The sequence below is a fragment of the Pantherophis guttatus genome, chromosome 17 (assembly GCF_059756535.1).
Source record: "Pantherophis guttatus breed Tessera chromosome 17, ASM5975653v1, whole genome shotgun sequence".
NCBI lineage: Eukaryota > Metazoa > Chordata > Lepidosauria > Squamata > Colubridae > Pantherophis > Pantherophis guttatus.
The window spans coordinates 6,326,523-6,594,919 of record NC_142079.1 but is presented as its reverse complement, the minus strand read 5'-3'; the positions used below and the strand labels follow the sequence as shown (position 1 = coordinate 6,594,919).

General features: G+C 45.3%; 6 protein-coding genes and 1 pseudogene across 11 annotated transcripts; 4 read left to right on the top strand and 3 right to left on the bottom strand.

Annotated features, from left to right (window-relative positions):
- The first annotated feature begins 7,075 nt into the window (after positions 1-7,075).
- On the top strand, positions 7,076-36,742 carry FBXO21 (F-box protein 21). Of its 3 annotated transcripts, XM_087880195.1 has the most exons (13): positions 7,099-7,387; positions 10,124-10,342; positions 13,366-13,501; positions 14,570-14,664; positions 15,884-16,005; positions 17,620-17,766; positions 18,854-18,990; positions 20,596-20,732; positions 22,337-22,513; positions 24,248-24,380; positions 26,544-26,734; positions 28,788-28,945; positions 32,901-36,316. In XM_087880195.1, the coding sequence occupies exons 2-13, from the start codon at positions 10,248-10,250 to the stop codon at positions 33,074-33,076; spliced, it is 1,704 nt and encodes a 567-aa protein (XP_087736321.1). In that variant the 5' UTR covers positions 7,099-7,387; positions 10,124-10,247; the 3' UTR covers positions 33,077-36,316. The 3 variants fall into 3 exon arrangements, with proteins under 3 accessions (XP_034261865.2, XP_087736321.1, XP_034261867.2); XM_034405974.3 differs by lacking the exon at positions 10,124-10,342 and having other exon boundaries at positions 7,076-7,387; positions 32,901-36,742; XM_034405976.3 differs by lacking the exon at positions 10,124-10,342 and having other exon boundaries at positions 7,099-7,361.
- A 15,992-nt stretch (positions 36,743-52,734) lies between these two features.
- On the top strand, positions 52,735-88,610 carry TESC (tescalcin). The gene is made up of 8 exons (XM_034405956.3): positions 52,735-53,015; positions 65,369-65,438; positions 74,599-74,679; positions 76,917-77,056; positions 80,767-80,828; positions 80,941-81,048; positions 86,917-86,964; positions 88,324-88,610. Exons 1-8 carry the CDS (start codon positions 52,835-52,837, stop codon positions 88,399-88,401), a joined length of 768 nt encoding a protein of 255 aa, XP_034261847.2. The 5' UTR covers positions 52,735-52,834; the 3' UTR covers positions 88,402-88,610.
- LOC148111663 (uncharacterized) lies at positions 71,754-72,478 on the bottom strand (annotated as a pseudogene).
- A 5,363-nt stretch (positions 88,611-93,973) lies between the features above and the next one.
- FBXW8 (F-box and WD repeat domain containing 8) lies at positions 93,974-162,559 on the bottom strand. Of its 2 annotated transcripts, XM_060683768.2 has the most exons (12): positions 162,162-162,559; positions 155,974-156,078; positions 145,721-145,885; positions 143,343-143,431; positions 140,118-140,192; positions 129,126-129,283; positions 121,985-122,181; positions 120,146-120,355; positions 106,375-106,502; positions 98,494-98,667; positions 96,562-96,678; positions 93,974-95,730 (listed from the first exon to the last, which is right to left on the bottom strand). In XM_060683768.2, the coding sequence occupies exons 1-12, from the start codon at positions 162,504-162,506 to the stop codon at positions 95,586-95,588; spliced, it is 1,908 nt and encodes a 635-aa protein (XP_060539751.2). In that variant the 5' UTR covers positions 162,507-162,559; the 3' UTR covers positions 93,974-95,585. The 2 variants fall into 2 exon arrangements, with proteins under 2 accessions (XP_060539751.2, XP_060539752.2); XM_060683769.2 differs by lacking the exon at positions 140,118-140,192.
- A 6,553-nt stretch (positions 162,560-169,112) lies between these two features.
- Positions 169,113-183,670, top strand: HRK (harakiri, BCL2 interacting protein). The gene is made up of 2 exons (XM_087880194.1): positions 169,113-169,469; positions 183,538-183,670. Exon 1 carries the CDS (start codon positions 169,113-169,115, stop codon positions 169,407-169,409), a length of 297 nt encoding a protein of 98 aa, XP_087736320.1. The 3' UTR covers positions 169,410-169,469; positions 183,538-183,670.
- Positions 180,413-226,445, bottom strand: RNFT2 (ring finger protein, transmembrane 2). 3 transcript variants are annotated; one of them, XM_060683767.2, is made up of 11 exons: positions 226,356-226,445; positions 225,022-225,199; positions 220,173-220,648; positions 219,214-219,290; positions 218,228-218,328; positions 212,462-212,615; positions 202,437-202,586; positions 198,000-198,065; positions 196,616-196,717; positions 192,997-193,179; positions 180,413-180,498 (listed from the first exon to the last, which is right to left on the bottom strand). In XM_060683767.2, the coding sequence occupies exons 2-10, from the start codon at positions 225,102-225,104 to the stop codon at positions 193,045-193,047; spliced, it is 1,344 nt and encodes a 447-aa protein (XP_060539750.2). In that variant the 5' UTR covers positions 225,105-225,199; positions 226,356-226,445; the 3' UTR covers positions 180,413-180,498; positions 192,997-193,044. The 3 variants fall into 3 exon arrangements, with proteins under 3 accessions (XP_060539750.2, XP_087736319.1, XP_034261852.2); XM_087880193.1 differs by lacking the exon at positions 180,413-180,498 and adding an exon at positions 185,297-185,416; XM_034405961.3 differs by lacking the exon at positions 180,413-180,498 and having other exon boundaries at positions 191,735-193,179.
- On the top strand, positions 226,268-237,297 carry SPRING1 (SREBF pathway regulator in golgi 1). The gene is made up of 5 exons (XM_034405963.3): positions 226,268-227,212; positions 230,849-231,005; positions 231,671-231,822; positions 233,673-233,786; positions 234,615-237,297. The coding sequence occupies exons 1-5, from the start codon at positions 227,102-227,104 to the stop codon at positions 234,696-234,698; spliced, it is 618 nt and encodes a 205-aa protein (XP_034261854.1). The 5' UTR covers positions 226,268-227,101; the 3' UTR covers positions 234,699-237,297.
- The last annotated feature ends 31,100 nt before the right edge of the window (positions 237,298-268,397 follow it).

Genomic DNA, 268,397 nt, shown 5'->3' with positions numbered 1-268,397 from the left:
TTCCTCTATGGATTATCAGTCTTTTCTGTGGTTGAAAAAAAAATAAAATAAAAATGAGCAGAAAAAAAAAAAATGAGGGAAGCGTGCTAGAAGAAAAGAGCATTAAATACCAACAACGTCAATGCGGATCAGCTAATCCACCAGGGAACTTAGCATTTGCACAACTCACTAAGCCGACCCCATTGCCGGACCTGAAATATCAAACTACGCTCTAACCGAGATCAGTCACAGTTCACTAATTTTAACTTTGGTCCTCTGAATCATCTAGACCTGGATTTAAAGAGTCCTCTGAAGTTATGGACACCTTGGAACAAAAGAGTTGGGAGGCTAGAGTGGCTAGAAAAATGAGTCTGTTCTAGCAGCGACTCTTGTTGCTAAGAGCGGCACAGTGGTTAGAGTGCAGTACTGCAGGCTACTTCTGCTGTCTGCCGGCTGCCAGCAGTTTGGCAGATCGAATCTCACCAGGCTCAAGGTTGACTCAGCCTTCCATCCTTCCGAGGTCAGTAAAACGAGGACCCAGATTGTTGGGGGAAAGATGCTCTGTAAACCGCTTAGAGAGGGCTGTAAAATCACTGTGAAGCGTTATAGAAATCTAAGTGCTGTTGCTATTCCTTCCTTCCTTCCTTCCTTCCTTCCTTTCCTGTGCAGTAGTTAGAAAGCAGTGTTGCAGGTAACTCTGCCAACTGCCAGGAGTTCGATCCTGACCGGCTCAAGGTTGACTCAGACTTCCGTCCTTCCGAGATGGGTAAAATGAGGAAACCCAGATTGTTGGGGGCAATATGCTGACTCTGTAAACTGCTTAGAGAGGGCTGTAAAGCACTATGAAGCGGTATATAAGTCTTAAGTGCTATTGCTATTGCTATTGCTATTGTCCTCCTATTTCTATTTTTCCCCACTTCCCCTATACACCCTTGTCTGAGGGGAGGGAAATAGCTTCTCCTATCCCATTTATCGCTGGTTCTGATCCGAGTTGGGCCACCAGCTGTTTCTAGTTTTAGTTTTGCAGTTAAGAGCTTTTTTTGGAAAAAAAACACACACAAAAAAACCCCAAAGGACATCTGTTGAAAATGAAATGGGACATGTTTTAGGGTCTCCTGCCTGAACAGGGGGGTTGGACTAGATGACCTCCAAGGTCCCTTCCAACTCTGTTATTCTGTGATTCTGGGACAACTCATTCCGGCCAACTCGCTACTGCACAACTCACCACAGGACAATTCAACAAATATAAAAGTTAATTGAATGTTGATGGAACTGTGGCCAACAACAATAATGAAAGAAAGAAAGAAAGAAAGAAAGAAAGAAAGAAAGAAAGAAAGAAAGAAAGAAAGAAAGAAATACAAGGGTTACAGTATAATTTTGACGAAAACGGGGTCGCCCTTTAAATAAAAGCCAACTGAATGAAACGATGGACACACGTCAAATTGTGCCGCGGGAAGCTGTGCTGGGGCGAGGTGGCCGCAGTGAGTCGTGGTCAATTGGCCGTAGGGGGTTTGTCCTGAAAAAGTGACTAAGCTACTGGCCACCCTTTGCTGATAACAGGAAACGGCTTCGGTTTGCTGCAGGGTGGATTTGATTGAAATCGAGCTGATTTAAATCACGATTTAAATCACGATTTAAATCACTAGTAAAAAGGCTCGATTTAAATCAACTCGATTTAAATCATAATTTTTAAAGAGCAACTGTCATCTCTGCTACTCCTTTGACCCACTGTTGACTCACCGATAGTCCCAGTGTTGCAGAATATACAGCCTCATGCTACATAACTAAGTTCCATTTCATGCTGAATAAACTAAATGATTTATGTATCTTAAATAGAAAACTATCTTACGATAGATTTTTACCCCAGAAGTTTTTTATTAAAATAAATTCGATAAAAATCAAAAAAATCCGACTTAAATCAAAAAAATCCGATTTAAATAAAAAAAAATCCGATTTAAATTAAAAAAAAGTCTGATTTTTTTTATTTTTTTTAAAAAAAATCATTGATTTTTATCCACCCTGGTTCGCTGTATCATTTACGTCAGGGGATCCCAACTCCCAGGCTGGACCACGGCATGCAAGAAACCGAGCCACGCAAACAAGCAAAGCCCCATTCGTGGGATGCAGGCAACACACGAATCCAGGTCCCTCCGGTCCCCTTTCTCTCCATGCAATCGGTCCCTGGTGCCCCAAAGTTTGGGGGCTGCTGATCCAGGAATATATTTTATCCATGGCTGTGGCTGGACTAAGCTTAGTCCGTTGTGCAAATCTTTGTCCCTCGAATACGCCTGAAACAAGAAGATCCAAACGTCGGGGAAAAAACGTCATAAGGGACCTCATCCGGATTTTTTTTTTTGCCTGTTGCCTCCTTTTTCTCCTCACTGGAACTAAGGAACTAAATGATGTTTACAGCCTTTGATTTCCCCTCCGTGCGGCTCTGGATTTCCCTTTCCTCTCTTTCCAACAACAGCAGGAGCAGCAAAAGGGAAGAATCGTTTCACAGCCAAGGTTTTTTCTCTCTCTCTCAACCCCCCAACTTCCCTGTTCCAGCGTGTTAAAAGGCCCATTGTGTTCACGAAGCATCTTTCTCCGGCGAACAAACCCTTGCTTCGTTTTGGGGCACCTTGGAGGGCTGCGCCTACCTACCGCCACGTGGTTCTTTTCCAACAGGATTGTCCGGTTTGCACAAGCAATCTAATCCAGGTTGATCCAATGCTAAAACAATTGTGTGGACTGGGCAAACTGGATTGTTCTGTTAGTTGCAAGACGTCAGCGTGCCATAAAGGGGGTTGCGGGACGAAGGAAGGCCTAATTTTGGGCTGGGAACAGCCAACCTTGTAACACAGGCCGTGCTGAAAATATTTAGAGGTGTCCTTCTCCTGGCCAATGTATATCCCTAGCTCTCCTGTTCCTTTTTTTGCCTTGTCTCCCTGATGTGCCTTTACTTTATTGGTGGCTGCCACCCGTTGAAGATGTTCAAATCCCGGTCGCATTTCCAAAGGCAGATGGGCAGAGCGCGATCGATAGCAGGTTAAGAGAGTTCGAAGGGACCCTCGGAGGTCTTCCAGTCCAACCCCCTGCTCAAGCAGCCTCTTGGAAAACAAGCAGCACACCCTACCCTACCCCTATACACCAAGGAACCCTTTCTTGGGAAGGAGGGAGGGAAGGAAGGAGCTGTGTTCGATCATAACAATGCTTCAAGCGGCTGGGCCCCCCCTTCCTCGACCTCCTCCTCTTCCTCCTCCTCCTCCTCCTCCTCCTAGCTCTGGATGCTGCAAAATCTCCATTTGTATAACGTGCTCAGCACCTCTCTCTCTCTCTCTCTCTCATGGACTGATTCCTGCTCATGTTTGCAAGATATCCACACTGTTCTACAAAGCATGCACCTTTATGTATAGTTTCGATCTGATTTTATGGAACTCCAAAAAAAAAAAAAAAAGGAAAAAAAAACATACTTATGCCTGTTCGCATTGCAATCAATTAAAAAATAATAATAATAATAATAAATTCCATGCCTCGTGCTTGTCCGGCCTGGTGTTTTTCAAGCTTGCTTTTAGAATTCACGCGTTAAGAGGGGCGTTTTAGCACTGCTGGGGTTTGGAGGAGACTTGCCCACCCTCCGTCAGTCTACGGATCCCCTTAATACCGTTGACGTGCATTTGGCTTAGCCTGGAGTGGGGGGTGGGTGGGGGCGGCAAGGAATCTAACCCCTGTGCGGTGGTGGGTTTCGAATTTTTTTACTACCGGTTTTGTGGGTGTGGCTTGGTGGGCGTGGCATGGCTTGGTGGGCGTGGTTTGGTGGGCGTGACAGGGGAAGGATACGATAAATTCTCCATTCCCTCCCCACTCCAGGGGAAGGATACTGCAAAATCTCCATTCCCCCTCCACTCCAGGGGTAGGATACTGTAAAATCTCCATTACCTCCCCACTCCAGGGGAAGGATACTGCAAAATCTCCATTCCCTCCCCACTCCAGGGGAAGGTTACCACAAAATCCCCATTCCCACTCCACTCCAGGGGGAGGATACTGCAAAATCTCCATTCCCACTCTACTCCAGGGGAAGGTTACTGCAAAATCTCCATTCCCTCCCCACTCCAGGGGAAGGTTACCACAAAATCCCCATTCCCACTCCACTCCAGGGGGAGGATACTGCAAAATCTCCATTCCCACTCTACTCCAGGGGAAGGTTACTGCAAAATCTCCATTCCCTCCCCACTCCAGGGGAAGGTTACTGCAAAATCTCCATTCCCACTCTACTCCAGGGGAAGGTTACCACAAAATCCCCACTCCCACTCCACTCCAGGGGGAGGATACTGCAAAATCTCCATTCCTTCCCCACTCCAGGGGAAGGTTATTGAGCCTTGGTGGTACAGTGGCCTAAGGCACCCTGTTATTAAGCTGGTTATTAAGACCAGCTGCCTGCAATTACTGCAGGGTTCGAATCTCGCCAAGGCTCAAGGTTGACTCAGCCTTCCATCCTTTCTAAGGTAGGTGAAATGAGGACCCAGTTTGTGGGGGCAATAAGCTGATTTTGTATAAATATACAAAAGTATGAAGGCCATTGCTTAGCACATTGTAAGCCGCCCTGAGTCTCCGGAGAAGGGCGGCATATAAATCAAATTAAAAAAAAAAAAAATCTCCATTCCCTCCCCACTCCAGGGGAAGGTTACCACAAAATCCCCATTCCCACTCCACTCCAGGGGAAGGATACTGCAAAATCTCCATTCCTTCCCCACTCCAGGGGAAGGTTACTGCAAAATCTCCATTCCCTCCCCACTCCAGGGGAAGGTTACCACAAAATCTCCATTCCTACTCCACTCCAGGAGACGTATACTGTAAAATCTCCATTCCCCTCTCCTTTCGCTGCTCTTTATTCCCTATGGGAGGGGCCATCCACCGTCCACCTGTGCCTTTACTCCTGAGTCGGCCCTTGTTCCTTAGCTGTTCCCTTTTCCTGGCAACTCTGCACATGCGCACATCGGGAACAGGCTCCAGCTGTTCCTCTGCCCCACTGATATCCAACTCCAAAGGCAGCTGATAACTGTTGGACGGCCCTGGCCCCCTCTCTGCCTCCGACGCAGAGCCCTCATCAGAGCCTTTCCCAGACTCCAGGACTGACCCTTGTTCCTCCCCAACCTCCTCACTGTCTGAGTCTGCCACCAGCTCCGCTGGCCGCTGGCGGCCCACAACAGGCCCTGCCAAGATCTCAGAAGGTTGCCGAGGGGGCCTGGATGAGATTTCAGCATGAAGAATGGATCCCCCAAAAAAGTCAAGATGCTGAAGGGATCAGGTGATTGCACATCAACAAGAAAGCTTTTCCGATTCTATGGTTTTGTCCAGGAAGCCAGTGGGTCAAGAAACATACCCACAAATGTGAATAAAACTTTCCTGTGATATATTGCAGGACTATCGAAAAATCCTACTTCACATTCATGTTCTAAGCTAGCATTTCTCAAATGTGATCATTTCAAGAGGGTTGGACTTCAACTCCCGGGATTCCCCACCCAGGCTTATGGCTTACATCCACGCCAAACCAGGGCTCGCTTAACCATGAATTAACCAGGATTGCATCATGCACAGCAAACATCTAACTACAAAGACGTCCCCCCATCCCTTTTGAGATTAGTGCAAACCGCCGAGAGTCCCTCGGAATTGGGCAGCATATAAATTATCAATATAAATCAGCGGCTCTCAACAGCCGTGTGGGAAATGACTGGGTTGAACCCGAGGGTGGGATCAAATGCCTCATCAGAATTACAGAGTTGGAAGGGACCTTGGAGGTCATCTAGTCCAACCCCCTCCTGCACAAGCAGGAGACCCTACACCATTTCTGACAGATGGCAGTCCAGTCTCTTCTTGAAAGCCTCCAGGGATGAAGCTCCCACAACTTCCGAAGGCAACTTCTGTTCCATGGGTCGATTGCTCTCACTGTCAGAAAATTTCTCCTTATTTCCAGGTTGAATCTCTCCTTGGTCAGTTTCCATCCATTATTCCTTCAGGTGCTTTGGAAAATAGGTTGACCCCCTTCCTCCTCTCTGTGGCAGCCCCTCAAATATTGGAAGACTGCTATCCTGTCTCCCCTGGTCCTTCTCTTCACTAGACTAGCCATGCCCAGTTCTTCTTCTTCTTCCTCCTCCTCCTCCTCCTCCTCCTCCTCCTCCTCCTCCTCCTCTTCTTCTTCTTCTTCTTTTCTTCTTCTTCCCCTTCTTCTTCTTCTTCTTCTTTTCTTCTTCCTCTTCTTCTTCCTCTTCTTCTTCTTCTTCCTCTTCTTCTTCCTCCTCCTCTTCTTCTTCTTCTTCTTCCTCCTCTTCTTCTTCTTTTCTTCTTCTTCTTCTTTTTTCTTCTTCCTCTTCTTCTTCTTCTTCCTCCTCTTCTTCTTCTTTTCTTCTTCTTCTTCTTCTTTTTTCTTCTTCCTCCTCCTCCTCTTCTTCTTCTTCTTCTTCTTCTTCTTCTTCTTCTTCTTCTTCTTCTTCTTCTTCTTCTTCTTCTTCTCCTCCTCCTCCTCCTCCTCCTCCTTTCTTCTTTCCCTATGAGTCATTGACATGTATTTTGTGTTTGGGGAGGGGGGGTGGGGGGGTGGGCTGCCCTAAAGGAGGCTCGTCCAACCTCAACCGTACACAACCTGTTGTGCATTGACCGTGAAGTTGTTGCATCAGAGGTGGGGTTCAGCGGCGAAGACACCGAGCTTTCGTCGGATCAGAAAAGTCGGCGGTTCCGAATCCCTAGCACAGGTCTCTTTTGCGCGAGCAAAAGGGGGTGCCGGACTAGACGACCTCCAAACAGGGCCGGATTTTCCTATAGGCTAACTAGGCTTCAGCCTAGGGCCTCAAGATCAAGAGGGGCCTACATTCAAATTGTTAGCAAAATTAAAATTACACTTTCACTATAGGTGAAAGGGCCTCATAAGTGGAATAGCCTAGGGCCTCTTTTCATCTAAATCCGGCCCTGCCTCCAAAGGTCCCTTCCAACTCAACTCTTAAAACTCTTGATAAAAAAAAAAAAAAAAGGTTGAGTTGAATTGAATTGAGTTGAGAGCCTCCCCCGAGGGAGGGGGGAGGAGGAGGAGGAGGAGAAGAGCCCCTCCCGCCGCGCATGCGCAGTCCTCCCCTCGGCCTCTCCAGAGACGCTCCCCGTCAGCGGCGCGCAAGATGGCGGCGGCCGAGCGGGAGGCCTGTGAGGCGGCGGCCCAAGAGGCCTGTGAGGAGCAACGGGCGGGCCCCGGATCCGCCCAAGCCCCTTCCCCGGCTCCTCTCGGCTTGACGGAGCTTCCCGGGGAGCTTCTGGAGCTCATCCTGTGCTGCGGCTCGCTGGGCGCCTCCGACCTGGGCCGCCTGTCCTGCACCTGCCGCCACCTCAGGGAGGCCTGCCAGCCCCGCGGGAAGGTCTGGAGGGAGCAGCTGCGGCGCAGGTGGGTGGGCGGGCAAGGGCGCCCCTGGGCGTGGGCAGAGTGCGGGGTGGGGGGGGGAGAGAGAGAGAGAGAGAGAGCAGGCCGGGGGGGGGAGGAAGGGGGAGCTTACGGGTTGCCCCAGGGTGTCTGGGCATGTGCAGAGTGCAGGGGTAGAGGAGGGGGTTACTCCCAACCAGGAGGGGCTTCCAGGTTTGGCACTACAGGTGCATCAGGGTGTCTGGGCATGTGCAGAGTGCAGTGATACAAGAGGAGTGTCTAGGTTTGGCACTACAGGTGCATCAGGGTGTCTGGGCATGTGCAGAGTGCAGGGGTAGAGGAGGGGATTACTCCCAACCAGGAGGGGCTTCCAGGTTTGGCACAACGGGTGCATCAGGGTGTCTGGGCATGTGCAGAGTGCAGGGATACAAGAGGAGTGTCCAGGTTTGGCACTACAAGTGCAACATAGTGTCTGGGCATGTGCAGAGTGCAGGGATACAAGAGGAGTGTCTAGGTTTGGCACTACAGGTGCATCAGGGTGTCTGGGCATGTGCAGAGTGCAGGGATACAAGAGGAGTGTCCAGGTTTGGCACCACGGGTGCACTAGGGTGTCTGGGCATGTGCAGAGTGCAGGGATACAAGAGGAGTGTCCAGGTTTGGCACTACAAGTGCAACATAGTGTCTGGGCATGTGCAGAGTGCAGGGATACAAGAGGAGTGTCCAGGTTTGGCACCACGGGTGCACTAGGGTGTCTGGGCATGTGCAGAGTGCAGGGATACAAGAGGAGTGTCTAGGTTTGGCACTACAAGTGCAACATAGTGTCTGGGCATGTGCAGAGTGCAGGGATACAAGAGGAGTGTCCAGGTTTGGCACCACGGGTGCACTAGGGTGTCTGGGCATGTGCAGAGTGCAGGGATACAAGAGGAGTGTCCAGGTTTGGCACCACGGGTGCACTAGGGTGTCTGGGCATGTGCAGGGATACAAGAGGAGTGTCCAGGTTTGGCACAATGGGTGCATTAGGGTGTCTGGGCATGTGCAGAGTGCAGGGATACAAGAGCGTCCAGGTTTGGCACTACAGGTGCAACATGGTGTCTGGGCATGTGCAGAGTGCAGGGGTAGAGGAGGGGGGCTTCCAGGTTTTCCACCACGGGTTCATTAGGGTGTCTGGGCATGTGCAGAGTGCAGGGATACAGGAGGAGCGTCCAGGTTTTGCAGCACAGGTGCACCAGGGTGTCTGGGCATGTGCAGAGTGCAGGGATACAAGAGGTGTGTCCAGGTTTGGCACCACAGGTGCAACAGAGTGCCTGGGCATGTGCAGAGTACAGGGATAGAGGAGGAGGTTACTCCCAAACAGGAGGCATGTCCAGGTTTTGCACATGGGTGGTGTCTGGGCATGTGCAGAGTGCAAGGGTAGAGGAGGGGTTTACTCCCAACCAGGAGGGGCTTCCAGGTTTTGCCCCACGGGTACAGCAGTGTGCCTGGGATAGAGGAGGGGTTACTCCCAAACAGGAGGTGTGTCCAGATTTTGCACATGGGTGGTGTCTGGGCATGTGCAGAGGTAGAGGACGGGGTTACTCCCAACCAAGAGGAGCCCCAGGGTGTCTGGGCATGTGTAAAGGGCGATTGGGGCAAGTAGGAGAAGGAGATGTCCCAAGTCCAAAGAAGCTGCCTTGTTTTGCAGCTCGTGATGCACCAGGAATGGAGAGGTTGGTAAGCGGTGCTTCTGGGCATGGCCAGGAACAGAGCAACGAGGCTTCTGAGCATGGGCAGAGGGCTTGGGGGGGGGGAAGGAGGACGGATGGAATCCCAGCTAGGAAAAGCTGGGTTTGCAGCATGCGATGCATCGGGGTGTCAGGTCGGAAACGGGGTGTTTCTGGTCATGTGCAGAGAGCCTGGTGCAAAGAGGAGGGTGATGCCCCAAGCCAAAAGGATTTCCCTGTTTTGCAGCACACGGCTAGGATGCCAAGGGATGCCTCTGGGCATGGGCAGAGGGCAAGGAGGGGGGACCTGAACGAATAGTCATAACTTGAGGATCTGTCTGGACGAATCAAAATTCTGTTCCTAAACTAAATGACATGACAAGCGTGGCCTTGGGAATTTGAAACCCTCCCCCGAATACAGGCAGTCCTCGACTTACAACGTTTCATTTAGTGACCGATCAAAGTTACAACGGCCCTGAAAAAAAGGGACTTACGACCATTTTTCACCCTTAACAACCTTTGCAGCGTCTAAATGATCATGTCATCCAAATTCACAACGCTTGGCAACTGTTGCGTACTTACGACAGTTGAAGTGTCCTGGTGTTGCGTGATCCCCATTTGCGACCTGGCAAGCAAAGTCAATGGGGAAGCCAGATTCACTTAACAACCGGATGACTAAACTTATCCGCCGCGGTGATTCACTTAAAAAAACTGTGGCAAGAAAGATCGTAAAATGAGGCAACTTAACGAATGTAACAGAAATGTTGAGCTCGGTTGTGGTCGTAAGTCGAGGATCACCTGTAGATGCCAACCACCTGCCCCGAAGCCACTTTTAAAATATCTTTTTTCATGCTTCATTTTTTTTTTAGTGCTTCAGAGATTAGAATGACTCAATCCTGTTGGCCTTTTTCAAGGCTTTTAAAAACTTGGCTGTGTAACTCAGGCCTGGAGCTCCGAATGTGTTATTTGGCTGTACCGTTAGATGATGAATCATCATGGCTGCTGTTTGTGGATGTTTTTACTGTTTTAATGTCTCTTTTTGATTGTTTTATAATTTTAGAAGTGTAAACTGCCCAGAGTCACTTGTTGAGTTGGGCGGCTACAGAAATTGAATGAATGAATGAATAACAGAACAGAATGATGAGAGTTGGAAGGGACCCTTGGAGGTCTTCTAGTCCAACCCCATGCCCAGGCAGGAAACCCTACACCTCTTCAGACAAATGGTTAACCAACATTTTCTTAAAAACCTCCAGTGTTGGAGCATTCACAACTTCTGGAGGCAAGTTGTTCCACTGATTAATTGTTCTAACTCTCGGGAAATTTCTCCTTAGTTCTAGGTTGCTTCTCTCCTGGATTAGTTTCCACCCATTGCTTCTTTGCTTTCAATTTTCTTTTTCTTTTTAAACAAACACTTCATCACTAATCAATCAGTGTAACATCTAGGTATAAAAAATTTTGTGTCATATTCAACATTTATCATCACTTTCTTAGTACATATTTATCTTCTTACATTTAAATTTAATGTATTACAACATATTTTCCCCATGTTTCTTATTTTTACATTGTCTATTTTCTATATTCAGTCTCTATCCATTGATAAAATTGCCCCCGTATGTTGTAATACTCTGATTCTTCCTTCTCTCTAATTGCTAATGTTAATCTACTCACTTGTGCCCATTCTAATATTTTCTTAATTAGCTCTCCCTTTGTAGGAATTTTTTCCGCTTTCCAATTTTGTGCAAATACCATTCTTGCTGCCGTTATTACATATATAATCAAATATGTATTTTCTTTACTGAATTTCTCCGGTAAGATACCCAACAGGAACAGCTCCCCATCCTTTGCTCCTTATGAAACATACATACATATATACATACATACATACATACAACCCTACTAGATTATCATTTACCTAGCTATTCTCTCTGACTTCAAAAGCTCTTTCTGCTGAGTCGCCAGTGACACGTATCCTAGTTAAAAATTCAGAGAGAGAATGTTTTTTATCCATCCTTTTTAATAGGCATCTGGTTGTCCACGCTTATAAACTTTTTTTTTATTATTAGTTTACTATCTGGAGTTGACAAAAGGCAGTGTTTGTGAGGAATGCTTCCAATAACTGACTTTGCCATTCCCAAAGCTGCTATTGTTTCTTTTCCTTTTTTTTTTCCCCCCTGTATCTGCTTGCTTTCATCTCTGCCTTAATGCAGTTCCTTTTCAGTGAAAGATGAATTTGGTGGCACGAAGGCCAGCGAGCGCCAAATGACTCTTTGCCTGGAATACGGTCGCTTCTCACACACGGCTGCATTATTACTGCAACTGTTTATTTTAAGGCAGCGGGGTAGAGAATAATTCCTCCAACCGAAATTTGCAAGGAGAGGATTTAAAAGCCCTCCCGATGTAATTACTTCAAATGGAGCCCGGCCCAAAGGAACAGGTCAATAACTCTTCGCCTGCCAGAAAGTCTCCGCGCTCAAAGAAACGGCTGCTTTTGGAAGGCAGGCCTCCGTTCTCGCCAGCCCACACGGTTGGATCCGAATCTTTGGATGGTCCAATTTGGCTGCTGGCAGGCTAAAGCCTCATCTCTGAATCGCGGATGCCGCTTGGAAGCAAACGCAGAGTTTTTTAGCTTGCTGAACTCGCCGATGGTTCGGCCTCTTCTGCAGGTGCAGACGGGGATATCTGCTTCCTTTGAACTGTTCGTTCGGAGTTTTACAAGCCAACTGGCAGTTGGGAAAAGGGGGGGGGGAATTTTTATTTATTTTTTTTTAAAAAAGCTTGTCTTCCTTTGCCAAGACATGAACAAAAGCCAGGCAGCCGGCAAACTTCCCCTTCTCCCTGGAAGAGAAAATTTACATATATCTCTTTCCAGCTCTCTTGTCATTATTGACTCTGCAAGTGTTAATGCAAATGCTTGCGAGTTGTACTTCGCTCTCCAGCAGGGAAAGAAAGAGAGATATCGGTAAAAGTCCTGAACTAAAAAGCAAAAAAAAAAACTCCAATGACAGTACATTGTGTGGCATCATTGCAAGCTTCTGTAGATATGGTGATGTGGTTTATTTGAGTTGTCTGTGGAGATTCTCAGCCCTCCTGGTCATGGTTGTTTGTTTTGTTTTATTATTAAATTATTATTAAATTAAATATTATTAAGTTGTCCCAAAAGTGCTTTTTTTTTCCTTGAAGACGTTTCACTTCTCATCCCAGAAGCTTCTTCAGCTCTGACTGGGTTTATCTGAGGCGCATCCTTTTATTTATTAAAAAGGTTTATGTGGCCATCCAGATTGAATCATGGCTCTTTAGCCCATGGACCGAGTCATAAAATAAATTAAGCAGAATTTGGTGCATTGGATTGCCTTAATCCAGTGGCTTCTTTTAGAACATTCACGTAGTATTCAGTCACACCAGTGGTGAAATCCAATTTTTTTTTTACTACCGGTTCTGTGGACATGACTTGGTGGGCGTGGCAGGGGAAGGATACTGCAAAATCTCCATTCCCACCCCACTCTGGGACCAGCCAGGGGTGATATTTGCCGCTTCTCTGAAATATTCAAAATTTCCGCTACCGGTTCGTCAGAACCTGCTGGATTTCAACCCTGAGTCACACGTGTATATGGCCTCTCTTTCCCTTTGACCTAGCCATTATAGGGGTTTCTAAAAAGGATTGTTCATCTGCTGCACTTTTGAATGAACAGTTGATGGGAAAGGGAGAAGGAATCGGTGGCTGCCCACGAATAACATCATTAAGCTGTTTATTTTATGTAATTAGAAGGTTCTGTCATTGAGGAGGACATGGTGGGTCTGTTAACTGGTCGGGAAACCCAAAATAACAGCTCTGCGGAGCTGAGTGGAAGACGATTGTTTCCATACTAAGCCATTTGTTCAGGCTCAGCAGCCAACTTTGGAAAAAATTCCCCATCTTTTCCCCCCCTTCCTGCTCACCCAAATTCAGCGGGCACTCTCTACTGCAGTGTTTCTCAATCTTGGTGACTTTAAGATGGGTGGACTTCAACTCCCGGAATTCTAGGAGTTGAATTCCACGCATCTTAAAGCTGCCCTGGCTAAAGAAACACTGCTCTACTGTTACTTTTGGTAGATGGGCAACTAAGTAAACTTTTTTTTAAAAAAAAAAATCTCTACAGCAAATCTAAAATAAATGGGTAAACTTTCCCGCCTCCCCCTAATCTGCTAATAAAGGATAACCTTGGTTTGGTCTGCCCAACGGTTAGCCTTTTGTTCAGATTTTTAATTACCGTGTGTCGACTGGAGATGAGAATTTTTTGTTCGGTTTGTCTTTCTCTGACGCAGGTGGCCTTCCTTAATGAAATACTACAATCAGGCAGACAGTGTGAATTGGCTGGAGCAATACAAAGAACGGCATAAAGCAGGACTGAAAGCCCAAACGGTCGTCGCCTCGTTTTCCAAAAGGTTCTTTTCAGAGCATGTAAGAATTTTCTGCTTGATCTTGCAAATAAAATCAAATGTATTGTTGTTACCTCTTTGTACAGCAAACCGGCCAGGGAATTCTGGGGTTTAAAGTCCACCTGTCTTAAAGCACGTTGGCTGGGGGATCCTGGGAGTTGAGGTCCACCCATCTTAAAACAAACTGGCCAAGGGATTCTGGGAGTTGAAGTCCACCCTCTTAAAGCATGCTAGCTGGGTGAACCTGGGAGTTGAAGTCCACCCATCATAAAGCACGCTGGCTGGGGAATTTTGGGAGTTGAAGTCCACCCATCTTAAAGCACGCTGGCCAGGGGATTCTGGGAGTTGGTCCACCCATCTTAAAGTTGCCAAGATTGAAAAACTCTGGTCTAAGCACCTTCCTCCTGTCTTTCGAAGGTCGTTCCCACAGATCTTACACCTGGGGATAAAATGGAGATTGCTACCTGGAGCTCCTGGATATCAAATCTTAAGAATAATCACATGTCGAGAATGCAAGCAGTCCTCAACTTATGACCATTTGTTCAACAACTGAGGGCCTCCTCCATCCCCAAAGGAACCGCATGGTCCACATAATGACCACAACGGGGAGAGCCAGGATTGTGTGGACACCTTGCTTAATGACCACAACAACTTATGACCATAATTCTGGGTTCAATTGTGGTTATAAGTCGAGGACTACCTGTAATTTTAAAAATATAGGCATGTGCCCCATGAATCAAAGAATCAGTTTGGGGCTCCCAAACATGGAAACTCTGCCCCACCACCACAATAATTTAAGCAGCTTTGCTTCAAACTCTTAACAGGTTTCATTGGGGCTTGGAGAAGTCAAATCTGCTAAAGTGGTTTCATTCATTCATTCATTCAGAAAATTTATATTGCTGCCTACTCAAACATGGCGACTCAAGGTGGCTTACAAGGACATCTTGTTCAACAGGTGGTCTTTTTTCCTTTTAATAACAACGAACCTATCAAACAGCAACAGATGAAAGTGTGTCTGATTATTCTTGAGGTTCTTCTATAGAAAGCTTCTTTAGCAGTGGAATAATTGCCCTGTTTTTTTTCCATTTAGGTGCCCTGTGATGGCTTCACTGATATCGAGACTCTTGATTGCCCCAGCCATTTCTTTGAAGATGAGCTGATGTCCATTCTTAATACAGGAGGCAGGTGAGGCTGAGTCTAAAAACCCTAGGAAAGAACATTTGGCTGTTTCTTCAGGGTGCGTAACATACACATCGACTTTACGTTTTATTTTTAAAAAATTACACTTGTATGTCCTGCCTGTTCTCCAAGGTGCTCAAAACCAGCCTACCTATCTTGCTAGCAAACCTTTTGAGGTAGATTCAGCTGAAAAAGCATGATACACCTTACAAGAATTAAGAATTCCTCTGTATACCACACGAGAACTCTCATTCTCGTAACCTTTAACTGCGCGAAATGATGCCTCACAGGGCAACGGTTTTTGAACCGAGGTACCTCAAATGGGTTGACTTACAGGAGGCATCCAAAATCCTGGCCTCTCATTTGGCAAATTTTATAAAACATTGTATGACACACGTCATACAAAACGTCATAAAAGTTTTCATGTGCTGATGTTTGATTGGGCTGCCCAGTTCAACGGGCTCCTTTCAAGGCAGATGCATCACTGAATATCTGCTTGAATATTTTAAGAATTGTTCTGGTACGTTAGAAGCTCTTCCATTGTTGAAGGCATTGAGGGATCTGGCAAGAATATCTCTCTGAAAGGATGATCCAAGGGGCCGCAAGTTGGATGGGATCTAACCACTTTTAAGTTAAATAGCCAAACGAAAACTTTTCATGTGTATTTTGTGAAAATATTTCAGATATACCGCTCCCAAGTCTGCAGGGTGGGATTGTTTTTAAATGGAACTGCAATTCTGTGGTGGAGCAATGGTTAGAATGCAGCATTGCAGGCTAACTCTGCCCACTGACAGCAGTTCGATCCTGACTAGTTCAAGGTTGACTCAGCCTCCCATCCTTCCGAGGTCGGTAAAACGAGGATCCAGATTGTTGGGGGCAAGAGGCTTGTAATCTGCTTAGAGGGGGCTATAAAGCACTATGAAATGATATATATCTTATTGCTATTGCTATTTTCTGTAAGCTTCCTATCATAAGTTGATATCATGATCCAACAATGAAATTATCTTTATAAACAAACAAAAAATGCTAATATTTTAATAAAAACCTGCTTTTCTCTCTGGGCTCTTGGTTGACTTTCCTGTTTTATGTCTAAAATCACTTTTAAACATTTGTCTAGGATTCCTCTTTACAATCTTAGTGTTTTCCACTCTTGGTGTTTTACATTTTTATTATCAAACCTCTGCTGCTCATCTTGCTCATCATGGTGGCTTCCTTTACTCTGCAGGAAAGGGCTGACCTGGAAGTACTATGCAAAGAAAATTCTTTACTTCCTGCGGCAACAGAATATTTTAAAGAAACTGAAGACTTATCTTGAGTACTCAGCAGATGAGCAATCCTTTTTAGAAGGTTAGTAATGTCCCAGAAAAGTTGACATGGACACAGTGTAACATTTGTAAGACTGTAAGACACATTTATAGGAAATAACAGGGACCCTGTGTCTCAGTGGCTAAGATGCTGAGCTTGTCGATCGAAAGTTCGGCAGTTCAGCGGTTCGAATCCCTAGTGCCGCGTAACGGGGTGAGCTTCTGTGACTTGTCCCAGCTTCTGCCAACCTAGCAGTTCGAAAGCAGGTAAAAAATGCAAGTAGAAAAATAGGGACCCCCTTTGGTGGGAAGGGAACAGCGTTCCATGCGCCTTTGGCGTTGAGTCATGCTGGCCACATGACCACGGAGACGTCTTCGGACAGCGCTGGCTCTTTGGCTTTGAAACAGAGATGAGCACCGCCCCCTAGAGTCGGGAATGACTAGCACGTATGTGCGAGGGGAACCTTCACCTTTACCTTTAAGATACACTTGTAGGAAACAACATTTAAAGAATTGTAACAAAATAAGACAGAAGGATTGTTTAAAGGAATAGGAGATTAGCATAGATGATTCGGAAACTGAAGAGGAAAGAAATTTCAAAGAACAGTGAAAAACACAAGACTTTCAGTGAAAAATGACCCTGTTAAAAGTTAAAAATTTTAAATATTAAAATATATCCATTGGAACTCTGAATATTTTCACACTGAGGTTGGTCAGCCAACCTCAAGATATAGGGATATAGATATCCAAGATATAGGGATGCTAGCTGGAGAATTTTTGAAGTTGAAGTCTACACAACATAAACTGGTTGAAGTTGAAAAACATTGCTCTAGTTTGATTTCATGCAGCTACATTAGTGAGCCCTTCACCTAAATGTCTGCTCTGTGATTCTATTATTCTGTGTAAAAATGATGTTTCCACTTAGGATTGTAGTCTATCCTACCTGTCCTATGTAGATAGATAGATTGTAGTCTTTCTTATCTACAGTGAGACAGATAGAGCCATGGTGGCCCAGTAGTTAGAATGCAGTATTGCAGGCTAACTACCCATAGCCAGGGGTTCAATTCTGACTGGCTCAAGGTTGACTCAGCCTTCCTGTCAGATCTAGAAGCCATATTTTTCGTTGGATCTTCAGGCCTGCCACATTTACTACTGTGGGAAACTGGGAGGGGGGATTGTATGGAGCCAGACTGATACATAGTCATAATAACATTCCTTTCTCAAGGAGTCAAGGCCATCTTGCCCTGCCCCTGGAAGGCTGGAACTGGGAGGCATCTCCAGTTGGGACGGTGCTTTGATTGGACCATGTGATGGACATGTGGCAGGGACATGAACTTTCCTTTGGGTGGGGAAAACCTGAAAATTTTCAGATTCGGGTTTTCCCAGATGTGCCAATATGACATCTCTAATAAAATGTAACTTTGAGGAAACTCAAGCCTCGGAGTTTTCTTTCGTTTGGGGTGTTACTTGGAATCCTGACACTTCCATCCTTCTGAGGTCAGTAAAATGAGGACCCAGATTGTTGGGGGGCAACAGGCTGACACTGTAAACCGCTTAGAGAGGGCAGTAAAGCACTGTGAAGCGGTGTATAAGTCTACTTGCTATTGCTATCTGCCCTCCCAAACCCATGTCCTGGATCTCTCCTGTCTTTTCCTAGGGGCCGTGCTGGTTGACCAATACTGTAACCCTTTGTCGGACATCTCCCTCAAGAGTATCCAAGCTCAGATTGATGACATTGCTGCTAAAGTGTGTAAATTTCTCAAATCCAAAAACTCCAGGCATCCCACTGTGGACCGAAAAGCAGGTATGGCATTAAGCACAGTTCTCTTGGGCCAGTTTTTTCTGCTATGAAACGTGATAGGCGGTCTTGACAACAAATTTTGGACCTGACACATTGGTAAGTTTAATCCATAAATGAGTAACTTGGATTATCGACATCAATTTGGCATGGGTGACTAGTTAACTTCCAGAGTTCCCCAGCCAGTATGGTTGATGCTGAGCATTCTGGGATTTGAAGCCCATGCATCTAAAAGTTGCTGAAGTTGGAAAAATACAGATGTGACTGGGCAGCAGCTTCCAGCAGCATGAAATCCAGCAGAGTAGAGCATGCTGGGAGTTTTCATTCAGCCACACCTGAAGAGCATAGGTTGACTCTGCCTTCTATCCTTCTGAGGTCGGTGAAATGAGGACTCAGATTGTTGGGGGGCAATAACTGACTCTGTAAACCGCTTAGAGAGGGCTGTAAAGCATTATGGAGTGGTATATAACTTAAGTGCTATTGCTCAGTGGGAAGGGAAGGGAAGAGGAGGAAGGAAGGAAGGAAGGACAGACCATGGTGGCACAGTGGTTAGAATGTAGTATTGCAGACTAACTCTGCTGGCTGCCAGCAGTTCGATCGTGAGCGGCTCAAATGAGGTAAAATGAGGACCCAGATTGTTGGGGGCAAGAGGCTGACTCTGTAAACTGCTTACAGAGGGCTGTAAAGTACTTTGAAGCGATATATAAGTCTAAGTGCTATTGCTAAGTGCTATAATGTGTCTATCCTCTTGATAGTTTTGTGGAAAAACAGGAAGAAGAAAGGTTACCTACTCCAAAGGGAGAGGTAAACTATCCAAATAAGAATTGCCTTCGCTAGTTTAAATAAATAAACCAAACGGGACGATGTGGTGGAAACTCTCGTAGCTTTATTTTATTTCTTTATTACATTTTTATGCTGCCCGTCTCGGTTACAAGGTCCCTTTGGGGGCCCATCATCCTCTTTATCAGCCCGACCGGCTTTGCTGAGAAAACTTGGTGGAGGGGGCGACAATGCTAAGGGAAGAAAGACGAGGTACAAATGAATAAGAACATTTCCTTTCTCTTATTTTCGTTGCCTTTCGTTTTTTTTTAAGGAGAGGTCTTGATCGTCTCTCAGGTGGAGCTCCAGAGGCAGGTTCTGGATGCCATGAACTGCATCCTCTACGAGCAGTTGAAGTACCGAGGGAACGAAGTGGATTATTACAATTGTCAGAATTCATACATCCATCAGGTAAGGCGTTCGCTTTGACCAGGCAAGGACATATTTTTAGCCTGTATTTCAGTTTTCAATTCAATTCAGTGTATTGCAGTCATACTGTCAGACCTGGAAGCCATATTTTTACCTTTGTGCCTTCAGGCCTGCCACGAATCCTACTGTGGGAAAATGGGAGGGGGGGTTGTATGGAGTGAAGATGATAGGTAGTCAAAATAACATTCTTTCCAAAAAGTCAATGCCACTCTTCCCTGCAGCTGTGCTGAGAAGAATGAGGAGGTATCTTCTGTTCCGGAGGGTACCTGATTGGTTCATGTGATGGACATGTGGGTGATGGGCGAGGTCTTGAACTTTCGTTTGGGTGTGGAAAACCCGGAAGCTCTCGGATTCGGGTTTTCCCAGGTGTGCCAATATGACATCTCTAATAAAAGTTAGCTTTGAGGAACTTCAAGCCTCGGAGTTTGATTTCGTTGGGGGTGTTTCTTGGAACCCTGACACATAGACCAGAGACCGGAACAAATAAAAACACTCCATAAATATACAATTAAAAATTCTAGTATAAAATAATAAATAACTACTAAAATGTAAGATAAAATCCAGACTGTCAATTATACATGGTCTAACTATACTAAAATTACAATCCATAAAATGTGTGGCCCGTTGTAGGTTCAATGCTAAAAGGGAAATGACTAAGCAGTGCAAAGGGTTTGCCCCAATTGTTCTATAACATCACTATGGTGGAGAAGATAACGTGTTTGCGATGAATCCCCAGTGCTTCTGTGCAGAATCTAGCCATCTGCACTGTAGTTATGTTCTGTTCATCCTTAAGCAGCCAGTGGCCAGGATACCTAGCAATTATTGGCAGAATATGAGAGATATTTCAATTTGGAATATTGTTCAGTTTGATGGGCACATAATCCTTGATTTATGACTGGCGGCTTAATAATTCAAAGTACCACATGGGGTACTTACACAATCCCAGTTCAAAGTTCTGATGGTCACATACCATTCCCCCCTTGGTCACATGACCACATTTGTGGGTGCTCAGCAACCAGCCTACATTTATGGCTCCGTTACGGTCATAACTCAAGGATTATGTACACAGAGAGCATGCACCAAGACAAATTCTTTGTGTGTCCAATCACACTTGGCTAATAAAGAATTCTATTTTATTCTGCTCTGCTCTGCTCTGCTCTGCTCTGCTCTGCTCTGCTCTGCTCCTTATTTCTATTCTATTCTACTCTACTCTACTTTTTATTTCTTTTCTATTCTATTCTACTCTAGTCCTTATTTCTATTCTATTCTATTCTACTCTACTCTACTCTACTCTACTCTACTCTACTCTTACCATATCTTCAAATCTATTGGCATAAAATGTATGCATTAAGCTCTCCCAAGCATACTCCAGATCCAGATCCAAGGAGCAGCCAAAACTTCTCCTTCTTCTCCCAAAGGTGCTTTTTCAAGAGGCAACTGAAGAAGCTTCTTGGATGAGAAGCGAAACGTCTGCAAGGAAGAAACCAAGAAAGTCCAGTTGCCTCTTGAAAAAGCACCTTTGGGGCAACCGTGACCTGGATGACCGAGAATCTCCACAGACTTCTCATTCTTCTCCCTTTTCTTCAGGTTTTGATTCGCAGGACCGGAATTCCAATCAGCTTGTCGGTGCTGTATTTGACGATTGCCAAGCAGTTGGGCGTCCAGCTCGAGGCGGTCAATTTCCCCAGTCACTTTCTGCTCAGATGGTGCCAGGGAAAAGAAGGGTAAGCATTATTTCCCCCACCCCCCACCCACTTCTGTTCCACTTCTGTGCAATTCCTCCCCGGGCGAGCGAGAAGGAAGACTTTTAAGTCAACACTACATTTAAACATCCCAGGTTGCAATTCTCTTGTTAAGCTGTGCCAGACGATGAAGTCATAGGGGGAAAAAAAATGAGGGGTATAAATGTATTTCTTTCCATGAAAGAAAAATGGCGGTGCTCCGTTAGAAAGACCCTATTACTTACTAATAGAGAAATCCGTCATCGCGAGCATCGTTCCTACCATCTCATTAACTCCGGGAGGAGAGGTTGGCGTGGGAACGGAAAGCTATCAATCCAGCCCTCCAAGAGCTCTCACTCGATGTTACAAGGCTGATGAGGACACAGCTGTCTGGAAGGAAAAGAAAGCAGCTTTTTACTCGTAGGCCGCTCGTGACGCTTTCAGAATCCCTATCAGTTCTCTTTATCATTTTAAGCGGCGCCATTTCACACCGTCCAGCCTCATGGCAGGAGATGCAACCCTTTGACTTCTTTTGCAAAGCCTCCATTGAAAGCTTCAAAACGGCACTCGAGTTCAGCCGCCTGAAGGGCTAAAAAAAATGAAGAGATGGGCTTTCTGTTAGCCCTGCAGAATAGTGTGGGAGTACTAGCTCTATATTAGACAGGTGGCTCAGTGGCTAAGATGCTGAGCTTGTCAATCGAAAGGTTGGCAGTTCAGCGGTTCGAATCCCTCGTGCCGCGTAACAGGGTGAGCTCCCGTGACTTGTCCCAGCTTCTGCCAACCTAGCAGTTCAAAAGCAGGTAAAAACTGCAAGTAGAAAAATAGGGACCCCCTTTGGTGGGAAAGGAACAGCTTTCCGTGAGCCTTTGGCATTGAATCATGCTGGCCACATGACATAAATGAGGCAGTTGTTAAGTGAATTTTTGCCTCTTTTTACGACCTTTCTCGACACTGGTTAAATCAATCACTGCAGTTTTAAAGTTAGTGAAGTGAATTTGGCTTCCCCATTGATTTTGCTTGTCGGAGTGGTGCGGGTGGCCTAGAGGTGGAGCTCTCACCTCACCATCAGGAGGCTGTGAGTTCGATCCTAGGTAGAGGCAGGTATTTCTCTCTCGGGACATGATGAGAATATATCTGCTGAACAAAACTCCGCATTGGCGACAGGAAGGGCATCCGGCCAGTAAACATTCAGCTCCAGTCAGTTGGCCAAGACTCCACCCCACATAACCCACAAGGGGTTATGGGGTCCTTAAAAGAGGATGATTGATTTTGCTTGTCAGAAGGTTGCAAAAGGACATGACCCAGGGCACTGCAACCATCATAAATATATGCCAGTTGCCAAGCGTCCAGATTTTGATTGTTTGACCATCGGATACTACAACGGTGGTAAGTGTGAAAAACGGTCATAAGTCACTTTTTTCAGAGCTGGTGTTAACTTCGGTCACTAAATGAACTGTTGTATGTCGAGGGCTAGTTGTATTTCTCTCCTTCCTCCTTTCCTTCTCCCCTCTGGAAAACTAGGGAGGGTCCTGTCAGGCACCAAAGATGATGAGCAGAAGCATGATCAGAAACGAATTCCCCCTTTGGTTTCGTTTTTCTTTTGTCAGGAGCACAAATATCTTTGACTACACATACATCGATGCTTTTGGGAAGGGGCGGCAGCTGACGGTCAAAGAATGTGAATATTTGATTGGGCACCATGTGACGGAGGAATTTTATGGCGTGGCAACAGCCAAAGAGGTTCTGCAGCGAATGGTGGGCAACCTGCTAAATATTGGAAAGAGGTAAGAATCTAGGAAAGATTGCATTCGCATTAGCAGTTCCGTTGCATTAGAGGAGGTCCAAGTCCCCACTTGACCATGTAGGTCCAAGTCCTCACTTGACTGTGGAGGTCCAAGTTCTCATTGACCATGGAGGTCCAGATCCTCATTAACTATGGAGGTCCAAGTCCCCATTGACCATGGAGGTCCAAGTCCTCATTGATGATGGAGCTCCAGATCCTCATTAACCATGGAGGTCCAAGTCCTCATTTGACGGTGGAGGTCCAAGTTCTCATTGATGATGGAGCTCCAGATCCTCATTAACTATGGAGGTCCAAATCCTCATTGACCATGGAGGTCCAAGTTCTCATTTGACTATGGAGGTCCAGATCCTCATTAACTATGGAGGTCCAACTCCCCATTGACCACGGAGGTCCAGATCCTCATTGACCATGGAGCTCCAGATCCTCCTTAACCATGCAGGTCCAAGTCCTCACTTGACTATGGAGGTCCAAGTCCTCACTTGACTATAGAGGTCCAAGTTCTCATTGATCATGGAGCTCCAGATCCTCATTAACTATGGAGGTCCAAGTCCTCATTGTCCATGGTGATCCAAGTCCCCATTAACCATCAGGTCCAAGTTCTCACTTGACTATGGAGGTCCAGATCCTCATTAACTATGGAGGTCCAAATCCTGATTGACCATGGAGGTCCAAGTTCTCATTTGACTATGGAGGTCCAGATCCTCATTAACTATGGAGGTCCAACTCCCCATTGACCATGGAGGTCCAGATCCTCATTGACCATGGAGCTCCAGATCCTCCTTAACCATGCAGGTCCAAGTCCTTACTTGACTATGGAGGTCCAAGTCCTCACTTGACTATGGAGGTCCAAGTCCTCACTTGACTATGGAGGTCCAAGTTCTCATTGACTATGGAGGTCCAGATCCTCATTGACCATGGAGGTCCAAGTCCCCATTAACCATGCAGGTCCAAGTTCTCACTTGACTATGGAGGTCCAGATCCTCATTAACTATGGAGGTCCAAGTCCTCACTTGACTATGGAAGTCCAACTCCCCACATGACCATGGAGAAATTGTGGTGCTCCACTACTGGAGGCCCTTAAGAAGAGACTGGATAGCCATTTGTCAGGAACACTATAGCGTGGAGACCCTATACTCTTCCAGACAATTGTCCATCCAGTCTCTTCTTGAAAGCTTCCAATGAGCAGAGGGTTGGACTAGAAGACCACCAAGGCCCCTTCCAGCTGTGTTATTCTCTTACTGTTACAGAACACAGAAGGGTAGTTAAAAAAGGCAGCAACATTTGAGCGAACCGTTGAAAGAAATGTCAAAACAATAGCAGAACCTCTTTGACAGTGAAAGAAAGGACTAGTTGTGTCATAGCTCTTGACCAGCGGCAACGTATAAGCAACAACATTAATTATGCATTTGATGCAAGGTCTGGGTTGGTGACTGGTCAGCTAATGGTGTAGTTAATTGACAGTGGGACATCACAGTAGATGATGGTAAATGTTATCTATGAAAACATAGATTTATCTGTTTTTAATCGTACTTTATATATAAATGCTTTTATTTTGGCTGTTCACCGCCCTGAGTCTGAAAGGAGAAGGGCGGTATAGAAATTCGAATGAATGAATGAATGAATGAATGAATGAATGAATGAATGAATGAATGAATGAATGAATGAATGAATAAATCATGACTTTGATTTGAATGTGTTGCTGTCTGTTTGCTAGGGAAAGCACTGACCAGTCATACCAGCTCCTGAGAGACTCTTTGGACTTGTATTTGGCCATGTATCCGGACAACGTCCAGCATCTAATGCTCCAAGCGAGACTCTATTTTCACCTGGGAATCTGGCCAGAAAAGGTACTTTGGTGAGGCATCCGATGCATGAAATAATCAAAAGAGATGGATGGATGTTGCTTGGAGTGGTGGCGGTGGCCTAGAGGTGGAGCTCTCACCTCACAATCAGAAAGCTGTGAGTTCAATCCTAGGTAGAGGCTGATATTTCTCTCTCTCTGCGCACACAGAATATATCCACTGAACAAAACTCCGCATTGGTGACAGGAAGGGCATCAGGCCATTAAAACACTCTTGCTAGCTCCATTCAGTTGCCCAGACTCCACCCCGCAAGGGATTATGGGGCTGTTAGAAGATGATAATGATGGATGGATGTTGCTTTTCCTAAAGAGCTTAGTTGTCTCTCCTTCTCCTTTCTCTTCCCTTTTGAAAAATTGGAGCTTGTTGAACTTTGTATTTTGTTTGTACTTGTAATACAAACTCAGTTTGTATTTTTGATAGCCCCAGTACTTGCTTCTCTTAATTGGCCAAACTCCTACAAACCTTAAAACCATTGTTGGCAAGCACTGTCCTATAAAATTCTCGAATATATATATATATATATAACGGAAACTTTGAGGAAACTCGAGCCTCAGAGTTTTCTTTTGTTGGGGGTGTTCCTTGGAACCCCGACAGTCTGTTTGCTTTGATTTTACTGCTGTTATTTTAGCCGTTTGTTTCTTTGCGTAACGTATCTTTTTTTTTTTAATCATTTGTTGCCTTTTCTGTATAATCCAGCTATGTTTTTCTTGCAGGATGTGGTTTTTTTTGTTTTAAATTAACAGTTGCCAGGTTGTATCTTATGTCGCTGAAAAAACAAAGAACAAATTCAGCTCTGGGTTATTTAACTTATCATTTGGGGCTGGGCAATAATTAGTATTTTGTGTGTTTTACTCTTTTGAACCGTCATCAGAGGACAGTATATCCAGAAGGGCAGTTTTAAAAAAAAAACAACTACATAAATTCAGATAAACTTCGCTCACCTTTGGACTAAAATAGCCATTTTTAGAATTAGAACCTGTCTCTAAATCAGAAAACACAGTTTCTATCTCCTATTCTAACTATCCTTTTGTAAATATTTTACTAAATAAAATGAGAAAGGGGGAAAAAATCCAGGAATATTGGTTTAAGCTTCAATCCATTGTATTATGATTAACCTTTTTTTTTAAATTAACTTATAAAAAGAGTGTCAAAAAGGAAATATACAGAATTTCAGGTACACAGCTACGGGTAGTTCTTCATTTACGACGGATTGCTTAGTGACTGTTCAAACTTAAATGGACACCCCCTCCCCAAAAGAGGTACCAACAACCTGGATTTGAAACTCTGGAGGTAGCTGTCCCAGGTCACATGACTGCATTGTGACCAATTGCCAACCAATCTGCATTTATGGCTCTTTGCAGTGTTCTCCAGTCACGTGACTGCAATTTATTGGGTGTTTTTTTTCCCCCTCCTGCAAATCAGAATTTACTTCTGGTTTATGGGGAAAAAAACCATTTGCTTACCGACTGCAGATTCGCTTAATGACCATGATTGATTTGCTTAATGACCGCCACAAAAAAATTATAAAATTGAGACAAGCAACCTGGAATTAAGGAGAAACTTCCTAACAGTAAGGACAATTAACCAGTGGAACAGCTGGCCTTCAGAAGTTGTGGGTGCTTCATCACTGGAGGTTTTTAAGAAGAGACTGGACAGCCAACAATCTGAAATGGTATAGGTTCTCCTGCTTGAACGGGGTTGGACTAGAAGACCTCCAAGGTCCCTTCCAACTTCTCTTCTCGTCTCGTCTCTTCTATTCTATTCTATTCTATTCTATTCTATTCTATTCTATTCTATTCTATTCTTCATTCCAATATTCTATGTTCTGTTCTATTCTATTCTATTCTATTCTATTCTATTCTTCATTCCAATATTCTATGTTCTGTTCTGTTCTGTTCTGTTCTATTCTATTCTATTCTATTCTATTCTATTCTATTCTATTCTATTTTGTTCACCTTTTTAACAACTGGCCTGACTTACAGTTGTAATTCTGGGCTCAGTCACAGTCATAAATCGAGGATTAGGTCGCTCTATGTCAACTTCTGAAAAGGCTGAAATAAATATCCTAGATTTGGAATGATTAAATGTCGAGTTGTAGGATGATGGATTAATTGATTGATTGGGAGCTTTTTTTCACTCTCTTAAAAGGTTCTGGACATCTTGCAGCACATCCAGGCCTTGGACCCCTCCCAGCAAGGAGCAGTGGGGTATTTAGTCCAGCACACCCTCGAGCACATCGAGCGTCGGAAAGACGAGGCCGGTCCCGATGTGAAGCTTCATTCCGACGAGAAACACAAAGACATCACCTTTTCCATCGGCCTGGTTATGAAGCACAAAAGGTGAGCCAGTCCCGCCTGCCCATACGGTTCCCCCAGGATTCTGTAGCTGCAGAAGTAGGAATCAACGTCTGTAGGACCCCCCAGAAAAACCAAACGGTGCAAGATAGGTGTGCTTTGTCAGCCTCGTAAGGTAGACCAGTTCAGGAAAACACATGACCACGTGGGACTCTTATTTTATTTTTTTTGGTTAGAGTAATAAGTAGAAGGAATGAAACAAGAATAATGAATTTCTAAATAGATCTCATCTTTTTGTCGTCTTTTTGTCAATCTATCTGCCTGCCTGCCTGTCTCTCTCTCTCTCTCTCCCTCTCTCATTCTTTCTCTCTCCCTCTTTCATTCTCTCTCTCTCTCCTTCTATCATTCTTTCTCTCTCCCTCTCTCATTCTTTCTCTCTCTCTCCCTCTCTCATTCTCCTCTCCCTCTTTCATTCTCTCTCTGTCTCTTTCATTTCTCTCATTCTTTCTCCCTTTCATTCTCTTTCCCTGTCTCATTCTTTCTCTCTCCCTCTTTCATTCTCTTTCCCTGTCTCATTCTTTCTCTCTCCCTCTTTCATTCTCTTTCTCTCCCTCTCTCATTCTTTCTCCCTCCCTCTTTCGTTCTCCTTCTCCTTCTCTCTCTCTCTCTCTCTCCCTCTCTCATTCTCTTTCTCTTTCCCTCTTTCTTTCTCTCTCCCTCTTTCATTCTTTCTTTCCTTCATTCTTTCTCCCTCTTTCATTCTCTCTCATTCTTTCTCTCTCTCCCTCTCATTCTTTCTCTCTCCCTCTTTCATTCTCTTTCTCTCTCTCTCTCTTTCATCTCCCAACCAACATTCCTTAGAAGACAAACTTTTGAGATAATTGCTTGTCCCTGTTTCTTAATCTCCCAGGACCTCCTCCACCACCCTAGTTTATTTTTATCTTTCTCCCCCACCCCCCCAGCAACTGGGCAGGCTTCCATACGGCTCTGGCCTGCAGCCTTTTCCATCTCTTTTGTTTGCTTAGAATGCTTCTGAAATCTAGCTTGATGCTAAAGTCTTCTGAAAATAAAGGCGCAGCCCAATGCTGATCACCTACTTTCCATTTTGATCATTTTTTTAAAAAAAAAATGTATAGTGAGGTGAACCAGAGAACTTGGTGGGAGCTAAGGGACAATATTGGTGAATGTTGTCTTTGAAATCCCACACTTTTTAAGAGGAGACGATCAAAGGGAAAAATTCTGGCTCCGAACATGCTTTCCTCTCCCTGCTGAACTAACGGGCTTTGCTTCCCGACTTTTGCCCTCTCTTGTAGGCCAACCAAAACAAACAAACCCTTAATAGAATAGAATAGAATTTTTTATTGGCCAAGTGTGATTGGACACACAAGGAATTTGTCTTTGGCGCATACGCTCTCAGTGTACATAAAAAGAAAAGATACATTCGTCAAGAATCACAAGGCACAACACTTAATGATAGTCATAGGGAACAAATAAGCAATCAAATCATATTAGGAAACAATCAATATAAATCGTAAGGATACAAGCAACAAGGTTACAGTCATACAGAGCTTGTCTTCTTGCAGACGGTTCATGAACCAAACTGGGTAATATCATCAGTTATCTAGTACTAGCACTGAGGATGTTAATCAGGGGTGCTATTCAGCAGGTTCTGACAGGTTCTGGAGAACCGGTAGCAGAAATTTTGAGTAGTTCGGAGAACCAGCAAATACCACCTCTGGCTGGCCCCAGAGTGGGGAGGGAATGGGGATTTTGCAGTATCCTTCCCTTGCCACACTCAACAAGCCACTCCCACAGAACCGGTAGTAAAAAAATTTGAATTCCACCACTGAGGTTAACTTAGTTTGGGTCATAAAACATCTGCAAGAAAACAAGCTAAGAGAGCATCAAGGGACCCCCACAATCTTCCTCCCCCTCCTCTTCCTCCTCCAACATGCCAAAGAGTTTTCACCCAAGCAGACATTGCTTACGATGATATTCCGCAGTATCCATCCTTGTTCTCATTACAGAATCTCTCAGCCTGCCTTCAACCATTGATGGCTCTTTCTGCTTGTATAACCCTCTTTCTGCTTCAATGTAGATACGGCTACAACTGTGTGATCTACGGTTGGGACCCAGCGTGCATGATGGGACACGAATGGATCCGAAACATGAATGTCCACAGCCTTCCCCATGGTCCTCACCAGCCTTTCTACAACGTTTTAGTGGAAGATGGGTCGTGCCGATACGCTGCCCAAGGTAGGCCGGCCGTATTTCCAACAAGCTTAGTTATGGTTGCTTATCCACCATTTGAAAGGGGGGGAAATGAATATTAGGGTATTGCTGGGAACACTTTGCTCAAGAGGTTTTGGTCGCCACGATATAAAAAAGATGTGGAGACTCTAGAAAGAGTGCAGAGTAGAGCAACAAGGATGATTAGGGGACTGGAGGCTAAAACATGAAGAACGGTTGCAGGAACTGGGTATGTCTAGTTTGATGAAAAGAAGGACTAGGGGAGACATGATAGCAGTCTTCCAATATCTCAGGGGCTGCCCCAAAGAAGAGGCAGTCAAGCTATTCTCCAAATCACCTGAAGGCAGGACAAGAAGCAACAGATGGAAACTCATCAAGGAGAGAAGCAATTTAGAACTAAGGAGAAATTTCCTGACAGTGAGAACAATTAATCAGTGGAACAACTTGCCTGCAGAAGTTGTGAATGCTTCAACACTCGAAGTTTTTAAGAAGAGGTTGGATAAACATTTGTCTGAAGTGTTGTAGGGTATCCTGCCTAAGCAGGGGGTTGGACTAGAAGACCTCCAAGGTCCCTTCCAACTCTTGTTATTCTATTCTATTCTATTCTATTCTATTCTATTCTATTCTATTCTATTCTATTCTATTCTATTCTATTCTATTCTATTCTGAGGTGACTTCCTCGCAGTTGCCACATTTGCCTGCTCCGCAACGGGCTGGCAAACGTGAGGCTTCTTTAAGGATGTGTTTTGCTCTTGAAGTAAAACTGCCATCATGCAAGAAGTAGACCCTTCAATTTTAAAACGTGTAATCTCAGGAATTGACCTCCGACCCAGAAGCGAAGAGTTGCACTGTCATTCCACATCCAAGACCATTCTTGGGGTCTCCAGGTACATATCATTTCAGTGAAGAAGAATATTCATACTCAAGGTTTGAAATGAGGGGTCCTTGATGCTCTCTGGGCTTGGTTGTTTGTGCACTGATAACGTTACTTAGTTTGGGCAATGAAACGTCTGCAAGAAAACAAGCCCAGACAGCACCAAGGACCCCACAATCATTGTTCCTCCTCTTCCTCCTTTTCTTCCTCCTTTTCTCCTCCTCCTCTCTGCAAACCCCACTCCCTCCTAGCACGGATGATGTTACCTAGTTTGGGTCATGAACCATCTGCAAGAAAACAACCCAGCTTAGAAAACAACCAAGGACCCCTCATATCATTTCAACAGCAGGATTTTTGGTGGTTCCAAATCCACCGATCTGCAGGACCACTTGATGGGATCCAGCAGGGGTTCGTTTTACAGCTAAGGATAGATCCATGTTCCATTCAGTCTCTGCTGCTTCTTGATAGTGCTGGGGAAGCTCCCAGTAACTCCCAATAAACCGGTGTCCACAGTGCTGGTTTAAATGGAAGTTCAGCCCAAGAGAGCTTCCTGCAGAACAGGTTTTGGTAGCAGTTATGGGTGGGTTTTCACATGTGGGGGACTGCTCCTTCTCTCACAGTGGTCATTGCGTCTTCCACGATAAGAATAGCATCAGAAGGAAAACCAATCTGCAGATTTCCTGTTATTTTTTAGTTATTTTGATCTTTTGTCGTTATTTAGCTATTTTTAGGCTTAGAATAAAACAGTTCTCCCAGCAGAGGGCACTGCGTACAATTGTAGATTTTAATTACAAATAGGTTTTCCTCCTATCTGCCTTTCTTCCCTTCGTCGTCGTCCTCCTCCTCCTCCTCCTGCCCCCATAATCTAAACTTGGTCTACAACTCAACTTCGGTTATAGGGCTATAAAAAAATCTCCACCTCCAGGGAAATTACATCGAGGAATCTCATCAAAACACACAAGAACATAAAAGGCCGCCTCATCAAAATTAAACAGGACAACCACAGCACAGAAACGGGACATGAGAGAAGTACGTGTGGCAGCCACTGAAACATGTAACGATGCAATCTTTTAAGGACACGTGCATGCAGCCATATTCTTTTCCCCCTCCCCTGAGAATTGCCTTGTCCTAAAATTGCTCTTTCTCAGAAGAAAAAAAAAACACCCAGCAACCTTTCTGTAAGATGGGCATAACAAATGCAAATATATATATATAATTTTTCAAGAAAAATGAAATTTCAGCAGCCTTGGATTTTATTGAAATATCTGAAGTTGATGGAGAGCAGCAAGCAGAAACTTTTATTTCCCAGAAAATCATGGGCATCAAGTCCCACCCAGTGTCAGCTTTAGAAGCCATATTAGCAACGGAAGCTTCCACGCTGCACCTTCTCGTGTGTGGGAAAGTAAGGGTGGGATTTAGTAGAGGGAATGTAGTTGGACAAAATAGCATTCTTCCTTTCGGTCAAGGTCATGACTGTCCTTGCATCTGGAGAAGGAGTGGTTGGAGTGATGTCTCGAGATGGGACGGATGGTGATTGGACAGTGTGATGAACCAATGGGTGCAGGGGATGGATTTGGGGTTTTTGATTTACTGAGGGGAAAACCCGAAACTCTCAGATTCGGATTTTCCCAGATGTGCCAGTATATCTAATAAATGGAACTTTGAGAAAATGCTGGCCTCGGAGGTTTTAATTGAAGTTGGGGTTTCCTGGAATGCTGACACCCAGCTTGGCAAGGTCAAAAAAAAAAAAAAAAGGAGGAATTGCATAGATTTCAGGGAGCTGAATTTAATGGCAATGGCACTTAGATTTATATACTGTTTTACGGTGCTTTACAGCCCTCTCTAAGCGGTTTACAGAGTCAGCCTCTTGCAAACCCCAACAATCTGGGTCCTCATTTTACCGGCCTCGGAAGGATGGAAGGCTGAGTCATCCTGGAGCCTGATGAGATTTGAACTGCCAAATTGCAGGCATTGGGCAGGCAGCAGAAGTAGCCTGCAGTACTGCCCTCTTAAGCACTGCGCCACCGCGGCTAACATACAGGTAGTCCTCAACTTGCGACCAAAATTGAGCCCCAGATTTTTGTTGCTAAGGGAGACATTTGTTCAGTGCGTTTTGCTCCGTTTTATTAACTTTCTTGCCACAATTGTTTAAGTGAATCACTGCAGTTAGTAACATGGTCGTTAAACGAATCTGGCTTCCCCATTGACTTAATCCCATTGAGTTAAGCCGCCCTAAGATTCCTCTCCCTCCCGCTTGGTTGCTTCTCTCTTAAGCCCCTATCCATGACTCTCCCGCCCTTTGTGCAGTCTCTCACTTGTCAGGGTTCCAAGGAACACCCCCAACAAAAGCAAACTCTGAGGCTCGAGGTTCCTCAAAGTTCCATTTTATTAGAGATTGTGAAGTTTCCAAAAGATGCCCTAATTAATTCATGAGCCATGAGCCAAACTTCAAAAGAAATACAGTCATTTATTAGGAGCACCATTTCGGCAATATTCGGATGCAGTTAGAACTAATCCCATGTAGATTTACGTTCCCCTATGACCCTGTCTCTCCCCTCCGCCCTGGCCATGTCATAAATCACATTATCCAATTAACCACTTTGGCTGGCTGTGAAATCCAACACCCTTCTATTGAATGCGGTAAGAAAGCATCTATGGAATGTAGCTTCAGTTAGGGAAATCAATCAGCTCTATCAGTTCTCCCTCCCTCCTGCTCATGGTAACTTGAAAGCTTTGCAAGTTGACAGAGATGTCATATTGGCACAACTGGGAAAACCCGAATCTGAAAGCTTCCAGGTTATCCCCACCCAAAGGAAAGTCCAAGTCCCTTCCCCTGCACCCACATGTCCACCACATGGTCCAATCAAAGCACGTCTCAACTGGAGATGCCTCCCGGTTCCAGCCTTCCAGGTGCAGAGCAATATGGCCTTGACTCCTTGAGAAAGGAATGTTATTATGACTATATATCACCCAAGCTCCACACAATCCCCCCTCCCAGTTTCCCACAGCAGTAAATCTGGCAGGCCTGAAGGCCCAATGTAAAAAAATGGCTTTTAGGCATGACATCACTTTCCTTTCCTTTTGCAGAGAATCTGGAACTCAACCCAGAACCTCACGAGATCCCTCACCCGGACATCGGTCGCTACTTCGAGGAGTTTGCCGACACGTACTACGTGGCCAACCCAGAGTTGGAGATCCGATACCCTGAGGATATGGAGCTCACGCGTTCAGCTGGCCAGAAAACGGAAGAGAGCAAAGAATGAGATTTTTTTTTTTCCCCTTCCATCCCCTTCCTCTTTGCAAGGACAGAAGAAACTTTGCACAGCGGCGGTGGGAATTTCATCACGAGGAAGCTGCTGGTCTGAGGAACTGCATTTTGCTAGCTAGTAGTGAAACATCGTGTTATGTAACCCCCTTGATTGCGTTGTGCTGACACTTGTAAAAAAAAACAAAAAAACCAGTGTGGGTCATGCAAAGTTTAGAAACCCACCTCTGAAAGTTCCTTCCCCCAAAATGAAGAACTTCTGAGACTTAAAAAAAGTTCTCCTTCTGGGAATTTTTGAACGACCTGCAGATGGAAGCCGTGGATAATTTCTAGGTAGGGCTTTTCTGGAACTAACACAACATCTGTCTTGGTTCAACTGTGACCAGCAGTGAGGTGCCAAAACCTTAGGAATGACATTTGATGCTTCCTTACTCAAAGATCTAGAAACATTTTTCAGGAACTCTCTCCATTGCTTCAGGCCAACAACTCAAATTTTTAAAAAAACCTGCACTGGGTGATCGTTGTCATTATTTTTTTTCCTGCAGGTTTCTTGGATTCACATTCCATCACACAGACCTCATGCCACCTCGGTGATGAAGCTGGAGATGAGCATCATTCTCCTTTCGTTCCGCTCGTTTGCTTGTTGCTCACTCCATTAAAAAAAAAAAAGGATAAAACAACGAATTTCTCAAACGTAACGCTGGGAGGAAAAGAAAGCACCGAAGGACGTAGCGTTAATTGTCTAAAATTTCCTTTTCTCAGGGAAAAAAAAAAAATAGGAGCCGGTTTGATTTGCAAGCCCGTCTGGCAAGAAAGAACTGATCATGCTTTCATCGGTTGTTGTAAATAATATATTTCCAGGCTGTGGAATATGTAATTTCTGAATTGGTGGTGTCTGGGCGTAATGCCGCTGACACTGGCTGGATTGCGCGTTTTAGGGGCAGAGGAGGTAAGCTTTTAATTATCACATTGTAAAGGATAAAATGATACGCTTCTTGGATCCCAAGTCCTGAATGTTGCTGTTTTGTAGCGGTGAAATTGTTATTTTCAGGATCACCTCCTTCATTTGCATGCTGTGTTTTCATACACTTCGGCAAGCGCATTTCCCTGTGAAGTTTAGTGTTAACCTACAGGGAGTAACAGCTTAGAGGTTCGAGTTAGGTTGTCGCTCTAGGAACACGCGTGCACCCTTCGACGTGCCTACAGGTAGTCCTCGACTTACAACCGTAACGGAACCTGCCCATCATGGTCATAAGTCATAATAAGACATATTCCGGAGAGAGAGAGAGAAGTTACCTGAGGATGGGCTCCCAACACGAGGCCCAAAACTTGGAAGGATTTTTCTTTTTTTGCTTTAATTTATATGCCGCCCTTCTCCGGAGACTCAGGGCGGCTTACAATGTGCTCAGCAATAGCCTTCATCCTTTTTGTATATATTTATACAAAGTCAGCTTATTGCCCCCACAAACTGGGTCCTCAATTTACCTACCTTAGAAAGGATGGAAGGCTGAGTCAACCTTGAGCCTTGGTGGGATTCGAACCATCAGTAATTGCAGGCAGCTGGTCTTAATAACAGTGCTTTAATCCACTGTACTACAGGCTAAACCTTTGGTCCCGGTGACCGTCTCGGATTGGATCCTACTGTCAGGGTTCCAAGTAATACACCCATAGCAAACAAAACTCTGAGGCAGGTAGATTCCTCAAAAGAATAGTTTTATTGGGTATATCATATTGGCACGGTTCTGGTGAAAAACGACTCTGAAGGTTCCTGTGGTTTTCACCTAATTAAAAGTCTTTCCCCAGTCAGTCAGTCACTCACATGGTCCAATCACGGTGCTGCCCAGTTGCCTGGTAACGTCACTCCTCCTCTCTCTGACCAGGTGTGAGAATGTTCTTGGTTCCCAAGAGAAAATATTTTGTTTTGGCTACAAAACCCCAGCTATCTCTATTCCTCCCCTCCCTCTCCCCTCAGCTCCAGTGTGGCAACACTAAACGGCCTCGGTCAGGTCAGCTTCAGGGTTGACACCTGGCAATAAGTCATAAAGCAGGTCATCGCGCGACCAACCCAATTTTTACGGCCTCTTGTGTGCTGTGATCATCACCATGGTGGTTAAATGAGCCCATTCTGCACGGTGGGGCATTTTTGCCGAAAACCAGAAGTAAATGCTTGTTTTCAGCAAACACGTCAATTGCAATCATGTGGACAAATCCCCCCCATCCTCCAGGACACTGTGTAAATGATTGCCCACCACCCAAAATGAAGGTGCAGGGAAGGGACTGTCCATCGGAACTTCAGAACCCAGGATGTAAAATACTTTTTGGGAGGTCCAACGTAAGCGAACGATCGTAAGTGGAGGACTACCTGTAGATCTTTGGATCGCGGTGGTGGAGCCGAATCCACTGGTGGATTGCATAAGACTGACATAATTATCTCTCGCAACGCAGCCGCCGACGGGGTTTTACCTCCCTTGAGACGTGAGCCCGTGCTGACTCCCAGGCGTTGTCTGAATCGTCCTGCGAGAGCCGACGAAGCTCACCGCCGAAGTCGCAGAAACCTGGGGGGGGCGGGCTGCGAAGACCACCCTTCCTTAAAAGCCTATTGCAAAAGCCAAATGGGAAGAACTAACCTATGCAGTTCACGCAGCCCAGCCCTCTCCGTTGATTTTCGAGGGGCTTTAGCAATACACAAGTCCATATTTTAGCAATACGCGGTCTCCCTTGTCGATGGGGAGACGGTGCGGCTGAGAAACGAACCACAAAGCTGCCTCAGCCTGCACCCTTCAGCCTGCAGCTGGCTGTGGGTCCCTGTTATCCCTAGTCAGATAACCTCAATCAGAAGTATTTTCATTTCCCCCCTCTCGGTTGTTGTAGATCTGATGCATGCCTGTCTCTCTCCTAAACTTCTATTATAATTTTTTTCCTAAAGCGCTTGGAATTTCTCCTTCATCTGAATGGTGCTATATAAATCCATCTCTCTCTCCCTCTTCCTGTTTCGTTCTCTTTCTCCCCCCCCTCTCTCTCATCTATTTATTATCTATCTATCAAGCATTTTGAAGGTATCGAAAAAAGCAGACTTTGTACAGCCCATCAATCCCGTATGCAGTTTTGAACGTAAAATGCACTTATTTATTTTTTAGGAGAGTTACAAATGTAAGAGATTTGTTTCTCTCCCTCCCTCCTTCCTTCCCAGCACTTCATGGTATTTCTGGAATAAAATGACACCCTTTTCAGCTTGTAACTGTGGCATATTCTTTCTAATATAAAGCCATTTCTTTCCTTGGGCGTTTTCTATATCTTGAGTTAGGCAGAAGTCAGTGGGAAGCCCTCCTCATAAAAACACTCGATAGCTGTGATTACCAATTTATGAAATTTGAATCCACGGTAATTGTTAAGGAACATTTGAACTGACTGTCACTGACTCTCAAAAAATACTTTTTGAAATGATGTATAATGATATTTTTCTAAAGGAGATAGAAAACGGGTTTTGGCTCCAAGCCAATTTGGAATTAATTTCCTTTCTGTCCGCCTTCAACCAAATCCCAACTGTTCTGGAAAAGCTCTCAGCTTTTCTCTTAAAAAGACAACACATTTTGTACATTTTTTTCTTGGATCACTTCATATTCCCAATCTGCACTCTGCTCCTGAAAATAAACAAGTCTCAAAACATTTGACCCCTGGATTCCATAACAGTAGCTAAATCTTCTTTATCCATAAAAATAACCTGAACGTGTAATATAATATTACACATTCAAGAGGGAAAAAAGCATAAAAATTAAACTTAAGATTGTTACCTGACCTTTAATATTTACTTATTTGGAAAAATTATATTGCTGCCTACTCAGTCACAGCAACTGAAGGCACCTTACAGGAAATAAATATAAAAGAAAAATGGCAACAAAGGTTATCTATCTTTTGTAGGGACACAGCGGCTCAGTGGCTAAGTTGCTGAGCTGTCGATCGAAAGTTCGGGAGTTCAGCGGTTCGAATCCCTAATGCCGTGTAACGGGGTGAGCTTCCGTGACTTGTCCCAGCTTCTGCCAACCTAGCAGTTCGAAAGCACATAAAAAAATGCAAGTAGAAAAATAGGGACCCCCTTTGGTGGGAAGGGAACAGTGTTCCGGGCGCCTTTGGTGTTTAGTCATGGAGGCCACATGACCACAGAGACATCTTTGGACAGTGCTGGCTCTTCGGCTTTGAAACTGAGATGAGCACCGCCCCCTAGAGTCGGGAGCAAGTAACACATATGTGCGAGGGGAACCTTTACCTACCTTTTAAAAATGGGCTTCATCCTGTTCTGGGTTCCCCAGGCCCGCTGGCAGAATGACATCTTCAGGGTCTTCAGAAAGAATGTTAGAGTGGGGACCATTCTTAATTTCCGGAGAGATGATGTTCCAGAAGGAGGGAGCCACCACGGAGAAGGCCCTTCTTCTGAGTCCCGCCAGATGTATCTCCTTTGGGGATGGGACCCCGCAACATTCCTTGCCTCCCCGCTCTAGTGGGTTGGGATGTGACACTTATATTTGGAATCATATTGCATTGAGTTTAGGGGGACTTGCTCCCGAGCATACGAGAAGGTGCATGACCGAAGAGTAGCCTGTTATATGAATGGGCTGGCTGTTTCAGCAGTGACCAACCTGATGTCTCCAGGTTTGCACTTCAGATATGAAAGCCCCAGATTTTCCCTCTTGTTCTTCCTCAGATAGACTACCTTTTGAAGTGATCGTCTTATAATCGTGATGTCCATGGAAATTCTCAATCATCCAAGTCATGGTTGTCCCAAAGATGCTTTTTCAAAAAGGCAACTGGACTTCTCTTGGTGGTGGTGGTTTTTCCTTGAAAACATTTCGCTTCTCATCCGAGAAGCTTCTTCAGTTCTGATTTCAGCACCTTTGGGATTGTAATCATGACCATCTGTCCGCCATAAACATAACAGCGTCTAACTTTGTGTGCTGGGTTTATTGATTAAATCCAGCTGCTGTATTTATTCTGGATCTCAGTTTCTGACTGGTCCCTGCCAGACACTTCAGGGAAGCCCAGGTAAGGGCCTGGTCCCTTGTACCCAGCTCACCATTTGATTTCCGACAGAGGTTTTGGGCTCAATTGTGGTCCTAAGTCAAGGACCACCTGTAGTTGCAGCTGAACTTGCCCTGATCTCAACGGAAACTGTAAGGCAAAAGTTTGCAAACCAAGGAACGTGTATGTTTGGGACCCAGAATCATCTTACTCTTGCACCCCAGCTGTTGAAATCATTAGCCCGCGTTGCAGAAGGTGAGTCGTTCAGGAGAAAAGTGGGGTTCCTGGAGTGGGTGGTGGAAATTCATAATCAGCTTTGGAAATTACTGGTGCAGAAATGTTTTGAGGGTTTATTTTTCTCTCAAGCTGAGCCGTGAATCAAAGCAGCTCATTTCGACGTCATTAAAATTGCTTTGAAATTAACACTGACATTTTCTCGACACCCTTGATTGAGCCTTCGACAGCCGAAGCTTCAAGTTCTGGTTTATGACAAGCTTGGAACGTGAGTCAGCAGCGAAATGCGGCGGCCAAAACAAGAACTTAAGTTTCCAAAACGTGGGAAGCACGGTAACTGTTCCTGTACATTTTCCCCGTTTTAACAGAACCAGTTCAAGTGTGATGGCCGATTTCTGAGTGCCGCATTTTCAGAAACATTGAGAACAACTGGAAAGTGCACTCGGAAAGTCATAAAACTCGGAAATGCAGAAAGTTTGAAGAAATGCCATACGCTAAATAAATTCAGAAAAATTGTCTAGAGAAAAGGAGGACCAGGGAGGACATGATAGCGATATTCCAGTATTTGAAAGGTTGCCACAGAGAAGACGGGGTCAATTTATTGTCCAAAGCACAAGAAGGCAAGACAAGAAAGAACGGATGGAAACCAACCAAAGAGAGAAGCAACCTGGAATTAAGTCACCAGACGTTGTAGGTTCTCCATCACTGGAGGTTTTAAAGAAGAGATTGGACAACCAATTGTCTGAAATGATAGAATCTCCTGCTTGAACAGGGGGCTGGACTAGAAAACCTCCAAGGTCCCTTCCAACTCTGATATTCTATGTTCTACAACAGAGGTCTTCAAACTTGCCAGCTTTAAGACTTGTGGTCTTCAACTCCCAGGAGTTGAAGTGCACAAGTCTTAAAGCTGCCAAGTTTGAAGACCTCTGTTCTACAACCTCCAATGCCTTGCACACCTGTAGCATGGCTGTTTCAAATGTTTGCAGCCAAGCTGGTTAATGGAGAGGTTGAGAACGTAAGATCTTTTTGTGGGTGACATGATAGCAGTCTTCTAGTATTTGAGGGGCTGCCACAAAGAGGAGGAGGGGGTCAATTTATTTTCCAAAGCAGCAGAAGGCAGGACAAGAAGCAACAGATGGAAACTAATCCAGGAGAGAAGCAAGCTAGAACTAAGGAGAAACTTCTTAACAGTGAGGACAATTAACCAGTGGAACAGCTGGCCTTCAGAAGTTGTGGGTGCTTCATCACTGGAGGTTTTTAAGAAGAGATTAGACAGTCACTTGTATGAAATGGTATAGGTTGATTTCCTGCTTGACCAGGGGGCTGGACTAGATTTTCCAACTCTATTCGGGTTGGGTTGGGTTGGGTTGGTTGGTTGGTTGGTTGATGGAAGGAGTTGGGTACATCTACTATATGAGAAGAACAGAACGAAGGTTGGGAAATATCTTGGCACTTTTCAGATATCTGAAGGAGGTCAAGACCTGTTTTGGGTTTTTTTTTCTCGTTACTGTTTGTCCCGGATTGTAGGAAACATGGATTTCAGTTACAGAATTTGTGGTTGAACATTAACTACCCTGTTTCCCCCAAAATAAGACATCCCCTGATAATGAGCCCAATCAGGCTTTTGAGCACATGGCAATAAGGCTAAGCGCTTATTTCAGGGTTCGAAAAAAATATAAGACAGGGTCTTATTTTTGGGGAAACAAGATAGATTAGATGATAGATAGATAGATAGATAGATAGATAGATAGATAGATAGATAGATAGATAGATAGATACCCTATTTTCCCCAAAATAAGACATCCCCTGATAATAAGCCCAATCAGGCTTTTGAGCGCATGACAATAAAGCCAAGTGCTTATTTCAGGGTTCAAAAAAACATAAGACAGGGTCTTATTTTCGGGAAAACACGGTAGATAGATAGATAGATAGATAGATAGATAGATAGATAGATACCCTGTTTCCCCCAAAATAAGACATCCCCTGATAATGAGCCCAATCGGGCTTTTGAGCGCATGGCGATAAGGCCAAGCGCTTATTTCAGGGTTCGAAAAAAATATAAGACGGTCTTATTTTTGGGGAAACAAGATAGATTAGATGATAGATAGATGATAGATAGATGATAGATAGATAGATAGATAGATAGATAGATAGATAGATAGATAGATAGATAGATACCCTATTTCCCCCAAAATAAGACATCCCCGGATAATAAACCCAATCGGGCTTTTGAGCGCATGGCGATAAGGCCAAGCGCTTATTTCAGGGTTCGAAAAAAAATATAAGACAGGGTCTTATTTTCGTGGAAACACGGTAGAACCTAGCTGGGTGGGTCAAGCAGAGGTTGGACAGCCATCCATGGAAACTCTCTTCATCTGAACACTTGCCCTGAGCAGCAGGCTGTAGGAAAGGGCTTCTACCTCCCTCCTGTTCTGCAGTCTTTCCCATGGTGCAAATTGACCCTTAGGGTCAGTCAAGGCTGATGGGTATTCATAACCGGGTCCTTGCTGTCCCGTCCATCAAGCTTTGAAAGGCCGGCGAGCCAGGCTGTCTCCTGCACACAGAATGCTCACCTCCGTCTGGCTTGCTTTGTCTCCGCAGAAAGTAATAGTTCGGTCTAATTGTTACTGTCTCGATCAGGATGTGCCAGGCCTGGGTTCTTGGCAGATCATTAAGAGGCTTTTAAGGAGAGCGTGGATCCGAGCCAAATGCAGTGGCGTGCAGGGACAATCAGGAAGATGGCCTCTTGTGATTTAATAGACCCGGGCCTGTGCGTGAGCTCCAGCTGATAAAATGCTCCGAGGCCCATTTAGATAAGGAAAGGACCTAGGAGGACAGCCTCGATTCCACAAATAAATAAACCGTATTTTTCAGAGTGTAAGACGTACCTTTCCCCCCCTAAAAGGGGGTGAAAATTTAGGCGCATCTTATACACCGAATGTAGCCCCACCCACCCACTGACCCCCACCCTTTGGCCTCTGCCTCCCAGCAGTTTACCTCCTTGCAGCAAGCAGCAAGAAGAAACAGCCCATTTCAGCTTCAGCACAGCCTAATTAGCACAAGTTTATTGGATCGGCCTCCCGACTCTCAGCTGTTTTGCTCTCAGCTGTTTTGCGCGGGCCTCTGTTGCTTGCTGCAAGGAGGTAAATTGCTGGGAGCAGATTTTTTTTTTTTCCCGTTGTGCTAATCAGGCTATGCTGAAAACGAAAATGAAAGTAAAGTTAAGTTTCCAGCCTCCGGAGCCCAGGGGAGACTGTTTTTGCCTTCCCGGAGGCTCAAGGAAAGCCTCCAGAGCCTGGGGAGGGTGAAAATGCCTCCCCCCTCCGCCGTGGTGCAGGAAGCCAAGCAGGCCACACCCAACATGGCCACGCCCACCCAGCAACTGGGTAGAGAACCGGTTGCTAAAATTTTTGGATCCCACCCCTCCCTAAACTCTGCTGAAGATGTTACCTAGTCTGGTAACGAGACATTCAGAAACCAAGCCGCAAGCGGCGGCAAAAATGCCTAATACGTTTTTCTCCGTCTATTTTCCCCCACAACAACCCTGTGAGGTAGGATGGGCTGAGAGAGAATAAGTGGCATAAAGTAATTCAGCCAGCTTTCATGCCTAAAGCAGGATTAGAACTCAGTCTCCTGATGATTGGCCTTTAGTCGCCCAGTCAGCTTTCATACCTAAGGCGGGACTAGAACTCTGAGTCTTCTGGTGATTGGCCTGGAGTCACCCAGTCAGCTTTCATAGCTAAGGCGGGACTAGAACTCACAGTCTCCTGGTGATTGGCCTGAAGACACCCAGTCAGCTTTTACACCTAAGGCGGGACTAGAACTCACAGTCTCCCGGTGATTGGCCTGAAGACACCCAGTCAGCTTTTACACCTAAGGCGGGACTAGAACTCAGTCTCCCGGTGATTGGCCTGAAGACACCCAGTCAGCTTTCTTACCTAAGGCAGGACTAGAACTCACAGTCTCCTGGTGATTGGCCTGAAGACACCCAGTCAGCTTTTACACCTAAGGCGGGACTAGAACTCACAGTCTCCTGGTGATTGGCCTGAAGACACCCAGTCAGCTTTTACACCTAAGGCGGGACTAGAACTCACAGTCTCCCGGTGATTGGCCTGAAGTCACCCAGTCAGCTTTCTTACCTAAGGCGGGACTAGAACTCACAGTCTCCCGGTGATTGGCCTGAAGACACCCAGTCAGCTTTTACATCTAAGGCGGGACTAGAACTCACAGTCTCCCGGTGATTGGCCTGAAGTCATCCAGCCAGATGAATGCCTGAAGTGGGACTAGAACTCACAGACTCCTAGTTTCTAACTTGGTGCCTTAACCACTAGTCCAAACCGTCTATCTTTTTTTCTATTGAGAAGCTGCTTTGGAGTTACTATTCTAGCTTATTTTCTCACTTTTCTCACCATTTGAAGCTTTGCTCCAGCAGCCAAGAAATAAAACAGGAGCAGTTAGAAGACGGGGGAAAAATAAACAAATAGAACATTATTATTATTATTATTATTATTATTATTATTATTATTATTATTTATTAATTATTATTATTATTATTATTTTAAAAGCTCCACTTACTCAGACTTAACAGCACTCTGATTTAAAAAAAAGAAGAGTTTAGGAAAAGCCATTTAAATGCAGGTCAGGAAAACCTCTCCGTTCCTTTAAAAGCATGGAAGGCTTAGCTTCAGCAGCTAAGGGGTTAATTGCTGGTCTCATCCAGCAACACCTGTGAATTTTGGGCTTTTCTTGCAGCCATTTTATTTTATTTTTTTAAATACCAGATGTGCACTTGGGCCTTATGGTGCAGGCTTGGAGGTGAGTTCTCTCAATTTTTACTTATGTGGGGACTATTTCTCAGTGGCCCTTTATGGAAACTGGTTGGGACGAAATTAGCAATTTTTTGGTGTTGCTTGGAGCAAGTTAAAGGAGCAAATTTATGTTGACTTGGCTTGGAAAAATTTTTCTTTCTTTTTTTTTTTTTGCAATGTAAAGGTGCAATGTGTGTGGAAGTCTTTGGTCCTTGTGTTATGTTTCTTTGGGTGCAGTTAGAGAAATTTTAGCCTTTGCATTTGTTTTATTTTCCTTTCCAAAACAATTTATTTAATCTGTCCGGTTTTCTCAGCCAGGAAACTCAAGATGGGCAACCTGATTCCTTTGTTTTAGGTTATTTATCCTGCCTTTGTTACTTTATAAGTAATTCAAGGTGGCGAACATACAATCCTTCCTTTTCCTATTTTCCTCACAACAACCCTGTGAGGTAGGTTGAGAGAGCAAATACATTAACTTTCATGCCAAACGCGAAGGTGAGTCTAGAATTCACTGCTTCCTTTATTTCTAGGCCGGCACCTTAATTATTATACCAAACTGCCTCTACCAATCTTTATTTATATCTCGCTTTTATTATTTTTATAACTAACTCTAGATGGCAACATACTTCATATTCCTTCCCCCTCCTATTTTTCCCCCCAAACAACAACCCTGTGAGGTAAACTGGGTTGACAGAGGGATTGGTCCAAATTCACCCAGCCATGTTTAAGGTAGGGCTAGAATTCCCAATTTTGGGACTGACCCAAAATCTCCCAGTTGGCTTTGATACCTAAGGCAGAACTAGAACTCACTGTCTCCTGGGGATTGGCCCAAAGTCACCCAGATGGCTTTCACGCCTATGGTGGAACTAGAACTCACGGTCTCCTGGGGATTGGCCCAAAGTCACCCAGATGGCTTTCACGCCTATGGTGGAACTAGAACTCACGGTCTCCTGGGGATTGGCCCAAAGTCACCCAGCTGGCTTTCACGCCTATGGTGAAACTAGAACTCACGGTCTCCTGGGGATTGGCTCAAAGTCACCCAGATGGCTTTCACGCCTATGGTGGAACTAGAACTCACTGTCTCCTAGTGATTGGTACAAAGCCACCCAGCTGGCTTTGATACTTAAAGCAGAACTAGAATTCACTATCTCCTAAGGATTGGCTCAAAGCTACCCAGATGGCTTTCATACCTAAAGCAGAACTAGAACTCTCCATCTCCTGGTTTCTAGCCTGTTGCCTTCACCGCTAGACCAAGCTAGCATCATAATGCTTCCTTACAACAATCTGACAAGGTGGCTCTTGCAGTTAAGCCCAAGCTCAGCCGAGGCGTTCAGGGACGTAGTAAGTTTGCAACCAGCCAGCAAGGTCCCAGTCTTATCTTAACCTCCCAAGCATTGCGCTATCTCTCCGCCGCGGCTGCAATATATTTTTAGGTTGATTTTAAACTTTATTCCCAGAAGTCTTTTTTATTTTTTATTTTTTCCTTTCCCCTCGCAAGGGTTGGTTGAGGCTTTGCGCTGGCCGTTACCATGAATAGGCTTGCACAAGGGAATATATTTATATTTTTTCCTACGTGCAGAATTTTCTCCTGGTGTTTGTGGAGTGCTTAGTGATAAGGGAGCGCTGGAGGAAGTGTGCATGTCACAAGCCTGCGGGGGATAGATTAAAAGAGAAGGAGACCAGGCCTTTTGCAAGAGGCATTCTCGCCATCTTCCAGGTTCGCAGGAAACCACGATTCCCAAATGTTTCCCTTTTCGAAACCGTCTTTCCAGGGGTGCCCCCCAACCTCGGCAACTTTAAGACCTGAGAACTTCCAACTTCCAGAATTATCCTGCCACGAACCGTAGCTCGGTTCCTCGGAGGTTTTCGTTGGAGAAGAGGCTACCAGATTCCTCCAGATGTTTGGCTGCAGGGGATTAACAGGGCTCTCCCTTCCTCCAAATTTTAACAGATTTGCCCTTAACCAGATTAACAGAGTTGGAAGGGACCTTGTAGGTCATCTAGTCCAACCCTCATCCAAGCAGGTGACTTTACACCATTTCTGACAGATGGGCAGTCCAGTCTCTTCTTCAAAGCTTCCAGTGATAAAGCTCCCACAACTTCTGAAGGCAACTTCTGTTCCATTGAATGTAGAATAACCGAGTTGGAAGGGGCCCTAGAGGTCATCAAGTCCAACCCCCAGCCCAAGCAGGAGACCCTATACCCATGATAGCAAGCCTATGGCACGCGTGCCACAGGTGGCACGCGGAGCCATATCTGTGGGCCCGCGAGCGTTGCCCTAGCTCAGCTCTAGCGCGCATGTATGCGCCAGCCAGCTGATTTTCAGGCCTTCTGGGCCCACTGGAAGTTGGCAAATGGGCTGTTTCTGGCCTCCGGGGGGGTAAGGAAGGGCGAAAATGTAAAGATAAATAGAACCCACCCCTGTATAAAACGTGTTAAAAAGATGCTACAGGCCCTTCCTGATTTCCCCCTGCTTAAAGATGGCTACAGGGACGTGGTGGCTCAGTGGCTAAAACACTGAGCTTGTCGATCGAAAGGTCGGCAGTTCAGCGGTTCGAATCCCTAGCGCCGCGTAACGGGGGGAGCTCCCGTGACTTGTCCCAGCTTCTGCCAACCTAGCAGTTTGAAAGCACATAAAAAATGCAAGTAGAAAAATAGGGACCCCCTTTGGTGGGAAGGGAACAACGTTCCGTGCGACTTTGGTGTTGAGTCATGCCGGCCACATGACCACAGAGACGTCTTCGGACAGCGCTGGCTCTTCAGCTTTGAAATGGAGATGAGCAGCACCCTCTAGAGTCAGGAACGACTAACACATATGTGCGAGGGGAACCTTTTACCTTTACCTTAAAGATGGCTCTGTCCAGTTTCCAGTCTGTTTGGAGTCTTTATTACTCCGTTAGCAATCTCTGCTCTCCTCTTGCACCTCCTTGATGGGGAAGCTACCAAAACTGGAAACAATTTCCTTTTTTTTTTTTTTTTTGCTGCTGGATCCTTTTGTCTTGCGGTCCTTTTTTGTCAAGGAGCAGAGCAGAGCAGAGCAGAGCAGAGATTCTCCTCCGGGCTTTTTTACTGAACCTGCCTTGGAGTTGATTCCTCGGTGTGCTGCAGTTGCTGCATTACTGCTGCGGTCTAGTTGCTTTACCAGAAACTGCTTGGCACCTTGTCCAGCCAGCCACAGCCCAACGGCGCATTACGTCTGCTGGCACCACCATCTTCTGGAAGGAGATCTATCTTTCAAGCTCTCTCCTGCAAGCTTGCATCAGCAAGGATGTCATTGTTGTTATTATTGAGAATATCAAGCAAAGGTTTCATGAACTGCACGCAGATGGCACAGAAATGGCTCGAGGATTCAGGATGGGGAGCGGTTGGGCAGTCTAGAAGAATGGAATGGAATGGAATGGAATGGAATAGAATAGAATAGAATAGAATAGAATAGAATAGAATAGAATAGAATAGAATAGAATAGAATAGAATAGAATAGAATAGAATAGAATAGAATAGAATAGAATAGGGGAAGGGAATGGAATGGAATGGAATGGAATGGAATGGAATGGAATGGAATGGAATGGAATGGAATAGAATAGAATAGAATAGAAAGTGGAGAGTGGAGTGGAGTGGAGTGGAGTGGAGTGGAGTGGAGTGGAGTGGAGTGGAGTAGAGTAGAGTAGAGTAGAGTAGAGTAGAGTAGAGTAGAGTAGAGTAGAGTAGAGTAGAATATGGAAAGAAGGAAGGAGAATAGAATAGAATGGAATGGAATGGAATGGAATGGAATGAAGAAATAATAATAGAACAGAACAGGTGTCTGTGGAGATTTCAGCCATCCAGGTCATGGTTGTCCCAAAGGTGCTTTTTCAAGAGGCAACTGGACTTTCTGATTTTTCTTTGAAGACCTTTCGCTTCTCATCCAAGAAGCTTCTTCAGCTCTGACTTCTCTCCACCATCCAGTCAGAGCTGAAGAAACTTAATATATCATATAATATAATAACAGTGTCCACTCCACTCCATATTCTATTCTACTCTACTCTACTCTACTCATGTTGCCTCTGTTGTTCTATATAAAGAACGGTTGCAGGAATTGGGGATGTCTAGTCTAGTGAAGAGGACTAGGGATGACATGGCAGCTGTCTTCTGGTACTTGAGCGGCTGCCACCGAGAAGTGGCATCCTCCAAAATACCTGAGGAATAAGGAGTAATGGGTGGAAGCTCATCAAAGAGAGCTCCAACCTAGAATTAAGGAAAAATGTCCTATCGGTGAGAACAATTGGCGGAACAACTTGCCTCCAGAAGTTGTGGGTGCTCCATCACTGGAGGTTTTCAAGAAGAGATTGGACAACCACTTGTCTGGAATGGTATAGGCTCTCCTGTTCGAGCAGGGAGTTGGACTAGAAGACCTCCAAGGTCTTATTCTAGGTTTTATGTTCTAACGTCCCAAGCTTTGCAAGATCCTCAGTTTGCTAGGGCTCTCTGTTTTCCTTTGAGTTGAGTTTGGACTCCTGGTGGATCCAGGAACTGAGGACTGATGGCCTTCTTAAAGAGTTTGTTGTCGTCTTATAGAAAAGAAGGCTGTTCTCCTCCTCTCCTCCTGCCAAAGCTGTGTTTGTGTAATTCACACCACCTACTACAATATGTACCAGTGTTCCCTCCAGACACCAGGTGCGAAGCCAAAGGATGAGTCAGAGGGAATCATCTCCTTCCCTTCTTTGAGGTTCTCCTAAAATGGTCCGCGTTCTTTCTAAGAACATCAGTTGCAGGAAAGACTCATCGACATGAATCTGCCTGCAGCCTCCAAAATGAACCCCTTGGTCTCCCCAAATGATTAATCGCCCCTTGACTTTAAACTTTTCCTCTCTTAATTTCCCTCCTTAAACGGAAGCCGTTTCTGAATTGTTCTGTCTCTCGGAGGTCAAAGAATAGTCTGAATAAATCAACCGTGTCCTTGATTTTTGTCTGGCTTCTGTATCTCTGGGAGATGTTTAAAGGCTTGCTAGGGTGAGCTGCCAACATATCTCAGTAAGGATTTTGTTTCAAAAAACAAAACAAAAATTGGAAAAAACCAAAGAGAAGGGAGGAAAAAAATAGCCTGATTTTTCTCCCTAACAGAAGGATAGAATAACAGAGTTGGGAGGGACCTTGGAGATCTTCTAGTCCAACCCCATGCTCAAGCAGGAGACCCAATACCCGGGATGGCGAACCTATGGCACGCGTGTCACAAGTGGCACGTGGAGCCATATCAGTGGGCACGAGAGCGTTGCCCTAGCTCAGCTCCGGCACATGCAATCGGGCCGTTTCTGGCCTCCAGAGGGCCTCCGGGGGGATGGGGAAGGCCTGTTTTCGCCCTTCCCAGGCTCCTAGAAAGCCTCTGGAGCCCGGGGAGGGTGAGAAATGGGACTTCCTGTCCCACCAGAAATTGACAAATTCTGGCCCCCAGAGGTGTTCTTGGAGCCTGGGGAGGGCAAAAAAAACAGGCCTACCGGGCCAAAATCGGGGGAAGCGTGGGGTGTGTGTGTGTGTAGCACGCGCACGTGTGGGGGAGGGGGGGGCGGGACGCATTGAATTATGGGTATGGGCACACACGCGCACGACCCCCCCCATGCTCCCCACGCTTTTGGCACGCGACGGCAAAAAGGTTGGCCATCACTGCCCTATACCATTACAGACAAATGGCTGTCCAGTATAGAATTCTTTGATGGCCAAGTGTGATTGGACACACAAGGAATATATCTTTGGTGCATAAACTCTCAGTGTATATAAAAAAATACATTCATCAAGAATCATAAGATACAGCACTTAGTGATAGTCATAGGATACTAAATAAGCAATCAAAATCATACTGGGAAATTAAATAAAACAATATAAATAGTAAAGATGCAAGCAACAAGGTCATAAGTAGAAGGACATAAGAGACATCACCCTGCCAGCAAAAGTGCGTATAGTCAAGGCGATGGTTTTCCCAGTTGCAATGGATGGCTGTGAAAGTGGGGCCATAAGGAAGGCTGAGTGTCAAAGAATGGAGGCCTTTGAACTCTGGTGCTGGAGAAGACTCCTGCGAGTCCCTTGGACTGCAAGGCCATCCAACCGGTCAGTCCTAGAGGAGATCAACTCTGACTGCTCTTTAAAAGGCCAGATCCTGAAGATGGAACTCAAATCCTTTGGCCACCTAAGGAGAAGGAAGGACTCCCTGGAGAAGAGCCTAATGCTGGGAACGATGGAGGGCAAAAGAAGAAGAAGGGGACGATAGAAAAGGAGGTGGCTGGATGGAGTCATTGAAGCAGTCGGCGTGAGCTTCAATGGACTCCGGAGGATGGTAGAGGACAGGAAGGCCTGGAGGAACGTTGTCCATAGGGTCACGATGGATCGGACACGACTTTGCAACTTACAACAACAACAACAAGGAGATAGATAGGTAATAGGAAGGACGAGAAGAATCTTAAAAGTCTCTAGTGATGAAGCACCTATAATTTTTGGAGGCCAGCAATTTCATTATTTGTTCTCGCTGTCAGAAAAATTTCTCCTTACTTCTAGATTGGATCTCTCTTTAATGATCTCGGACCACAAATGGAGAGGTTAGTGGCCATGGGCTTCCGATCCTCTCTTTATTGGATTGCCCTCTTGCCCAGCAGGTGGAAGCATTTGGGAGCCTGTTTTTCTCTTTTGGACTTTCCAAGACATCTTGGAGATCCCCAGTTGGGGCCTTGGCACCACCATCAAACATCCTTTGTTGTTGACCTTTGTTTCATAACGGTTGGCCTCCTTAACTGAAAGGCATGAAAACTGGGCCTCACTTCCTCGGGAAGGGCTTTCATCCATCTTTGAAGAAACTGGAGCCACCCCATAGTTTTCTTCAACAAAATTTTTTCCCTTCCCTCTGTCTGTCTCATCGCTTTGGAGAGCACATTAAGACCTGGGACGAGGTTCACCGCACCGGCTGGCTTAAACCTCGTGCCAAACAAATGCCATTTTCTCCAAACATTCCGCCTTTTGTCTCTCTCCGTAATGGCACCCCGTGGCAAGGCCATTTACGAAATTGAATTAAAAAAGCAGTTCTTGGGGAACACAATTGCTTATCTCTGCAAGTAAAAAAAAATAAAAAATGAAGTGTTTTCCATTTTTTTCCCTGCCTATTTGTCCATAAAGCCTCAATATTGTTTGCCGTCTAAGGGACGCGGTGGCTCAGTGGCTAAGACGCTGAGCTTGTCGATCGAAAGGTCGGCAGTTCGGCGGTTCGAATCCCTAGCGCCGCGTCACGGGGTGAGCTCCCGTGACTTGGTCCCAGCTTCTGCCAACCTAGCAGTTCGAAAGCACGTAAAAAATGCAAGTAAGAAAAATAGGGACCCCCTTTGGTGGGAAGGGAACAGCGTTTCAAGAAGAGACTGGACTGCCATCCGTCAGAAATGGTGTAGGGTCTCCTGCTTGGCCGGGGGCGGGGGTGGACTAGATGACCTCCAAGGTCCCTCCCAACGCTGTCAATCTGTAATCTGTAACAACTAGCTGTTGCTTCCCAGGAATCAGTTTTCAGCACCAGATTATCCTTCCTTATGGAAGCTCCAAGCTGCTATGATGACTTATAACTCCCGGATTAAATGCTTCTACTGTCCTTACTCTAACTCCTCTTTAAATCCAATTTGTGCCAACACAATGCCCCATACAAGAGTTTTTCCTTTTTGGAGTTCAGTCTATTGACGGTTGGCTTCCTTGGGTTACCCAAGTTGTAATATGCTCCGTCCTGTAAGGTCCTTGGTTCTCTCTGAGCTTGGTTGTTTTCTTACAGATGTTTCATTGCCCAACTAGGTTAACATCGGTATACTCAGGGGTGAAATCCAGCAGGTTCTGACAGGTTCTGGAGAACCGGCAGCGGAAATTTTGAGTAGTTCAGAGAACCGGCAAATGCCACCTCTGGCTGGCCCCAGAGTGGGGTGGGAATGGAGATTTTGCAGTATCCTTCCCCCAGGAGTGGGGAGGGAATGGGGATTTTGCAGAATCCTTCCCCTGCCACGCCCACCAAGCCACACCACACCCACCAAGCCACGCCCACAGAACCGGTAGTTAAAAAAAAAATTTGAATTTCACCACTGGGTATACATCCTATTTGTGAAACCCTGGTCTGGAGTTGTGTTCTCCTGGCTTTTACTAGGAGACCACATCCCAATGTTCTCCTGATGTTATCCCATGGAAAAGATGTGCTCCCTGACCCACCCAAACCATCCATCCATGGCTTCCTTCTGACATTATGGCCAATCTGGCTTTTGGGCAGTTGGCAAGGAGGAAACCCTTGCCAAAGTGTCATCAAAGTAACCTCTGCTCTTGAGAGACACTTACGTCGCCAAGATGATGAGTTGCCAGCGATGCCCACAATTTGTCACAATTGTGGCTTATCTCCTTTTTGCAAACTGGGGATGGCCCTCACTGAAATCTTGTGGAGTGAGGTTCCATGGGCTTGCAGTTTCTCAGGAGTAGTGTTTCTGTAACCGTTGGCTGGGGAATTCTGGAAGTTGAAGTCCACCTACCTCAAAGGTTGAGAAACGCTATATTAGAGCAGGAGTCTCCAACCTTGGCCAATTTAAGACCCGTGGACTTCAACTCCCAGAATTCCCCATGGCTGCCTGAGGAATTCTGGGACTTGACGTCCACAAACTCTTAAAAGAGCCTTGGTGGTACAGTGGTCTAAGGCACCCTGTTATTAAGCTGGTTATTAAGACCAGCTGTCTGCAATTAGTAAGTTCGAATCTCGCCAAGGCTCAAGGTTGACTCAGCCTTCCATCCTTTCTAAGGTAGGTGAAATGAGGACCCAGTTGTGGGGGCAATAAGCTGACTTTGTATAAATATATACAAAAAGGATGAAGGCTATTGCTTAGCACATTGTAAGCCGCCCTGAGTCTCCGGAGAAGGGCGGTATATAAATCAAAATTTAAAAAAGAAATTAAAACAAAAAAAGTTGCCAAAGTTGGACACTCCTGCCCATACAGGGAAGTCCTCCAAACAACTCCTAACCTGTCCAATTTGTCGATCTCACCCCGAGATCACACAACACATTTTGACACCACAAAAAGGCCCATCTCCTTGTTCGCATTCAGATTCTCCTTTCCATGCTCCAATGGCGACCCAAGAGATTTCTTCTCCCTGGGTGGCTGAGCCAACCCTGGGCAGCCTCGAACTCCCATGTATGAATTAATCATGATTTGTTCATCAGCAAGAGAGGTTGGAGAAGAACATCGAGTCCTCGGTGAGCTAATGGATCAGAGCTTCCCCCTTCTGGAAAGGGGGTTCGAGGCTTGCAGCCAGACCTTTCCTCTCCCTTCACTGCTGACTTTAAAATCTCTTTCACCCCCCCAAAAATAATTAAATGCACCTGTTAGTTCCTCTTATCAAATTTGCAAGAGATGCAAAATGTTTTCTGGTTGCTACGCTGCCTCTCTCCCCCCTCCAGGGAGAAGTGGGACCAGTGGAAAAAAAAAAAAGGAGATTCCCCCAGGATAGGAAGGCTGCTTAAGAGTTTTAGACTTTTAATTAGATTGTGATGTGATGTGTCTCAGTCACGGGCAGGCAGGCGTTGGGACCCTGGGGGAGCCTCTTTCTTTCCTTCCTCCTCTTCCTCCTCCTCCTCCTCCTCTTCTCTTTCTGGATATTCCCCTTCGCCTTCATGCTGCCTCCGGACTCCAAACTCCGCAGCCAAGTGGGCGCTGCGCTCCAGCACTCCGGGGTCCATGCGCCCCTGCCCCAGCTCCCTCGCTCGCCCTGCCGCCTCTGCCCTGCCCTGCCCTGATCCAGCCGGGACCCCAGAGTCAGGCTGCTGCTGCTGCCACCCCCTCCCCAGCCCTAGCCCAGCCATGGGCTCTTCCCACTCGATCTCCGAGGAGACCCGGCAACTCGCCCACAAGACCGGCTGTGAGTAAGAGGAGGGGTCTCCCCTTCGTGGGTTGTTGTTTTTTTTGGACTTTTCACGTCCTCGCGGGTGGCAACTCCAGCCCCCTCCCCAGGAGGAGGAAGAGGAGGAAGAGGAGGAGGAGGGCGAGGCTGATGCCTTTTTGTGCCCACTCACCCACCCACCCCTTGGTGGGCTGGCACAGCTCAAGCATCCTCAAGGGCACCCAGGACGGGGTTGAGTTGAGTTGGGTTGGGTTGGGTTGGGTGGGGTTGGGTGGGGGGTGGTCGCGGAACGGGCCAGGCGTCTTGAGCAACTTTGCGCTCGCTTTCTCGCAACCGAGCAAGGCTTCCGACCACGTTCTGTCTGTTTGGGGAAGTTTGTTACGTGGGGGGAAAAACCTTCGTGCTGTTAAGCAATTCCCTGCCCACGAGCCTTGGAGTCGCGGCCTTTCTATCCTGCTGCTTTGCCGGGCGGGTGGGGGTGGGGGTGGGGGGGCACTTTGCAAACTCACTCTTTAGAGGGGGAGAGGAGGATGCTAGAGAGTCCTGGAGAAGCATGGCCCGGGCGAGAGAGAGAGAGAACGAAAGAGAGAGAGAGAACGAAAGAGAGAGAGAGGAAAGAAAGAAGAGAGAGAGAGAGAGAAAGAGAAAGAGAAAGAAAGAAAGAAAAGAGAGAGAAAAGGAAGGAAAGGGAAAGAAAGAAAAATAGAGAGAAAGAAAGAGCGAAAAGAAAGAAAGACAAAGAAAAAGAGAGAGAAGAAAGAAAGAGAGAGAGGAAAGAAAGAGAGAAAAAAGAAAGAGAAAGAGAAAGAAAGAAAGAGGAAAGAAAGAGAAAGAAGGAAAAAGAAAGAGAGAAAAGAAAGAGAAAGAGAAAGAAAAATAGAGACAAAGAAAGAGAGAGAGAAAAGAAAGAGAAAGAAAGAAAAAAGAGAGAAAAGAAACAAAGAAAGAGAAAGAAAGAAAGAAAAAGAGAAAGAAAGAAAAGGAAGGAAGGAAGGAAGGTAGGTAGGTAGGTAGGTAGGTAGGTAGGTTGGTTGGTTTTCGGGGAAACCCTGGAGTTTGCAGAAAGCCATATACAGCCAGAATAAAAATAAAAGTCCTTGGGAAAGAGATGACAAATCAAGAAGGAAGGGAAATACTAAAACGGCACAGCAGCCAGCCCGTAAACTCAGGGACTGGCATGGGAGAGCCAGGGAGACTGGAAAACTTTAGGGAGGAGGGTACAAAGGGGTTGGCTGGCTGGCACCATGCATAGGAATAGTCTACCTTGCACCATTTTTGCAGCAAGCACTCAAATCGTTTTACGGAATGGAAACAACAAGCCAGGGAGATTAAGTCTGTCCTGCCCTCCTGGATTTAAAATATAAGAAGCTGAAGAGAAGGAGCAGTTGCGTTGTAAGAGGCACCTAGATTCTCAACAGCCCAGGTTGAAAAGGGGTCAGAAATGTATTTAATTTGGCTGCCTCTTTCACCAGTAAAATTGGGCAGCATCGTCTTGCAGATAGACTCGCCAAAAAGGGGAAAAAATTGATGTCCATTCTAATGGATCGAATGCTTTTTTTCTTTTAAAAAGCAGCTCTCGTTTCTTATTAAATTTTCCACCCTTAAGTGGCTGATAGGTTAATGAAATGGCAGCGGCTGTACCCTAGATTAAACTGGCAAGCGGGATGCTTTAGTTTCTGCATTTTTATTTTTATTTATTTATTTGTTTGTCAGATTTATGTAGCCGCTCCTCTCACAATCAAGCACACACACACATACCCAAACAAGGCTAAAAAAAAAGAATGAGTGAAGTTTCTCCAGAGTTGGCTTTTAGTCTCAAAGCGCTTTTGAAACCTTTCTGGCTTTTTATTTTGGGAGAATTTTTGGAGCAGGTTTATTATCCCAGGAAGCAGTCAAGGCAGGCTGAGGGGTTTTTTTTTTTTGCTAAAGTTGTTTGTTTTTTAAGCCATCTCTTTGGTTCATCGGACAGCCTGGCTGTCCAACAGTTTATCCAAGCTGTTAAAAAAAAAAAACCCGGGAAAAGTTTTCTTTGGGAATTAAGTAACATTGAAAGTTGGGGAATCTTGCCTTGGTGGTGCAGCAGACTACAGTGCTGTTAAATAGCACCAGCTGCCTGCAATTACTGCAAGTTCGAATCTCACCAGGCTCAAGGTTGACTCAGCCTTCCATCCTTCCGAGGTAGGTAAAATGAGGACCCGGATTGTGGGGGCAATAAGCTGACTTTGTATAAAAAAAGAACACTGCTTGGGGGGGGGGGTTGGGAAGCCCTACTAAGCAGGTATATACAAAAGTATGAAGGCTATTGCTTAATGCATTGTAAGCTGCCCTGAGTCTCCGGAGAAGGGCGGCATATAAATCGAACCAATAAATAAATAAATAAATCTACCAAGCGATAGACAAGCAAAAGGATATTCACACAGGTTCTTTGCCCCTGATGTGGTGGGTGTTTCTCTTTGGATCTTGCAAGCTGCCCGAGTCACTTGTTGGCAGCTATATAAATAGATCAACAAATAATAGATAAAATCAATATAAATATATCTATATAGATCTTTTATCTGTATAAGTTGATCTATATAAATAGATCAACAAATAAATCATAAGATAGAATAAAATAGAATAACAAGAGTTGGAAGGGACCATTAAAGGTTATCTAGTCCAACCCCCTGCCTAGGCAGGAAACCCTACACCACTTCAGACAAATGGTTATCCAATCTCTTCTTAAAAACGTCCAGTGTTGGAGCATTCACAGCTTCTGGAGGCAAGTTGTTCCATTGATTAATTGTTCTCACCGTCAGGAAATTTCTCCATAGTTCTAAGTTGCTTCTCTCCTTGATGAGTTTCCACCCGTTGCTTCTTGTCCTGCCCTCAGGTGCTTTGGAGAAGAGCTTGACTGCCTCTTCTTTGTGGAAGCCCCTGAGATATTGGAAGACTGCTATCCTGTCTCCAGCTGGTTTCATAGCTACGGTGGGACTTGAACTCATGACCTCCCACTTTCTCGCCTGGCACTTTAAACCACTTTAAGCCCAAATAGAGGAGCTGAGCAGAGAAGCTGAGTGAGATGAGATGGAGATGTTCCCGCAGGCAGACCAAGCCACTCTTCCCACCTCACAACTCTAGCAAGACAAGCCATCTTCTAAAGATGGTTACTGCCCTCCAAGCTCTCTTCCGGCTTCTGTTTTCCTGGGCAGAGACGGGATTTTGGATTAGATTAAAACAAAACCAGTTTCTGGGGAGGAAGCAATTCTACGCAACACTCCAGGCCGCCATAACATCATCTGTCCAAATGTCCAATCCAAACGGACTGAAATTGCTCTCCTCGGGTGCCCTTTGGCTGAGCTCACGGTGGCTGATGGGCCCTGGAGTCCAGCAGTAGCTGGAGAGTCACGGCCTCCCTTAAACTGGAATAGGAGAGGGAGATAAGGATGGAATAATTTATGCCCACCCGTTAAAACAAAACCGTTTGGCATCTAAGAGCAGCCAAAAACTTTTTATCGCCTGCAATTGGGCACGGCGGCTGAGGCTGCCTTGTTGAAATGCGGGCTAATTAAAAGAGGGGAATTGGCGAAAGGAACTGAACAAAATTCCATTATGAAATGAGAAGAGAGGAAAAAACGATGCAGGACGTTCGGGTTCCGTTTGTCTACCTTTAACCAATGGGTAGAAAGACAGCATATAAATCTAGTAAATAACCACACACCAAAAAAAACCACAACAACAACCTCATTTTGTGTTTATGGAGCACTTTCTGATTGCTGTCCTCAAAGAGGTTTGCAATATGTTTACGCCATCTAGAATTACTAGGCATCTCTCCCTCTTCCCCCTGCCTCCCTCTCTCTCTCTCCCTCTGTGTGTGTGTCTGTGTGTTATGGAAAACAACAGTAAAAAGAACCATAACTATAGGAGAAAGGCAACTATGAAAAAATAACAATCTTTTTTGGGGGTGGTATTTTACAAACATTCCAAAAAGCAGGTTCCAAATCAACAGTGAAGAGATACACACAAACAAACATATGATATATGGGGGAGAGGTGTATCATCATTTTAACCATTGTCTATCCAGAGAGAGAGAGAGAGAGAGAGAGAGAGAGAGAGGGAGGGAGGTGTGTATGTGTATGTGTATGTGTATGTATATGTATATGTATATGTATATGTATATATGTATGTATGTATTTTTCTTCAACCGGGTATTTTCCTACGTAAACCAAGTTTTTCAAATTGCAGCCATAGCTCAGTGAAATCACATCCACTATCCTAGGCTTCTTCAGACAGCAAGCCAGCATTTTGCTGCCTATTGCTGCCTATTGCTGCCTATTGGCAAAATGCTGGCTTGCTGTCTGAAGAAGCCTAGGATAGTGGATGTGATTTCACTGAGCTATGGCTGCAATTTGAAAAACTTGGTTTACGTAAGAAAATACCCGGTTGAAGAAAAATACATACTCTTTAAACCTACGATAAGAGAAGAAAGCATATATATGTATACACACAGAAAGAGAGAGAGAAAGAGAAAGATAACCAAGAACGTTTATAAGTAGAAGGAAATGAAAAATAGAAATAGATAGATAGATGATAGATAGATGATAGATAGATAGATAGATAGATAGATAGATAGATAGATAGATGATAGATAGATAGTAAATAGATAGATAAATAGATATATAGTAAAAAAATAGAGAGAGAGAGAGATAGTAAATAGAGAGATAGATAATAGAGAGATAAATAGAGAGATAATAGAGAGATAAATAGATAGATAGATAGATAGATAGATAGATAGATAGATAGATAGATACCGTGTTTCCCCGAAAATAAGACCCTGTCTTATATTGTTTTGAACCCCAAAATAAGCACTTGGCCTTATTTTCGGGGAGGTCTTATTATTTTGGGGCGCGTGGAGCAAGATGGGGCTTCTCTTGCCATCTTACCTGATTTTCAGCTCTGCATTTAAATATTTTCGGGGAGGGCTTATTTTCGAGGGAAGGGAGGCTTATTTTAGCACATGCGCTCAAAAGTCCAATTGGGCTTATTATCAGGGGATGTCTTATTTTCGGGGAAACAGGATAGATAGATAGATAGATAGATAGATAGATAGATAGATAGATAGATAGATAGATAGATGATAGATGGATGGATGGATGGATGGATGGATGGATGGATGGATAGATAGAGACTTCCCTAAGAACAAATAGTTAATCAGATAATGTCTTTCTTACTCTAAATTAAACATAACATGAAATGTGAGTTTAGTTTTATGATTATTCACATGCGTTTATGTTGCTCAGGGATTTCTGCAAGATATGTTCTAGAATAATAAAAATAATCAAATTAAACTTTTCATGACTTGGGTATTCTTGAGCATATCTTACAGATACCCCTGAGCAACATAAAAAAGCATAAAACCAAGGCTTTTTTTAAAAAAAAAAGCCATTTTTTTACAGTTATCTTTAGTATCAGCAGTTAAAACTGAAGAGCAAATAAGAGCCTCCAAGTGCAAATATAAATGAAAGCTGCTTGAAATAAAATTGGTCTTCAAATGAATAAGGGCCATTCATCCATGTCAAAGAGAAAAATTTAAGAAAAAAAATCCCTCCCCCACTAAACTGGACAAGTTTATGCAGATAATTTACTCTGCAATTACTCTACAGCTGAGCTGCCATTTGAGGAATAACAGGAACTCCATAAAGATTCTCGGCGGTTTTGTGTAAGTGAAAAAGACATTATGTCAATATTTATGATGAACAGGCGTCATTCAAAAGGTCTATGTGGTTTTAGATAATTTGTATTTTCAAACAGTTATCATCAGCCAGGACCAAATTTAGTACAACGTATCTTTATTCCAGACCAGAGGTATTTGTATTTCCTAAACCCTTATAAATCATTAGTATTATTAATGCATTTACCAGTCACATTACCAATAATTTGCTGCTCGTTTATTAATCTGCCTTTTTTTCTCTCAACACCTGTTTGCCTATGCTAATTATTTTACAAAACAGCCTGACCTGGATAAAACAGAATGAAAACCGTATGTTATTTTTAAAATATCATTTGAAACACGACCCTTTCACAGAAGCAGATTATAAATCCATAACTTCGTTGTAAATGAAGAATAAATCTATCCTAAAACCACAAAAGACAGAAGGCCATTAGATATCGTGGCTCTCAACATTCTCCAAATATTCAGACTTAAAGTTCCTTGGAACTACTAAACTTTTAGAGTTGATTTTGTACCAACCATCCTCCTGAATCATGACCTGTCTTTACAGGTAAACGATGAGAATGTGGGGTGATTTTTAAAAAACAAAAACAAAAACCCATAACTCTTAAAAGGAAAAGCTATAGTGAAAAAGTATCATTAGAGTAAATATTCACCTATTAATCGTACAGATGGTAATGCAGCAGACTAAAACAAAAATGAAAGATTCACAAACTCAGGCTCAGATTTCGTGTTAGAACAGAATAGAATAACAGTGTTGGAAGGGACCTTGGAGGTCTTCTAGTCCAACCCCCTGCTTAACCAGGAAACCCTACACCACATCAGTTTTCCAACATCTTCTTAAAAACTTCCAGTGTTGGAGCATCCACAACTTCTGGAGGCAAGTTGTTCCACTGATTAATTGTTCTCACTGTCAGGAAATTCCTCCTTAGTTCTAGGTTGCTTCTCTCCTTGATTAGCTTCCACCCATTGCTTCTTGTCCTGCCTTCAGGTGCTTTGGAGAAGAGCTTGACTCCCTCTTCTTTGGGGCAGCCCCTGAGATATTGGAAGACTGCTATTATGTCTCCCCTAGTCCTTCTTTTCATCAGACTAGACATACCCAATTCCTACAACCCATTCTTCGTTATGTTTTAGCCTCCAGTCCCCTAATCATCTTCGTTGCTCTTCTCTGCACTCTTTCTGGAGTCTCAACATCTTTTTTACATCGTGGCGACCAAAACTCAATGCAATATTCCAAGTGGTATAATTCCAAGGCATTATAAAGTGGTATTAACACTTGACGTGATCTCAATTCTATCTCTCTGTTGATGCAGCCTAGAACTGGGTTGGCTTTTTTGGCAGCTGCTGCACACGGCTGGCTCCTATTTAAATGATTGTCCACTAGGACTCCAAGATCCCACACACAGTTACTTCTATTGACCAAGGTCCCACATATACGGTGCCTGTGCATTTTGTTTTTCTTCCCTAAATGTAGAACCTTCCTTTTTTCACTGTTGAATTTCATTTTGTTAGATAGCGCCCAATGTTGAAGTCTATCAAGATCCTTCTGTATCTTAAGCCTATGTTCTACAGCTTTGGATAGAAAAATCTTCATTTCATAAGTGAATGATCCTATTTTGCAGAAAAAGTGCCCCATTTCTAATTGCGGCTGGCGGGTTATTCTCAAATTCCAAGTTAGCTGCTAATGGAAGAATTTTCTTTCAAAGGTGGGGCTCCCTGCATCCTAATTGCAACCTCCCCCCCACACCCAACCATCCTCGAAAGGAGGAAGGAAGCCCATTTCCTTCTCTTAATTACCAGAAGAAACTTCAGCTCCCTTATAAAAACAAAATCTTCATATTTTCCTCCCATTTTTGTTCCCGTTCAGTTGGGAGGAAAGGGAGTTGGTAGGGATGATTCTAGCACAGTGCTTCCCGAAGTAGATCCTTCGTTAGCCAAAACAACTTATAGAACGTAAAATAATAGGATTGGAAGGAACCTCAGAGGTCTTCTAGTCCAACCCCAAGCAGGAGAACTTATACCATTCTGGACTAATGATTGTCCAGTCTCTGCTTAAAAGCCTCCAGTGATGGAACACAGTTTATCACTGCACAGCAGTGGCCAAAATTGTGGAAACCTTTTGGGAAAATATTTTCGGGGAGGGCTTATTTTCGGGGGGAGGATTATTTTAGCGCATGCGCTCAAAAGCCCGGTTGGGCTTATTATCAGGGGATGTCTTATTTTTGGGGAAACAGGGTATTATTATTATTATTATTATTATTACTTACTTTATTCATTAAACATGAAACTCAGTCAACTGAACATTCAAAAATGTATCGCAAATACTATTGACTGGAGCTAATGATTGATACGGGTTGCTGCCAGCGTCCTAGGTATCAACCAAGTATCTTCTTAAAAAGTACGATGTTCCAAGTAGCACATTTTTTTTGCAATTCCGCTGGTGTTATTACAGGAAGCTGCAATTTGTTGATGTATCTTATAAAATTCTTGGACATGGTACCAAGTGCCTCGATGACAATGGGTATCACTGTTACATGTTTCATCCATAGCTGTGTAGTTTCGATGGCCAGGTCGCGATATTTCATGATTTTTTTCCAGTTCTTTTTCTTTGACTCTGGCATCTCCTGGTACCCCGATGTCAATAAACTGTACGCTTCAACCCTCGACAACTGTGATATCTGGTGCGTTGTGTTCCAAATGACGATCTGTCTGTATTCGAAAGTCCCACAAGAACTTCACTGTCTCATTTTCGATAACTTTTCCACTTCGTGCTCCCATGACTTTTCAGAGACAGGAAAGTTGTATTTTTTACATAATGACCAGTGGACTAATTTAGCAACTCGGTCGTGTCTAGCTTTGTAATCAGTTTGCGCGATTTTGCTGCGCTCACATATTAAGTGTGAAAACAGTTTCAACTTTGTCGTTGCAAAGTCGGCAGTTTGGATTGTCAGTGGGTTTTTGTATCTTCGCTTTCATGGCATTAGTTTGTAGCGCTTGTTCTATTATTATTATCTCTTTTTATTCATTAAACGTGAAACTCAGTCAACTGAACATTTAAAAATGTATCACTATTATTATTGTTATTGTTATTAGGGTGCACCGCTCCCATAGCAGCCAAATAGCAGGACCGAATTCCCGAACGAAGATATATTTTATATTCCTATTGCTTTGAGATATGACAATACAAAAGGAGAGACATTCAGAACCTCTTGGTGCAAACTGGATGCCTTTGGTGCACCCCCGAAATAAAAAAAATTAGCCCCCGTGTGTCAGGCTTCGAGGTCGTCTCAAATAAATTGCATTTCAAACAAAGTCTTTGAAGGAAAACTCCTATTTATTAAGCACGACATTCTGCACCCGGCTCCATCGAAGCTAACACTGACTTCCAGCCCCAAAACCCTCCCTTTCCATTCCCCACTCTCCTGCACTCATTGGCCATCTTCCAAGTCACTCTACCCCTAATCTACTGCTCCAGCTCAAAGGAATTTCCCCCCTCCCATCCCATCTCCTAGGGGATGTTATCTCCAGGGAAAATAAGTAGGTGAAAAGTCAAACGTCCCTTTCCAGACGCCTTCGCTTCTCCTTCTTATGTCAGCACTAGAGTAAATGCAGCTTGAAGTGCTGACATCGTGCTAATTTAAGCAAGCATTCAAATGAAATAGCAGTTTGGCCTGGCGCTAATGCAGAAATCTCCAAACTTGGCAACTTTAAGACTTGTAGACTTCAACTTCCAGAGTTCCCCTGATTGGCTGGGTAATTCTGGGAGTCGAAGTCTGCAAGACTTAAAAGCAGTGGTGACATCCAAATTTTTTTACTACTGGTTCTGTGGGCATGGCTTGGGCATGGCTTGGTGGGCGTCACAGGGGAAGGATACTGCAAAATCTCCATTCCCACCCCACTCTTGGGGGAAGGATATTGCAAAATCCCCATTCCCTCCCCACTCCTGGGGGAAGGATATTGCAAAATCTCCATTCCCTCCCCACTCTGGAGCCAGCCGGAGGTGATATTTGCCGGTTCGCCAAACTACTCAAAATTTCCGCTACCCGTTCTCCAGAACCTGTCAGAACCTGCTGGATTTCACCCCTGCTTAAAAGTTGCCAAGTTTGGAGAGCCCAGCACTAAAAGGACCAATCCAAGTTAGCCAGGCCATTGCTGATCTGAGAACAGTGGCCGATTCCCCTTTGCAGTAAATAATTTCAATTCGATCCTGTCAATTGTCTTGTCACTTCCTTCTTCAGAAGAAGAGCAGATGGTAAGAATACCAAGAAGGCTGGGGGTGGGTGGGGGGAAATACAGTTGGCTTTGTTCTCCCTGGTGGGAGCAAAGCAGTCCTCCCTCGCCTTCCTGGTTGATTTTGATTTTTCACATATTGTCAGATGCAAAAGAACCCCCCCAAAAAAACAGACATTGAGCTTCAGTTAAGTTGATTTTATCCTCATGCCTATACACAATCTAATCAGCTAAGGGTCGGCGCTAAATTGCCGCTCGATAAGAGTCAACGGAATTCAAGAGAGGTTGGATTTAAATCATATGTGGGAACGTTAGGATTCTAGGTTGATTGCTCACTTGACTCTGTTGTCCCCAATTCGGGTCTGAGCCTGGTGCTGAAGCCAATGATGGACGTCAGACACGAGGTGCAGATTTTCTGATTGCTTTTTATTGGCGTACTCCAAGGAAAAGGGCTCCTGGCCAAAATGCCAAGAACCAAGAACCAAGGGTTAAGAAAGCTTTATACGTTTTCACTAAAAGAAAAGGCGGGACAAGGCATGAAATATCATTTAATAAACATTTTAGTAATAATTCTACAATTTGTTCTATTGGTCTCTAGCTGTCCCTATTCCTAAACCTTGGCTAATGAATGCCCCAGGAGTTATCTAATACACATTTTTATTGGCTGCAGGCCATCTATATTCCTAATTTTTAGCTGAGGCCTGCAAGTTGTCTAACTCTTGTTACTTTTATCAGCTTTCTAACTACCCAGAATTGTTACAAGATTTACACATGCATATTTCCTGTAGATAAGCATTCTTTGTTCTTGCTAGACGCACTCCCCAATCACAGGCTTCCTGATTTACTTTCAAGTGTTGTGCCACGACCTGGCTTTATTTTAGCAGACAGCCCATCAACTCCTTCCCGAACTCCCCCTGTGCTTCTCCTATTCATATCCCCTTTCGCCTGAAATCCACCTGTAGTTCTCCAAAACAATGCACACAGTTTGGGCTTGCAGCTGTCTACATTGATCTGGGAGATGGTTGGCCCACAAGCCTTAGGATAAAGGAACATCTGAACAGTCTCCTCTTCATTTCCTAGGCCAGTGTTACCAGCACCAGCTCATGAGGTTCCTCTGGGTTCCTTGTAAAGAAGTTAGCATAAGTCAGTGTTTTTCAAACTTGGGAAACTTGCAGGGGTCAGCAACCTGCAGCTCTGGAGCCGCATGTGGCTCTTTCACCTCTCTGCTGCAGCTCCCTGTCATTCAAAATATGCATCACAACCAGTGGTGAAATTCAAAAATTTTCCCTACCGGTTCTGTGGCCGTGGCTTGGTGGGTCATGTGACTGGGTGGGCGTGGTCAACTTAAAAAAAAACTTTTAAAAGCATTTTTTTACTACTGGATCGGGCAAATAGGTAGTAAAAAATGTGTCTAAGAAGTTCTTTTAAAAAAGGTTCCGACGATCAGCTGTGACAATCAGCTGTGCCGCACGGTCGTCGTAACCTTTTTTTTTTATTTTTTAAAAGCTTTTTTTTTTTTTACTACTCCGGTTTGGGCAAACTGATAGCATTTTTTACTACCGGTTCGGGCAAACTGGCCCAAACCCCTGGTCACAACCGCCAATGTGCGACACAATTTATTGAGCTTTTCAACCCCCCGGAAGGCCAGCCATGGATAAACCCAAGAAAAGAAAAGTTTCAGAAGAAAACAGAACGTTTAATTCAACTGCATATGCTACTTTTGTGGCCGCTCAAGAAATAGTCAGGCACAGGAAGGGTTTTGTGGCTCCCGGTGTTTTCTTTTCTGTGGGAAATGAGTCCAAATGTCTCTTTGAGTGTTTAAGGTTGCAGACCCCTGGCTTAGTGAATAGAGGAGATATTATATATAGGAATGTGTATTTCAGTCTTAAAAGTGTCTACTGCAATAATATGGCAACTGTGCCAAGAACATTTAAAAGGCCAGTATTTATAAAAGCAAATTCTTGGAAAAGCCAAAAATAGAGAAATCGCTTTAATGACATCGAAGAACATAACTAGGTATTAGCAAACAAATTTCACTGGCTGGACGTTTTCCCTTCAGCTGCAGTTTGCCGAGTAGAAATTTTAAAAAGTTTGTGATGTGTTTTTCCCAAACTGCTTTTAACCCACCCACCCCCACCTTTTTTTTTTTTTTAATTTGATTTATATGCCGCCCTTCTCCGGAGACTCAGGGCGGCTTACAAGGCGTTAAGCAATAGCCTTCATACTTTTGTATATTTTATACAAAGTCAGCTTATTGCCCCCACAAACTGGGTCCTCAATTTACCTACCTTAGAAAGGATGGAAGGCTGAGTCAACCTTGAGCCTGGTGAGATTCGAACCTGCAGAAATTGCAGGCAGCTGTGTTAATAACAGGGTGCATTAAACCACTGTACTACCAAGGCTCCTCCTCACCTTGTTTGTCTTGTCTCTGTAGTCACTACGGATCAAATTGAGAACCTACACCGGCGATTTAAGCAGCTGAGCGGAGACCAGCTAACCATCCGGTAAGTCCCTCTGCCTTCTTTTAAACCCTGGTTAGTATCAGCCTTCCCTAACACTACACAGGATACAGAACAACAGAATTGGAAGGGACTTTGGAGGTCTTCTTGTCCAGGGGTCAGCAACCTGTGGCTCTGGAGCCGCATGTGGCTCTTTCATCCCTCGGCTGCGGCTCCCTGTTGCTGGCCGGCTCCCCAATTGATAGGGCTTTCGGTAGGACAGGTAGAGGAAAAAGGATGCTGCACTAGGAGGAGATTCTACGGTGGAGGAACCGACTTCCAGTTGGCAGAGGAAAAAGGACGCCGCGCTAGGAGGAGACTATGATGGGGGAACTGGACTTCCGGTTGCCTCCAGAATTGAATGGGGGCTTCCGGTTAGGATCTTTGTGGCTCTTTGAGTGTTTAAGGTTGCCCACCCCTGCTCTAGTCCAGCCTCCTGCTCAAGCAGGAGATCCTATACCCGTGATGGCGAACCTATGGCACGGGTGCCACAGGTGGCACGCCGAGCCATATTGGTGGGCACGCAAGTGTTGCCCTAGCTCAGCTCCAGTGCGCACCAGCCAACTGATTTTCAGGCCTTCCGGTCCCACCGGAAGTCGGGAAACTGGCTGTTTCCGGCCTCCAGAAGGCCTCCAGGGAGATGGGGAAGGCTGTTTTTGCCCTCCCCAGGCTCCTAGAAAGCCTCTGGAGCCTGGGGAGGGGGAAGAACGGGCCTACTGGGTCCACCGTGCCATCGCGTGCCAAAAGCAGGGGGAAGTGTGTGTGGGGGGGTCACGTGCGCATGTGCGGGAGAGCAGGGCGCTTTGAATTATGGATGAGGGCACCCGCACCCGCGATCCCCCACTTTTGGCACGCGACGGCAAAAAGGTTAGCCATCACTGTCCTATACCATTTCAGACAGGTGGCTGTCCAGTTTCTTCTTAAAAACCCCCAGTGATGGAGCGCCCACAACTTCTAGTGGCAAGAAGTTCCACTGGTTAATTGTCCTCCCTGTTAGGAAGTTTCTCCTTAATTCCAGGTTGCCTCTCTCCTTGATTAATTTCCATCCATTGTTTCTTGTCTTGCCCTGTCCAGTGCTTTGGAAAATCAGTTGAGCCTCTCTTTGTTGTGGCAGCCCCTCAAATTTTGGGAAACTGCTAAACCTCCTCATTTCTAGTTCTCTTCAAATATCTTAGGGTCTCCTGCTTGTGCAGGGGGTTGGACTAGATGACCTACAAGGTCCCTTCCAACTCAACTGTAAAGCGCCTTGGTGGCGCAGCAGACTAAAGTGCTGTTAAGTAGCACCAGCTGCCTGCAATTACTGCAAGTTCGAATCTCACCAGGCTCAAGGTTGACTCAGCCTTCCATCCTTCCGAGGTAGGTAAAATGAGGACCCGGATTGTGGGGGCAATAAGCTGACTTTGTATAAAAAAGAACACCGTTTATGGGGGGCCTGAAAGCCCTACTAAGCAGGTATATACAAAAGTATGAAGGCTATTGCTTAACGCATTGTAAGCCGCCCTGAGTCTCTGGAGAAAGGCGGCATATAAATTGAACTAATGAATAAATAAATAAACTCTGCTAATCTGTAACAGGCTGCAACTTGGGGGCTCAAACATTTAAAAGTTCCAGATTTGGGTCTCCCAGCATCCTCAGACAGGCTTGGGGAAAAATCAGGAGATTTCTAATAACCCTTTTCAGACTGCACATTTTTTTTTTTTTCAAATACCTGAATTTTGTCCAATGCAACAAAACAGCTAAACTGATGTCAGATTTCAACTGGGGCATTCTGGTTTGAAACTTATTATTATTTATTTATTATTTATTTATCATATTTCTATGCTGCCCACTCTCCGAGGACTCTGGGCGGTTTACAACAATCGACAGTATACTCAATAGCATATTGCCCCCCAACAATCTGGGTCCTCATTTTACCCACCTCGGAAGGATGGAAGGCTGAGTCAACCCTGAGCCGGTGAGATTTGATCCGCTGATCTGCTGAACTAGCAGTCAGCTGAAGTAGCTGCAGTACTGCACTCTAACCACTGCGCCACCTCGGCTCACTTGGGTGGGCTAATTCTAGTTTGGGGGGCGGGGGGGGGGCGGGGAGCTTTTATAAGAGAGTTTCAGCTGTTGTGAATGCAGAGATGGCTTACAGCCATTCATTTAGGGACCGTTCGAAGTTACCATCCCACTGGAAAAAAAAAGTGACTTAGGATCAATGGTGAAATCTAAATTTTTTTTCCTTTCCGGTTCTGTGGGCGTGGCTTGATGCACGTGGCTTGGGGGAAATCATGTGACTGGGTGGGCGTGGCTATGTAGTCATGTGACTGGGGGAGTCAAAAGACAGAAACTCACTTTAACAATGTCCTGCTGGAGCAGGGGGTTGGACTAGATGACCTCTAGGTTCCTTCCAGCCCTGGATTGATTACTGTGCTCTTTCAAGGTATCCTCTGAAGCTGCGTCTAGTGCCAGGTTTGGGGTCCTTTCTTCCTCTCCTTTTTCCCTCCCTTTCTTTCTTTTTCTTTCTTTTGTTCTCTTTCTTTCTTCCCTCCCTCCCTTCCTCCTTTTCTTTCTTCCTTCCTTCCTTCCTTCCTTCCTTCCTTCCTTCCTTCCTTCCTTCCTTCCTTCCTTCCTTCTCTCTCTCTCTCTCTCTCTTTCTCCTTCCTCCTTCTCCTCCTCCTCCTCTCCTCCTCCTTTTCCTCTTCTTCGTCTGCAAAAACAGTCTTCCTCCAATAGGTAGTAAAAAATGCTTTAAAAAGTAAAAAAAAAAAAAGTCCTGAGGATTGCACGGCACAGCTAATTGTCCCAGCTGATTGTTGGAATCTTTTAAAAAAAAAATTTAAAGCATTTTTTTACTATCTATTGCTCAAATGGGTAGTAAAAAAATGCTTTAAAAAAGTAAAAAAAAAAAGTTCAGACGATCAGCTGTGCCACCCCAACTTTGGAACTTTTTTTTTTTTTTTACTTTTTAAAGCATTTTTACTACCAGTTCGGCGAACCAGTCACATTTGTTACTACCAGTTCGGGCGAATCGGTCTGAACCAGTAGCATTTTATCCCTGCTTATGATCCTTTTTCACACTTACGACCGTTGCCACATCCCCATGGTGACAAGATCCAAATTTGGACACTTGGCAACCGACTCACATTTACGTCGGTTGCAGTGGTGATCCCTTTTTGTGACCTTCTCACACACAGACAAAGTCAATGGGGAACCCAGATTTCGCTTAACAACCGTGTTACAACTGCTGTGAGTCACTTAGCAACTGCGGCTAAGGAAGGTCACAAAACGGGTCAAAACTCACTTAACCGTTGTCTCGCTTAGCCACAGAAATTTTGGGGCTCAATTGTTGTCGTAAGCAAGCCAAGGACTACCTGTATTATTATTATTATTATTATTGTCCGATTTATCATTCCGATATCTAAGGCAGCCTGCTTGCCAACAGTCCTTGGGTGGATTCCAAAGGATTATAAAAAATTAATAGCGGCACAGTACAAACCGTGAGTGCCGAAGGACCATGCTGAGACTGTGGGGGAGGAGAGGCAGACAAAGACAATTATTGGAGCCTCTAAGCAACACATTCACACATTGTCCTGCGTGGGGCCCGTGGGGAGAGTTAACTCCCGAAGAGTCTCTTAAAAGAGCTTCTGGTTAGGTCCACGCAGAACAGCCTTGCGTAGGTGCTATCTTTCACCCTGCCTGTTTGCATGTAGGTATAGACACATCAAAGGGACACAGTGGCTCAGTGGCTAAGATGCTGAGCTTGTCGATCAAAAGGTCGGCAGTTCAAAACCACGTAAAAAAATGCAAGTAGAAAAATAGGGACCACCTTTGGTGGGAAGGGAACAGCGTTCCGGGCGCCTTCGGCATTGAGTCATGCCGGCCACGTGACCACGGAGACGTCTTTGGACAGCGCTGGCTCTTCGGCTTTGAAACGGAGATGAGCACTACCTCCTGTTTTTCTACTTGCATTTTTTTTTTACGTGCTTTCAAACTGCTAGGTTGGCAGAAGCTGGGACAAGTCCCGGGAGCTCACCCCGTTACGCGGCACTAGGGATTTGAACCGTTGAACTGCCGACCTTTCGATCGACAAGTTCAGCGTCTTAGCCCCTAAGCTTCTAAAGCCAATCAAATACATAAATAAAAATGCCATCCAAGTCCTGGCACCCTGGCATAGACAGCCAGTTCCGCTGGTCCGAGCAGCCTTTAAACCACCCTCTGAACAAGAGGCACCTCGGGATTGATCATCATCAAGTCACAGTTTCTCTGTTTTGAGCAGCTGGTGGTCAGGTCAGATAATGGCTCGATAATAAATAGGCAGCTCCGGTCTCTGTTTTCTGGCTAATGAGATTTTGCTCTCACAGGGAGCGTGTTCTTTGAAAGGAAAATAGTTCTAATATTGTCAAGGCGATGGTTTTCCCAGTTGCAATGTACGGCTGTGAAAGTTGGGCCATAAGGAAGGCTGAGAAGGCCAAAGAATGGAGGCCTTTGAACTCTGGTGCTGGAGAAGACTCCTGCGAGTCCCTTGGACTGCAAGGCGATCCAACCGGTCAGTCCTAGAGGACATCAACCCTGACTGCTCTTTAGAAGGCCAGATCCTGAAGATGAAACTCAAATCCTTTGGCCACCTAATGAGAAGGAAGGACTCCCTGGAGAAGAGCCAAATGCTGGGAACGATGGAGGGCAAAAGAAGAAGGGGACAATGGCAGAGAAGGAGGTGGCTGGATGGAGTCCCTGAAGCAGTCGGCGTGAGCTTCAATGGACTCCAGAGGATGGTAGAGGACAGGAAGGCCTGGAGGAACGTTGTCCATGGGGTCGCGATGGGTCAGACACGACTTCACAACTAACAACAATAAGAAGTTCTAATATAAACTCCAGATTTCACTCCGGAAACGGATCCTGAGCTATGCCAAAACGGGCGAGAAGCTTTTCATCCTGACCTGGTTGCAGAGGACATCGTTCTCACCAACGGAAGACGGACCTGGGCCTCTTGTGCAGGCAAAGTAATCCACAGGGAAAGGGACTAGATGGAACGGCGGGAATATCATTCGAGAGAGAAGCCGCCTAGAACTAAGGAGAAATTTCGGAGGGAATAATTGATCAGTGGAATGACTTTTCTGCAGAAATTGTGGGTGCTCCATCACGGGAGGCTTTTAAGAAGAGACTGGACAGCCAACTTGTCTGGAATGGTGTAGGGCAGGGGTCAGCAACCTGTGGCTCTGGAGCCGCATGTGGCTCTTTCAACCCTCTACTGCGGCTCCCTGTCGCTCAAAATATGAGTCACAACCGCCAATGTGCGACACCCGCCGGCACACGATCTATTGAGCTTTTCAACCTCTGGTAGGCCAACCATGGATAAATCCAAGAGAAGAAAAATTTCAGAAGGAAACAGAAGGTTTAATTCAACTACATTTGCTAGTTTTGTGGCCGCTCAAGAAATAGTCAGGCACGGGAAGGGTTTTTGTGGCTCCCGGTGTTTTCTTTTCTGTGGGAAACGGGTCCAAATGGCTCTTTGAGTGTTTAAGGTTGCCAAACCCTGGTGTAGGGGGTTGGACTAGAAGACCTCCAAGGTCCCATCCAATTCTGTTATTCTGTTGTTATTATTAAGTAATAGATGGAAGCTTATCAGAGAGATCCCACTTAGAAGTAAGGAGAAATTTCCTGACAGTAAGAACAATTAACCAGTGGAATGCCTTGCCTCCACCACCTGAGGTTTTCAAGAAGAGATTAGACAGCCGTTTGTCCAGAATAGTGTACGGAGAAGACCTCCAAGGTCCCTTCCATCTGTTATTCCATGTTTTGTGTTCCAGGGAATTATTCTGAGAAATTCGGGTGTGAGCTGCAGATGCAGAAAAATCTACTGTTTCAAGGCAACGGAGCTTTAAAAATCCGGGGATGAGATAATTGTTAGAGAAATGGTAAATGCATGATCTAATCAGTCACAGTATCTAATGAAATGGGCAGAATATTGAATTAAGCGTGTTGAGCTTCCGCCGATTCGGACTTCGGCGTCTTTTTCTCATCTCTGTCACTTTACATCTCTCAGACCCCGCCAAGAACATCCACCGTCCTTGCCTCAGGAGAAATACAGCTGCCGTGTTAGGAAAAAGGGGGGTTTCCCAGTTAGAAGGATTTCTTGTCCAATGTACTGAACGGATGAGCATAGATTACAACATGTCAGAGAAACCCGTTTCAGCCAGCACCAATATATACAGAGTTTCAGTTCCATTTACAAAGCAGCAATGAAAAAGAGAGGAAAAAATGTTATAAAATATGTTGAAAGAGTACACAGAGAGAGAGAGAGAAAGAGGGAGGGAGGGAGGGGGAGAGACAGAGGATTCATGGGGTGAGAAGGGATGGATGGATGGATGGATAGATAGATGATGGGTAGATAGATAGATAGATAGATAGATAGATAGATAGATAGATAGGATGGATGGAGATAATGGATGGATGGATGGATGGATAGATAGATGATAGATGGGTGGATGGATAGATAGATAGATAGATAGATAGATAGATAGATAGATAGATAGATAGATAGATAGATATGGGATAGATGGATGGATGGAGATGATGGATGGATGGATGGATGGATGGATGGATGGATGGATAGATAGATAGATATGGGATAGATGGATGGATGGAGATGATGGATGGATGGAGATGATGGATGGATGGATGGATGGATGGATGGATGGATAGATAGATATGGGATAGATGGATGGATGGAGATGATGGATGGATGGAGATGATGGATGGATGGATAGATAGATATGGGATAGATAGATATGGGATAGATGGATGGATGGATGGATGGAGATGATGGATGGATAGATAGATAGATAGATAGATAGATAGATAGATATGGGATAGATGGATGGATGGATGGATGGATGAATGGAGATGATGGATGGATGGAGATGATAGATGGATGGATGGATGGATGGATGGATGGATGGATGGATGGATGGATAGATATGGGATGGATGGATGGATGGATGGATAGTTGGAGATGAGAGATAGAGGGATAGCCAGATTTGCTTAACAACAGTGTGATTCATTTATTGACCATGATGATTTCCTTAATGACTGCAACAAATTAAGGTTGTAAAATCTTCCTTTCTCTCCCTCTCTCCCTCCCTCCCTCTTTCTTTCTCTCTCTCTCTCTCTCATCTCTCTCTCTATCCATCTCTCATCTCTCTCTCTCATCTCTCTCGTCTCTTTCTCAGTTTAAAATGTGTAGCTATATCTTGCCAGCATTCCCTTTTGCCCTTGGGTTCAAAAGCAATGGAGCAGTGGGGGGGAAATGGGGGGCCCCTCCCAGCTTTGCCAGTTCTTCCTTTTCTCTCCTGCCGTTCCTTCCTTCCTTCCTCTGCCGGCTTCATTAGGGCCGCCTCTGCTGTGCAAAACCTCAGGGCTGACATTTCCACAGGACATGCAAATTGCAGGTTCATGACACATTCCCTGGGGGCTGCTGGTGATGAGAGAGAGGGGGGGGGCTTCTACAGATTGAATTTGCCAGGACAAGAGGGGAGAGAGACAGCTACAGTAACAGTAACAAGAGTTGGAGGGGACCTTGGAGGTCATCTAGTCCAACCCCCTGCTCACGCAGGAAACCTGTACTAGGGATTCGAACCGCCGAACTGCCGACCTCCTTTCTGATCGACAAGCTCAGCGTCTTAGCCACTGAGCCACCCAGTCAGGCTTTAGACACCCAAATTTCATTTCTCCAGAATTTTTCCAGGCCTCAAGGAAGAACCATAGGAGGAATAAACTAAAACTGGGAAGGAAAAAAAAAAACAAACAAACCCAAAAGAAGAAAAAAAATCCCATTTTGTGGATATTGGCAAGGTGTTGTGTTAGCAGCGAAGCTAAGCATAAGATTTCACCCTCCACCCAGCAACACAAACACACAAACACACCTCCAATCATCCGACACTTTTTGTCCCTCGGAGGTCGAAACAAAGCGGAAAGAATTTTGGGGTGGGGTGCAGAATCGACCCCCCCACCCCACCCAATAACTTATTGGAGGGGAGGGCTGAGGATTCATGGCCACCACAGGAAATCAATCTCCACTACAAAGCTACAAAACAAACATTAAATGTTGCCTGGAATTAGAATGTAGTAGCTGGTTGAGCCAACACACTTAATTCTAAAGTGTCAGATCAAACGACACCCTTGCCGTGTTCGCCTGTCGTGATGTGGCCAGCACAGCGTTGGATGGAGCTTAAAGTGGACCAGGTAGCACAAGCAGCTGGAATTATGGGTGGGTTTACTAGGCTGAGTTGTAAAAAGACCTGATCTGATCCTAATCCTAGTTTAACACAGTGCTGTATTTCTCAATGGACTTCCAACTCCCAGAATTCATGGCTGGCTAGGGAATTCTGGGAGTTGAAGTCCACACATCCTCAAGCTGCTTCAGCCATCAATAAGCCTGTCTGTCTGTCTGTCTATCTATCTATCTATCTATCTATCTATCTATCTATCTATCTATCATCCGTCCACCCATCTCTCTCTCTCTCTCATCTCTCTCTCTCTCTCATCTCTCTCTCATCTCTGTTTCTCTATCCATCTACCATCTTTCTCTCTCATCTCTCTCCCTCTTTCATCTCTCTCTCTCACCTCTTTCTCATCTCTCTCTCGTCTCTCATCTCTCTCTCTCTCTCTCTCTTTATCCAGCTATCCATCCATCCATCCATCCATCCATCCATCCATCCATCATATCTATCTATCTATCTATCTATCTATCTATCTATCTATCTATCTATCTAATATAGCCCATCTCATCAAAAGCAATCTTCCTTCCTTCCTTCCTTCCTCCTTTCCTTCCTTCCTTCCTTTCATATCTATCTATCTATCTATCTATCTATCTATCTATCTATCTATCTATCTATCTATCTATCATCTTTCTGTCATATCTCTCTCTCTCTCTCTCTCTCTCTCTCTCTCTCTCTCTCTCTCTCTCTCTCTCTCTCTCTCTCTCTCTCTCCTCTCTCTCTCTCTCTTAGTGCTGAATCCTGGGTACTTAAAAGCAGGCAGTTTACTCATTTTTAAAAATTTATTAAATTTATACGCCACCCATCTCGTGGTTCGAGGCGGTAATCGGGAGGAAGCTAGACTCTTCATTTTGTCTTAACCAACTTTCTTCCTCTCTCTCTCTTTCTCTCTCTCTGTTTTACAGCAAGGAGAACTTCGATCGTGTACCTGACTTGGAATTCAACCCAATTCGGTCGAAAATTATCCAAGCCTTTTTTGACAAGAGGTAAGCAGGAGGGGGAACTCGCTCTGCATCCATTTATAGGGTTTTTTTTTTTTTACAAATCAGAAAAACAGACCTCTAAATATAGCCAGGATGAGTTTCAAGATCCATAGAATCCTAGGGCTGAGAGGAACCTTAGAGGTCTTCTAGTCCAGCCCCCTACTCAAGCAGGAGACCCTAAACCACCCCAGTCAAATGGCTCTCCAGTCTCTTCTTGAAAACCTCCAGTGATGGAGCCCCCACATCCAGTTCAGGGAGTCCTCGATTAGTGACCATAACGGGGATCGGCAATTGGAGCATTAAGTGAGACCACAAATGTGATTAGGATTCTAGTTCTTCTTTGCTTCGCTTTACTGACCTGCAAAAGTCATAAATGCAAGGACCGATCACAAGGGTTATTTGCGATGGTGAGCCATGGTGGCTCAGTGGTTAGAATGCAGTATTGCAAGCTAACTCACTGCTGGCTGCCAGGAGTTTGATCCTGACCGGCTCAAGGTTGACTCAGCTTTCCATCCTTCCGAGGTCACTAAAATGAGGACCCAGATTGTTGGGGGCAATAGGCTGACTCTTAAAGATGACTTACAACTCTCTAAGTGGTGTGGTTTACACCACTTAGAGAGGGCTGAAAAAGCACTATGAAGTGGTATATAAATCTAAGTGCTATTGCTATTGCTATTGCTATTGCTCTTCCTTTCCTTTCCTTTCCTTTCCTTTCCTTTCCTTTCCTTTCCTTTCCTTTCCTTTCCTTTCCTTTTCCTTCCTTCCTTCCTTCCTTCCTTCCTTCCTTCCTTCCTTCCTTCCTTCCTTCCTTCCATGGTGCACAGTAGTTAGAAAGCAATATTGCAGGCTAACTCTGCCATCTGCCAGCAGTTCGATTCTCACCAGCTCAAGGTTGACTCAGCCTTCCATCCTTCCGAGGTGGGTAAAATGAGGACCCAGATTGTTGGGGGCAAGAGGGTGACTCTGTAAACCGCTTAGAGAGGGCTGTAAAAGCACTGTGAAGCGGTATCTAAGTCTAAGGGCTATTTATCCTGGTTGTAACCGCAAGCAATCATCAAATGAAGCAGCCACTAAACAAGGACGAGCTGTAACACCCTGTGGCATTTCTCAGCTGTTATTATATTTCTCCATCCCCGTCGCGTTCCCATTTCTAAGCCATCTTCCTGCGATTGAATTTGTATAGCACCTTTAATCTGATTACTGACTTAATCCAACGCCTGCATTTGAGCAGCGGAGTGAGTCATAAGCTAGGGATAAGTTAGGTGTGTGTTTGTGTGTCTTGCTAAAGAAAGAAAAAAAACTAGCTGAGCTGAACATATGACCTGTATACAATCGCTTGTTCTTTTCTTCTGATTTTATTCCCTTGAAGGTGTGGGAAAGATATTAGACGGAACTCACCAAACGAAATACATGTTCCAAAAAACCCAGAATACAAGCGTAAGGTGTAAGCCAGTGGCACGTACCTCTACGGTCCTTGACTTATGACTGCAATTGAGCCCCAAATGCCGGTGGCTAACCCAGACGCTTGTTAAGTGCATTTTGCCCCCCCATCTTATGAAATTTCCCGCCACCGTTGTTAAGCGAATCGGTGCAGTTGTTAAGGCTGTTAAGTTAATCCGTCTTCCCCGCCATGGATGCTGCTCTCCAGAAGGTCGCAACTGGGACATTGCAGTCGTCATAAATCTGAGTCCGTTGTCAAAGGCCTCCAAATTCACACGCTTGGCGACTGTTTCGTATTTATGACGGTCGCAGTGCGTTCCAGAATCGTGCCATCCCCTTTTGCGACCGTCAGATTCGATGGGGGGGAAAAAGAGTTTCACTTGGCATCCGTGTTACTCAGATTCACAGAGTTGGAAGGGACCTTGGAGGTCATCTAATCCAACCCCCTGCCCAAGCAGGAGACGCTACATCTGCCACTACCAAGGATCGAACTCACAACCTCCTGATTGTGAGGCTAAGAGCTCTACCCTCTAGGCCAGCGCAGTTAAACTTAACAACTGGGCAGTGATTCATTGAACAACTGTCATAAAATGGGGGCAAAACTCGCTCAACAAGAGTCTCACTTAGCAAACATAAACTTTGGCCTCCATTATGGCCATAAGACGAGGATTACCTGTATGCCCTTCGAATTAGCCATCTCCCTGCTATATTTGCAGCTAAGATTTTACAAGCTCGCTTGGCATCCGGAGGAAGCGATCGCGGTCAGCAAAGCAGGCCCTGAATTTCTTCTCCGCTCACAGGAATCTGCGGGGAGCCTCGGAGGGTTTTGTGGACGAGATCAACTTCGAGGATTTTCTGACCATCATGTCCAACTTCCGCCCCATCGAGTTGAATATGGACGAAGAGCAGCTGGACCGGTTCAGGAAGCAGAAGTTGAAATGTAAATGGAGGGCCCTCTTTTTAACCCGGCGTCAGGGGTGGGCTGCTGTGGGGGGGGCGTTTGCAGGGGTTCGGGAGAACCTCGAGCTAAGATTCTGTGCAGTTCGGAGAATCCCGAACAGTAGAATTCAACGTAGTTACTGCTCTGGGGTAGAAGCTGTTTTTCAGCCTATTTGTCCTTGTTTTTATTGCCCTGTACCGTCTGCCAGATGGTAATAGTTCAAAAAAAAAAAAAAAAAGGTGCCCAGGATAAGATGGATCTTTAAGAACGTTTTGAACTTTCTTAAGGCAGCAGGAGATATAAAGCTCTTCCAAGGAGGGTTCCGTCGAACTTTGGAAAAAACAGATAAAATAATCGTCATTAATCATTATTTGTTCATCTTATTCTTTAACTTCCATTTGCTAATTAGTTGTTCGGGTCTGCTCTTTTGCCATTTCCTTCCTTTGTTTTAATACAACCTTTCCTTTTCTTCCCTTTTCTCTCCTCTTCTGTTTCTTTCTACTTTCTTCATTCCTCCTCTTCTTCCCTTTTCTATTTTCTCTCCTCTTTCCCCTCTCCTCTCTTCTTCCTCCCTTTCTTACCCTCTCTTCTTTCCCCTTCTTTCTTCCTCTCCTTTTCCCATTCTTTTCTTCTCACCTCCCAACTCCCCTCCTTCCCCCTCTCTACTCCTCTCCCCTTTTCCACTCCCTTGTTGTTTCCTTTTTCAATTCAGTTTGAGATGGCATTTGAGCAGCCCCGATTTCTTTTTACATACATCTTCATTTCAAATTTCTTTTTTTTTACTTTATAATTATATCTCTTCTAACATTCCTATACATCTGCTGGGCCCTTTTGACCAGTGCTGCAATGTGAGTGCTCCCAGGTCAGATCGTCTTTTAGGATAACACCCAGCAACGTAAAACTTTCCAAGCAACTTGAGTGATTTTTGTTAATTCCAAAGTATCTTATTTATTTATTTATTTTATTAATTTTATTTCTATACTGCCCTTCTCCCGAAGGACTCAGGGCAGTGTACAGCCTGATTAAAAGCACAAAGACAGACAAAATTTAAAAATAATTAAAATTATTAAATAATTGGCTCAATTATAAAACCCCCAAATTTAAAATCCCATATTTAAAACCAATTTAAATCTTTACATTGATAGCCCGGCCTGGCGGAACAACAAGGTTTTGAGGGCACAGCGAAATACACGGAGATCGGAGATCTTATGCAGTTATCTTATTTATCTTATAAATTATTTTTAACTTATAAATTATTTTAACTCTATTTTTAACTGTAATGTTATGTATAGATGTTTTTATTTTGGCTGTTCACCGCCCTGAGTCCGAAAGGAGAAGGGCGGTATAGAAATTTGAATAATAAATAAATAAATAAATCTTATCTTGAGGCAGTTAAGGATTTTTAAAATGGCAATCCATCCATCGAACTTTGGAAAAAACAGATAAAATAATTGTATTAGCTCTGTCACACAAACCATCTCTGGTAATGGAGGTCCAAGTGACGTCCGTTCATTTTTCAAGCATCTGCCACAGATGTTGCTCTTGAGAGTCCCTCCATCCTGCCAAAAATTGGTCCAATCCAGAAGGCTAAAAGGAACATTTCCGCCCAATTTTTCTCCCCAAAAGTTAGCGCTGACACAGACACCCCCTTCCTGCATTTGGGAGAAAAGCTGTGTTAGTCCCCAGTATCCAAAAATCTGGAGGGGTTAATTAGCAGACTAACGGATTTTTTTTTTTAATTAAAAGGCATTAGCGTTTCTGAGCTGCAGATTCAAATGCACCTTTCCCCACCCACCCCCATAAAATGTGTTAATCCGAAAAGGCGCTAACAGATGTTTGCTACTGAATGTAGAAATTCAGTTGCGGCCAACGCCAGCTGATCATGAATATTTCTGCCTAAAATCTCGCACTCCCTTACCTAACCCCCCCCGTCCCCCCTTTTCAGAGTTGTAGAGATCACAGGATTGCGTTATAAATCTTGCAACAGAGAAAACGTGTAGCGTCCCTGACAATCCTGTGCACCCTGGTCATAACCTTGGGGACGATAATGTTCTACCAAAATGTCTCTGGAGATTCTCCGTCATCCAGGTCAAAGGTGCTTTTTTTTTTTCAAGAGGCAACTGGACTCTCTGGGTTTTTTTTTTTCTTTGAAGACGTTTCGCTTCTCATCCAAGAAGCTTCTTCAGCTCTGACCGGATGGTGGGGGAATGGAAGGATTTATACTCCTTTGCAGACAGCCGGTCATTGGCATCCTTTGAGAGGGTCGTTGAGGCCGCTTGGAGGTTTATCTGTGTCCTCAGTTGTCCCAAAGGTGTTTTTTCAAGACTTTCTGGTTGCTTTCTTTTGAAGACGTTTCACTTCTCATCCAAGAAGCTTCTTCAGCTCCGATTCTACCGAGATGTACTAAATCAACCAAGATGTACTTGGTAGAACTTTTGATTCTAGTCCAAGATGGACTAAAATTTGCATTATGGGTTTCAACCAGTGGTGAAATTCATTTTTTTTTTTTACTACCGGTTCTGTGGGCGTGGCTTGGTGGGCGTGGCAGGGGAAGGATACTGCAAAATCCCCATTCCCTCCCCACTCCTGGGAGAAGGATATTTATTTATTTATTTATTTATTTATTTATTTATTTATTTATTTATTTATTTATTTATTTATTTATTTATGCATGCCGCCTTTCTCCCAAAGGACTCAGGGCGGTGTACAGCCATACCAAAACGAACATATATCCATAAAATTTAAAAACAATTTAAAATATATTAAAATGTGGCCCTTATATTAAAAACTACAAGCACCCAATTAAAATTCATTTTCTAAGCCAGCCTGGCCTGTTGAAACAAAAGGGTCTTAAGGGCACGACGAAAGGTACATAGGTCGGGGATCCTGCGAATCTCTGGGGGCAATTCATTCCAGAGGGCAGGTGCCCCCACAGAGAAGGCTCTCCCCCTGGGTGTCGCCAGTCGACATTATTATTATTTTTTTTAATTTGATTTATATGCCGCCCTTCTCCGAAGACTCAGGGCGGCTTACAAGGCGTTAAGCAATAGCCTTCATCCTTTTGTATATTTATACAAAGTCAGCTTATTGCCCCCACAATCTGGGTCGTCACTTCACCTACCTTTGAAAGGATGGAAGGCTGAGTCAACCTGGAGCCTTGGCGAGATTCGAACCCTGCAGTAATTGCAGGCAGCTGGTCTTAATAACCAGCTTAATAACAGGGTGCCTTAAACCCCTGTACTACCAAGGCGTCGTTTGACTGACGGCACCCTGAGGAGTCCCTCTCTGTGGGAGGATATTGGCCAGTGGGAGGCTATTGGTGGCAGAAGGCGGTCTCGTACATACCCAGGTCCTAAGCCATGATATTGCAAAAACCCCATTCCCTCCCCACTCCTGGGAGAAGGATACTACAAAATCTCCATTCCCACCCCACTCCAGGGGAAGGATATTGCAAAAATCTCCTTTCCCACCCTACTCGGGGGAAGGATCCTGCAAAATCTCCATTCCCACCCCACTCTGGGGCCAGCCAGAGGTGGTATTTTCCGGTTCTCCGAACTATTCAAAATTTCCGCTACCGGTTCTCCAGAACCTGTCAGAACCTGCTGGATTTCACCCCTGGTCTTAACCCAGGATGGGTTATGCCTGTTGCACCTCAAATGGATTGAGCAGTCATGATGGCTTATGTTTCTCTTTCCCCTTGTGTCTTCCAGTCCTCTTCCACATGTACGATGGAGACAGTGACGGCAAGATCACCTTGCAGGAATACAGGAATGTAAAGTATCATTTTGGCCTTCCACTCAACCTGTTGCTCTTTCGGTGATCTGTTGCTGCTCCTCCTCCTCCTCCTCCTTCTCCAACCGGTTTTACTTGCTTCTCCTAGCCAGGTGGTCCAGCAGATGCTCTCGGGAAACCCACACCTGGATAAGGAATCCGCGAGATCCATAGCAGACGGAGCCATGATGGAGGCTGCTAGCATCTGTGTGGGACAAATGGTAAGTTTGGGCAATGGTCCTCCAGAAGAGGAGAAGGGGCTGCAGCTTGGCCATCAAGCATGGGGAGTTCTTTCTCCAAAGAGATGTTCTACCTTTAGTCTGTTAATTCATTCATCCAATGTATTGATTTATTTCTCCCATTTACTTATTCAACTTGCAAACTTGATCCGGGGGGCAACCAACACAGAATTAAAATCATAGTCAAGATAAAACAAAACAGAAGTTCAAATCCAAGATGGAATGGAATGGATTGGAACATATAGAGAATAGAATATATAGAGAATAGAATAAGAATAAGAATAAGATTAGGAATAGGAATAGGAATAGGAATAGGAATAGGAATAGGAATAGAATAGAATAGAATAGAATAGAATAGAATAGAATAGAATAGAATAGAATAGAATAGAATAGAATAGAATAGAATAGAATAGAACAGAACAGAACAGAACAGAACAGAACAGAACAGAACAGAATAGAATAGAAGAAGGAAGGAAGAAAGGAAGGAAGGAAGGAAGGAAGAATGGGAATGGAATGGAATAGAACATATAGAGAATAGAATATATAGAGAATAGAAGAATAAGAATAGAAGAAGGAAGGAAGGAAGGAAGGAAGGAAGGAAGGAAGGAAGGAAGGAAGGAAGGAAGGAAGGAAGGAAGGAGAATGGAATGGAATGGAATAGAATATATAGAGAATAGAATATATAGAATAAGAATAAGAATAGAATAGAAGAAGGAAGGAAGGAAGGAAGGAAGGAAAGAAAAAGAAAGAAAGAAAGAAAAGAAAGAAAGAAAGAAAGAAAGAAAGAAAGAAAGAAAGAAAGAAAGAAAGAAAGAAAGAAAGAATGGAATGGAATGGAATGGAATGGAATATATAGAGAATAGAATTAGAATAGAATAGAATAGAATAGAATTCTTTTATTGGCCAAGTGTGATTGGACACACAAGGAATTTGTCTGGTGTATATGCTCTCAGTGTACATAAGGAGAATAAAATACATTAATCAAGAATAAAAAGATACAACACTTAGTGGTAGTCAAGGTTACTAATAAGCTATCAAATCATAGTAGGAAACAAATGGAAACAATATAATTGAAAGCTACAAGCAACATGGTTATAGTCATAAGTGGGAAGAGATAGATACTAGGAAGGAAGAGAAGAAGAATAGTAATACGGTCTTAGTAAATTATTTGACAGTGTTGTGGGAATTAGTTGTTAAGCAGAGTGATGGCATTTGGGGAAAAACTGTCCTTATGTGTAGTTGTTCTGGTGTGCAGTGCCCTATAGCGTTGTTTTGAGGGAAATTAGAATTGTTATTGACTTCTGAGAGTTTAACAGAATTGGGACCAATTGAACATCGGTTATGCTTAGGGCAATGCTCTTTCTTAATACTAAATTTGCAATTGTTTGAAATTGCCTTGAATAGCATTGGCATTTAGACTTATATACCGCTTCACAGTGCTTTCCAGCCCTCTCTAAGCAGTTTACAGAGTCAGCCTATTGCCCCCCAACAATCTGGGTCTTCATTTGACCCACCTCGGAAGGATGGAAGGCTGAGTCAACCTTGAGCCTGGTGAGAATCGAACTGCCAAACTGCAGCTAGCAGTCAGCTGAAGTAGCCTGCAGTGCTGCCCTCTAACCACTGTGCCACTTCGGCTCTTACATTATAAATTCTTATAAATTCCTCAGTCTTTAGAGATAGGGCAGGTCAAAAAAACCAACATCAGAAATATGCTTGAAATTTAGTTTACTGAGATAAGCTCTTACAGCATCTCGAAAGCTTGATATTTTCTCTTCCTTCCTTTTACGCCAAGGATAGCAAAGTTAAATTTCATTCTCACGCGGTCTTGTTTTCTCACGCTGACCTCGTGTTTTGCAAATAATCTCTGCCTATTCTCTCCAAGGTCAAACTTATGTTTTGTCTATGCCATTTCTCTTTCAAATGTTTGGGATTTTATACTGCTTGTGCTGCCCTCCAGGGGATATACAGTAGTGGCCAAAATTGTGGGAACTTTTTGGGAAAAGTGTATTTTCTAAAACTAGCTAATAACACCACTTTTTTTGGGGGGGGGGAGCAGTACCATAAAATTATATATCAATGGAAAGATCATTGAATCAAGAATGTCATGCAATAACTTTTATGATGGATTTGCTATTAGAATAGCAGTGTAAAGAAGAAAAGTGAAACGCGTAGGAAGAAAGGAGATGTACAAAAATGATCACCCTAGAAAAAACGAGATCTACAAAAACGATCACCATGTCAGTTAATATTTAGTTGGGTGTAATCTTTAGCATGAACTACGGCCTTACAATGTCTTCCCATGGAGTGAACCAACTCTTTGAGTTCTGCAGCTGTTCTCATGTGAAACCAAGATTGAATGGCTCTGATGATGCATTGAGGACTTTCTCAGATGTGGGTCCTTCCACTCTGGTTTTCAATGCCACCATCAGAAGGGCTGCGTAGCTGTGCCCAGGCCCGTCACAAAGAGCCTTGGTACTACAGTGGTTTAAAGCACCCTGTTATTAACACAGCTGCCTGCAATTTACTGCAGGTTCGAATCTCGCCAAGGCTCAAGGTCGACTCAGCCTTCCATCCTTTCTAAGGTAGGTGAAATGAGGACCCAGTTTGTGGGGGCAATAAGCTGACTTTGTATCAATATACAAAAGAATGAAGGCTATTGCTTAACGCATTGTAAGCCGCCCTGAGTCTCCGGAGAAGGGCGGCATATAAATCAATTTAAAAACAAACAAACAAACAAACAAACCACAGGCCAACTTTAGAAGCAACTCCATGGAGCATTTCAGAAGGTGCAGATTTCCCCAAGTAATATCGGAAAACCGGAGGGTGAGGAATGATGAAGAGTTCTGCCTGGTCTGGTCTGGATGAAGGCAACTTACTAAGGTCTTTGGTGCCTTCTAGGGTGATTCATCTTGAGCCTTAGGTCAACTTTTATTGTTTGCTCATCTTTATCAAGAGCATGATAGAAGAAAACTAGCCGAATCATGCCGAACATAAGATTTCCAGGTGCTGTTGGACTACAGGCCCCAGCATCCCTTAATCTGGCCTGAGGCTGCTGGGAGTTGTAGTTTAGCAACATCCGGACAGGTTTTCTGCCTCTGCTACTATTTTATTCTTTGTATTCATTATCTATCTCTCGACCTGCCTATTTATCTATCATCCATCCATCCATCCATCCATATCTATCTATCTATCTATCTATCTATCTATCTATCTATCTATCTATCATCTATCTATATCTATCCTCATCTCCATCCATCCATCCATCCACATCCATCTCTCTCTCTCTCTCTCATTCTATCTATCATGTCTATATCTGTCCGTCTAAAGTATCTATCTGTCTCTATCATCTCTCTCTCCCCGTCTCCATCCATCCATCCATCCACCTCACTCTCATTCTATCATCTGTCTGTCTCTATCATCTCTCTCACTCCGTCTCCAGCCAGCCAGCCATCCTTGTCTGTCTGTCTGTCTGTCTGTCTGTCTGTCTGTCTGTCTGTCTGTCTATCTGTCTATCTATCTATCTATCTATCTATCTATCTATCTATCTATCTATCTATCTAGAAAATTCTGGAATGTACCTCATCTATATTTCATCTGGTTATCCATTTTTCTATCTATCTCTATATCTCTTCTCTATTTCCTCTTTCGCTCTCTCACTCTCTCTGCAATATCTTTTTTGCTTTTTTGCTTGTAGCCCATGGAGTGCGGTGGGGGGCATTATATGTCTCATAAATAGAAAAATGCTTTTTGTAACGTGACTGCTGCTAAAACTGAAATGAATGCGGTACAGCCACCATATACCAACTCTATTAAAAATACCAGTTGTGTAATCTCTCACTGAATGATTTAAGAGACATCGTTGTTGTCGTGTGTTCAGTTTTCCTTCTCCCTCCTTGTCTCTTTTTCCTTGTATCGTGTCACCTTAACTATAAATGTACAGGCTGAATGGTATAAAAAAGACCTTTTTTGCAGGAACTTTAGCAGTTTCGTTAATATAAGATAACAACTCGATCCTTCTTGCAACCCATGTAAAAAACAGAGAGGCCTTGATAGGATGATCACAATTGCCCTTGTGACTTTTTTCCAAGTGTCCCTGTGTAAAAAAACAACAACACCACAGAGTCTCTTGCATCCTTTTTTTTTTATTTAAATAAATACCAAAAAAGAAAAAGAAAGCATCCAATTCTAAGGGGAGAAGTTAAAAAAAGAGAAATGAAAACATGCAGAAGATATATTTACAGAATGTCTACATCAATAAACGGAAGTGATGATTCATTACAGACATTCATCGCTAATCTATATTAATCAATGGTGCAAACCACAGAATAGTTCCAGCCATATGTTTGTCTTTCCAGTGCTGAACAATACAGAAAGTCTCTCGTCTATAAAAAGTATTTCAATTGTGCAGATGTCAGCTCCCACTTGCGCGAGATAAATTTCCAAAGAATATAAACATTTGAAAGTATTAAATCTTAAAAAGTTGAGTCACCGCATGTGGATTCCTTCAGCCCCCAAATAGAACAATATATTTAAATAAAACATTATTTTCACTGAAGTGCTAACAACACAAAGTCCTCGACAACAGTATTATTTCTGGTTGATTTAAAAAAAAAAAATCTAATCAGATGTTTGGCTTTTTTAAAAAAATCTTTTTTTATTAGTTAAGTAAAAGCTGCAAACAAAATTGTTGCCATTTTTAATTTTGTTCACAAAAGTCACCTCTTGAGGTAGGAGCCATCAATTTGAATTAATAAATTAAACAATATTATTTCTGGTTGGATATTTGGCTTTTTTTAAAAAATCTTTTTTTTATTAGTTAAGTAAAAGCTGCAAACAAAATTGTTGCCATTTTTAATTTTGTTTACAAAGACACCTCTTGAGATAGGAGCCACACAATTCAAATTAATAAATTAAACAATATTATTTCTGGTTGATTTTTATTTTTTTTTAAAAAAAATCTAATTGGATGTTTGGCTTTTTTAAAAAAATCTTTTTTTTATTAGTTAAGTAAAAGCTGCAAACAAAATTGTTGCCATTTTTAATTTTGTTCACAAAGTCACTTCTTGAGGTAGGAGCCATCAATTTGAATTAATAAATAATAAATAAACAAAAAGATAAGCACAGAAAAAGATTCCTACACATACTGAAAGGATTTAAAAGAAAAGAAGAAAAAAAAAGATTTCAAAACTATTATAAAATGGGCATTCTGGTAGCCCCTTTTGCTTTCTATACCCCCTCCCTTTTTTCTCCAGCCATTCAACTGATTTAGTTAAATATTTTTATACTTTGGACGTTTCTGTTTGCATCATTTTTGACTATTATACACTGTTTCTTTTTCAATATAAACCGCATTTTAGTTTGCTTTACTACGTATGATGTGATATGTTGCAGATAAATAAATCACCCCTGTGTGAATTTGGTTAGAGTTCTGCTGTAAATATATCTGCTCAGTTTTTCCACTGCTGTATATTCTTTCATTTTAGTCTCCAAACATGGCGACTTTAAGACTTGTGGACTTCAGCTCCCAGAATTCCCCAGACAGCAGTGCTGGCTGGGGAATTCTGGGAGCAAAAGTCCACAAGTCTTAAAGTCGCCATGTTTGGAGACCCTTGTCCTATACATATGGTTTTCTTTCCAATGTGATTCTTGCCGCTGTCAGCGATCACCTTATTATGCTTTTCATTTATATCCCTTGGGGTCAGACTTAACACAGATATCCCTGGTTTTAATTCCAATTCCATCTTTGGGAATTTCCTGAACGTTAGGGTGTATTTCCTTTTCGACTTCTCCTGATTATTTCCTTTTGATTTTCCCTTCCTGAAATGAATCTCTTTTCCTTCCTAATTTTAGGAGCCGGACCAAGTCTACGAAGGGATCACATTTGATGATTTCCTGAAGGCGAGTCAATCATTTATATATATATATATATTTGCATTTTTATCGGCTTGCATAGAAAGAGGAGGCTGGCCCGTAGGACCGTATGCTCTACTCAGCTCTGCCAAGCAAACCCACCTGCAATTTTTAAAAAATATTCATTTTCAAATTCACAGAAATAATCTCCAGTAATGGTTTTTCAACACGTCTCCCAAATAATCAGCGTAGGGGAGAAGTGGACTGGGAGTTCTTCAAACATCAGTTAACTTCTGTGTTTCCTCAAAAATAAGACATCCCCGGATAATAAGCCCAATCAGGCTTTTGAGCGCATGCAATAAAATAAGCCCCCCCTGAAAATAAACCCTCCCCGAAAATATTTAAACACATGCACAGCTGGTCCCCGCCATTTCCTCTGGTTAGAGTTAGGGAGACAGAGCTGGAAATCAGGTAAGATGGCAAGAGGAGCCCCGTTTTGCTCCACGCGCCCCAAAATAATAAGACCTCCCTGAAAATAAGGCCAAGCGTATTTCAGGGTTCAAAAAAAATACTAAGACAAAGTCTTACTTTCAGGGAAACATGGTATTTTGCAAAAATTGCTATACGGATAGTTTTTCTACCTACAAACTTTACAAGGGTGGGTAAAGCTAAAGGTAAAGGTTCCCCTCGCACATATGTGCTAGTCGTTCCCGACTCTAGGGGGCGGTGCTCATCTCCGTTTCAAAGCCGAAGAGCCAGCGCTGTCCCAAGACGTCTCCGTGATGATGTGGCCGGCATGACTCAACGCCAAAGGCGCACGGAACGCTGTTCCCTTCCCACCAAAGGGGGTTCCTATTTTTCTACTTGCATTTTTTACCTGCTTTCGAACTGCTAGGTTGGCAGAAGCTGGGACAAGTCACGGGAGCTCACCCCGTTACGCGGCACTCGGGATTCAAAGCACAGAACTGTTGACCTTTTGATCAACAAGCTGAGTGTCTTAGCCACTGAGCCACCGCGTCCCCACAAGGGTGGGTAGGGTTAAGTCAATCGTGCAAAGGAAAATGGAGAAGAGTCCTCCTTATAGGAGATGGGCAAAAGGTTCACAGCAAAAGACTTTGGGCACCTCAAACAGGACCAAGTGAAGGTCCTGTTTGAGGTGCCCAAAGTCTTCTGCTGTGAACCTTCTGACCATCTCAAGTGAAGGTAGGGAAGTACATGTATCACCTTTGAAGTGAATTCCTCTTTCCCCCAGCTATTTTTTGGGGGGGAAAGATCTAAGGCCAAGGCAACTGTGAGTTGAGTTCTGGAATGCAACATTTGCGCCTTCTTGAAGTACGACTTAAGATTGCAGGGTTGTCTTCTCCTCTATTAACTCTGGGTTTTTTTTAATCCCCCTTTCAATGCCAGATATGGGAAGGCATCGACATAGAGACCAAGATGCACGTTCGCTTCCTCACGCTGGAACCCATGGCGCTCTGCTACTGACGGCGGCGGAGTAGCTACAACCGGGTGGTGGGGAGGCTTTGGAGGAGATGGCCAGGGGCTTGTTTGGTTGGGTGGGAGGGCCAACGTGTCTGATGGAGCAGCTGCCACGGAGCCACGAAGTTCAGACCAGCCACATGGATGGATTCCCATCTTGGGTTGAAGACTCAACTCTTCTGGCCTCCAGTAAAAGGACCTCAGTTCTGATGCAACGCTGTAGTGCTTGCTACGTTTGTGCAGTTGTGTTTTACTTCTAGCTTTCTGGGCTGAGATAAGCCCCCCAAACACCCCCAGTCAGAAGGGGGTGCCATCACTGCCCACAGTAAGTCAGCTTTTGGGACGAATGGCTATATATATATTACAGGTAGTCCTTGACTTAATGACCACAATGGAGTCCAATTGTTCCTAAGCGAGGCATTTTGTGAGTTTGGCTCACAACTTTTTTACAACTTTTTCTTGCAACCTTTGTTAAGCGAATCACTGCAGTTGTTGAGTTAGTAACACGGTTGTTAATTGAAGCTGGCTTCCCCGTTGACTTTGCTGATCAGGTCACTAAATGTGATCACATAATTCCAGGACACTGAAACCATCATATTCAGAAGCTTGGTAATTGACCCATATGAGTCAATTGCCAAGCTTCTGAATTTTAATCACATGCCATGGAGATGTTGCAATCGTAAATGCGGAAAACGATCACGTTTAACATTCGCCGTTCAGTGATGTTATCACTTCCAACGGTCACTAAATGAACTGTTTTAAGTCAAGGATTACCCATACTAGCTTTTAAGTGGTAATTATATATAGACATTCTTCTATGCACATATTAGCATTTATGTAGTTCTATTTATGTACTAAAATATGCTAATATGCATATGTGTATATATATATATATATATATATACACACACACACACACAGATGGGCATAATTTGTCTGTTCCTGGAATGAACTAATTATGCTAACAAATCTGTGTGTGTATGTGTGTATGTAATACACACATTACATACACACATACTGCTAACAAATCTGTGTGTGTATGTGTGTATGTTTTTTTGAGCTGGAGCTACAAAAAAAACCTTGGCTACGTAGGGAAAACCTGGCCAGAAGAAAAAAACATATATATATATATATACACACACACACACACGCACATATTATATATATATTATATATATACATATTATATATATTATATATATATATTATATATATAAGCCCCCAATGTTTCACTTCTCATCCAAGAAGCTTCTTCAGTTCTGACTGAATGGTGGGGAATGGAACGATTTATATTCTTTGCAGTCATCTGGTCCTTAACACTCTGAAGGTAAGTCGTTAGCTCTCTTGAGGGTCATTGAGGCCATTTGGGTGTTTATCTGTACCCTCGGGGTCATCTGAATCAGGGTGCAAATGGATATGGGGCCTTCTTGGGACTGCCGAAAGGACCGTGTCGGAGACAGTAGGTAAGTGGTGTCGTATCCCTCCCCCTCTGTTGAGAGCATGCTGTTCAGTTTTAACACAGATGGCCTTTGCCCCCCCCCCCTTTCAAGGCAGCCTTCCCCTCTGTCCTGAATGTGGACTTTGCTGTCTTCGAAAGAGCGACCTTGTCTTTCAAATGCAGATGGACTGCTGAATCTTGTCCTGGTGGGTTTGTTCTCCCATGTTGTGCCATGCGAATGTGAAGTGGTTGTTTTGTTTCTCCGATGTACAGATCTGCACGTCTCACTGCATTATACTGCATATTTTACCCCTTGGGGTGGACAAACTTCTGCCTTAGTGTAGTGTTTCTCAACCTTGGCAACTTTTAAGACAGGTGAACTTCAACTCCCAGATTTCCCAAGTGAGCATGCTGGTTGAGGAATTCTGGGAGCTGAAGTCTACACATCGTGAGGTTATCAAGGTTGAGAAACACTGTGTGTATTCTTGGGCTGAAAAGTGTGCATGTGTTGTGTTGGTTGAAAATCTTCCTGATCTTTTCAGATATTCCCGCAACATATGGTCGTTGCTTCATCTGTTGTTCTCTTCGTCTCTTATGGAGGGCAAACGATCCTACTGGATCTTTATCTGGATTTGATGAAGGCCCAGTTGGGATAGTCACAGGTTCTGAGGCGTTCTTTGATGTTTTAGTTCTTCTTTTCCCTCTTTGACGGTAGATAAACTTTCAGCCCAGTAGCGTAGAGTTCTGACGACTCCCATGTTTGTGCTCCAGTGGATGGTGAGAATAAAATGTAAATTGGGTTTTCCGTATACTTTCGTGTTGGAAGGATGAATCTTGTTGTGATGGGTTGGTTCTCCTACATCGTGTCATGCGTTTGTGAAGTGGTTGTTTTGTTCTCAACGCTTGGCACAACAGAGGAGAACAAACCCATCGGGCCAAGATTCCGCAGTCCATCTGTCCATGGGGATTTTCAGTCATCCAGGTCGGGGTTCTTCCAAAGGTCCTTTTTCCAAGAGGCCACTGGACTTCCTTTGTTTTTCCTTGAAGACATTTCGCTTCTCATCCAAGCAGCTTCTTCAGTTCATCGCTTCAACTGAAGAAGCCTCTTGGATGAGAAGTGAAACGTCTTTCAAGAAGACAAAGGAAGTCCAGTGGCCTCTTGGAAAAAGGGCACTGCATTTGAAAGACGAAGGCCACTCTTCTGAAGACAGCAACGTCCACATTCTGGACAGAGGAGAACAATAGTTTGAAAGGGGGGGACGGAGCAAAGAGGCCATCTGTGTTAAAACCGAACAGCTCTCTCTCAACAGAGGGGGGGAGGGATATGCCACCACCTCTTTCTGACACGGTCCTTTCGGCAGTCCCAAGAAGGCCCCATACCCATCTGCACCCTGATTCAGGTGACCCCCCCCCTCCGAGGGTACAGATCAACCCCCCCAAGTGGCCTCAACGACTCTCGAGAGAGAGAGCTAACGACCGACCTTCGGAGTGTTAAGGACCAAGATGGCTGCAAAGAATATAAATCCTTCCATTCCCCACCATTCAGTCAGAACTGAAGAAGCTTCTTGGATGAGAAGCTGGGCGGCAAAAAAAAAAAAAAAAAAAAAAAAAAAAAAAAAAAAAACCACCAACCCAAAACGTAAGCACCTACCCCACGCACACACATTCAATTATATTCAAGTCACAGAGTGTCCGGGACATTGCCATGTTAGGACATACCCCTATTACTGTGTGTGTCTGTGTACATTAACACAAGATACATACATAGACATACAGTAATCTAGGCTAAGGGGGGGGGGCTTCTTCCTAATAGATCTTAGCCTATAATTACTCTGTGTGTCTGTATTAAGAGACAGACACATAGTAATATAGGCTAAGATCTATTAGGAAGAAGGCCCCCCCTTAGCCTAGATTACTGTATGTATCTTGTGTTAATGTACACAGATACACACAGTAATAGGTATGTTCCCTAATCTAGGGCTGGGCAAATGTGGGCCCTTTTACAACCTGTGGACTTCAACTCCCAGAATTCCTGAGACAGCCTGGCTGTCTCAGGAATTCTGGGAGTTGAAGTCCACAGGTTGTAAAAGGGCCCACATTTGCCCAGCCCTGCCCTAATCTATGGTAATATGTTTATTGCATCTACATATTACCATACATTAAGGTGTGTACTCCATATTAAGGTTACGAGTTCTGGGCTGCAAAAGTAGGAGCAAGCCACTAGTGCAGGGGTGGGCAACTGTGGCCCTTTTACAACCTGTGGACTTCAACTCCCAGAATTCCTGAGACAGGAATTCTGGGAGTTGAAGTCCACAGGTTGTAAAAGGGCCACAGTTACCCACCCCTGCACTAGAGGGCAGCTAAACGTTATTTTGGCGCCCTCTAGTGGCCTGCCATGTTTTTGCAGCCCAGAGCTGGTAAATCCTTAGAGCAGTCTTTTTCCAAACTTGGCAACTTTTTAAAGAGGTACGGGCTTTCAACTCCCAGAATTACTCGGGAGTTGAAGTCACCTCACCTCTGACAAGTTTGCAAAACACTGCCCTCGCTCGTACACACAATAATATACATCCAGCTACGAAAACAAATACTGTACCTTTACAGGGAGGATACGTGCGATGAGGGTGTGGCTAACTGATGAGGGCTTATAAATCCGAAATAAATCTATCTTGGTCTCCTTAGTCTCCCAATGGGCAGCAGGGAGCTGGAAAAAAAGCCTAGAAACTAGTGGATTGGGATTTCGCTGAACTAGGGCTGCAGAAAAATCTTGGTTTACGTAGGAAGAACCTGGATAAAGAGAAATACATACATACATACATACATATATTATATATATATTTGTCTTCTTAAGTTTTCGTGGGTGTGCATATGCAAAAAATTAAAATCTCAGGTGTTTTCCCGCATCATTGTAAGGATTTTTAGAAGATTTTAAGCTGGGATTTTAACCAGAATTTTAAACATTTTAACCAACTTATTTACAATGACGCCGGAAAACACCCGACATTTTAATTTTTTGCATATTTTATATATATATATATATATATATATATATATATATATATATATATATATATATATATATATATACATACACATACACATATACATATACATACATACATACATACATATATATATATATATATATATATATATATATATATATGTTTTCTGAGGTTTTCGCGGGTGTTTATATGTAGGTCTTTGGTTATTCGGGTTTTCTCCCGCGTAAACTTGGAGGTTTCTTGGCAATGTTTCGACAAAGTCTCATTCGTCATGATGACGAATGAGACTTCGTCGAAACGTTGCCAAGAAACCTCCAATTTTACGCGGGAGAAAACCCGAATAACCAAAGACCTCTCTCTCTCTCTCTCTCTCTCTCTCTCTCTCTCTCTCTCTCTCTCTCTATATATATATATATATATATATATATATATATATATATATATATATATATATATACACACACACACACACACACACACACACACACACACACACACACACACACACACAGAGTATTTTTTGGAGTATAAGACGCACCTTTTTCCCCCCTAAAAGGGGGTGAAAATTTAGGTGTGTCTTATACACTGAATGTAGCCTCTCCCACCCACTGGCCCCCACCCTTTGGCCTCTGCCTCCCAGCAGTTTACCTCCTTGCAGCAAGAAGAAACAGCCCATTTCAGCTTCAGCACATCCTGATTAGCACAAGTGGATTGGATTGGCTTCCCGACTCTCAGCTGATTTGCTCTCAGCTGTTCTGCGCAGGGCTCTCCTGCTTGCTGCAGAGGTAAATTGCTGGAGCAGATTTTTTTCCCCCTTGTGCTAATCAAGCTATGCTGAAAACGCAAATGAAAATAAAGCAGGCTGTTTGCTTTTTGCTGCAACGAGGCAAAATTGCTGGGAGGCAGAGGCAGATTTCTTTTTCTTCTTTTCCTCACCCAAAAAGGTAGGTGCGTCTTATACTCCGAAAAATATGGTACACATGTGTGCTCGACTTACCTGTGGGTGGAATGGCCATGGAACATGTGGCAGGACGGCCTCTGGATCTTTCCCCAATTTGGGGTTTCAAAAACAAGCGCCGCTGACAATAAAACAGCCATTTTTTCAAGCACGCAAACCCCCTCGTCCCGAGACCATTGCTTAATAAAGAGATTTTATTTACAAGAACGCCTCCCAAAGTCCAACACCTTCTCCAGATGTTGCCGGTAGATCTCCAGATGTTGTAGGTAGCGTTGGTGCCTCCTCCAGAAAAGCAGCGTTGAACCAGGTGCAAGGAATGGACTCCCCACCCCCAGTTCCACCAGCCTGAACTCTGCACATGTGGGCTAAAGCCAGTGTTACTACCTCCTGGATCTTGGGCTACGGCCTTTGCGATTACCTCCTGATTCTTGCCTATCTATCGTGGGTCCTGTGGGCCACCATCTCTTCTACGATCAGGGTGACCGACTTCAGGGGTGGGCTGCTGGGGGATTCGCAGAGGTTCGGGAGAATCTCTAGCTAAGATTTTGTGCAGTTTGGAGAACCCCCCAAATCCCACTTCTGGCTGGCCCCGCCCACCCCTCCCCTCCCAGGAGTCACCACGCGGCCCGTTTTGGATGTAGCTAAGTGCAGGGCATGCGCGGAGGCTTGGGGTGGGTGAAAAACGGGCCTTCCGGAAGTTCGGGAAGGCCCGTTTCCGGCCTCCAGAGGGCCTCTGGTGCCTGGGGAGGCCATTTTCGCCCTCACAGAGGCTCAAAGAAAGCCTCCGGTGTCTGGGGAGGGCAAAAACACACACACCTGCCGCCGCCATGGTGCAGGAGGCTGACTAGGGCAGTGGTTCTCAACCTGTGGGTCGGGACCCCTTTGGGGGTCGAATGACCCTTTCACAGGGATCACCTAAGACCATCGGAAAAAACATATTTTCAATGATTTTAGGAATAATTTTATGGTTGGGGGGGTCACCACAACATGAGGAACTATATTAAAGGGTCGCAGCATTAGGAAGGTTGAGAACCACTGGACTAGGGCATTCCTGGAAACCCTTGCTGAAATTTTTGAAGCCCACCCCTGATCTCTTCGTTCCTACAGTGGTGTTATGAGAGGTATTGAAAGACCCCCATGTGGCCCCTTCTGCTGCTGCCTGCTTGGCCAGCCCGAGTCCTCCCCCAAGAGCTCTGCAGGATCTCCATCCTTGAGGTTCCCCTTCTCCACGGCCCAGCTAAGTTGGGTCTTCCCTTGTCCCAAAGGTGATTTTTTTCAAAGGGCCGCTGGATTTTCTTTCGTCTTCTTCTTTTTTTTAATTTGATTTATATGCCGCCCTTCTCCGGAGACTCAGGGCGGCTTACAATGCGCTAAGCAATAGCCTTCATCCTTTTGTATATTTATACAAAGTCAGCTTATTGCCCCCACAATCTGGGTCCTCATTTCACCTACCTTAGAAAGGATGGAAGGCTGAGTCAACCTTGAGCCTGGTGAGATTCGAACCTGCAGAAATTGCAGGCAGCTGTGTTAATAACAGGGTGCATTAAACCACTGTACTACCAAGGCTCCTTCTTGAAGACGTTTCGCTTCTCATCCAAAAAAGCTTCTCGGATGAGAAGCGAAACATTTTTGAAGAAAAGAAAAGAAAACCAGAAAATCCAGCTGCCACTTGGGGGAAAAAAAGGACCTTTGGGACAATCATGACTTGGGACGATGAAAAATCTCCACAGACGTTCCACAGACGGCCTTCTTCTTGGGCCTCCACAGACACAGAACTTCTTCCCAATGCTGCCTAGATGTTGTCATAGGGGACCACGAGGCCGATATTGTAGTTGTAGCCGATCGTTTCGTTGTAAGAGGAGCGGCAGATGGGAAGGACGCTCTCCGCCGCCAACTGGTCCACGGAGAACTCGTAGGCGTAGATGACGCCTCGATGCCTGTTGAGAGAGGAGCAGTGAGAGAGAGAAGGGAAAAGAAAGTACCGTATTTTTTCGGACTATAAGAGGCAAGGGAAAATTTTAAAATGCGCTGAAATGGATAGGTTAACCAAAGAATTACAAGAAAAAGAAGAATCAGACTATTATAAAATATGGAATAATTGGTATAATTGGTTAAAAAATAGAAATATACAAAAAATATAGGGGATATATTACCGATTGATACATATATATGTAATAAAAAATATTATTAGATTAAAGAGAGGTGAAGGAATATATTTATAAGTAGAATTGTAGAACGTCACTCTGAAAAAATGCTTAAGAAGAAATTACACTCTTTTTGTGTATATGTTGTATAAATGTTTGTTGTGTATATGTTATGTATGTCTTTTTTAATATTTATATTCAATAAAAACTATTTTATAAAAAAAAAAAAAAAAGAGGCACTTTTTTGTTCTCCCAAAAGGGGGCGAAAATGTCCGTGAGTCTTAGAGACCGAATATTGCCGAAGCCCCACCCACCCGCCATATGTTTGAGCTCCGCATGACCTGTTTTCGGTTTTGGTGGCTTTTTGGGCCTGTTTTCAGGGCTTTTTTTGGCCTGTTTTTGAGGCTTTGGGGGCCCATTTTTTAGGCTTTTTCGGCCCGTTTTCAGGGCTTTTTTGGGCCTGTTTTTGAGGCTTTTTGGCCCATTTTTGAGGCTTTTTTTCAGCCCGTTTTCAGGGCTTTTTTGGGCCTCTTTTCAGGGCTTTTTTCAGCCTGTTTTCGGGGCTTTTTTCGGCCCGTTTTTGAAAATGGATAAAGTACCAATGGGAAAGTGGCCAGCTCTCACCTTCGGTGAGCGGTCAAGTCGTCGTCCGTGATGCTGGCGCCCCGGGGAGTTTTTTCATTGGGGACGTTGGCCGTGATGAGGCTGTGGGAGTTGAAGCGGAGGTGGCGAACTGGGTGCCTGGAAAAAAAGGGACACGCAGAGTCTATCAGGGAATAGGAATAGGAATTAGAAATAGAATAGAATAGAATAATAGAATAGAATGGAATAGAAATAGAAATAGAAATAGACTAGACTAGACTAGACTAGAATTAAGGAGTAGAGTAGAGTTGAAAATGAATAGAATAGAATAGAATAGAATAGAATAGAATAGAATAGAATAGGATAGGATAGGATAGGATAGGATAGGAGGAGAGGAGATTATAGAATGGAAGGGGAGGAGAGGAGAGGAGGGAAGGGAAGGGAAGGGAAGGGAAGAGAAGGGAAGGGAAGGGAAGGGAAGGGAAGGGAAGGGAAGGGAAGGGAAGGGAAGGGAAGGGAAGGGAAGGGAAGAGAGAGAAGAGAAGAGAAGAGAAGAGAAGAGAAGAGAAGAGAAGAGAAGAGAAGAGAAGAGAAGAGAAGAGAAGAGAATATGGAAAGAAGGAAGGAGAATGGAATGGAATGGAATGAAGAAAGAGTAGAGTAGAGTAGAGTAGAGTAGAGTAGAGTAGAGTAGAGTAGAGTAGAGTAGAGTAGAGTAGAGTAGAATAATATCAATATAAAATTGGAATAGAACAGAACATAATAGAATAGAATAAAATAGAATAGAGCTTGGAGGTCTTCTAGTCCAGCCCTCTGCTCCAGCAGGAGAACCTATTGTCAGACCTGGAAGCCATCTTTTCACCTTTGAGCCTTCAGGCCTGCCACAAATCCTACTGTGGGAAAATGTGAGGGGGGGGGTTGTATGGAGTGAAGATGATAGGTAGTCAAAATAACATTCTTTCAAAAAAGTCAAGGCCACTCTTCCCTGCAGCTGTGCTGAGAAGATTGAGGAGGCATCTTCTGTTCCGGAGGGTACCTGATTGGTTCAGGTGATGGACATGTGGGTGCAGGAGGAAGGGACTTGAACTTTCTTTTGGGGGAGGAAAACCCCGAAGCTCTCAGATTCGGGTTTTCCCAGATGCGCCAATATGACATCTCTAATAAAATGGAACTTTGAGGAAACTCAAGTCTTGGAGTTTGATTTCGTTGAGGGTGTTACTTGGCACCCTGACACCTATGCTATTCCAGAGAAGTGACTGTCCAGTCTCTTCTCAAAAACCTCCAGTCACGGAGCGCCACAACTTCCGGTGGCAAGCTGTTCCACTAGTTAATTGTCCCCATCACTGACGGTTGCTAATTTAACCGCCGAAGAGATTCACTCAGCAACGGTGGCAAGAAAAGGTTGTAAAATGGAGAGAAACTGCTTAGCAACTGCCTCGCTTAGCAATTGGGCTCAATTGTGGTTGTAAGTTGAGGACTACCGACGTATGAAAATCTCAAAGCCCCACTGATTTTTTTTAAAAAAAAAACATCTCTCTCCAGGGCATGGAGGATGTCCCATAACGCCTCTCGAAGCGAACACAAGGCTGTCTGTCTTGTGATATGAGAGAGAGAGAGAGAGAGAGAGAAAGAGAAAGAGAGAAAAAGAGAGAGAGGGAGAGAAGATAGCAGAAAACTATATTTCTAAAAGCAGAAAAATAGTTTTGAGCGCCCTCAAGTGGATCCTTTCTGAAATGCAGCTGGAGCAGGAAGAAATGGAATAAGAAAAATAGTAAGAGAGGAGGAGGAGGAGGAGGAGGAGGAGGAGGAGGAGAAGTGGTGGGAGCTTCATCCCTGGAAGCTTTAAAAGAAGAGAATGGACTGCCATCTGTCAGAAATGGTGTAGGGTCTCCTGCTTGGGCGGGGGGTTGGACTAGATGACCTCCAAGGTCCCTTCCAACTCTGTTAATCCTGTTAAAGCAGGTAGGATCTCACCTGGCGTGCATTTCCCAGAGCTTGTTGCCCATCCGCTGGTCCCACACGCAGACCAGCCCTTCCTCTCCGCCGCTGACCACCTTCCAGTCGTCCATCTGCACCGCCGAGACCCCCAACTGATGGCCGCAAAGCGAGGAGACAGGCTCACTTCTGCGGAGGTCGTACACCATCACCCTGACAAAGCAAGACAAGGGACTGTCAATATTTAAGGGGGTGGATGGGGAGATTATACCTGCCCATCCTGCATGTTTAAATAGGAGGGCAATCTACTAGTCCCTGAGAAGAAACACTGTCTGGTGTTTGAGCTTTTGGTCCTATTTCTTTGCAACAAGAGGATGCAGATCGCCACTGAATACGGGTGGTCTTGGACTTACGACCACACTTGAGCCCAGAATTTAATTTAATTTAATTTAATTTAATATTTAAATTTATATACCGCCCTTCTCCCGAAGGACTCAGGGCGGTGAACAGCCAGAAGTAAAAAACATCCAATACAAAATATAAAAACAATTGAAAAGTGAATTAAACAATTTGGCCCGACAGTTAAAATCCCCCATTAAAAATCCAAATTAAAATACAAAATTGGAGAGATTAGGCCAGCCCGACTTAATGAAATAAAAAGGTTTTGAGGGCCTGATGGAAAGTACATAAGTCCGGAATTGTCCGTATCTCCGGGGAGAGCTCGTTCCGGAGGGCTCCAATTTATGTTGCTAAGTGAGAAATTTGGTGAGTTTTGTCCCACGTTTTATGACTATTCCTGCCACATTTGGCAACCGACTCACATTTATGACGGGCTGCAGTGTCCAGAGGTCACGCGATCCCCTTTTAGCGACCTTCTGACGGGTCAAGTCAACGGGGGAAGCCCGATTCACTTAACAACCTTGTGACTAACTTACCAAGGGCAGTGACTCATTTAACAACTATGGTAAGGAAAGTCGTAAAACGGGGGCAAAACTCACTGCCTCACTTAGCGATGGAAATTTGGGGCTCAACTATGGTCGTAACTTGAGGGTTTACCTGCGGATGGAAAGACTACAGGGTTAAGTCTAGAGGCCCTCATCAAACAGACGATCTAGTTATTCTCCTTCATCCGAACCAACGAGGTATTTTCTGGCGTGCGAGGCTTTCTTGGAGCGGTTCCACAGTGACAAAGGTAAACTGGATCTGGATATGGCAGTTCCACTTACCGTATTTTTCAGAGTATAAGACGAACTTCCCCACCCCCCCAAAAAAGAGGGTGAAAATTTAGGTGCATCTTATACACCGAATGTAGCCCCGCCCACCCACCGGCCCCCACCCTTTGGCCTCTGCCTCCCAGCAATTTACCTCTTTGCAGCAAACAGCCCGTTTCAGCTTCAGCACAGCCTGATTAGCACAAGCAGCTGATTGTCGGTTGGATCGGCCTCCCGACCATCAGCTGTTGTTTCAGGCTGCAGGGATTGCCATTGCCTATTGCCGCGCGGGCCTCGGCTGTTTGCTGCAAGGAGGCAAATTGCTCGGAGCAGAATTTTTTTTTTCCTTGTGCTAATCAGACTGTACTGAAACTGAAACAGGCTATTTGCTGTTTGCTGCAAGGAGGCCAACTGCTGGGAGGCAGAGGCAGATTTTTTTTTTTCTTGTTTTCCTCCCCAAAAACGGTAGGTGCGTCTTATAGTCCAGAACGTTTTATAAAAATACAGTAGCTCTCTCAAGGATCAGCAATCCTTCTGGGAGTAGGTCTACTTCCCTTCTACAGCCAGCCGCCGTCGCCACATAACTGCATAACGTTAAAACGGGAGCCCAGACGATCAGAAGCGAAGCCGATCTGACTCACAACTTCTGAACCTCTTGGGGCCCCCACAGCCCAGGATGGTGGTGTTAGGAAAAGCCAATCAACAGCTTGTGCTGGGAGTATCGCGTCGGCTTTATCAAAATGAGAAATCGATGTATGATTTCATGGGGATCCGTCGGGAGCAGAACAATCCTGCGTGAGGATTGATGGAAAGTGTCTTGGTAAATTACCCTCTGGAGGCAAATGGGGAGGCCAATCTTCTGTAGCCTGCATGGGCTGGACTCTTAACACCCAGCAGCCAGGCAAGACATGGGGGTGGGGGAGAGAAAGAAAGAAAGAAAGAAAGAAAGAAAGAAAGAAAGAGAGAGAGAGAGAGAGAGAGAGAGAGAGAGAGAGAGAGAGAGAGAGAAAGAAAGAAAGAAAGAAAGAAAGAAAGAAAGAAAGAAAGAAGGAAGGAAGGAAGGAAGGAAGGAAGGAAGGAAGGAAGGAAGGAAGGAAGGGAAAGGAAGAAAGAGAAAGAAAGAAAGAAAGAAAGAAAGAAAGAAAGAATGAATTTCTGAAGGCCAGCTGTTCCACTGGTTAATTGTCCTCACTGTTAGGAAGTTTCTCCTTAATGCCAAGTTGCTTCTCTCTTTGATTAGTTTCCAACCATTATTTCTTGTCCTGCCCTCCGGTGCTTTGGAGAGGGAGGGAGGGAGGGAGGGAGGGAGGGAGGGAGGGAGGGAAGGAAGGAAGGAAGGAAGGAAGGAAGGAAGGAAGGAAGGAGAAATTGCCACCCACCCTGAATATGCATTTTCTAAACTTTCACCAAACATAAAATGCCCAACGAATAGGCAACCTGATGTGCTGCAGATGTTTTGGTCTTCCATTTCCACCAGTTTCAGGCCGAAGGGCCAATGATGAGGAATGGTGGAAGGTGCAATCCATAACACCTGAAATACATCACCTTGCTTACCCTTTGTCTTGATTTAAGCGATGCATTAAGGCTTAAGCCATAACTTGGTTTTGGCTGAGGGAGGAGGAGGAGGGGGAGGAGGAAGAAGAGGTGGGGAGGAGGAGGGGGAAAAGGAAGAAGAAAAGGAGGAGGAGAGGAAGAGGAACAGGAAAGGAGGAGGAAGAAGAGGAAAAGGAGGAGGAGGAGGAGAGGAAGAGAAGAAAGAAAACAAGAAAGCAAAAAAGCAAAAAAGCAAAAAAGAAAGAAAGAAAAAAGGAAGGAAGGAAGGAAGGAAAGAAATAAGGGAGAGAGGGGAGGGAGGGAGAAAGAGAAAGAGAAAGAGAAAGAAAGAAGGGAGAGAGGGAGGATGAAAGAAAGAGAGAGAGAGAAAGCAAAAAAGAAAGAAAAAAGGAAGGAAGGAAGGAAGGAAGGAAGGAAGGAAAGAAAGAAATAAGGGAGAGAGGGGAGGGAGGGAGAAAAAGAAAGAGAGAGAGAAAGAGAAAGAAAGAAGGGAGGGAGAGAGGACAAAAGAAAGAAAGAGAGAGAGAGAGAGAAAGAAAAGAAAGAAAGAAAGAAAGAAAGAAAGAAAGAAAGAAAGAAAGAAAAAAGGAAGGAAGGAAGGAAAGAAAGAAATAAGGGAGAGAGGGGAGGGAGGGAGAAAAAGAAAGAGAGAGAGAAAGAAAGAAGGGAGAGAGGGAGGATGAAAGAAAGAAAGAGAGGGAGAGAGAGAGAGAGAGAGAGAGAGAAAGGAAGGAAGGAAGGAAGGAAGAAAGAAAGAAAGAAAGGAAGGAAGGAAGAAGGAAGGAAGGAAGGAAGGAAGGAAGGAAGGAAGGAAGAAAGAAAGAAAGAAAGGAAGGAAGAAGGAAAGAAGGAAGGAAGAAAAAAAGAAAAAGAAGAAAGAAAGAAAAAGAAAGGAAGGAAGGAAGACAGAAAGACAGAAAGACAGAAAGACAGAAAGAAAGAAAGAAAGAAAGAAAGAAAGAAAGAAAGAAAGAAAGAAAGAAAGACAACTTGTGAACTGGAGCCCACCAAGGAGAGCAGTGGCGGTGCCAGGACTTCCATTGTTCAGCATTCCTGCTCTGATCCAAAAATAAGCCCTCCCTTTAGCCTCCTTTAATGAAAAGGCTCCACGGGAGCCGGCGAATAACTCTATTCCGACAATTAGAGCAAGAGAAAAAAGAAAAAAGAAAAAGAAAGAAAGACAACAAAAGTCTCCAGCCGCGCGGGAACCATCTGACAGGTTGGAAGGAGGAAGGGCGCGCGGATGGGCTGGGCCTCTCCCAACACCTCCGCCGGTGCCCGTCGTTTGTCAGAACATCCACAGATGGAGTCAACAAAGCCCCCGTCCCCCTTCCTCCGGTTCCGAGGGAGGAAGAAGCTCGGCAAAAAGTCCTTCCCGGGCACCGGCAGAAGCCTTTCCAGCCCCCCATCCCTGACGGTGCCCGCACGCGGGGCCTGGCTCGCTGCCCGCTGGCGCCACGTATGCTAATGAGCCTCGCCTTCAGATTTCCCCCAGCCCTGGCTGAGGCTTTGTGGCTTCATTAGCGGAGAGCGGGCTTCCAGGCGCCGGTGCCCAGGGAAAAACAAGAGACGCGCATTTCGAATTGTTTTCCGACGTCTTCCCAACCTGCCTCCTCTCTCCTGGCTCTGGGTCGGCGGCTCCAGGCTGCTCCTTCCTCCCGGATACGGAATTATTTATTTATTTATTTATTTATTTGCCGCCCTTCTCCGGAGACTCAGGGCGGCTTACAATGTGTTAAGCAATAGTATAGAAGCCTTGATAGTACAGGGGTTTAGTGCACCCTGTTATTAAGACCAGCTGCCTGCAATTTCTGCTGGTTCGAATCTCTCCAAGGCTCAAGGTTGACTCAGCCTTCCATCCTTTCTAAGGTGGGTAAATTGAGGACCCGGTTTATGGGGACAACAAGCTGACTTTGTATAAAAAATATACAAAAGTATGAAGGCGATTGCTTAACGCATTGTAAGCCGCCCTGAGTCTCCAGAGAAGGGCGGCATATAAAATCAAATTAAAAAAAAAAAAAAATTAGCCTTCATCCTTTTGTATATTTTATACAAAGTCAGCTTATTGCCCCCACAACCGGGTCCTCATTTTACCCACCTTAGAAAGGATGGAAGGCTGAGTCAACCTTGAGCCTGGTGAGAATTGAACTTGCAGTAATTGCAGGCAGCTGGATGTTAAATGCTGCCTTAGTAGGAGGCATTAGCCTCCTACGCCACTCAGGCATTTTATTTTATTAAACTTGTATGCCGCCCTCTCTCCCAAAGGACTCAGGGCGGCTCACGACGATAAAAAACACATAAAATTCACTATTCAAATATAAAAAACCAATACAATCCCCTTTAAAAAACCCCTTCAGTCCAATCCGGCCAGGCCAAATAGCCATGTTTTGAGGTCACAGCGGAAAGAGCGAAGGTCACGGCGCCACAGAGCCTGAGTGGCGCAGCAGACTAATGTTACTGTTAAACATAGTATTTAGCTTCCAGCTGCCTGCAATTACTGCGAGTTCAAATCTCACCAGGCTCAAGGTTGACTCAGCCTTCCATCCTTCCGAGGTAGGTAAAATGAGGACCCGGATTGTGGGGGCAATAAGCTGACTTTGTATAAAAAAGAACACCGCTTGGGGGGGGAGGCCGAAAGCCCTACTAAGCAGGTATATACAAAAGTATGAAGGCTATTGCTTAATGCCTTGTAAGCCACCTGAGTCTCCAGAGAAGGGTGGCATATAAATAAAAAAAAAAAAGAGAGAGTAGGCACATCCACAGAGAAGGCCTGCTCCCTGGGGGTCGCCAGCCGACACTGTCTGGCCGACGGGACCCCAAGGAGGCCCTCCCTGTGAGAACGCACCGGGCGATGGGGAGCTGTCGCTGGCCGCAGATGGTCAGCCAAATACCCCGGGCCTAAGCCATGTAGGGCTTTATAGATGATTACCAGCACCTTGAATCTCACCCGGAGGGCAACCAGTAGCCAATGCAGGTCCCGCAGGAGGGGTGTAACATGAGAGTGTCGGGAGACTCCCACCACTACCCGCGCAGCCGTATTCTGCACCAGCTGAAGCCTCCGGGTGGTCTTCAAGGGCAGCCCCATGTAGACAGTATTGCAGTAGTCAATCCGGGAGGTGACGAGCGCATGAGTGACTGTGCACAGGTCATCACGGAATTGGTTGGGGAAAGGGAAGGAATGGAGAATTCTGAATTTCTCAGAGCAGGGGGGGAAACTGGTTGGCGCCAACTTTGGCCGGGGGGTGGTGGATGGGTAGTGGTGGTCGGACTAGATGGACTACAACAGTGATGGCTAACCTTTTCTGGACCGGGGGCTCAAAGCACGTACACCCAAACTGCGCACGAATCCCCAAAATGCAAAGCACGCATGGCCCCCCGCCCCCACGCATGGCCCCCCGCACTTGCCCTGCCCCCTGTGCATGCATTAATGGGGCCCCTCCCGCATATGCCCCCACCCCTAGCGTATGCATCACAGAGACCCAAAGACCAGCTGGCCGGCGGGAGGCGTGCGTGTATGCACGGCAGAGCTGAACTGGGGTGACAGCTCACGTGCCCACAGAGAGGGCGCTGCCATCACGGGTGTAGGGTCTCCTGCTTGGGTGGGGGGTTGGACTAGATGACCTACAAGGTCCCTTCCAACTCTGTTAATCTAATCCTTGATGCATTAGGTAATGGTTGGCTGCTGTTTCCCTTTCTTTTTAAGAGTCCCATCGGTCTCCTCCCCTCTTCCATCTTCGGTGGATGCAGTTGGTCCCCTCCCAGCAGTGTCCTCGAAATATGCCTCCCCCTTCTTTACTGACGGTCACAAAATGAGCCTGGCATGGAAAACCTCACTTCCTGGAAGAGCCAGCCAAGGAAAATTACCCTGGGGGGGGGGAATTCCTGAAGCCAGACGGCTTCGTTTTCCCACCAAACCGCAGCCAAAAACGTACATTGGGGCAGTTCTGAGGTCCCTCCAGTTTTTACTTTTATTTTTTTTTTAAAGGGCTGTTGTCCACCTGAACAGGTTCCAGGTTGGACAGATGAATAGCCTTCTTGTCCTTAGCTTTGCCAGTCATGTTTTAGTTTGTTTTCCCATCTTCTTCCTTACAGTAGTGGCCAAGATTGTGGAAACCTTTTGGGAAAAGTGTATTTTTTGAGGTTTGATGGCTAATAACACCACTTTTTTTTTTTGGGAGTTTCAAGATCATCCTATTCCACTGCTGGAATGGCCTGGGAAGAGCCCAGAGTACCTTAACCCAATTGAAAAATCTATGGAGCCGACGAAAGAAACTGGTTAGTCAGAAGCGACCCAGCAATAAAACCAAGTTAATAGAAGCCATCCTTCAATCTTGGTTTCACATTAGAACAGCTGCAGAACTCAAAGACTTGGTTTACTCCATGGGAAGACATTGTAAGGCCGTCATTTATGCTGAAGGTTACCCAATGGAGCTGGCAGTGGAGTCGGACAACGATGAGGCTGAGGAAGGACATGGGCCAGTCCTGGAGGCTGGGGAAGGCCCGGATGAGGGCTCTGCGTCGGAGGCAGAGATGGGGTCAGGGCCATCGGGGAGTGAGGTGCGGACTCCGGAGCCTCCAGAGGCTGACAGTAGAGAGGCAGAGGAACAGGAGGAGCCTGTTCCTAGTGTACGCATGAGAAGAGCTGCCAGAAGGCAAGAGCAGCTCAAGCAAAGAGGACAACTCGGGAGGAGAGCCAAGAGATGATTGGCCCTCCCATAAGGCTTAAAACAGACCAGCAACGGCATTTGGGCTTTGCCGGAAAACAACGTTGGTAGCTTCGTCTTCTTCTTCGTCTACGTCTTATTTTTGTATCTGTGACTTCTGAAGGTTTGCCAAGAAAGGCCTTTGGCAGTTTGCCTAATTGGACCAAGGTTTGCGATAGGACTGAGGAATTTGTGTTGGGAGGAATTTGCTTTAATTTAGTTGAACGACGTTGGGAATGGAGTCATTCTCAGCCGTTCGAATAAAGTTTGTTTGTTTTTTTCACGGACTGATTTTCCTACTACTCACTTGGGCCTGGATAACTAAATCATCTCTAAATCAGGAAGCAAATGCTTTTGGACTCATTGCCTCTGTGTTATCACCCTGCCCCAAGTTTAAATATGCCCCCACAATGTTAGCCCACCAAAGGCAACCCACCCTGGCTTAGATTTACCTTCTGACTTTGTTTCCAGCTACCAGCATGTGGGGGGGGCTGTCCTGGAGATTGAGGCATGTGAAGTCACCCAAAGGACCGCCGAGTTGCGTTACACACTGCCCCGTTTCCACGTTGTAGAGGAGAATCTGAAAGAAGCAGCACAGAAACATTTGGGAGGGTCAGCCGAGGACCACGGATGGACTCGTGATTGTCTGCAGCTTGGATTTCACACCTCATTTCTTTGGCTCGGTTTTAAGTTTCTGCCATTTATCTTTCATCCGTAGGAGCTGGAACTGGGCAGAACATTCATTGGATTGAATTAAAAAAATAAATAAATAAAAAAAACAGCCGGGTGAATCATAAAAAGAGAATCATCTTTTTTTTTTTTAACGACCCCATAATTCCTTGCGGGGTGTGGAGTCTTGGGCAACTGAATGGATCTGAGTGTTTACTGGCAGGATGCCCTTCCTGACGCCAATGCGGAGTTTTGTTCAGCAGATATATTCTCATTGTGCCCAGAGAGAGAAATGGGTGACCTCGGACCAGTCCCTTTCTCTACATCTAACTCGCCTCACAGGGTTGTTGTTGTAGGGAAAAGAGGAGGAGGAAAGTGTTGCCTTCAGTGAAAATAATAAAGGCGGGATACAAATCAATCAATCAATCAATCAATCAATCAATCAATCAATCTGGGGCTCTAGACTATGCCCTTTTGCCAGGGACCATCTCTGTCCAACAGATACGCCCAACAAAGCCAACCTTCCCAAACCCAACAACTTCCAAGCTCTCGAAATCAAAATTTCTGGACTCCCAGATTGATGCCCTCCCCTTCTGCTTTACAATGAATAATTCAACGTATCCCCGAATGCCTTAAGTCGGCCTTCACCGTGACGTTGAGTTAAAGACCTTGGAGATAAAGAGAAGGGGGGGCGCGGGGAGAGACGGAGAACAACACAACACAACGGCATCCATTTCGTGGGCGATTCTTCCCGTGTTACAAATCCCTCAACGGCCTTTACTGTCTCGGGCCCCCCCCCGCCCCCCAATCGCTCGCTCTTTTAATAAGGCTGAGCAAATGGGACGTCGTTGGGCTACGGGAGAGCGGGATCAATTATTCATGGTTTGGCTCTTTCTCTGGCACTTGGGCGATGCATTAGCCTAATGCCACCTCTTCGCCAGGATAAAAGTTGGTCACTGGGAACCTTTAGCCTCGGGCAAGTAAGGCAGGGTGGGACGGAGAAATGGGCGCAAGGATAAAGAATTGGGTTATTACTTTGTAAATGGCCTTTTTTTTTTTTTTTTGTAGCCACATCAGCCCCGATGCAAAGATTTGGAAACCGAACATCCATCCCCTGCCGCCCAACTCTGTAATTCCAAATCGCGCGAATTTTTTTTTTTTAAAAAAAACTGGAGTATGATCAAAACAAAATCTATCCAGAATCTGGGTAGGAAATGCATTTTGGGTAGTTCTCCCCTGGTCGAACCGAGATTAGAGGATGCAAGGCTAAATTAAATGAGTTGCATCTGATTTTTACCATCTTTTATGCCGGGTTTGTTAAGTGGATCACATGGTCATTAAATGAAACCTGGCTTTTCCTATTGGACGACCAGTTCAATATCAGCCAGCATTGTCCGTCGGCAGCCAAAAAAGCCAATGCCATCCTAAATTGCATTAACAGAGGGATGAAATCAAGATCAAGGGAGGTACTCATGCCACTCTGTAAAGCCTTAGTAAGACCACACCTAGAGTCCTGCATCCAGTTTTGGTCCCCACACTATAAAAAAAAAGATGTTGAGACTCTAGAAAGAGTGCAGAGAAGAGCAACCAGGATGATGAGGGGACTGGAGACTAAAACATACGATGAACAGTTGAAGGAACTGGGCATGGCTAGTCTAGTGAAGAGAAGGACCAGGGGAGACAGGATAGCAGTGGTCCAATATTTGAGGGGCTGCCACAGAGAGGAGGAAGAGGGTCAAGCTATTTTCCAAAGCACCCGAAGGCCACACAAGGAATAATGGATGGAAACTGAACAAGGAGAGATTCAACCTGGAAATAAGGAGGAATTTTCTGACAGTGAGAACAATCAACCCATGGAAAAGAAGTTGCCTTCAGAAGTTGTGGGAGCTTCATCACTGGAGGCTTTCAAGAAGAGACTGGACAGCCATTTGTCTGAAATGGTGTAGGGTCTCCTGCTTGGATAGGGGGTTGGACTAGAAGACCTCCAAGGTCCCTTCCAACTTCGTTAATCTGAATCTATCTAAAATGATCAAAGGCCTGGAGGATAAAACATACGATGAACGGTTGCAGGAACTGGGCCTGGCTAGTCTAGGGAAGAGAAGGACCAGGGGAGACAGGATAGCAGTCTTCCAGTATTTGAGGGGCTGCCACAGAGAGGAGGAAGAGGGTCAAGCTATTTTCCAAAGCACCTGAAGGCCAGACAAGGAGTAATGGATGGAAACTGACCAAGGAGAGATTCAACCTGGAAATAAGGAGGAATTTTCTGACAGTGAGAACAATCGACCCATGGAACAGAAGTTGCCTTCAGAAGTTGTGGGAGCTTCATCACTGGAGGCTTTCAAGAAGAGACTGGACTGCAATTTGTCAGAAATGGAGTAGGGTCTCCTGCTTGGGCGGGGGGTTGGACTAGATGACCTACAAGGTCCCTTCCAACTCTGTTAATCTGTTAAACTTTGCTTGCCGGAAGCCAGATGGGAAAGTCACAAATGGTGATTCCAGGGGACCCCAGGACCCTCGTAAATACATGCTGACTGATAAAATGCCCCAATTCTAATCACGTGACCATGGTCGGGACGCTGCAGCAGTCGTAAGTGCGAGGACGGATTGCAAGTCACTTTTTTCAGTGCCAGCGTAACTTCAAACAGTCTTTAAACAAATAGTTGTTAAGTTGAGCACTGCCTCTATAACCCCGGCAAAAAGCAGATAATAAATCTACAGAAGAGCTAAAATCTGAAAAACCGACTAAAGGAAGGAAGGGACAAGCGGAGGAGAAAGCGAAAAGACATGATGAGGTGAAAAATGAGGAGAGAGAGAGAGAGAGAGAGAGAGAGAGAGAGAGAGAGAGAGAGAGAGAGAGAGAGAGAGAGGAGTGTGGATTTTTAAAAAAACGAAACGGGAGGGAAGGAGAAGAAAACAGTTAATATGCATGAATAATGGATGCTTGATTTAAAAGCAGTTTGCTCCGATATGATGTAATTTTTTGACAAACAGCCAGCCAGCCAGTCTGTCTTGCAATTCCTTGCCGCAGAAAAAAAAAAAAAAAAACCCTGCATTTTATGCTATTCCAAAGGTGATTTTTCCACTGGCAGGTGTGTGTGGGCGCATGCCCCCCCCCCCTCCGCTTTGCATTCAGGAGTGGGTTGCTTCTACATCAGCGGCCCATAATAACCCTTTGGGTACCAGGGACCCAAAAGGGAGAGGTTTTCCCACGGACCGGAGGGAGCGTGGTTTTGCGTGCTGCCTGCCTCCCGCGGATGGGGCTTCGCTTGTGTGCGTGGACCAGTTTTTGGCGTGCCACGGCCAGGTGCCAGTCAACAGACCGGGGGTTGGGGGCCCTTGTCTATGTCAGGGGTGTCAAACCTGAGGGCTGCATTAGCACTTAGTAATAGCACTTAGACTTATATACCGCTTCACAGTGCTTTATAGCTCTTTCTAAGCGGTTTACAGAGTCAGCCTCTTGCCCCCCAACAATCTGGGTTCTCATTTGACCCACCTTAGAAGGATGGAAGGCTGAGTCAACCTGGAGCCGGTCAGGATTGAACTGCTGGCAATCAGCAGAGTTAGCCTGCAATGCTGCATTTTAACCACTGTGTACGATGGATGGATGGATAGATGGATGGATGGATGGAAGGAAGAAAGGAAGGAAGGAAGGAAGGAAGGAAGGAAGGAAGGAAGGAAGGAAGGAAGGAAGGAAGGAAGGAAGGAAAAACAATAGCAATAGCACTTAGATTTATATACCACTTCACAGTGCTTTCCAGCCCTCTCTAAGCGGTTTACAGAGTCAGCCTCTTCCCCCCCAACAATCTGGGTTCTCATTTGACCCACCTTAGAAGGATGGAAGGCTGAGTCAACCTGGAGCCGGTCAGGATTGAACTGCTGGCAATCAGCAGAGTTAGCCTGCAATGCTGCATTTTAACCACTGTGTACGATGGATGGATGGATGGATGGATGGAAGGAAGGAAGGAAGGAAGGAAGGAAGGAAGGAAGGAAGGAAGGAAGGAAGGAAGGAAGGAAGGAAGGAAAAACAATAGCAATAGCACTTAGATTTATATACCACTTCACAGTGCTTTCCAGCCCTCTCTAAGTGGTTTACAGAGTCAGCCTCTTCCCCCCCAACAATCTGGGTTCTCATTTGACCCACCTTAGAAGGATGGAAGGCTGAGTCAACCTGGAGCCGGTCAGGATTGAACTGCTGGCAATCAGCAGAGTTAGCCTGCAATGCTGCATTTTAACCACTGTGTACGATGGATGGATGGATGGATGGATGGATGGAAGGAAGGAAGGAAGGAAGGAAGGAAGGAAGGAAGGAAGGAAGGAAGGAAGGAAGGAAGGAAAAACAATAGCAATAGCACTTAGATTTATATACCGCTTCACAGTGCTTTCCAGCCCTCTCTAAGCGGTTTACAGAGTCAGCCTCTTGCCCCCCAACAATCTGTGTCCCCATTTTACCCATCTCGGAAGGATAGAGTCAACCTTGAGCCAGTCAGGATCGAACTGCTGGCAATCAGCAGAGTTAGCCTGCAATGATGCATTTTAACCACTGTGTACGATGGACGGATGGATGGATGGATGGATGGATGGATGGAAGGAAGGAAGGAAGGAAGGAAGGAAGGAAGGAAGGAAGGAAGGAAGGAAAAACAATAGCAATAGCACTTAGATTTATATATCGCTTCACAGTGCTTTATAGCTCTTTCTAAGCAGTTTACAGAGTCAGCCTCTTCCCCCCAACAATCTGGGTCCTCATTTTATCCACCTCGGAAGGACGGAAGGCTGAGGCTCACTTTGAGCCGGTGAGATTCAAAGTGCCAAACTGCCACAAACACATTAAGGTTGTGTTTGACCTCAGGGGGCCCGGGTAGGCGTAGCCAACTTGATGTCACTCATGTTGGGGGCGCCTATGGTGGCCCGAGCATTCTTCCAGCAAAAACGGGCTCCCGAGCTCCGTTTTCAGCCACGGTGGCCTCCTGCAACCCTCTGCCAGCAAAAACGGAGCTTGGGAGCGCCAGTCACGGGCTGGTCCTTCACTACTTCCAGGGCGGCCCCACGGGCTACATCTAAGCACCCCGCAGGCAGCCCCCGGGCCTTGAGGTGGACACCCCCGTTCTACGTGATGCTAAACAAAAGAGATTTACCATACTTTTCGGAGTATAAGACGCACTTTTTCCTCCCCTAAAAGTGGGTGGAAATGTTGGTGCGTCTTATACACCGAATACAAGCCATTTTTGGCTTCCCGAAACTCCGCAAGGCTTGTCCCTTTTTTGCCAAAAAGAGGCCCGTTTTTCGCAAAAACGGGGCCTGCAGAGGGCTTGGGAAGCCTGCAGACTGCTCCTGGGGCCCGGGGAGGCCAAAAAACTTTTTTTCCCCTTGTTTACCGCTTCAAAATCTGGGTGCGTCTTATACACCGGTGCGTCTTATAGTCCGAAAAATACGGTAATCATAAAGACATCCTTGGAAGATCCCGATGAAGTCAAGGCTTCACGGGACATCTTCAGAATCGACAGCACCCAACCCTGCCCCAAAACCCATGTTCCCCAACTCTCTTCCTCGCGCACGAAGGCCTCGCGATGCTTTTCGATAAAACCTTGGCCAAAGGAGCCTCTCTCCTTTACAGGTTGACGCTAGAAGAGACTCGGAGCCATCGGCTCAAAGGTGTTTTTTTTGCCAAGCAGGGCCAGACCAGGGGTACAGAGCCGTGCCAAAGCACCTGCAGTCTCTTCTGTTTGTGCCCGGGATCCACGGCGGGTACGTCTTGCCAAGCGGGGAACCCAGCCAAGCCAGGCGAGGTGGGGGAAGAGGCAAACGTCTGTTAGAGGCGGAACGGAGGTAGCCAAATTCGTTTGAGCCCCGAAGAAAAGATGAAAAGGCGAGTTCCAATTGGCTGAAGACGGACTGGTCATGGGGGGTCGGGGGGGGGCTGGGATGAGGGGTGTATCTTTTGAGTGCGGGAAACTCAGATTGTAGCCTGACTTTACTGCAGTTCTTAGTATAAAATCACCGTTCCCTTCAACCAAATGGAGTCGAGGGTCTTTCTTTCCTAAGGGATCAGATTGGGACATGTCTGACACTGGGCATGGGGATGATGAGAAGAAGAGGGGTGGGGCCCTGATTGTATGTCTTGATTTAATAATAATAATAATAATATATAATAATAAAATTTAGTATTTAAATTATTTAATAATAAATTATTTAATAATAAAATTTAAGAACTGCCAGGTGGAGATTCTGATTTTTAAGGAATAGGGTCAATCTGGACTGGGAACATCAGTGGAAAAAAAGGACTTTTAGGAATCGCAGCCTAAAAATTTTGAATTTTCTTTTGGAAAGGCAATGAATATGTTTCTCAGTGTTACCGATGAGTTTAGGCAAAGGTGAAGCCTAAAGGATCTCAACTCTTTAGTGAATATAGAATAACAGAGTTGGAAGGGACCTTGGAGGTCTTCTAGTCCAACCCCCTGCTTAGGCAGGAAACCCTACACCACTTCAGAGAAGTGGTTATCCAACATCTTCTTAAAGACTTCCAGTGTTGGAGCATTCACAACTTCTGGAGGCAAATCGTTCCACTGATTAATTGTTCTGACTGTCAGGAAATGTCTCCTTAGTTCTAGGTTGCTTCTCTCCTTGATGAGTTTCCACCCATTGCTTCTTGTCCTGCCTTTAGGTGCTTTGGAGAAGAGCTTGACTCCCTCTTCTTTGGGGCAGCCCCTGAGATATTGGAAGACTGCTATCCTGTCTCCCCTAGTCCTTCTTTTTATCAAACTAGACATACCCAGTTCTTGCAACCGTTCTTCATAAGTTTTAGCCTCCAGCCCCCTAATCATCTTTGTTGCTCTTCTCTGCACTCTTTCTAGAGTCTCCACATCTTTTTTACATTTACAATATAATTAGTGAATGCAATTCTACATCACTTTTAGGTAGGGCACTGAACATTTAAGGATGCGTCGGTGAGTGTTTCATTATTTTGAACCCGCTTTGGTGGTAGGCACGATCATAATCGGGGAGCCCCCGATTTAAAACAATTTGTTTTAAAATAAAGCGGCTAGCTTTGAGGGTTGCTCGGTGTTTACGTTTCTCAAAAATCAAAATTTATTGCTATTGCGGTAGGGGGCAATTTGCATTTGGAGCAGAACAGTGACGGTCCAGTCGGGTAAATTAGCCAAATGAAAATTACTTGATGGGCTATAAAACAGCATTAAAATAATAATAATAATAATAATAAAGCACATGATTTTATTCATGTGGAAGAATCACAGCACCCACTTAAAACCCGATCCAGTGCGTCTTAATGCTTTGGACAGACATGTGCAGAATCCTGGGCCGGCAACACACAACATGATGCCTGAACTTGTGTGTGTGTGTGTTTTTGTATATGTGTGTGTGTGTGTGTGCTTCTCATTCCACCCAAAAGAGTGCCAATACATCTTCTGTATCAATCTAGAGAGAAATCATTGACTTCTGACCAGATTAATCCACTCGTGCAAAGTCCCTTTGTGTCTGGGGAATAATTATCATAATAGACATTAGTAATTAGTTTTTGGTGTGATGTCAGCCAGCCTGGCAATGCCAACCAGCTACTGTCCTTGTCAAACACATCCCGGCTGTCTGGGCTTTTTCAGCTCCATCTCCCTGATTAAAATAAACACTGATGCGCCCGCTCGGAAGCCATCTGTCCAACGTGCACCAAAAAAAAATGGAATCTATTTGGGAGATCACACGGATGCCTAGACCGGCAACTGGGAGGGCCCCCCTAGATCTCTTGTATTGGGGCGGTTGTGTTGGTGGCGGTGAACTCTTTAGCTAGAACAGGGGTGTCAAACTGGATTTCTTCGAGGGCCGGATCAGCATTGTAGTTGTCCTCCATGGGCCGGGGGTGGAGGGTGGAATGGGACAGACGGCAGACAGGACTGATGCCTCGTGCAGCACGCTGCCGGCCAAAATGGTGTGTGTGTGTGGGGGGCACGAGGTTGAGTCAGAGTTATTGCCCTTTAAGAAGCTGCCTATATAAGGGAAGCTATTAGAAGGCGTCTCTCTCTCTCTCCTCGTATATCACTCATTCTCCTCGTGTTCTATCCTTGTGCACCTGCACTGTAGTTCTCTGTGTAGAGTTGGAGAAGACTGATTGATTGCTTGCCCGGCTTTGCTTAGCACTATATATAACTTGTAGATAAACCACTGTTTGAACCTCTGATAAATCTCTTGTGTACTGTATTTTGCTCCTGGGTTGTCTCAAAATAGTAGTCACACTGTGCACATTCTTATGGGGGGGGGCAAGGCCCCCCTGCACCCCATTTTTGGCCTGGACAGCCTCCTACAGCACCCTGCTGGCCAAAACAGGGTGTAGTGGTGGGACTGCGCAAGGCTCCCCATGCCCCGTTTTGGCCGGCAGAGGCACTGTGGGCCAGATCTAAGCACCCCATGGGGCATATCCAGCCCACGGGGCTTGAGTTTGACACCCCTGAGCTAGAACCTGGAGATTCATCCAAGATCTCAGGTATAGAATCGAGGAGAAAAACTGGCAGAGAGATGACTCAAATCTTACTTGCCAAGGAAGGGGCTTGGATTCTTAAATAAGTCGCAACAGCACTGGAAAAAAAAAGTGATTTTTATGACTGCTTTTCACACTTATGACGGTTGCAGCCTTCCCTTGGTCACGTGATCAAAATGTGGATGTTTGGGAAACTGACTCACATTTATGATCGTTGTATAGTGTCCTGGGGTTATGTGATCGCCTTCTGACACGCAAAAGAGCCTTGGTGGTACAGTGGTCTAAGGCACCCTGTTATTAAGCTGGTTATTAAGACCAGCTGCCTGCAATTACTGCAGGTTCGAATCTCACCAGGCTCAAGGTTGACTCAGCCTTCCATCCTTTCTAAGGTAGGTAAAATGAGGACCCGGATTGTGGGGGCAATAAGCTGACTTTGTATAAAATATACAAAAGGATGAAGGCTATTGCTTAGCGCATTGTAAGCCGCCCTGGGTCTCCGGAGAAGGGCGGCATATAAATCAAAATTTAAAAAAAAAAAAACAATGGGAAAATCAGATTCGCTTAACAAATGTGGCAGAAAAAGTCGTAAAATGGGGCAAAGCTCACTTAACAAACGCTTAGCAACATAAATTTTGGTCTCTATTGCGGCTGTAAGTCGAGGAGTACCTGTAGCCCCATTTATAAACCACAAGTTTGATGAGGAAAAAAAAAAGATAAGCCACAGACATAGACATTCCTACATAAAGCTAGAGGTTTCTCCTCTAGCTGCTCATCTCCGTTTCTTAGTCAAAGGAGACAGCGTGGTCCGAAGATGCTTCCGTGGTCATGTCACCCACATGGCTACACGCCACGGTACATAAAATGCTGTTACTTTCCCACCGAAGTGGTACCTACTGATCTACTCACAATTTCATGCTTTTGAACTGCTAGGCAGGCAGGAGCTGGAGCAAGGAACGGGAACTCACCCCATCGCGTGGCACTCGGGTCTCGAACCGGGGCTGTCAACTCTCCGGCTGACAAGCTCAGCTGTCTTTAACCCCTGAGCTCTCGTGCCCCTTACCCAACATATTGCTGCATGCTCAACTTTTAATATACAACCCTTGGGATAATAAGACACACTGTTAGCGATATTACAGCCTTATTATGTGGCACCTCTTGATTGTATTCTCTGGAGATGCAATTGGTCCCTGACTCTGCTGGCATTTCAGAAAGCTTTAAAAATACGGAAGCCTATCTGGGCACGTGGTGGAGAGGTTAATTGAACCTGTGAGACTGATGGCGATTTATGGATGCCTTGTGTTGTCCTCGGTTGTCATGACGTGTTTTAACATTAATTTGTGTTGAGTTTTTTTAGCCCTGGGTGAGCCCTCCTGCAAGATGGCCAGCCGTATAAATCATTTTAATAAACCCATCAATAAATAATCTGAAATACGACGTTTTCATACCTAAACCCTTGGCATCCCTTATCATCTCCCGCCTCGCCGTATGGTTGCAACAGCAATCGGTTACAGGTAGTCCTCAATTTACGACCACATTTGGGCCCAAAATTTGAGTGGTGCGGTGGCCTAGCGGTGGAGCTCTTGCCTCACAATCTGGAGGCTGTGAGTTTGATCCTAGATAGAGGCCGATATTTCTCTCTCGGGGCACACTGAGAATATATCTGCTGGAAAAAAAACTCCGCATTGGCGACAGGAAAGGCATCTGGCCAGTAAACACTCAGCTCCGTTCAGTTGCCCAGACTCCACACCCTCAAGGGATTAGGGGGGTCATTAAAAGCCGATGAGTTGGGCCCAACATTTCTGTGGCTAAGTGAGACTGTGAATTTTGCCCCGTTTTACGACCTTCCTTGCCACCGTTGTTAAGTGAATCACTGCAGCCCTTGTAACACGGTTGTTACGTGAATCTGGCTTCCCCGCTGATTTTGCTCGTCAGGAGGTCGCAAAAGGAGATCACATGACCCCGGGACACTGCAACCGTCACAAATACGAATTTTGATCTCGTGACTGTGGGATGTTGCAGCGGTCGTAAGACTGAAAAATGGTCACGGGTCACTTTTTCCAGTGCCATCGTAATTTCAGTCCCTGAACGTCAAGGACGATGGGTGTATTTGTCCAATTTTAGAAGTTTGCAACAGTTCTAGTTCTGCAAGAAGGATTTTCTGTGTTCACCTGTTTAGGCGAAACTTGTCGGGCGCAACTTTTAAACTGAGGCTGCCTGTTTTATTGGCCTGCCTTGATAATGCCAGTTAGGAGGTTATGGAAATAAACAAGCAAACATCCGTATTGATTCAGTTAGCTTCTGTGTTTTAAAACGTCGGGCAGGCGGTGCTCGTAAACTTTTAACCGCCTGGAAGGATGGTGTTTAAAAGAAAAGCGAAGATATGAAGGGAGCTGAATCCTGCACCTAATAAAACTTATAGATCGGGAAGCTGTCCAATTCAATTTAATTCAGCGGGGTTAATTTTTCTCGGCTGCAAGCTTGCCCTGCTCCAGTTTGCCAATTCAGCATACTGATAAAAATCCACGTGCGTTTTAATGCACCTTTACTGCACGGCACACATTTTAATGGACCTTTAATGCAGTGGTGAAATCTAAAATTTGTTACCACCGGTTCTGTGGGCGTGGCTTGGTGGGGAGGAAGGTAATGTGACTGGGTGGGCGTGGCCATTTTTTTTTAAAAAAAAAACTTTTAAAACCATTTTTTCTACAACCTCTTCGGCGAAGAGGCTGTAAAAAAATGCTTTCAAAAGGCTCTGACAATCCCAGCTGAGTTGCCTGATCGGCAGAGGCTTTTTTTTCTTTTAAATGCCTCTGACGATCAGGCAACTCAGCTTGGATCGTCAGAGGCTTTTAAAAGAAAAAAAGCCTCTGCTGATCAGGCAACTCACCCTGGATCGTCAGAGGCTTTTAAAAGAAAAAAAAACCTCTGTCGATCAGGCAACTCAGCTTGGATCGTCAGAGGCTTTTAAAAGAAAAAAAGCCTCTGCTGATCAGGCAACTCAGCTTGGATCGTCAGAGGCTTTTAAAAGAAAAAAAGCCTCTGCTGATCAGGCAACTCACCCTGGATCGTCAGAGGCTTTTAAAAGAAAAAAAAACCTCTGTCGATCAGGCAACTCAGCTTGGATCGTCAGAGGCTTTTAAAAGAAAAAAAGCCTCTGCTGATCAGGCAACTCACCCTGGATCGTCAGAGGCTTTTAAAAGAAAAAAAGTCTCTGCTGATCAGGCAACTCACCCTGGATCGTCAGAGGCTTTTAAAAGAAAAAAAGCCTCTGCTGATCAGGCAACTCAGCTTGGATCGTCAGAGGCTTTTAAAAGAAAAAAAGCCTCTGTCGATCAGGCAACTCAGCTTGGATCGTCAGAGGCATTTAAAAGAAAAAAAGCCTCTGATGATCGCGTGGCTCAGCTGGGCATGGGGGGGGGGGGCAGGGATTTTTGCTACCGGTTCTCCGAACCACTCGCCTCCATTGCTACCGGATCGGGCGATCTGGTCCGAACCGGGAGCATTTCACCCCTGCTTTAATGCATTGTTAAGACACATTAGTGCACCTTCGTCCTAACTAACACGCACGTTTTTAGGCCACGTTCTTTAACACGCGTGTGCCTTAGCATCGATTTTCCTCTAACTTTGCACATCGGTGTGTAAAATACGCTCTAAGAGAGTATAGATTCGGAAACAATACTCTACGAAGGCTGTGAACACCCGTGCCGAATAATTTTTCCATCCTGCTCTTCCTCTTCTTCTTATCGTTTGTTATTTCGGTCTACGTAAACTGCCCGCAGTCTACGAGGATGGGGACAGAAAATTTGCATTAAAAAGTAAATAATGATATAGCCCAAGTTATTTTGAAGGCCCTGCTGAAAGAGTTGCATAGACCCAGGCTCCAATTATTTATTAGACCTGCTTAGGAAGGGAGAAGTTGAGGAAAAGAGATGAATTGCTGGAGGCTACGGCGGACGAGATGAAATCTCTTCCAGAATACAGTACAATGCTGATTTGACAGCGGCTGTGATTGGCATCCATTTGTGATGAGCTGCGTAGCTAACGAGGAACACAAAAGCCCACGAGCCTTAGGACAGGCAGTCTGGAGAGATGTCAGGCTCTCCCTCCCCAAACCCCCCAACCCATATTATCATGACCTCAGGGGTCAGTCCAAGACACTCGGGAGCCCAACAAAAGGATTTTTTCCCCCCACCTTCCCTTTTCGGGACTTGGGTCTACAGGTGGTCCTAGACTTAAGAGCGCGATTGAGCCAAAAACTTCCGTTTGCTAAACGAGACATTTGTTAAGTGGATTTCGCCCCATTTCATCACACGGAATTGGAAGGGACTTTAGACATTAATAGATTGACAGAGTTGGAAGGGACCTTGTAGGTCATCTAGTCCAACCCCCCACCCAAGCAGGAGACCCTACACCATTTCTGACAGATGGCTGTCCAGTCTCTTCTTAAAAGCTTCCAGGGATGAAGCTCCCACAACTTCTGAAGGCAACTTCTGTCCCATGGGTTGATTGTTCTCACTGCCAGAAAATTCCTCCTTCTTTCCAGGTTGAATCTCTCCTGGTTCAGTTTCCATTTGTCTGGCCTTCAGGTGCTTTGGAGAATAACTTGGCTCCCTCCTCTCTGTGGCAGCCCCTCAAATATTGGAAGACTGCTATCCTGTCTCCCCTGGTCCTTCTCTTCCCTAGACTAGCCATGCCCAGTTCCTGCAACCGTTCATCGTAGGTTTTAGTCTCCAGTTCCCTAATCCTCTTGGCTGCTCTTCTCTGCACTCTTTCTAGAGTCTCAACATCTTTTTAATAGTGTGATGACCAAAACTGGATGCAGGACTCTAGGTGTGGTCTTACTAAGGCTTTATAGAGTTGTATTAGTACCTCACTTCTCCTCCTCCAACCACTACTCAGTACTGGAATTCTCCTAACGTTCTGGACAAATGACTGCCCAGTCTCAAAACCCTCCAATGATGGGGGGACCCATAACTTCAGGCTGTTCCATTGCTTAATAGCCCTCAGTCAATCCATATGGAACATAAAGGAGCCAAGGTCAAACCTTTTATGGAATCAAAGACCTGAATTACCTTGTTGGTCTCGTTAATCAGCCAGCCGTAGCCTCTGACTCCGAATGCCACTTCCTTGGCCGAGACGTCCAGGGATGTGACAGGCTGGCCGTAGACACAATGCAGGACTTTAGCTGGCTGTCCTTCTTTCAAGAAGTAGATGGCGTCCTCCGCTGCTACTACGGCAGCCGGGCAGCCCGAAGTTTGGGGCATAAGAGAGAGCAAGCTGACCTGCAAAGAGTTAATGGATTGAAGAGAATGTTGAGCCTCAAATAACCTTCCCCATTAACATTTTTCTTTCCGCTTCTCCCCCAAACATTGAAGTAGAGACCTTCAAATTTCTAGGGTAGTATTTTTTAATTTTTAAAATACTTTTTTTGATTTTTTATGTATATTTGTTGGTTTTAACAGTCGCTTGGTCGCTTGTCGTTGTGAGCCGCCCTGAGTCCTCGGAGACAGGGCGGCATACAAATTTTATAAAATAATAAATAAAATAAATATCTCAAGACCTAAAATGGACACCTAATATCAAAAAGTTCATCAAAAAAGCACAACAAAGAATGTTCTTTCTGCGCCAACTCAGGAAGCTCAAACTGCCCCAGGAGCTGCTGATCCATTTCTACCGAGGAATTATTGAGTCTGTCATCTGCACCTCCATAACTGTCTGGTTTGGTTCTGCAACCCAACAAGACAGACACCGACTTCAGAGGATCATTAGAACGGCAGAAAACACAATGGCTACCAACCTGCCTTCCACTGAGGACCTGTATACTGCACGAGTCAAAAAGAGGGCTGTGAAAATATCTACAGACCCCTCGCATCCTGGACATAAACTGTTTCAACTCCTACCCTCAGAACGATGCTATAGAGCACTGCACACCAGAACAACTAGACACAAAGACAGTTTTTTCTCGAACGCCATCACAAATAACACTGTCAAATAACAATGTCAAACTATTCACTAAGTCTGCATTACTATTACTATTAATCTTTTCACCGTTCCTATCACCCACCTCCTCCCACTTATGCCTGTTTTTTGGCCATTTTTCAGGCTGTTTTCAGGTCGTTTTTTGGGCCTTTTTTGGCCCCAAAACAATCTGACAACCGGCTTTAAAATGGCCTGAAAAATGGCCTGAAAACGGCCTGAAAAATGGCCCGAAAATGGCCTGAAAAATGGCCTTAAAACAGCCTGAAAAATGGCCTGAAAACGGCCCAAAAATGGCCTTGAAACAGCCTGAAAAATGGCCTTAAAACAGCCTGAAAAATGGCCTGAAAACGGCCCAAAAATGGCCTTGAAACAGCCTGAAAAATGGCCTTAAAACAGCCTGAAAAATGGCCTGAAAAACAGCCTGAAAAACAGCACAAAAAACAGCCCTGTTTTTGGCCATTTTCAGGCGCTCCGGCGGAAACCAGAAAAGCAGCTGGCGACAGCACGCGTGCCCACAGAGAGGGCTCTGCGTGCCACCTCTGGCACGCGTGCCACACGTTCGCCATCACGGCACTAGACCAACAACCAAGCCGTAAACAATACCCCAACACTATCAAATCATACAAAAAGCTAACTCGAAACCACAACCTAATCAAGGACGCTCCCACCGAGACTGACAGGGCAAGCCACTAATACATCAACAGAGGGCACAATACCACTCCTTTCCGGCACTGATGACGTTACCTAGTTGGGTGGGGAAATGTCTGCAAGAAAAATGAGTTGCAAATATTCTCTTCTATCGACCCTTTCTTTCTTTTTTCACTTTGAGCCGCGTCCCTGCTCCGTTGTCCAATGCACAGCGCATTGATCTTCACTAATTGGTCAACGGTGATGTCATCCAACACGTTTAAAGGGCTAACAAAGAGACTCACCCATTTCTGAACCTCAAACTCAGCCAGGGTTCCCCAGTATCCTTTGTCGTTGGCGCTTTCCACTTTGACCTGAAACCCGGCTGCAGTCGCTACGGTGGCCCCCTCAGTCGAAAGGGCCATGGCTTGAATCTTCTGGTTGTGTTGGTACCGGTGGATTGGCTCCGAACCGACCAGCAGGCTCCACACTTTAACTGACCCTGCATGCCAAAAGGAGAAAATCGGTGAAAATAGAATACGGGATATAAACCTCTCTCTCACTATACGATGTAAGGTAAAAGGTAAAAGGTTCCCCTCGCACATCTGTGCTAGTCGTTCCCAACTCTAGGGGGCGGTGCTCATCTCCGTTTCAAAGCCAAAGAGCCAGCGCTGTCCGAAGACGTCTCCGTGGTCACGTGGCCGGCATGACTCAACGCCAAAGGCGCACGGAACGCTGTTCCCTTCCCACCAAAGGTGGTCCCTATTTTTTCTACTTGCATTTTTTTTACAGGCTTTCGAACTGCTAGGTTGGCAGAAGCTGGGACAAGTCATGGGAGCTCACCCCATTATGCGGCACTAGGGATTTGAACCGCCGAAGTGCCGACCTTTCGATCGACAAACTCAGCGTCTTAGCCATGAGCCACCGCATCCCCTCTATATGATATAATGCTGGTTATTATTTCCCAATGTTAGCTTATTCATTTGCTAATATTTTCAAATGGAATGGAACGTGTGGAATGGAAGACAGAAGCACATTCCAGACATCTCTCTCTCAAGGCTGTCTCCCAGGGTTACCCACAGCAGCCGGAGGGGAGTGATCTCTACAACTCGTGAAACTGCTCCATTGGCAAATGTGATTGATGACACACCCTGGGGGAAGGGTGGGAACAGGGTCATGATTGGGTCATAAATTACGTGGGGTCGAAGTTTGCTGTTCTTGGGAAAGTGCCGACATGAAGCTCCTAATAAATAACTGGATTTCTTTTGAAACTTGGCTCGAGGCTCATGATTTAATTAGGTCATCCATCGGAACCCTGACAAGTTACTTAACAAGTGTCTCACTTAACAACAGAAGCTTTGGACTCAATGGTGGTTGTACGTTGAGGTCTACCCGTACCAAGCCAGGGCTTTTAAATCCATGGTTTACTGAATAAACTAACTCAAAACTACATGACTCAGGTTGACAGAACCCAGTGCCTGGGTTCATACATGAAACTCAGGATGGGTTAACCAGTCGGGCCGTAGAGTCTCTGCCTGGCTGAATACAGAGAGGTCAAGAGTTCCTTGTAAGTTAGATTAAAGCCACATCAGGGAGTGTTGAATTGGCACCCCTGCCGGGTTACAAATGCTTCTTCCCTCCATTGAAAGACAGCAAAGCCAAGAAAAAGGATAATGAGATGGCATCCCAGCAAATTTAGAGGATTATTTATGTGCACTTTGGTAAAGATTATTTCCCTGCCCGTGAAGCACTTCCGCGTGGCAAAATAGCGCCAGCAATCTCAGGAGCTATTTAATGGCGCTGCCTCTAAATATTTATGCGCCTCGTCAGGGGAGCGAGCACAATCGTAGAAGCCATTTTTGGGGGGGGGGGTTGCGTGTGTTTTATTAGGGAATGCATATTTAAATTAATCTATTTGCCTAAACAATTAGCCGGCTCGTTTTGTGCGCGCGCTGCCAAAATTGCAATTAGACTTCCATCAACATGCAAAAAGGCCCGAATAAAACTGCCCCAAAGGAGTCGTAAGGCCGCTTGGAGTTGGGTTTTTCCAATTTTACTTCGAGACCTAATGGCAATTGTCTTGATTGTTTGAAAGGTAAATAACAACTAAGCTGGTTTTAAAAAAATAAGAATGCCTATGAAACAGCAGCCACCCGACATGGGAGCAAATTAAGTCCTCTTTTTTTTTAATAAAAAAGAAAAGAGCATCATGAGCCACTAAACCAACTTTTGAAGCCCAAAGCGGTTTGGAAAAAAAAAAAGCTGCATGTTAAACTTATTTCCACGGCCTCAGATTCGACTTTGAATTTTACTTAGTGTTGTGGCCCGCCAGCGGCCAGCAGAACCAGCAGCAGATTCGGATAGCGAGGAGGTTGGGGAGGAACGTGGGCCAGTCCTGGAGTCTGGGGAAGGCTCGGACGAGGGCTCTGAGTGGGAGGCAGAGAGGGGGCCAAGGCCATTTGGTACTTCTTTGCTGCCTCTGGAGTCTCCGGAGTCTGATATCAGCGAGGCAGAAGAACAGCGGGAGCCTGTTCCCAGTGTGTGCACGCGCAGAGCTGCCAGAAGGCAGGAACAATTAAGAAAACAGGGTCAACTTGGGAGTAAAGCTTGGCGATGATTGGCCCCTCCCATAAAAGAGAAGGGAACGGGACGTGAGCAAAAAAAAGAAAAAGACCAAGCTCAGAGAGCACCAAAGACCCCACCTTCGTCCCCCTTCCTCCTCTCCGCAAATCCCACTCCCTTCTAGCACTGATGGTATACCTAGTTGGGTAATGAAACGTCCGCAAAAAAACCCACCAAGCTCAGAGAGACCCGAAGACCCCGTGCCTCTACTCCACTTCTCGCCGATATCTAGAATCCTGCCTTTGTTCACCCAAATGCAGTAATGAGGGGGAAGGCTTATTTTGTCCAGCCCTTCTCTCCCGTGGCACAAAACTTTCCGCGGTGCAAAGCAGAATGGGTGAGGGTGGGAGGGCTGTAAAGCAAACAGTCTCCCCCCCCCCCACATACACACACATCACCAAGGCCGTGGCTGCGTGCCAGAGCCAGGCAAGCACGGAGCAGATGGAGCCCTGGCACGCCCCCCCCCCAACCCGACGGCTCCTGCATTAGCAGCATCTGCTCATTAACCAGAAACTCTTCCCTGGCTTTCTCTAATGCTCCAGGAAAAGCATTTTTGATTTGATTCATTTCGGGTAAAGGCGAAACGTGGAAGGCAATTAGTGGTAGGGGAAAAAAAAAAAAAGAATGAAAAGAAGAAGAAGAATCAAACTGGATGCCTGCCAGTGCTGACAATGGGAAACAAGGCGGAAGACGCAAAAAGCTGGTCAGTTGGAATTCAAAACATCACAACTGTGGATTCGGCGGCCAAGGCTCCCCAGGTGTGTTAAGGTAGACGGGCAGGACGGAGAGGAAGAGGCCTTGCTGGCCGCAAGAATTTTGCAGCCACCATCCTTTGATTTCTTTGCGGCTGATCCTGTGTGAGTTGAGGCCGTGAAGATATGAAGGGGATGTCCGTTCAAACAGCCCAGGTTCCTTTTCCAAGAAAAAGGGAATTTGGGTAACGTAAAAGTGGGTGACTCCGGGCCACATACCTGATGTTTCAGGGGTGAAATTCAACCGGTTCAGGCGAACCGGTAGGGATGATTTTTACCGAACCGGTAAAAACCGCCCCTGGTTGGCCTCGCCCACGCCCACCCGCCACTTACCCCTTCTGGCTGCTTGTTGGCCCCTTCCGGCCGCTCGACCCGCCCACCCAGCCCCGCCCTATAGGGTGAGACTTTTGTCCCTCCATTCACAGCGGAGCTGCTGCTCCCTTTATGGCCCGTCCCCCCAGCCCCCTCCCTCCCGGGGACTACCTTAAAGGGACAGGCTGCAGCAGCTCCGCTGTGACTGGAGGGAGAGAAGTTTGGCTTCTCTCTCCCGCAGCATTCACAATGAGCCCTTTCTCGGGCTCATACGCACAATTTTTTCCTACCGGGTTCTGTGGACGTGGTTTGGTGGGGGGGGGGTGTCATGTGACTGAGTGGGCGTGGGTGTGACATTGAGTTGGCCACACCCACTCAGTCACAGAACCCCCATCCTTACCAAGCCACGCCCACAGAACCCGGTAGGGGAAAAAATTTGAATGTCACCACTGCCATGTTTCTCCGAAAATAAGACCCCGTCTTATTATTATTATTATTATTATTATTTGGCCAGGTCTTATTTTCGGGTTTGGGGAGTATTTCAGGTTCTTTTTCATTATCAGAGGCCTTCAGGAGCTTCTTCATCCGGCAAGGCCAGTGAGGCTTTCCAGAAGGCCGATAAGAGAGGTCCGGGTCGATCTGGAGCTCTGTTATCGGCTACAGAGGCTTTCAGGAAAGTCTTACCGGCTGCAGAAGAAACGCACCGAGGTGGGCAAGGCCCGGCTGCAACTGTCCGAAGGTAAGGAGGAGGGCAGCTCCACCACCACCACTACCCCCACCCTAGCTTAATTTTTACCCGTGCACCCTGGAGTGGGTGGGGACTTAATTAGGGCTTATTTTTTGGAGGGGTAGGGCTTCTCTTGGGCGCATGTGTAAAAATCAAGCTAGGGCTTACTTTCTGAGTAGGTCGTATTTTCGGAGAAAAATGGTATAACTCTCCGACTCAAACATCGGCAGGACCCGAAGCTCAATTTCAGACGACGTTGTGGAAATTGAGCAGAGAGTTGCTCGATTTGCAGTGGGGGATTTTTTTTTTAAAAAAAAAATCAAATTAGGCATGAAAGTAGGTGTGTGAAACTCCTCCTGCAGACTCCTCCTTTATCTCCTCCTCCTCGTCATTATCATCTGCAAAAAGATAATCTCCTGTGGAATTTTTTTTAAAAAAAATTCCCAAAGATGCCTTTTGATCCACTTAAGACAATTGGCGCGTTCCGAACAGACTGGGCTTCAAAACTTCCATCTACGTGCCGTAGATGTTCAGTTTTGTCATTTTGTCCTCAGGAAAATGACTTTTTCACCAATCTGGGGTGATGGGGCAGGAGGGGCGTGTTTGGTTCTGAGAATATTACCAGATTGAGATTGCTAATGGGAGGGATGGAAATAAAGATTGATTTGCTGAATGGGTAGCTACTGTGTTTTTCAGACTATAAGACGCACCTAAATTTAAAAGAGGAAAACAACAACAACAACAAGAGTTTTTGGACTCCCCACGCCCCATTTTTGGCCCTTTTCCGGCTCTTTTCCAGACTTTTTTCTGCCCGTTTTCTGAGGCTTTTTTCAGGCCATTTTCGAGGCTTTTTCCAGCCCTTTTTAAAGGGTTTTTTTTTGGGCCTCTTTTTTGGAAAAAAATGGGCCGAAAAAAAGGTTCGAAAATAAGCTGAAAAAAGCCTCAAAAATGGGCTGAAAAAAGCCTCAAAAACAGGCCGAAAAAAAGCCCAAAAACAGGCTGAAAAAGGGCCCGAAAACGGAGTGTGCAGAGCCCAAAAAATAGCCAGTGGGTGGTACAGAATGTGGGGCTTCAGCCACATTCTGTATATAAGAAGCACAAATATTTTCACTCCCTTTTAGGAGACAAAAAAGTGCGTCTGAAAAATAGTCCGAAAAATACGGCAGTTAGAAAAGCCAGGACATTACCCTGTGAGATGAGGGTTTTTCTTTCTGTTTGTTTTGTCCGCTTTTATTTGCTTTTATTGGTTTTTAATTGCATGCTGATAAGAGTCGGTTTCGAGTCGAAGCGGCCATATAAATTGAAGTCATAAATAAATAAAATGACTTAATTTAATGACTTTATTGGTCTGGGACTGCAAATCAAGAAGGAAATTACATTGCGTTAAATTAAATAAATGAGACCCGATGCGTCCCAGTGATGAGATGTGCCCCGTCCACTTATCTGCTAGAGGTGTCGCATTACAACATCTGGAACACCTGTCTTCCGTTCAATGGAAGCAGAAGAGGCCAAGCAGAGGCATTGAATAAAACCAGTAAGGTTCTTATTGACATTTTCTTTCCTTGCTGCAAGCATTCGGATCCTTAACAGATCTGTTTCGAAGTCCGATCAGCTGACAGTAGATTCAGGGTAGCCCATTTAAGACTTTGAATGGGGTATTTGGGGATTAGAATAGCCCACTTAGAAAACTGTGCCTATCGCATCAGATACGTATTCTTCTAGATCAATGTTTCTCAACCTTGACAACTTTAAGATGTGTGGACTTCAACTCCCAGAATTCCCCAGGCATGGAAGGGGAAGAGGAAGAGGAGGGAAGGGAAGGAGGAGGGAAGAGGGAAGGGAAGGGAAGGAAATAGAGGAAGGGAAGGGAAAGGAAAAAGGAAAAAGGAAAAAGGGAAAAGGGAAGGAAAGGAAAGGAAAGGAAAGGAAAGGAAAGGAAAGGAAAGGAAAGGAAAGGAAAGGAAAGGAAAGAAGGGAAGGGAAAGAAATAAAGAAAGAAAGGAAAGGAAAGGAAAGGAAAGGAAAGGAAAGGAAAGGAAAGGAAAGGAAAAGGAATAAAAGGGAAGGGAAGGGAAGGGAAGGGAAGGGAAGGGAAGGGAAGGGAAGGGAAGGACAGGACAGGACAGGACAGGACAGGACAGGACAGGACAGGACAGGAAAGGAAAGGAAAGGAAAGGAAAGGAAAGGAAAGGAAAGGAAAGGAAAGGAAAGGAAAGGAAAGGAAATAAGGGAAGGGAAGGGAAGGGAAGGGAAGGAAAGGAAGAGAGAAATTTGGTTTTACTATGCAAGCATTGGTATTTGGGGGCAGTATTTTATTGAATGTTCTCTGTTTAATAAACTGAGAATCAGCATCACCTGGGGTCTTCTTTTAGCTATCGTATTTTTTATATTTTTGTAGCACTGATATATGGCAGTTTTATCTTTTTAATGTTGGAAGCTGCCCAGTTATCCTGCAATAAGATGGGCGCCCCACAAATTTAGTAGTAGTAATAATAATAATAATAATAATAATAAAAACTAAGAAGTAAACGGGCTAAATTTTCTAGGGCAGTATTTTTATTGTTATTTTTCTAGTGCAGTATCTGCTTTGCTCTTTGTCTTAACCGGCCCTCCTTCCCTACATCTCGAGGAAAATAAAGAGAGAGGGGGGAAAAAAAAAACAGGCAGGCCAAAACAAGCTGTTTGCTCATGACAAGCTTGGCCAGGCTGCAGCCTGGCACCCGTGCCTCCAAAGCTGCAGCTCCGGGAGGAATTAAAGCCATAGTTTTAATGGGCACTGCGATCCAAGGCCTCCTAATGCAATGAAGGTTATCGGCCAACTTTCCCACATAAAGGCAAGGGTGAGGGCACACGTGTGTGTATGTGTGTATGGAGAGGATTAGAACTGCTCTCAGAAAGAAAGAGAGAGAGAGAGAGAGAAAGAAAGAAAAGAAAGAAGAGGGGGTGAGGGAAATAAAAAGAGCTGGGCACAGCTGCTTCATTTCCAGAAAGCTTTTAAAAGACAATATTAGGACAGGCTCGCTGTTAACTTACCATCCTCGTACGCCGACGCAGCCAGGGAGCTGTTTATTCTCACAAAGGAGGCATGTGGCCGGGGGCCAGGCTCCAGCGAGCCGTGCTCCGGTTCCAGGACGGGGGCCGAATAGTCCCAGGTGCGCGTGTCCCACAGCTTCACATCGCCTGACGTGTATCTGGAACGGAAAGCCGAGCATGGGGTCCAAAAATCTGCGGGAGTCACAAAGGGCCTCTTGGGGGGCAAGTGGGGAGTTTGGTTCGGGTCCAAGGTTCCTTCCTAGGGGGACGGAGGCAGGGGTGGGCTGATGCGGGGGTTCGCAGGCGTTCGGGAGAACCTCTAGCTAAGATTCTGGGCAGTTCGGACAAACCCTCAAATCCCACTCCAGGCTGGCCCCGCCCACCCGTGCTCACCCGTCCCCACCCCTCACAGGAGTCCCCATGCGGCCCGTTTTGTATGCAGGTAAGTGCAGGGCGTGCGCGGAGGCTTGGGGAGGGCAAAAAACGGGCCTACTGGAAGTTCGGGAAGGCCAGAAACGGGCCCGTTTCCAGCCTCCAGAGGGCCTCCGGAGCCTGGGGAGGCCATTTTCACCTTCCCGGAGGCTCTAAGAAAACCTCCGGAGCCTGGGGAGGGCAAACCCCTTCCATCATGGTGCAGGAAACCAACTAGGCCACTCCCACCATGGCCATGCCTCCATGGTAGGAGAAGCATCAGGAAGCAATGGTTCTATAGTAGAAAGCTTGTATTACGGTACTTTTCCCCCACAACGTTTAAAATGCGCGGACATCACTTCTCAGAACCCTGCAACCCATAAATCACTCAGTCCGTTTAAAGAACAATCTGAGACGAAACCAGCCAAGCTTCTTTGAAGGCTACAAGAAGAGACGAGGAGATGCTACGAATGGTGCTTGGGATGAGCCTGGATCTTTGTGAAAAGTTGATCTGGGCCTCACACCTAATTTATGGAAGAACTGGGCCAAAACGGATGTTGAACAGAGTTTTTGTGTGTGGGGAAAATAGAAGGAAGGAAGGTGTGTTGGATATGTTTGCTGCCTCAAGTTGTTTGTAAAAATAATAAAAGCTAGGGATAGAGATAGAGATAGAGATAGAGAGAAAGAGAGAGAGAGAGAGAGAGAGAGAGATGAGACAGGCAGGCAGGAGAGAGAATAGATAAGAGAGATAGAGAAATGATTGATAGATAATAGAGATACAGAATAGATAATAGAAAGATAGAGATTATTGATTGATTGATTGATTGATTGATTGACTGATTGATTGATTTTATCATATTTGTATACCGCCCTACTCCCGGAGGACTCAGGGCGGTGAACAGCCAAGATAAAAATACAAAAAACATACAAAAGTTAAAAGCTATTAAAAATAAATTAAATAATTTGGGCTCAAAAAACAAATTTAAAAACATCCAATTTATGTAAAACATTTAAAACCCAATTTAAAAGGTTATTGATAGATAATAGGTAAGTGATATAGATGATAGAGAGATGAGATAGAGAGATGAGAGAGAGAGAGAGAGAGAGGGAGGGAGACAAAAGACAGATTTATCTGTCTTTTATTTTCCAAAGCAGTGGAGGGCAAGACAAGAAACAATGGAAGGAAACTAACCAAGGAGAGAAGCAACCTGGAATTAAGGAGAAACTTCCTAACAGTGAGGACAATTAACCAGGGGAACAGCTCGCCACCAGAAATCATGCAGGGCTTCATCACTGGAGGTTTTTAAGAAGAGACTGGACAGTCCACTTGTCTGAAATGGTATAGGGGGCTGGACTAGAAGACCTCCAAGGTCCTTTCCAGCTATGTTCTGATTGAATGAAATGGTCTCCCAGTTTGGTCGAGCGTGGGAAACTAAATCCCAGCCCTTAACAACAGGGCTTCTTTTTAAAAAAAAAAAACTATGCAAACTTTAGTTCAACTTAACTAAAAGAAGAAAAGTTGGGATAGACCTAACTTTAAAGGTAAAGGTTCCCCTGGCATATGTGTGCTGGTCGTTCCCGACTCTAGGGGGCGGTGCTCATCTCCGTTTCAAAGCTGAAGAGCCAGCGCTCTTCATGTGGCTGGCAGGACTCAACGCCAAAGGCGCACGGAACGCTGTTCCCTTCCCACCAAAGATGGTCCCTATTTTTCTACTTGCATTTCTTTTACGTGCTTTCGAACTGCTAGGTTGGCAGAAGCTGAGACAAGTCACGGGAGCTCACCCCGTTACGTGGCACCAGGGATTCGAACCGCTGAACTGCCAACCTTCCGACCGACAAGCTCAGTGTCTTAGCCACTGAGCCACCACGACCTAATTTTAAGATACGGTAAAATAAGCCGACTTCCTGATAACATCCACCTTGGTTTCTCCTTTTGATAGAAAGAGGAGAAACAGCGAAAAAAAAACAGCGGAAAGGCGCTGAAGAGGCTGGCAACTTCCTGGATACTACCCCCTTCATCCCCCCCCCCAAAAAAAGCAAAAGCAACAACAACAAAAGGACAAAGCTGCAAAAAAGCTCGAGTGGCCACGCCAAAACCCATCTCTCCAGGGCCTCAAATGTCCTTATCACTGCCTAATGACACTCCTACTCTGCCAATTAAAAGACTCGGCGATCGCCATGGCGTTGTCAGCACGCTTTTTGCCCCCCCCCCCCGACGTGGATGGCTGCCTCATTAGCATTTGGTGCAAAAGCACAACTTTTAAATGACGCAGGCGAGCTTGAAAAATGCCTGGAAAAAGAAAAAAAAAAAAATTAAGGGATCGATCAAGAGCCGGTCAACCCGGCGCACCTGCGCTGGGGTGTGATGCTCGCTCACAAACCCTGCTTCCTGTTGGAAAGGGGAGAGGGAGAGGGAGGGGGAGAGAGGGAGAGAGAGGGAGGGAGGGAGAGAGAGAGAAAGAGAGAGAGGGAGGGAGAGAGAAGAGAGGGAGGGAGGGGGAGAGAGAGAAAGAGAGAGAGGGAGGGAGAGAGGGAGAGAGAGAGGGAGGGAGAGAAAGAGAGAGAGGGAAAGGGAGGGAGAGAAAGTGAGAGAGGGGGAGAGAGAAAGAGAGAGGGGGAGGGAGAGAGAGGGAGGGAGGGAGAGAAAGAGAGAGGGGGAGGGAGAGAGAGAGGGAGGGAGAGGGAGGGGGAGAGAGAAAGAGAAAGAGGGGGAGAGAGGGGGAGGGAGAGAGAGGGAGGGAAAGAGAGAGAGAGAGGGAAAGGGAGGGAGAGAAAGAGAGAGAGGGAGAGAGAGAGAGAAAGAGAGGGGGAGGGAGAGGGGGAGGGAGAGAGAGAAAGAGAGAGGGGGAGGGAGAGAGAGAGGGAGGGAGAAGGAGGGGGAGAAAGAGAGAGGGGGGAGAGGGAGGGAGAGAGAGAGGGAGGTAGAGAAAGAGAGAGAGAGGGAAAGGGAAAGGGAGGGAGAGAAAGAGAGAGAGGGGGAGAGAGAGGGTGAGAGAGAGGGAGGGAGGGAGAGAAAGAGAGAGAGAGAGGCAAAGGGAGGGAGAGAAAGAGAGGGGGAGAGAGAGAGAAAGAGAGAGGGGGAGGGAGAGAGAGAAAGAGAGAGAGGGAGGGGGAGAGAGAGGGAAAGAGAGGGAGGGGGCTAGCTGTGTGGAGTGAGGTGTTATAACAGGTCAATGAAACAACCACGGCTAGAAATTTTCTGGTAAAAGTGTAGAGATAACAAGTGTCTCTGTGCCTCTCTGACCCCAAACTCCCTGCCTCTTTTGATGTGGCTTCCATATATATATATATATGGAAGATATATATTCCATGCAGCGTGAAGCCTAAGGTGGAACACCTCTGAATCCAGAATTAACGCCGTACGGCCTTACGAGCGCAGGAAACGGCCCTTAGGCGCAACTTTCTCTAACTGAGAGCTAACCGCTCTGTCCCGGGTTTCAAAACTGACAGGCAAAACTGAAAAGAAAAAGGAAAAAAAAATCAAATCAAAATATAAAAAAAATTGGCAGCCGAATCCCGGGATTTTTTTTTTATTTTTTTTTTAAAGCTGAAACTCCTGCAGATGGTGCCCCCCCCACGATGCTCATTTCTCTTCCGCGGTCCTGTAAAAGACACAAAGCGATGCCGTTTCTTGGGAAACCGGAGGCGACCTCTTAAAACGATGGGCTCGGAAGGTGGGTCGCTAAAAGCCGCCCACTCCCCCCTTTTGACCAAATCCATTTGATCAACCAACCCGTCACTCAAGGACGGGGGCCCCACCTCCACCCTAGCACTATCCTGGCTCACCTGTGAGATTCCTTTGGCGGAGGAGCGTTTGACAAGGCCGCCAATTTCAATCTGGTCCCCCCCCCCAACTACCACACCCCACTTTGAAACCTGACCTGCCCCCCCCCTTAATGGTGATGATGTCATCTATGTTTGCTGCTAATGAAGAGGGGTCTGTAAATGAGAAGGGGCAAGGAGGGAGGGGGATAAATGGGAGAAGCCCCCTGAAAATAATACATTTTTCTTTTCTTCTCCCTCTCTCTCTCTCTCTCTCTCTCTCTCTCTCTCTCTCTCTCTCTCTCTCTCTCTCTCTCTCTCTCTCCCATTCCAGGAAAAAAAAAAAAGGCATGAAGAGCAACGATGAGGAACAAAGACAAGAGAAAAGGAAACGATGCGTGCCGATGGAAGCCAAAGATGGGGCAAAATCTTAGAATCATAGGGTTGGAAAGCAGTGGTGGGATTCAATTTTTTTTTTAAATACCGGTTCTGAGGGCGTGGCTCGGTGGGTGGGCGTAGCAGGGGAAGGAAACTGCAAAATCCCCATTCCCACCCCACTCCTGGGGGAAGGATACTGCAAAATCCCCATTCCCACCCCACTCCTGGGGGAAGGATACTGCAAAATCCCCATTCCCTCCCCACTCTTGGGGAAAGGATACTGCAAAATCTCCATTCCCACCCCACTCCTGGGGGAAGGATACTGCAAAATCCCCATTCCCACCCCACTCCTGGGGGAAGGATACTGCAAAATCCCCATTCCCACCCCACTCCTGGGGGAAGGATACTGCAAAATCTCCATTTCCTCCCCACTCTTGGGGGAAGGATACTGCAAAATCCCCATTCCCACCCCACTCCTGGGGGAAGGATACTGCAAAATCCCCATTCCCACCCCACTCCTGGGGAAAGGATACTGCAAAATCTCCATTTCCTCCCCACTCTTGGGGGAAGGATACTGCAAAATCCCCATTCCCACCCCACTCCTGGAGGAAGGATACTGCAAAATCCCCATTCCCACCCCACTCCTGGGGGGAAGGATACTGCAAAATCTCCATTCCCACCCCACTCCAAGGGAAGGATACTGCAAAATCCCCATTCCCACCCCACTCTCGGGGCCAGCCAGAGGTGTTATTTGCCGGTTCGCCGAACTACTCAAAATTTTCGCTACCGGTTTTTCAGAACCTGTCAGAACCTGCTGAATGGCACCCCTGGGTTGGAAGGGATCTTGGAGGTCTTCTAGTCTTACCCCGTGTCCAAGGCAGCAGACCTTTATTCCATGCCGGACAAACGGCTATCCAATCTTTCCTTGGAAAACCTCCAGCTTGTCGGTTTCATTGAGGGTGCCCTCCGGATAGTATGTGGGGATAGGATAGAATGAGGAGGAGAAGGAAATAAGAAGTAGTAGTAGAAGAATGCTCCAACACTGGAGATTTTTAGGAAGAGATTGGACAGCCACTGGATAGGATAGGATAGGATAGGATAGGATAGGATAGGATAGGATAGAAAATAGAAATAGAAAGGAACAGAATGGAATGGAATGGAATGGAATAACAGAATGGAATGGAATGGAATGGAATGGAATGGAATGGAATAGAATAGAATAGAATAGAATAGAATAGAATAGAATAGAATAGAATAGAATAGAATAGGGAAAGGGAAGGGAAGGGAAGGGATGGAATGGGATGGGATAGGATAGGATAAGATAGGATAGGATAGGATAGGATAGGATAGGATAGAAAATAAATAGAATAGAAAATAGAAATAGAAAGGAATGGAATGGAATAGAATAGGGAACAGAATGGAATGGAATGGAATAAGAATGGAATGGAATAGAATAGGGAACGGAACGGAACGGAACGGAACGGAACGGAATAGAACAGAACAGAACAGAATAGAATAGAATAGAATAGAATAGCAGAGTTGGAAGGGACCTTGGAGGTCTTCTAGTCCAACCCCCTGCTTAGGCAGGAAACCCTAAACCCTTTCAGACAAATGGTTATCCAACCTCTTCTTAAAAGCTTCCAGTGTTGGAGCATCTACAACTTCTGGAGGCAAGTCGTTCCACTGATGAATTGTTCTAACTGTCAGGAAATGTCTCCTTAGTTCTAAGTTTCTTCTCTCCTTGATGAGTTTCCACCCGTTGCTTCTTGTCCTGCCCTCAGGTGTTTTGGCGAATAGCTTGACTCCCTCTTCTTTGGGGCAGCCCCTGAGATATTGGAAGACTGCTATCCTGTCTCCCCTAGTCCTTCTTTTCATTAAACTAGACTTGTCTGGAATGGTATAAGGTCTCCTGCTCGAGCCAGGGGTTGGACCTGAAGACCCCCAAGGTCACTTCCAACTCTGTGATGCTGTTACTTAGGGGGCAAACACGGAGTACTTTGACACCTATCTTGCCACCCATAATCTGTTTGCAATTTGGGGGACGGAGGAGAACGCTTTGGGACTGAATGAAGGATGGAAGGAGACGAGCCTTGGTTCCGAAAGGGGACGGAGGGAGAACGGTGTGAATCTGAACGAGGGACGGAGGGAGAACGGTGTGAATCTGAACGAGGGATAAGAGGGAGAACAATCTGGATCCCAACAATGACGGACGGAGGGAGGGAGAACGGTTCGGTTTCTGCTTCCTCAAGAGCCTCCTTGCTTCTGCTTTGACATCGGAGACCTCCACCTGGAGGGTGTGTGTGTGTGTGTGTTTATTGTGAACGCTCTGCCCGGCAGTTGTTTTGAGTGTCAGACCTTGGATTCTTTTCATTGGAGACGGCCGATGTTTGCGGTTACCTCACTCCCCAATCAATGCGGCACACACGCACACGGAGCCCAGCTCTCCACGGCACCTCGGAGTGGCTTAAAGCAACAAGGGTCCCTGGTCACGTGGGCTTGTGTTTGAAAACAATACAAGGCCACCTTCTGCCTCCTCCGCCCCCCCCCCCGGTCCGCCCGCCCCCCACCCCCCTCCCCCCTTTCCCCAAACTATAGAAAAATGCTGCAAAATGCGAATTTCAAGGACGCTTTCCAGTCGCAAGCAATTAGCGCGCACCGGCAGGTTTGAACGGGGAAGGTGGAGGGGGGGGGGAACCCACGTATCTGCAGATTGAAATTTGAGTTGCTCTTTCATCCTTCCACTTTAGAGTTTAAATTGTCTCTCTTGCCTTAAGCAAAACCGAGTTTTAGATGACCGGGAAAAAAAGAATAGTGGCTTTGATCTGTTTCGCTCGAGTTTTTCTCCACCTCCCCGCCCCCCCCCCCAGCGATGTCTAGTCACTTGATGAAAATATGTCATCCTTGTTCTTTTTTTTTTCTCGTCCCTCCCTTGTCTCCAGTTTTGCTCCCCCCCCAAAAAAATGTATGCACCAGACGGCCAACAGGTAGGAATGAGCAGGTGTGCGTTCAGCAATCTTATTTTTTTGCAAGACGACACCAAGAAACAAAACAAAGAGCGCAATTTAAGTAGCAGGGACGTATGGAAAGGGAAGTCCAGCCTGCCACTTATTTAAAGTTGTTTATGGTTTGCTTATTCATTAAACCACAGTTGGTTGCTGTACAAAAGGAAGATAAGCCATTAGCCATGATAGAGCACATAAGCCATGATAAACCACTATGATTTAATTATTCATTAAACCACAGTTGGTTGCTGTACAAAAAAAGGTGAGGCATAAGCCATGAGAGCACATAAACCATGATAGGCCACTGTGGTTTAATTATTCATTAAATTAATTATTCATTAAACCAGTTGGTTGCTATACAAAAAGTAGGCGAGGCATAAGCCATGATAGAGCACATAAACCATGACAGACTACTGTGGTTTAATTATTCATTAAACTACTCATTAAATTATTACCATTAAATTATTCAATAAACATTATTCATTAAACCACAATTGATTGCTATACAAAAGGAAGGAAGGGCATAAGCCATGATAGACTGGCTACAATGTACAGGGTTCGGCCATCACACTAAACCACTGAAAACTGGATGAAGGCTTAAGAGCAGATCAGGTTAAAGCATTAGGTTAAGCACCGATTAGCAGCTGACTGTGGTTGTGCAGAAAATTAAAGGCAGAAATAGATCAATGACACGCCGGTTTAATGTGATGTAAGATTAGCTTCAATTGTTTTAGGTCTGAGATTATGGACAGCTGTTGCCTAACCATAATGGGTAACAGGGGTTAGTTAGACCACGAAACCTACACGGCAGCTTCCTCTGATCCAAGGCGAAACCGAAATGCCGTTTTAATTGATTAATGGTGTTTTTGTGTTATCTTGTACTATTCCCTAAGGTCCGCCGAACTCAATCTTCGTAATGGCAGCTTCAAAATACACAAATGGTATCATTTGCGTGATGACATCTGCGTAATGACATCATTACCTAGAGGACATTAAGGAGGCCTTCTGCATAATGGCGACGTTATCCGGAGAACACGCAAACGGAATTTCCTCCATCGTGGGCAAATGCGTCTTCAGCCTGAGATCCAGAAAAACGAGATGGTGCTACATTTTCCTCTATTGATATGGACTGTATTTTTCTTTCCAGCAAAGAATTGTTCACTACTCGGGTGTGTGTCAAGATAGCAAAGCAGTTAACAATTGTTAATACCCACGAGATCCTATGCTCTCGTTACGGGATTCTAAAATTAGCCCTGTTGATTCTCGACGTTCAGCCACTCCGGAGGTGTCACGCCATTTCTTGCTGCTAAAATAATCTCTTATTAGGTCATAGAAAGAGCCCTTGGTAGGATCAAAACTGTTGAATCCTGTACCCATAGATCCACAGAAGGACCACGGGGAAGGAGAAGACCACAACAGAGAACGGGTCGCAAAAAATTTAACTGTATCTACCGCTGGAAACTTGCAACGGAAGCCCTTAACGATTTCTACCCCGGGGGAAAAAAACATTCTTGATTTCAAGCCGCTGCAGGTTTTTTATATATCTTCTGGCAAGTGCCAGAATCCCCTTCGTGCCATCAAATATTTACGATGACCACTCTTCAACGTCTTCCTCGATGACTTGGACGGGGTTGCAGATGACACCAAACGAGCAAGAATAGCCAACACTCCGGAAGAACATAGGCTTAAGATACAGAAGGATCTTGATAGACTTGAACATTGGGCGCTATCTAACAAAATGAAATTCAATGGTGAAAAAAAAGGAAGGTTCTACCTTTAGGGAAGAAAAACCAAATGCACAGGTAGAGTATAGGTGGGACCTCGCTCAATAGTAGTAACCGCGAGAGGAATCTTGGAGTCCTAGTGGACAATCATTTAAATAGGAGCCAGCCGGGTGCAGCAGCTGCCAAAAAAGCCAACACAGTTCTAGGCTGCATCAACAGAGGGATAGAATCGATATCATGTGAAGTGTTAATACCACTTTATAAGGCCTTGGTAAAGCCACACTTGGAAAACTGCATTGAGTTTTGGTCACCACAATGCAAAAAAGATGTGGAGACTCTAGAAAGAGTGCAGAGAAGAGCAACAAAGATGATTAGGGGATTGGAGGTTAAATATATGAAGAACGGTTTCAGGAACTGGGAATGTCTAGTTTGATGAAAAGAAGGACTAGGGGAGACATGATAGCTTGTCCTGATATCTCAGGGGCTGCCCCAAAGAAGAGGGAGTCAAGCTATTCTCCAAAGCACCTGAAGGCAGGACAAGAAACAACAGATGGAAACTTATCAAGGAGAGAAGCAACCTAGAACTAAGGAGAAATTTCCTGACGGTAAGAACCATTAATCGGTGGAACAACTTGCCTCCAGAAGTTGTGAATGCTCCAACACTGGAAGTTTTTAAGAAGAGGTTGGATAACCATTTGTCTGAAGTGGTGTAGGGTTTCCTCCTAAGCAGACTAGAAGACCTCCAAGGTCCCTTCCAACTCTGTTATGTTATTCCATGCCATGCCATGCCATCCTGATGTCAACGTTGAAGCTGACTTGACCAAAGCCATCTTGACAGCTTCAGTGTTGCCACACTGGCGCTGAAGGACAGGCAGAGGAGATTTGAGATAGCTGGGATTTTGTAGCCAAAACAAAATACTTTCTCTTGAGAACCAAGGACGTTCTCACACTTGGTCAGAGGAAGGCGGCCAGGCAACTGGACAGCACCGTGATTGGACCATGTGACTGATTGCTTTGAGAAAGTGTCAAGCTTTTACTTTTAATGAGGTGAAAACCATGGGAACTTCCAGAGTCGGTTTTCACCAGATCTGTGCCAATATGATATATCCAATAAAGCTATTCATTGAGGAATCTACCTGCCTCGGAGTTTGCTTGCTATGGGTCTATTACTTGGAACCCTGACATCTGATTTAGCAAATTCCCTTGGGTAAAATATGTGCCACGTGGTAACGGGCAGTAGTGAAATCCTCTGAGGTTTGCCACTGATTTGCTGTGCGCGCCTGCGCATTGCACACCAAACACGAGCTTTGTGCGCAGGCGCACCACAGCCACTACCGCGCATCGTGGAAAAAGGAGGCTTAAGAAGGTAAGTAGAACAGTGAGGGGTGGGGAACAGCTGTGCCGTGCGATTTAGATTTGTTAGAAAGCAGCATTTCCTGCTTTCTAGCGAATATAAATGTGCGGCACAGCTGATCCTTGGAAATAACTTTTATTACTACCGGTTCTCCCGAACCGGTGCGAACCGGTAGCATTTCACCCCTGGTAACGGGTAATATTTCACGTATTGTCAAATCTGCAACCATTCAGCTGTATTTTCTCCTAATGCTCCAGAATTTTGTAGTGATGCCTTCTTGTATATATAGGTAGTTCTTGACTTTAAAAAGTTCATTTTGTGACTGGTCAAAGTTACAAAGGCACTGCAAAAAGTGACTTACGGACCAGTTTTCCCACGTCCAACCGTTGCAGCTTCCCCAGTCAGCTGCCAAGCGCCTGAATTTTGATCACGTGACCTGCAACGGTCGTAAGTATGAAAAACGGTCAGAGGTCACTTTACTCTGAACGGTCACTAAATGAACAGTCGTTAAGCCGAGGGTTACTCGTACTACTTTAACAATATCCTGATCAACATCACATTTAGCTTTTCACAAGGCATGAATCGATTTTTATCCTGAAATAAGCAAACAGGCGACTTTGGGGATTTATTTTAAGCAGCAGCCACTCACAGAAGCTGGCCTTGGTAGGGGATGTGGGGGGGGGTGTGTGGAAATAAAAAATAAAAATACACAAGACAATTGACTCTAATTCCACTCCACAAAAAACGCATCGTTAAAATGAAGTGTGGCTCTTAAACGCCATACATTGATTTATTCGGAGGCCAGAGCCAATTTCACAGCTCCGATGACATCACCCCCTTTCTCTCCGCTGCCTGGTGTTGTGACTTGGGGGACCATGAAGCCGTGAAAAGGAGGAGGAGGGAGGCCTTCTCTCCCCCCACCCCGTTTAAACACACCGCCCGTATAGGGTTAAGAGTAAGGAGATTAGCAATTATCCTGGGGGGATCCATTCTTGAAATTCCCTACTGTTTTTAGCGTAGAAACAAGGCTAATGAGGTTCATGACATCCAGAGGCTGAAAAAAAAAATCACCCTTTTAAACCCTGCATTGCAGATAAAGCCCGGGTGGTGATAAATAGAAATGATGGGCCATTACAGGAGTGTTGAAATCTCTCAATGACTCAGAAAACGCAGCACAGGGGAGATATTTAGAACTACAATGCCAGCCCTGCTTCGGGCATTAAAAATCGTTTGGCCGTTAACGACTTTTCACAGCAGAACCGTTTCTACTTAAAAGCCACAGCGATAAGTTTGCCCCTGCTTAATAATCATAATTTTTTTTTTTAAACGGACGGGAATAAAAACAAACCAGAATTACACCACTCCCGTCCAACAGTATGCGACGGAGCGGGGAAATCTCACGTGCCAGTTGGACGAAGTTCAGAAATATTATTATTATTATTATTATTATTTGGCAGGCTTCTTCAAATTTTCAAATAGGTGCCGAAGGGGGGAAAAAAATTATGTCGGATTCCTAAAATGTTAAGCGTGAACAGTATACAACCTCCATAGAAGATATATTCCTGATAAACACACACGTTTTCTTGTCCATCTAGTTCCAATCCAGCTCCAATCTGATCCGTAATTCGGGATAATTTTTTCTTCCATTGTCACCTAATACAGATAGTCCTCGACTTACAATCATTTGCTTAGGGGCTGTCTAGCAGGGGTGGGTTCTAAATTTTTTTTACTACCGGTTCTGTGGGCGTGGCTTATTTTGTGGGCGTGGTTTGATGGTCATGTGACAATTCTTTAGGATTTAGCAGAGGTACTGGTCTACCAGGCTTTTAACTGCTTGCAGAGCTGTACTGGTCTACTCATTTGTTTTTGGAGGCACCGGTCTACTCATTTGTTTTTGGAGGCACCGGTCTACTCATTTGTTTTTGCAGGTACTGGTCTACTCATTTGTTTTTGGAGGCACTGGTCTACTCATTTATTTTTGCAGGTACTGGTCTACTCATTTGTTTTTGGAGGCCCCGGTCTACCACCGCACTGCCTTTTAACACTGATCAGCTGTAGGGCGGCCCTTTGAAGCCCCACCGCAAGAGTTTAAACAGTTTTTTTCTTTCTAGCCATCAGCTGGGACTCAAGAGGCAGCAATAGATTGGGGGTGGGGCCAAATAAAAGGTAAGAATAATGCAGGGGAGGGCTGGGGGGGGGGCAGAACTGGTTCGGTGATGTCATATCATCACTGCTACCGGCTCGGCGGAACCAGGAGGAACCCACCACTGGGCTGTCTGAAGTTACAATAACACTGAACAAAGGGGTTTATGGCCACTGTAGCATCCTCATGGTCACCTGATAAAAATTTGGGTGTTTGGCAACTGGCTCATATTTATGACAGCTGTACTATGATCACCATCTATAACCTGCCCAGTGGTTCCCGACTAGGAAAATCAATGGGGGGGACGCCAGACTCGCTTAACGACCAACGAAAATTTGGGGGTCAATGGTGGCTGTAACTTGAAGTGAATACCATAGTCCGGTTCAAAATGCAAATGTCCTGTTTCGTATAGAACAGTGGTGGCAAACCTTTTGAATTGGGCCTCGATGGAAAAAGCAGCAGCCATCTTGGCTCCCATTTGACGTTCTGGATTTACACCTAATTAGGGGCAGTGCGGCGGCTCGGCGGTTAAGATGCTGGGCTTGTCAGCTGGAAAGACGGCAGCTCAGGTTCGAGACCCGGGTGCCGCACGACGGGATGAGCACCCATCCTCACTCTGGCTCCTGCCAACCTAGCTGTTCGAAAGCATGCAAATGCAAGTAGATAAATAGGTACCATTTCGATGGGAAGGTTAACAGCACTCTGTGATTCTTGTGCTGGCTACATGACCGCGGAAATGTCTTCAGACAGTCCTGGCTTGGTGGCCTTGAAATGGAGATGACCTCCACCTCCTAGAGTTGACTACGACTAGCGGAGACTCCTTATTTTAATGCAGAATGTCTGCATCTGTAGGTTATATTTCCCCGAATCTAAATTCTTGCTTTTCTCCAAATATACCAGGCTCAAAAATCAGGAAGAAACCTGAAACAGCTCTGGATTGCAGGTCATCACAACAGATAAACGAACTCTACAATCTAGCTCAAGTGTTTCTCACTCTCGGCAACTCGAAAACGTATGGACTTCAATTGCCAGAGGGAATTCTGGGAGCTGAAGTCCAGACATCTTCAAGTTGCCAAGGTTCAGAAACATTAAGCTAGTGATCTACCTGGAGCTAAAGCGAAGTAAGATTCTCCATGTTTACTCTTGAGTTGTTTGTTTGTTTTTTTAAACTGGCAGTTATATTGTAAGCCACCGTTAACTCTTGGTTTAAATGTTAAGTAATTCCTTACATGCCTTTTCGATCTAGACATCCTGTCCACAGTCCGCAGTATCTCCCATATGCCCTTCACTCTGTTAGGAATTGTAGCTGGAAAATTCATCTCATGAAACAGCTTTGTCGATTCCTATTTCTACTCTCTGGACCACGAATGGTCCACAAGAAACATTTAGGTGGCCAAGGAGACAGGAGAAGAATTCTAGATGAGTTCTCGGCCCCAAACTCACCCAGCGATGACCACTCCGTTGCAGGAATGCACGTCGCACAGAATGTTCCCGACTTCGTGTTGCAACTGGCTCATCACCCCGACGCGGTTCTGCGGAGCAAGACAAGGAAAAGCTGTAGGTTTGGTCTTAGCCCAGGAGTCGGCAACCTTAAAACACTCAAAGAGCCACAAAGGCCCTAACTGGAAGCTCCCGTTCAATTCTGGAGCTGACCGGAAGTCCGGTTCCCCCCCACCCCACCCCTCACCATAGAGTCTCCTCCTAGCGTGGCATCCTTTTTCCTCTGCCGACCGGAAGTCTGGTTCCCCCACCATAGAGTCTCCTCCTAGCACGGCCTCCTTTTTCCTCTACCTGTTCTAACCGGAAGACCTATCAATTGTGGAGCCGACCAGCGACAGGGAGCCGCAGCAGAGGGATGAAAGAGCCACATGCGGCTCCAGAGCCGCGGGTTGCTGATCCCTGTCTTAACCCCTCAGGACCCCTACAACAGTGGTGCCTCCGCCTTTTGGGCACCAGGGACTGGTTCCACGGAGAGAGTTCTTTCCGCGGACTGGAGAGGACGTCGTTTTGCATGCTGCCTGCATCCCAATGGATGGGGCTTCGCCTGTATGCACGGCCCAGTTTCTGGCATGCTGCGGACGGGTGCCGGTCCATGGACTGAGGGTTGGGGACCTCTGCCTTACAAATCTGCCTCCCCAGGACTGTGGCTTTGGACATTCAAGTGGTATCCCAGCATCTCGAGATTGACTCAACCTTCCATCCTTCTGAGGTTCGTAAAATGAGGACTCAAGATTGTTGGGGGCAATATGTTGTGTAAATGTGTGCTTAGAAAGGGCTGGAACTAGGTGGCTCAGTGGCTAAGACACTGAGCTTGTTGATCAGGAAGGTCAGCAGTTCGGCGGTTCGAATCCCTAGTACAGGTCTCCTGTGTGAGCAGGGAGTTGGACTAGATGACCTCCAAGGTCCCTTCCAACTCTGTTACTGTTACTGGAAAGCACTGTGAAGCGGTATATGGGTGTAAGTGCTATTGGTATTGCTCTGTCTGGCTGTCCATCCATCCATCCGTCCATCCATCATCTATCTACTCAACTCAGTGGTCAGAATGCAGTATTGCAGGCTAACTCTGCCAACTGCCAGTAGTTCGATTCTCACCAGCTCAAGGTCGACTCAGCCTTCCATCCTTCCGAGGTCGGTAAAATGACGACCCCGATTGTTTTGGGGGCAAGAGGCTGACTCTATAAACCACTCTGTAAAGCACTGTGAAGCAGTGTATAAGTCTAAGTGCTATTGCTATCGAGCATAGAAACATAGGAAAGGACCTCGGAGGTCTCTAATCCAATTCCCTACTCAAGGCAGGAGAACTTAAATGATCCCGGTCAAATGGTTGTCCAATCTATGTTTGAAAACTTCCACTGTTGGAGCACCCATCACTTCTGAAGGCAAGCTGTTCCACTGATGAATTGTTCTCACTGTTGGGAAATTTCTCCTTATTTCTAGCTTGGATCTCTCTTGGAGAAGCTTATAGGACAGTGATAGCTAACCTTTTCCGGACAACTGCCCAAAGCGCGCCCAAAAACCCAAAATGCAATACGTGCACCCCCCTGTGCATTCGGCCTGCGCATGTGCGTGCATTCCCCTGTACATGCCCCGCCCCCCCCATGCACGCATGTGTGGGCGCCTGTTGTGGCCCACCAGCAGCTTGCACGGATCGTGGCTGATCCTGATGACGAGGAGGCTGGTGTGATGTCGCGCCAGCAGCCTGCACAGCCGGCGCTCACGTCGGACAGCGAGGAGGCTGAAGAGGATGTGGTGCCAGAGACAGAGAGACTCAGCCAGGGCCTTCAGAACCTCCAGAGGCTCCTTCAAGTGGAAAGAGCGAAGTGGAGGAGCCTCTCCTCAATGCTCGAGCACGCAGGGCTGCCAAAAGGCAGGAGTGGCTACTCAGGAGGAGGAGGTCTAACCGAGAGTAGGGCTTGAGGATAATTGGCCACTCCCTTAGCCTATTTAAGTCACACGCGGTTAGTAAGTTTCTTGCTGGAAACAACTTGTAATTATTATCAGTATTTTTGGAAAAGTCTTATCATATCTTGTTTTCTGGGCTGGTTGCCAACCTTTGCCGGACTTTGGTTTATTCTTGCTACTTAATAAATTTGATAAGGACCATTGGTGTGTGTCAATATCCTCGGAAATCCAGAGCTGGGGCAGAACAGCGCCCCCCAGCAGAGACCCAACAACCAGTTGGCTGGAGGAAGGTGCACACACATGCGTGGTGGAGCTGAACAGGGGCAACAGCTCACGCTGTGTGCCACCTGTGGCACACACGCAATAGGTTCGCCATCACGGTTATAGGAATTATGAAATGAGAAGTTCTTCTCCCTTACTTTCCAGTTGGCTCTCAGAGTCTGTTCCTTTTCCCGACATTCCCGGAGGGTCTGTTTCCAACAGGGGAAGTCTGAGATTTGACTGTCAGACAGATAACCTTCCTGTTGACAAAGCTGGAACCACAGGACTTGGTCTTCAGCCAGTACCTTCCACGTTCGGCTCACCTAAAAGTAGGACAAATGCTCATGGCTGAGAATTCTCACACAGGGGGGAAAAAAAATAACAACACGATGCTCTCAGTAACCATGGTGTGCATCACCCCAAAACAGGGCCTGCATTAACGTTAAATTAGGATTTTTTTTTAAAAAAATCTTAAATGTACCTTATTTTTCAGACTATAAGACGCACCTAAATTTAGAAGAGGAAAACAACAACAACAACAACAAAGTTTTTGGCCTACCTTTTTTGGGGGGCCTTTTTTCGGCCCTTTTCCAGGGCTTTTTTCGGCCCATTTTCAAGGTTTTTTACAGCCCATTTTTGTGGGTTTTTTCGGCCCATTTTTTCGGCTTTTTTGGGGGGCCTGTTTTCGAGGCTTTTGGAGCCATTTTCGAGGCTCCTTTCAGCCCGTTTTCGAGGCTTTTTTCGGCCCATTTTTTCCAAAAAAGGGCTGAAAAAAGCTTCAAAACAGGCCGAAAAAAGCCTCAAAAACGGGCTGAAAAAAGCCCCGAAAACGGGTCGAAAAAAGCCTCAAAAACGGGCCGAAAAAAAGTCTCAAAAACAAGCCCCAAAAGCTTCAAAAACGGGCTGAAAAAAGCCTAAAAATGGGCAAAAAAAAAAAAGGCCCGAAAACAGGGTGTGCAGAGGCCCAAAAAATGGCCGGTGGGTGGGCGGGGCTTCGGCCATATTTGGTCTATAAAACGCAGAGAGATTTTCACCCCTTTTGGAAAACAAAAAAGTGCGTCTTATAGTCCGAAAAATACGGTATATTACCTAGTTGGGTCATGAAAAGTCTGCAAGAAAACTCCCAAGAGCCCGAAGGAAGGGACTCCTAATTTCAACCCTGAGCTACAAATATTCTCCTTTCTTGGTAAAACATAAACGGCATAGCCAAGACCAGGGATCCAAAACATGGACACACTTCCTTTCTTCTTCTTTTTTTTTTAATGATTTTATTCATAAACATTTTTGAATACAGTGTAATGTCAGGGTATACCATTCACAAGAAGAAGAAAAAAAAGGCCAGATAGAAAATAGTAATAAATATTAACACATGAACTAATGACAGTAATAACAATATAATAACACATGTACCGAGAATAATAGTAATAATATAACCAAATAATTTTAACTAAATTTCTTTTTATACTGGCTTATTTACATTTTTGCTAATTATGATTGCAGTTATAAACCATCTCTATTTTTAATACAAATATTCACAGTCTTTCTTCCTCTAATTTCTTCCTTTTGTTTCTAACCACTCATAAAATCTATTCCATATTAAATAATATTCTGTGTTTTCTTTATCTTTTATTTTTAAAGTTAGTCTGTCCATTTCAGCACAGTCTAAAATTTTTCGAATTACTTCCTCATCTGACGGGGGGGGGGAGTTCTCATTTTTCCAGTATTTAGCAAATATAATCTTTGCTGCCGTCAATACATGTAAAACTAAATGTGTTTTACATATACTGTTTATCAAAACAATATATCATGGACACACTTTCTTTCTGCCCCCCAAAAGTTAAGATTCAATGTTATTTACTCAAGGAATTCAGAGAAGAGCAACAAAGATGATTAGGGGGTTGGAGGCTCAAACATAGGAAGAACGGTTGCAGGAACTGGTTATGTCTAGTTTAATGAAAAGAAGGATTAGTGGAGACATGATAGCAGCCTTCCAGTATCTCAGGGGCTGCCCCAAAGAAGAGGGAGTCAAGCTATTCTCCAAAGCACCTGAAGGCAGGACAAGAAGCAACGGGTGGAAACTAATCAAGGAGAGAAGCAACTTAGAACTAAGGAGGAATTTCCTAAGAGTGAGAACAATTAATCAGTGGAACAATTTGCCTGCAGAAGTTGTGAATGCTCCAACACTGGAGGTTTTTAAGAAGATGTTGGATAAACATTTGTCTGAAGTGGTGTCGGGTTTCCTGCTTAAGCAGAGGGTTGGACTAGAAGACCTCCAAGGTCCCTTCCAACTCTGTTATTCTATTCTATTCTATTCTATTCTATTCTATTCTATTCTATTCTATTCTATTCTATTCTATTCTATTCTATTCTATATTCTTATTCTATTCTATTGTTCTGTTCTGTTCTGTTCTAATTCAAACTGAAGATACCCACATCTCACTGAATTCTTAAATTCCAATTTGTTTACACATTTTAAAGGCAGACTAGCAAGGGGAAGAAAAAAAAAAACAATCTCAGGGAAGCCAATTTCCAAACAGCTCCAAAATGATCATTGCTGAAAAACTCTGCAGAAGAACAACAGACACACACACACAACAAAAACAAAACCGAAAATAAGCCCGGAAGTGTTTTTTTCCCCCCCAACTTTTCTCAAAAATAAATAAAAAATAAAAAATAACCATGGCAAATGATAAAAGGGACGTAAACACAGCGAAGCCCGGTGCCAGGGGCACAGACGGGCAAGTCTAGAGAGTGACACTCAAAAGGCTGGAGATTGGTTGCCTCTGGTTACGAAGACGGAAAAGCCGGAGATATGAAGTGTTGCTATGAAAATCTCGGTTATGCAAAGGAAGCGAGCGAGGCGGCCTTCCCCCAAACACAATGGCTCGCTCGCTCGGTCGTTTACGGCCTAATGAGATAGCAACGTGAAACAGGCTGCAGCCTGCAGGTAAAACATGACATTTTTAATCTCTCACAATAATTACATCCTTGTTGGGTTGGGGGGGGGAGAGAGAGAGAGAGAGAGAGAGAGAGAATGAATTTTCCTTGCAAAATTCAGGGGAAAAGATGCTTGCCCTACCTGTACAGGTAGTCCTCGAGTTACAACTGTAACGGAGGCTGGAAGCCATAACAGTCATTAAACAGGTTGGTCATGTGACTTGACTTTTTTTTTTTAACAGCGGTCGTTAACCAAACGCAGCGACTTTGGCGTTGGTTTGCTATGGGCGTGGTTTTCTCATATAGGTCATAATAGAGTTGGAAGGGACCTTGGAGGTCTTCTAAATTCAACCCCCCCTGGTTAAGCAGGAGACCATTTCAGACATAACTTCTGGTGGCAAGCTGTTCCACTGGTTAATTGTCCTCACTGTTAGGAAAGTTTCTCCTTAATTCCAGGTTGTTCAATGAATCTGCAGCGATTCACTGAACAACTTGGGGACATAAAGGTTGTAAGATGGGGGCAAAACTCAGTTGAGAGCTGCCTCGCTTAGCAACGGAGATTTTGGACTCCTCTCCGGTCGTTATGTCGAGAACTAGCTGTACTCAGCTCTGACCTGCTTAGCTCATTCCGTTGACCAAGCTTGAGTTTTTTTTCTATACAACCCTATCCAATTCTCAAAAACTGTCTAGAGAGCCACTGAGTGTTTCCAGAAGTGGTATGCCATTGCCTCCTTCTCAGGGCTGAGAGAGAGGGACTGGCCCCAGTTTACCCAGTTGCCTCCTGCCTAAAGTAGGACCAGAACTCACCATCTCCTAGTTTATAGCCTTGACAGTTTAACCATGACACCAAACAATCTCTCTCAATGCACAGTGTATGTGGTCCCTTGCTCAATAGCAGTAACTGCGAGAGGGATCTTGGAGTCCTAGTGGACAACCATTTAGATAGGAGCCAGCCATTGGCAGCAGCTGCCAAAAAAGTCAACACAGTTCTAGGCTGCATCAACAGAGGGATAGAATCAAGATCGCCTGGAGTGTTAATACCACTTTATAAGGCCTTGGTCAGGCCACACGTGGAATACTGCATTGAGTTTTGGTCACACGATGTAAAAAAGATGTGGAGACTCTAGAAAGAGTGCAGAGAAGAGCAACAAAGATGATGAGGGGATTGGAGGCTAAAACACATGAAGAACGGTTGCAGGAACTGGGAATGTCTAGTTTAATAAAAAGAAGGACTAGGGGAGACATGATAGCAGTCTTCCAGTATCTCAGGGGTTGCCCTAAAGAAGAGGGAGTCAAGCTATTCTCCAAAGCACCTGAAGGCAGGACAAGAAGCAACGGGCGGAAACTCATCAAGGAGAGAAGCAACTTAGAACTAAGGAGAAATATCCTGACAGTGAGAACAATTAACCAGTGGAACAACTTGCCTCCAGAAGTTGTGAATGCTCCAACATTGGAAGATTTTTAAGAAGATGTTGGATAACCATTTGTCTGAAGTGGTGTAGGGTTTCCTGCCTAAGCAGGGGGTTGGACTAGAAGACCTCCACGGCCCCTTTTCAACTCTGTCTATTCTATTCTATTCTATTCTATTCTAAATTCACATTTTATTGCATTGTATTGTATTGTATTCTATTCTATTCTATTCTAAATTTATTGTATTGTATTCTATTGTATTCTATTCTAATCTATTCTATTCTATTCTAAATTCTTATTGTATTGTATTGTATTGCATTGTATTCTATTGTATTCTATTCTAATCTATTCTATTCTATTCTAAATTCTTATTGTATTGTACTGTATTGTATTGTATTCTAATCTATTCTAAATTCTTATTGTATTGTATTGTATTGCATTGTATTCTATTGTATTCTATTCTAATCTATTCTATTCTATTCTAAATTCTTATTGTATTGTATTGTATTGTATTGTATTGTATTGTATTGTATTGTATTCTATTCTATTCTATTCTATTCTATTCTATTCTATTCTATTCTATTCTCTAGATGTACAGAAAACACTCACTTTCCCACTAAGAGGAAGTGGGAATACTCTCACCGTTCCATCTACCTTCATGGTCGCAGTGGTTCTACTTTACTAAAACCAGGCCAGCACCGGACAGATAGGTAACGCTGGATGTTCCGGAAAACCTCAGCTCTTGTGCCCTTTTTCCTGTTTTCACACAACAACAACGTTTTTCAGAGTGGAAACCGTTCAACGCCGTCTGTTTTTCCCACTTGTGGGCTGCGGCGGTGTTGTTTTAAAAGACGGGGCTGCCTTATGCAAAGAGGCAGCTGTTTGGCAGGAGTAAAATACTCAGAGTATTTAAAAGGAGAGGCTCTCTCTCTTCTCTCGTGCCCAGTTTCCACGGGGGAGGTTATTTGCGTTGACGAGGCTGAGATTTGTGAACTCGGTGGCAAACAAAAAAGGATTTTTCCAACGGGCGGCCTCGTTTGAAAGTAAAGATGGGGCAAAGCAGGAGAAGAGAAATCTTTTCAAGTCGCTTCTTCTTCTTCTTCTTCTTCTTTTGGGAAGGGGACCCCCTGAATTTAAGCAAGGGAAGCTCTTTTTAAGAAACCCCCCTCAAAGGACCGAGTCACGGAAGGGAAGGGTACGAATAAAAACACGGCTATTTTATCCCCGCTGTGATTTTAATCAGGTTACTCTCAAGCCCTGCGGGCTTTATCAGGCTGAAATTTCTGAGGACGCCTCCAAGTTGAAATGGCCCATTAAGAGGCTAGAAACTGGCACAGCCGAGCCGATGGCGGCTTTGTCAAGTGAGGAGCAGCTGCAAAACAACAACACCACACACACACACACAACCCTAATGGAAAGTGTCTTAAGCACTTTGTACGCTGTCGTGAGCGGCTCCATTTAACGCAGGCAGCCGCACGCCTTTAGCGCCAACCCAAACCCAGGAGTGGCTGCTGGAGGCGACAACAGGTGAGAAGCTCAGTGCCAAAAGGCCTGAGAGAGCCCCCCACTCACCCACCCACCCACCTCCCCTTGGCTAGAATTAGAATTAGAATAACAGAGTTGGAAGGGACCTTGGAGGTCTTCTAGTCCAACCCCCTGCTTAGGCAGGAAACCCCACACCACTTCAGACAAATGGATGTCCAATCTCTTCTTAAATTTTCCAACTTTCCATTTTCCAAATAGAATTGGGTGAGGGGGCACTCAAAAGTTGTGACGTGCCTTGGGTGTGTGCATGTGTGCCCTGTAAAGATATGTTGGTTACTTTAATATAATTGGGGTGTGCTAGGTAAGTACAGGTAAGTCCTCGACTTACGGCCACAATTCAGCCGCAATATTTCTGTTGTCCAGCGAGGCCTTTGTCAAGTGAGCTTCGCCCCGTTTTAGCTGCCTCGGTTGTTAAGTGAATCCACACCGTTAATAAGTTGGCAAACTGGTTGTTAAGTGAATCCGGCTTCCCCTACTGACTTTGCTCGTCAGGAGGTCGCAAAAGGGGGGAAGGGGGGAATCACGTGACCTTGGGACACTGCGACGGTCATTAAGTGTGAACCAGTGTGCCAAGCGTCTGGATTTGGATCGCGTGAATACGGGGATGCTGCAAAAGTCGTAACTGTGGAAAAAAAGGTCATAAGCCACTTTTTCATAAGCCACTTTTTTTCCGGTGCCGTTATAACTTCGAACAGTCACTAAGCAAACTGTTGTAAGTTGAGGACTATCTGTAGTACATAAATATCGTAACTTTTTAAAGATTTTGTTTGTTTCATTCACGTGATCGCCATTTCCGATGTTCCCAGCCCATTTCCGACAAGCAAACTCAACTGGATTTGATTCACATCCACATGTTTTGTTAGCATATTCATGTCTGGGAAAGACATGTTAACAAGGTCAGCCAATGTATAGGCATAGCAACTAAGTCAGCCAATGAGGGCTGTTTGGGAGCTGAGACAGACTGGAGCTAGGGAGTATCTTAGTCTGCAGCAACCGAGTCTGTGCAGAGAAATTGAAACTAGTCTGCTCTGCTGAAATGAAACTTACTGTTCTCTCCTGCCTTGTGTTTTGCTTGTAACTGCTACTATGTTGAAGAAGGATCTATATTGGTATTGTACATTTATCTTCATGTATTTTATGTATATAAAGAAGTTAATGAATCCTGCTGCATCAGTTATCTGTGTGTGCTTTTCTGGATTTAATGTCTGCAACAAACTCTTGATACGTTTTACTTAACAGCTGCAGTGATTCGCTTAACAACCCTGGCAGGAAAGGTCGTAAAATCAAGCACGACTCACTGAACAACCGCTTTCCTTAGCAACGGTAATTCTGATCCCAAATGTGGCCATAAATAGAGGACTATCTGTACTAGCTTATTCATCAGCAGATTTTGGGTTCTCTGGTTCTGACCCAAAGGAGGATTTTATTTAATATAAACCCCCTCCCCCACAGAATTACCACAGCCCCCTGAAGGACAGAATTCAGGAAGGAGCATTCAGACCTGACTAATTTCTTGCTTCATGAATTATTTACTTTTAAAAATCTTCCAAAAGATTTCAATTTCCAGCTGCAAAATCATTCTCACCCTCTCCTATTTTTATACAACCGTTGTGATCTATCTTATCCCTACCTACATAGTAGTGGCCAAAATTGTGGGAACCTTTTGGGAAAAGTGTATTTTCTAAAACTAGCTAATAACACCACTTTTGTTTGGACTAGTACCATAAAATTATATTTCAATGGAAAGAGAATTTAATCAAGAATGTAATGCAATAACTTTTATGAAGGAGTTGCTATCAGAATAGCAGTTACAGTATAAAGAAGAAAAGTGAAACACGTAGAAAAAATGAGATGTACAAAAATTATCACCATAGAAAAAATGAGATATACAAAAATTATCACCATAGAAAAAATGAGATATACAAAAATTATCACCATAGAAAAAATGAGATATACAAAAATTATCACCATGTCAGTTAATACTTAGTTAGCGTGAATTACGGCCTTACAAAGTCTTCCCATGGAGTGAACCAAGTCTTTTAGTTCTGCAGCTATGATAATGTGAAACCAAGATTGAATGATTGCTTCTATTAACTGGGTTTTATTGCTGACTCGCTTCTGACTAACACGTTTCTTTAGTCGACTCCACAGATTTTCAATTGGGTTAAGGCTGGGCAATTCCCAGGCCATTCCAGCAGTGGAATAGGATTATCTTGAAACTCCCAAAAAAGTGGTGTTATTAGCCATCAAACCTCAAAAATGCACTTTTCCCAAAAGGTTTCCACAATTTTGGCCGCCACTGTAGCTAGGAGACACAGGAAGTTCCAATTAAGAAACCACAAACAGAACTCTCTTCTAAAACTAAGAAGCTCCCTGCTCCTTGATTCAACGCAGAGATTTTGAATTACAGTCAAGAAAGGCACATCCTTCGAAGGTGTGAACTCACAACAACCAACAGAAACTTTTCTTTACTGTTCCCGACAACAAAGATGTAGCTTAAACAGGGGATCGATGCTGGCAAGGAAGGAAGCACAGGGTTGTGTCATTTCTCTTGTGTGTGACAATCTCAGTTCAATTCTGCAGATTTTGAAGAAAGGAGTTATTTTCTGGTTGTTGTTTTTTTTTGTTTTTTTTTGCTGCTATCAGTCAGTTACCAATTTGGCAACCATCCAAGCTTGAAAACTCTCTCTCCAGGGGACTCCTCTCCTAAGCTAACCAGTCCCATTAACTAGCAGAGTTTTATGAACGCTGCTAAGCGATCTTTTCTTTTTTTAAAAAAAAATAAAAATAAAAATCCAGGACAAAGGCAATGAAAAGACAGCAGGGCATTGCATTTAGCCGAAGAACGATGCCGTCTTTTTAAAAAAATCAAAAGCCACCGAGAGAAAAATGAAAACGGTCTCTTCGTATTTACGGCTTTGCTTTTTTTTGCTCAATCACTTTGGCTTACCTCATCTCACTTCAAAAGCCTTGTAAAACCCTAGATCTTTGCTTGGCCCTCCACCATCTCCCAAATTATCCAGGGACCGCTTCTGCAGGCGTTGTCCTTGTAGTGCATGATAAAGCCATTTACAAAGAAACACACGGATAAGAAGAAGAAAAAAGTTTTGGGAAACTAAGAAGGTTGATAGAGGCAGAGCTATCCTGTGTAAAAGACGATCGGTACAGTGGGAAAATATTTCTCAATCTAAAGAAACAGAACCCAAAGCTATAAAAACAGCAATTTAGTCTGCTGCGCCACCAAGGCTCCTTAATGACTGTTTAATGACTGTTCAAAGTTACTGAAAAAAAATGACTTATGACCATTTTTCACACTTACCACCACTGCAGCATTTCCTATGGTCGTAAGATCTACATTCAGATGCATGATAACTGACTCACATTTATGACATTTGCAGTGTCCCGGTGGGGATGGCTGGGTGTCATGTGATCCCTTTTTGTGACAAGCAAAGTCGATTGGGAAGCCAGATTCACTTAACGACGGCGTTACTAATTTTAACAAATGCAACGATTCGCTTAACAACTGCGGCAAGAAAAAAAATCGTAAAATGGGACAAAATTCACTTAACAACCATCTCGCTTAGCAGCCAAAACGAGTCAACAGCATGATGTGATTACCAAAAATGCAAACACCGTTGCAGACTGCATTCAAAGAAGGATCATTTCCCAGTCAAAGGCACCAAAATGCCCATTTTATTTAGTATTGAACTGTCCTTGCTCCAGCTCCTTCCTAGCAGTTCGAAAGAATGAATGTGCGAGTAGATAAATAGGTACCACTTTGGTGGGAAGGTAACAGCGCTCCGTGACGTCGCACCGGCCACATGACCGCAGAAACTTCTTTGGACCGTGCTGGCTCAATGGCCACAAAACCGAGTGGACCACTGCCCCCTATCGCCAGCAATGACCAGCGGAATAAAATCCGCAGCAACTCCTATAGTTTTAAGACAAACTGGAGTGAGGTGGGGAGGAATCCCTCACCATCCCAGAAACCAGAATAACAGTGACAGGAAAAGCATTTCTGGCTGAATGTTAGGAAAATCTTAGCGATGAAGAGAGTTTGACAGAAGATTCGATTTCCCTCCGCTGGATTTGTTTAAAGTTGAACGTCCTTCTACCAGGAATACTTTAATGATCTAGAAGCTGGCACGGAGGGTGCGATGGGACTGTAGGGGTACAAATGACCTTCTCCCAATTATTTCATTCCATAATATAAACTACAAAGGGCTGAACCGGTCACATAAAAATGCAAAATTCCTGCATATGTATGAGATAATTTCCCCTCACCTCCAATTTCTGTTTATCTTACGAAAGAGAGGGGGGGGGGGTGTGCAGGGCTAAAAAAATGTCAAATGAAGTTACAGCTCCAATGCTAATTTGAAGGCCAAACAAACAATTTGTTTTGTTTGTCCCTTTTTCTCTCTCGAAGGCCTCGAAGTGTCATCGCTCAATTGCGCTGCTTTTTTCCCTCCCTTCCATTACCCCCTGCTGAATTTGCCACCGGAAACAGAGTAAGGCTTACCTGAGCACACCTGCCCAGCTCCAGTCTGCCAAGGGACTGAAATATTTTTAACGCCAATTCGTAAGGCAACTGCACATCAAAGAAGGGAACTTCGTTGATTTCGTTCTGAAAAGAAGTAAAAGGGAAAAGAAAAGAAGAGGTTTTATTTTATGGCTTGCAAACATTTCTCTCCTGACAATGGGAAATAAGTGATGGCTAAGTTGGGGTTATCTAGGGCAGGGGTCTCCAACCTTGGCAATTTTAAGACTTGTGGCCCACAAGTCTTAAAGCTGAAGTCCACAAGTCTTAAAGTTGATCTAAGGGGTGACACAGAATAGAATAGAATTTTTATTGGCCAAGTGTGATTGGACACACCAGGAATTTGTCTTTGGTGCCTATGCTCTCAGTGTACATAAAAGAAAAGATATGTTCATCAAGAATCATAAGGTACAACACTTAGTGATAGTCATAGGGTACAAATAAGCAATCGGGAAATAAGGTACAAAGGAATCATGAAGTCCACAAGTCTTAAAGTTGAAATGAAATGAAAATGGGGAAGGAAGAAGAGCCTGAGAAAGAAAGAGAAAGAGAGGTATAAATGGGGGAATCAAGAATAGAATGAAAGAGAGAAAGTTCAAGGAGGGAAGGGAAGGGAGAAAATGGGAGGAAGGAATAGAATGGAATGGGATGGGATGGGATGGGATGGGATGGGATGGGATGGGATGGGATGGGATAGGATAGGATAGGATAGGATAGGATAGGATAGAATAGAATAGAATAGAATAGAATAGAATAGAATAGAATAGAATAGAATAGAATAGAATAGAATAGAATAGAATAGAATAGAATAGAATAGAATAGAAATAAGGTACAAAGCAATCATGAAGTCCACAAGACTTAAAGTATCATAAACATATAATATATGTTATAAACATATTATAACTTTTCTCTTCGGCTATTTAAAAGTAGCAGAAACTGAGGAACGTGAAATGGGTTTCCCCCCCAAAAAAAGGAAATCAGGAAATTTTAACAGATTAAAATTGGGTAAAACCTAACAAAACAAACTGATTTTTTTTTATATATATGCTGCATGAATATATCTCAATCCATTTTTTCCGACATCCACAAGTTGCTGAAATATTTATTAAAGGAGGGAGGATCAATAAAGTGCATTTAGGATCCCTCAGGGCTGGAGGACTTGTCAAAAAGGGATTCACCTTGGAAGGGGAAGATTTAACCTCAAATCTCCTCTCTAAAGACCCCATTGGAAACTTCTACACCTTCTGGTATCAAGAGCTTCAACATTAATGACGATTTGGCCCACAAAGAAAGTTTAACGGTTTCTAAGCAAGCGTTTTTTGGTTTTTTTTCCTTCCTGGTTTTTTAAGACAGGAGCAAGAAAAGGAAACCAAAGTACGGGTAGTCCTCGACTTACGACTACAACTGAGCCCAACATTTCCATCGCAAAGCAAGACGGTGAAGTCAGCTTTGCCCCGTTTTATGACCTTTCTGGCCATAAAAACTGGACTGCCATATGTCGGAAATGGTGTGGGGGTCTCTTGTTTGGGCAGGGGGTTGGACTAGATGATCTACAAGATCCCTTCCAACTCTGTTAATCTGTTATTATTCTGTTATTCGGAAGTGGTGGGAGCTTCATCACTGGAAGCTTTCAAGAAGAGTCTGGAGGGGGGTTGGACTAGATGACCTACAAGGTCCCTTCCAATTCTGTTAATCTGTTAAAAAGTTGACGTTTGAGGTTACTATTTTATTGTACTGCACCAATGGAGTCAGAAGTCAATGCTTTTTTCCCCCTTTTTCTCATTTTCTTTCCTTCACTTTTCCCTTCCCTAACTTCCCTACTATTTACTTCTGTATTTTTTTTTTTGTATGCAATATTATAAACTAATTAAAATTGGTTTTTTTAAAAAAGCCTGAATAATTAAATCACAACCAAATAAATAAGTAACATCATTTCTCTAGAGTGGCCAAAGATGGCTAACTACACCTCAGTCTGCTGAGTGGATGGTGAGATGTAAAATCTAATCCATGTTTCCCAGACTACAATCAATATTTATATATATCTTGTCCTTGGTTGTCCCTAAATCTTATGGTGGAAAAAAGAATTCAAGCAGTAAACAAGAAAACTAAACTCCGTCCCAAGACATGGGCGCTGCTACAAATAAGCCATTACAAATAATGGAATAAATTATTTGAATTCAATAACTTGAATAAGTTACAATGAAATAAGTTACTTGAATTCAGAGGATTTCTGAGTGGCGTCATTACCTTTATTGTATGCCTATTGTTAGATCCGAATACCAATTAGTACAAAATACAAAAAAAAAAAAAAAAAAAAAAAAGAATGCAAAAAAGGAAGGGAGGGGTCTCTCTGGTTAAAACAGCTCCATTTTTTTTTAAAGTGATGGACAAAATCCAAAAGATAAACATTGGCCTCTGCTCCTTGGAGACGCACATTTACACATCAGCGCACTAATGGAACTCTAGTTCGGTAAATGGATTAATTCGCTGCCATCAGAAATTTAATCTGTGGCTTTTTAGAAGGAGCGAAAGAAAGAAAAGTGCAGTTAACCAGAATGGAGAGAAACACGCTCCTTTTAAACACTGCATGCATTGTGTTTAAAAAAAAAAAAAAATCTATCGGAGCTAACTAAGGTAGGTACTTTAGGGGAAAAAAACGTAACAAGCAATTCTTGACTGTGGACGCATAAGTATGAGCCCTATATACATATTTCAAATCGATATTTGGATATTTAGATTTAGATATTTAGATTTAAACACGGATACCTACTTCGTTTATGTTTATACCTAGACCTGCTATCTTGTACATATTTGACAAATAAATAAATAATCCTGAATAAAGTAACTGAAAGGGCATGGAATGGCACTCTAGCCCCTACTGATACTGTCAACGTAGAACAACTTTATATTTACATTACTGTTTTTATATTTAATTGTTTTTACATCTTTACGCTTTATTACACTGTAGGCTGCCCAGAGTCGCTTCGAACCGTGAGATGGGCAGCATATAAATTTAATAAATAAATTCTGCCTCCCACCATCCCTGTTCCCATTGCTCTGAGAACATGGAAGGGTAAAATTGCAAATGACAGAGCTGCAGAAGCCAAAATTCTGTTATTCCTCTGACATATTCTCTCCCCCCACACACACACTTCCCAAAAGTGGAGCATAAAGCTGTCTATTTTTCCCTTCCACTAAAACTGTTCGGAGAGAAAAGGAGGTGAGGAGTGGATAAGATTGCTTACTAATTATCTGATCTTGCTTGAAAATTTGCTACCTCCTAATCTGGGTTTTTTTTCCCCGTCACTATCTCTATTGTGCCACTCAGGTTCACAGCCTACTAGATTTCTTTAACAAAAGAAACGTTTTCCTCAATTTAAAACAATTGCACTGTCAAAAAAAAATAATAATAATTTGTGAGCGAGAACTCCCACTATGGTGATGCCTTTGACTTAACAACCATTCATGTAATGATTGTTCCAAGTTATAATGGCACTGAAAAAAGTGACTTATCAACATTTTTTCACACCTACAGCCGTTGCAGCTTTCCCATGGTCACACGTGGTCAAAATTAGGATGTTTGGCAACTGGCTCAAATTTATGAAGGTTGCAGTATGCCATGTCACCTTTTATGACCTTCTTACAATGGGGAAGCCAGCTTCACTTAACTACCATGTTTCTAACTTAACAAGTGCAAGTGATTCACTTAACAACTGTGGGGAAAAAGATCACATCATGGAACAAAACTCAACTCTCTTGCTTAGCCATAGAATTTTTGGGCTGAATTGTGGCTATTAAGTCAAAGGCTAGCTGTACAACAGTGGTGTATACACAACAGCAAACTTAAAAAACTTTCACACACGTCAAACCACCAACCACGGTTTACTAAGTATGGTATGATGACAGAATTCCACAACAGTATCGTTCACAATCAGTCAGTATGGTGCAAGTAATATGTAGTTGAATTAGGACCGGGGAGATCTGGGTTCAGATCACACAAAAACCATGCTTCCAATGCACCTACACAAGGAAACATGTAACTAAGATAAAAGCATCTTTGAGTCATATGCCAATGCCATTAACTTCATCCTGTCTCTTATTGTCCATGCTCATATCATCCTCAGCTACACTGAACAGATGGCTTTTTTTCCCCAACCTACCCCAATTCCAACACCACACAACCTATTCACTTGCAAGTTATTGAAGGACCAAGAGTAACTGGGAATAGAGGCAGAAAAGGACACACAACGCCAATGGGAAATATCACCCATCTCCTCCCACTTATGACGGCATGACTGTAACTTTGTTGCTGTATCCTTACGATTTATATTGATTGTTTCCTAGTATGATTTGATTGCTTATGACTATCATTAAGTGTTGTATCTTTTTATTCTTGATGAATGTATGTTATTCTCTTTATGTACACTGAGAGCGTATGCACCAAAGGCAAATTCCTTGTGTGTCCAATCACACTTGGCCAACAAAGAATTCTATTCTATTTCACGCCATTGGCTTATTCCGACAACTCCAAGGGGTGCAGAGCCATAGGATCTCACCATCCCCACTGATTCAGTGACTTTGGGCCACCCCTTCACCCTCTCAGTCCAATTAATCTTCTGAAGGGATGGGGGGGGAGGAGCTTTAATTTTGGGGTGATGATGAACATGATCTTAACCTCCTCTCTAAAAATTTAGGCGATCATATGCAACAATGAAAGGCAACAAATACGGTACAGTATGTCGAAGCCTCCTGCCTTTTGGGAGAGCATCCCCAAGTGAAATCTGCCTGCCTTAAAAAATCAGGTTTGGTTTGATTTTTTCCCCCAGTGCGGGAGTGGGTGGCTGTTTTCCTTCTTTCCTCTTTCCTCCTACTTCAGCATTTATGTGTATCTATCAGGCTATTGATTTTACATTGTGGGTTTCTACATGTTGCTTTGTTGTGGGGCCCTTATTGATTTTTAGTGTTATTGAATAATACTTTTTAAAAATCCTTTTCATTAGAATATAATATATAAATATAATAAATATATGAATATAATAAAATACATTTACATATATGTACACATACACATACACAATAGATATATACATACATACAAAGATAAATAGAGATAGATAGATAAGATAGAGATAGACAGATGGGTGGATAGATAGATAGATGATAGACAGATAGACAGACACAGACGGATACAGACAATAGATAGATAGATGGATAGATATAGACAAACAGATGAGAGATAGATAGATAGATAGATAGATAGATAGATAGATAGATGGATGGATGGATGGATGGATGGATGGATGGATGGATGGATGGATAGATAGATAAATGGATGGATGGGATGGACGGATAGACAGACAGATAGAATGGATAGATATAGATAGACGGATACAGACGATAAGATATATATATATATATATATATATATAGAGAGAGAGAGAGAGAGAGAGAGAGAGAGAGAGAGAGAGAGAGAGAGAGAGAGACAAACAGATAATAGATAAATAGATAGATATAGATAGACAGATATAGATAGATAGATAGACAGATAGATAGATAGATGGACGAACGGATGGATGGAGAGACACACACACCCACCCACACATAAAACAAAAAATAAAAAAAAATTACGAAAGCAAATGAGGAAAAGCAGGAGAGGGGAGAAAAAAAAAGGCCTTGACCTCCGACTCCCTTCAGTGCAGCGGAATAAACCATCGGAATAAGTAACCCCCCCTCCCCTCACCCCCCAAAAAAGCGGGACCAGAGGCAGCAGGGGATAATAATGGGCTATTATCTGTAAATCCAACCCACCCTGAAGGGCCGGGAAAGACGGGTTCTCTTGAAAGTAGTGGGGGGGGGGTGTTTGGGGGCTCCAGACCCTGAAATCTGGCGGGGGGGGGAGAGGAGGGAAAACCTGCTGAATTTATTTTTATTATTATTTTTATTTTTTTATTATATTAAAAATATATTATTTATTATATTATTTATTTATTATATTATTTATTTATTATATTATTTATTATATTATTTATTTATTATATTATTTATTTATTATATTATTTATTTATTATATTATTTATTATATTATTTATTTATTATATTATTTATTATATTATTTATTTATTTATTATTTGTTATGAAGCCCCCCCCCTCCCCCAAAAAGTTCCCCCTACCAAGTCTCGAATGAGCTGCCCCAGAAGGTCCTCCTTCCCTCCTCCTCCTCCTCCTCCTGCGGGGGTCTCTGCAGCGGGGCCGGGGTCGGGGTCCCCGTCAGGCCCGGGAGAGACGCGGAGGAGGCTCCGAAGCGGCGTCTCTTCCTCCAGCAGCCCCTCCAGGAGAGCCCCGTAGCCGCCCCAGCTTCGCACGGGCTGAGGCGGCTCTTCGCCTCCCGCTTCTCGAGGCCTTTTGCGGCTTTTTTTCCACCGGCGCTTCGGACCATCCCGGGCCAGCTCGGCTTGCCAACGGCGGCGGAACGAATCTAGCGCCGCCGACGACGACGACGAGGCATCTTCCACCATGGCGACCCGGAGGAGGCGCCGCCGACGGACTTCCGGCTACTTCCGGCCGCGACGGTCCGTCCCGGAAAAGCAGCCGGGTGGGAAACATGCGAGCGGCGCACGAAGGTTCCGACCGGCAAAGCGGGCCGCGCTCCCGTATTATAACACTTACACGAAAGGGTTTTTGGAAAAATGCTTCTTTCTTTCTTTCTTTCTTTCTTTCTTTCTTTCTTTCTTTCTTTCTTTCTTTCTTTCTTTCTTTCTTTCTTTCTTTCTTTCTTTCTTTCGTCTTCCTTCCTTCCTTCCTTTCTTTCTTTCTTCCTTCCTTTCTTTTTCTTTCTTTCTTCTTTTTCTTTTTTCCTTCTTTCTTTCTTTTTTCTTCCTTCCTTTCTTTTTCTTTCTTTCCTCTTTTTCTTTTTTCCTTCTTTCTTTCTTTCTTTTTTTCTTCCTTCCTTCCTTCCTTTCTTTTTCTTTCTTTCTTCTTTTTCTTTTTTCCTTCCTTCCTTCCTTCCTTCCTTCCTTCCTTCCTTCCTTCCTTTCTTGGTTCGATTTATATGCCACCCTTCTCCGGAGACTCAGGGCGGCTTACAATGCGTTAAGCAATAGCCTTCATACTTTTGTATATACCTGCTTAGCAGGACTTTTGGCCCCTCCCTAAGCGGTGTTCTTTTTTTTATTCAAAGTCAGCTTATTGCCCCCACAATCCGGGTCCTCATTTTACCTACCTCGGAAGGATGGAAGGCTGAGTCAACCTTGAGCCTGTCTAATCATATTTATATGGCTGCCCCCTCCCCCTGGGCAACGCGCAACAATAAACGAAGTCTTCAAAAGCGTTGGAACAGCTGGACACATCTGTCTTGCCTTGAAGTAACAGTAATGGAGTTGAAAGGGGCCTTGGAGGTCATCTAGTCCAACCTGTAACCAGGAGACCTGTAACTAGGGATTCAAACCGACGGCATTTGCTGATCGACAAGCTCAGCATCTTAAAGCCACTGAGCCAGACACCTAGGGAGCCGACAGAATACAGAATAAGCAAGGCTTGGAAGTGGACCTTGGAGGTCATCTAGTCCAACCCCCTTGTTGGAGCAGGAGACCCTAATCCTATATCATTTCCGACAGACAGACACCCAAACACACACACACACACACACACAATCCCGGAGTTCTTTGCCACATGCCCGTTCCCTGCACGTCGCGTGACAGAGTTCGGCATACGGCGGAGAAAGTGTGAAGTTTCTCCCAACCAGCTTGGGGGAAAGTGGGGGGTGCAATCCATAAAGACATCCATCTGCAAAACTTGGGGGTGTGTGGAGTGGGATGCTTGGTGTTAGAACGGCTTTCCTTCAGAAGTTGTGGGCGCTCCATCACTGGAGGCTTTTAAAAAGAGACTGGACAGCCGTCTGTCGGAAATGATATAGGATAGGGGTCTCCTGCCCCAGCAGGGGGTTGGACTGGATGACCTCCCAAGGTCCCTTCCAACTCTGTTTATTCTGTAAATGTTCAGAAGAGAAGGACTAGGGGGTGACATGAGAGCAGTGATCCAATGTTTGAGGAGCTGCCACAAAGAAAAAGAGGGTGAAGCTATTCTCCAAAAACACCTTTCCAAGGCATTTTGGAAACTAATGGAACTAATCAGGGAGAGAAGCTGTCAAGTATTTGCAAGCCATTGGCACATGTATCATACAGACACTAGTGGAGGCAGAAAGTGCCCCCACCCCTATGTGGAAAGGAGGGGCTTACACTGAGTATAAAACCCCCTCTAACCTTTCCACCATGCTCTCTTTTACGTTTGTTCTCCATGAGACATGATCTTTGATAAGGGTAGTCACACACACTGTGTGCCCCCTATCCTAATGGATATTAAGATAGCCTTTGTATATAGTTAATATGTTTTGTTATATGAATAAATACATTTATCACATTTATTCATGCATCTGCCTTTGGAGTCTTCTATGCTCCTGGGTGTTTCTACGATCCCAATTTCCACAGAAGCAACTAGAACTAAGGAGAAATTTCCTGACAGAACAATTAATCAATGGAACATTTTGCCTCCAGAAGTTGTGAAGGCTCCAACACTGGAAGTTTTTTTAAGAAGAGTCTGGACAACCATTTGTCTAAAATGGTATAATGGTATATGGTTGGATTATAGGACTTCCAAGGTCCGTTCTAACTCTGTTTATTCTGTCCTTTGTCATCTTTTCGGTCCTTAACAGATGAAAATCCTGCAAAACTCTTGGGGACCACCAGGTTGTCACAGACATTGAGTTTGCCATAGCTCGTGGCTGCCACCTACTGGGCACTTAGCAATTGGCAATTCATCTCTAGGATCTGCAATGGGGATGGATCTCAATTCAGCGGCAGAAACTTAAAAGGAGGACAGTGTAGGACAAAGCAGCCTTCAGTGACTGGATCCTTGCCGTATATTTTGGAAACTAGTTCTTTCTTGTCTCCACTTCACCATGGCTAGGAGTTATGGAATCTGTAGTCCAAGCCATGAGCCACATCTTGCACCATTGTTTGTGCTTGCTTGTTGTGGTCCGCCAGCAGCCTGCGGAGTTGGCAGCGGCGTCGGACAGCGATGAGGCTGAGGAAGAACAGGGGCCAGTCCTGGAGGCTGGGGAAGGCCGGATGAGGGCTCTGTGTCAGAGGCAGAGATGGGGCCAGGGCCATCGGGGAGTGAGGTACGGACTCCGGAGCCTCCAGAGACTGATAGGAGTGAGGCAGAGGAACAGGAGGAGCCTGTTCCTAATGCACGCATGAGAAGAGCTGCCAGAAGGCAAGAGCAGCTACAGCAAAGAGGACAACTCGGGAGTAAGGCCAAGAGATGATTGGCCCCTCCCATAAGGCTTAAAACAGACCAGCAACGGCGTTTGGGCTTTGCCGGAAAACAACGTTGGAAGCTTCGTCTTCTTCTTCGTCTACGTCTTGTATTTATTTTTATATCTGTGACTTCTGAAAGTTTGTCAAGAAAGGCCTTTGGCAGTTTGCCTAATTGGACCAAGGTGTGCGATAGGACTGAGGAATTTGTGTTGGGAGGAATTTGCTTTAATTTTTCCAGCAAGCCGGGCTGGCTTAAGAAGAAATTTTTAAAAGTTTTAAATTGGTTTGTGATTTTTAATTTTTGGGCCAAATTTATATATATTTTAATTGTTTTTTAATATTTGTATTTCATGTTCTTAATTCTGGCTGTACACCACCCTGAGTCCTCAGGGAGAAGGGCGGTATATAAATTGGAAAAAAATAAAATAAAATAAAATAAAATAAAATAAAATAAAATAAATTTAGTTGAACAATGCTGGGAATGAAGTCATTCTCAGCTGTTTGACTAAAGATTTTCCTACTATTTACTTGGGCCTGGGTCACAACATTGCTTAAGGTTGAATTTCACAACACTCCGAGGTCTATGGATTGGCTTAGTACAGTGTTTTTTCAAACTTGGCAACTTTAAGATGTGTGGAACTTTCAGCTCCCATAATTCTCTTCCTTTATTTTGGAATATTTGCTTTATTCTTGTCAAAAGGAGTTAAAGCAGAGGTAAAAAGGAAAGGTTCCCCTCGCACATATGGGCTAGTTGTTCCTGACTCTAGGGGGCGGTGCTCATCTCCGTTCCAAAGCCGAAGAGCCTGCGCTGTCCAAAGACGTCTCCGTGGTCATGTGGCCGGCATGACTCAACACCAAAGGCGCACGGAACGCTGTTCCCTTCCCACCAAAGGTGGTCCCTATTTTTCTACTTGCATTTTTTATGTGCTTTCGAACTGCTAGGTTGGTAGAAGCTGGGACAAGTCACGGGAGCTCACCCCATTACGCAGCACTAGGGATTCAAACTGCTGAACTGCCGACCTTTCGATCGACAAGCTCAGCGTCTTAGCCCCTAAGCCACCACCTCCCTTCTAAAGCAGAGGTAGTTAGTTTTTTAAAAACGGTCAATCGGCTACTTCCGGTCCAAATATAAAGCTGTCTTGCATTTCCATATATTTTCGCATTTAACTGATATGCCTCGATCTTGTTGTCGCTCAATTTGCTGTCTCTCTTTGCTTGTACATATTCGAAACTGTGAACTTTTAAGAAAGAAAAAAAAAATCAGCAATTTGTCAAGCACTCAGTTCCTCCTGTGGCTGAATTGCCTATTGGGGACTTTATAATTCCACAGCAATTAAAAGTTAACACTCCCATGTCAAAGATTTTAAAATGTAGAGTGGCTTCACACCTTGCATGAAATGCTAGGCTGTGCTTTTCCATAAGTGTGGTTTTTTTTTTTTCTGAGTGTGTAAGCGTGCAAGCACTAGGAGATACCTTCCGAGGAACGTGTTTTCTCATCTCTTTGCAAAACCTGCTTCAAAGGTGCACAGAGGTAGCCACTTCATACATGACTATCTGCCTGGAAAGACCATAGGATAATGCTTTAAGGGGTACTTGATGCTCTCTGAGGTTGGTTGTTTTCTTGCAGATGTTTCGTCATCCAAACTAGGTAATGTCATCAGTGCTAGAAGGCAGTGGGGTTTACTCCCTGTTTATACTAGTGGCTTGCTCTGTCAGTGTCAGTGGGTGAGTTCTTGGTGGTTCTTTGATTAGGCTGTTTGACTTGTCTTGAGTTGATGATTCCTTGGAGAACATATAAACAAAAAGTGAATCCTGCTGCCTTCTAGCACTGCTGATGTTACCTAGTTTGGTAATGAAGAAAACTGCAAGAAAACTATCGAGCTCAGAGGGCACTAAGGACCCCCGAGTCCTTTTCATCCTCTTCCTCCTCCTCCTCCCATTTTCTTTCACTCTGCAAACCCCACTCCCTTCTAACACTGCTACCTAGTTGGGTAATGAAACATCTGCAAGAAAACAACCAAACTCTGAGAGCACCAAGGACTCCATAATTCTCCTCCTCCTCCTCCTCCTCCTCCTCCTCCTCCTCCTCCTCCTCCTCCTCCTCCTCCTCCTCCCTGCAAACTCCACTCCTTTTTAGCACTGATGATGTTACCTAGTTGGGTAATGAAACATCTGCAAGAAAACAATCAAGTTCAGAGAGCACCAAGGACTCTAGAGTCCTTTTCTTCCACCACCTCCTCCTCCTCCTCTTCCTCCTCCTCCTCCTCCTCCTCCTCCTCCTCCTCCTCCCATTTTCTTTCACTCTGCAAACCCCACTCCCTTCTAACACTGATGATGTTACCTAGTTGGGTAATGAAACATCTGCAAGAAAACAACCAATCTCTGAAAGCACCAAGGACCCCACAGTTCTCCTCCTCCTCCTCCTTTCTGCAAACTCCACTCCTTTTTAGCACTGATGATGTTACCTAGTTTGGTAATGAAACGTCTGCAGGAAAACAATCAAGGTCAGAGAGCATCCAAGAAATCACTCTCATTTCAGCCCTAAGCTACAAATATTGACAGTGCTTTAACCCAAGCCAAGAAGATATTCCGAATCTCGAGCTCAGCATTTTTTTTCCTCTAACCAGAAGTGACTCACTAAGATTCTTAGTTTTTTTCCCCCCTTGTTTTTCCTGGGAGCTGAATCCGGCCCCTTTCCACACGGAAAGCAAAGGGAAACAGGGAAAGGAAAGGAAGGAAGGTGAGAGAAGGAAGGAGGGATGGAAAAGGAAAGGAAACAGAAGAAGGAAAGGAGAGGAGAGGAAAGGAAGAGAGGAGAGGAGAGGAAAGGAAAGGAAGAAGGGAAAGGAAAGGAAACAGAGAAGAAGGAAAGGAAAGGAAAGGAAAGGAAAGGAAAGGAAAGGAAAGGAAGGAAGGCGAGTGAAGGAAGGAGGGATGGAAAAGGAAAGGAAACAGAAGAAGGAGAGGAGAGGAAAGGAAGAGAGGGGAGGAAAGGAAAGGAAGAAGGGAAAGGAAAGGAAACAGAGAAGAAGGAAAGGAGAGGAAAGGAAAGGAAGAAAGGAGAGGTAAGGGAAGGAAGGGAAGAATGGAAAGAAAAGGAAGAAGGGAAACAGGGAAAGGAAAGAAAAGGAAGGTGAGGGAAGGAAGGAGGGATGGAAAAGGAAAGGAAACAGAAGAAGGAAAGGAGAGGATAGAAAAGGAAGAGAGGAGAGGAGAGGAAAGGAAGAAGGGAAAGGAAACAGAAGAAGGAGAGGAGAGGAGAGGAAAGGAAGAGAGGAGAGGAGAGGAGAGGAAAGGAAGAAGGGAAAGGAAACAGAAGAAGGAAAGAAAAGAAAAGAAAGGAGAGGTAAGGGAAGGAAGGGAAGAATGGAAAGGAAAGGAAGGAAGGAAGGAGGGAAGGAAAAGGAAAGGAGAGGAAAGGAAAGGAAGAAGGGAAAAAGGGGAAAGGAAGGCAGGTGAGAGAAGGAAGGAAGGAAGGAAGGAGGGAAGGAAAGAGCTCCAAAAGAGAAAGAGGGCGAGAGAAGCGGGTTGGAGAGGTGGGGGAAAGGAAGGGCAAGAGGGAAGGGAAGAGTTAAGGCTCTCCGCCCGCCCGCCCGCCTCCCTCGCCGCCGTCTTGCGGCCGCCCCGTCGAGGCGGAGGATGATCTCAGCCAGCATGTGACGCCCGAGCGCGCCTCGCTCCGCGCCAGACTGACAGCCGCGGCAGGAGAAGGAGAAGGAGGAGGCGGCGGAGGCGATCGGCGCTGGGCTGGCCGGAGGGAGCAGCGGCGGCGGCTGGAGCAGCGTCGCGCCGTCGGCGGGCCCGGCCATGTGCCCTTGCGCCCTGCCCGGCCGCCCTCCGGCCGGCTGTTTGTGCAGCAGCCACGGCGGCGTTGGCGGCGGCGGAGGCGACGGAGGCGGCGGCGGCAGCAGCCCGGGCAGGGCGCGCGTCTCCGGAGCGCAGCTCACCGCGGCGCGCCTCCAGGCGATCGGCGATGAGCTGCAGGCGCGGACGGCGGCGCGGAGGGCGGCCAGGAGCCGCCGCGCCTCCGCCGGCACCGGCCTGGCCACTTCCCTGGCGTTGCTGGCCGCCCTGGCCTGGCTGAGCCGCAGGGGGCGCATGTAGGGCGGCCGGAGCGACGGCCCCTCGACGGGCGGCCGAGCGAGTCAGCGACCTCCGCGGCAGGTGAGCGGCCGGGCGGGCGGGCGCGGAGGAGGGGACGGACGGACGGACTGCCTGGCTGGGTGGGTGGGTGGGTGGGGGTGTGATTAGGGGGGCTCCGTGGCGGAGACACCGAGCAGAAAGGGCCTCGTTCGGAATCCCTAGTGCAAGGTCTCCTGCCTGAGCAGGGGGCGGGACTAGATGACCTCCGAGGGTCCCTTCCAACTCTGTTACTGAATGTGTTTGTGTGTGTGTGTGACGAGGTGGCTCCGTGGCTAAAACGCTCAGCTCGGTTCGGAATCCCTAGTGCAAGGTCTCCTGCCTGAGCAGGGGGGTGGACTAGATGACCTCCCAGGATCCCTTCCAACTCCGTTACTGAATGTGTGTGTGTGTGAGACGAGGTGGCTCCGTGGCTAAGACGCTGAGCTCGCCGAGCAGAAAGATCGTAGGTTTGAAACCCTAGTACGGGTCTCCTGCCTGAGCAGGGGGTTGGACTAGATGACCTCCGATGGTCCCTTCCGTTACTGTTACTGAATGTGTGTGGGTGACGAGGTGGCTCCGTGGCTAAGACACTGAACTCGGTTCGGAATCCCTAGTACAAGGTCTCTTGCCTGAGCAGGGGGTTGGACTAGATGACCTCCAAAGGTCCTTTCCGTTACTGTTACTGAATGTGTGTGTGTGAGACGAGGTGGCTCCATGGCTAAGACGCTAAGCTCGCCGAGCATAGGTTTGAATCCCTAGTACAAGGTCTCTTGCCTGAGCAGGGGGCTGGACTAGATGACCTCCGAGGGTCCCTTCCAACTCCGTTACTGAATGTGTGTGTGTGTGAGACGAGGTGGCTCCGTGGCTAAGGCTGAGCTCGCCGAGCAGAAAGATCATAGGTTTGAATCCCTAGTACAGGTCTCCTGCCTGAGCAGGAGGCTGGACTAGATGACCTCCAAAGGTCCCTTCCAACTCCATTACTGTTACTGAATGTGTGTGTGTGACAAGGTGGCTCCATGGCTAAGACACTGAGCTCGGTTTGGAATCCCTAATACAAGGTCTCTTGCCTGAGCAGGGGGCTTGCCTAGATGACCTCCAGGGTCCCTTCCATCTCTACTGTTACTGAATGTGCATGTGTGTGTGTCTCTCTCTCTACCTCGAGGTCCCGCACGGGGAAGTTTCTGGGTCCCTATTTCCCCCCCCCCCCCCGCCATCCTGTCCTGCAGGACTACAACTTCCGTCTTCCCCAGCCCTCTTGCCTTGGCTCTCCGAGGGAAGCAATCTTGGGTTGGGCCGGGTTTCTGGGCTATCCGGAGCACCTGGAGTTTGCAGCTCCAGAGTTCACCTTCGGGGCTCACCTTTCTCTGCCTCCCTCCCCTTACCTGTGAAATGGGGGAGTACCCAGGGCCAGCGGGAGGCTGACAGTTCAAGGATGCGCAGGGAAATACTTGGGAAACATCCTGCAGGCGATGTAGTGAGAATTCCCTCTCCAGCAATAGAACTCAACTAAACAACAGTGCCTGTCCGGTGGAACTCCTTGCCACAAGGTCCGGGGAATAGCTCTGGCTGTGTGGGGTGCTTGGAAAGCAAGGTGGATCAAACCCAAAGGAGCAGGGGGTTGGACTAGAAGACCTCCGAGGTCCCTTCCCACCGTTAGTCTGTTAGGGAGGTTGGTTGGTGCAAAGCTTTTCACAGCTTCCGGGGAGAATATTTGTGGCTCGGGGTTGAAATGAGGGCATCCTTGGTGCTCTCTGAGCTTGACAGACATTTCAATACCCAACTAGGTAACGTCATCAGTGCTCATGCTAGTTTCCAGTTAGTTTTCCAGCTCCCATCGAAACGGGCAGTGGGTCCATCCTGGGCTTCCCAGAGGCAGTTTTTTTTTTTTCCCCTGCAGTTCAGGGGAAAAAAAAAAAAATAGTAGCTGGAATACTAACCAAGTTGATTGGACCTGCAGGACACTTTTAATTTCCCAGCCCTCCAAATGTTGCAGCTCTTGAAAATCGCGTAGATTAAAAGCTTTGCCTCCCGGGCATCGGTTTCTTCCTAGCCAGCCAAGGTGGAAGGGAGAAATGGCACTCCAAGCTGGGCATTGAGACATACCTGTGAGATTCGCTCGTCCCGTCTCTGCTCGGGGCTAAAAAGTGGCATCTTTTAATCCGGAAGGGGGCTAATGGCCACTCCGAGAGATCGATCCACAGATCAGGAGGGGGGGGGAAAAAGAAGAGAGAAAACGATGGGAGTTTGAGGTCAGGAGTTGGGGTTTTGGCGTGCAGTTCTGAGCCAGGGACAGGTTCCAGCTGCCTCGGCTGGCACTGCCGGCCATGGATTCTGCAAAACCTCAATTGGCATGGTGGGCAGCCGAGGTGACGGGCAGTTTTTGGACGCGGAGTTTTCCTAGACAGGTGTGTCTTTTGCTAGCCAGCTTTAAGTTTCTCTCTGCTGTGGGCTAAAAAAAAACGGAGGAGGGCTTTTGCCTCCAGGTCAGAGCGCCGATTTTGACTGTAAAAGTTCCTTCTAGAAAGAATCTCTCGCAAAGCACCAGAGGGCAGGACAAGAAGTGACGGGTGGAAGCTCATTAAAGAGAGATTTAACCTAGAAGGAGAATATTTTCTGACAGCGAGAGCAATTAATCGACGGAACGGCTTGCCTTTTGTGGGTCACTGGAGGGTTTCAAAAAATAAATAAATTTATTTATTTATTGGTTCGATTTATGTGCCGCCCTTCTCCGGAGACTCAGGGCGGCTTACAATGCGTTAAGCAATAGCCTTCATACTTTTGTATATACCTGCTTAGTAGGGCTTTCGCCCCCCCCCCCCAGCAGTGTTCTTTTTTATACGAAGTCAGCTTATTGCCCCCACAATCTGGGTCCTCATTTTACCTACCTCGGAAGGATGGAAGGCTGAGTCAACCTTGAGCCTGGTGAGATTCGAACTTGCAGTAACTGCAGGCAGCTGGTGCTACTTTAACAGCACTTAGGAGCCTGGTTTAGCTCAGCAGACTAAAAGCATAGTGATTAACACCAGCTGTCTGCAATTACTGTAAGTTCAAATCTCACCAGGCTCAAGGTTGACTCAGTCTTCCATCCTTTCTAAGGTAGGTAAATTGAGGACCCAGTTTGTGGGGGCAATAAGCTGACTTTGTATAAATATACAAAAGTATGGAGGCTACTGCTAAACGCATTGTAAGCCGCCCTGAGTCTCCGGAGAAGGGCGGCATATAAATCAAATTAAAAAAACTTAGTCAATTGTGCCACCAAGGCTCTTGGACAATCATTTCACTGGAAGAGTGTGTAAGGCTCCTGCCTTCAGCAAGTGGGCTGGACTAGAAGACCTCCGAGGTCCCTTCCGACTTTAGGATTCTGTGTTTCTATGTATGGAGCTATAAAGCATTTCCCAAAATAGCCTGCAGGCTTTTCCGGTTGCTTCAAAACCTAGCAGAATATGCTAAAGTTGATGATTTTTAATCACAAGTAGCAGCTACAAAGGAAGTTTTAGAAATGGTGGCACCTCCATTTCTTGTAACAGTTTACGATTTGTGTGTACTTTGTGAGTGTAAAATAAAAAATAAAAAATAAAAAATAGGGTTCATAGAAATCATTCGGCTACCATCCATTGCAGGCTGAATTTTGGGCGGCCTCCAAACCAGTGTTTGCTTGAAGTTAGAATCCCACCAAGGCCTCCCCATCCCCATTGCAACTGGACGCTCCATCAATCCCAGTAAAACACCGTTTGTTAGCCGCCATGTGTGGCTTAAGTCACTATAGTCAAACCGCTTCAAAACCAAGCCAAAAACGCATCGTTCTGATGCTTTGCCACGTCCTGGTTTATTTTTCCTCAAATCAAAAACGAAATACCCTTTTGTAGGAGTAAATAGCTGGGGAGGGGGCCGGAGAGGGAAACACATCCTAAATTAAAATTAAAATCGGTGGCTGGTATGAACTTCCTTGGCATCACCCTTTTTCTCGATCCGAGGACTGAAAGAGGTGGAAACAAGGCATATAGCAGAATAACAGAGTCGGAAGGGACCTTGGAGGTCTTCTAGTCCAACCCCCTGCTTAGGCAGGAAACTCTACACCACTTCAGACAAATGGTTATCCAACATCTTCTTCAAAACTTCCAGTGTTGGAGCATTTACAACTTCTGAAGGTGATTTGTTCCACTGATTAATTGTTCTCACTGTCAGGAAATTTCTCCTTAGTTCTAAGTTGCTTCTCTCCTTGATGAGTTTCCACCCATTGCTTCTTGTCCTGCCCTCAGGTGCTTTGGAGAATAGCTTGACTCCCTCTTCTTTGGGGCAGCCCCTGAGATATTGGAAGACTGCTACCATGTCTCCCCTAGTCCTTCTTTTCATGAAAGTACATGCCCAGATCTAGACTAGGACTTCTAAGACAAAGTTTAACACTGGCAACACTTTCTTTTAGACTGTAGCTTTTTTGAGAGTTATGCATTCCGTCAATACTTATTTTACTCTTCTGATAGAAACCTGCCTTGGACAGGAAGAGAAAACGGGAAAACCTGATTACAGATATTATACCATTATCATCACTCATTATAAAATATCACCCATTATAAAAACAATGTGGAGATGCTAGAAAGAGTGCAGAGAAGAGCAACAAAGATGATTAGGGGACTGGAGGCTGAAACATATGAAAAACCGGTGCAGGAATTTGGGAATGTTGTTTAATCAAAAGAAGGACCAGGGGCGGCAGTATTCTAATATTTGAGGGGCTGCCCCAAAGAAGAGGGGGTTGACCTGTTCCCCAAAGCCCCTGAAGGCAGGACAAGAAGCAACGGGTGGAAACTAACCAAGGAGAGAAACAGCCTAGAACTAAGGAGGAATTTCCTGATAGTTAGAACAGTTAACCAGCGAAACAGCTTGCCTCCAGAAGTTGTGGCTGTTTCATTCCTGGAGGTTTTTAGCAAGAGACTGAACTGTGACTTGTCTGAAATGGTATAGGGCCGTAATGGCGAACCTATGACACGCGTGCCAGAAGTGGCACACAGGGCCCTCACTGTGGGCATGCACCCCCCGTCACCAGCTGCTCTTCCGGTTTCGGCACACACATGCATGCCGGCCAACTGGTCTTCATGCGTGCCGGAGCACCAGAAAACGGCCTGAAAACTGTCTGAAAAATGGCCCCAAAAACAGGCCGTTTTCCTGGCCATTTTCAGGCTGTTTTTTGGGCTGTTTTTAGGCCGTTTTTGGGCTGTTTTTAGGCCGTTTTTGGGCTGTTTTAGGCCGTTTTTGGGCTGTTTTTAGGCCGTTTTTGGGCTGTTTTCAGGCCGTTTTTGGGCTGTTTTTAGGCCGTTTTTGGGCTGTTTTCAGGCCGTTTTTTTGGGCTGTTTTTAGGCGGTTTTTTGGGCTGTTTTTAGGCCATTTTTGGGCTGTTTTTAGGCCATTTTTGGGCTGTTTTTAGGCCGTTTTTGGGCTGTTTTCAGGCCGTTTTTGGGCTGTTTTCAGGCCGTTTTTAGGCTGTTTTGGGGGCTGTTTTCAGGCCCCCAAATGCCCTGAAAACGGCCAAAAAATACCCTGAAAACAGCCCCAAAAAGACCTGAAAATGGCCCCCCAAACGGCCAAAAAACAGGCATGTGCATGCTGGCCAGCTTGTCTTTGAGTTTCCGACACACACGCACACAAACATACATGTACGCACATTCCGGCTTGGCCACTCGGTGCCAAAAAGGTTCGCCATCACTGGTATAGGGCTTCCTGCCTAAGCAGGGGGTTGGACTAGAAGACCTCCAAGGTCCCTTCCCACTTTCTGATTCTGTACTCCGAATCTCCTTCCCCTTTGAAGCTACAGAATTGCTAGCCAGCTTCTTTTCAACCGGGAGCCACAACTGACTCGAGGACTCACACACATTTCTCTTTATGGGTCACCAACCTGGGGCTGGACTGGGTTGAGAATGGGGCAAGGGACCCCAGCGGGGGAGAGCCCCAAAGCCAAAATAAAGATTCCCTCCTCCAATCTCAGCGATCGGATCGAAAGTCAGCGACCGCTGCAGCCTTCTGAGCCAGGAGAGCCGTCCGTTTCGATTTCTCAGCTTGGCTGTAGAAATACACATTGCGTACGTGAAGATCTCTGCCTGTGTCCTCTTTTCCTAAGTTGGGATTATCTTCACAGTAGGAGAAGAGTGTGGATTTTCTATTCACTTTAAGAGAGGCTTTTGGGAAGGTATGTGAGCTGGCCGCACGCCAACTATCTCCCACTCTGCTTTCTCATATCTTCCATTTCAAAGAAGCGGAGTGGCCAGACGGAGAAAATTCCCCAATTCTTAACGCGGGCAGCTCCGTTGGGAGTAAGCAAGTAAGGAGCCTTGGTAGCACAGTGGTTTAATGCACCCTGTTATTAACACAGCTGCCTGCAATTTCTGCAGGTTCGAATCTCGCCAAGGCTCAAGGTTGACTCAGCCTTCCATCCTTTCTAAGGTAGGTTAAATGAGGACCCAGTTTGTGGGGGCAATAAGGTGACTTTGTATAAATATACAAAAGGATGAAGGCTATTGCTTAACGCATTGTAAGCCGCCCTGAGTCTCCGGAGAAGGGCGGCATATAAATCAAATTAATATATATATATATATCAGATTGAGGGATTACGGGCCATGGAGACTTGCTCGACTCTTAGGAAACGCACATTTTCTCCGTGAGGAACGGTTCCTCGCCTGATCCTCCCACCTTGGTCTTTCCGAGGGTGGCCCCCATCCGCTTGTAACTGACTCCCATCCACCTGGCCGCTGCTCATCCTCTTCTTCTCTTCCCTTCCACCTTTCTCAGAATCAGAGCCTTCTCCATCAAGATGGGATGGACTCGGGTACGGTGGCGATGGGAACACCGTTCATCCTCAGCCACAGAACCGGTACAGCAAACTCGCATCTCGGGGATTTGAGTATTTTCTGCCCAATTCCAGCAAGGTGATTGCAGGAAGCAGCGAAGAAAAAGGGGGGAATTTGATCCAGGGGCCATATATTTGATCCCAAAGCTGCAGGGCAGCCCATCCTTTGAAAGTGACTGATGGGCCTCGTTCCCTCCAGATTGCAGCGAAAGCCAGTTTAGGACCCTCTGATATGGCTGCTTCTAAGAGTATCACGGACGACCAAGAAAACAAATCAATGGATCACTGATGAAACGAAACCAAAGTTGTTACCTTAAAGCATAAATGACCATGCTCCAATTATTCTACTTCGGACACATCATGGGAATACTTAGCAACATCAGGCTTCCTCCTCCTCCACTCCACAAACCTCACTCCCTTCTAGCACTGATAATGTTACCTAGTTGGGTAATGAAATGCCTGCAAGAAAACAACCAAGTTCAGAGAGCACCAAGGACCCCACAGTCCTTCCTCCTCCTCCTCCTCCTCCTCCTCTCTGCAAAACACTCCCTTCTAGCACTGATAATGTTACCTAGTTGGGTAATGAAATGCCTGCAAGAAAACCACCAAGCACAGAGAGCACCAAGGACCCCACAGTCGTCTTCCTCCTCCTCTTCACAAACTCCACTCCTTCTAGCACTGATGATGTTACCTAGTTGGGTAATGAAATGTCTGCAAGAAAACGAGGCCAGAGCAGAAGAGAGAATAGAATTAGAATTAGAATTAGAATTAGAATTAGAATTAGAATTAGAATTAGAATTAGGACAGGACAGGACAGGACAGAACAGAAGTTTGCCAACTGCCGAAATTTTTAATCACTTGATTTGTGAGGCTTCTGTGACAGTCATAAGGACAAAAACTGGTTGTAAGTCTTTTTTTTTCAGTGCCATCGCAACTTTGAACAATCGCTAAACATACGGTCGTAACACGAGGTCTAGCTGCATTACCCAAAGCAAAAAAATGGATTTCGTCTACTAGACCTTGCCTACAGCGTGTTGTTCAGTAGTTTTATTTAATGATGGAGGTTTTGCAAACCACAGCTTCTGTGCAATCCCAGCCACGTAAATCATTATCAGCTACATTCGTATTTCTTCTTGAAGCTCAGGATGGCATGTGCAGTCCTTCTGCCTCCGGTTTGATAGCCAGGAAAGACCGTTTAGAGTAGGTTAGGCTGAGACTGATGGGACTCCGGTTATCCAGGCAGCTTTTGTGGATTTGAACTGGGGCCCGCTCTCCTTCACGTCCTTTCGATAGATCCTGCTTTTCCCTTCCACGGTTCCTGTTGGGATTTGTTTCGTGTTCGAAGGCTTCCTTGCCTTCTGTGGTTAGACAACGTCTCTCCCGATGCCCATTCCTTCCCCATTCCCTGGGGGAAAGGATATTGCAAAATCTCCATTCCCACCCCTACTCCTAGGGGAAGGATACTGCAAAATCCCCATTCCCTCCCCACTCGGGGGCCAGCCAGAGGTTGCATTTGCCGGTTCTCCGAACTACTCAAAATTTCTGCTACCGGTTCTCCAGAACCTGCTGGATTTCACCCCTGCCTCCAGGGTTGTAGCGCTTGTGTTGCAGCCTGAGGCTGCATCGTTGTCGTGAACAGGGCCCACCGTGGCCTCCTCTTGAGCTGAGCCCAATATCAGATCCATTCTCAACACTGTTGAATTTTTTCTTAGCGGTGAGCGCAGCCATTCACCCACCGGATTCTGCTTCTAGGAGGCCTCTTGACGGTGCAATATTTCCTAGCCTAGTTTTGTCGGTTTCCAGGTAACCTTTGAAAACTATTATATATATATATATATATTTAATTTTAGCAAACGAATCAGAGAGCTGGCCAGATGAAAAAAGTCTGAACTTCCTTTGGCTTCCTTCGCCAGGGAGATAAAAGCCACCCAGTCCTCCTTTGGTGAAGTTCCAAGGCTGCGGTGCAGATGCAAATTTAACTGGATGACAAGATAATTAACCAGACGAGCCGTAAAACCCCAATCCTGCCCATCCCACCTCACCATCTGTCTTGATTTATATTGTTTCTTCCATCCCCGGCGTCATCACTTCCTTGCCATCCATCTCCCGTCTTGTTTAATTTTGGAAGCGCCACAGCGCCCGCCCGTATCGGTTTCTAGGTCACAACTCAAAAGCAGGAAGGTTGGAAGGAGGTTTTGGGGAGGGGGGTTGCTGGGCTGTGTGTGGTCCCTCTTCTATGCGCTTCAGCAAGGGTCAGGGGTCTGCATTCGGAAGGGGAAAGGTGACCTGCACTCCCTTAAAGCAAGCTGGGGGTGGGAGGCGGGGGGGGGGAAGCCCAGGAAAGGATGCTCGATTTGAGCAGGTGGGAAGGGACCCTCGGATTTATTTATTTTTTTAAATTTGATTTATATGCCGCCCTTCTCCGGAGACTCAGGGCGGCTTACAATGCGTTAAGCAATAGCCTTCATCCTTTTGTATATTTATACAAAGTCAGCTCATTGCCCCCACAACTGGGTCCTCAATTTACCTACCGTAGAAAGGATGGAAGGCTGAGTCAACCTTGAGCCTTGGCGAGATTCGAACCTGCAGTAACTGCAGGCAGCTGGTCTTAATAACCAGCTTAATAACAGGGTGCTTTAGACCACTGTACTACCAAGGCTCTTTTTGCATGGGCCATGCACCGAAGTGAGATTCTCCCTTTTGGATCACTTGTTAACGAATTAAGATTTATTTGCATCCCGCCCTTTTATTATTTTTACGAATAACTCAAGGGGGCAAACGTATCCGACACACTTTCCTCTTTTCATGCCGAAGGCAGGACTAGAACCCATGGTCTCCTGGTGATTGGGTCAAAGTCACACAGCTTGCTTTTGTGCCTACGACGGGACTAGAACTCACTGTTTCCTGGTGATTAGCCCAAAGTCACCCAGTCAGCTTTCTTACCTAAGGCTGAACTAGAACTCACAATCTCCTGGGGATTGACACAAAGTCATCCAGGCAGCTTTCATGGCTAAGGTGGGACTAGAACTCACCATCACCTGGTGACTGGCCAAAAGTCACCCAGCTGGCTTTCATGGCTAAAGTGGGACTAGAACTCTCTGTCTCCCGATGATTGGCCCAAAGTCACCCAGCTAGCTTCCATGCCTAAGGCGCGACTAGAACTCTCTGTCTCTTGGTGACTTGGCCCAAAATCACCCGGCCAGCTTTTGTGCGTTTGGCAGTACTAGGACTCACAATCTCCTGCTTTAACCGCTAAACCAAACTTCTACCTTCCTTCTAAGAGCTCAGGGGATCTTATCTGAAGGGTCTCCAGATTATCTCCACAACATCATCCCTACAAATGAGTTGGGTTGAGGAAACTCCAAATCACTTCATCCCTTTCCATGCTTTCCATCCCTTTCCATTCCACGTTGTCCAATCTCTTCTTAAAAACTTTCAGTGTTGGACAGTGGTGGGATTCAAGTAATTTAACAACCGGTTCTCTGCCCTAATGATTTCTTCCAACAACCAGTTTGCCAAACTGCTCAGAAAGTTAACAACCGGTTCTCCCGAAGTGCTGTGAACTGGTTGAATCCCACCACTGGTGTTGGCGCATTCACAACTTCTGGAGGCAAGGAGTTCCACTGGTTAATTGTTCTCACAGTCAGGAAATTTCTCCTTAGTTCTAGGTTGCTTCTCTCCTCAATTAGTTTCCACCCGTTGTTTCTTGTCCTGCCTTCAGATGTTTTGGAGAAGAGCTAATTTTACTCTGCTACGTCCACAATGCGGAAATTTCTATTTTAAACCGGGATGAGAATTTCTCAAGTTTGGAGACTGAAGTTTCCTCTAAAGCAGGAATCTCCAAACTTGGTAACTTTTAAAGTCTTGTGGATTTTTCAACTCTCAGAATTTCCCAGCCAGCATGTTTTAAGAGCTGTGGACTTCAACTCCCAGAATCCCTCACGCTGGCTGGGGAATTCTGGGAGTTGGAAGCCCCACCCATCTTAAAAAGTTGCCAAGTTCCATTTATAGATTTCCAAATAAGTGGCGGGGTTTTAAAATGCCTTTTCCTTATTTATTTATTAATCGTATTTATATGGCTGCCCCCTCTGGGCAACGCACAACAATAAACAAACACTTGCAAGTCTTCAAAAGCGTCAGAACAGCTGCACACGTCTGTGTCGTCTTGAAGTAACAGTAATGGTGTGGGAAGGGACCTTGGAGGTCATCTAGTCTACTCCTGCTCATGCAGGAGACCTATCCATAACATAACATTAACATTAACATAACATAACATTTTTTAAAAACATTTTTAACTGGTTTGTCATTTTAAATTGGGGCCAAATTAATATATATCCTTTTAATTGTTTTTAATGTTTGTATTGTATGTTTTTAGCTGGCTGTACACCGCCCTGAGTCCCTCGGGAGAAGGTGCGGTATATAAATTCGAAATAAAAATAAAATAAATAAAATACGAGGGATTCGAACCGCCAACCTTTCTGATCGGCAAGCTCAGCGTCTTAGCCACTGAGCCACTTAGGGAGCCGTCGTCTTTTACTGTTTTTTTTTTTGAAGGCCTGCTGTCCCTCTCTGCTGGATCTTTTTTTTAAAGATTTCTCGCTCGGTCACCTAGAAAAGCTAAGTGATTTTCCCCGTCTCTGGATTTGCATCTCGAGCCGCCGGTTTCAAATGAGAGCAAAAACACTCCACGGATTGCAGCTGTTAACTACACAATCTGACATCACCTTGCAAAGGGCCCCAGCTAGGCTGCAGCCGGTGCCAACCTGGCATACCGCACCCGTCGTATCTTGCTCCATCAGCCTAGAAGCGGCGCAGCGTGTTAAATTAAAACCCTGCCTCTCTCTGCCAGAGCCATCCCGGCTTGCTCTCTGGCGATGGGTCTTGCCAAGCTCTTCCCCTGCCATCAGCTGCTGGGCGAACAGAGGGGGCTGGTCTGTCAAAATGTGGAGCGGAGTTAATTATCTGCATTCAAAAATTGGCCCTAGGCGGCTTCTGGAACCAACTCCCTGCCGGGTAGCGCCGAAATCCAAGGAAGGGGATTGAGGGGGTTGTTGAGGCCGTTCGATGGATGGAAACCAGTGGTGAAATCCAAATTTGTTTACTACCGGTTCTGTGGGCGTGGCTTGGTGGGCGTGGCAGGGGAAGGATACTGCAAAATCCCCATTCCCACCCCACTCCAGGGGAAGGATCAGGGGTGAAATCCAGCAGGTTCTGACAGGTTCTGGAGAACCGGTAGCGGAAATTTTGAGCGGTTCAGAAAACCGGTAGCGGAAATTTTGAGCGGTTCAGAGAACCGGTAGCGGAAATTTTGAGTAGTTCAGAGAACCGGCAAATACCACGTCTGGCTGGCCCCAGAGTGGGGTGGGAATGGAGATTTTGCAATATCCTTCCCCTAAGAGCGGGGAGGGAATGGGGATTTTACCGTATCCTTCCCCCAGGAGTGGGGAGGGAATGGGGATTTTACAGTATCCTTCCCCAGGAGTGAGGTGGGAATGGAGATTTTGCAGTATCCTTCCCCTGGAGTGGGGTGGGAATGGAGATTTTGCAGTATCCTTCCCCTGCCACGCCCACCAAGCCACGCCCACAGAACCGGTAGTAAACAAATTTGGATTTCACCACTGGGAAGGATACTGCAAAATCTCCATTCCCACCCCACTCCAGGGGAAGGATACTGCAAAATCCCCATTCCCAGCCTACTCTGCGGCCAGCCAGAGGTGGTATTTGCTTGTTCTCCGAACTACTCAAAATTTCCGCTACCGGTTCTCCGGAACCTGCTGGATTTCACTCCGATGTAAACTAATCAAGGAGGGGATCCATCCTAGAACTAAGGAGAAACGTTATCGACGGTGAAAACCACGGATCGGTGGAACGGTGCACTCTTGAGTTTGGTGGTTTTCTTGCCTCCAGAAGTTGTGGATGCTCCATCGCTGGAGGTTTTGTAAGAAGAGATTGGACGGCCATTTTGTCTGGAATGGCATAGGACCGCGATGGCGAAGCTATGGCACGCGTGCCAGAGGTGGCAAGAAGCGCCCTCTCTGTGGGCACGCGAGCCGTCACCCCAGTTCCGCTCCGCTGCGCATACACGCGTGCCTCCTGCCGGCCAACTGGTCTTCGGGTCTCTGCCGTGCATTTGGTGGGTTGGGGGGCTCGGGGGGGAGGTGCCAGGCACACGCACGCATACACGCCAGGGTGCATGTGCATTTTGGGGGTTCGTGCACGCGTATTCGGGCACTCGGTCCGGAAAAGGTTAGCCATCCCTGGTATAGGATCTCCTCTAAGGTCCTTATTCTATGTTTTATGTTCTAACGTCCAAGCTTTGCAAGATCCTCAATTGCTTAGGGCTCTCGGTCTTCCTTTGAGTTGCGTTTGGGCTCAATGATACTATCGGGTCTCCTGCTTGAGCAGTATAGCGGTCCCCAACTTTTACGGCTTGGCGGCCCAGTGAGGGAGGCGGGGAGAGGGGAACCAGCCTGCCACTTATGCAAGTTGAGTTGTGCACCTGGGCCCCCGTGCTAGCGTGTCACTCATGCAGCCCGGTTCAAAACAGACCATGGCTCGATAGTGGGCTGTGGCCCTGAAATTGGGGACCCCTGGGCTAAGAAGACTTCCAAGGTCCCCTCCACCTCTGGTATTCTGTTATTCTGCCACAACCTCCACTCAATGTAATCTCTTTTCTCTTCCCTTCCTTTCCTTTTCTCTCTTCTCTTCTTTTCTCTTCCCCTCCTCTTCTCTCTTTTCTTCCCTCCTTCTCTTCTCCTTTTCTTCTCTTCCCTTCTCTTCCCTTCTTCTCTTCTCTTCCCCTCTTCTTCCCTTCCCTTCCCCTCCTCTCCTTTTCTTCCTTTCCCCTCTTCTTCTCTTCTCCTTCTCTTCTCTTCCCCTCCTCCTCTCCTCTTTTCTTCCCTTCCCCTCTTCTTCTCTTTTCCTCCTCTTCTTTCTTCTTCCTCTTCTTCCTCTTCTCTTCTCTTCCCCTTCCCTTCTCTTCTTCTCTCTTCTCTTCCCCTCTTCTCTCTTCCCTTCCCCTCTTCTCTTCTCTTCCCCTCCTCTTCTCTCTTCTCTTCCCTTCCCCTCCTCCTCTTCCCTTCTCTCTTCTCTTCCCTTCCCTTCTTCTTTTCTCCTCCTCTTCTCTTCTCTTCCCTTCCCCTCCTCTTCTCTCCTCTTCTCTTCCCTTCCCCTCCTCTTCTCTCTTCTCTTCCCCTTTCTCTCTTCTTCTCTTTTCTTCTTCCTTCCTTTCCCTTCCTTCTCTTTCTCTCTCTTTCTCTCTTTTTTAAAACTCAGGCTGAAGGAAGATCTGGGCACTTGGGAGTGGTCCCATTCCGGTCGATTGCAGGCCTTCGAAGAGCCACCGAGGCGAATGTTAAGCAGCCGAGAAATCGGGAAGAAGGCGCATGGAAAGCGACGCCGGGGAGAGTGTCCCAGTGGCCAAGCCAGATCCGTGTGTGTGTGTGAGTGAGCACGCTTTTGTACAGAAGACGACGGAGACGGAGAAGACGGAGAAGGCGACCGAGGCAGAAGGCCACTCCACAACCACCATTGCGCACGCGTGTGCGTGGTGTGCTTGTATCTTGTGTACAGCGGAAGCCCAAGTGGCACGGGAGTCGCTGGGTTTGGGGGTGGGGGATGGGGGAGCCATTCCTTGCAGTAGCTTCAGCTGCACGGCGGGGTTTGCCCACCTCGGTCATCGAGTGGGGATCCTCCTGGGATTGGTCTCCATGGGAGCCACTCAACCCCTTCCTGCCTGGCACCTGCCAATCACGGGGTCAGGGTTTTCGCAGCCTTGCAGAGAGGCAGCCTAGGGGCGGGGGGTGTATTATATCTCTCTCTACATAGGGGTGGGGTGGGGTGTATATGTATATAGGTCTCTCTCTTGTCCGAAGGGCCAAATCCGGACCCTTGCGATCTCTTTCGCTATTTTGATTCGGAGAGCTGAGCAGGGCTGTCTCCGTGGTGCTATTCTGGCTCTTTGAAACCAAACCAAACCAGGTTTTCTACATTGTCCTAACCACCTTCTTAGCATCTTAGCTACTGAAGGGGGTGGGTGGGCACGTAGGGAGGGGGTTTTCTCTGGGCAGTTCAGTCCTGCCTGCCTAGGAGATGTCGCCTTTGCACAAACGCAGGCATTGGACGAGGCCGCGAAGACCTTAATCTCCCAATAGAGGTAGTGCTCGACTTACAACCATTGGCTTCGTGACAACAGTGGTTTATGACCGGTTTTCCACACTTTAGGACCGTTCCAGCATTCCCAAGTTGGGCACTTGGCAACTGGCATTATTTATTATTTTTATTTTATTTTATTAAATTTCTATACCGCCCTTCTCCCGAAGGACTCAGGGCGGTGAATAGCCAAAAGATAAAACACAGAGATACAAAATTTAAAACAGATTAAAACAGATTAAACAATTTGGCTAAATTTTAAAAATATCCCATAATTAAACAAATTAAAATTAGTGTTTAAAATTTAAATTTTAAAAGGGAGAAGATTTAGGCCAGGCTAGCTTGATGAAATGTACTTAGGACGGTTGCACTTGTCCGAGGGGTGGTGTGATCACCATTTGTAAACCTTCCAAGAAGCAAATTCGGGGGAGGGAAGACGGATTCATTTAACGACCACATGATTCACTTAACAACTGCATCGATTTGCTTAATAATTGAGGCCACAGGAAGGCCGGCAAAGCTCACCTAACAACCGCCTTGCTTAGCGATGGGAAAATTTGGGCTCAGGTTGTGGCCGTAAGCCGAGGACTAGCTGTAACAGGTGGTCCTTTGACTTGCAGCAATTCACTTAGTGACCGTTCAAAGTTACAACGGCGTGGAGAAAAAGTGGGTTGTGACCGTTTTCACACTTACGACCGTTGCAGCAGCCACCCCCCCCCATGGTCAGGTGATCCAAATTCAGCCGCTTTGGCAACTGCTTCCTATTTTATGACAGGGATCGCGCCTTCTGACGTGCAAAGTCAACGGGGGAAGCCAGATTCGCTTCCGAACCGTGTGACCCATTTAACAAAGGCAGCAATTCGCTTTAACAAAAGTGGCAAGAAAAAGGTCGTAAAACGGGGCAAAACTCACAAAGTCCTCCGACATAAATTCTGGGCTCAATTGTGGTTGTAAGTCGAGTACCTTACCTGTCTTCAAAATCAGACCAGAATAGGTTTTAGCACTAAAAAAATAAAATAAAACAATATTAGTGCTCTAAAGGGCTTCCTATTCAAACTTGACTGTAGATGAACAGGGAGACCGAGCCAATAATGTTGATTTCTAGAAAACCTGGGCTATCCAGATAGAAATTGGCTACCAAGAATAATATAACATGCTGGTCTTCAATTGTGCCTCCCTCTCCCTGTTTTGCTTGGATTTTGCAACACTAGAGGAACAAATATTTGCTGATAATTGCAAAAACATCCTTTTCAGCTTCAAATCTGTAGATAGTCAAAGGGCGGGGTGGGGGTGGAGAGCTTTTCCTCCGTTTCGATGCATGGGGAAGATTACGCTGGAACTTGTAACTGTAGACATAACGGTGTCCTTTCTTTCACGTTCCATTAACGCAAAGCTGAAAAGGGGAACCCCCTTAAGGGGTTGAATGTACCTCTGCCTCGGCCCCCATTGCTGTGTGAGTTGGATCCTCATTCGTGATGAACAGAACTCTTTTTTAGCATGCGAAGAACGCCTAGAGATCATGTAGTCCACCCCCCCTACCCTTCTTCAAATGAGACCTACAGTGCAAAATACAACTCCAGTTTCACCAATAAATTTCGGTCAGCCTCAGCTGAAAGCCCTCCCCCTCACGATGAGAAAAATTGCTTTCTTCTATTTGAATTCCTGGCACGGGGAGGATTTTTCGTTCCCTCGTGCTGAGTCAAAATCCACTTCCTTGCAACGCTTCCACCCTTAAACCCAATCTTATGTTACAGATTCATTTGTCTCAAGCCTCTGCATCAGTTAAGGAGGCTGGTGACGCTTAAAATCCGAAGGTTTTTTTTTTTTTAGTTTTAACAAAAGAGAAAAGAAAGGGGGGGGAAATCTATTATTGCATTGAATGTACCTAAGAAACCTTCTGCAGCAGATGGGACTCCTAAGATAGCTTCTAAAATCCACCTTAACTCTGAGGAACATTCCCCCAGGGTGCTACAGCCCTACATTTTAAAGATCTCTTCTCTAAAAAAAAAAAAAAAGACCCAGAAATCAGGAGGTGTTCCTTTTGTCCATGAAAGTTGCAGGGTACGACATAAATTTTTAAAAAGACATAAATTTCGCCAGCCTTAGAGGGAGAGGCCTTTCACACAACCTCAAAAAAATAAATAAATCGAGGGCCAAGATTCCCGTTTCTTTCTTCCTCACACAGTAAAAACATCCCTTCGATGATTCCAAAGAGTACAGAATTGCAAAACTCTTAAATACGAAAACCAAATGCATGGAAACGCCCATCCGAAATTAATTTATCTGGAAACATCATCCATACCTTGCAATGTATAACACTGACAGAATTGGAAGGGGTCTTGGAGGTCATTTAGTCCAACCCTCTGCTCACTCAAGAAATCTGTATTACGGATTCGAACTGCCGACTTTTCTGATCGACAAGCAAAGCGTCTTAGCCACTGAGCCACCTAGCCAGGCAGTCCTTCCATCCCCTAACTAAGAGCCAGTTAACCAGCTTAGATAGGCGCACAATTTGTCTGGCAATTCTAACTCGGCCTTCCGTGTTCGTTCATTCGATTTGTTTGAACTTCATCAAACTAAATTTACAGCACGGGCAACGCCCTCACCTGTTTGACTCTCTGACCCCCACCTGGGCTTCCTCAAATCCTCTCTTCCGTTTTTGGAATCTCTGATTAAAAACCCTCTGACCGGTTTTACGGGACAGGTTTTGGTGGGTGGAGCAGAAGACAAGTTTTGAGAAAATGCTTGAGGTTCTAAAATCCCATTTCCACCATAGATAAATTGGTTTCACCAGGTAATCGAGAGGTGTGTTTCTACCAGGCTATTTCATTAACGTGGGGTCGTTGGTGCCCTCTGAGCTTGGTTGGGGTTTTTTTGCAGACGTTTCATTACCCAAGTAGATAACATCATCAGTACAAGTAGGGAGTAGGGTTTGCTTTCATTTGTATCTACCAGTGAATAGATAAACTTTTATCTATATATATAAGTTTATCTACTCACCAGTAGATAAAAATGAAAGCAAACCCTACTCCCTACTTGTTTTGGTGTATTCGGGTCTTTTCCCGTGTAAGATTGAGAGTATCTTGGCGATGTTTCGACCAGGTCCCACTCGTCAACTTCAGGCTGGTGTCTTCGGCTTCGTGCTTTCAGCTTTCCTCGCACAAGCACGAAGCCGAAGACACCAGCCTAAAGATGAACAGTGAGACCTCGTCGAAACGTCGCCAAAATACTCTCAATCTTACACGGGAAAAGACCCGAATACACCAAAACCTGCAAACCTCTACCCGTGAAATTCTATGGAAACATATATATTTTCTTACTTTTTTGTAGGTTTTATGTGTTTTTCTTTTAGCCAGGTTTTTCCTACGTAACCAAGATTTTTCTACTGTAGAAAAATCTTGGTTACGTAGAAAAAACCTGGCTAAAAGAAAAACATATATATATATCAGGGTAGATTTGATTTAAATCGAGTTGATTTAAATCACAATTTAAATCATGATTTAAATCACTAGTAAAAAGGCTTGATTTAAATCAACTCGATTTAAATCATAATTTTGAAAGAGCAACTGTCATCTCTGCTACTCCTTTGACCCACTGTTGACTCACCGATAGTCCCAGTGTTGCAGAATATACAGCCTCGTGCTACATAACTAAGCTCCATTTCATGCTGAATCAACTCAATTATTTATGTATCTTAAATAGAAAACTATCTTACGATAGATTTTTACCACAAAAGTTTTTTATTAAAATAAATTTGATAAAAATCAAAAAAATCCGATTTAAATAAAAAAAATCTGATTTTTTTGATTTTTTTAAAAAAATCATTGATTTTTATCCACCCTGGATACATACATACACCCATACACCCATACATACATACATACATACATACATATATATTCTTCTTTTTGTGCCATATCTGTCATCGGACGTTGGCAATCCTATATAAACTCACTAATTTATCTACTCACCGGTAGATAAAAATGAAAACAAATTCTCTCTATATAATGATGTTACCTGGTTTGGGTAATGAAACGTCTTCAAGAAAACCACCAAGCTCAGAGAGTTTCAAAGACCGCATAGTCTGCCCTCCTCCTACTCTCCACAAACCCCACTTCCTTCTACCATTGATGATATTACCTAGTTGGGTAATAAAACATCTACAAGAAAACCACCAAGCTCAGAGAGCACCAAGGACCCCACAGCTCAACCCTGAGCTACAAATATTCTCTTCTATCGGTATTTCCTTAATGCGAAATAAGGTCATTCCACATTAATATTCATTCCAATTCTATTTTCAATGCCGTGACGTGAGGATGGCTTTCTCTCTAAGTTAAAAGTTAGCTGGAATACATGCCGAACAAGTGAGATCTAAATATGCAGGCAATTGGGAGTTAATTTTCGGCTGCAAGAAGCTATGGGTGAATTTTTTTCCAAAATTCCTTTAACCTAGAAATGGTTTCTACACTAGAGATAAGAAATGGCAGAATTGATAATGGCTACCAAAAAAAAAACAACAACACCCCAACCTGAGATTTAAAAAAGCAGCTGTAAGATCTTTCCAAGATGTGAAACACTAAACCAAGTTTAGAATCCCCTTCAAAACCTCATTGAGGTATATATTGCAGATGAGACGGATCCGGTTTTTTTGAAATTTCACCTGCGCTTCGAAAGGGCTCTTTCTCACCCTTTTGTAAAAGAAATTTCCTATGCTGGAGACTTTGTACATATTTATATTGACTTTATTAAAAAAAAAAAAGGAATAAGAAGAAGTATTCCAGTTGTTGATCTTTGATTCTGTGTCATTCATTCTTCAGAATATTTAGTTTCTCGCATGGCAGCAGTGGCAAACAATGTTTTGTGTACAAAGATGGAATTTGTACAAGTGAAACCTTTGTGGTAGGGAATTGGAAGCCCTGTGCCTGTATTTCTATGAAATTAGAGGTCAGTCCATACTAAATTCATTCAGTAGTAAAGGTAAAGGTTCCCCTCACACATCTGTGCTAGTCGTTCCTGACTCTAGGGGGCGGTGCTCATCTCCGTTTCAAAGCCAAAGAGCCAGCGCTGTCTGAAGACGTCTCCGTGGTCATGTGGCCGGCATGACTCAACGCCAAAGGCGCACAGAACGCTGTTACCTTCCCACCAAAGGTTGTCCCTGTTTTTCTACTTGCATTTTTTACCTGCTTTCGAACTGCTAGGTTGGCAGAAGCTGGGACAAGTAACGGGAGCTCACCCCGTTACGCGGCACTAGGGATTCGAACCGCTGAACTGCCGACCTTTCGATCGACAAGCTCAGCATCTTTAGCCACTGAGCCACCGCGTCCCTAAAAATTCATTCATTTACACACAGACTAAACCAGCTCTTGATATCAATCTTGCAAGCTAAACTGGGTGAATCATAACAACTTTGGTGGTCATTGTTATCAACATCATCATCGTGGCAGCAGAAATACAACTAGCCCTCAACTTACAACCATTCATTTAGTGACCGTCTTGAAGGTACAACAGCGCTGAAAAAATGGACTTGCGAGCAGTCTTCGCACTTACAACCGTTGCGTTAATCCCCATAATCATGTGATGAACGGGGTAATAATCATGTCATTGATGAACTGGATAAGTCTAGTTTAATGAAAAGGACTAGGCGAAGGGGTGACATGATAGCAGGGGTGAAATCCAGCAGGTTCTGGAGAACCTGTAGCGGAAAATTTCAATAGTTCGGAGAACCAGCAAATACCACCTCTGGCTGGCCCCAGAGTGGGGTGGGAATGGAGATTTTGCAATATCCTTCCCCCAGGAGTGGGGAGGGAATGGGGATTTTGCAGTATCCTTCCCATGCCACACCCACCAAGCCACGCCCACCAAGCCACACTACGCCCACCGAGCCATGCCCACAGAACCAGTAGTAAAAAAATTTGGATCTCACCACTGCATGATAGCACCGTTCCAATATCCAATACACATCACAACTAGATGTTTCCATTGCATGCCAAACTAAAACCAGACAATTAGAGCAAACCACACTCCCTTCTAGCACTGATGACGTTACTTAGTTGGGTAATGTAACGTCTGCAGGAATACCACCAAACTCAAGAGAGGTCCAAGGATCCCATAATCCTCTTTCTCCTCCACAAACCCCACTCCCTTCTAGCACTGATGATGTTACCAAGTTGGGTAATGCAACATCTGCAGGAAAACCACCAAACTCGAAGAGGGCACTAAGGACCTCACATAAAACCAGACAAATCTTGCCTTTGAGTTCAAACGTTTCATATTTTGGGACATCCTAGCATGTATGCAGCAAAACTAAAACTCTATATTTTGCAATTCTTTACATTAATCTTTTCCTCAGCTTTGGGGTTTTTTTTTTTTTTTTTTCAAAGTGGCATTAGAGTTTAGCTTTCTTGAAACCATCTGATACACAGGAAATTACAAATCCAGGAGACCACGTCCAACCACAAACCGTGCAAATTATTTCTTCTTCTTAGCTTTCTCCGAACTATGAATTGGGTCGTGCACAGTTGACTTGTTTTCAATACATCTGGGCAAATGAAGTTTTATTAGTCGTTCGATGCGAAAAGGCAACGAAATAAATATTCCGCCCAAGCTTTGAAAAACAAAATCCAGGGGAACCGGAGCAGATGCTGTATTCTCAGACTGCCACGTATGAACAAAGGGGATGACATCAATCCCTTATCAGGGGTGAAATGCTCCCGGTTCGGACCGGATCGCCCAATCCGGTAACGATGGCAGCGGGTGGTTCGGAGAACTGGTAGCAAAAATCTCTGCGCCCCCCCCATGCCCAGCTGAGCCGCACGATCATCAAAGGCTGTTTTTTTACTTTTAAAAACATTTTTTCTACAACCTCTTCAGCCGAAAAAAATGCTTTTAAAAGTAAAAAAAAAAAAAGCCTCTGATGATTGCGCGGCTCAGCTGGGATCATCAGAGGCTTTTAAAAGCATTTTTTCTACAACCTCTTCGGCCGAAGAGGCTGTAGGGGGAAAAAAAATGCCTTTAAAAGCCTCTGGCGATCCCAGATGAGTTGCCTGGTCGTCAGAGGCTTCTAAAAGCATTTTTTTTCTGCAACCTCTTCAGACGAAGACGTTGTAGAAAAAATGCTTTTAACAGTAAAAAAAAAAAAAAAAGTCGGCCACGCCCACTCAGTCACATTAAACCCCCCCAAGCCACGCCCACAGAACCGGTAGTAACAAATTTTAGATTTCACCCCTGTCCCTTATGGCCATCGTTTGAAAAGCGTCTCATTTGGATAAAAGGAAATCAAAATTTCTCTCACAACACCCAAAAGATCCTGCTGGGTCAGAGATGGAATTCATGGACGTCCATTCTTTATTTCCAAAAGAAGTTGATCAGATGTGGACAAGCTCAGGCCCTTGAAGGCAATTGTCCTCTCCTATAGCTGTACCAAATGATTAAATACCTCTAAATATAGAGCGTCTGTTTAGCCATCACAATTAGTAGCCATTGGTAGAGGTTGAAACTGGTCCAATTCCACACCTCGTCATTATGAGTTCCCTCCGTTAATTACCTTTGTGATTCTCTGTATCTCTCAAAAGCTACCGTATTTTTCGGAGTAAAAGATGCTCCGGAGTATAAGACGCACCTTAGTTTTGAGGGAGGAAAAATAAGAAAAAAAAATAATAATTCTGGCTCTGCCTACCAGCATCCATCAGTATTCATCCTATCAAGTGTGTGAGACTGTTTGGAAACTGAAACAGTATTTGCTGTGTGAGCAACAAGGAAGGAGACAGCAAGGAGCCTGGGCGTGGCTTAGGTCGATTGTTCTAAAGCTGCATGCTGTGCTGATCTCCGAAACTGAAACTCCTCTCCTCTGCTTGTGTTTTGCTTGCTGCCGCAAACTCTGACAGTCCTTGCAGCAAATAGCGAACAGCCAGGTCATCTTCAGCACATTATTGCAGCCTGATTCAGCATGAGTAGCTGATTGGCGGGTAGATTGGCCTCCCAGAATACCCCCCAATCAGCTGTTCCAGGCTGCAGGGATTGTCGTAGACCATCGCCTCCTCCGTGCCTCACGTTTTTGGCTACATTCGGTGTATAAGACGCACCCAAATTTTCACCCTCTTTTAGGGGAGAAAAAAGTGCATCTTATACTCCGAAAAATACGGTATATAAGAGATAGCAACAGCAATAGAATTTAGACTTACATACTATCCCATAGTGCTTTACAACAATGTCAACATATTGCCCCCTGGGTCCTCATTTTACCGACCTTGGAAGGATGGAAAGCTAAGTGAACTTTGAGCCTGTCAAGGATCAAACTCCAAACTGTGGGCAGAGTTAGGCTGGAATACTGCAGTTTAACCACTGCGCCATCAGGGCTCCTGGTGATAGAATGGATGTGCTCAGGATCTCAATTAAGTACCCAATTGTTTCGGAGTAAAGCAGTCCGACAAGTAAGGAAGGAACGAAAGGAAGTCAACATTCAAGTTTCCACCAATTACTGATGCTATGGAAAGAAGATGAGGAATTTTGCAACTTGCCTTATGCAAGAAAGGGGGAGAGTTACTGTGACTCCACAGAGATATTCTGAAGAAGGCTCCATCTTACCCTTCCTCACTAAGATGTCTTCTTGGCATTTTGGGACATCCTTGCAAGTCAATACACCTGGAAATGAGCAGACGTGGTACCGTCCTTCCAACAGCGCAGGGTTTCCACGGCTACGGAGCGGCAGAGTGGACACATCTTCTCCCGGTCAAACCAGAGGCAGAGGCATTCTTCGCAGAAAACGTGCTGCAGAGATAAAAGGAACACATGGATAGGAATAGAATAGAATAGAATAGAATAGAATACACTGGGATGGGATGGGATGGGATAGAATATAGAAAATGAGAATAGAATAGAATAGAATAGAATAGAATAAATATTGGAGAATAGAATAGAATAGAATAGAATAGAATAGAATAGAATAGAATAGAATAGAATAGGAATTAGAATAGAATAGAATAGAATAGGAATTAGAATAGAATAGAATAGAATAGAATAGAATTAGAATAAATATTATAGAATAGAATAGAATAGAATAGAATAGAATAGAATAGAATAGAATAGAATAGAATAGAATAGAATAGAATAGAATACACTGGGATGGGATGGGATAGAATATAGAAAATGAGTAGAATAAAATGGAATGGAATATAGAAAATGAGAATAGAATAGAATAGAACAGAATAGAATAGAATAGAATAGAATAGAACAGAACAGAACAGAACAGAATAGAATAGAATAGAATAGAATAGAATAGAATAGAACAGAACAAAATAAATATTGGAGAATAGAATAGAATAGAATAGAATAGAATAGAATAGAATAGAATAGAATAGAATAGAATAGAATAGAATAGAATAGAAAAGAATAGAATAGAATAGAACAAAATAAATATTGGAGAATAGAATAGAATAGAATAGAATAGAATAGAATAGAATAGAATAGAATAGAATAGAATAGATATTGGAGAATAGAATAGAATAGAATTCTTTATTGGCCAAGTGTGATTGGACACACAAGGAATTTGTCTCCAGTACAGAAGCTCTCAGTGTAATTACCAGCAACGAAGTACTGTAATCATAAGATACCAATAAGAGAAGGTAATAGGAAAGATGAGAAGTATAATAGTAAAACAGCCCTACTATACGGGTAAATATCCTTAAGACAGCGCTGTGGGAGTTAGGTGTTTAGCAGAATGATGGCACGAGGGAAAAAAACCTCTCCCTGTGTCTAGATGTTTTGGCATGCAATGCCCTATACCGGTGTCCCAAGGGGAGGAATTGAAACAGTTTATGTCCAGGATGTGAGGGGTCTGTAGATATTTTCTGACCTCTTTCTGATCCTTGCAGTATGCAGGTCTTCTATAGAACGCAGGCTGGTTGCAATTGTTTTTTCTGCATTGAAGTCCATACCTCTCCTGCTTGGTTGCTGTACCAAAGCAGAGAGTTATAGAAGTACAGACCACAAACTCAATAATTCCTCCATAGAGGAGTCAACTACCCCCAATAGCCTCCCACCAGCCGGTACGCTCTCATAGAGAGGGGCTCCTCCGGGTGCCGTCGGCCAAACAATGTCGACTGGCAGTCCCCAGGGGGAGAGCCTTCTCTGTGGGGGCACCTACTGTCTGGAACGAGCTCCCCCCGGAGATACGGAGGATCCCGGATCTGCACACCTTCCGCCGCGCTCTAAAGACCTTTTTATTCCACCAGGCGGGCCTGGCCTAACTTTCTCCCTCTTTTTAAACAATTTTTAATATTCTTAATACTTTTAATATTCAAAGTTTAAATTTGTTTTAAATTGATTGGGGTTTTAATCTGGGCCAAACTATTTAATTCAATTTTATTTTTGCTTTTTAAATTTTGTATGTATGTATTTTATTGTTGGCTGTTCACCGCCCTGAGTCCTTCGGGAGTAGGGCGGTATACAAATCAAATAAAAGTAAAAGGAAAGGAAAGGAAAGGAAGGAAGAAGAAGTCAAAGAGGAGACAACAATGAAAATAACAATGATTGATGAATTAAACCGGGGGAAAATATATTAAAAGACTTGGAAGATACGTTTGAAAGGGAGATAGGGGCCTGGGCAGAAATTTTGGAAACTAGGCAGTGGAAGAGGGTAGAGGTGGGAGAAATACCTAGACTGAATAGCCAAGAAGCAGATGCAAACAGAGATAAAGATTCAAGAGAGGAATTTGGGAGGCAAGTCAAAAAAAGCATAGCGATTAAAGTATTGAAGCGGGCAAGAGACGATGGATAGACAATTCCTCTTTTTTTTTTTGTTGTTCTGATTTGCTTTTCCTTTTCTCTCTCTTTCTTTTTTTTTAGGTAGGTGACATGACTAGAAGTTAGGTAGGCTAGAAAGAAAATGTTTTTTAGTAAAGGGTGACATGATTACAAGTCAGAATAAGTGATAGAAATAAGAGAAGGGGGAATTGTATACACCTTTATATAATAAAATAAAAGCAATAACAAGAGAAAACATGGAAGAATTGAATAATGACACATTGCAACTTAATATAATTGTGTGTCATTATTAGAAATATATGTTGATTGAATGTAATAACAATGATTAATTTTACTAGTTTTATTTGTATTAGAATGTATGACACTCAGGTGCCACATTGTTCACATATTGATATGATATGTTTGTAAAAAATAAAAAAATAAAAAACTTGGGGGGAAAATAATTCCTCCGTAGTAAACTCAAGATGTCCAGGTTGAGAGGAGAGGGGAGGGGACCCAGACAATGAATCTTCTGGTTGAGCTTGTGCTAAGAGGGATTCTTGTTCCACAAATCCGTAAATTTCTCTGGATTCTCATACCACGTCCAAAATCCAGTGTTTGGGTACAGGTGGACCAACTATGGACTTTGAAGTGGTCCTAGGATGAGACATCACCAGAGAATCCCAGGATTACAGGCTTAAACCAATAAGCGGAAGCAGATGGTCAGTGGCTTCCTGGTTATTACCAAACAGAACCTGCATGGACCTTCCATGAAATTGTCAGCTGAGCTGGATCTGAAGAAGACCTCTTCTGTGGAAGCCCATCTTATTTATCCTTCTGGTCATGTCCCCCTTCCCCAATTAATCTGCTCTATCCTCCTTCTCCATAAATAACATATTAAAATGCTCCGGACTATAAGATGCACCTATCTTTTTTGGGGGAGGGAAACAAGAAAAAAAAAATCTGCCTCTGCCTCCCAGCAATTTTCCTCCTTGGAGCAAACAGCAAACAGCCTGCTTTAGTTTCATTTTCAGCACAGCCTAATTAGCACAAGAAAAAAAAATCTGCCTCTGCCTCCCAGTAATTTGCCTCCTTGCAGCAAACAGCAGAGGCCCGTGCGGCAATAGGCAATGGCAATCCCTGCAGCCTGAAACAGCTGAGGGTCGGGAGGCCGATCCAACCGACAATCAGCTGCTTGTGCTAATCAGACTGTGCTGAAGCTGAAAGGGCCTGTCGGCTGCAAGGAGGTAAATTGCTGGAAGGAAGAGGCCAAAGGGTGGGGGCCGGCGGGTGGGCGGGACTACATTCGGTGTATAAGACGCACCCAAATTTTCACCCTCTTTTGGGGGGCGGGGGAAGTGCATCTTATATTCTGAAAAATACGGTATATCTACAGCGATCGGAGTTTCATGCGTCTCGCTTGCCTTGGGCTTCTGCAGAAGCCACCAACCCCTTTAGTTACCTGGCATAAGAGCATCACTGCTTCTCTAAATTCAGCCTGGCAGATGGCACAGATGTCACCCGCCTCGCTGCACTGCTGGTTGCTCGCACGGACCCCGTAGCTCTACGGAAGGGAAAAGTTCAGAGTTAAGAGGAGAAGTTGCAAAGAGGAAGGCGTGGAGATGGACACCAACATAGGTGCCTTGACAAGGGAATCTGCCTGATGGAGAGAAGCAAAGGCATGGGCTACGTGATCTTTGTAGAACAGGAATGGCAGGAATGGATCCCCCGTACTGGATCCCCAACACCCACTATGAGCACAGCAGTTAAATTTTGGAGACTTGTTTCTCACCAAACCTCAAATTTTACACAAGAAACAGAGGAAGGGAACACTGAAATATAGACTAGAGAGAAGAACAGAGTCGGAAGGGACCTTGGGAGGTCTTCTAGTCCAACCCCCTGCTTAGGCAGGAAACCCTACACCACTTCAGACAAAGGGTTATCCAGCCTCTTAAAAACTTCCAGTGTTGGAGCACCCACAATTTCTGAAGTTCCACTGTCCAATTGTTCTGACTGTCAGGAAATCCCAGGTTGCCTCTCTCCTTGATTAGTTTCTATCCATTTTTTTTCTTGTCTTGCCTTCTGGTGCTTTGGAGAATAGCTTGACTGCCTCTTCTTTGGGGCAGCCCTTCAAATTTTGGAAGGCTGCTATCATGTCTCCCCTAGTCCTTCTTTTCATTAAACTAGACATACCCAGTTCCTGCAACCATGTTTTTCATATGCTTTAGCCTCCAGCCCCCCTAATCCTTTTGGTTGCTCTTCTCTTGCACTCTTTCCAGTCGAAACCAAGGGACGGTTGCTTCCACCTGATATATGTTTTGTTCACTCTCACATACAAACAAAATAAAAGTTTGCGATAAGTCTGAAATCTGGATGCACCGGCTAAGAATGTGGGCCAGCAAGCAGAAAGGGAATAACATTTTTAGAGGGAGACAGAGACAGGAGCAGTAGACAGGAGGAGAAGAAGGGAGATTGGAAGGCAGAAGCACTCTCTTGCTTCTCTCCTTCCCCAAAAATGAATTTTGAAGAGGTTTCCTCCATTTCAGGAAGGAGCAAAAAAAAAGCCATAATATTAGCAGCCATTGGGAGCCGATGCCCTTGAAGGTAATCCGTCCCTCTTTCAAGTCTTCCAAAACAATTTGGAACGGCTGGCAGCGAATTCCACCTTCAGCTCTTCCTTACCGTCTGAGGTGAGTGCATTATCTCAAACTCCCCAAAGAAATGAGGAGGGGGGTGAGTTTTCCAAGCCAACCTCTCCATTAACACTACAACAACAACTTTCTGTACAGTTGCCAAAGAGGCAGAGTTACCTCAAGTTTAGAAAAGCGAAGCAGCTGCCTACTCACCTGAGGAGCACAGAGGACTCTGACTGCCCGGGTCACACTTCCCACACGGCCACAGATGTCAAAAGACTAGAATGGAAGAGGGAGAAGAAACTCGGTGAACGGGAGGTTGCAATGGGAGGAGAATAAACAGTATGGCAAAACATACCCATTGTTCTGACCTAGGCTTCCAGAATGGAAGGGAAGGGAAGGGAAGGGAAGGGAAGGGGAGGGGAGAGGAGAGGAGAGGAGAAGAGAGGAGAGGAGAGGAGAGGAGAGGAGAGGAGAGGAGATTTTTTTATTGGCCAAGTGTGATTGGACACACAAGGAATTTGTCTTTGGTGAATATGCTCTCAGTGTACATAAAAGAAAAGATACGTTCATCAAGAATCATAATGTACAACATCCTCTTTTGGGGAGGAATGCGTCTTATACTCTGAAAAGTATGGTAGTTAAGGGTCAATGGAATTCAAGAGAAGTTGGACTGAGTTCACTTGTGGCTACATAGGGATTCTAGACTAATCCCTCTCTTGATTCCACCTCCAGGTTCTATCCCTCCTTCTCCTACAGTGCCTGACTCAAAAAAACAAACAAACCCCTGAATCCGATCCACCAAGGAGCAAGATCTGGAATTGCTGAAAATGCCCCTAGCTCTTCTCGTTCTTTTTTTTTTGCATTTCCAGTATAAGGCAATTATGCGGATTAAGGATTCATAGACGACTAACGAAACAGCCAAGAACTACGTGGCATCTTAAAAGACTTAACACATTTATGACTCTACAAGCTTTCGCAGATCCCAACCCACCAGCCAGCTGATCGCGGCGAGCATACTCATGTCAATTTCTTCCCGAGAATAAATTTTGGCAGTCTTTCAGGCACCACGAATCTCTTTGTGGGTGATTCAGGGTGGACTCAACAGAAGTTATACACAATGACATATTATTATTACTACCAATGTTTCTCTGTTTCGTGCCTAACGTTGGTACCACAACAGCCTAAATGTTGATTGTGGAGTGACTGCCAACAAATGATTTTTGCTAAAAATGAAGGGGGGGGAAACAGTGCTTCCTTTTCCAAAACAGCTTGGCACAAAGAATGGATCACTTAATAGGATGGCCAGGGTTGTTATCACACCATTGCTAAGTGAAGGCTGCACTTCCAAGTCATCTTGATGCAAACCACATTCGACTCAATTCCGCTGGCTTCTTTAGGTGGGTCTGAGTAAAGCGAATATTTAAATGGCTTCCAAGTACAGATAAATAGAATTGCAGCATTCGAGAACTAGAAACACTGATTCGTTGAACTTCAACGGAGTTTGAATTTGGATCAGTTTATAATAATTATTTGCAATGTAATGGCTGTGAAAGTTGGACTATAAGGAAGGCTGAGCGCCAAAGAATGGAGGCCTTTGAACTCTGGTACTGGAGATTGGTGGACAATGGACAGTGGATGACAGGGGGAAAAGGGGGACAGAATAGAGTAGAGTAGGGTAGGGTAGGGTAGAGTAGGGTAGGGTAGGGTAGGATAGAGTAGAGTAGAGTAGAGTAGAGTAGAGTAGAGTAGAGTAGAGTAGGGAGGGTAAGGTAGAATAGGGTAGGGTAGGGTAGGGTAGGGTAGGGTAGGGTAGGGTAGAATAGAATAGAGTAGAATAGAATAGAATAGAATAGAATAGAATAGAATAGAATAGAATAGAATAGAATAGAATAGAATAGAATAGAATAGAATAGAATAGAATAGAATAGAATAGAAATAAGGACCAGAGTAGAGTAGAGTAGAAAATGAATAAAATAGAACAGAACAGAACAGAACAGAACAGAACAGAACAGAACAGAACAGAATAGAATAACAGAGTCAGAAGGGATCTTGGAGATCTTCTAGTCCAACCCTCTGCTTAGGCGGGAAACACTACACCCCTTCAGACAAATGGTTATCTAATCTTTTCTTAAAAACTTCCAGTGTTTTCAACTTCGGGAGGCAAGCTGTTCCACTGATTAATTGCTCTGTCGGGAAATTTCTCCTTAGTTCTAAGTTGCTTCTCTCCTTGATTAGTTTCCATCCGTTGCTTCTTGTCCTGCCTTCAGGTGCTTTGGAGAATAGCTTGACTCCCTCTTCTTTGTGGCAGCCCCTGAGGTATCAAAACACTGCTATCACTTCACCCCTGGTCCTTCTCTTCACTAGACTAGCCATGCCCAGCTCCAGCAACTGTTCTTCATATGTTTTAGCTTCCAGTCCCCTCATCATCTTTTGTTGCTCTTCTCTGCACTCTTTCTAGAGTCTCAACTTTTACCTAGGCTGCTTTTCGCGCAAAAACCTCAGAGCAGTCTTTGCTTCTTCTGCACCTATGTGGAATGATGAGCAAAGCTATATTCTTGGGGGGGAAAAAAAACGACGTCCCAGGGATTTCTTTTGCTGCATATCGGGACAGTTGACAGCTGAATCTTCAGCAGCTGAAATATAAATGTTCGCGATCTCCACACTCTGTCATTACAATTCAGCCATTAATAACGAGAAGAATATAGAAACTGGGTGGCCGGAAAGGATTTCCATCTGAATGACGGATGGGTGTGAAGGACCGAAAAGGGCAGAGGAGAAAAACTGAGCCGGATGTCAGCGGAATAGAGGCTGGGTTGGAGCAGGCGGTATATAAATCAAAGAACTGAGTAAAAAAAAAAAAAAAATCAAGTAGAAAACAGCAAGATTCACTCTTCTACCTTTACCCGATGTCTACAAGAATCAGCAGAACTAAGGATCTAGAAGCACAAAATAACATTTAACACAGCACGGTACTTAAACAAAATGAGTTGAGATCTGCATACGTGGGACTGATTGGGGTAGATTGTAAGGGTGACACCGAAATATATTGTATGTGGCATTTTAGATGGTGGTGGTGGTGGGGTGTTGATGGCTGGCTATTAAGCCGTCAGCTGTCCCTTTGCTTGTGTTGCCCAGCCCTCACCTTCTAAGTACTTCAGTCTGTCATCTGCACCTCTATAACTGTCTGGTTTGGTTCTGCAACCCAACAAGACAGACACAGACTTCAGAGGAGAATTAGAAGTGCAGAAAAAACAATGGCTGCCAACCTGCCTTCCATGGAGGACCTGTATACTGCATGAGTCAAAAAGAGGGCTGAGAAAATATCTACAGACCCCTCGCATCCTGGACATAAATTGTTTCAACTCCTACCCTCAAAACGACGCTATAGGGCACTGCACACCAGAACAACTAGACACAAGGACAGTTTTTTCCCAAACGCCATCACTCTGCTAAACAACTAATTCCCACAACACTGTCAAATTAAATATTAAGACTGTATTACTATTCTTCTTCTCATCCTTACTAGTACCTATCTCTTTCCACTTATGGCTATATCCACGTTGCTTGTATCTTTACAACTTATATTGTTTTTATTGTTTCCTAGTAATATTTTGATTGCTTACCCTGTTTCCCCGAAAATAAGCCCTCCCCGAAAATATTTAAACGCAGAGCTGGAAATCAGGTAAGACGGCAAGAGGAGCCCCATCTTGCTCCATGTGCCCCAAAATAATAAGACCTCCCCAAAAATAAGACCTCCCCGCTTATTTCAGGGTTCAAAAAAATATAAGACAGGGTCTTATTTTCAGGGAAACATGGTATTAGTATCCTATGACTATCACTAAGTGTTGTATCTTATGATTCTTGACAAATATGTTTTATTTTTTCTTTATGTACACTGAGAGCATATGCACCAAAGACAAATTGCTTGTGTGTCCAATCACACTTGGCCAATAAAGAATTCTTCTCTTCTCTTCTCTTCTCTTCTCTTCTCTTCTCTTCTCTTCTCTTCTCTTCTCTTCTCTTCTCTTCTCTTCTCTTCTCCTCTCCTCTCCTCTCCTCTCCTCTCCTCTCCTCTCCTCTCCTCTCCACTCCACTCCACTCCACTCCACTCCACTCCACTCCACTCCACTCCACTCCACTCCACTAGTGGTAAACTGGCATTCTTGTTGACTGATGAGGGACCCAGTTTCCCAGGCTTCAATCACTTCCCTGGCTGTTTTTGAGCCTGCTCGTCCAACAATCTTAACAGCTGCAAAATTGAATGTATGTCCTTGTTTCATGCCAATGGGAGGCTACCAATGAGTTTGGATTTCCTTGTCTGATCGCTCGGTTGTGTTCTTGCAATCTGGTGGTTAGCTTTCCCCCTCCCCCCCCCACCCTCCATAATCACAGGGATAATCCGCGGAGAGGATTCTGGAACTTTGTTTTTCCTTGAAGATGTTTCGTTTCGCATCCAAGTCGCTTCTTCATTTCTGACTGAAGGAGGTTAGGGTTAGTATAGAACTGAAGAAGCTTCTTAGATGAGAAGTGAAACGTCTTCAAGGAAAAAACTGGAAAAGTCCAGTTGCCTTTTGAAAAAGCACCTTTGGGACAAACAACACCTGGATGACTGAGAATTTCCCATAGACATTCAGAGTCACCACTTACTTTGCAGAGGCTGTACATGATGAGAAGGCTTCCCCCAAGGAAATAGCTGCTGGATGGATCATCCCCCATGATGTACTTATACCACAGCTGGATGGGGACCAGGGAACGGAACAATTGGCTTATTTCTTCAATGACCAGGTAGAACTTCCCCTACAAGAGAGAGAAGGAAAAAACAAGAGTTGGAGACAAGATATCAAATACAATTCTGCTCCTTTTTCCAAGAGAATACATCCCAATGAACATAAGTTAAAGGTTCCCCTCACACATGTGCTACTCATTCCCGACTCTAGGGGGCAGTGCTCATCTCCGTTTCAAAGCCGAAGAGCCAGCGTTGTCCGAAGACGTCTCCGTGGTCATGTGGCTGGCATGACTCAACACCAAAGGTGCACGGAACGCTGTTCCCTTCCCACCAAAGGGGGTCCCTGTTTTTCTACTTGCATTTTTTACCTGCTTTTGAACTGCTAGGTTGGCAGAAGCTGGGACAAGTCACGGGAGCTCACCCCAATTACGCGGCACTAGGGACTCGAACCGCTGAACTGCCGACCTTTCAATCGACAAGCTGAGCGTCTTAGCCACTGAACCACTGCATCTCCCCAATGAACATAGTGGGTCTTATTCTGAGGAGCCCTTAAATATCTCAGGAGCCTCACTTAATTCCACAATGATCAACCAGTAGATGCATCATCCAATTCATCATTCATAAGTCATCTTCCTCCAACAATATCAAGTTTCGAAGAGCTTGCAAAAACAACAAAACTATTCATCCAAATAGAAGACATGGTTTAAAAACTATATAGCCATATAGCCATAAGTGGGAAGAGATAGGTACTAGTAAGGATGAGAAGATTAATAGTAGTGCAGACTTAGTGAATAGTTTGACAGTGTTGAGGGAATTATTTGTTGAGCAGAGTGATGGCGTTCGGGAAAAAACTGTCCTTGTGTCTAGTTGTTCTGGTGTGCAGTGCTCTATAGCCTCGTTTTGAGGGTAGGAGTTGAAACAATTTATGTCCAGGATGCGAGGGGTCTGTAGATATTTTCTCAGCCCTCTTTTTGACTCCTGCAGTATACAGGCCCTCCATGGAAGGCAGGTTGGTAGCCATTGTTTTTTCTGCAGTTCTAATTATCCGTTGAAGTCTGTGTCTCTCTTGTTGGGTTGCCGAACCAAACCAGGCAGCTATATCTTATCTTATCTTTAATAAGTAACTTTAATGAGTTTAATAACACAACAAGAATGCCTGAAAGAGCTTCCATCCAGAAGCAGGTTGAGATGTTTTTTTTAAGGGAAGCGTCTCCTCGTTTTGTTTCCCCCGCACGCAGGGCTCAAAAGGGACTCCCCCAAAACTCAAGATGCCACGAGGGGAAAGTCAGGACGCCGTAACTGTTCCAACACAGAGGCTGCTTGGATGAACTCAGCTCAGCTCTCCGGAGAGCTGCAAAGCAATTTTGATCGGTGTTTACCTTCTGCTCGGCTGCCCCTTTGGGAAAGGAAGGGCAGGTTGAAAATAAAGTCGTCATATCTTCCTTTCTGGGGAATTGCTGCCCTTTCCTTTGTCCCGCTTGGAGAAACTCTGCCTCCCCAGCCCTCTTTCCTGGCTACCCAGCAAAAGCAATGTCATGATACAAGTTGCAGCGCTTGACTTACGACTGTTCCGTTTAGTGACCGTTCAAAGTTACAACGGCAGTGGGAAAAAAAAGGGGGGGGACTGACAACTCAGTGCCTTCCGCCGTGCCCTTAAAACCTTCTTTTTCCAGCAAGCCGGGCTGGCCTAACACTTTTTAAAATGTTTTTAATTGTACGTTATTGTTTTTAATCATGGGGCCAAATTTATATATATATCTTTTTAACTGTATTTTAATGTTTGTAGTTTATGCTTTTACTTGGCTGTTCACCGCCCTGAGTCCTCAGGGAGAAGGGCGGTATACAAATTTAAACATAAATAAACAAACAAACTGATGACCATTGTAAGCATCCTCATCGAAATTCAGACGCTTGGCCGCTGACTTGCATTTATGACCGTCGCAGTATCCCGGGCGGTGTGTGTGTGTCATGTGATTCACTTTTGCGACCTTCTGACGAGCAAAGTCAACGGGGAGGGGGGGGAGCCAGATTCATTTAACAACCATGTTACTGCAGGGATTTACTTAATGACTGTGGCAGGAAAACCTGATGCTTAACAACAGCCAGATATACTATTTGTGTTTTAAGGCTTTACAGAATACAGAATGGCTTAGAAGGGGCCTTGGAGGTCTTCTAGTCCAACCCTCTGCTTGAGCAGGAGGTCCTATCCCAGATTCCAGGCAAGGGGCTGTCCAATCTCTTTACGTTGAAAACCTCCAGCAATGGAGCGCTCACAACTTCTGGAGCCGAGCTGTTTCACGGATTCGCTTTTCTCACTGTCAGGAAAATTTCTCCTTAATTCTAGGTTGGATCTTTCTTGGATAAACTACCACCCATTACTTCTTGCCCTTAGATACGTTGGAGAATAAGTTGATCCCCCCCCCCCGACTTCTTCTCCTTAAAAAAAACGAGGGTGTCTGATCATCTCGATATTCCCCTCGGCCATCATCAACCCTTGCAGCTGCAGCCCCAGTTTGACAAATGTCAGGAGCCTGGAGAAAGAATGTTTGAAGCTGGAAAATGAGAGAGAAAGAGAGGGAGAGAGAAAGAGAGAGAGGGAGAGAGAGAGAAAGAGGGAGGGAGATGGAGAGTGGGAGATTGAGAGGGAAAGAAAGAGGGGAGAGAGAAAGAGAGGGGGAGAGAGAGAGGAAGAGAGAAAGAGAGAGGGGGGGAGAGAGAAAGAGAGGGGAGAGAGAGAGGGAGAAAGAGAGGAAGAAAGACAGGAAGAGAGAGAAAAAGAGAGAGGGAGGAGAGAGAGAAAGAGAGAGGGGGAGAGAGAAAGAGAGGGAGAGAGAGAAAGAGGGGGAGAGAGAGGGAGAGAGAGAGGGGGGAGAGAGAGGGAGAAAGAGAGGGAGAGAGAGAGGAAGAAAGAGAGGAAGAGGGAGAAAAAGAGAGAGGGAGGAGAGAGAGAGAAAGAGAGAGGGGGAGAGAGAAAGAGAGGGGGAGAGAGAGAAAGAGAGGGGGAGAGAGAGGAAGAGAGAAAGAGAGAGGAAGGAGAGAGAGAGAAAGAGAGAGGGGGAGAGAGAAAGAGAGAGGGGAGAGAGAGGAAGAGAGAAAGAGAGAGGGGGAGAGAGAGAGAGAAAGAGAGAGAGAAAGAGAGAGGGGAGAGAAAGAGAGAGGAAGAGAGAGAAAGAGAGGGGGAGAGAGAGGGAGAGAGAAAGAAAGAGAGGGGGGATAGAGAGAAAGAGAGAGGGGGGAGAGAGAGAGAGAGAGAAAGAGAGAGAGGGAGAGATAGAAAGAGAGGGGGATAGAGAGAAAGAGAGAGAGGGAGAGAGAAAAAGAGAGAGAGAGAGACCCCCTTAGGGGCCAGGAGAAGAGCAGCAACGGTCCCTGCCAGTTTCTCCTGTTTTCTCCCCCCACCTCCCCGCCCAGATGAGATCACTCGGAGGCTGTTCTTGCCCGCTGAAGCCCGGAGAGAACTTCGGCATTCTCATGATCTCATATCCTGAGGGACGCGGAGTGAAGTCACGCCAGCATGCCTGCTCCAAAGCCGAGCCGCCTCGCCAGACCTCGGGGGACATCGCGCCACATATCTGCAGTGGCAACCGGGAGGAGTCCCAGGGGCCGGCCACTTAACAGATTAACACGGGGTGGGGAGGGGAGGGGAAGGGGTGTTTGGAGCAACCTCGAAGTTAAAGGCGGACGGGGTGAGGTTTTTATTTTCCCTCTCCCCGCTGCCCTCCGCCGTCTTCCCTGGGAACTGAAAGATACCCCCCAGCTAGTCAGGGTTTTGCAGATTGGAGGGAGGGGGTGTGTGTTATTTTTCCAATGACAGGTTACAAAATCTCTCTTGAGCCTGACTAGGTGGCTCAGTGGCTAAGACACTGAGCCTGTTGATCAGAAAGGTCGGCAGTTCGGCGGTTCGAATCCCTAGTACAGGTCTCCTGCGTTGAGCAGGGGGTTGGGCTAGATGACCTCCAAGGTCCCTCCCGACCCTTGTTACTGTTAAGATTGGTTACAGACAAAGCAGGGTAAACCCGGAGGGCAAACAGACCCTCCATATGGGGTCAGGCCAAGGATGGCAGAGTGCCACCAGTCCCATCGCAACGCAAGGGTGCCGACGGATGTTGTTTATAGATTCTCAGAAGTTTCCTTCCCTGGCCAATTAAAAGAAAAAGAAAAAGAAAAAAGGCTTCCGTTTTTCCGCTTTAATTCCAGGCAGCTTGAGAATTCCTTTTGAATTCCTCTCGACTGTATTTCTCAGCTGACTCCCTCAAAGCAACCGAGGAAGGGCTTTTCCCGGTGAAGGGGTTTCTGCAATACCTTTTTCCCACTTTAGAAACTGCCTCCCTGGGGAGCAGTGACCCTTTCTCATCTACAAATACTCGTGGTCCTTGGTGCTCTCTTGAGCTTGGCGGTTTTGCTGCAGACGTTTCATTACCCAACTAGGTAACATCATCAGTGCTAGAAAGAAGTGGGGTTTGTGGAGAGGAGGAGGAGGAGGACTTGGAGGGAAAGGAGAGGGGGAAAGGAGGACTGGGGGGGTGTATCCTTGGTGCTCTCTTAATTTGGTAGTTTTCCTGCAGACGTTTCCCAGCTTTCATACCTAAGGCAGGACTAGAACTCACCATCTCCCAGTTCCTAGGCTGGTTTTCATTGTTAATGCAGGACTAGAACTCCCTGTCTCCTGGTGATTGGCTCAAAGTCACCCAGCTGGTTTTCATGCCTAAGGCAGGACTAGAACTCACAATCTCCTGGTGATTGGCTCAAAGTCACCCAGCTGGCTTTCATGCCTAAGGCGGGACTAGAACTCACAATCTCCTGGTGATTGGCTCAAAGTCACCCAGCTGGCTTTCATGCTTAAGGCAGGACTAGAACTCACAATCTCCTGGTGATTGGCTCAAAGTCACCCAGCTGGCTTTCATGCCTAAGGCAGGACTAGAACTCACAATCTCCTGGTGATTGGCTCAAAGTCACCCAGCTGGCTTTCATGCTTAAGGCAGGACTAGAACTCACAGTCTCCAGGTGATTGGCTCAAAGTCACCCAGCTGGCTTTCATGCTTAAGGCAGGACTAGAACTCACAGTCTCCAGGTGATTGGCTCAAAGTCACCCAGCTGGCTTTCATGCCTAAGGCAGGACTAGAACTCACAATCTCCTGGTGATTGGCTCAAAGTCACAGTTCGGCAGTTCGATCCCGACCGGCTCAAGGAACCTTTGACTAACCGAGCAGATTGGCTTTGTGTGACTTGCAAACTTCTCCCAAAGTTAGATCAAGTCTTTAGCCCATTGCAAAAAAACGCAGCTGCTCATTTTGAACAGATCCCACCGAGACCACCCGATCTATCGATTTCCCCCCTCCCCAAAGTCACAATGGCTGAGTTACTTCAGCGATTCATCTTTGGGGCCTCGAAGAAATGCAGACTACGGCGACGAGCCTTCCCTTCATTTTAAACCGGAACGCTGAAGAGCTGCCAGAAAACTTTATGACGGATGCCCAAAAACAGGTGCGTTGCTTCTGTTCCTCGGGAGGAAGACGGTGACCCCCCCTCTCCGAAGCCGAATGCCCCCTCCCCCGTTAAAAACAAACAAGGCCCCGTTTCCCATTTTGCTCCCATTGAAAATGAATTAAAGTAAATTAAAACAGCCCGAGCCATGTGGCTGCCGGAGGGATCTATTGTTCTCCGCGAGGCAAATGACAGAATTTCATTTGCTCGGCTAAGAAGTGACAGCTTGAGGGGTGTGAAGCAAGGAGGAGGGAGGGGGTTTGGGGTGGGGGGGGAGAGGAGAGGAGAGGCATACTCTTAGTAGTGGGGATTTAGGAACTGCCAGATGCCTGGATTTCTCACTCGCCCGGTTCCTGAATCGCTTTGCTAAATATTCACGAAACATGCAGCAGCAACTTCCAGCTATTGCCACGCTGACAATGACTTCTGTGTTTGCTTTCCAAAACAGGCGCGTTCCATTTATTTTTTAAAAGCAGAAGGGGAAAAAAAAAATGCTTTGACACATTTCTCGTGGAGAGTTATGGGGTTCTCGCACCTTCCTCAGTCGAGAAGACGTCAAAGCTTGAAGACTTTGGTGCGAATTTGGTGCAGTGGTTTAGGGGCTAGCCTAGGAACTGGGAGACGGTGAATTCTAGTCCTGCCTTAGGCAGGAAAGCCAGCTAAGTGACTTTGGGCCAATCACCAGGAAGTAGGGAGTTCTAGTCCCGCCTTAGCTATGAAAACTAGCTAGATGTCTTTGGGCCAATCACAAGGAGACAGTGAGTTCTAGTCCCGCCTTAGCTTTGAAAACTAGCTAGATGTCTTTGGGCCAATCACTAGGAGACAGTGAGTTCTAGTCCCGCCTTAGCTATGAAAACTAGCTAGATGTCTTTGGGCCAATCACTAGGAGACGGTGAGTTCTAGTCCCGCCTTAGCTATGAAAACTAGCTAGATGTCTTTGGGCCAATCACTAGGAGACGGTGAGTTCTAGTCCCGCCTTAGCTTTGAAAACTAGCTAGATGTCTTTGGGCCAATCACAAGGAGACAGTGAGTTCTAGTCCCGCCTTAGCTTTGAAAATTAGCTAGATGTCTTTGGGCCAATCACTAGGAGACGGTGAGTTCTAGTCCCGCCTTAGCTTTGAAAACTAGCTAGATGTCTTTGGGCCAATCACTAGGAGACGGTGAGTTCTAGTCCCGCCTTAGCTATGAAAACTAGCTAGATGTCTTTGGGCCAATCACTAGGAGACGGTGAGTTCTAGTCCCGCCTTAGCTTTGAAAACTAGCTAGATGTCTTTGGGCCAATCACAAGGAGACAGTGAGTTCTAGTCCCGCCTTAGCTTTGAAAACTAGCTAGATGTCTTTGGGCCAATCACTAGGAGACGGTGAGTTCTAGTCCCGCCTCAGCTTTGAAAACTAGCTAGATGTCTTTGGGCCAATCACTAGGAGACTGTGAGTTCTAGTCCCGCTTTAGGTATGAAAGCCAGCTTCATGGCCTTGAACCAACTACTCTCTCTCAGCCGAATCCACCTCCTTGTGGAGAAAATGGGAGGAGGAAGGGGTGTTTGGTATGTTCACCACCTTATTTGTAAAAATAATAAAGGCGGAATACAGATAAATACCCTGTTTCCCTGAAAATAAGACCCAACTGGAAAATAGGTCCTAGCATGATTTTTCAGGATGCTCGTAATATAAGCCTTAACCCCAAAATAAGCGCCAGTTAGAATTGTCAGCCAGATAGATGCATTTATACCGTATTTGCCCCCAAATAAGACCCAACTGGAAAATAGGTCCTAGCATGACTTTTTAGGATGCTTGTAATATAAGCCCTACCCCCCAAAATAAGCCCCAGTTAAGACTGTCAGCCAGATGGATGCATTTAGTACCATATTTCCCCCAAAATAAGACCTAACCAGAAAATAAGCCCTAATGCGTCTTTTGGAGCCAAAAATTAATATAAGACCCAGACTTATTTTTTGGGAAACATGGTATATGTCATATTCTTATGGCTGAACATCCATATTGGGTGGCAGAAGACCCCCCAATTCCAGCTGCCAACAACCTCAAAGAATGCCTCTATGCCACAATTCTCTGATCAACGGGATCAAACTGCTCTGGGGGATCAACGGAGGCACCAGCAGAATTATGCCGAGCTTCAAATTTGTTCGGACAACTTCTACAACTTCTTCGTGCTGCCCAGAAGCTAAGCTCCATCCGCAGACGAAACCCACTGAAGGGATTTACAAAGACACCCAGAGAGAGAGAGAGAGAGAGAGAGAGAGAGAGAGAGAGAGAGAGAGAGAGAGAGAGAGAGACTCACACACAATATGAAACAAGGCCAAACGACTGCAACCGCAAAGCGATCAGAGGCCCAAACCCAGAAGACGCCATTCCGAACAAGCATCTGTGCTGTGAGCTATTAAGAGGGCCCTCGACAGATGCAATCTCGCCAGCCTCCTGATGCGGTTGGAAATACAGATGCAACCTCTTTCTTCTCTTAGACAAGGATTAATGAGAACCTGGGATGGCTTCGTAGACAAGCAAAGCAAGGGCTGTGAACCCCTTCCAGCGTTGCAATTTGTCTTGGGCCGATGATGGCTTATCGGGTGGTTCCCTTTTTTCCCTCTCTCTCCTCACCGGATTATCTGGTGCCCCAGCCCATTAATCTCCTCAGACAAAACCATCATCATCATCATCATCATCAAAGGGGAGAAATATCCTTGGATCGCTGCCAGAGAGAAATTAATAGCCCTTTCCGAGCACCCTGGAGAACAGAAAGGAATCATTCCAGCCACACCTACTTAGCATTTCCTTTCAACCCCATCATAGAAATTTCAGCCCTGGCAGAATAATCAAGCCGAGATTTAATTGAGGCTCCATTTATCTTCATCACCAAAGTTCACCAGCGAAGATGGAAAGCAGAAAAATGAAAAGGAACAAGAGAAAGGGTGGTGCTTGGGTGGTCTTGGCAGGAGAATTGAGGGATCTGGACTCACAGCCCCCCCCCTTCTCTCTCTCTCTCTCTCATTTAATTTTTTTCTACTGGGTCCTTAAGTCCATGGAAAAAATCTCATTGTGGTTGTGTTGCCAAACAATGACTAGCAAGCAAGAACGACAAATTGTTCAATGGCTGAGAATGGCTGGTTTGGTTAGGGCAGGGGTGTCAAACTCTGGCCCACGGGGGGTGCTTAGATCTGACCTGTGGGGCCATCCTGGAAACAGCAAAGGACCAGGCCGTGGTATCTTTGCCAGTGAAAATGGAGCTTGGGAGGACTGCAGGAGGCCCTCGCAAGCTCCATTTTGCTGGCAAAGGGTTGCAGGAAGCCGTCGCAGCCAAAAACGGAGCTCGGGCACCCATTTTTACTGGCAGAGTGCTCAGGCCACCACAGTGCCACCAACATAAGCAATGTTGTGCTGGCCACGCCCACCATGGCCCCCACAGCCCCACCCCAGATCAAACAGAACCCTGATGTGGCCTTCAATGAAATCGAGTTTGACACAATAGAAAAAGAGAAGGACCAGGGGAGACAGGAGAGCAGTCTTCTAATATTTGAGGGGCTGCCACAGAGAGGAGGGGGTCAAGCTATTTTCCAAAGCACCTGAAGGCCAGACAAGGAATAATGGATGGAAACTGAACAAGGAGAGATTCAACCTAGAAATAAGGAGAAACTTTCTGACAGGAGAACAATCAACCCATGGGACAGAAGTTGCCTTCAGGAGTTGTGGGAGCTTCATCACTGGAGGCTTTTAAGAAGAGACTGGGCTGCCATCTGCCAGAAAGGGTGTAGAGTCTCCTGCTTGGGTGGGGGGTTGGACTAGATGATCTAAAAGATCCCTTCCAACTCTGTTAATCTGTTATTATTCTGTTATTCAGAAGTTGTGGGAGCTTCATCATTGAAAGCATTCAAGAAGAGATCCCTTCCAACTCTGTTAATCTGAATCTATCTAAAATGATCAAAGATCTGGAGACTAAAACGTGAAGAACAGTTGCAGAAACTGGGCATGGCTAGTCTAGTGAAGAGAAGGACCAGGGGAGACAGGATAGCAGTCTTCCAATATTTGAGGGGCTGCCTCAGAGAGGAGGGGGTCAAGCTATTTTCCAAGGCACCCGAAGGCCAGATAAGGAACAATGGATGGAAACTGAACAAGGAGAGATTCAAGCTGGAAATAAGGAGACATTTTCTGACAGTGAGAGCAATCAACCCATGGAACAGAAGTTGCCTTCAGAAGTTGTGAGAGCTTCATCCCTGGAAGCTTTCAAGAAGAGACTGGACTGCAATTTGTCAGAAATGGAGTAGGGTCTCCTGCTTGGGCGGGGGGTTGGACTAGATGACCTACAAGGTCCCTTCCAACTCTGTTCATCTAAAGTGAATTATGTTTTTGTCTTTCTGGACTGTTCTGGAAGCCTAGAAAGCCCCCTCCCCATTTTAAGACATGTTACATAAGCGCGCCCCACCCTGGTAGAGAAAGATCGCAGAGATGCTACCTTTGATTTAACCGCAAGGATGATTTTGGGCAGCACCAACACCAGGCACTTCAAAGCAATGGTGAGATACTTCAAGACGAAATCTGTGATCCCCACCATCCACATCAGGTCGAAGAAATCCAGCTTCTCCAGATTGGGCTTCAGGAAGATGAGGCTGGAAAAGAGCAGATTGACAGGAGAGGGACTTCACTCAAGTGCAAGAGCATCTGCCTAGGAGAACAGCATCATTGCATCAAAGACTCCTTGTTCTATTTTGTCTGCAGGTCATCCTCGACTTACGACCACTATTGAGAGGCCAAAATCTCTGTGGCTACGCGAGACAGATTGTTTAGCGGAGTTTTGCCCCCCCAATTTTACAACCTTTCTTTTCCGCGACTGTTAAGTGAAAACACTGTAGTTGCTAAGTCAGGAACACAATTTTTTCAGTCAATCTGCCTTCCCCAGATTCCATTTTTACTGGAAAAAGCGACTGAGATGACATCACGTAGGATCGAAGTTCACGTATGAGGGTCCTCCTGGGGTTAGCAGAAAGTCCAAAGCAGGTCCGGAGAGCCTCCTTTGCAGCTGAACCAATGAAAATCTTAAAAGCACAATTTATCAAAGACAAATTCATCAGGAATTTAGGGTGGCCGATAAAAGGAGAATATTTGTAGCTCAGGGTTGAAATGAGGGGTCCTTGGGTGCTTTTTTGAGCTCGGTGGGTTTTCTTGCAATGTTTCATTACTCAGCTAAGTAAAGTCATCAGTGCTCGTGACGATGTGCTAGCATTGATGATGTTACCTAGTTTGGGTAATGAAATGCCTGGAAAAAAAAACAGACAAACCCAAGTCATTGTCCTCCTCCTCACAAACCCCTCTCCCTTCTAGCACTGATGATGTTCCCTAGTTGGATCATGAAACGTCTTGCAAGAAAACCACCAAGCTCAACGAGCACCAAGGATCCCACCGTCCCTCCTCCTCTCTACAAAGCCTACTCCCTTCCGAGAAGTGTCAGTCAGAACTGATGATGTTACCTACCCTGTTTTCCCCAAAATAAGACATCCCCATGATAATAAGGTCAATCAGGCTTTTGAGCACATGGCAATAAGGCCAAGCGCTTATTTCAGGTTTCAAAAAAATATAAGACAGGGTCTTATTTTTGGGGAAACAAGATAGATAGATAGATAGATAGATAGATAGATAGATAGATAGATAGATACCCTGTTTTCCCCAAAATAAGACATCCCCTGATAATAAGCCCAATCAGGCTTTTGAGCACATGGCAATAAGGCCAAGCACTTATTTCAGGTTTCAAAAAAAATATAAGACAGGGTCTTATTTTCGGGGAAACATGGTAGTTTGGGTAATGAAATGCCTGCAAAAAAACAAAACAAAAAAGCAACCAAGCTCAGAGAATACCAAGAACTAATTTAGGATGAATGATAGAGCATACAGTAGTGGCCAAAATTGTGGAAACCATTTGGGAAAAGTGTATTTTTTGAGGTTTGATGGCTAATAACACCACTTTTTTGGGGAGTTTCAAGATAATCCTATTCCACTGCTGGAATGGCCTGGGAATAGCCCAGACCTTCACCCAATGGAAAATCTATGGAGCCGACTAAAGAAACTGGTTAGTCAGAAGCAACCCAGCAATAAAACCCAGTTAATAGAAGCCATCATTTAATCTTGGTTTCACATGATAACAGCTGCAGAACTCAAAGACTTGGTTCGCTCCATGGGAAGACGTTGTAAGGCCGTCCTTCGTGCTAAAGGCTACCCAACTAAGTATTAACTGACACGGTGATAATTTTTGTATATCTCGTTTTTTCTACGGTGATAATTTTTGTATATCTCATTTTTTCTACATGATTCACTTTTCTTCTTTATACTGTAACTGCTATTCTAATAGCAAATCCTTCCAGAAAGTTATTGCATTACATTCTTGATTCAATGATCTTTCCATTGATATATAATTTTATGGTACTACTCCAAAAAAAAAAAAAAGGTGGTGTTATTAGCTAGTTTTAGAAAATACAACTTTTCCCAAAAGATTTCCACAATTTTGGCCACTACTGTAGGTAGCTCAGTTGACTTACGTTATGACCACAATTGAGCTTAACAGCTTCCAGTCCTTTACAATTCTTCTAAACCTCTAATGTAGTAGTTAACCTGATGTCCATCTAGATATTTTAAGTATCTGTGGGCACCAGACAGCATTGCCAATAGTGGGGGATGATGAAGGTTGTGGTCTGAAGTACTAAACCAGTAAGAGGTCAACTCTTGAAAAGCCTTGATAGTACAGTGGTTTAGTGTACCCTGTTATTAAGACCAGCTACCTGCAATTACTGCAGGTTCGAATCTCTCCAGGCTCAAGGTTGACTCAGCCTTCCATCCTTTCTAAGGTAGGTTAAATGAGGACCCAGTTTGTGGGGGCAATAAGCTGACTTTGTATAAATATACAAAAGAATGAAGGCTATTGCTTAACGCATTGTAAGCCGCCCTGAGTCTCCGGAGAAGGGCGGCATATAAATCAAATTAAAAAAAAAAAAAAAACTCTGCCAAGCCAAGGAAAAGACCCCTGTTGCTTTTCATTGTTTATTTTGATTTTGTATAGTATCTAATCTCTTTTTATTATTTATTTATTATTTATTAATAATATTTCTATGCTGCCCACTCTCCGAGGACTCTGGGCGGCTTACAACAATCGACAGTATACTAAATAGCATACTGCCCCTCAACAATCTGGGTCCTCATTTTACCCACCTCGGAAGGATGGAAGGCTGAGTCAACCTTGAGCCGGTGAGATTTGATCTGCTGAACTAGCAGTCAGCTGAAGTAGCTGCAGTTCAGCACTCTAACCACTGCGGCATCTCGGCTCTTTAAAATCCAGGTCTCCTTTCCTAGTTTTTAATTATTATACGCCACGCTCAGAGTCGCAAAAGCAAACTGCTTAAGTTAAGCCAATAAAACAAAGATAAACATGTCTGCATTCCTAAATCAAATTAATATTTTCAAATGTTGCAATAGAAAGAATCCCTGCCTGAATATTATGCAATAAAACTTTCCAGCAGAGGCAATTTTATAAGGAAAGGGGAATAAAAGCAAATGAGGGACAAAATCTAAAATTAAGTTAACATAACCATGGATGGAACAGGAGCATTAAAACACAAAGCATTTTTTAATTCTCCAGAAACACAAAGTCCATTTGTGTCGTTTTCGAGGGCAGCGACTGAACTCTTGTTCTTCTGCGGACAAAGAATTCTACACCTCCTTTGATCTATGTTTCAAATTTGGTTACAGCATAAAAAAAGAGCCGAGGTGGCGCAGTGGTTAGAGGGCAGTACTGCAGGCTATTTCAGCTGACTGCTAGCTGCAGTTCGGCAGTTCAAATCTCACCGGCTCAAGGTTGACTCAGCCTTCTGTCCTTCCGAGGTGGGTAAAATGAGGACCCAAATTGTTGGGGGGCAAGAGGCTGACTCTGTAAACTGCTTAGAGAGGGCTGTAAAATCACTGTGAAGCGGTATATAAGTCTAAGTGCTATTGTTCGTTCTTCCTTCATCCATCCATCCATCCATCCATCGTACACAATGGTTAAAATGTAGCATTGCAGGCTAACTCTGCTGATTGCCAGCAGTTCGATCCTGACCGGCTCAAGGTTGACTCAGTCTTCCATCCTTCCGAGGTGGGTAAAATGAGGACCCAGATTGTTGGGGGCAAGAGGGTGACTCTGTAAGCAGCTTAGAGAGGGCTGTAAAACCCTGTGAAGTGGTATATAAGTCTAAATGCTATTGTTAGTCCTTTCCTTCCTTCCTTCCTTCCTTCCTTCCTTCCTTCCTTCCTTCCTTCCTTCCTTCCTTCCATCCATCCTCCATCCATCGTACACAGTGCTTAAAATGTAGCATTGCAGGCTAACTCTGCTGATTGCCAACAGTTCGATCCTGACCGGCTCAAGGTTGACTCAGTCCTCCATCCTTCCGAGGTGGGTAAAATGAGGACCCAGATTGTTGGGGGCAAGAGGGTGACTCTGTAAGCAGCTTAGAGAGGGCTGTAAAACCCTGTGAAGTGGTATATAAGTCTAAATGCTATTGTTAGTCCTTTCCTTCCTTCCTTCCTTCCTTCCTTCCTTCCTTCCTTCCTTCCTTCCTTCCATCCATCCATCCATCCATCCATCCATCCACCCTCCACCCATCGTACACAGTGCTTAAAATGCAGCATTGCAGGCTAACTCTGCTGATTGCCAGCAGTTTGATCCTGACCAGCTCAAGGTTGACTCAGCCTTCCATCCTTCAAAGGTGGGTAAAATGAGGACCCAGATTGTTAGGGACAAGAGGCTGACCCTGTAAACTGCTTAGAGGGGGCTGTAAAACCCTGTGAAGTGGTTTATAAGTCTTAAGTGCTATTGCTATTGATCACGAGATGTGATTAAAAAAAGAGAGAGAGAAGAGAGAAGGAAGAACCAAAATCAAAGTACTCACAATATGGCACAGCACTACAGGTAAAATTAAATCCTAAAAAACAAAACGAAACAAGTGAAAATGAGTGGGGCTAGTTTAAAAGAAAAAAGAAAAAATGACAGTAAAAGAAGGAAAACTCAAAACACGATCAAATGAACGAGGTAACGAAAAGATGAAGACAACGGAGGGCAAAGGAGCGAAAGGGGCACGAAACGATTTTATTTCTTTGTAGCAGTTCGGATTTCAATGGGAGCTTCGTCTCTTTAATTTTACTTTTCGCTTTTCGGTGGAAGCTCTTTATAAGGCGATGGGATTAAAAATCAGCGCCCATAGATATAGTTTGGGATTAAGTATTCTCATGGCAGATAGGATAGGATAAAGGAGAGAATAGGATAATTAATAGAATAGGATGTGATCATTAATAGGATAAGATAAAGGATAGGATAGGATAGGATAATGGATAGGATAGGGTAGTGATGGTGAACCTTTTCGGCTCTGAGTGCCGAAACGTCCGGTTTCAGCTACTGAACTTCCGGTTTCAGCTACTGAACTTCCGGTTTCAGCTACTGAACTTCCGGTTTCAGCCAGCTACTCTTCCAGGCTTCTGCCGCGTATGCGCATGTGACGATCAGCTGGCCAGAGTGCATGCAGGAAAATGGAAGCCCAGCTCTTCCAGTTTCAGGCATTGCTGCCGCATGCAAAAAGGCCAGCTGATTGTCGCGTGCGCATGTGCGCCAGAAACCCAGAAGAGGAATGGGTGACGCCGTGCGTGCCAGGCGACATGGCTCCGTGTGCCATTTCGGGCATGCGTGCCATGGGTTCGCCATCACGGGGATAGGGTAATGCATAAGATAGGATAGGATAGGACAGGATGGGGAAATTAATAGGATGGGATGGGATGATAAATAGGCTAGGCTAGGATAATGAATGGGGTGGGATGGGATGGGATGGGATAGGACAGGGGTCAGCAACCTTAAACACTCAAAGAGCCGCAAAGGTCCTAACCGGAAGCCCCCTATTCAATTCTGGAGCTGACCAGAAGACCAGTTCCCCCACCATAGAGTCTCCTCCTAGCATGCTGTCCTTTTTCCTCTACCTGTCCTAACCAAAAGTCCTATCAACTGTGGAGCCGACCTGCGACAGGGAGCCACAGCAGAGGGATGAAAGAGCCACATGCGGCTCCAGAGCCACAGGTTGCTGACCCCTGTTATAGGATAATTTATAGGATAGGGTGGGATAGGATAGGCCAGGCCAGGACAAATAAACTAATCTCTTGCCATTAGATGAAGAGAGAAATTCCTTTTTCTCAGAAGAAGAGGAAGCTGTTGACTCACCTGTTATACAGCTGTTGGGAGTTGAAGGTGTAGAGCAGGTAGAGGGTGTTCCCTGCAAGGAAGACCAAGATCCAGAAAACCATGAAGATGGACCTCTTTTCCTAGAAGGACAGAAAGACCACAACATGTGACAATGCAGCTGAGGGCTATGCTGTCCTTTATCTAATCATTCCCTAGGCAGCATCTCATCTCCCCAAGGTTTTTCCCACATACCGTCAAAGCCCTCTCCTTTACAGCCCAAGATACTAGGGAGGATCCCTTCTGAACCTCTTGCCCTGTCCATTGTCCAGCTGCAGGCTAAGCAGTCCCTTATCTGACTGTTCCCCTGGCATCATCTCTTCGCCCAGTCTCCCAAAGCCTTTCCCACATACCATTATAGCCGCCTCCTTTACAGCCTGAGGAACTAGGGAGGGTCCCTTCGTGAGTCTCTTTCTCCACCCATTAGGAAGCTGAGGGCTATGCTGTCCATTATCTAATAATTCCCTAGGCAGCATCTCATCTCCCTGGCTCCCAAGATTTTTCCCACATAGCATTACAGCCCTCTCCTTTACATCCCAAGAAACTAGGGAGGGTCCCTTCTGAGAGTTTTTCCTCTGCTTATTATGTAGCTATGGGCTATGTAGTCTCAGTTATGCTATGTTATGCTCAGCTATGTTAACTCAGTCAGTTAAGACTGTTCCCTACACAACATCTCTTTTGTGTGCTCGTGCGTGTGTGGCATATGTGTTAATCTTGCAAGTACAATCTTCTTCCATCTCCTTTACATCTTCAAGAAACTAGGGAGAGTCTCTCCTGAGCTTCTCGCCCTGCCCTCTATGCAGCTGTGGGCTATGCGGTCTCTTATCTCACTGTCCCCCAGGCAGCATCTCTTCACTCTGTCTCCCAAGGTCTTTCCCACCACCTTCTATTACAGGTGGAATAATTTTATGTGCCCTGAGAGAGGCCCATTTCGGCCCCTTGTTTCCTGAATCGTGTCCCGCGCTCACCTTTAAAGAGATCTGTTCTCGAAGGGCTGAATTTGCATATGCAAATGTGCTGGCCATGCCCACGCAGAGAGCAATACCTGTAAGGGAAAGAGAGAGAGAGCACTCAATCTGACATCTGATAATTAATAGTTGTTTCATTCTCTGCTTCTAGGTGGGATTCTTTGGTTCCTATGCACCAGGAAGGAATTTCGCCTCGCCCTCTTCATCCGGGTTCAAAGAAGCAAGAGAACCGAATAACCGAATAAAAGAATTAGAGAATTGGAAGGGACTTTAAAGGTAAAGGTAAAGTTTCCCTTCCCACATATGTGCTAGTCGTTCCTGACTCTAGGGGGCGGTGCTCATCTCCGTTTCAAAGCCGAAGAGCCAGCGCTGTCCGAAGACGTCTCCGTGGTCATGTGGCTGGCATGACTCAACGCCAAAGGCGCACGGAACGCTGTTACCTTCCCACCAAAGGTGGTCCCTATTTTTCTAGGTTTCTAGAATTCTGGTAGGCCTGTTTTTCGCCCTCCCCAGGCTCTGGAGGCTTTCCTGAAGCCTGGGGAGGCCAAAAACAGCCTCCCCCAGCCTTCCGGAGGCCGGAAATGGCTCGTTTCTGGACTTCCAGGAGGCTTGTTTTTCGTTCTTCCAGAGCCTCAACTCAAGCCTTGTACTTACCTGGCATTCAAAATGGGCCATGTGGAGACTCCTGGAAGGGGCAGCGTGGGCAGGACCAGCTGAAAATCAGCTGGCCGACACACACACACATGCGTGGTAGAGGTAACTTAGGGCAACGGCTCGCATGCCCACAGAGATGGCTTCATTTGGCACCTGTGGCACGCGTGCCATATGTTTGCCATCCCAGGTTTGGGGAGATGGGTCAGAACGGTTTGATTTTAAAAAAAAAGAAATGCACAAATGCATGCAAACGACGTCTGGGAAGAACCGTCTCTTTCTCCCTCTTCTTCCACGAAGCCCCTTACCCAGTTTGTGCTGGAAACAAACTTTCGCCAGCAGGATCACGATGAAGGGCAGGCCATCCTGCAACCAGGAGATGACCGCCTTCATCTCAGGAAGGGCCGGGGCCGGGGTGCCAGGCGGCTCATCGGGGGTCTCTTCAGGATGCCCATGGCGGTCAGCGCCACTCATATGGAGCAGGGAGGAGCCTCTCTGGTGGCTGTGATGGTAATGATGCAGTTGCCGATAGTGATAGAGCCCCGCCTCCGTCCGGCTTGGCCCCTCCTCCCGAGCAGCAGGCATCTGGATAAAGACCTCGCCTCCTCCGGCTGAGGACCCAAGGAGCAAACTGGATTGGAAAGGGGTGGCCGAGATACTGCCTGATGGGATTCCCCCTAGCCCCGAGAAGAGCTGTTGAGGGGAGGGGGCTTCCGTCTTCAGGCTTTCGAAAACACCCCCTTCGTCTACGCTGGTCTCCGAGGTGATGGCTTGGTTCCGGTTTCTGGAAGACAAGAGGGAAGGGGGGGGGGGTTGGAGAAAAGAGTACAGCTCGTCCTCGACTTATGACCATAATCGAGCCCGAAATTTATGTCGCTAAGTGAGATATTGGTTAAGCGGGTCTTGCCTCTCTTTTCTTGCCACATTTTTTTTTAAGTGAATCAATTAATAACATGGTTGTTAAAGTGAAATCTGTCTTCCCCCAGATTTGGGCAGTGCCAAATGAATTTCTGTTGCTAAGCGAGACAATTGTTAAGTGAGGTTTGGCCCCATTTTACCACCTTTCTTGCCTCCGTTGTTAAGTGAATCACTGCCGTTCATAAGTCAGTAACCCGGTCGTGAAGTGAATCTGGCTTCCCCGTTGTGACACACCCCGCCCCCCGGGACATTGCAACCGTCGTAAATGTGAGACAGTTGACAGGCGTCCGAATGCAAATCATGTGACCGCGGGGATGGCTGCAACGGTCGTAAGTATGAAAAAATGGTTGCAAGTCACTTTCCTCCGTGCCGTTGTTAGCTTCGAATGGTCACTAAGTGAACCGTTGTAAGTCAAGGACTACCTGCACGGCTCTGATCATTTTGCCTTCTGCTTCAATTTGAATTGTTACCATTTGGATTGTATGTTGCTTTAATTCCCAGGGTTTGGCACGGAAAGCGTTGAGATTTGCCAAGAGTTACAACGAAAAAGAAAATAATAAATAAATAGTCCACTGATGGTGTTTTCATCGCAGCTTAGAAGGAGCGAGAAACACACACAAACGGTTCTTAAAAGCCGTAAAGTACGATTTTACAAAGCACGGAGTCTGGCTTGGGAATTCTGGGATTTGAAGTCTTACAGGTTTGCCAAATTTGGGAGGAGGGGAATCTATTTATTTTATTTATTTTTTATTTTATTTTATTATATTTCTATATCGCCCTTCTCCTGCGGGACTCAGGGCGGTGTACAGCCAGGATAAAACATAGCATATAAAATTTAAAATCATTTTAAAAAACAATTAAATAATATTGGCCCGAATTTAAAACAACCCAATTAAAACCGAAATTCGATTAAAAACTAAGAGGATGGGATCAAGCCAGATCTACATGCTTTATTCAGATCCAAAAAGCTCCCGAACCAAATTAAAAGAGGAAACAATTTTGCAAAAAAACAAAAACAAAAAAACCAGATACGGAAACAGGGTATCTCTTCACTTTCTCCTAAAAAAAGACAGAATGTATCATTGGTGAGAGGTCTATTTGTCTTCCTTTGCAGTTTCCTAGTTTCTTTTCATCTAGTCTAGTAAAAAGAAGGAATAGAACAGGGATGGCTAACCTTTTTGCCGTCACGTGCCAAAAGCGGGGGTCAAGCGGGGAGTTGCACACACGCGTGCCCACACCCATAATTCAATGCACCGCACCGCCCCCAATGTGTGCGCAACCTCTTCGCGCTCCCCTCCCCCACTTTTGGCACATGATGGCACGGTGGGCCCGATAGACCTGTTTTTCGCCCTCCTCAGGCTCCAGAAGCTTCCTTGGAGCCTGGGGAGGGCGAAAACGGCCTCCACCACCCCCGCAGGCCCTCTGGAGGCTGGAAACGGGCCATTTCCCAACTTCCAGTGGGACCGGAAGGCCCGTTTTTCACCCTCCTCAGGCTCCAGAGGCTTCCTTGGAGCCTGGGGAGGGCGAAAACAGCCTCCACCCCCCCCGCAGGCCCTCTGGAGGCTGGAAACGGCCCGTTTCCCGATTTCCACTGGGACCAGAAGGCCCATTTTTCGCCCTCCTCAGGCACTAGAGGCTTCCTTGGAGCCTGGGGAGGGCGAAAAAAGCCTCCACCCCCCCCCGCAGGCCCTCTGGAGGCTGGAAACGGCCCGTTTCCCGATTTCCACTGGGACTGGAAGACCCGTTTTTCGCCCTCCTCAGGCACTAGAGGCTTCCTTGGAGCCTGGGGAGGGCGAAAACAGCCTCCGCCCCCCCGCAGGCCCTCTGGAGGCTGGAAACGGCCCGTTTCCCGATTTCCACTGGGACCAGAAGGCCCATTTTTCGCCCTCCTCAGGCACTAGAGGCTTCCTTGGAGCCTGGGGAGGGCGAAAACAGCCTCCACCCCCCCCGCAGGCCCTCTGGAGGCTGGAAACGGCCCGTTTCCCGATTTCCACTGGGACTGGAAGGCCCATTTTTCGCCCTCCTCAGGCACTAGAGGCTTCCTTGGAGCCTGGGGAGGGCGAAAACAGCCTCCACCCCCCCCGCAGGCCCTCTGGAGGCTGGAAACGGGCCGTTTCCTGACTTCCAGTGGGACCGGAAGGCCTGTTTTTCGCTCTCCGCAGGCTCGCTGGAGCTGAGCTAGGGCAACGCTCGTGTGCCCACCGATATGGCACGCGTGCCATAGGTTTGCCATCATCTAGGGAAACCTGACAAGCAATCTTGCAATATCTCAGGGGCTGTGACAAAGAAGAGGGACGTAACTTGGAACGGTCACAAATCGAATCGTTGTAAGTCGAGCACTATCTCTACCGGCCCGTCCTCTAACGCGAAAGACACATTCAGTGGACAGAAAAGGAATGCCCCACAGGGAAAGGGGTTGAAAAAATAAAATAATACTTTGGCAACGTTCGGCAACATTGCAAAATCTCCCTGGATTGTTCAACCCTTTGGAGATTTCTAAGTTTAGAGCTGCTGCTTGCATTAAGGGAATTCGCCCCACTCTTACCTTCTCCCCAAAGCTCTCCGTGGTTCCAAGCCCTCCTCTCTAGATATCACAAGTATGCAAAACCTTCCCTGGGCGCCACTTTCTATCCTGCAGTTTCTAAACCGAGATTTTTATAGCTAGTCTCCAAGGCCAGGCTGACATCTATACACAACAAGGGTTTTTAGCAACAAGGTAAGAGAAAAATCCTGTCGAAATGGCCCGATACTGGACGAAGGTCAACTAGTTTTAATCCTATTTATTTCACGTGCTTTCTTTTTTACAAATAAGTGAGCCTGAGCCTGAGTGGCGTAGGAGGCTAATGCCTCCTAAGGCAGCATTTAACATCCAGCTGCCTGCAATTACTGCGAGTTCAATTCTCACCAGGCTCAAGGTTGACTCAGCCTTCCATCCTTTCTAAGGTAGGTAAATTGAGGACCCAGTTGTGGGGGCAATAAGCTGACTTTGTATAAAATATACAAAAGGATGAAGGCTATTGCTTACCGCATTGTAAGCCGCCCTGAGTCTCCGGAGAAGGGTTGGTATTCAGGGGAGTGTCTTGCAAATTAGTCTGAAATGGTATAAGGCAGTGGTGGGTTTCAAATTTTTTTACTACCAGTTCTGTGGGCGTGGCTTGGTGGGCATAGTATGGCTTGGTGGGCGTGGCTTGGTGGGCGTGGCAGGGGAAGGTTACTGCAAAATCCCCATTTCCTCCCGATCAGCTGGGACTCGGGAGGCAGAGAATAGATGGGGGCGGGGCCAGCCAGAATTTTTACTACCGGTTCTCCAAACTACTCAAAATTTCCGCTACTGGTTCTCCAGAACTGGTCAGAACCTGCTAAAACCCACCTCTGGTATAAGGTCTCCTACTTGAGCAGAGGGTTGGGCTAGAAGACCTCCAAGGTCCCTTCCAATTCTGTTATTCTGCTATTAAAACAATCTGTGCTTCTTATTACTTTAAATGACAGTCCTTGATGTATTATTGTAACATTAATAGCAATAGTCCTTAGACATATACTGCTTTACTTATAGTATATACCGCTTATAAACCTCCAAGCGGTTTACAGAGTCAGCCTCTTGCCCCCCAACAATCTGGGTCCTCATTTTACCCACCTTAGAAGGACGGAAGGCTGTGTCAACCTTGAGCCTGGTGAGATTTGAACTGCCAAATTGCAGGCAGCAGAAGTAACCTGCAGTACTGCACTCTAACCACTGCGCCATGATGGCTAGAATGTAGAACTCAGATAGATAGATAGATAGATAGATAGATAGATAGATAGATAGATAGATAGATAGCACTTAGACTTATATACCGCTTCACGGTGCTTTCCAGCCCTCTCTAAGCGGTTTACAGAGTCAGCCTCTTGCCCCCCAACAATCTGGATCCTCATTTTACCCACCTCGGAAGGACGGAAGGCTGAGTCAACCTTGAGCCTGGTGAAATTTGAACTGCTAAATTGCAGGCAGCCGGCAGGCAGCAGAAGTAGCCTGCAGTACCGCACTCTAACCACTGCGACACCGTGGCGCATTAACGTGTGATATAGTTTAATCCAGGCATTTCCAAACTTGGCCATTTGAAGGCTTTGTGGACTTCAACTCCCAGAATTCCCCCAGCTAGCAGGTTTGGTATTGGATGAGCTGGTGTAAGGCCTGGTTTGCCTGCTGCAACAGGTGTGCCTTGGGGCATCGCTCACCTGTACGAACGATGGCGTCCTTACCTTTCAGGCGGAAGGCTGTCCGTGATGCTGCTGTGCCGTCGCTGCATCTTTCTTAGCACTTTGAAACACAACACGCTCCACATCAACGTGGGAGGTCAAGGACGCCTGGGGTAAGAGAGGACGATGGGCTTCCAAGAATGGGGCTGGGCCCCCAAAGACATAGCACAGGGAGTCCCACCTGCAACGAAGAGCAGCCAAAGGGCCGCAACGTAACTCAAGAGATAAAAATCAAACTTCCCAAGCTACCCAAGTTTCCACTACATTTGGCAGACATAAAGATTTTTATCCTGCCTTTATTATTTCATAAGTCAGGGTGGCAGGCATTGATAATATTCCCTCTTCTTCCTATTTCCCAATAATTCTGTGATATGAGTTGGGGGGAGAGAGAGGGGCTGGCCCAAAGTCACCCAGCTGGCTTTCATGGCTGACGTGGGACTAGAACTCACCATCCCCTGTTGACTGACCCAAAGTCATCCAGGCAGCTTTCATGGCTAAGGTGGGACTAGAACTCACCATCTCCTGGTGACTGGCCCAAAGGCACCCAGCTGGTTTTCATGGCTAAAGTGGAACTAGAACTCACCATCACCTGGTGATTGACCTAAAGTCATCCAGGCAGCTTTCCATGGCTAAGGTGGGACTAGAACTCACCATCTCCTGGTGACTGGCCCAAAGTCACCCAGCTGGCTTTCATGGCTAAGGCGGGACTAGAACTCACCCTCACCTGGTGACTGGCCCAAAGTCACCCAGCTGGCTTTTATGGCTAAAGTGGAACTAGAACTCACCATCACCTGGTGATTGACCTAAAGTCATCCAGGCAGCTTTCATGGCTACGGTGGGACTAACACTCCCAGTCTCCTGGTGACTGGCCCAAAAATTTTGTCTCCAGGGTTGCATTCTGGCAAAGCTTCAGCTCACTCCAGGTCAGGAACCCCTCGACATCAGACAGAGGTGTGGGGGTGGGGGGTAGATGTAAGAATGCCAGGGAATATGTGGGGTGCGGGGGGGGGAGGGAAAAGGGGGGGGTAGGAGGACACTTCTCTTTTGGTCTAGCCTAGAATTTCAGTGACATGGAAAGGCAGGAAATTCCAAGGTGAGGCTCCATTGAGGAGGGGGACGGGGGATGGAAAGGGGGCAGGCCAAGATCGCCGCTTCGCTTCCAGCATCCCAGCATCCCCCACCCCCAAAACCCGGCTATCTTCCTCCGGATTTTCCTTTTTTGATCCCCCCCTTTTTCCCACCCAGCCACCCACCCAAGAGAATCGCAAGAGAGCGAAACAAGAGACAGGGCTTCGCGCCGCCAGTCGTGGAGCGGGAGGGGGGTTAGCCATTTTTACCTGGTTTCCCCGGGAGCCGGCCGGTCTGACCCTCCCCCAGCTTTTCTCTTTTTTCTTCCCCTCCCCCCACCTTTCGCCAGCCGTGCATGTGACTTCCGACTCCGCCCTTCCCCGGGCATTTGCTTGCGGAGACCCGGAGTTACCCATCGCTGTTTTATCTGGCATTTTTGCGCAGGGCGAAAGCAAGGAAAGCGAGGAAAGGAGGGGCGCGCGGGGTGGGGACCGCAGGGTTGCTTCTCCCCCTCTCCCCCCCTCTCTCTTTCCCTCCCCCCACCCCTCTCCCTCCTTCTTCCTTCTTAATCGGGCCTCTCGCCCTGCTTAATTCGGATCGGCCTCTCCTTAAACCGGATCAGCTCCTCTTCCCTTTCTTCCTGCGCTCCCGTTTCCAGCGGCGTTTCTTTCTCTCTCCTTGTCCCCCCCCCCACTTTCTTGGGCTGGGGGCTTCGGAGAGAGACGGAGGAGGGGGGGCTGCTGCTTTCCTGGGCATTAGTGTGTGGGGGGTCTTCTTGTTTGCAACTCCCACCGCCTTTGACCCCTTTTCTCTTGTCTTCAGCCCCCCCCTTCCTTAAGGGTCTCTCCAACCGGGGTGGGGTAGGGGGCTCCCAGGGGCTGACTGCCCTGGGAATGGGGTGGGGGACGCCCTTTCCCCCCTCTCAGCCCCCGAGGCCAAGGAAGGAGCCGATCCACCGCTTTCTAGCCCCGGCGGCCGGGAGACGCGCGTTCGCTGGCTCGGAGCTTCTTTCCCGATGGTGCAGCTGGTAGCGCTGGTTTGGCGAAGGTTGTTGCGGAAGCGATGGGTGCTGGGCATCGTCTTCGGGCTGTCCCTCATCTACTTCCTTAACAGCACCTTCAAGCAGGTCAGTAGCGCTTGCCTGCCTTGGAAGTCCCATGGGGGGTGGGGTGGGGTGGGGGTGGGGGGCTCTTTTCTTCTTCTTCTCAACAGCCCTGCGAGGGAGGCCGGTGGGCAGACTGGCAGAAGGCGATAGGCGGAGAGGGCTTTGGGAGGCTGAAAGCAGGGGCCTTGGTAGGACAGGGGTCTAAGGCACCCTGTTATTAAGCTGGTTATTAAGACCAGCTGCCTGCAATTACTGCAGGTTCGAATCTCGCCAAGGCTCAAGGTTGACTCAGCCTTCCATCCTTTCTAAGGTAGGTAAATGGAGGAACCAGTTTGTGGGGGCAATAAGCTGACTTTGTATAAATATACAAAAGGATGAAGGCTATTGCTGAGCACATTGTAAGCCTGAGTCTCCGGAGAAGGGCGGCATATAAATCAAATTAAAAATAAATAAATAAATGCTCCCGGTTCGGACCGGATCACCTGATCCGGTAGCGATGGTGGCGTGTGGTTCAGAGAACGGGTAGCAAAAATCCCTGCGCCCACCCTCCATGCAAAAAAATGCTTTGAAAAGCCTCCGAGGATCCCAGCTGAGCCGCATGATCATCAGAGGTTTTTTTTTTTACTTTTAAAAGCATTTTTTCTACAACCTCTTCCGACCAAAAAATGCTTTTAAAAGTTAAAAAAAAAAAAAAAAGCCTCTGAATCCCCCGGCTCAGCTGGGATCCTCAGAGGCTTTTCAAAGCATTTTTTTTCTGCAACCTCTTGGCCGAAGAGGTGACAAAAAAAATGCTTTGAAAAGTCTCTGACGATCCCAGCCGAGTTGCCTGATCAGCAGAGGATTTTCAAAGCGTTAGAAAAAATGCTTTGAAAAGTTTTTTAAAGTTGGCCACGCCCACACAGTCACATTACCCCACCACCACCAAGCCACGCCCACAGAACCAGTAGTAACGCATTTTATATTTCACCCCTGGTTGAAAGGTCCTGGAATGGGGGTCCTTAACGGATCCTGTTTGATCCCGAGAGCAAGTCTGGCCTAAGGGGCTTAAGGCCCCAGGCTAGAAACTGGGAGACTGTGAGTTCTAGTTCTGCTTAAACAGGCTGGGTGGCTTTGGTCCAATCTCTAGGTGATGGTGAGTTCTAGTTCCGCCTTAGGCCTCGAGACAAGTCATCAAGAGGTTGTGAGTTCCAGTTCCATCAAGGGGTGAAATCCATCCAGCAGGTTCTGGCAGGTTCTGCAGAACCGGTAGCGGAAATTTTGAGTAGTTTGGAGAACCGGCAGATACCACCTCTGGCTGGCCCCAGAGTGGGATGGGAATGGGGATTTTGCAGTATCCTTCCCCCAGGAGTGGGGTGGGAATGGAGATTTTGCAGTATCCTTCCCCTGTCACGCCCACCAAGCCACGCCCACAGAACTATAGTAAAAAAAAAAATTGGATTTCACCACTGAGTTCCATCTTAGTCTTGAAAGCTGGCTGGGTGAATCCTAGAGCTGGAAGGGACTTTGGAAGTCCTCTACTCCCACCCCCTGCTCAAGCAGGAAGACCCTCTCTACCCTTTCAAACAATCTTTTCTTGAAAATCTCCAGTGATGAAAATCTCACAATTTCTGGAGGAAAGCCGTTCCACTGATTAATTGTCCTTATTGTCGGGAAATTTCTCCTTCGTTCCAAGTTGGATCTTTTCTTTAATCAGCTTCCACCCATTGCTTCATGTCCTGCCTTCAGGTGCTTTGGAGGTAGATATTGGAGGTTTCTTGGCAACGTTTCGACGAAGTCTCATTTGTCATCTTCAGGCTGGTGTCTTCGGCTTCGTGCTTCTAGGAGCAATGGAGCCCATTGCTTCTAGGAGCCCATTGCTTCTAGGAGCAATAGAGCACATTGCTCCTAGAAGCACGAAGCAGAAGACACCAGCCTGAAGATGACGAATGAGACTTCGTTGAAACGTTGCCAAGAAACCTCCAATTTTACGCGGGAGAAAACCCGAACAACCAAAGACCTACATATATATATGTATATATATATATACCTAATTTTGGCCTAATTTTCCCCCTCTTTTATAAAAGATTTTTAAAATTTTAAATTTTTTAGTATTTATATATTCAATTTTAAATTGGTTTTAAAAGTTTGGGGTTTTAAATTTGTCGGGGCCAAAATTATTTAATTTGATTTTATTCTATTTTTTAAATTTTGTATTGTATGTGTTTTTATTGTTTGGCTGTGCACCGCCCTGAGTCCTTCGGGAGTAGGGCGGTATAGAAATCTAATAAATAAATAAATAAATAAATAAATAAATATATAAGACAGAAATAGTGCTATCCCAGTCTCCCATAAGTCTCAGAACAAACAACACAAGATGTCTGATAAAGCCTGAAAGTGGTGATTTGAGATATCACCCCACTATGGCCATGTAAACAACTTGATCTACATAGAAAAAACCCTGACTAAAAAAGTATTATATATATATATATATATACATACACACACTGTGAATATATACACACACACAGAGAGAGACATACACACACACACACGCACGCACACACACCCCTTTAAGAATGTCCTGGTCCAGATCAATTTAACTTTGAACCAGGGATGATCGATTGCCAACATTTCATCCAGAAACTAACAAGCTACTTTCTGAATTTATTTCAAGTTGAATTCAAAGGTGTCACTCCCCCCCCAAAAAATCTGGCATTGGCAGGGCATTTTAGAACAATGCAAGTAGTCCTCGGTTTACAACGGTTCGTTTAGTGACCGTCCAAAGTTACAAGGGCACTGGAAAAAAGTGACCGACGACTGTTTTTTTCAGGCTTACGATGGTTGCAGCATCCCATTGGTCCCGTGGTCAAAATTCCAATGGTCGGCAAATTTGGTTCATATTTATGACGGTTGCAAAGTCCCCGTGGTCACGTGATCCCTTTTTGTAACCTCCTGACCCGCAAAGTCAATGGGGAATCCAGATTCACTTAACAACTATGTTACTACCGTGTTTCCCCGAAAATAAGCCCTCCCCCGAAAATAAGCCCTCCTCTGAAAATAAGCCCTCCCCGACAGTGGTGGGTTGCCCCCGTTTTGGACCGGTTCTATAGAACCGGTAGTAAAACCGGTGGGAGGCTCCGCCCACCGACCCCGACGTCATCAGGATGCACGTATGCACATGTACGGCCCCCTTGCGAACCGGTAGGAAAGGTAAGTAGAACCCACCCCTGCTCCCTGAAAATATTTAAATGCATGCACAGCGGGTCCCCGCCATTTCCTCTGGTTAGGGTTAGGGAGACAGAGCTGGAAATCAGGTAAGACGGCACGAGGACCCCTGTCTTGCTCCACGTGCCCCAAAATAATAAGACCTCCCCGAAAATAAGGCCAAGCGCTTATTTCGGGGTTCAAAAAGAAATATAAGACAGGGTCTTATTTTCGGGGAAACAGGGTAACTTAACAAATGCAGTGATGCCCTTAAAGGTGGTGGGAAAAGTCGTAAAATTGGGCAAAACTCGCTTAACAAAACGTTTCATATAGCGACATAAATTTGGGGCTCCGTTGTGGTCGTAACTCGAGGACTACCGGTACACAAAGACAACGGACTCTTTCATTCTACTCCACAAAACAAAATCCCAACATCTCCTTTTCGGGTTTCACATGTCTCGTTTTTGCCTTTAGGAAGAGAGAGTGCTGCGGGATCGGAATTTCCCCCAAGCTCAAGACGAAAATCGCCCCATCGCCTGGAAAGTCCATTTCAGCTTGGGGAATAGCAGCCAGCCGAACAACCAATGTCGGAATTCTGTCCAAGGAAAATTGTTGATCACGGATGAGTTGGGTAAGATTTTCACGAATGAAGGCGAATATACATGTCCCAGGATAATGTTGGCCCTTCTTTCTTCCTTCCCCATTTCTTTTTTCCCCTTGGTTTTTTTTTCTTTAAAATTAATAATTAATTGATAATCCCCCAAATTGAAAACGCACGACGGCCAATAAAAATGACCGTGCCTCTGAACCAGGGGTGAAATCCAGCAGGTTCTGACGAACCGGTAGCGGAAATTTTGAGTAGTTCGGAGAACAGCAAATGTCACCTCTGGCTGGCCCCAGAGTGGGGTGGGAATGGAGATTTTGCAATATCCTTCCCCCAGGAGTGGGGAGGGAATGGAGATTTTGCAATATCCTTCTCCCAGGAGTGGAGAGGTAATGGGGATTTTGCAATATCCTTTGCCTGGAGTGGGGTGGAAATGGAGATTTTTCAGTATCCTTCCCCTGCCACCCCCACCAAGCCACGCCCACAGAACCGGTAGTAAATCAGTTTGGATTTCACCACTGCTCTGAATCTTTGCCAAAAACTCAAATAACCGATTCCTTTGGAATCTCTGAAAGCGGCTTCCAAGGTTGGGTGGAATCAGTTTTCAGCCCGATATTTTGGCTTCTGTGCTGTGGCGCGGAGCCTTCCGTTCTCCTTCTGCTCAGCCTCACCTGGAGGGTCTTTTGCGACAGGCTACATCTGCGAAAGGAAGGACGTGCTGGTGAACGGGTGCTGCAACGTGGAGGCGCCCGGTGTCAAGTTGTACAGCTGCGACAGCTGCCTGCCCAGCGGATGTTGCAGTGTCTATGAGGCCTGTGTGTCTTGCTGCTTACAGCCCAACAAGGTAAACGGGTGTAAGGGGATGTGCGAAGGACCTTGGGAGAGGAAGGAAAGAGTTGCAATTGGCGAGAACGTCATAAATTGAGGTCATGGAACCTTCAGGGTTCAGGGTGCCACCAGTAGCCTCTCACCAACCAGTTCGCTCCCATAGAGAGGGGCTCCTCAGGGTGCCGTCGGCCAAGCAATGTCGACTGGTGGCCCCCAGGGGGAGAGCCTTCTCTGTGGGGGCACTTGCCATCTGGAATGAGCTCCCCCTGGAGATACGGAGGATCCAAGATTTACGCACTTTCCGCCGCGCCCTAAAAATGTTTTTACTCCAACAGGCTGGTCTGGCCTAACTCTCCCATTTAAATTGGGTTTTAAATGTTTTACATAAATTGGATGTTTTTAAATTTGTTTTTGAGCCCAAATTATTTAATCTATTTTTAATAGCTTTTAACTTTTGTATGTTATTTGTATTTTTATCTTGGCTGCTCACCGCCCTGAGTCCCCAGGGAGTAGGGCGGTAAATAAATAAATAAATAAATAAATGAATGAATGAATGAATGAATGAATGAATGAATGAATGAATGAATGAATGTGGTGCGCTTGCCAGGTGCTCAAAATTCAGTCACATGACCATGGAGGAAGCCAGGACATCAGAACTTTGAAAGCAGGACATAAATCCTACCTATACAGCCATACCTCGGTACACAACTGCTTTAAAACTCGTCGCATTTTGACGTGAAAATTTTGTCCTGCTACTCGTCATTTGTTTGGTACTTGATACTAGAAGAACCAAACCCTAGAACAGTGATGGCGAACCTTTTTGGCACTGAGTGCCGAAATGGGAGCGCGTGTGTGTGGGGGAGCGCTGGAAACCAGAAGAGCAGCTCCTCGGTGCACATGTGTGGGAGCGCCAGAAACCAGAAGCTCAGCTTCCCAGCGTGCGCATGTGTGCCAGGGAGCTGCTCTTCTAGTTTCCAGAGCTCCCACACGTGCGAAGACCAGCTGGGCAGTGCGCATGTGCTTGCCGAAATCCGGAACAGCAATGGGTGACGGCTGGTGCGCCTGGAGAGATGGCCTTGCGTGCCACTTCCAGCACATGTGCCATAAGTTCGCCATCAAGGCCCTAGAACTGTGATGCGGAACCTATGGCATGCGTGCCACGGGTGGCACGCAGAGCCCTCTGGGCACGTGAGCCATCGCCCCAGCTCAGCTCCACCGGGCATGTGTGCATGCCTCCCGCCGGCCAGCTGATTTTCGGGTCTGTTGTCCATGTGTGGGTGGCGGTGCACATGCAGAGAGGTCGCATGAGCATTGCATTAGGGGTTATAAGTGCAGGGAAGCCTACTAGACCCAAAATGGGGCACGGGGGTGCAGTGCAGCATCTCCCCCTCCATAGTCCGTTTTTGCTCCCAGTAGGCTGCAGGGAGGCCTACTAGGCCCAAAACGGGGCGCAGAGGGAACCATGTATGCATGTGCAGGGAGCCTGGGGTGTGTGTGTGTGTTGCGCACGCATTGCATTATGGCACACAACAACAAAAAGGTTCGCCACCACTGCCCTAGAACTTGTCAGTACCGGCTGCCTGGTGATTCGCGACCCTTTCTGGCCATAACAAAAGGTCATTGGTTAAGTCACATGGATTGCTTGGTCCTTGTTTTTAGTAGTTGCAGTTGTCCCGCTTCCCAGAAACAATTAATGGCGAGTATCGGGGTACCACTGTAATTCCTGGGAGACGATTGGCTGATTCATGTCGTAGGGAGAGGAGCTAAATGAAACCCTTCTCCATTGGGCACTTCTGGTTTTCGTGAGCTACCTGATTATTATTATTGTTATTTCCCCCCCCCCCCCCAATCTTCTTGCCTTTATAGCAACAGCTCCTTGAGCATTTTCTAAACCGAGCGGCGGTGGCCTTTCGGAATCTCTTCATGGCTGTGGAAGATCACTTTGAGCTCTGCCTGGCCAAGTGCAGGACCTCCTCCCAGGTAATAAGGGAAGGGAAATTGTGCGGGGGCTCCATCACCGGAGGCTTTTCAAGAAGAGATCGGACAGCCCTTTGTCCGGAATGGTATAGAGCAGATCTGGGCATTTTAGGGCCATTGGGCCACATCTGGTCCTTTGACTGACCCTGTTTTGCTCATGTGAGGACAATCAGAAATTAGAAATCAAATGTAAATTAAGGGCATGCCGTGCGATTCCACATTATCATAGCTTTAATGGTAATATGTATTCTTGCCGGTTGCAGCTTATTGAAATCTCCTCCTCCCCTTCTTCTTCTTCTTCTCCTCCTCCTCCTCCTCCTCCTCCTCCTCCTCCTCCTCCTCCTCCTCCTCCTCCTTTCTCTTCTTCTTTCTCCTCCTCCTCCCCTTCTCCTTCTCCTTCTCCTTCTCCTCCACCCCTCTTCCTCCTCCTCCTCCTCCTTCTTCTCCTTCTTCCTCTTCCTCCTCTTCTTCCTCTTCCTCTTCCTCCTTTGTCTCCTCTACCATCTCCTCCTCCTGTTTCCCAGACCAACTGGACTGTTTTTTTTCCTTGAGAAACAAGAAGAAAATGTTTTGCTTCTCATCCAAGAAGCTTCATCGCTTTTGGCAGGACAGGGGGGGAGGACTATGGAGGGATGTTTCCCAGAACTTAAAAAATGCCCCATCCCCCTTTTGCCTGAGTAATAGTTCTTGCATGCTTCTTTCACCGTCACCTTCCCATCTACAGAGACCGAACAAGGGAGCTTCGCCTTCTCCGTGGCGTTTCCTAGTTCCTCCGGTTCCTCTTGACTGGCGCAAAACTTTCTTCTCTTGTCTTTTTCTCTCCTTCCCCAGAGCGTGCAACATGAAAACACCTACCGCAACCCCATTGCCAAATACTGCTATGGGGAATTCCCCCCCGATCTTCTGTCGGTGTGAAAGTGCTGGAGAAACTGACCAGGACTTAAAATGAGACTTGAAGCATTGGCAGAGAGTGAGAATTTGGTAACCGGCTGGTTGAGTCCCTTCGGCAATCCCCAACTTCACCTTCCGAATTGTTTAGCCTGCTGCCCTGTCTCTGCAGCTGCGATGTGGAGCAAAACGGGTGGAAATCGACGAATAGCTGGATTCAAAGGTTCGCATCATGGGCTCAGCTGAAATTCGGACCTAAGACTTTCAAGTTCCTCCTCAATCTCAGTCCCGTGGGACCCCTGGTAGATGGAGAAAGCCATCGGAATAGCCAAGAGCACAGACAGGCATTCTTGATGGGAACGGCTGAAAAATTTATTCAAGCGATGAGAAGATACTTGATGAGTGGTGCGGCGGCCTAGAGGTGGAGCTCTCGCCTCACATTCAAGGAGGCTGTGAGTTCGATCCTAGGTAGAGGCAGGTATTTCTCTCTCTCTGGACAGACTGAGAATATATCTGCCGAACAAAACTCCGCATTGGTGACAGGAAGGGTATCCGGCCATTCAAACACCCTGCTAGCTCCATTCAGTTGCCCAGATTCCACCCCGCAAGGGATTACACGGTCGTTAAAAGACAATGATGAATGAGAAGATACTTGTATTAGACCGATAGGTTTTTGTGAATCCTGCACTATACTTCTGTTGACTCCCCTCTAAGGTAAACACAGCAAAGCACTAACATGGTTGGCTGGGGAATTTTGTGAATTGAAGTCCGCAAGTCATAAAGTTGCCAAGGTTGGAGATCCCTGGCTTAGCTGAACCTTCTGGAGCTTGGTCTTTCCAGATGTGTTGAGGTGCAGCATCCTCCATGACCAACTTCTGGGTTCTTTCATCTCCACAATCCTGGCAAGGTTTCAGTCTGGGAAAAAGGATAGAAGGGGAATTGAGGATGGTTCTTGATTTAGAATATCCCAGAACAGAGTTCTGGATTCATCAGAGAAAAGAAGGAGGCGTATTCTCTCCTTAGATAGAAATTTGAATTGGTTGCCTTGATCTCTGGCCTCCCGTTTCTAAGATTGGTTGTCAATTCCCTGAAAGAAGCATCCGTTTTTAGTAACTGGGTGATGAGCTTGTCGATCGAAAGGTCGGCAGTTCAGCGGTTCGAATCCCTAGTGCCGCGTAACAGGGTGAGCTCCCATTCCTGGTCCCAGCTTCTGCCAACCTAGCAGTTCGAAAGCAGGTAAAAAAAATGCAAGTAGAAAAATAGGGACCACCTTTGGTGGGAAGGGAACAGCGTTCCATGCGCCTTTGGCATTGAGTCATGCCGGCCACATGACCACGGAGACTCTTCGGACAGTGCTGGCTCTTCGGCTTTGAAACGGAGATGAGCACTGCCCCCTAGAGTCGGGAACGACTAGCACAGATGTGCGAGGGGAACCTTTACCTTTTATGCATGTTGTACTCTCTTCCGATTTTCCCAAGTGGATGTCCTCTCTGTTGGGTCACAGTTCTCGTCATTCTCAATAGGTTATGGCCATAAAATGGCAACGGGGTGACCGCAGAGGCTGCGGAAGGCAGATGGGAGAAGATTGCAAGAATTCTTTTGACGTCTCAGAAACACCAAAACTTAATTATCAGCAAGCTGGATTTCAAGACAGGGAGACCTGCTTTTTTGTCTTCCTATTTTTCTGACTTTCGACATCGCTTGGAATATCGGAGAAATCGAACCGTCTAGTTACGGGCAATGGGTCTCTAGGGGAAAGAGCTTTTAAAAAGATTAGATAGATTTGTGGAAAGAGAAGACTAGGTTATTAATCATCATAGCATTTTAGTTTGAAGTGGAAAGAGGGGTGTAAACTGTTAGCTTTGCGCTTCTCTGTCTGCTTTATCACTAAAAAAAAGGCGCTGTATCGAACCTGATGGACCAAAGAACACCTCTTAAACGAAACAATAGACGGAATTATTAAGATTAAGGGAAAATGTGGTTTCTATCATGTTTCTAGGTTGTAAATTGTAGGATAAGGTAGTCTTCAACTTTACGACTGTATTTGAAGCTAGAGTTATCCTGTAAGTCATTGCAGTCGTTAAGCAGTTCGCCATCTGACCGCTCCCGATTTTTGCAGTGGTTGTTAAGCAGATCCATTTTATCCAATGGGTGTTTCTGGGAAACTGGAAAGTAAATGCCGGAAAACGCACAAAAAGCTTTTGAAAATTGCAGCCGTGTGACAGCCACGAATGACTATAAATATGAGCCAATTGCCAAGCACCCAAAAATATGATCCCATGACTGCAAGGGGTGGGGTGGGGTCTTCAGAACTTGAAAAAAATTGGATTCCAAGTACCTTTCAGAGAGCCTGTCGTAACTTGAAACAGTTGCTAGGCAACTGGTTGTTAAGCGAGGACTACCTGTACAGGCATAAACGTCAAAGGGGCGTGAAGGCTGAGCTGAACTCATCATGGCATCTAGCAGAATTTAGTTTGAATGTAACTCCTTCTCGTGTATTTAGAAGTAAATGGACACTCCAAGGTTTCCCTATCATTTCCCTGCCCTTGTTAACTATTCTGAACATTGTTTTGTGAATTTTTGCATTGGCCTAATAAAAGTATTGCCCTGACAGGTATACATCTAATTCTCCCAGCGTTTTTCTCGTGAATTTTCAGTTTGTAGCAAGGCGAGCATCATAACTAACATTTCCCCCCATAGCTTCCTCCTGACTTTATGGGACAAATTTGAATGATTCCTGACTTTCTGCTGCCCCCTAGTGGAGATACATGAACACAACTTGATGCTTTACAACAAGGTCTCCAAACTTGGTGTTGTGACCTAGGCCCAATTGGTTATTACAATCAGTCCTAAACAAATATATTTTATTAGAATAGCTGAGAATTACTTCATTCTCAGCTTAGTCCAAATTAAGTCCAAAACAAATTCTTCGTAAACAATCCTTCGGCCTTATCACCAACCTTTGTCTCCTTTGGCACCTTGCCAAAGGCTTTCCTTGGCAAAAGTTCAGAAGCAAGAGATGCTGACAAGAAACAAATGTAGCAACGTTGCTTTCCTACAAAGATCCCAGGAGCTGTTGCTGCTCTTTTAAGCCTTCTGGGAGGGGCCAATCATCTCCTGGCCTTACTCCTGAGTTGTCCTCTTTGCTTTAGCTGCTCTTGCCTTCTGGCAGCTCTTTGCATGCGTGCACTAGGAACAGGCTCCTCCTGTTCCTCTGCCTCTCTGCTGTCTGCCTCTGGAGGCTCCGGAGTCCGTTCATTGCTCCCAGATGGCCCTGGCCCCATCTCTGCCTCTGACGCAGAGCCCTCATCTGGGCCTTCCCCTGTCTCCAGGATTGGTCCATTCTCCTCCCCAGCCTCCTCACTGTCCGACTCCGCTGCCAGCTCCACAGGCTGCTGGCGGACCACAACACTTGGATCTTTCTGGACCCAAAGTTGCACCATCCATCTTCACCCAAGATGAAGGCCATCGACAAACTCACCCCAAAGGCCTTCACATTTGATTTATGTTTCTAATGGCCAGTTAAACCTTCAATGCTGTATTTTATTTGCCCATTAAGGTCTCCAATGCTTTTCTGCAAGCCCATCCTACAGGCAGATAATAAGGTTCATGCAATGCGGAGGTGTGATCTTGAGCTGGGTGTGATTTCATTTCATCCTAGAGAACTCAAACCACCTTCAAAAGAGTTTCTCTTTTTGAGAAAAGGTGGTTTAAAAGTCAATTAGAGCCTTGGTGGCGCAGCAGACTAAAGTGCTATTAAGTAGCACCAGCTGCCTGCAATTACTGCAAGTTCGAATCTCACCAGGCTCAAGGTTGACTCAGCCTTCCATCCTTCCGAGGTAGGTAAAATGAGGACCCGGATTGTGGGGGCAATAAGCTGACTTTGTATAAAAAAGAACACCGCTTAAGGGTGGGGTGAAAGCCCTACTAAGCAGGTATATACAAAAGTATGAAGGCTATTGCTTAACGCATTGTAAGCCGCCCTGAGTCTCCGGAGAAGGGCGGCATATAAATTGAACCAATAAAACAATAATAATAAACAACAGAGGTCCTAGCTGTGGATCTGAAACAAATGAGTGTGTTCCACTTTGTGACTCTGTTGTGAGCACAGGGTGGTGGTGACTGGTTTGGCAGGATAGCTTTTGATCCAACGATGCAGATTAAAAGCGAGCAACAGGCCTTATCTTTGCTATTATAATGAATAGGATTAATTGATTCTATGAACTTAATAGGATGATTAAAGGCCTGGAGACTTAAACATATGAAGAAAGGTTGCAGGAACTGGGTATGGCTACTTTAGAGAAGAGAGGATTAGGGGTGGCAGGATAGCAGTCTTCCAGTATTTGAGGGGCTGCCACAAAGAGGAGGGGGTCGACTTATTTTCCAAAGCACTGGACAGGGCAAGACAAGAAACGATGGATGGAAACTAACCAAGGAGAGAAGCAACCTGGAATTAAGGAGAAACTTCCTAACAGTGAGGATCATTAACCAGTGGAACAGCTCGCCACCAGAAGTTGTGGGTGGAGGTTTTTTAAGAAAGACTGGACAGTCACGTGTCTCAAACTGTATAGGGTCTCCTGATTGAGCAGGTGGGGTTGGACTAGAAGACCTCCAAGGTCTCTTCCAGCTCTGTTCTGATTGATAATTTCTGCTTATCAAGTGTTTTTCAACCTCGGCGAGTTTTAAGACATGTGGACTTCCACTCCCAGAATTCCCCTGCTGGTTGTGGAATTGTGGGAGCTGAAGTCCACACACAGTCTACGGTTGAGAAATTCTGCCCCCATCTTTCCGTGATAGTAGGAAAAAGTCCCCACTGCTACAGATAACACAGGTGGATTACGAGTAAGATAGGTGAAACGCCAGCCGTAGAAACAGGTTAGCTTCTACCAGCTAAGAGAGAACATACACTAACTGATGGCTGAATGAATTGAAGAAGCTCCTGGCATACTAAATAGGTTTTTCAAACCTATGCACTTAAAAGAATAGTGGAAATGCCATCCTGTTAGTTAAAGGAAGGATCTGGGCCAGGGGTGAAATCCAGCAGGTTCTGACAGGTTCGGGAGAACCGGTAGCAGAAATTTTGAGCAGTTCGGAGAACCGGCAAATACCATCTCTGGCTGGCCCCAGAGTGGGGTGGGAATGGGGAATTTACAGTATCCTTCCCCCTGGAGTGGGGAGGGAATGGGGATTTTGCAGTATCCTTCCCCCTGGAGTGGGGAGGGAATGGGGATTTTGCAGTATCCTTCCCCCTGGAGTGGGGAGGGAATGCAGATCTGGGATTTTAAATTGGAAATGCCGATGATTTAATTTATTTTAGTTTTTTCTTAACTTTTGTACTATATATGTTTTAAGTTTGGCTGTCCACCGCCCTGAGTCCCCCTGGGGAGAAGGGCGGTATATAAGTTGAATTAATAAATAAATACTAATAAATAATGGAGATTTTGCAGTATCCTTCCTCTGCCATGCCTACCAAGCCACACCATGCCCACAGAACCGGTAGTAAAAAAAAAAATGTGGATTTCACTGCTGATCTGGGCCTTTTTTTCTGCACGGGAGACCTCAAACAAGGTGTCACCGTTTCCTCAAAAGCCCACCTGTAGCCCGTCAACGAAGTTCTAGAACCAATCTCAAAGCCTAAAGAATGAGAAAGTTGCATTCTTTTTTTTTTTTTTGGCTCTCTCTTCCCAGAACTTCAAACAAATTACTCAAGACAGCAAGCCCCTCCCCCACTACCGTCTCCTCAACACGTTGCCCTCCAGAAATCTTAGATGACGCTTTCCATAACTAACGTGTCATCCGACGCTTCTGAAGGACATTGCCCGCTGAGGAAGGGCCAAGACGGACAGATACTTGGCATCCGTCGCTGGGTTATGAAATACGTCCTTAATTTTATATCTCTTTCCCCGAGCAAATCCTGCTGATCTCTGGTGGGAGGAGGAGAGGGCAACCCAAGGGATTCGGGAAGACAATTTGTCACCCAGAGGTACGTCTTCCAGCGGGGCTGACAGAGAAAAATCTACATCTCCGTTTGATGAAGTGCCTGCCAAGCTACGTTTTCCCCTGGGTGGGTCAAAGGGCCAGGAAACGAAGCCCAGAAAACAACAGTGGAGTATCAGGTCTTAGGAGATGAATCATTTTAATCTCCTTTGACAACATTGGTTCTTTTGGAGGTTCTCCCTAGCTCATCCTGCAGGATTCTTTTTATACATACATACATATGTGTGTGTGTGTGTTTTTCCTCTAGCCAGGTTTTTCCTACGTAACCTAGTTCAGGGCTGCAGAAAAACCTTGGTTACGTAGGAAAAACCTGGCTAGAGGAAAAACACACATAAATCCTACGAAGAAGTAAGAAAATATATATTCTTACTTCTTCGTAGGATTTATGTGTGTTTTTCCTCTAGCCAGGGGCACATTTGATATGCCAGTTATATTGTAGGGCTGTGATGCTCCTCCCCTTGAGGAGCACCTGGAGGCTCCAGCTGGTGCAGAATGCGGCTGCGCGGGTGATCACGGGAGCGACATGGCGCTCCCATATAACACCTCTCCTGCGCGAGCTGCATTGGCTCCCAGTGGTCTTCCGGGTGCGCTTCAAGGTTTTGGTTATCACCTTTAGAGCGCTCCATGGCTTAGGGCCAGGGTACTTACGAGACCGCCTGCTGCTACCGATAACCTCCCACCGGCCAATACGCTCCCACAGAGAGGGCCTCCTCAGGGTGCCGTCGGTCAAACAATGTCGGCTGGCGGCCCCCAGGGGGAGGGCCTTCTCTGTGGCAGCCCCCGCCCTCTGGAACGAGCTACCTCCCGGAATACGGCTGATCCCGGATCTCCGCACTTTCCGTAAGGCCCTGAAGACGTTTTTATTTCAGCAAGCCGGCCTGGCCTGAATAGGTTTTATGGGTTTTTAAATTGTATTGCTAGGGGTTTTAAACTGGGGCGGCCGTTTAATTTAATTTATTTTTAATTCTTTTAACTTTTATATTGTATGTTATTTTAATTCTCGGCTGTTCACCACCCTGAGTCCCTTCGGGGAGAAGGGCGGGATATAAATTTAATAATAAATAAAATAAATAAATAAATGGTGAACCTATAGCACAGGTGGCACAGATGGCACATGGAGCCGTATCAGTGGGCACGCGAGCATTGCCGTAGCTCAGCTCCAGCGGGATTGTGTGCGCCGGCCAGCTGATTTTTGGGCCTTTCGGTCCTACCAGAAGTTGGGAAATGGGCTGTTTCCGGCCTCCGGAGGGCCTCCAGGAGGGTGGGGAAGGCTGTTTTTGCCCTCCCCAGGTTCCTAGAAAGCTTCTGGAGCCTGGGGAGGGTGAAAAACAGGCCTACCGGGCCCACTGTGCCATCATGTGCTAAAACTGGGGGGGGGCGCATGTGCATGCACAGGGGCAGGGGCATACACATGGGTGACCTCGCCGCGCTCCCCCTGCTTTTGGCACACAACGGCAAAAAGGTTAGCCATCACTGTTGTAGGGGCTCCGTCACTGGAGGTTTCAAGAAGAGATTGGATAGCTGACTTTGTATAAAATAGAACACCACTCGGGGGGGCCAAAAAGCCCTACTAAGCAGGTATATACAAAAGTATGAAGGCTATTGCTTAACGCATTGTAAGCCGCCCTGAGTCTCCGGAGAAGGACGGCATATATAAATCAAACTAATAAATAAATAAAATAAATAAAATCCACTTAGGGTTAGGGTTAGGCCCCCATGAATTCGGACAGAAAAATGGACATCGCCAACGAATTCGGAGCACATGGGTATGTTTAGATGGGCACTGCCTTTTCGAGTCTGGCTTATCTGCATTTCTTGGTAAAACACATGGAAAAATCCCAGTGGTGAAATCCAATATTTTTTATTACCGGTTCTGTGGGCGTGGCTTGGTGGGCGTGGCAGAGGAAAGGTACTGCAAAATCTCCATTTCCATCCCACTCCAGAGGAAGGATACTGCAAAATCCCCATTTTCTCCCGATCAGCTGGGACTTGGGAGGCAGAGAATAGGAAGGATACTGCAAAATCCCCATTCCCTTCCCATTCCTGGGGGAAGGATATTGCAAAATCTCCATTCCCACCCCACTCCAGGGGAAGGATACTTCAAAATCTCCATTTCCACCCCACTCCAGAGGAAGGATACTGCAAAATCCCCATTCCCTCCCCACTCCTGGGGGAAGGATATTGCACAGTCTCCATTCCCACCCACTTTGGGGCCAGCCAGAGGTGGTATCTGCCGGTTCTCCGAACTACTCAAAATTTCCGCTCCCGGTTTTCCAGAACCTGTCAGAACCTGCTGGATTTCACCCCTGAACAATCCCATTGGAGGGAAAATCCATTTAGGATTAGGCCCAGTGGTGGGTTTCAATTTTTTTTTTACTACCGGTTCTGTGGGCGTGGCTTGGTGGGCGTGGCAGGGGAAGGATACTGCAAAATCTCCATTCCCACCCCACTCCAGGGGAAGGTTACTGCAAAATCCCCATTTCCTCCCGATCAGCTGGGACTTGGGAGGCAGAGAATAGATGGTGGTGGGGTCAGTCAGAATTTTTACTACCGGTTCTCTGAACGACTCAAAATTTCCGCTACCGGTTCGCCAGAACTGGTCAGAACCTGCTGAAACCCACCTCTATGAATTCAGACATTTCCTGGTAAAGTACATTTCTTGGTAAAATACATGGGAAAATCCCATTGGTGGGAACATCCAGTTAGGTTTTAGGGTGAGCGATTCAAGGTCCCTTCCAACTCGTTTATTCTATTAAAAGCTGCTGAAAATACAACTGGGTATTGGACAGTGAAAATATTTCCAACCTTTGGCCAGGAGAGGGCGCCCTTTCCCTACAAATCCAAGACTCCCCAAAGCTGTCAAACAGGTCCAACCAATCTTCCTATTTCTCCCCACAACAACAACCCTTTTGAGGTGGGTTGGGTTGAGAAAAGAAGGACTGGTCCAAATTCACCCAGCTGGCTTTCATGCCTAAGGTGGGACTCAAACTCATATGGCTCATGTGACTCGGTAAAAGAACTACAAAATAGAGAAATTCAGTAAAGGAGAATATTTGTAGCTCAGGTCCTTGGTGCTCTCTGAACTTGATTCTTTTCTTGCAGATGTTTCGTGACCCAAGTAGGTAACATCATCAGTGCTAGAAGGGAGTGGGGGTTGTGGAGAGGAGGAGGAAGACTGTGGGGTCCTTGGTGCTCTCTGAGCTTGACTGGTTTTCTTGCAGACGTTCTTCTCGCCTCTCTTTTTTCTCTCTCTCTTTCTCTCCTCTTTCTTCTCTCTCCCCCTCACTTTCTTCTTTCTCTCTTTCTTCTCTCTCTCCTTCACTTTCTTCTTTCTCTCTTTCTTCTCTCTCTCCCTCACTTTCTTCTTTCTCTTTCTTCTGTCTTTCTTCTCTCTTTCTCTCCTTTTTCTTCTCTCTCTCCCTCACTTTCTTCTTTCTCTTTCTTCTGTCTTTCTTCTCTCTTTCTCTCCTTTTTCTTCTCTCTCTCCCTCACTTTCTTCTCTCTCTCTTTCTTCTCTTTCTCTCTTTCTTCTCTCTCTATGTCTCCTCTCTTTCTCTATCTTTCTTCTCTCTCCCCCTCACTTTCTTCTTTCTTTCTTCTCTCTTTCTTCTTTCTCTCTTTCTCTCTCTCTTTCTCTCCTATTTCTTCTCTCTCTTTCTTCTCTCTCTCCCTCACTTTCTTCTTTCTCTTTCTTCTGTGTCTCTCTTTCTTCTCTCTTTCTCTCTCTTTCTCTCCTTTTTCTTCTCTCTTTCCATCACTTTCTTCTCTCTCTCTCTTTCTTCTCTCCTCTTTCTTCTCTCACTCTCTCCCTTTCTTCTCTCTTTCTCTCTTCTCTCTTTCTCCTCTCTTCCTTCATTTTCTCCTCTCTTCTCTTTCTTCTCTCTCCCCCTCACTTTCTTCTCTCTCTCTCTCCCTTTCCTCCCTCCCTTTCTCTCTCTCTTGTCATTTTCTGGCTCTGGCTGTCTCCCCCAGGGAGCCCGTGGTTTCATTTAAGAAAAGCTGTTGATAATCAGCTGAATTGGGTTTTAATGGGGTTCGTGCCGTTAGGAGAGGAATCAAATCAGTGCCTAATTGTCATGCAGAAGACACAGATACAAGGAATTCGGAAGGGGGTGGGTGGGTGAATTGGTGGTGGTACACAAAGGCATGAGGAACCTGTCTGGGCAAACAGCAACCTGTCCCTGTAAGCAGGAGGCTTAGTAGGAGCCAAAGGGACAAATCCAGCAAACTGCCCTTCAAACACAACAGCCCAGCTGCTCTACTAAGACCTAAATCTGTAGATTACACCTAGTTACTAATAGCTCAAAGTGATAGATTTTCCTCGCTGGGCTTGGAAAGGAACCTGCTTTTCCTGCTGTGATATTCAGCGGCTGTTCAGCTATTCAAACGTCTCTCGAGCTGCAGGGAAATGAAAGCAGAAAATCTCCCTTAACTGATTTATTTGTTAACCCGAAACCTCTGCAAGAAAGCAGGAGACCTTTGTACCTTCCCAATCCGAATCCTATACAGGTAGTCCTCGACTTGCATCATTCTGTTCAATGGCACTGAAAAAAAAGTGTCCTTTTTCACGCTTACGACCCACGGCAGCACCATCCCCATGGTCGCGTGATCAAAAATTCAGAGGCTTGGCCACTGACTTGTATTTATGACGGTTGCAGTGTCCTGGGGTCTCCTTTGCAACCTTCTGACAAGCAAAGGCAACGGGAAAGGGAAATTCACTTACTAAGTTCACAGCTGCAGTGATTCACTTGACACCTGTGGCAAGAAAAGTCGTACAAGGGGGCAAAACTCACCTAACTGTCTCACTTAGCAACTGATAATTTGGGCTCAATTGTGGTCGTACGTTGAGGACTTCCTTTCTTTAGAAGTGAATTTTAAAAAAAAAACAGATCCTGTTGATTTGAAACAATATTGTTTCAAAGGTTTTGGGGGGGATGAAAAAAACCCCAAACCCTCCATTTGACAGACTCTTGAGAAAAAACACCAATTCTTCTTGAGTTTTAAAATGGGATAAACGTAGAGAGGCACTCAAAAAGGGGGAAGAAGACTGTATAGAGAAAATTACATCTATAACAGAATAACAGGAGAGTTGGAAGGGACCTTGGAGGTCTTCTAGTCCAACCCCCTGCTTAGGCAGGAAACCCTACACCACTTCAGACAAATGGTTGTCCAATCTCGTCTTAAAAACTTCCAGTGTTGGAGCATTCACAACTTCTGAAGTTCTCTTGATTCATTGTTCTCACTGTCAGGAAATTTCTCCCTTAGTTCTAGTTGCTTCTCTCCTTGATGAGTTTCCATCCGTTGCTTTTTGTCCTGCCTTCAGGTGCTTTAGAGAATAGCTTGACTCCCTCTTCTTTGGGGCAGCCCCTGAGATATTGGAAGACTGCTACCATGTCACTCCTGGTCCTTCTTTTCATTCAGCAATCATTCTTTATATGTTTTAGCCTCCAGTCCCTTAATCGTCTCTGTTGCTCTTCTGTGCACATTTCTGCATAGAAAGACCTGCCCCTAGATTCTTTATTTATTTATTTATTTGGCTTTGTTTAAATTGAAGGCTGTAGAAATTCGGATGGGGCCAGACTAACGGACTGTCCAGGAAACAACATGATTCATCCACCGTCGGTGATTGTGGTGTGTGCATTTTTGTCTCAAAATGTTTTGCTGCAGCTCCGGCAGGCGATTTGTTCGAAGAGGTATGAGCGACAGAGGATTAAAAAGCAGGGAGAAAAAAAAATAAAAATAAAAAAAAGAAGAACAAGATGCAATTTTACACACACGCAGACACTGTTGGGAGTTAAAAAAAAAAAACCCTTCTCGCATTGGAATGGAAGAATTTCTGAGCAAACAGTAATAAAGCAGAGTCAACTGATGTGGCAATTTTTTTCCGAAAAGGTAGAACGTATTTTGCTCTCGTTTGTTTTCAGATAAAAAAGGATTTTGATTCGAGCTTTGTGAAGGGATGGTATTGTTAGAGGGAGCGATAGATTTTTTTGCAGCTGGAGTGGTCCCTGGGGTGATTATCTTTTCCCTAAGCTGCTTTTTACTCTGTTTACATGATGACTTGGAGAATTAAATTGTGGTGAGACAAGGGAGCTATCTTTGTTCAGTTCTTCAGGCCATCCAAGTCCAGGGCTGATGCCTATGAACATTTTGAAGAGTGCAAAATACAAAGGGGTTGATTTTAAGGGAGGAATGCGTTTTGGAGATGCGTCCAAACATGGAGGTCTTAAAAGAAACTTTGCAAAGGAATGGAATGCTGATTAGAACTGCAGAAAAAAACAATGGCTACCAACCTGCCTTCCACTGAGGACCTGTATACTGCACGAGTGAAAAAGAGGGCTGGGAAAATATTTACAGACCCCTCGCATCCTGGACATAAACTGTTTCAACTCCTACTCTCAAAACGACACTATAGAGCACTGCACACCAGAACAACTAGACACAAGAACAGTTTTTTCCTGAATGCCATCACTCTGTTAAACGACTAATTCCCACAACACTGTCAAACTATTCACTAAGGCTGCATTATTATTACTATTAATCTTCTCATCGTTCCTATCACCCATCTCCTCCCACTTACGACTGCATGACTGTAACTTGTTGCTGTATCCTTACGATTTATATTGATTGTTTCCTAGCATGATTTGATTGCTTATTTGTACCCTATGACTATCATTAAGTATTGTACCTTATGATTCTTGATGAATGTGTTTTTTTATGTACACTGAGAGCTTAAGCGCCAAAGACAAATTCCTTGTGTGTCCAATCACACTTGGCCGATAAAGAATATTATTCTATTCTATTCTATTCTATTCTATTCTATTCTATTCTATTCTATTCTATTCTATTCTATTCTATTCTATTCTATTCTATTCTAATTTCTATTCTATTTCTATTCCTATTCCTATTCCTATTCCTATTCCTATTCCTATTCCATTTCTATTTCTATTTCTATTTCTATTTCTATTTCTATTCTATTTCTTATTCTATTCTATTCTATTCTATTCTATTCTATTCTATTCTATTCTATTCTATTCTATTCTATTGTTCATTTGTTCATTTATCATATTTGTATCTCACAGGAAAGCGACTCCACTTAAACCTGGAACTTATTTAATGCAATTGATGGTTTCAGCGCAACTATGAGAAAGAACTGGACTATTCCCATTTTACAGATGGAAAAACTGACATGAAATACAGGCAGTCGTCAACGCACGACCACAATTGAGCCCAAAATTTCTGTTGCTAAGTGAGACACTTGTTAAGTGAGTTTTGCTCCATTTTACGACCTTTCTTGCCACAGTTGTTCAGTGAATCACATCAGTTGATAAGTTAGTTACCCGGTCGTTAAGTGAATCTGGCTTCTCCCATTGACTTTGCTTGTCAGAAGGTCGCAAAAGGGGATCACGTGACCCCGGGACACTGCAACCGTCATATATATGAGTCAGTTGCCAAGTGTCTGAATTTTGCTCACGGGGATGCTGAAATGGTCGTAAGTGTGAAAAACGGTCATAAGTCACTGTTTTCAGTGCTGTTGTATCTTTGAACCGTCACTAAATGAACTGTTATAAGTTGAGGACTGCCTGCAATTGTTGGGAAATCAAGTGGGATCCACAGAATCAGAGTCCATGAGAGTTGGGTGGCTAATAAATTCAAACAGAGCCTTGATAGTACAGTGGTTTAATGCGCCCTGTTATTAACACAGCTGCCTGCAATTTCTGCTGGTTCGAATCTCTCCAAGGCTCAAGGTTGACTCAGCCTTCCATCCTTTCTAAGGTAGGTGAAATGAGGACCCAGTTTGTGGGGGCAATAAGCTGACTTTGTATAAATATACAAAAGAATGAAGGCTATTGCTTAATGCATTGTAAGCCGCCCTGAGTCTCCGGAGAAGGGCGGCATATAAATCAAATTAAAATTAAATTAAAATAAATAAATAAATAAATAAATTCAATACATTCAAATAAATAACTGAAGACTATCAAGTCTCATTTTTCTGACCAGGTTAGTCTTGGAACTGGCCAGGATGCCAGTACAATCTGGTACCTGCATTAAGCCATCATCTAGGCCCGTGATGGTGAACCTATGGCATGCGTGCCACAGGTGGCACACAGCGCCCTCTCTGTGGGCACTCAAGCCGTCGCCCTAGTTCAGCTCTGCCGCGCATACGCTCATGCCTCCTGCTGGCCATTGGGTCTCTGCCACGCATGCACAGGGGGCGGAGGGCGTGTAGGGTGCCCACGTGCATGGGGGTGGGGTCGCATGCGTGGGGCGGGGTGCATGCATGGGGGGTGGGGCGCATGCACGGTGCGCATATGCGCATGGGCTGCACACGCATTGCATTTTGGGGGTTCAGCCTCTTTAGGCACTTGATCCGGAAAAGGTTAGTCATCGCTGATCTAGGCTGACATAACCGCTTTACGGTGTATTAAATTAATTTGCAAAGTTTCTTGAAAAGCTCCGTGTTTGGACACGTTTCCAAACAAAAAGGGAACAGGGATTCTTTGCAACTTTATCCCCCGGCATCTTAATGGAGAATATCAAGCCTTACCGAACTAAAATTAATCCTCAAAGAAGTCATTAATTAATCAGTGAAAATATTGCAGCCCCTCTTGAAATAAACGGGTGTCTTATTGTTTTATGGCGTGACAACCAGCAGAGGGAGCCCCTCCAATACACAGTATATATTTTGCTGCCAACATTGGTCTAAGTGAGAGCCCGTGTAAAAAAAAAAATAAGAAGTGTGATTTTTATTTCTTCACATTTATTTTATTTATTCCGCGTGTTGCGGCATTGGATAAGTTATAGCAAACCTGCCAAGACCAAAAGAAGTTATATGCAAGTGTAAAAGAGGCTGTTAATTCTTCTTTCTGCTAAGCCTGCCTATTCTCTTCCCTTGGTTGGAGGAAAGATCGTAACAATATAATGACGGTTTAAAGCGTCACTTGTCCCGTTCCAAACCATAGGCGGCTTAGCTGAGCTGTCACATCTCTGGTTTGCTTTGATTTTGGTTTATGCAACTGGTTGACGGGGTTGGCAAACGCATTCTGGATAAGTGGTTGTCCAGGCTCTTCTTAAAAGCCTCCAGTGATGAAGCACCCACAACTTCTTGTGGCAAGCTGTTCCACTGGTTAATTGTTCTCACTGTCAGAAAATTTCTCCTTAGTTCTAAGTTGCTTCTCTCCTTGATGAGTTTCCATCTATTGCTTCTTGTCTGGCATTCAGGTGCTTTGGAGAATAGCTTGACTCCTTCTTCTTTGTGGAAGCCCCTGAGATATTGGAAGGCTGCTATCATGTCTCCCCTAGTCCTGGTTTTCATCAAAAATTCCTGCAACTGTTCTCTCTTTAATAATCTTCCATTCATTGCTACTTGTCCTGCCTTCAGATGCTTTGGAGAATAGGTTGCCCCTCTGTTCTTTGTGGCAGACCCTCAAATATTGGAAGACTGCTATCATGTCATCCTCAATCCTTCTTTTCATTTAACTAGATATACCCAGTTCCTATAAGGGATGTGGTGGCTCAGTGGATAAGATGCTGAGCTTGTTGATCAAAAGGTCAGCAGATCAGTGGTTCGAGTCCCTAGCGCCGCGTAATGGGGTGAGCTCCCATTACTTGTCCCAGCTTCTGCCAACCTAGCAGTTCGAAAGCACGTAAAAAATGCAAGTAGAAAAATAGGGACCACCTTTGGTGGGAAGGGAACAAGCGTTCCGTGCGCCTTTGGTGTTGAGTCATGCCGGCCACATGACTACGGAGACGTCTTCGGACAGCGCTGGCTCTTCGGCTTTGAAACTGAGATGAGCACCGCCCCCTAGAGTAGGGAACGACCAGCATATATGTGCGAGGGGAACCTTTATCTTTACTTTACCCAATTCCTGCAACCGTTCTCCATATGTTTTAGCCTCCAGTCCCCTAATCATCATTGTTACTCTTCTCTCTACTCTTTCTAGAGTCTAAACTTCCTTTTTATATATCGTGGCGACCAAAACTGGATACAATATCCCAGTTTTACAATTCCAGGAGAATTGTGAAGATGGAAATTGGCCAACTTTTATAGACCCTGGATTGGGCCAGGCTGTTTTCCACCGTGCGCTGCGATCTCCGTCTGCATTCAGATCTGTGCAGTGGAGGATTCCTGAAGAAGTGCAGCTGAAGCTTCTCCCCATCCTTTGACTTCTCGCCCGACTCTCTTATTTGTCTTTAAAAGCTTCCGTCTCTTCCCATTTGGAAATGCATCAGTTACTATAGAAACATCTCGCAACTGGTGTGGAACAAAATCTTCATGAACCTGGCGGTGTTGACAAACGTCCTGTGTTATATAAGGGCTGGAAATGTATACCCCAAACCTGTTAAAACAGTGGGAGCTTTCAATGTGTATTTATAGTGGCCTTAGGTCGTGGCTGGCAATTATCTCTTAAACATGGGAGTAACACCCTGGGTGTCCTTCTAATCTCTCAAAAGCACCATTCAGTTTCAAAAGTCATCCGTCTCATGGCTGGATGGACCATTTGTGTATCTGACCGCCGTTTTCCCCAACTGTTCATCTTTAGCGAGAAAGCAAGGAAGGGATGATGATTCTAACGATGTTCAGAAGGATGATCTCCTTACCTCCAGGTCACCAATAGGGAGAAGATGGAAGATGGAATAATTATAGCGATAGCACTTAGATTTATATAGGAGCCAGCAAGTGTGCAGCAGCTGCCAAAAAAGCCAACACAGTTCTAGGCTGCATCAACAGAGGGATAGAATCAAGATCACGTGAAGTGTTAATACCACTTTATAATGCCTTGGTAAGGCCACACTTGGAAAACTGCATCCAGTTTTGGTCGCCACGATGTAAAAAAGATGTTGAGACTCTAGAAAGAGTGCAGAGAAGAGCAGCAAAGAGGATTAGGAGACTGGAGGCTAAAACATATAAAGAAGAACGGTTGTTGGAACTGGGTATGATGAAAAGAAAGACTAGGGGAGGCATGATAGCAGTCTTCCAATATCTCAGGGGCTGCCCCAAAGAAGAGGGAGTCAAGCTCTTCTCCAAAGCACCTGAAGGCAGGACAAGAAGCATCTTAGCCACCGAGCCACCATCCCACAAGAATAAAATGGAATTAAAAAATGGAGGAAGGAGACCATCGAGCAAGGGACAACATTCAAGGAGGAGGATCAGAGGTGGCATTCAGCAGGTTCTGACCAGTTCTGGAGAACCGGTAGTGGAAATTTTGAGTAGTTTGGAGAACCGGTAGTAAAAATTCTGACTGGCCCCACCCCCATTTATTCTCTGCCTCCCGAGTCCCAGCTGATCGGGAGGAAATGGGGATTTTGCAATATCCTTCACCTGGAGTGGGGAGGGAATGGAGATTTTACAGGATCTTTCCCCTGCCACGCCCACCAAGCCACACCCACAGAACCGGTAGTAAAAAAATGTTGAATCGCACCACTGAAGAGGATATGGCTGAAAGATCTGACCTCCCTTATATTACTTGGAGGAGGATTGGCGGGCCTAAATGTAAAGACCACAATGCTCAAGAGGAGGCTGAGAGGATAACAACACACTTTGTGAATGTGGAGAGAGATACAGAGCCCAGTCCATCAGTTGGTATGTCGGCTATTACCAGAAACATGGTTACATGGGGGTCAAACTTGAACAAGAGACAACAATGAAATCCCGGGTCTCTAATGTAGACTGGGAAGTGTGTGGGTGTATCTCCTCACCCACACACCCACACAAGAGGCAGAATGGCCTTAACCTTGTCCCAATGCTGAAACGGCAAGCCTTAAGTGATAATAAAAGGTTAACTTTTAATAAAAAATAAATAAATAAATAATAAAATAAATAAACTTAATCAAGACACCCCATATTGTTTTTCCTTTTTTCCTTCCTTCCTTCTTTCCTTCCTTTCTCTCTATCTTTCTTCTTCCTCTCTCCTTCTCTCCCTCTTCTTCCTCTCTCCTTCTCTCCCTCCCTCCCCCTCCCTCCCCCCTCTCTCGCTTTCTTCTTTCTCTCTCTCTCCCTCCCTCTCTTTCTTCTTCCTCTCTCCTTCTCTCCCTCCCTCCCCCTCCCTCCCCCTCTCTCGCTTTCTTCTTTCTCTCTCCTTCCCACTCTCCCTCCCTCTCTTTCTTCTTCCTCTCTCCTTCTCTCACTCCCTCCCTCTCCCCCCCTCTCTCTTTCTTCTTCCTCTCTTTCCCTCCCTCCCTCTCTCTTTCTTCTTCCTCTCCTTCCCTCCCTCCCTTCCCCCCTCTCTCCCTCCCTCTCTTTCTTCTTCTTCTCTCCTTTCCTCCCTCCCTCCCTCCCCCCCTCTCTCTCTGCAGATCTTTTAACTTTCCTGGCTTCAAGGATTTCAGATCTATTTGTTAATCATTTTATAAGTGCCCTTAATTGGTATTAGGTAGCTGCTTGTAATGGAATATCAGACAAAGAAGGAGCTTGGCAAATCTCCAGGGAGAGGACATCTCGTGTCAATGGCCCTTTTCAGCGGCTAACAAGACCAGAATGCAAACTAAGGAAATATCTGCACGTTTCCATAATTTCCCTGGGCTGTGGAGGCGATTTCTTTCGGCACAGGATCAGAAGAGTGATGGACGTGTGAGCAGACAGCAAAAAGATTTCTCCAGCCCCTGCCAGTCTCTCCCCTCGCATTTTACAAGCCAAGATGTTTGTCACCCCTGGAGGAGATGGGCAGCACCATCAATCAATCAATCAATCAATCAATCAATCAATCATCAATCAGATGAAAAATAATATGGCAGACTATGGGGACTTTATCTACTGCACAAGGCTGCTGAAAATCTTTCTTTCTTTCTCTTTCTTCTACCTACCTACCTACCTACCTACCTATCTGGTATGTATCTAATTATCTATCTATCTATCTATCTATCTATCTATCTATCTAGTATCTATCTATCTATCTATCTATCTATCTATCTATCTATCTATCTATCTATCTACTGTGTTTCCCAGAAAATAAGACCCCGTCTTATATTTTTTTTGAACCCCAAAATAAGCACTTGATCTTATTTTCAGGGAGGCCTTATTATTTTGGGGCGCATGGAGGAAACCAGAGGAAATGGTGGGGACTGGCTGCACATGTGTTTAAATATTTTCCAGGAGGGCTTATTTTCAGGGAGTCTTATTTCATGTGCTCAAAAGCCCGATTGGGCTTATTATCAGGGGATGGATGGATGGATGGATGAATGGGTGGGTGGGTGGATGGATGGATGGGTGGATGGATGGATGGATGGATGGATGGATGGATAGATAGATAGATAGATAGATAGATAGATAGATAGTTGAGAGAGAGAATAGATAACAGAGAGATGAATTATTGAGAGAGAAAGGGAGGGAGAGATAAAATATGACAAAATTAATAAAAATAATAAATAAAGGAGATATAGATAGATAGATAGATAGATAGATAGATAGATAGATAGATAGATAGATAGATGAGAAAGAGAGGGAGAGGGAGATGAAGAGAGATAAAAACATGACAAAATTCCCTGCCCTTATTTCATTTTCTACTGTACATTATGATATGGCTCTAAATCTTTTTCCTGAAAATTTCACTTCTTCTTCTTTTTTTTAAAATTTGATTTATATGCTGCCCTTCTCCGGAGACTCAGGGCGGCTTACAATGCGTTGAGCATTGGGCGTTCTCCTGTTCAAAGATGCCAAGCCAACCAACCTCACTTCTGGAAGTCAGCGGGATGAAAGTTCCTCCTCCGTGTTTATAGAATCCGATCCACATGCGGATCTGCTGACGTTCGGTTTGTCTCTCCGAAACTGATCTGAAGGCTAGCAGGGGGAAAATTGTGCAATCTCGCAGCATAACCAAAACAGTGTCTGTTGCACTCAAAACTGTTCCAGCCTGTGTGAATGAATGTGAATGTCTCTCTTTTCCTCCATTCGGAGCTGGGATAGCAAAGCTGCTTTGGTAACTCTAGGCAGCTTGTTGAGTGCCAAGGTAAATAATGAAGAAAAAAAAAAAACCCACTGCGCTTGCATGATTATTCTCATAATTTCCGGCTGCCCCAAGGCTGTAATAACTTACACACCCTATTTCCCAAATGTTTCTAATTTATTTTTCAGGAATCAAATTATCTTGTAATTCCCCTTGTGCTGTGCTCTTTTGAAAAAAACAAAAAACCAAAAAAAAAAACACCACCCAAAACCCTCAGATCAGGAATCCGAATGCAGGAGGGAAACTGTTGTTTTATTCTGTGCAGCGCCTAGCACTCTCCGCTGCGATAAATCGTCTTCGCTAAATTCACAGGTGCTTCAGGCAAACAGACCTGTAGCCAGAAGCAGGGACTGAAAAATCAAAAAAAAGGTGGAATTTGCACGGCTTGCAAAATCCTAAAGTTCACCAAGAAACTTCCTTTCCGAGCTTTTGAAGGGAGAAAGGATAGTCTTAAAACGTTTTAAGATAGAAACTTTTTTGTGGTTCTGGAATAGCATTTCTCCGTCTGGTAGTTGACATATGGCTGTCAACCTACCAGAATTCCCCAGCCAGCATGCTTTGGGATGAGTGGACTTCAACTCCCAGAATTCCCATGCCAGCATGCTTTGGGATGAGCGGACTTCAACTCCCAGAATTCCCCTGCCAGCATGCCTTGGGATGAACGGACTTCAACTCCCAGAATTCCCCTGCCAGCATGCTTTGGGATGAGCGGACTTCAACTCCCAGAATTCCCCTGCCAGCATGCTTTGGGATGAGCGGACTTCAACTCCCAGAATTCCCCTGCCAGCATGCTTTAAGCCATGTCGATGATTAAGTGGATCATCCTGTGACTGTGATTGATGTTACAATCTTTTGTGACGGTCGTTAAGCAAATCCATTGCCCGCAATGAACATTTGTTGCTGGAAACCGGACATAAATGTTGGCTTCCAGCAAAAAAAACCCCACCATCATCAAACTACAAACGGCAATAAATGAGTGCTCTTTGCCAAATGCCCAAAATGTGATCACATGATTGATGGGGATGAAGCTGTTGGATATCAAATCTAGGTCATAAGTAACCTTATGGGATGCAGTGGCTCAGTGGCTAAGATGCTGAGCTTGTCAATCGAAAGGTCGGCAGTTCAGCGGTTCGAATCCCTAGAGCCGCGTAATGGGGTGAGCTCCCATTCCTTGTCCCAGCTTCGGCCAACCTAGCAGTTCGAAAGCACGTAAAAAAAAATGCAAGTAGAAAAATAGGGACCACCTTTGGTGGGAAGGGAACAGCGTTCCGTGTGCCTTTGGCGTTGAGTCATGCCGGCCACATGACCACGGAGACGTCTTCGGACAGCGCTGGCTCTTCGGCTTTGAAACGGAGATGAGCACCGCCCCCTAGAGTCGGGAACGACTAGCACATATGTGCGAGGGGAATCTTTACCTTTACCTTTAAGTAACCTTGGAGTGGTCCATTGTAACTTTAACCAGTCACTAAGTAACCGGTCGTAAATTGAGGATTACCTGTGTTACTTGGGGAAAAAAAGTTACTTGGAAAAAAAAGAAAGACTCATGTACTCTTTGCAATTCCATGGATCCCCCTTGTAGTCCCTCTTCTCTCTCACCCCTTCAAGGAAGGGGGGGAAATATTCCCACCGTTATGTACCAGAGTTTAATTTAGATTTTAGGGCCTCTTCCTTTCTTCTAAATATAGCGGCGCTTAATTATTTAGAGGCTACCTTTTGTGGCTGAGCGGCTTCTCTCATAGCGGCTGAGACATGTTGGGCTTTTTAATAATTAATTTTTGTTTCGCAAGCAGGGAGCAAAATGTCTTGGAGGGAGGAGGGAAAAAAACAGTGGAAGGACAGTCTCTGGGTCTGGCCTGGGGCGGATCGAATGCCGATAGATTTGTGTTCGGGCAGGACAGGAGCCCGCAAATATATATTTTTTTCTTTCTCTCCATGCTCTGATTTTGCCTGGGGGGTGGGGGGGTGTCTCACTCTCTGCCTACAATTGGATTTCCTTTGTAGATTTTGTTCTTGCTCCTGGGAGTAAAATCTGTGCTCCTTTAATTGCTTGCTTTTATTTATTTATTTATTTATTTATTTATTTATTTATTTATTTATTTATTTATTTGATTGATTGATTGATTGATTGATTGATTGATTGATTGATTTATATGCAGCCCTGCTCCAGAGACTCAGGGCGGCTTATAATGCTTTTAAGCAATAGCCTTCATACTTTTGTATATTTTATACAAAGTCAGCTTATTGCCCCCACAAACCGGGTCCTCATTTTACCTACCTCGGAAGGATGGAAGGCTGAGTCAACCTTGAGCCTGGTGAGAATTGAACTCTCAGTAATTGCAGGCAGCTGGCAGCTAAATACTACTTTAACAGTAGTTTAGTCCACTGCACCACCAGGCTCCTTTTACGCTGCTTAGGTGTTACTCTTGCTAGTAGACAGGAGCTCTACCAGCAATTCCCTCTTTGCCTTTCTGAAGTCTCTTTTTCCTATTTATTTTCTCTATATATATCTATCTGTCTGTCTTGTCTATCATTTCTCTCTTGTGCCCACTATCTCTCTTTCTCTCTCTGTCATCTATCTACCTATCAATCTCTATATCTACCTATTTTCCCCTCTCTCCCTTCTATCATCTATGTATCATCTATCTATATCTATCTACTTATCTCTCTATAATCACGTATTATCTACCAATCATCTCTATCTCTCTATTATCTATTCTGTTTCTCTCTATCACCTATTATCTTTATCTATCACCTATCTATTATCAATCATCACTATCTCTCTATTACCTACTGTATCTCTCTGTCTGTTATCTATCTATTATCTATCAATCATCTCTCTCTCTATGTCTATTCCTATCTATCTATCTATCTATCATGACGCTCCCCATTCAACCATCCCTCCCTCCCTCTCTCCAGCTACCATCCTGGAGAGAGGGAGGGAGTGATGATTGAATGGAGAGAGTCATGAGGGAGAGAGAGAGAGAGAGGGAGAGAGAGGGAGAGAGGGAGAGAGGGAGAGAGAGGGATGGATGGATGGATGGATGGATGGATGGATGGATGAATGGATCACCCCTGGTTCTGCTTGCTGAGAGGGGTATATTTTTTTTAATGCCACCTGCCAGATTGAAAAGTTTTGTTTTCTAAGCATTGAGTCCTTGCCAGGGAAATCCATTGTTAGATTTAAGATGGATTGTCATATATGCTTATATTTGTTTCTCTGTTTTGGTTCGTTCTTCTCCTTTTCCCTTCAGTTGCTATTTGGTGGCTTAAAGGCCATAATAAATTTTTTACAAAATGAATTGAAAAGGACCACACTCTGAATGGGGATAAAGTCAGAGGTTATTTCTGGAGAGGTTTTTCAGGAGGCGTTTTTTTTTTTTTTAAAGGGGAAAAAGAGATGCTTTGACATTTGCAAAATTGAAGTTGGAGAGATTCTGAGGACAAATTGACTGGCTTTGTAGTACACTTTTCTCCCCTGGATTACTCCAAAAAATTAGCCGGCCACAGATAGATAGATAGATAGATAGATAGATAGATAGATAGATAGATAGATAGGCAGATAGGCAGATAGCGATAGTGATAGCACTTAGACTTATATACTGCTTTACAGTGCTTTACAGCCCTCTTTAAGCACTTTACAGAGACAGCCTCTTGCCCCCAACTGTTTGGGTCCTCATTTTACCCACCTCGGAAGGACGGAAGGCTGAGTCAACCTTGAGCCTGGTGAGATTTGAACTGCCAAATTGCAGGCAACCGTACTGCACTCTAACCACTGCGCCACCGTGGTTAGAGTGTAGTACTATTCAGATAGATAGATAGATAGATAGATAGATAGATAGATAGATAGATAGATAGATAGAACGGATGGATGGACAGAGCGATGGGCAAATGGGAGAGGTGGATAGCTAGAGATATGATTGATGATAGATAGATAATAAAGATAGAAGAGAGAGATATATTATAGCTGATAGGTAAGATAGATAATAGATGATAGATGGAAGGATAGATAGATAGATAGATAGATAGATAGATAGATAGATAGATAGCAGAGAGAGATATATTATAGCTGATGGATAGGTGAGATAGATGATAGATGGATGGATGGATAGATAGATAGATGAGAGAGATATAGCTGATGGATAGGCGAGATAGATGATACATGATAGATGGATGGATGGATGGATGGATGGATGGATAGATAGATAGATAGCAGAGATATATTATAGCTGATAGATAGGCAAGATAGATGATAGATGATGGATGGATGGATGGATGGATGGATGGATGGATGGATAGATAGATAGATAGATAGATAGATAGATAGATAGCAGTGAGATATACATTATAGCTGATGGATAGGCGAGATAGATGATCAATAGATGATAGATGGATGGATAGATGGATAGATGGATAAATGGATAGATGGATGGATAGATAGATAGATATGATGAAGTTCTAGATTTACTCCAGATTTTGGGATGGGACTTTGCCTGCTAAAGTGTGTTTATCTCAGAACAGCATGAACACCGAAGATGGAATATTCAAGTTTATTCGCCTGTCTCCTCCTCCTTTTCATTTATGTTTCGCTTCTCCTCTCTCTCAATCTCTTGTTTTCATGGAACTGTTTCCTCAGCAATTTCTTCGTTACCTAAAAATGGCTATACCTAGGAAATTGGCAAGGAACGGAAGCGAAAAGCATGGTAAAGGAACATCGGGGAGACAAGACAATTTGGGTGTGAAGCAGCTGCAATTGCTCTTTAGTTATTACCTGGTTTTTACGATTGCTTTTAGTCTCCTGACTTCCCAGTTTTATGGAGTGATGCTGCGGGCTGCCAAGATAATCCCGGAATTAATAGGGCAGTACAGAATTCAAATAAATAAGGGACCCAGGCTGTAATGTAATCGGTAGATTAATCAGCTAGTGCTGCGGTTGATTTAATGCGTGGAGCTCATTTTGTCCGGCCGAGGAAATATTTGGAGGTGTCAGGATGAGAATTACAGGGCGCGTTTTGGGTTCAGGTTTTCCAGGGGTGGACTTCAAAATATTTAGCAAGGGGTTCTCTGCCCGGTTGCTGGGTGGGCGTGGCCATGGTGGGCGTGGCCTAGTCAGCCTCCTGCACCATGGCGGGGAGGGGGGCGTTTTTGCCCTCCCCAGGTTCCGGAGGCTTCCCTTGAGCCCCCGGGAGGGCGAAAACGGCCTCCCCAGGCTCCGGAGGCCCTCTGGAGGCCGGAACTGAGCCCGTTTCCAGCCTTCCGGTAGGCCTGTTTTTCGCCCTCCCCGAGCCTCATCCAGCTAGTCCTCGAGTTATGACCACAATCTGGGCACAATTGAGCCCCAAATTTATGTATGGCCTTTCTTAACACCAATTCGGAAAACTCTTGATTTGCTTGTTAGATTGATACGGCCGGCCCATCTTTAACAACTCCGGGTGGCTCACGGCTACAATTCACTTCAATTCACGCGTCTGCAGGTAAACACTCAACTTATGACCCTAATGGAGTTCTGTGGTCACACTGGACATAAAGCAGGTCATGACGGGACTGACTTACAACTTTTTTTTTTGCAGTGGTTGGAAAGTGAGGTCGTAAAGCAAACGCAGCGGTCACTAAGCGAAAGTAGTAAGGCTACGTTATTGTACGCCACCGTTCTTGGCTGCCGAGAGTCCAGTTTGATTCCACCGGTGTACAGCTTTGAGAAATTAGAATGCAGCATTAGAATTTCTGATCTTACGTTTGTTCTCCAAAGGGATTCTGAATACCCCCATTCCTGCAAATTTAGATGGGGATGATTGCCCCCCTCCCAACGTTCTGGATCATCTTTAATTATTTGGCATGATTTCAGCCTGCCCATCAGAGAGTTTTTATTTCGTTCTCAGCTTTGGCTTTAATTACTGACCAGGTGGCCTACACCCAACAGGTTATCAATATTATTGCTACAAGACAGGACTGCAAGGATAAAGATAAATCCAGTTTTCCTGTCCAGGAGGGCCCCCTTCGTCTTATCAGCGACCAGTTCTAGCACTAACCCGTAAGAAGAAACAAAATAAAAATAAAACCTATTTCAACAGCTTCTGCAATTCTACAAGACCACCCGGATGGTGTTTACAAGTCCTATTTGCAAAGCCTGGTTAAGTTAATCTTAACCAGCTCATTAGTAGTTAAAGGTAAAGCTAAAGGTTCACCTCACACATATGTGCTAGACATTCCTGACTCTAGGGGGCGGTGCTCATCTCCGTTTCAAAGCTGAAGAGCCAGCACTGTCCGAAGACGTCTCTGTGGTCATGTGGCCGGCATGACTCAACGCCAAAGGCGCACGGAACGCTGTTACCTTCCCACCAAAGGTGGTCCCTATTTTTCTACTTGCATTTTTTTAAATGTGCTTTCGAACTGCTAGGTTGGCAGAAGCTGGGACAAGTCACGGGAGCTCACCCGGTTAGGCGGCACTAGGGATTCGAACCGCTGAACTGGCGATCGACAAGCTCAGCATCTTAGCCACTGAGCCACCGCATCCTTTTATTAGTAGTTAGACATTGGTAATTGGTCACTGGTAATCTTGGACTGGAGGACCTCTGGAGTCCCTTCCATCTCTATTATTCCGTTCTATTCTCATTATTCTTTCTATCATCACGTGTATCCATTCCGTCAAGACCAAAGAAAGTCCAAAATGGTGTAGGATCTCCTGCCACGGGGTTGGACAAGACCTCAAACATCCCTTCCAACCCTATTAGTCTATGTTCTAGTAGTGGAACATGTTCTCTGGCCCTCTCCATGATAGAGGGTGAACGCCACGTTCCTTGCTTACATTTCCAAGTCAAAAGCGATAAGATGCCAGCAGGTGCCAGACCTTGCCTGTTTGAGATCCAGAGAAATCCCATCAGACATGTGGAGAAGGGTGGATGAACTCCTGTGACCCATAACCAATGATTATGAGGACAATTATTATTATTAATGATAAATTATAATATATACATTATATAATATTATATACTTATATTATATAGATGTCAGCACTTCAACCTGCATTTACTCTAGTGCTGACATAAGAAGGAGAAGCGAAGGCGTCTGGAAAGGGACGTTTGACTTTTCACCTACTTATTTTCTCGGGAGATAATATCCCCTAGGAGATGAGATGGGAGGGGGGAATTCCTTTGAGCTGGAGTAGATTAGGGGTAGAATGACTTGGAAGATGGCCAATGAGTGCAGGAGAGTGGGGAACGGAAAGGGAGGGTTTGGGGGCTGGAAGTCAGTGTTGGCTTCGTTTGGAGTCAGGTTAGAATGTCGTGCTTAATAAATAGGAGTTTTTTCTTCAAAGACTTTGTTTGAAATGCAATTTATTCGAGATGACCTCGAAACTTGACAATAATATTATATACTTATATTATATAATAAATTATATAGAGAAATTATAAAATTATTATTATGAGGACAATGATTATGAAGGCAAAAACCAGAACTTTAAATTCCACCTCACCTTCCTGCAACCAACACCTTTAGTAAAAAGTTCCTTTCCGTTCAGTCCAATGGAGTCAAGAGTCTGCTTTCTTAAGTGATGGTTTTTGGAGCAGGTCTGACAGATGATGTCACGTGTGGGCTCCATTCGCTCACCCATGCTGGTTTATGGTCCTTCAAGAAAGAAGCCAATCTTTTTGAAAGCAGGATGGAAAGACTCTTCCAGTTGGAACGCACGTTACAATCAGGGGTGGGACTCAAAAATTTTAGCGACCTCCTGAACCATTCCGCCTCCTGAACCATGGTGGGGGGAAATTTTCAACCTCCCCAAGCTCTGGAGGCTTTCCTCAAGCCTTCCGGAGGGTGAAAATGGCCTCTCCCGGGCTCCGGAGGCCCTCCAGAGGCCAGAAACGGGCCCGTTTCCCAACTTCCAGAACTTCCGGGTGGCCTATTTTTCGCCCTCCCAGAGCATCTGCACGGGCCCTGCACTTACCTGGCATCCAAAACGGGCCATGTGGAGACTCCTGGGTGATGTTCTGTACCCGTACCACGCACACACCCTCACAGACAGCCCGGAGTTAATAAGCCACACGACAAAACTCTTTGATGATAAAGCTGGCAGCAACCCAGTGGCTAGCTGCCAATTCAGACTTTACTCACACAAAACAAAGATTAGACTGCAGCATTCCGATAAAGCAGGGAGAGTGTCAATAATACAAGGATTAGTCCAAATGCAGTCTGATAAAGCAGGCAAAGTCCAGTAACGCAGAGATCATGGAGTATTTCCAGTTTTTGCTCGACCCAAACTGAACCGGCCACCACACCCACATTTATACCCTGTGGGGTGTGGTCCAGTGACTCAGCTAATCTCTGGCACGCCTTCCCCTCTGCTGCGCACGCTTCTCTCTGCGCCTCTGTCGAGGGTCCAGCCAGCACTTATCTCCTTCGTCGCTGTCCACCTGTGGCTGCGGGGACGTGCTTGGCTCTGAGCCTATCGTTTGGCCTTCGGTGTCCTCCGGAGGCATTGCCAGAGAGGAGGGTCCTGGAGAGGGAGGCCTTGCCAACTCCTCCCCCTCAATCTCAGAGTCTGCATCTGTCGATAGCCCAGGCTCAGGCAACGGAGCCACAACAGGTGGGGAGGAGAAGGGTGGGCAGGGCCAGCCAGTCATTTCAACTACCGGTTTGGCGAACCAGATGTAAAATTAGCATCTGGTTTTCCCGAACCGGTCTGAACCACCTGAATCCCGCCTCTGATTACAATTAAAAAAAAAAATATTTCCCTTCCATCCAATCTATACTCCAACAGGGTGAAGTTTGAGCAGTATCCAATAAGTAGAAAAAGTGCCAAGGTTTAGTCCTGGTGGATCCAGGAATCAGAGCATACTAGGAGGTCAAAAGTTCACCTTGAGCTGGGGGAAAAACCAGATGGAGTTAATACTTCCACTTTCTTTGCAGGGCATGATGAGACGTTGCTAGTTATCAAGAGATTTGCTGCTCCTAACTAGGAAATTAAATTATGACTTCCGCAAAGCCATCTGGGGATTCGGGGAAGGTTGCCAGGGATACGCGACAGAGGTTTGGGGTGCAAATGTTAATCTACAGGTTAATCCCCTAAAACATCAAGCAATTTGTTGGTGGAGAGCAAATTTGACAGCCAAGAGTGGAAGAATGGAAGAATCTTCCCAATGAAGCTTCTCGTTGTGAAGGTGGGCCTTCCTCTCAGACGACTGAAGGCTGGGCTGGGAAGCTGAAGATCAAGAAGGAATTGAGGATTCCTGCAACCTGTAGAATCATAAATTCCAATATCTGAGGGGCTGCCCCAAAGAAGAAGGAGTCAAGCTCTTCTCCAAAGCACCTGACGGCAGGACAAGAAGCAACAGGTGGAAACTAATCAAGGAGAGAAGCAACTTAGAACTAAGGAGAAATTTCCTGACGGTAAGAACAATTAATCAATGGAACAACTTGCCTCCAGAAGTTGTGAATGCTCCAACACTGGAAGTTTTTAAGAAGAGGTTGGATAACCATTTGTCTGAAGTGGTGTAGAGTTTCCTGCATCAGCAGGGGGTTGGACTAGAAGACCTCCAAGGTCCCTTCCAACTCTGTTATTCTATTCTATTCTATTCTATTCTATTCTATTCTATTCTATTCTATTCTATTCTATTCTATTCTATTCTATTCTAATACCTGAACTCAGCTGTGCTGCAGTCCAGCTTTATGGGGAATACAGGTAGTCCTTGATTTATGACCACAATTGAGCCCAACATCTCTCTTGCTAAGCAAGGCGGCTTTTAACTGAGTTTTGCCCCTGTTTTACGACCTTTCCTGCCACAGTGGTGAAGCGAATCATTGCATTTTTAAAATTAGCAACACGGTTGTTAAGTGAATATGGGTTGATTTTGCTCGTCAGAAGGACACAAAAGGGGAGCAGGTGACACTCTCCAGGACACTGCGACTGTCATAAATATGAGCCAGTGGCCAAGGGTCTGAATTTTGATCTCATGACCAGAGGGATGCTGCAACGGTTGTAAGTGTGAAAACGGTCATAAGTCACTTTTTTCAGTGCTGTTGTAACTACACTACATGAATGGTTGTAAAACGAGGACTCCCTGTACAGGCAGTCTGCATCCAGGCTGAAGTGCATTAAAGTCAACTTAAATTCAGATAGCAGATTCCTGGGTGTTGAGATTTCCCAGCCTTGATTCTGCCCGAGATATTAATACTGATAATATTCATACGTTAATCAAACAGAAGCTCACCTGCCAATGAGTGGTTTTTCACTCATTAACCTTCTTGCCCCGTTTTAGCTAATTGTCGAGTTTGCTAATCAAGAAAACTGAAATAAAGATGCATGTTTGCCAGGTAGAGTGAAATTCGGAGACATCAGAGAGAGACGGATTTCCACTGGATTGAATGTCCCTTGCAGGATGTAAGCTGTTTCAAGGAGAGCTGCCTTTTGCAATTGACTGATGGTGAATTTGTCAATGCCAATGATGATGATGATGATGATTATCTCTTTTATTCATTAAACATGAAACTCAGTCAACTGAACATTTAAAAATGCATCACAAATACCATTAACTGGTGCTAATGGTTGATACGGGTTGCTGCCAGCGTCCTAGGTATCAACCAAGTACCTTCTTAAAATGTACGATGTTCCAAGTAGTGCAGTTTTTTGCAGTTCCGCCGGTGTTATTGCAGGAAGCTGCAATTTGCTGATGTATCTTATAAAATTCTTGGACATGGAACCAAGTGCCCCGATGACAATGGGTATCACTGTTACATGTTTCATCCATAGCCGTGTAGTTTCAATGGCCAGGTCACGATATTTCATGATTTTTTCAAGTCCTTTTTCTTCAACTCTGGCATCTCCTGGTACCGCAATGTCAATAAATTGTATGTTTCGGTTTTCGACAACTGTGATATTTGGTGTGTTGTGTTCCAAGTGACGATCTGTCTGTATTCAATGATGATGATGATGATTGTTGTTGTTATTATTATTACCAACATTATCTTGGACCTTGGAGGTCTTCTAGTCGAGCAGGAGACCCAATACCATGTCAGACAAATGGGTATCTAATCTCTTTTTAAAAACCTTCAGTGATGGAGCGACCACAACTTCTGGAGGCAAGCTGTCATTGTATTGTTTTAATGTCTACTGTTTTTTAATGTTCGATAGCCACCCAGAGTTGCCTAGAGTTGAGTTGGGCAGCATACAGTCTAATATATAAATGAATAGTCAGCAAAATAATAAAATAGAAATATAATACAATAATTAAAAAATAAAGTTAGAGTTAAGAGTTAAAGTTAGAGTTAAAATTAAAGTTAGAGTTAATATTAAAGTTAAAGTTAGAGTTAAAATTAAAATTATAGTTAGAGTTAAAATTAAAATTTTGTTCACAATTTTGAGAAGGCCACTCCAGAATGAATGACCTCTTCCCTTCCACTGCAATTCCTCAAGTCTGGAGCCACAGCCACCGACCTGGCAAGGAACATGGGTATGGGAATACCCAGCTTCTATCTAAGCTCTTTGCTAAGAATAGGGTGTCAGTCTTGGTCACCGTCCCAGAGAGAAGGAGAATGTGTGTGTGTGTGTGTGTGTGTGTGTGTGCGTGCGTGTGTGCGCACGCACATAGGAGGGTGGTGATGGGAAGAGGGAAGCCAGCTCTGTTCGCCATCTGCTTCAGTCATCTTGGAACCCCTTCTGACCCCGCCTGCGTTGGAATTTCTGACTCCACACACTCTGCTTTGACTCAGAATATAGAACCATTTCCTGACCACATGTTTCTTTTTATAGACACCAGCTTTTTATTGCCAGCTTCCTCCACTACGGGTCAAGATCGCTCCTCGAGGATCTTTCAGCAATGCACCCGTGTTTGCGGGCTTTCTTTAACAGATTAACAGAGTTGGAAGGGACCTTGGAGGTCATCTAGTCCACCCCCTCGCCGCCCAAGCAGGAGATCCTACACCCTTTCCAACAGATGGCAGTCCAGTCTCTTCTTGAAAGTCCCAAGTGATGAAGCTCCCACAACTTCCGAAGGGAACTTCTGCCTAACTGGTTGATTGTTCTCACTGTCAGAAAATTTCTCCTTATTTCCAGGTTGAATCTCTCCTTGTTCAGTTTCCATTTGTCTGGCCTTCAGGTGCTTTGGAGAATAACTTGGCTCCCTCCTCTATGTGGCAGCCCCTCAAATATTGGAAGACTGCTCTCATGTCTCCCCTGGTCCTTCTCTTCCCTAGACTAGCCATGCCCAATTCCTGCAACCATTCTTCATATGTTTTAGCCTCCAATTCCCTAATCATCCTGGTTGCTCTTCTCTGCATGCTTTCTAGAATCTCAGCATCTTTTTTACAGTGTGGTGACCAAAACTGGATGCAGGACTCTAGGTGTGGTCTTACTAAGGAGCAGGAGACCCTCCGTTCTCCTGTCCACGGCCACAAGACGGGGACCTTTGGCCATCAGCTGCCACCTACCCACTCCTCAGCCTCAGTGCCCTGATGTGAAAATTGCCTGCCCTGAGCATTAAAGGGAGTCCTCAAGTTACGGCTATTATCTATGCAGGTAGTCCTCAAGTTACGGCTATTGTCTTGCAGCCCTAAATTGTTGCGATCATGACGTGGATGAGTGCTGGGAACTCATGGTCTTAAGTCTCTTTTTTCCCCAGTGCCGTCGCAACTTCAAACGGTCGCTAAATGAATGGTTGTAAATGGAGGGCAACCTGCACACTTTCTTTAGAAGCATGAAGCATGCACAAGATATGGTTGCAAGTTGTCGCAACCTGGAAAACCAGCCGAACTGATACTGCATTCAAATTTGCAACCGTTGACTCTTCCCCTGAAAATAATCGTATGTCATCATCGCATACTTTAAAGAACTCTCTTGTTCTTCCTGGTTGACCCAAAAAAATTATCTGCGAATAGAAGAACACGCTCAACTTGTTTTGTTTCTCCCTCTCTCTCTCTCTCTCTCTCTCTCTCTCTCTCTCTGCAGTGGCGCCTGTGATCTATTACTCTGTTCTAACCCCGTGAAAGCAAAAACATAAAACAAACAAACAAAAAAAAACCACGGCTTGCAGGTTTGGGAACTATCTGTCTGTTCCACCTTGACTGGGCTTTGCAGAGAGCCGTATAGTTCACTCGCCAACACTTTCCTTGGCGTGTGAAACGGAGACTTCTCTTTTGGTCTGGCTTCTGAAGAGAGTCCCGTCGCCGGTCCATTTTAATCTTCGTTTTTGTCGTTAGTTGCGAAGTCATGTCCGACCCATCACGACCCCCTGGACAACATTCCTCCAGGCCTTCCTGTCCTCTACCATCCTCTGGAGTCCATTGAAGCTCACGCCGACTGCTTCAATGACTCCATCCAGCCACCTCGTTCTCTGCCGTCCCCTTCTTCTTCTTTTGCCCTCTGTCTTTCACAGCATTAGGCTCTTCTCCAGTGAGTCCATTTTAATCTAGGGATCTCGAATTGTGCATTATTGCAGCTGTCCGCTGCGAGCGGACACAACGGAGGAGGCTTGGCCCAGCTCTCGGTTGGCCCATCTATGCAAGTCTGGTTAAACTCAAAACATTTTGCAAGCTGCCATATGTGGCTTGTGACCCCCTCCCTGTGGTACTGTCGGAAAAAGTACGGGTGGGCGTATCTTGCTAAACTAGAAGTGGGGGGGGGGTTTATCTGAGCCTCTGTGGGTCATACATAGCCCCCCCAAAAAACCTCTCTTTGGGCTGCTGTTCCCCAAGTTGTTGCCAACCGTGACTGCCAAAAGAGCAAGAGTTCAATTCCTTGCTGCTTTTTGAAACACAAAAGACCCAATGCTGCGTGTCAGCCTTAAATTAAGATCAG

Coding starts and splice junctions, on each gene's coding strand:
- FBXO21 (XM_034405974.3), top strand. CDS start 7,128: ATGGCGGCGGCCGAGCGGGAGGCCTGTGAGGCGGCGGCCCAAGAGGCC. Junction 16,006..17,619: donor TGAGCAATCCTTTTTAGAAG/GTTAGTAATGTC, acceptor GTCTTTTCCTAG/GGGCCGTGCTGGTTGACCAA. Junction 18,991..20,595: donor AGAATTCATACATCCATCAG/GTAAGGCGTTCG, acceptor CCTTTTCTTCAG/GTTTTGATTCGCAGGACCGG.
- TESC (XM_034405956.3), top strand. CDS start 52,835: ATGCGCCCCTGCCCCAGCTCCCTCGCTCGCCCTGCCGCCTCTGCCCTG. Junction 53,016..65,368: donor ACTCGCCCACAAGACCGGCT/GTGAGTAAGAGG, acceptor TTGTCTCTGTAG/TCACTACGGATCAAATTGAG. Junction 65,439..74,598: donor GGAGACCAGCTAACCATCCG/GTAAGTCCCTCT, acceptor TCTGTTTTACAG/CAAGGAGAACTTCGATCGTG.
- FBXW8 (XM_060683768.2), bottom strand. CDS start 162,506: ATGGTGGAAGATGCCTCGTCGTCGTCGTCGGCGGCGCTAGATTCGTTC. Junction 145,886..155,973: donor AGCTGGGCAGGTGTGCTCAG/GTAAGCCTTACT, acceptor TCCTACTTTTAG/GTGAGCCGAACGTGGAAGGT. Junction 96,679..98,493: donor CTCTGGGAAATGCACGCCAG/GTGAGATCCTAC, acceptor CTTTTTTTCCAG/GCACCCAGTTCGCCACCTCC.
- HRK (XM_087880194.1), top strand. CDS start 169,113: ATGTGCCCTTGCGCCCTGCCCGGCCGCCCTCCGGCCGGCTGTTTGTGC.
- RNFT2 (XM_060683767.2), bottom strand. CDS start 225,104: ATGTGGAGCGTGTTGTGTTTCAAAGTGCTAAGAAAGATGCAGCGACGG. Junction 220,649..225,021: donor GACAGCCTTCCGCCTGAAAG/GTAAGGACGCCA, acceptor CTTGTCTTCCAG/AAACCGGAACCAAGCCATCA. Junction 212,616..218,227: donor TCCCAACAGCTGTATAACAG/GTGAGTCAACAG, acceptor GCTCTTTTCCAG/CCTCATCTTCCTGAAGCCCA.
- SPRING1 (XM_034405963.3), top strand. CDS start 227,102: ATGGTGCAGCTGGTAGCGCTGGTTTGGCGAAGGTTGTTGCGGAAGCGA. Junction 231,823..233,672: donor GCTGCTTACAGCCCAACAAG/GTAAACGGGTGT, acceptor TTGCCTTTATAG/CAACAGCTCCTTGAGCATTT. Junction 233,787..234,614: donor AGTGCAGGACCTCCTCCCAG/GTAATAAGGGAA, acceptor CTCCTTCCCCAG/AGCGTGCAACATGAAAACAC.